Raw genomic sequence first — 288,358 nt, 5'->3', positions numbered from 1 at the left:
TGTCTTTCATTATTTGGTCCGATATGTTTGAATATGAAGGCTCAGCGTGTTGTTTGCATGTCATGCCTAAGTTTGCTAATCTTGTCAACAAAAAAGTTGTTAAAGTGGTTGGCAATATCAAAGTGTTTTGTTATGAACAAGCCATCTGCCTCAATGATTGATGGAGCTGAGTTTGCTTTTTTGCCTAGAATTTCATTTAAGGTACTCCAGAGCTTTTTACCAAGGGCGCAACTTTGGTTTGAGGAGTGGGGGGGCATAACTTATTTTGTAATTTAAAAAAAAAACACTCTTAACAGCCTATCCGACCACTCAGAGGAGTCCGCGTCGTCCTTAAGCACACCTTTGCCTCATTTTGTATCACATTCCAATGATAAAACTGGGGGTGACAAAAATGCAATTTCAGAATGTGGGGTCTCCCCCCCGTCACCAGTGAAAGTTGCGCCCCTGCTTTTTACTATAATTCATTATATAGTTTGTATTTGTTTCATTGTATAGTTTCTTCTTCTTTTTGTTCAGTTTTGTTACCTGATTTCTCAATTTACTGTATCTTTGCAAACTGATGTGATGTCAGACTTACTGTATTTGCTATTCCCTTTGCCATTTCCCTCTTAGCCATGTAGTTTTTCAAGTCATCATCTGTCCATGTGGATTTGACAGTTCTAACAGTCAGTTTCTTGATGGGCGCATCAGTAACCGGAAGAAGCAATTTCGTAAATGCTTCAAGCACGGCGCCAGGTTGTTCCTCATTACACATATCAGACAAAACCTCTTGCATGATCACTTATACACAATTTTAGGTGCGGTCTTGGGACTTAGATTTTTCTAGATATGGCTATTATATTATGTTCACTACATCCGATGAGTGTGGATACTGCTTTAAAACAGATTTCTGCAGCATTAGTAAAATGTGGTCAATACACATGGATGACTTAGTTCTGTGTAAATACCCTGGTTGTTTGACTGATAACCTGAACCAGATTGCAGGCATCGGTTACAACTTGAAGCTTCTTTTTGAGTGGACAGCTTGATGACAGACAACCAGTCAATATTTAAGTCACTGAGAAAATATACCTCTCCGTTGATATCACATACATTACTGAGCATTTCACAAATATACTCCAAATACTGACTTTTAGCATTCATTGGTCTATAGCAACTTCTTATGAGAATAGGCATTTGGTGAGGCAAATGAACCTGTAGCCATATTACTTACACATCATCTGATATGAGATCCTCTCTCAGCCTAACATGAATATGATTGGACATAGAGTATATAGCAACACCTCTTCCATTTGCATTCCTATCTTTCCTTTGTATGCTATAACCATGTATAGCTAATACTGCATCATCAAAGGAATTATCAAATTTTGTTTCAGAGATGGACAGAATATGAACGTTTTTTAGTAAGTTGTCAATTTCATGAACCTTGTTTCTCATTCTACATATGTTAATAGGGGCAATGTTTTGTCCTTTTCTGGGGAGCTTGTTTGTTTTTAGTGCTATTCTGAGAGGCTGATCCGAGGTACACTATTAGAAAAAAGGGTTCCAAAAGGGTTCTTCGGCTGTCCCCATAGGATAACTCTTTATGGTTCCATATAAAACCCTTTTTGGTTCCAGGTAGAACCATGTTGGGTTCCATGCAGAACCCTCTGTGAAAAGGGTTCTACATGGAACCCAAAACGGTTCTACTTTGAACCAAAAGTGTTCTCCCTGGAACCTAAAATAGTTCTTCAAAGGGTTCTCCTATGGGGACTGCCAAAAAACTTTTTTAGGTTTGAGATAGCAGCTTTTTTTCTAAGAGTGTAGACATGTCAGTGACATTTATATTTGGTACTGAGTGGGCAGCCCACAGTAGGCTTTTTTCTAAGGCAGACAGTTTTAGTGCAAACAGTGGAATTCAATTCTATGGGCATATGATTATTGCTGACAGTACCCTCAGAGATAGCAGTTAAAGGAACATAGATTAGGTTACTGTCAGAATTATAAACATTATATACATTCAGAGTCTGACACAGACTTTTTTAACCAAGTCTCAGGAATTATCAAAATCAAATCAAATCAACATTTATTTGTCATGTGTGCCGAATAAAATAGGCGTAGACCTGTCAGTGAAATGCAATATTTAAGAAAAAAATTGGTATTAGGTGAACAATAGATAAGTAAAGAAATAAAAACAACAGTAGTGAGGCTATAACAGTAGCGAGGCTATATACAGGCACTGGTTAGACTAACCGGTCAGGCTAATTGAGGTAGTATGTACATGTAGGTATGGTTAAAGTGACTATGCATATATGATAAACAGAGAGTAGCAGTAGGGTAAAAAAGAGGGGTCGGTGGGTGGTGGATGGCGGGACACAATGTAGATAGTCTGGGTAGCCAATGTGCGGGGGCACCGATTAGTCGGGCTAATTGAGGTAGTATGTACATGTAGGTATAGTTAAAGTGACTATGCATATCTGATAAAACAGAGAGTAGCAGCAACGTAAAAAAGTGGTTGAGGGGGGGGGGGTCCGGGACACAATGAAAATAGTCCGGGTAGCCATTTGATCACCTGTTCAGGAGTCTTATGTCTTGGGGGTAAAAGGTGTTGAGAAGCCTTTTGGTCCTTGATTTGGCGCTCCGGAAACGCTTGCCATGCGGTAGTAGAGAGAACAGTCTATGACTGGGGTGTCTGGGGTCTTTGATAGTTTTTAAGGCCTTCCTCTGACACTGCCTGGTGTAGAGGTCCTGGATGGCAGGCAGCTTAGCCCTAGTGATGTACTGGGCTGTACGCACTACCCTCTGTAGTGCCTTGCAGTCGGAGGCCAAGCAGTTGCCGTACCAGGCAGTGATGCAACCAGTCAAGATGCTCTTGATGTTGCAGCTGTAGAACCTTTTGAGGATCTGAGGACCCATGCCAAATATTTTTTGTTTCCTGAGGGGGAATAGGCTTTGTCGTGCCCTCTTCACGACTGTCTTGTAGTGTTTGGACCATTCTAGTTTGTTGGTGATGTGGACACCAACGAACTTGAAGCTCTCAACATGCTCCACTACAGCCCCGTCGATGAGAATGGGGGAGTGCTCGGTCCTCCTTTTCCTGTAGTCCACAATCATTTCCTTTGTCTTGATTACGATGAGGGATAGGTTCTTATTCTGGCACCAACCGGCCAGGTCTCTGACCTCCTCCCTTTAGGCTGTCTCATCTGTGATCAGTTCTACAACTGTTCTGTTGTCTGCAAACTTAATGATGGTTTTGGAGTTGTACCTGGCCAAGCAGTCATGGGTGAACAGGGAGTACCAGCCTTTCAAAGCACTTCATGGCTACGGGCGTGCTATGGGTCTGTAGTCATTTAGGCATGTTGCCTTTGTGTTCTTGGGCACAGGGAATATGGTGGTCTGCTTGAAACATGTTGGTATTACAGACTCAATCAGGGACATGTTGAAAATGTCAGTGAAGACACCTGCCAGTTGGTCAGCACATGCACGGAGCACACGTCCTGGTAATCCATCGGGCCCCGCGGCCATGTGAACGTTAACCTGATCACACAGTCGTCCCGAACAGCTGATGCTCTCATGCATGCCTCAGTGTTGCTTGCCTCGAAATGAGCATAGAAGTGATTTAGCTCATCTGGTAGGCTCGTGTCACTGGGAAGCTCGCGGCTGTGCTTCCCTTTGTAGTCTGTAATAGTTTGCAAGCCCTGCCACGTAAGACGAACGTCGGAGCCGGTGTATTGGTGCTTTGCCTGTTTGATGGTTCGTCGCAGGGTATAGAGGATTTCTTATAAGCTTCCGGGTTAGAGTCCCGCACCTTGAATGCGACAGCTCTAACCTTTAGCTTAGTGCATATTTTGCCTATAATCAATGGCTTCTGGTTGGGGTATGTACGTTCAGTCACTGTGGGGACGACGTCCTAGATGCACTAGGACGATTGTGGTTAGATTTACCAAATAGAGGGCGAGGGAGAGCTTTGTATGTGTCTCTGTGTGTGGAGTACAGGTGATCTTGAACTTCTTTCCCTCTGGTTGTGCATTTAACATGTTGATAGAAATTAGGCAAACTGATTTGAGTTTCCCTGCATTAAAGTCCCGGCCATTAGGAGCGCCACCTCTGGGTGAGCGGTTTCCTGTTTGCTTATTTCCTTATACAGCTGACTGAGTGCGGTCCTAGTGACAGCATCTGTCTGTGATGGTAAATTAACAGCCACGAAAAATATAGATGAGGGTAGGTAGCAACACATCTGCCACACTGATCCTCAACACTGGAGCTCCACAGGGGTGCCTGTACTCCCTGTTCACCCACGACTGCATGGCCAGGCACGACTCCAACACCATCATCAAGTTTGCAGACGACACAACAGTGGTAGGCCTGATCACCGACAACGACAAGACAGCCTATAGGGAGATGGTCAGAGACCTGGCCGGGTGGTAATCAAATGGCTACCCAGACTGTTTGCACTGTGTGCCCCCCACCCAACCCCTCTTTTTACGCTGCTGCTACGCTCTGTTTATCATATATACATAGTCACTTTAACTATATATTCATGTACATACTACCTCAATTGGGCCGACCAACCAGTGCTCCCCCACATTGGCTAACCGGGCAATCTGCATTGTGTCCCACCCACCACCCGCCAACCCCTATTTTACACTACTGCTACTCTCTGTTCATCATATATGCATAGTCACTTTAACCATATCTACATATACATACTACCAAAATCAGCCTGACTAACCAGTGTCTGTATGTAGCCTCGCTACTTTTATAGCCGCGCTACTGTATATAGCCTGTCTTTTTACTGTTGTTTTATTTCTTTACTTACCTATTGTTCACCTAATACCTTTTTTGCACTATTGGTTAGAGCCTGTAAGTAAGCATTTCACTGTAAGGTCTACCTACACCTGTTGTATTCAGCGCACGCGACAAATAAACTTTAATTTGATTTGATTCGATTTTTAATGTCCCGTTGGTAGGATATTCGTGATTGTGCCTCGTCTAATTTATTGTCAAATGATTGTACGTTGGCAAGTAATACTGACTGAAAAGGCAGCTTTCCCACTCGCCATCTGCTGATCCTTATGAGGCACCCTTCTCTTTGTCCTCTGTACCTGTGTCTCTTTCTCTTGCCAATGACGGGGATGTTGGCCTTGTCGGATGTCTGAAGTACATCCTGTGCGTCCTGCTTGTTGAAGAAAAAATCTTTGTCTAATCCGAGGTGAGTGATCGCTGTCCTGATATCCAGAAGCTCTTTTTTGTAATAAGATATGGTAGCAGAAACATTATGTACAAAATAAATTACAAATAACGTGCAAAAAACCCCACATAATAGCACAATTGGTTAGGCGCCCGTAAAACTGCTGCCATTTCTTCCGCCGCCTGTTTGAGAAGCCTTAATTACAATAAGATTAATTTTAAAAATCAAACTTCTGACATTTATATGAATCATTCCAAGGCCACAGATGCGGGATTTCAGATCAGACAGATTCTTTAACACAAACAAACAGGTAACCCTCTATATGAAATAGCCATGTGGTTGCATACACCGCTACCGATTGTACTGGAGTGTGAGGCCAGGCAAGGCCTACCTACATTAAATTCTCTTCATTAGTCCTATTCCTCTAAGGAAGTGAAATATAGCCCTAGACACCACCACCTACTCTCATTAAAAACCCACTACCCCATTCCACTACTTTAACCCTATCTGCTCCTGCACCATACCAATGGCCTGGGAGGACGGGACACCACCCCTCAACACACCCTGTAACTCTTCTAAAGTAAAATCTCGTATACACAAAAACATCTCTGCAGCTGCCACCACAACATCTATTATCTATGATTTATGTTCGATTTCTGCTGTACAATTGATACTCATTGCTATGCAAGCTAAGATGCCAACCTTACTTGTGAATCACTCGCTGGCACAAATCTACTGCTTACTGGAATCCTCTCAGGATCCCTCACCCTTCTCTACGTTCTTCACTGCCTCGGCATACGACACCTTTCGCACTACTCTGACTCTGGCCACTTCAACCTGCCTCTCTCGCACCGGACACATTTCCGCAACATGGGCACCCTTACAGTTAACACACACAACTTTATCCACCGAAACTACACAATCCTCTGTCCCATGTCCTCCTGCACACTTTCCACATCTTTGAATCTCCTTCCTACACACTCCTGCGACGTGAACATAAACATTGTACCTGAAACAATGCAGTGGATTCGGCACAAAAGCTCTAACAGGATAACTGATATATGCTGAAAGGACTTTGTCGGGTAGAGACTGACTCAAAACTCAAAAGGACTGACAGTGACTCCTCTGTTTCACCACGCTCCCTACCGGGTCTGCGACGCAAATACATTGTTGCTTAACTAAAACAGATTTTGTATAACCTTTGTTGTACTGTAGCAACCTGTATAGTCTGTTCACGTAATTGGCATATTCCAAAGACCTAGGGCGTGTTCCTCTGCCCAGGCATTGCCAAATGCCGACGCATGCCAGATCTTACAATGCCTGGATAGGTATTTTATGTATCAGCTAACCACATCATATGTTATAGCAATCTGGTGCCAGACTGCACAGTCGATGACATGGCACGCGACCATTGGATGATCCATGCAACATCTGAGAAGGGGAACGCGACCCTAAGGTTTCACTGAATGGTGTCAGCCATGTCATATGGGTCCGTAAACAACAATAACTTGGTAAAAGGTGTGTGTTTGTGTGAGTGTATGCACTATGCATCAAGCTTGTGGGTGTGAACAGGAATGCTCTCAGACTTTAATCTACTAATGTCTATGGGGGGGTCGGTGGGCTGGAGTAGGCCCACATCCCAGCATGCATTTCTCCCAACCACATACAGTACATGTTCTGCCACAGGGAGACATATCTGGGTCCATATGATCTAAAAAAATATATATAAATATTAATGGGTTGAGGTGGTAGAAGTCAAAGTCAAATAACCAACCAGTCTGTATGCATGAGTAACACTGGCGTCTGACAACAGCAGTGAAATAGACTTGGACGAGGAAAAGCTTCCCAACGTCTCCCCCAGTCAAGAGGGGAGGGTGACGCCTCAAGACAGAATCACATAAAATATGGAGAGAGATTCATTAGAAAGGAGGTGCGTCATTTCAGCCATACATCATAGCTCAGTCGCCAACACCAGCAGACACTCTGTCTGAGATGCTAGTGTGTGTGGGTTGTTCTATGTCTACTACAATTATGGTAACATATTTAGATGATTGCCTGTGTTTTGAGAGATGTATCACTACTACTTTTGTGTGTCATAGCCCACATATGTGTAATTGTCTTTCTCCCACTCCCTCGCTCTATTTCCCTTCTTCCCTGCTCTCTCTGTCCTTGGCTCCTAGAGTCCTTCACCTTGACTGCATATGCAATGTGGGAGTGTGGTTGTTAAAATGTATTTAGCCGAACACGGGGTACACAGCTGTTGATGAGGTGACTGGGCAGCACAGGTTCACCACCTCTCTCATTAGCTCAATAGAGACTTCACCATTAGTATCTGTGAGGCTGTATGATAGAGCGATGAACTGACAGTGCACATTCCACTACCCATTCCACCTTACTCAAGCTGTTGGCTCACTTCAACCCGTGCTTGCAACATTGCAGGTGTGCGCATTCAACTAGAAAACATTTAAATGTACAGTAGCTCACTGTACTGTACAGTATGTTTACATAAATCTTGTATGCCGGGTTGATATTAGTTAATAATTGCTCCAATATGGTATGTAGTTAATGTGACACTAGCACCTCCTCTCTCTCCAAGTCCTCCTAGAAAGTACTGACATAAGGCTTTTTTTGAAAAATAGTTGTTCTACAATGTTCTCTCCTGGGCTTCTATTTTTAATTATTCTCAACATATATTATTATTATGCATCAAAGGGTTTCGTCAGCAATTTTATTATTGTTATTTCATTATTTTATTTGGTATTGCATTACATTATTTCACATAGTGGAAGTGGAATGAGAAGACTCTCTTCTGCAACACAAAAGAAAATATATTCATAATTGTATAGCTATGGGTCACTTTGCACAACATTGTGTCACTCTCTATAAAGTCCCCCCGGATGTCCAATGCAGCCAAATGCAGTGGTAAGCAGAACAAACCACCATTCCCGAGATTTAATTGTATTACTCTTCCCCAGTGCTCGCTCTACCCAAGTAATGTGGATGACAATCATTTTACTTTAGTTTTCCTTTTCTGTGATTGATCGGACAGAATAAATTATGATTAATGGATAAAGTAAATTCAGACCATTCAATGTGTTGCTATGAATCCTCCCATCCATCTCCAGGCCTCTCTATTGTTTGTACTGTGGGCAGCAGGCATTAGGAACCTCAGCAAAGCAATCAACTTCTCGCTGCATATTAGCTTTATCCACGTCCTCCTCCATATCCCACAGCCATGAAGAGGAAATTGTCGGAATGACAATGGATTAGCCACAGGCACTTTGAATGACTCAGCTAAGGAGGAGACAAGAGTATCTTGGTACCTTAAGGGAACTTTAAAGGGTCCTGGACACAAATTCCACTGTCTTAAAACATTGAACTTAACCTACTTCTCTGTCTCTTGTCCCTTGTTGCAGGATATGCTCTAACTCTGGATCAAAAAGAATTGCAGCATAGGCTACTGTAATCATATTTTTGGCCATGAAAAATTGGTCAATAACCTAGTTCAATAACCTTAAGGTAGGGAAATTACCAGTGAACGAATAAGCCGGCTACCGTTGTAAGAGGACATTGATTAGGACTTCCAGTTAAGATTTATGTGAAATGACTCTAAAACTGAGCATTGCGGGCTTCCTGTATGTACTAGCCCATTCATGTAATTAACTCGGAGTGTTCCCCATTAGCTAGGTCAGTTAATAAGTTCCTACGGGTAACATGGGGAGGCAGGCGGACCTCTGGCCCTGGAGATGTTCAACACAGATGAGACAGAGAACGGAACTGGGCCAGAAGCTCAACACGGGCTAAGTGGAATTGTCTCTCATGGTCATTGGGAACTAGTAACCTCCACTGCTGTAGATAAGATAACCTTTGTAGTGGTGTGTATGAATCACACCACTACATCCCAAAGATCTGTGCTCTCTAACATGCAGTACAGCGCCAATCTGTCTTTCAAAGCTCTACTGAGGAAGGGTTAGGGGGAATGTACATGTAGGTTGCTGGTCAGGGAACACTGGACTAAAGCCTGGACTATACAGTAGCTCTGGGATCTAGCAGAGGTCTTCATTATTCATCATGTGAGCGTACAGTACCCTGTAAAACCATTATTTTATTTTATGAGGAAATTACTGTTTAATCAACAGCATCATACTGTATGAACTGAATACAGTAGAAGAACGTAAATTACATTGTATTGTGGGAAAATATTAAACGTCCAGAAAATGTTCAGGTATTTTGGACATTACTGTAATATTTGAAGTATTTTCTACATTACGTTAAATATGCTATGTAAAATACAGAAGCAGTTCACTTACTATATCTGTAAGTGTTCAATCAAATCACATCCTTTAAAACCTTTCTGGCACAGGCGTTCTGCTAGCAACCCACCTCGACAACATCCAGTGAAATTGTAGAGCGCGAAATTCAAATTACAGAAATAGAAATATTTAACATTCATGAAAATTCAAGTGTCATACATCAAAATAAAGGTTAACTTCTTGTTAATCCAGCCGCTGTGTCAGATTTAAAAAAAGCTGCCATATCAGTTCTGTTATACTCACAGACATTATTTTAACAGTTTTAGAAACTTTAGAGTGTTTTCTATCCAAATCTACCAATATGCATATCCTAGCTTCTGGGCCTGAGTAACAGGCAGTTTACTTTGGGAACACTTTTCATCCAGACGTCAAAATACTGCCCCCTAGCCCAAAGAGGTTAAAGCTGGGGTATTCAGCTCTTTCCCTTGAGGTCCCAAGCCTGCTGGTTTTATGTTCTACCTGATATTTAATTGCACCCACTAAATCAGTCCCTGATTTGAGGGGAACAATGCAAGTGGAACTAGCTTCGAGGTCCAGAGTTGAGTTTGAGTGCTCTAAAGAGAGAAATCATTTTTGCTGTATTGGAATGGCTTGTAATTCCACCCCACAGAATACAGCACCGTACCGTATTTTTGGAGCGCCAGAAACCCTTTGACCACTAGTGGGTTAATGGTATTGTTGTTTTGGCTCATTAACATATTTTGAGGCATACCTTGTAGGAGGCTACATTTGTTGCACCCGTTAGTGTGCAGTGCTGTACCAATTTAACTTCTATTTGGATATAGCGGCCCATCAATTGAAAATCTATAGGGGACAGATTGGAGTGACATTAAGTCTAGAAGGTCTGCATCCCGGGGTGTCACCTCTTTGCTGTTGACATTGAGACTGGTGTTTTGATGGGTACTATTTAATGAAGCTACCAGTTGAGGACTTGTGAGGCGTCTGTTTCTCAGATTGGTCACCCTAATGTACTTGTCCTCTTGCTCAGTTGTGCACCGGGGCCTCCCACTCCTTTTTCTATTCTGGTTAGAGCCAGTTTACTCTGTTCTGTGAAGGGAGTAGTCCACAGCATTGTACAAGATCTTCAGTTTCTATGCAATTTCTCGCATGGAATAGCCTTCATTTCTCAGAACAAGAATAGACTGACGAGTTTCAGAAGAAAGTCTTTGTTTCTAGCCATTTTGAGCCTGTAATCGAAGCCACAAATGCTGATGCTCCAGATACTCAACTAGTCTAAAGAAGGCCAGTTTTATTGCTACTTTAATCAGAACAACAGTTTTCAGCTGTGCTAACATAATTGCAAAAGGGTTTTCTAATGATCAATTAGCCTTTTAAAATGGAAAACTTGGATTAGCTAACCCAATGTGCCATTGGAACACAGGAGTGATGGTTGCTGATAATGGGCCTCTGTACGCCTATGTAGATATTCCATACAAAATCAGCCGTTTCCAGCTACAATAGTAATTTACAACATTAACAATGTCTACACTGTATTTCTGATCAAGTTGATGTTATTTTAATGGACAAAAAATGTGTTTTTCTTTCAAAAGCAAGAACATTTCTAAGTGACCCCAAACTTTTGAACGGTAGTGTATATATACTTTGTGTCATTACATAGTGATTGCTTTGATACTGTATTTAGATTACAGTATGTACAGTATACTGCACTATAAAATACATGAACTTACTTGCCAATTAGCTGCCTGTAAATTACTGTACAATTCCTGGCAACCCCTTTACAGTGTATTCACCAAACCACAACTGCTACACATGCAGAGACAGAAAGTATGTCAAAGTCATACAGTAGCTGGATATTTGGGCAGATCATACTGACCTGCTCCACATCTTCATGTGTTAGGTGAGAAATCGAGCATTCCAGACAGATATACTTTTTTTTGTATATTTCATGGGTTCTGGGGTCTTTTTGTACAATGACTCATTCATGCTTCTCTTCTTTGTCTTTTCTCTCTTTGATCTAAATAATGAAAATGTTACGTGTTGCCTTTTAGCAGTCCTCTTGTATGTCAAAGTTACAAGGCAGAAAGCCTGGGTCGCCGATGGCAGTAAAGATTGACATCAAGGTACAGGAGAGGGGTGGGGATGGAGCTGGGGTGGGGGGTGGGGGGTCAGTAATGGAAAAGCTGTAAGCCTTTTACTGATTCTCATGAATATGGTGTGTAATAGTGAAATACTGTAGATGCTACACAATGTGCTATTCTGTCTCAATCAGATTCTGTAGAATATTGAGAATATGATCATCTCTATTCCTGCAGACAGCCAAGTTAAATCTTTGAGTCAGTGATTGTATTTAATCTTGATATTTCCCAATCCAGCCTGAGTGAAAGAATGTGTAGTTATTGAAGAAGAAAAGTCTTATTTTATGGAGAAAACAAACAAACACAACAAACAAAAACATTCACCCACTTTCCTTTGAACCTTTACCAAGGTTTACCTTTGAGAGAATAAGAATAAGGCTGAACCCACCATACCAATATTTACACAATTCACAGTCTTTGTTTACAATATCCTCATATCCTCATATCATGAGAACTGGAAAGATCTACTGAAATCACTCTGTGGTGTTATTCATCCACGGGGAAAAGAGCTTCTGTCTAAATAAACAGTATTCAATCAATCAAAACAAGTTGGCCATAAGAGCCAATGAAAATGCTAGCAGCATTGTCAACGCATGGGTCTGTACGGAAGGGTTGGGCGGGTGGCCAGTTGTTTCTCTAGATCTCCTCCTCCTATAGTTCCCATCCCTCTGCCTCTCATCCCGTCCTTCAGACTTATCTTCTCCGAGCTCTGGCTGCGGCAGTAATTAAGCACCAGGCAGCGTTATATCTGGGGAGATACTGCAACGAGCTACCATGGAAAATTAGGCTGCATAATAATGAGGGGTAAGGGACACAGCACTGCTACTGGTCTACTGCCGTATTAAGATGAAAGGACTTTCACAGCTAATTGGAGATGTGTTAAACTGCTGGGCGGCCCCTCCCCCATCCCTAACCCCCCGTTTCTCTACTCACCCCCAGGAAATGTCTGTTTCATTTTTTTACTGTAATTCTGTGTGCCATTGCCATGCAATATCATAATTTTTTCCCATAGAAAAGGATCTGCGGTGAATAATTTAAACACAACTGAGTTAGAATTTAAACTGAACAAGTCATAGGTCCTACTAGCAATTACCTCTTGCAAAGCTGTTGCTCTGGGCCAAGGTGGGCAGATTTTTGGATTGGTCAGCAATTTACTTGTACCACCTTCTAATTGAGCATAACATGGTTATAATACTGATCAATGGTGCTTGATGATTGATCTTTGATTCCACCTAGCTGTCACCAAACATTAAGGATGTTGTCCTCCATAAGGAGGTCTTTATCTGGCTGTGCCGCAACAATGGCATCAGCAGCATGTCAGAGAATAATTTGAGTAGACCTGGTACTTTGCCCTGCAGCGTAAAGAGATACTATTGTAGTTGTGCTGGAGCTATGGCAAAATACCGCTATGTGTCGTCTATAGATACCTGTGTCCACTAAAGCTAATTACATAACAGCCGACTAATGTTCAGTAATACTACTTACTGTAAGACATAATGTAGAGATATTGTACATCAGAACCTGAAAATACCCTGCTGAGACTACAATTGTAAACTACTTTGTAATTAGATTTAACTTTGAACAAAAATCCTCATCATATCACTTTGCACATTGTCCCTCAGCACAAATTCCACAATTTTGAACTCAATTCTCGAATGTGAATTGAATAATTGGATATTGAAAAATGTTCATATCTTGGGCCTTCTTGTTGCTATTTATACTGAACAAAAATATAAAATGTGTCATGTGTGGATCTTCGAAGCAGGGCGCCTATCAAGGCTTTTATCTCAGGTGTGGCGCTAGAAGTAAAAGCAAAAGATATAGGTGAAGAATTGGATCAAGTGGTTGGTGCACACCAACTGACCCTCATGGTGGATGGAGTGAGGAAGCTCACTCCATTCATTCTATTGTTTTTTGATGAAGGGTCTTTCCCTTCTCACGTGTATTTGTGTTTTATGCAATACCCTGTGACAGCCTTCATGCCCAAACCCATGCAGTGTGATGAAAGCGTCAGGTGTATGTTGACGGGACGGAAATCGTATGCCAGCTGAGCCTAAATGCTGCAATTGTGATGGTGAACATGCACTCAAATTCTTGTCACCCTCCTTTCATTTTTGCCTTAAGGGTAAATATGTTTTTGTATTTGCTTCATTATTCTATTGTTGACATAGTCCAAACATGTTTTGCTTGTCAGCAATCAAGTTTTCAAGATATGTAACTTTCAAAATACAAAAGTCATCCCTGTATGATCCATTTTGCATAATTTTCAAAATACAGAAATCCTCCCCATATGATTGTCACGCTGGTATAAATCATTCGGGAGACAGGCGCAGGAATGCGTAATAGTTTTTTTTTATTAAACCCCAAATTATGGCGTGCCGGGTAAAGGCATGCGGACAAAGATGAAACAAACACGTAAGAAAAACACAGGGTAGAAACCCAAACAAAAGAGCGAGGAGTACATAGAATAAATACACACGCGCACAATGATTAACCCACGGAACGAGACCCGTAATCATCTGCGCAATCCACAAGGGCACGAAAGCCCAAAACACACAGCACAGGTACTCATACGCACCAACAGACATTGAAACAATAATCGAACAAGACCGTGGAAACCAAAGGGCACATATATACAAATACTAATCAGTGGGAATAGGGGACAGGTGTGCGTGATGAAAGTTCCAGAGGGATCTGTGACAATGATGCATCATACAGGGATGATTTCTGCATTTTGAATATTATGCAAAACGCATAAAGTTTTTAAGATACACTTGAAGTCGGAAGTTTACATACACCTTAGCCAAATACATTTAAACTCAGTTTTTCACAATTCCTGACATTTAATCCTAGTAAAAATTTCCTGGCTTAGGTCAGTTAGGATCACCACTTTACTTTAAGAATGTGAAATGTCAGAATAATAGTAGAGAAAATTTGATCAGCTTTGATTTCTTTCATCACATTCCCAGTGGGTCAGAGGTTTACATGCACTCAATTAGTATTTGGTAGCATTGCCTTAAAATTGTTTAACTTGGGTCAAACGTTTCAGGTAGCCTTCCACAAACTTCCCACGATAAGTTTGGTGAATTTTGGCCCATTCCTCCTGACAGAGCTAGTGTAACTGAGTCAGGTTTGTAGGCCTCCTTGCTCGCACACACTTTTTCAGTTCTGCCCACAAATGTTCTATAGGATTGAGGTCAGGGCTTTGTGATGGCCACTCCAATACCTTAACTTTGTTGTCCTTAAGCCATTTTGCCACAACTTTGGAAGTATGCTTGGGGTCATTGTCCATTTGGAAGACCCATTTGTGACCAAGCTTTAACTTCCTGACTGATGTCTTGAGATGTTGCTTCAATATATCCACATAATTTTCCTCCCTCATGATGCCATCTATTTTGTGAAGTGCACCAGTCTCTCCTGCAGCAAAGCACCGCAACAACATGATGCTGCCACCCCTGTGCTTCACTTTTGGGATGGTGTTCTTTGGCTTGCAAGCCTCTCCCTTTTTTCCTCCAAACATAACGATGGTCACTATGGCCAAACAGTTTTATTTTTGTTTCATCAGACCAGAGAACATTTCTCCAAAAAGCACAATCTTTGTCCCCATGTGCAGTTGCAAACCGTAGTCTGGCTTTTTTTTATGGTGGTTTTGGAGCAGTGGCTTCTTCCTTGCTGAGCGGCCTTTCAGGTTATGTCGATATAGGACTCGTTTCACTGTGGATATAGATACTTTTGTACCTGTTTCCTCCAGAATCTTCACAAGGTCCTTTGCTGTTGCTCTGGGATTGATTTGCACTTTTCGCAACAAAGTACATTCATCTCTAGGAGACAGAACACATCTCCTTCCTGAGTGGTATGATGGCTGCGTGGTCCCATGGTGTTTATGCTTGCGTACTATTGTTTGTACAGATGAACGTGGTACCTTCAGGCGTTTGGCACTGAGTTTGAAGGTAGGCCTTGAAATACATCCACAGGTACACCTCCTGTTGACTGAAATTATGTCAATTAGCCTATCAGAAGCTTCTAAAGCCATGACATAATTTTCTGGATATTCCAAGTTGTTTAAAGGCACAGTCAATTTAGTGTATGTAAACTTCTGACCCACTGGAATTGTGATACAATTAATTATAAGTGAAATAATCTGTCTCTAAACAATTGTTAGAAAAATGACTTGTGTCATGCAGAAAGTAGATGTCCTAACCTACTTGCCAAAACTATAGTTGTTAACAAGAAATGTGTAGAGTGGTAGAAAAACAAGATTTAATGACTCCAACATAAGTGTATGAAATCTTCCGACTTCAGCTGTATGTAACTTTGAAAATACAGAAATCATCCCTGTATGATGCATTTTGCATATTTTTCGAAATGCAGAAATCCTCATCATATGGAGGATTTCTGTATTTTGAAAGTTACGCATATTAAAAAGTTTATTGCTGACAAGCAAAACATTTTGTGACTATGTCAACAATGGAATAATGAAACAAATACTAAAAGATCGTTTTTGGGTGGAGTTTTCTTTTAAGGCAAAAATTAAAGCAGGATGGTTAGTTGGTTTGATGGGTGGATGTATAACGCAAACGCCTAGCAACCCAAAAGTTGTGAGTTCCGATCTCATCAAGGACTTTAGCATTTTAGCTAATTAGCAACTTTTCAACTACTTAGTACTTTTTAGCTACTTTGCAAATACTTAGCATGTTAAATAAACCTTTCCCTAACCCTAACCCTAACCTTAACCCTTTTAGCTAACCCTTGCACTAACCCTAACCTTAACCCTTTAATCTAACTCCTAAACTTAACCATAACACCTAATCCCTAGCCTCGCTGACATTAGCGAGCTAGCTAACATTAGCCACCTAGCTAGAACTCGTATCATACATTTGCAAATTCGTTACATATTGTACATTAAGCACATTTGTAACATATAATAAGAATTGTAAGTCATAACATATCAAACTAAATGGGAGTGTTTCTACAACAAGGACGACACACAAGACATTCTCCAAACACCCCACAGGGCCGACAACCCCGTTATTTGCAAGAGGATGCGACGCAGGTACAGAGGACAAAGAGCCGGATGCCTGGTCACGACCTTGAGAAGGCGACTGGAAAAGCTGCCGTTACCGTCAATACTACTCGCCAACGTGCAATCATTGGACAATAAATTAGAGGTACGATCACGAATATCCTACCAATGGGACATCAAAAACTGTAATATCCTATGTTTCATGGAATCGTGGCTGAATGACGACATGGATATTCAGCTAGCAGGATATACGCTGCACCGGCAAGATAGAACAGCGCACTCCGGTAAGACGAGGGGGGGCGGTCTGTGCATATTTGTTGACAACAGCTGGTGCATGAAATCTAAGGAAGTCTCTAGATTTTGCTCGCCTGAAGTAGAGTACATTGTGATAAATTGCAGGCCACACTACTTGCCTAGAGAGTTTTCAGCTATACTTTTCGTGGCTGTTTATTTACCACCACAGACAGATGCTGGCACTAAGACCGCACTCAGTCAGCTGTATAAGGAAATAAGCAAACAGGAAACCACTCACCCAGAGGCGGCGCTCCTAGTGGCCGGAGACTTTAATGCAGGGAAACTTAAATCAATTCTACCAAATTTCTATCAACATGTTAAATGTGCAACCAGAGGGAAGAAAATTCTAGATCACCTGTACTCCACACACAGAGACGCGTACAAAGCTCTCCCTCGCCCTCCATTTGGTAAATCCGACCACAACTCTATCCTCCTGATTCCTGATTACAAGCGAAAATTAAAGCAGGAAGCACCAGTGACTCGGTCTATAAAAAAGTGTTCACATGAAGCAGATGCTAAACTACAGGACTGTTTTGCTATCACAGACTGGAACATGTTCCGGGATTCTTCCAATGGCATTGAGGAGTACACCACATCAGTCACTGGCTTTATCAATAAGTGCATCGAGGACATAGTCCCCACAGTGACTGAACGTACATACCTCAACCAGAAGCCATGGATTACAGGCAACATTCACACTGAGCTAAAGGGTAGAGCTGCCGCTTTCAAGGTGCGGGACTCTAACCCGGAAGCTTACAAGAAATCCTGCTATGCCCTGCGACAAACCATCAAACAGGCAAAGCGTCAATACAGGTCTAAGACTGAATCATACTACGCTTCGACGTTCGTCTTATGTGGCAGGGCTTGCAAACTATTACAGACTACAAAGGGAAGCACAGCCGCAAGCTGCCCAGTGACACGAGCCTACCAGATGAGCTAAATCACTTCTATGCTCGCATCGAGGCAAGCAACACTGAGGCATGCATGAGAGCATCAGCTGTTCCGGATGACTGTGTGATCATGCTCTCCGTAGCCAACGTGAGTACGACCTTTAAACAGGTCAACATACACAAGGCTGTGGGGCCAGACGGATTACCAGGACGTGTGCTCCGGGCATGTGCTGACCAACTGGCAGGTGTCTTCACTGACATTTTCAATAGGTCCCTTATTGAGTCTGTAATACCAACATGTTTCAAGCAGACCACCATAGTCCCTGTGCCCAAGAACACAAAGGCAACCTGCCTAAATGACTACAGACCCGTAGTACTCACGTCCGTTGCCATGAAGTGCTTTGAAAGGTTGGTAACATAAACACCATTATCCCAGAAACACTAGACCCACTCCAATTTGCATAACGCCCAAACAGATCCACAGACGATGCAATCTCTATTGCACTCCACACTGCCCTTTCCCACCTGGTCAAAAAGGAACACTTATGTGAGAATGCTATTTATTGACTACAGCTCAGTGTTCAACACCATAGTACCCTCAAAGCTCATCACTAAGCTTAGGATCCTGGGACTAAACACCTCCCTCTGCAACTGGATCCTGGACTTCCTGATGGGCCGCCCCCAGGTGATGAGGGTAGCTAGCAACACATCTGCCACGCTGATCCTCAACACTGGAGCTCCATAGGGGTGCGTGCTCAGTCCCCTCCTGTACTCCCTGTTCACCCATGACTGCATGGCCAGGCACGACTCCAACACCATCATTAAGTTTGCAGACGACACAACATCTCCCTATAGGCGGTCTTGTTGCTGATCACCGACAGCAACGAGACCACCTATAGGGAGATGGTCAGAGACCTGGCCGGGTGGTGCCAGAATAACAACCTATCCCTCAACGTAACCAAGACTAAGGAGATGATTGTGGACTACAAGAAAAGGAGGACCGAGCATGCCCCCATTCTCTTCGACGGGGCTGTAGTGGAGCAGGTTGAGAGCTTCAAGTTCCTTGGTGCCCACATCAACAACAAACTAGAATGGTCCAAACACACCAAGACAGTCGTGAAGAAGGCATGACAAAGCCTATTCCCCCTCTGGAAACTAAAAAGATTTGGCATGGGTCATGATATCCTCAAAAGGTTCTACAGCTGCAACATCAAGAGCATCCTGACTGGTTGCATCACTGCCTGGTACGGCAATTGCTCTTCCTCTGACCGCAAGGCACTGCAAAGGGTAATGCGTACAGCCCAGTACATCACTGGGGCGAAGCTGCCTGCCATCCAGTGTCAAAGGAAGGCCCTAAAAATTGTCAAAGACCCGAGCCACCCCAGTCATAGAGTGTTCTCTCTACTACCGCATGGCAAGCGGTACCGGAGTGCCAAGTCTTGGACAGAAAGGCTTCTCAACAGTTTTTACCCCCAAGCCATAAGACTACTGAACAGGTAATCAAATGGCTACCCGGAGTATTTGCACTGTGTGCCCCCCAACCCCTCCAACCCCTCTTTTTACACTGCTTCTACTCTCTGTTTATCATAAATGCATAGTCACTTTAACTATACATTCATGTACATACTATCTCAATTGACCCGACCAACCAGTGCTCCCCCACATTGGCTAACCGGGCTATCTGCATTGTGTCCCGCCACCCGCCACCCACCACCCACCAACCCCTCTTTTATGCTACTGCTACTCTCTGTTCATCATATATGCATAGTCACTTTAACCATATCTACATGTACCTCAATCAGCCTGACTAACCAGTGTCTGTATGTAGCCTCGCTACTTTTATAGACTCGCTACTGTATATTGCCTGTCTTTTTACTGTTGTTTTATTTTTTTACTTACCTTTTGTTCACCTAACACCTTTTTTGCACTATTGGTTAGAGCCTGTAAGTAAGCATTTCACTGTAAGGTCTACACCTGTTGTATTCGGCGCACGTGACAAGTAAACTTTCATTTGATTCAATTAATACACACCATGCGAAACATAACATATCATACTAAATGGAGTGTCTCAGATTTACATGCAGAATAATACAAAATGCTCTGAGACCAGGTTGAGTGTGTCCATCATCCCACTTTTTTAGCATTGATTTAAAGCTGAAATTTGTAACTTTTGGGGTGATCATTCATCCTCATTGAAAGCAAGTCCAAGAAGCGGTAGATCTGTTCTATCTGCACTATTTCTATGCTTCCTGTTCTTCAGTAACATTTTTGTGTCTTTTACTTTTGGTTTTGTACACCAGCTTCAAACAGCTGAAAATACAATATTTTGCGTTATGGAAAGATATTTCACAGCGGTTCTGATGGTACAATGATTCTCTACACTATACTTGTTTTGTCACATGAACTGAAATTAGGCAAACTATTCGAATTTTTGCAACCAGGAAATGGCGGAGAAATTTCTGCGTAGTGCAGCTTTAACACTCTCAGAGCAGATCAAATGTAACACTAGTTCCAGTGTGTATATGGTCCCACTTATTCAGTGTTGAGTTACACTGGAGAATTTGCTGTGTGAAAAGGAAAATGCTTCTCCACTCTCTGTGATAACAAAGGTATGACCTCTCTCTCATGTCAGTGAACCCTTCTGCCTGAGACCTGAATATAATGAAGCAACAGGGTTGGGGGGGGGCTAAAGTTTTTGTTTGAAAAGGAAAAGGATAAATTAATGATAGCAGTTATTTTTTATCATTGTTACTGAGGAAATAGAATCTAATTGATTGATTAGTCACTTTAAAGCACATGCTCTTTTTGGTTATCTATTTTTATGGTCGCGGTTTTGTGTCATTGAAGCTAATTTAACACCATTTGTTGTTAAAGAAAATGCTCTACATGTGATGCTGGTTAGTGACTTGCACTGTTTTTTCATGATGTTATCCATCATGTCTGTATCCTGTCTAAAAGCATTAAGCAAAGTATTATATCTGTCAAAATATTTTTGCACCCTACAGAAGTCTGAATTACTGTGCAATTCTTACAAGAACTGAGAAATATCCCACAGTTCATTTTCCACAGCTTCATGAAAACCTTGATGTGTGAATAACTTTGAGGGAGGAAGGGAGCCTAAAAAAGAAATAAAGAAAGGTAGCCTAACTGTATTATTGGCATTGTTCATTTATTTAACTGTCTCAGATATGTTTGAGGCATTAGCCCGGTTTGCAGTGTAAGATGCTGATTCTGAAATACTGCTGGCCTCCTGATCAACTCGATTTTTTACGATTTAAATGTTATTCCTGCATTAGTTGGATCCTTTCATCTGTCAGGCCTCATTGTGGCATTTGGCTAATGACTGACAGCGATGGCAACTGTAGACGGAAGCTGAGGGCTGCACAGAATTCTGTCAGATGAAATCTCTTCAACAGCAGAAGATGGAAGAACTTTTATTAAGAAGAAATAAATTGAACAAAAATATAAAAACAATACGTAAATTGTTGATCCCATGTTTCATGAGCTGAAATAAAAGATCACAGAAATGTCCCATACGCACAAAAAGCTAATTTCCCTCACATTTTGTGCACAAATTTGTTCATCCCTGTTAGTGAGCAATTATCCTTTGCCAAGAGAATCCGTCCACCTGATAGGTGTGGCATATCAAGAAGCTGATTAAATGGCATAATCATCACACAGGTACACCTTGTGCTGGGGACAATAAAAGGCCACTCTAACATTTGACATTTTGTCACCTGTCACAACTTCTGCCGAAGTCGATGCCTCTCCTTGTTCGGGCGGTGCTCGGCGGTTAACGTCACTGGTCTTCTAGTCATCATTGATCCATTTTTCATTTTCCATTGGTTTTGTCTTGTCTTCCTACACACCTGGTTCCAATCCCATTCATTACATGTTGTGTATTTAACCCTCTGTTTCCCCTCATGTCCTTGTCAGAGATTGTTTGTTGTTATGCTCGTGATATTCGATTGGTGCGCGACCGGTTTTTGTACCCACCTTTATTTTATTATGTACTTTGGTTTTGGAGGTTTTGTTTTACGTTATTAAACTACTCCATTTATACCAAGTTTGATTCTCCTGCGCCTGACTTCCCTGCCACCTACACACACGGCATGACATCACCCAACAGAATTCTCTACCTTCTCCACTGCCTCTAACGTCGTTTTAGAGAATTTGGCAGTATGTCCTACCGGCCTCACAACTGCAGACCACATGTATGGCGTCGTGTGGGTGAGCGGTTTGCTGAAGTCAACGTTGTGAACAGAGTTTCCCATGGTGGGGGTGGGGTTATGGTATGGGCAGGCATAAGCTACAGACAACGAACAGAATTGCATTTTATCAATAGCAATTTGAATGCATAGAGATACCGTGACAAGATCCTGAGGCACATTGTCATGCCATTCATCTGCCGCCATCACCTCATGTTTCACAAGGATCTGTACACAATTCCTGGAAGCTGAAAATGTCCAAGTTCTTCCATACTCACCAGACATGTTGCATTTATATTAATATTGTTCAGTACAGATATCTTGATCAGTGTATACTACTTTATTACATTAATATATCCTTAATAGCCAAACACGCAATAATCTGAAAATCAATAGCATTCCTGCAACAAGAGACCGACTCAAAGAATACCTCTCCTAACAAACACAAATGATTAAACATGGTTTGTTTGCAATTTTAGTTTATAATACAGAACAATATGGGGTCAATGCAACCATGTATACATTATAATAGTGACCTGGTCATAGGAGCTCTCTGAGGCTTCTTCTCCATGCTAATGACTCATTTTGCATCATGCCCAGAGGAGAGCTAAACCAAAGCATCTCCTTTTGACCCAGAGCATAATGAAATGTCTCTTTGTCATGCTCTCTGACATAGCTGATGCTACTGTATATTGATGTTGGCTTCTTTGCATGCACTTCGGAGGGAATGAGAGATTAAATTATAGTTAAAAACTAGCAAGAAGAAAAAAAGGGCAGCAGTGCCTACCTCGTCCTCGACTCAACTCCCATCAGCTGCATTGTCTCAAGTAATTACATTTACGAGAGAGTCAGTAAGAGAAAGAGAAGCCTCGTGAAGACGAGGGATTCAACTCTGCCAACAGATGTTTGTGAAATTAAAAGACTAGCTACAAAGAGAAAGAGGCGATTGGGGAGAATGAGGGGTACGGCAACAGCAAATTGCAATCTTGAGACAGTGTGAGTGAAAGGGGTTTGAATGCATTCTCTATTTGCGCCCAGGGCTAGGGGGGCAATGGATAAGCCTGATTTGTACATTCTATAGAAGAATGCTGCCTCAGGATCAAGAGTGAAACATTTTTGCGATGCCTTTATCTCTGTGCCACACACTCCAAAAGGCCCTGGTGGAAATTACTTGGATCCCCAAAAGAGAAAATCACAAACGGCTCCCTTCATTGAAGTGCTAAAGTACACTGAAAAAAGGAAGGTTCTTAAATTGTTCTTCCCCAGCTCTTAAGGTTCCTTGGAGAACTCTTGTACGATGAAGAACCTTTGAGTTAAGTGTGGGGTTCTTGATGTGGCATCTACGGTTCTTCCGAATTCTAAAAAGTTATTGAAATGTATTGCTGCCTGCAGATGTGTCCCTTTCATAACAAACAGCAAATTGTCCAGTGTTAACTAGTATTGCTTTTACAGTGTGACATTTCTAGTGTTGATTCAGACGTCACATTTTCACTGTAATGAGTTAAATTAACACTCAGAGGTGTAAAAAACAAAACAGTGTTGGTGTTAATAACCAGTTGAACCAAAACTTCACCCATAATGATCATATGTCCCAGCATGCTCTATTGCAGGGTGATTTTTAGATTGGTGAAGAAAAAAAAATTAAATAAAACAATTATAATTCTTGATTAGATAAGTATTCAACCTCATGAGTCAGTACATGTTGGCAGCGATTACAGCTGTGAGTCTTTTGGAGTAAGTCTAAGAGCTTTGCACACCTGGATTGTAAAAATCTGTCGTTCTGGCAGTCATTGAAAATAAGAATTTGTTCTTAACTGACTTGCCTAGTTAAATAAATGTAAAATAAAAAATGACAAGCATATCATGAGGCAGCCACCATTATGCTTGAAAATATGAAGAATGATACTCAGTGATGTGTTGGATTTGTCCCAAACATAACACTTTGTATTCAGGATTTCTTTGCTGCATTGCCTTATTGGAAACAGGATACATCTTTTCCAATATTTTTTATTATGTACAACCTTCCTTCTTTTCACTCTGTCATTTAGGTTAGTATTGTGGAGTAACTTCAATGTTGTTGATCCATCCTCAGATTTCTCATATCACATCCATTAAACTCTGTAACTGTTTTAAAATCACCATTGGCCTCGTGGTGAGATCCCTGAGCAGTGTCCTTCCTCTCCAGCAACTTATTTTTATTTTTATTTAACTAGGCAAGTTAGTTAAGAACAAATTCTTATTTACAATGACAGCCTACCCCAGCCAAACCTGGACAATGCTGGGCCAATTGTGCACCGCCCTATGGGACTCCCAATCACAGCCAGATGTGATTCAGCCTGGATTTGAACCAGGGACTGTAGTGCCGAATCTTGTCCTGAGATGCAGTGCCTTAGACCGCTGTGCCACTTGGGAGTACCCAACAAGGAATCCTGTATTTTTGTAGTGATTGGGTGTATTGATACACCATCCGAAGCGTTATTAATAACTTCACCTCGCTGAAAGGGATATTCAGTGTCTGATTTTTGTGGTTGAATCTGTGCAAAGAACCATCTCATTTAAGGTTCTTCAGAGAACTATGGTGTCGCTCTGAATAACCTTATTTGGTTCCAAATGGAACCTTTATTTTTAAGAGTGTAGAGTGTAAGGCTTTTTCCTGGTCCAACTACAATTAAATTAAAGTGTACAGTGTGCTCCAGTGAGTGTAGTGATTGCTGGGGTGTGTCAAGACATTACTTTTGATCTAATACTCTATGGACATCCCCCACTCATCATCACCTATCCCTCCAAAAAGCAATGCTAAAATGCATTACCAGCAGTACTTACCCCTGATACTTTAGACACTACATTTAGTATCTTGTATTTTAAGGCCTGCCTAGAAGACAGCAATGCCTGTCCAGTCAGGTGTGATGATAAAACAGCAGCAGGCAAAGCACTATATGAAATAAATTGCCTCAGGATGGGGTGAAAGATCCATTCTTTGTATCTCCCCTCAGATTCCCTTAAATGACCTTGGTTAAAGACCATCACTTTGTTGGGCCAAACCTGTCACATTTCATCAATCTCACTGAAACTGAGCTGCTCCGCACATGGGATGGCAGTCAGGCAAACAGGACGATTGGCAATGCCACACCTGTGTGAAATGAACCTAGAGCACAAGCTATCATAGAGCATAACCAACAGTCGATTGGTGCAACTCAAATCACAAACGTTTGCATTGTTAGTTACAAAGTTTTGAAAGCAAACACAGGCAGCATACATTTTTTCCTACCGCTAATATGTGACTGCACTACTTGCTATTTGCCAGATTAATTGCCAATTGTTCATTCTATGAACTAACCTAGGGCACAGTCTACCATAAAACGTGGAACTCAGCAAGTCATGAAAGTTTGCTTTTGAAAGTAAATGCAAACACAAGCAGCATAACATGTTTTGTACTGCTAATATGTGGCTGTAGCCTACTACTTGTTAATTACCAGTTATGCCGACAGTTAGATTACACCGCAATCTGTAGGGAAAGCTGCTTGTAATTTTTGACATGTGCAAGATGGCTTTATGAAATGGGAAAGAACACATTGAAGTTGAATGACCGCTATGAAAGGCGGAAGAAAGCACAACAGTAAAGTTTCACGGTAGAATTTCGAACGAGCACATTAGTCCAGTCTGACAGATGAGTCTTAATTGTTACCTCTGGCAAAGGGACTTCACACAAGAGAACAAAAGCTGGCCTCTCGGCGCCCTGCTTGATGCAATGTGACGATGACCTTGCTGCACTGTCCCCTCTGCAGAAATCTTTACGAGTTTACGCTGACATACTCCCACATGGCTCTTTTTCAGGTATATCTTGCTGATTGACTGATTTAGTTAACTCTGTCTGGATTTCATGGTTTAGAGTACTGTAGTTCTGTCGCTTGCTTAAGATAAATTCCTCTTGTTCCTCTGTCCCTTTTGACTTTTCTTTCTCTGTACTGTATATGGTTTATCCTTGAATGCATTTGAACTAGGTCAGTTACCCTGTCCGTTACCCTCTCATCAAAGTTAGTTTGGTTTCTTTGAACGTTTCCTTTTGTTCCATGACTGCAGGACTAATATTACAAGTTTTGTATGCACTGCATTTGGATTGTCTGCATTGGTTTTGTCATATATTGATACTTGATTCATAGCATGTTAGTACATCAGGCAGTCATTCTTTGATGTTAGCATGATGCTAACACATTACAGCATGATAAAGCCATCAGCTGGCTGACAGGAACCTATAGTTTGTTTTCTCCAAATAGGGGTAACGTCACTTGAAACGCTTTCCCTATCTTGATCTACCACCCTCTCCACGGTTGCCTTGTCTATTCTCATGCTTTTGTGATTGATGTCTCAATCCATGTTTACCTGAATGGTGGAACCAACCAAACATGCTGAATCAAGGGAACAATCAGCATGCTTCCCTCTTCACTTGAAATGTTACTTAAGCTGCTATCTCTTTATTTCATTGGTCAACATATCGATGTTCTCTCCTCTGCTTTGAGGGATGTGTGAGAGAGGTTAGAGCATTATCTATGTTGTCAGGGGAGAGGAATAGAATCAGTGGGGAGTCTAAACATCATTCACTTGGTCAAGATTCCATACGGTGAGGGTCCCCCACATGATCGATAGTAAACAATAGAGTGCATCTCACAATGCAGGATGTACACTCCCCTACGTATTTATTTGGACAATGAAGTTAAAATATTTAATTAGTTGTCTCTGTACTCCAGCAAATGTTTTCTATGAGGCGAGAGTACAGAATGTCACCTTTTATTTGAGGGTGTTTTTATACATATCTCTTTTACTGTTTAGAAATGAAAGCACTTTATCTATCTAGTCCCGCCATTTGAAGGTGTCATAAGTATTTGGACAAATTCACTTATAGTGTATTACATTTTGTCAAAAGTTTAGTAATTGGTCCCATATTCCTAATTTGCAATGACTACATCAAGCTTGTGACTCTACAAACTTGTTGGATGAATTTCCAGTTTGTTTTGGTTGTGTTTCGTATTATGTTGTGCCCAATAGAAATGAATGGTAAATAATGTATTGTGACATTTTGGAGTCATTTGTATTGTAAATACGATTAGGATATGTTTCTGAAAACTTTTACATGAATGTGTGTGCTACCATGATTACGGATAATCATGAATGAAATTGTGAATAATGATTAGTGAGTAAGTTACAGATGAACAAAGATCATGCCCCCAAAACGTGCTAACCTCTCACTATTACCAATAACAGGGGACTATGATATTTGTAACTTTCTCACTAATCATTATTCACAATACACTCGTGGTTATCCGTAATCATGGTAGCATTTACATGAATGTAGAAGTGTTCAGAAATACTATTCTTATTTACAATAAAAGTGACCCCGAAATGACACAATACATTTTTGACCAATCATTTCTTTAGCGCACATCCAAAATGCTGGAGTATAGAGCCAAATTAAATCCAAACAAAATACGTAGGGGAATGTACATACTGGTCCATAAGGGCACTTGCTAGATTTTTGTGCATACCTTTATTGGGACTCTAAGTGTAAGATAGAATTTGCTCAATAATGCAGATACTGTCAATGCTTCTACTACTACTTCTAATAGTAATACATATTTAATTCAGAATTGAATAGGACAACAATTTATGTTTTTCTTGCACCTTGATCCTGATTCTATCCTGTAAACGTCCATGTCCAAATCACATGTGGAGGTCATCTATAGATGCACACAGATCAGCCAAGCAGCTGGATATCCTCCTTACAGAGAGGGAAGTGTGTGTGTGTGAGTGGTGGTGTGGTAGTGGTGTAAGTGGGTCTTGGCTGTGCGGTGCAGTGCAGTGGTGCAATGGTGGGCATCATGGGGGTGTTAGATGAGCCATTGATCCATCCCAGCGTGCCGTCCCAGCGGGCGTTGCCTTCTCTCACACCACTCTCCCCTCCTCCTCATCATTGACTTCCTGCCAGGACGCACGCTGTCACGGCAGGACCTGACATTTAATGATCCTCAGATGGAGTAATGTCACATTTATTACTCGCGGCCAAACGTGACGGAGCAGAATCTGAGGGGTGAACACAGGCAGAGAAATCAAACAATAAACCGGGGAAGAGAGAGGACCGGCCACTCATTGGGGTTCAGTAGAAAATAATACTACTGTAGTGACAGTACAACACGTTTGCCGTGTATAAGCTCTGAACATGACTCATTGAGTCAGAGGAGCGTTTTGCTGCGAAATAAAGCTAGCATAGCAACAAATTCGTAATAATCTTAAACCCTCGAGGCCAAGTGTCCTCCCATATTATACCACATTTAGAATACAGCACTCCATATTTGACCTGCATTAGTGGGACAAATATTTACGCCAGAGGAAGAACTAATAATGTCCTCATAATGTACATTGCTCACTTGACCCTGTCAATACAGTATTGTCACCTCTGGTTCTTACATATAGAGTACCGTATCCTTTATGGGTGGCTGGCAATTACAATGGACATAACATGATTGGCACAAAGGTCTTATTAGTTGATGTTAACCTGTTTTATGGGGATTTCACACCAATGATTAAGAAGAGTGGCTAAGTGAATACACTGAGGACAGGGGTAATGTCAGTATGCATGCCTTCACCGATCTTACCTCACCTGGGTGATGTCTTTGTAAATCTAAAGGGAAAGAGATTAATAATAGATGAATACTTTTTGTCAAAACCTAGTAGGGAAACCTGATAAAGGGTAGAGGATAGGGTGGGATTAGTTGGGATACAAGCCTAAATGGGTCTGACTAGTTTGTGACAGGCTTTTGAAAATGTCAACTTTCACCTTGATATCATTCAACATACAGCTCAGGCACCGGGCCCGTTTGCTGATCTCGATAGCTTGAGCATTAAGAGAGGGAGAACAGTTCATTACCAAGCTATAAGGCTGAAACCCGTAGCGCAAAATAGTACAAAGGAATCCCAAATACACTTCTTTTGCCCGGCGACTCAGAGGTCGGGTAATTATGCATCCCTCCCAGTGACATATCGCAGCATAGAGAAACTGCTTAACTAATTCTCAACCTCCCTCCACAGAAGAAACTGAACGTAAAGGGGACTTTGGAAGAGATGTGTTAATTTACAAATGGCTTCAGGAAGACTTCATTAAGACGGCTGCAGGAGTGGAGAAACTGCTGAGTCCTGGAGACACAAAATATTTATTCATCGGCACATTAATGTTTAATTCCTTTTTTCCTATTTTTAAATGGAGGGAATATGGAGATAGCTTTGAAATTTGACCCTATATGTAAAAGTATAGGGTGACTATAGAGTGCCTCAGGGAGTGTCATCATAGTCATAAAAAGTGCATTAAGATCTGGCAGAGAAGAGATGCACCTATGAATATTTAGAATTATTCTAACCATATTCTCCTCGCCTCCCTATGCACTACTCTGTCTGTTGGAGAAGGCTCAATCTGTTTGCTAATTCAGAAAAATACAAGAACTACCCAGGGATGATTGTGGGTATGCCTGTGTACTGTATTTGTGTGTGTGTGTTTGGGTGCGCGTGCATTGCACGTGTGGTATGTGTGTGTGCGTGCATGTGTGTCAATGTGTGTGGTGATGTAGCTTTGCCATATCACAGATTACAAATGAGCACCAATAAACCTGAGCACCTGACATTGGCCATGAATCAATTCCTTTAATTACTCTTTGACAGTATGAACAGGTAATCACTCTACAACCTGTAGATGACTATTGATACATGGCGGATACATGACGTTAATGTGGAACTTTTAATACGTAGCAACTCAAATGTATTGTCAGGTCACTATATCATCACTCTCATATGATCCTAGATATTCCTAGTATCTCAAAAAAAATCGAAAGAAAGCCTGCCTGCCTGCCTGATAAAAGACTTGGGTTCGTTGTTAGACAACATTGGTGTGTTTGGTAGAGCTCCAGTCTAATTACAGAGCAACAAATGAGTTGCCAATCATGAGAATGTATTGTCGGCTCTTATCTGAGGAACCCATCAAGTCCACCCAATTAAAAGCCGCGACAAGAGAGAGACAGCGGCAATGAACGGGCCTCTCATTCAGTTAATTCATGATTGCCAATTAAAACAGAATACAGCACAAAGTTGTAAAGCTGTCAGGAGGGGCGGGCTAAATTACCCTTTTCCACTTTGAATGATGGATGCTTTCATTTTTTCTCTCCCTTATCTTATTTATGCTCAAGGCAGAAGGGGGAGAACAAAAGTGGGAACAGTTTAAAGTGTGTGTCGCTAATGACGAAGGTGCCGTGTCTTCTTCAACAACACATGACAAAAAAGTGTGACTTGCGTCGCCATCGGTGAAGGTTTGTTTAGGTTGTTTTCCCTCTCAAAACAGTGTAGCTCGCTTAATTAATTCATAGATATCTGTGAGAGACTTAAACAGATAGAGGACAGGACGCCATAAATTACTTCACCATTACTTTCACTAACACCATGTAAAAGAGCTAGCTCTGAAAGCCAAATAACTCGTCATCGAGCTGTTGTTGCTATTCCAGACCAATGTATTACAATGTCCTAGAAGATGTGCTTATGACATAAACCATGATCGAATTGTCATATAACACTTTCCGTGTCAGTTTCCCAGACAGCGATTAAGCTTACTTCTGGACTAAAAAGCACTTTACATGGAGATTTTCCATTTAATTGAACATGCTTTTATGTCCAGAACTAGGATTAATCTGTGTCTGGGAAACCAGCCCTTTGTGTCTTTGTAAGAATCACAATATCAGAAGAATCAGCAAAAAATGTCAGGATAGGTCTAACAATAAATCACTAGTATATTGTAATTTCTCAAAAGCATTCATCCAACAGGTTAGATCACATCTCTGGTGTGTGATGTTAGGCCGTAAGTGCCAGCATTAAATGTAATCGTGTGCACAACAGTAGAATAGAAGATGAAAGGGTACCTTATCCTGGCTGGGAGAAACGCCTTGGCGGTGTCTGCTGCACCATTAGCCACTGTTGCCATACTATTGATGGTTTAATTAAAACATGTCAGCCTAAAATATGTCACATTTTTAAAAGGCTTAAATTGATAGCTAACATTAATTTCCACTTTCTCAAAATGACTTTTAATTTCACCGGCCAAATTTGAGCTTGTGTCTACACTGGCACGCCCTCCCTGTTCTTGCTCCTTAAACAATGTGTCAAACCTGGGTGACAGTGACACTGATGCTCTGCACGGCGCCGCCGACTACGCCAAGTACGAACGACAAGTGTGCCTAAGAATATCAGTAAACACAACACCAAATTGTGTTCATTACTGAATAATCATCACATTACCATTAATGTACAGAACAGAATAGAGAAGAGAAAAGTAACATGACATTTAATTACAACCTCCAAACAAAGTGGCTCTAATGCACATCATATCTATTGAAGTACTCAGACTGACCATTACCTGCTAAAGATAATGTTGAGAGCGCTGCTGATGTTCTCTATGAAGTCTGTCTGCCTAGGTATACTCCATTGGGACCCTTTTGTTTCGCCCACTCTTCACTAATCAATATTCTTACTCATGTGATGTCCTGCCTGACCTGGTCTTACAAGGTGTTACCGGCCCCTTGGAGCACTCATGTCACATGACACCAGTGGTGGAAAAAGTACCCAATTGTCATAAAGTAATGATACCTTAATAGAAAATGATTCAAGCAAAAGTAAAAGTCACCCAGTAAAATTCTACTTGAGCAAAAGTGTTGAAATATACTTAAGTATCAAAAGTAAATGTAATTGCTAAAATATACTCAGGTATCAAAAGAAAAAGTATAATTCATTTCAAATTCCTTATATTAAGCAAACCAGAGGCCACCATTCATGTTTTTTATTTATTTACGGATAGCCAGGGGCACACTCCAACACTACAAACAAAGCATTTGTGTTTAGTGAGTCCGCCAGGTCAGAGGCAGTAGGGATGACCAGGGATGTTCTCTTAATAAGTGCATGAATTGGACCATTATCCTGTCCTGCTAAGCATTCAAAATATAATGAGTACTTTGGGTGCCAGGGAAAATGTATGGAGTAAAAAGTACATTATTTTCTTTAGGAATGTAGAGAAGTAAAAGTAAAAGTTGTCAAAAAGAAAAATTGTGAATTAAAGTACAGATACCCCCAAAAAACTACTTAAGTAGTACTTTAAAGTATTTTTACTTAAGTACTTGACATCACTGCTCCTCCCTCCATCAGTGTTAAGACACAGCACTGATGTCTTTTCTCAAGCTATCAAAGATCTAGGGTGAAATACAATGATTCCCCCGTCACCCCAAATTTGTATAAGACTACAACATATCCAGAAGATGAGAATAAACTACTCTCATGCGTAGAAATTCATAGCCAAACATACAAATAACTGCCAAAATAAAGGAAACACTTTAGTGAATGAGGAATACAAAGTTTATTGAAAGAAGGTGCTTCCACACGTGTGGTTCCTGAGGTAATTAGGCAATCACATCATACTTACACGGAACCCAAATTGGCTGTGCGCGTGTACCATCATGCGCCAACGTGCGCCATTGTGCATACATTTATTTTGTCCCCCCACACCAAACGTGATCACGACACGCAGGTTAAAATATCAAAACAAACTCTGAACCAATTACAATAATTTGGGGACAGGTCGAAAAGCATTAAACATGTATGGCAATTTAGCTAGCTGGCTTGCACTTGCTAGCTAATTTGTCCTATTTAGCTAGCTTGCTGTTGCTAGCTAATTTGTCCTGGGATATAAACATTAAGTTGTTATTTTACCTGAAATGCACAAGGTCCTCCACTCTGACAATTAATCCACACATAAAACGGTCAACTGAATCGTTTCTAGTCATCTCTCCTTCTTCCAGCTTTTTCTTCTCTGGACTTTATATTGCGATTGGCAACTTTCATAAATTAGGTGCATTACCACCACCGACCTCGTTCGTATTTCAGTCACCCACGTGGGTATAACCAATGAGGAGATGGCACATGGGTACCTGCTTCTATAAACCATTGAGGAGATGGGAGAGGCAGGACTTGCAGCGCGATCTGTGTCAGAAATAGGAATGACTTCTATTTTAGCCCTTGGCAACGCACACGCTCGTTGGCGCGCATGAGCAGTGTGGTTGCAATAATTGAATAATATAGATTTCTACATTTATTTTGCAACACTCGCGCACGCGACGCGAGCTATGTCGTCAGGGTATTAGGGTCATGTATAAAAATGCCCAGTCGCCCATTATGGTTATCATGGCTAGAAGAGATCTTTGAAAGAAGGATCTCAAAGGAGCATACAGGTGTAGGATCTACATTTGGTAACTCTTTTGATGCTGAGAACCTGTAGTGTATTTACTGTTTAAAAAGTCTTATAACGTTTTTTATTTCCACTTTAAAATGTCAGACTTGATTTGCCCTGACAAAAAATGCATCAACCCCTACAAAAATGTCCATTCATTTCAATCCACATAATAATTCACATTTTCTGTTGCTGCAGGATTATGTTCCTGCTGTAGCAAACCGGCTCAAATTAAGATCCTACATCTGTAAAGTATTTAAAGTTTGTGTGTATGTGTGTGTGTGCGTGTGCATGTGTGTGTGTCAGTCACCAGTAGCGCAACTCCATATTAAGTTTTTGTATCCTTTATATACTTTATTCCAACTACTATGTTGGTGTTTCCTTTATTTTGTCTGTTACCTGTAACTTCCCAGGTAGCTTGTTCGAAGTCCTCTTATAGCTTCACCATTATTACCCACAGAAGAGATTCTCATGGTGCGAATGCAAGAGATAAAGCTATCTTACCAAGACCCCATTGGTGAGATAGTGATTATTCCCAAAATGTGAAAATCCTTAGACAACGGAGTGAGGATTACCGTAACTGTGTTCTAGTGAAACAGCCAGGAAGAAGAATGGAGAAAATTATATTTTCAATCTCGGCTCCAGTGGTCAGCTATGTATGGATCCACAGGGGAGGAGCTCGGCAGGTCAAGCTCTTTGTAACAGATTAAAAGGGAGTCTCACTAATGTCACCTACCCTGGGATTCAATGATGTGGCCCAGGAAACGAAAGCGGTGACGGACCGACACTAGACAGCCACATCACATCAGGCCCCTGTCACTGTGTCTCACTGTGTCCACCCTGGGCCCTTCGTTTGATCCTGGAGGCTCGGCCAGCCCCCAGGGGCCCCCTGTCAGCCTGAGTCAGCGTGGACCCCGTCTGCACACTCCAGAGGCATGGGAGCCCCAGCGGCACTCTCGGACAGGCTTAGGGCCATATAACACCCGGTCCCTAGCTCAATCAACTCCTTCCAATCTGGACTGTACACTGCTGCACCCCTGGACAAATAAACCTCTCTGCTGTGGATAGAAAAAGAGAGAGCGAGAAGAAAGTGTTGTAAATTGACTTCTTCTTGAATGTAATCACACCTGTGACCTCTTGAGAAATTTAAAGACTTGCGTTTGAAATAGGAGAGAATAAACTGGGATAAAAATAATGGATTAACACTGAGGGGTTACTTATAGTACTTTAAGTGGTTACTATGAAATATGAGACATGTTTGTCCTTGAGGGAGAATGCACTATTATTCACATTGACAAGCAGCAATGCTAATCTTTTCTGCAATCTTGTTTTTATGCTCTGATTGCCTCCATTCATCAAGGAATGTGCACTAATGATTTGTTGTCACGATCCTCCTTCAGAATACTCTTCAGAGTTGTAACTCTATGTAACTTTATGTAACTTTTTGGCACACACACACACACGCATGCACACATACATACATACAAACACACACACACACACACACGCTAACTAATGTGTGAATCTGATATCCAGTACATGAAGCACACATGTTGTGCTTTTTTACTTCCCTGCAATACCATCATTCCATTTAAACTAATTTGGTAGTGGAATGTATATATCAGTATTTTACCTCACCCATTCCATCATTGAACAAAAGTACATTTATTAAATGAATATGGCAAATGGTCCAAAGAGCAAAAGTAAATGAAAAGAATCATATTTTTTCAACAATCTTTTCCCATCAAGATGAATAAGTTTTTGAAATCCATTATATTACCTCTGAACAATCATGAAATGACCAACGAGGCAAAATTATAATATAAAAAAAAATCATCTAGATAATGAAAAATGTATCATATATAAACCTGGCCATTATTCCCATTTTGTCCATTTATCTAATCGCTTAGCTTTAATATCTAGGCAAATGATCAATCACTTTCAGGACATTCTCTGTTGTCTTGTTGTTTACTACTTTTGGAAATGGTGATCATATAACCCTTTTAGATGACTAGCTAACCTGGCTAAGTAAACAATAAAAAAAAATACTATATATTGGTAATAAGTCCTCTCTCTCTCTCTCTCTCTCTCTCTCTCTCTCTCTCTCTCTCTCTGATTGACTCAGCAAGCACATTCCCCATTCTAAGAAAAAAACATGTCGATGAAACCAGAAGACCTCGGAGTTAATCAGCAGCCATGCTTCATTTGGACGGGCAGAATGGGACCTAATCTAATGAGTGTGTGTATTTGTGTGTATGTGTGTGTCTTAATTCCTGGTAATTCCTGAAGACCCTATGTTCTCATCCCCCTTTGTTCAAGTTTTGGAATTGGTTAATTGAGCCTATCAGAGTGATATCCCAAACACCTATTCACTTCCTTTCTCCTCTTATGTCAGGGGGTGCTGATTATATTATGACACCCAGCCATGGTGCTGGAACCACGGGAACCACAGGAGGGCATGACTCCATTTTGACTGTGCCAAATCCCAATTCATACAGGGCTTTTGCGTGAACATCTCCAACTGTGTTGTTAGTAGATGTATTTGCTTTCCTCCTTGTCTCACAGGAAGAATGAGAGGCCTTGTTTCCCTGCTGCATGGTGGCCAAAAACACTCCAATTTGTTCAAGCAAACAGAGCACAGATGCTGGGGAAGCTTTGGGATGAGGAAGGAGGAGCGAGAGGAGAGAAGAGAGGGGGAGGTAAATGAGGGGATGGGGGGGGGTAACATGCTCTTTGCCAAGCAGGCAACCACGAGGACCATCCCATGTGAGAGTGAATGCAACAGGCCTCAGCAGTGTTTTCAGCCTGATCACTGGAGCATGTGAACACACACAACTCTTCCCCGTGGTAGAAAAGTCTTTAATTTCAAAGCCAATGCTTCTCTCGAACTGTCTCTCCTTCTCTCGCTCTTTTTCTCTCTCTCATGCACACACACACACACACACACACACACACACACACACACACACACACACACACACACACACACACACGCACATGCACACACGTACACATGCACAGCAATACACAAACATGGAGACACTCTTTCTGTCTGGTTGACAATGGGAGAAAAACTCCTGGAGATGACACACTGCCAAGAGGTGCTGTCACAATCTTTTGGAGCATCTGTTACCTTTCTAAGGAATACTGATTGAGAACCCAATCGCTACATTGACAATGAAAGTCAGACAAAACACAATGGAAGAGAGAATAACACATGACTGTATACTGTTACATGGAGTCCAACATGCTGATCCACACATTCATCCCAGGTTACACTTTTGTGCCTCAATGTGTACAATATCACAGATCACAGGGGCTACTAAGCGTGCAGGATTTTGCTCTAACACACCTTATTCTACAAATCAGCTGCTCACCATGCAGGACTTTGATTAGCTGAATCAATTGTGATAGACGATGGCTAGAGCAGAAGCCTGTACATCCAGTATCCCTCCGAGAGGAGGGTTGGCCATTCCCGTACTATACTGCATACTCTCTCTCTCTGCAAACTTAATTTCCTTTTTCAAGACAATCACTGTAATTGAGGCAGCTGTGGAACATAGGCTAATACAATATTTTCCCTGGCCCTTACTTTTCCCCCCACTGTACTGTAACCGACATATCAAGTTACACAAGCTGTCATGGCACTTTCTCTTCCTCTGTGTGACACACAGAACAAAGACACTGGTGATCTGGGCTGTCATTAGGATTCGGGTCTCCCCGACACAAACAGAGGTGAATGAACATGTCTGTCTTGTCTTTGTCTTTCTCTGGCCGGCAGCGCCACGTCTGGAAGAAGGCAATTGCCGAGAATGACTCATGCGCCTGTCCACTACTTCAACACACTTGAATCCGAAAATGCTGTTTATGAAGTATTACATTCTGTGTGTCTTGTTTTTTTTTTGTCATTTCCATATGGAGAGAGAGGTGGTTACCACCAGTCACATGAGGGACTGACTCATCCGTTTTTTCACAGTCATCTTCAAGTCATGTCATCTAGCTGTATGTCCAACATTGATGATGTCACAGAGTAGCAATTCAGGTTGCACATCCATGGTCTTTGGGTGCATCCAGTCTGATGCAGCTCATCTAAAAAGTGTGTTTAATTTTAAGTTGGGGGAAATCAAGTATTCACAGTCGTCTCTAGGACCAGCCAACCAGGGCTTACAAAAAATCTTAGCCCCCAGGGAACAGGAGAGAGGGAGGCTAAATTAATGTAATCTGAATGAGGATTGCCTGAATATGGTGGTTCAGGGAGTGAGTGATTGTATCCGCCTGTAGCTAATGTCCACAGGAGGTTGGTGGCACCTTAATTGGGGAGAACGGGTTCGTGGTAATGGCTGGAGCAGAATCAGGGAAACTGTATCAAATACATCAAACACATGGTTTGATGCCATTCCATACACTCCGTTCCTGCCATTATTATGAGTCGTCCTCCCCTCAGTAGCCTCCACTGCTATTGTCTGCTCCCATCGAAAATGAGTATATGACCACCCTAATCAATACCCTGAATCCACAGTGATTAGATTGTTTCTAAGTTTGGGATAATGTAACGCAATTTCATTTCAATCAGTTTGCTGTCTGTTTTTGTCACAGCGGCGCATATCTTCTAAAAGGGCGAAGAGTCGCTGGCCTCGTCTGTAGAACATCAAGGCCCCGGTTCATTTATGCCTATGAGCTCTGTGCAATTAGAGACGCTTGTGAGACGCTAGCACGCTCAGATAGAGTAACATGAAGTCACAGTGGGCAAGGCCCCTCTGCCGCCTTATTAGCCAGACACAAAGTCTCCTCTGATGTGGCTCTTTCTCAATAAGAAAACAATTAAGCTCATCTGTGCACTGGCCTCTGTGCAATTACAACAGAGAAGGAATTCTTAATGATAACCATGAGATGGCCTTGAGTTGGTGCAGTCAATCACTAGCATGGTGGATGAGAAATGTAATGTTCCCTTTCAGTCGGTAGTCTTGGTACAACACAACTATGGGGTGTCGCAGTCTCGCTACTTCGACTGAAGAACTAAAATCAGGTCTGACAATGACATCTGTGCCTCGCTGGAAGCCCCGCATCCCACAGGCGATAAGACAGAGGCTTGGATTAATTCCTTAAATTCTTTCGACAAAGGTTAAGATTAACAAGCCGGGTTCGAGGTCACGACCATACCTAAATTAATAAAAATGATCTAGCTGTCTGGCTCCTATCAGTATGTTTGCGGGACTGACACTGACACGGCTGACACTGTTCCCCTAGTCCGCGGCACAGGTTCTCTTGACTGTCGTGTAGCATTCTTGAGTGTGTTTTCGGAAGTGACTTCCTCTCCTCTCCCAGGTGCCCATACCTCGGCTGAGTCTGAGTTGCGGGACGTGGAGATGAATTGGGTCTTTGGTAAGAGCTAATGTCTTGTCTGCCAGGGCGTGTTGTATGCTCTAGCTGCCTGTTTTCAACCCGGCTCCTTTGCGCTCTGTTGCCGGTAATGGAAGGCTACTCAAAGAGAGAAGTCTGCCAGGTTCGGTGGGTAGCCCCCGCCACCTGTTTCTCCTCGGTCAAGCACCGCTTGCCTCTTGTTCCAGACTTGTCAGTGAAGGGTCTGGTCCCACCTCGGTGATCCAGTCCTACGTAGACTTTCAAGACCAGGTTAGCTAAACAAGCGCTGCATAGCGTGCTAGCCAGATTAGCTAACACACCGAGGCGAGCTAGCTACTACTAGCTATTCCTGCCTCCCCACAGGGGAGTTGCTTGGGTAGCTCTCTTGTTTAGTAAATGGAACATGTTGCGATCAAAGAGGCTAGCTAGCCTAGCTTAGACTAAAAATCCTCCTGCTAATGTCGTCTAGCATGCATAACTTCCGGCAAAGGAAACTTACTAGCTTCCTCTGCCGTTATGGCAACCCCATACCTATTTCCAATTACTGGAGTTGGAGGGAGTGGAGGAAGCGGGACTTGTGTGCACCTCTGATGAGGAAGCAACCCCGGAGTGTGGGGCCTTAACACAGGTCTGAGCGACGGACCAATGGCAAGTATCAATGGGGTTTTCAAGCTTATGAAACTGGCAGGTAAATGCTGCCAGGAGATGGCAATGTTTCGAATAGGCCTAGCTTGTGCATCAGTATCACTAAATATCTAGTATCTCTACCAGGGCTGTTCAATGTCAGACCAAGAGAGCCAAAATACTTTTTGTTTTTCACCCTCTCCTTCTAAATAAGGGACTAATTCAGACCTGGGACATCAGGTGAGTGCAATTAACTACCAGATAGAATAAAAAAACAGAAGTTGTTCTGCCCTCCAGGACAGAAATTGAACAGCACTGCTCTAGACAGATAGGCTGCCTCCAACAATATACCAATGTTCCAGCATACATGTCTGTACAAGTACCCGAGTCAGAACAAAACGTCACCGCCTTATACACTTGCTGCCATTGTGTCAACATCCAAGCCCGGACACAAAGTATTAGCTAGCCAGCGCGATTAAGAATGCGCAGATTATTTAACAGAGTGAACTGCTGTGCCAGATTTCTGCTCAGTAGTGTTGCGGTTTTACTCTTTTTACTGACTCAGATCTTTTCAACTCATTCAGTCAAAAGAACAAATCTTTCAACTAATTTTGTTCATTTGATTCAGTAATGCCAAGAGCACGCAAGACCCTCTACCGGCAAACAATAACAAAAAATCTAATGAATGATTATTCTACAAGCCTCTCATTCACCAAAGGGGGCTTATTGTAAATGTAATTTGTAGCCTGAGACTTATAAAAGTGTGCTTCAAACAATGTACATTTGTGATTACCAGGCATACAAATACAATTATTTATTGATAGGTTTGAAATAAGGTCTCGTTGCGGCCACAACTGGACTAGATTATGAACGACTCTTGGCGGAATGCCCTCGGCTTGACTGCCCCAAAGGAGATTAGCACAATATCGTTTGCGAACTGCAGCAGACACCCCCCCCCCAACTATTTCTTCTCGAGTTTGAGTGTTTGTGTTTGTTTTGGTTCTACAAAGCTGTGTCCCATCTATAACATTAATTGCATTAATTCTTGCACCATGCGATTAATTATGAGTTCTAAGCGTATATTTTTTGGGGTCGACGTGTTCAAACTATTGCATTCCATGCCTTAGAAAGCTATTAAGCATAAGTGCAATTTCATGTCCTTTTTTCAAAGAAGGGAGTTAGGCTACATGCGCCTATGTATATGTTGTACACAAAAAACATGATCGACATGTTCGTAAAAAATGTGTTGCCTGTTCTAACAGTATTGCAAACATAAGCACGACACAGACAGGCAGGGCAGTCTAGCGATGTCATGTTCATCATAGCTGATGAGTTACATGCAGCTATTTAGGCAGGGCAGATCAAGCACAAGCAAGACACAGACAAGCAGTCAAAATAGCGATTTAATGTTATTTTCTCATCATCGTTGCAAACATTGGCTAAGCAGGAGGCTTGGAGAAATAGGTTTCCGGATTATCGGGCCGGGGCGAAAACTCAAATTTTGTGAGTGCATTTCGCGTGGCTAGTTTGCATCATCTACCTTCAACATTTTGTTTAGAATCACTATGTTCGGTGATGTCTGCCTACAGGCTAGGGAAACAGTTACATTTTTCAAACTTGACCCTCTTGCCCAAACTCGTGATTTGTTGGGAGAGTTGCCATTTCGGAAGAGGACATTGACCGGAAAAAAATTGTTCCTCTGAAATTTCCAAGACAATCCGACATCCTCCCCAGACTGAGTGCTGTTGCTCAGTCTGGGATATCTGAGACTATGAGCTATCACTAGCCAACAGGGAAAAACTACAACCTACAACACACACATGGCTCCTAGCCTCCCATGCATAGGCTACTTTCTGTCTCTTATACTAAAACTAAATAATATTTTAAAAACTAAATTGCCTAAACTGAGTGAGGCTCGTTGTGACAACAATATCCCCAAATGGCACTGCTAATCGGGAACGTTACTGATCGCAGAGCCCTTGTACCCAAAGTGGGCCAGGCTTTAGGCAAACCTTGGCACATGAACACAGTTTTTCAACCAAAGTTATACAGTGTTCATGGGTGTCAAAAGTGTTGTGTTTCCTGCATGTGAGTTCAATGAAAAGTGTCCCTTCTCCACATTTAGACACACAGTTGTTAAGAGTAGTAGAAATGGAACCAGTCTCTCCCAGTCCACAAGGTGGCTTCTCGCCCCTTCAGATGGCACTTCACGGGAGGCTGGATTATGCGCACAGTGACATTAGGGTACAGGCTGCAATTTGTTGTGGGACCCACGCGCCTCTGTGGTGTCATCACCTCAACTGTTCCCAAGGCAGTTGTTATGTACACATTGTTGTTTTAACTGTAAGTGTGAGATGTAAATATTGTGTGTTTTATTGTTCCTGGAGGCTGTTTCCATAGTGATAACCAAAAGATACCCGTGTTGCCTCACTCCCTTCTCCAAAGGGAGGCAATCCGAGTGGTTCCTATGTCGGAGAACCAGGATGGCTGGTGCAGATGGCATTTCCTGGTTCCGAAAAGGGACGGGAATTTGAGTCCAATTCTAGACCTACAGTGCATGCCCTCAACAGTCACATCAGAGTCTAAACATTCAGAATACTCACGAGCCACCGCTATTACAGTGGATTGGCTGGTAGCAGCAGAGTCGAGGGAACAAGCAGTGTTATACAAATCTATGCTATTGACCCGTATTCAGTCTCTAGGCTTCATAAGAAAACAGAAAAAGAGCTGTCTGACACCATCTTAGTGCATTCCACTTCTCGGTCTCGAGCTAGACTCAATCCTGTATCACACTTTTCTTTCCCTATAGAGGGTGTCTGGGCTCTGCTCAGCCAAATTTTGTCTGGGTCTTACAGTGCGTTTTCGCCATTGTCTGTGCTTACTGGGGGTGATGGCTCCTGTGATAGAAGGCGTTCCCCTGGGGCTATTGTTGATGCAGCACTGAGGGCTAGCCACTCTGAATGTGTCTCGCCTTAACCGGTCGCATCGGGTGTCGCTCTGCTATTGTCAGGGGGCTCCCATGGGCTGATTTGTATCCCGCAAGATGATCAGGACAGACGTATCCCCCTAGGGTGGACAGTGGTGGGGAGCGAACAGCATGTTGATTACCTGGAGCTCCTAATGTTGTATCTGGCGCTGAGGCACTTCTTCCTTCTTTTGTCAGGGCGGCGTGTGCTGGTCAGAACCGACAGTGTGTCAGTGGTAGCGTACATAACCTTGGCTCGCTCCCTATTGCTGGGAAGCAGTGCACACATACTCTCGCTTCGGGCCATGCATGTCCCCGGTTGCCTCAAATGGGCCTGGCCCCTGAGAGGGCCAATCTGAGGTTTACCTCCGAATGTTATTGCTACTATTCAGTCCACAAGGGTGCCCTCCATAAGAGATCTGTATGCGTATAAGTGGCAAGTGTTTGAGCTTTTGTGCCAATATAAAGGACTTGTTCCTTTTCAGTGCTCTGTAAGGGACAACCTAATGTTCCTAATGGGGGTTTTCGAGCAGAGTCGGGCATTCACCACTATAAAAGTGTACATGGCCGCTATCTCAGCATCTCATGTGGGAATTGACGGAGCCACACCGGGGCCCGGGGCCCACCCCCAGGTTGTGCGGTTCCTGAAAGGTGTGCACTGTCTCAGACCAGTCTTTACATCTATTCCGCCCACGTGGGATTTGACTCTGGTTTTGGAGGTATTGTGTGCAGCTCCTTTTGAACCTCTGGAGACAAGAGATCTGAATATCTTCTCCTACTATTCATGGCTTTGGCCTCGGCTAAACGTGTTTGGGACCTCCACGTGTTATCCGTACCTTCAGGGCGAAGGCCACTGTCCTACAGGTTCATAGCTTTGGAGCTATTTCCCTTTGCCTCCTCCTTTTGCTGAAGAGAAACAGAGCTTACATGCCTTGTGTCCAGTATGAACTTCACGCATGTACATTGAGCGGACCCAAACTTATGTGACCAGATTTTTGTCTGTTTTGCAAATTCAGCTCGCAGCAGGGTGTCCTTTAAGCAGCGTCTCTCCCACTGGGTTGTGGCGTCTCTCCCTGGCATATGGCAGCAAGGTTCAAGGGTTACCTAGTGGTGTATGTGTCCACTCCACCAGGGTTCTGGCAGCATCTTGGGCAGAATTTAAAAGGTTGACTGTAGTGTATATTAGTGCTGCAGCAAGAAGGGCATCACACCACCACTTTTGTGAGGTTTTATCGCTTAGATGTCACTTCTCCCAGTGTAGCCCACAGTGTGCATACAACGGGACAGGAGAGGGTCATTAGGCACTCCGTGTGCGCAATACCCAGACTACCACATCTTGCCATGAGCCATTTGATTTGGTATCCATTGGGGCCGGCTTTGGGAGAGATATCAATTCCCCATATTTGTATTGTACAGAGAGTACCAAATGAAAGGGAACGTAACGTTAACGACTACAAATACTGTTTCCAGAAGGAGGAAAATTAGGTACAATACCTGGGCTACGTTCAGTAAGTTTTTACATTCTGGAACATTCAATTGACATCCAGGATTGTAACATACCCTGTTTCACGGGAACATGGCTCTCTGGGTACATGCTGTTGGAGTCGGTACAGCCACTGGGATTATTTGTGCGTCGCGCCGACAGGAATAAACATCTCTCAGGGAAGAAGAAGGATTAACGACTCATGGTGTAATTGTACAAGCATACAGGAACTCAAGTCCTTCTGTTCACTCAAGTCCTAGAATTCCTCACAATCAAATGCTGTCCGTATTATCTCCCAAGTTAATTCTTGTCGGTTCTTATCACTGCGGTGTATATCCCCCCCAAGCTGACACCACGACGGCCCTCAAGGAACTCCAATGGACCTTATGCAAACTGGAAACCATATACAGTATGCATATACAGGCTGCATTTATTGTAGCTGGGGATTTTAACAAAGCAAATTTGAGAACAAGGCTACCTAAATTCTATCAGCATATCGATTGTAGTACCCGGGGTCTTGCTTCCAAACAAACTAAAACATTCTTTGCCCGCTTTGAGGATAATACAGTGTTACCGACGTAACAGACTAGCTGGATGGTGTGTTTACGGACATATTCAATCTCTTCCTCTTCCAGTCTACTGTCCCTACATGCTTCAAGATGGCCACCATTGTTCCTGCACTCAAGAAGTGCTTTGAGAGACTAGTCAAGGATCATATCACCTCCACCTTACCTGTCACCCTAGACCCACTGTAATTTGCATACCGCCCCAATAGGTCCACAGACGATGCAATCGCCATCACACCGCACACTGCCCTATCCCATCTGGACAAGAGGAATACTGTAATAATGCTGTTCATTGACTACAGCTTAGCATTCAACACCATAGTACCCTCCAAGCTCATCATTAAGCTTGAGGCCCTGGGTCTCAACCACGCCCTGTGCGATTGTGTCCTGGACTTCCTGACGGGCTGCTCCCAGGTGGTGAAGGTAGGAAACAACATCTCCACTTCGCTGATTCTCAACACTGCAGGCACTGCAGGCAACAAGGCAGGAGAAGACATGGGCGGTTGGGGGCTGCAGGATCCAGGGGGAGACAATCTGGATGGGAGTGCCGCATCACCTCTGGTGCCTCCTGACCATTTGTAATTGATTAGGGAGAGCGGACTAGCACAGCTCCCAATGTCACTCTCCAATTAAATAACTCTCACCACTGAACTGCTGCCGCCCCCTTTCCTGATCAATCTCTCACGCTCTTCCTCTCTTTCCGACTTGGATTCTCTCTTACTATCAGTACATCCTCCCTCTCTTGCTCTATCTAACACCTTTGCATCTAATTTCACTTTTTAAACATCTGTCTATCCATAATATCTCCCTCAACTATTTCTCCCCATCCCTCACTTCCACTCAACCTTATTTTCCTGCCTTCCCCTCCCTAATTTCTCTTTTTCCACCACTCTGACCCATACATCCACCCATCCTCTCTCATTTAAAGGTCAAAATCATGTTTTCCATGAAATTGTATGATATTTGGATGAAACCAGATCAAAGTATGATGACTAAAGTATGAAAAATGACTGTTGCATCTACATTGATAAAGCTTGATCATAAAGTTACTGGTCCCCTCTCCCATGTCAAACACTTGGATTCAGGAGCAGGATTGTTAAGGGTAGTTAGCCATGTGAGAAAAATACATTTTTCTTTGATTTTCAGCATTTCTATCCCCCCAAAATATTATGAGTGATATTTTAATCACTCAAAAGGCTATTTTACATGGGAATCAGAATGACTGTTAGGGACATTTATGCTCTCTCACCTGCTTTTACAGATCTGGCAGAAAGAGGCTGCTCTTTCTATTGGTTTGGGTCACTTCTTCAGCTCTGTGCACTACGGTATATCATAGAGGAGACAAGGATTGTCACGTCCTGACCATAGTAAGATGTTATTTTCTATGGTAGAGTTGGTTAGGGCGTGACAGGGGGTGTTTTGTGTTTTTCTATGTTTTCTATATCTATGTTTAGTTCTAGTTTTCTATTTCTATGTTGTTGTTTTTTGGGATGATCTCCAATTAGAGGCAGCTGGTACTCGTTGTCTCTAATTGGAGATCATATTTAAGCAGGTTTTTTTTCCACCTGTGTTTGTGGGTAGTTATTTTCTGTTTAGTTAGTTTATGTTCCTGACAGAACTGTGAGCTGATTGTTTTCTCTTTGTTATTTTGTCTTTAGTGGTTTTGAGTTAAAATACATTTCATCATGAGCACTCAACACGCTGCGCTTTGGTCCCCTCTCTACGACAGGCGTTACAAGGATGGAGAGAATACCTAGATTCTAGCATGACAATTAAAAAAGCATGCTTGTCCAATAATGCAAGAGGTAAAGAACAATAAGCACAAAACAAAAGACACAATAATATAATTATCTAAAATGTCCTCTTTCTCAGGTTTCTCTTTCTTTATTCCTTATTAACTTCCTCTCAGTTACAGTGTTAGTCTCTAGTTCGAGTGGCACTACCAATTCCTAACATGAATATGCTCAGTCCTCCCCTCCCTTAATTGGACATGGCATGTGCGCATATATACAGTAGCTGCCCTCTCTGAGAAAGAACAATGTTCTGGTTTTACCCAGCTAATGACATTGTGATATGAAATAACCACCAACCCTGATACACAGACACCATCGTGTTGGACTATTAGTCTACATCTGTGGCTTTGATAAGGGTGGTCTCCTATTGTGTTATTAAACACAGCTTTAATTAGAGTCACTGAGCTACGTCCCAAATGGCACATTGTTCCCTATATAGCACATTGCTTTGACCAGAGCCCTATATAAGGAACAGGGTGCCATTTGGGATGCAGCCATAGTGTAGCTAAAAAGCTGTGTAACAAATGGGTAATAGCATATTGGTTTGCTCCAGAGGTCTGTCAACATAGCATAGACAAGCAGCATGACTGTATTGGGTCAGTCTTTTACTGCACTCTTTGTTGCCTAAGGAGCCAGTTAGTGGCTAATTGGATGAAAAACCTAACTTTCTCTAGATGGGAACCGAAATATGTATAGGTTGTCGCGAAAAACGTGGAGGAACGGTAAAACTATCAATTTAAAACATGTGGAACTTGCACTGCAGGCCAAATTGAAGCAGCAATTAAGGCAAATATTTAAATAATGTAAAAACATATTGCACTGTTATGATTTTTTGGGGCTTACACATTACTGACAGACAATTCAATATTTCAAGACCATAATTAAAATTCAGATTGAATGGACTATTCTAAATATGATTCCCTTTCCAGTCCAATTATTTATCTTCTGAAACAAACCAAATGCTCAATAGCGGGTTCAAAGTGAACCACAAGACGTCTAAAAGCTCATTTAAAAAAAGCATAGAAAGAAACATCTAAAAACATAGGCCTCAAATAAGTACTGACAGACAATGTGAATAGCTACTGTACTGAAGTTTATTAAAAGCTATTTGCAAGTTTAGGCCCCCTGGATGGCTTGAAATGACATAAATTCCATGAGTCATCATAGCCCTATCTCCCTGTATGTATTTATTTTAAGTTAGCTCAGAGTCCCATCAAAACCACAAACATTTAAAACACTTTAGATGGTGCCATCTGCCGCCACTATAAAACTGGTCAGTTAGCAGCACTGTAAGACTTTTCTGTAATTTCAACAGTAAAACACTGTAGAATGCACAGTACAATACTGTTTGTTTGTTTTACAGCACACTGTAAGACTTTTCTGTAAGTTCAACATAAACCACTGTAGAATGGACATTAAAGGTCATGAACAGTTCAATCAGGTTTTTCATTAAATTAGATGATATTTGGATGAAACCAAATCAAAGTATGATGACCAAAGTGTAACAAATGACTGTTGCATCTACATTGATCAAGTTTAAAGTTACTGGTATTTCCCCCATGTCAAACACTTAAATTAAGTATGCAGGATTATTAAGCGGATATGATAACATCCCCCTAACTCTCATTTTAATACACCAATGGTAACATGATATTCTCTTCCCTAATTTAAATAAGTACCGCCTTGTAACCAACAGTGATAGCCAACAAAGGCGTGTTTGCGGAGGGCCTACTCTACTAGTGCCACAGTTTGACAGTAGGGTGTCAGCAAATACAATTAAAAGTTTATACTATTCATCCAAGGCAAAGATACTCATATGTCTCCCCTTTCCTCTGTCTGGTGTTAGCAAGTTACTGGTTAGCTAGGTGTTCAGTCAGCATGAAAGAAAAGGGGGGCAAGGGTCATTCAAAACTCTGACGCAGTTGTCAAGTCAACACTTCTGTCAGTACTACTGTCAACTGCATCACAAGAGAAATGCCAAATGGGAGCTGTATTAAAAAAACGGACACCACTAGCTAAGTTTCAATCCAATTTGTGACAGATTTTAATGTGAATATTCTAAAATCTGCATAAAAAAACATGCACATTTTCCCACTGAAGATGTTTCCATCAGACAGATTTATTTTGGATAAAAGTCCAAAATACTGAATGAAAAATACTAATTAATGGGTTTCCATTGCATTTTCAATGATGCTGATGGTTTTGCCACAAAAACTGTTGCGTTATATAGCAAATGTACCCACTCTGGTCTTGGCAACATAGCCAGGGGGAAGTAGTTTGGGGGTGGGTTTGCATGTGCTCTAGCCAACAGCTTGCAGATACAGTGCAGGTAGGCTAACTACATGATGAGATTATTATGGATAAGAGCAAAAAATGTTTTTATTTGTCAAACGGCAGCCAAGCATTGATCATCATGTCATCAGAATAAGACCCTCAATATTTCAAGGAGCATCAAGCTCATCAAGTGCACTTTCACCACCCTGTGAAGTTCATCATAATCTATTTAATCTGTAGCCTAATAAACTGCATGGTTTCCCGAGTCTTAGTAGGAGGACCACACAACATATAGCTTTGCTCCAAGTTTACATCGATATGGTGGCTATTATATCAATATTTGCGCATAAAGGTGTTTCCCCTGCCATTTCTCGCATAAATCTCACCATGTCGAACGAACAAATAGTCTGTCGGAATTTATAAAATTGCAGAGTTTGATCAAATTACTACTCTTCTTGGTTGCACCTCATCTATCCATTGGAATCCAACAATTATCACAACCATTTCTGTTGAATATACAGATAAATAATTTATTAGTATCTTCCATAGATTAACATTGAACTCAGGAATAAATACAGCTGCTCCTGTCTTCCCATTCATTGGATCCTTTTAATAATCTGTATACACTGAAAGGCAAGAATAAAACTGATTACTAATACATTGATCCACTATTGTTCCTACATTATATTTATCACGCCACTGTCTTTTCATCAATCAGGCTAAGATTAAAATGTGGTCTTGTAGAAAACCATGGTGGCACATTTCCTATTGCCACAGATGGCCCTATAACAAGGTCCCTGAGTCCATATTCATCAACCCTTTTCCCAATCTCTGGACCAAAACCCCTCTTTTGATATAATTCATATTCCCAGCAGTCTTCCAATACTGTCAGTGTAGGATGATTTACCATACTACCCTACAGTCTTGCCCAGTATTCCAGGGCTAGTTTAACTTGTTTAAGGGATAGTGGCATTTTCCCAGTATCTACTTGTAAAGCCTCAACCGGTGTGGTTTTAAATGCACCATCGCATATCCTGAGTGCCCACGCTTGCATCCTATCAAGGCGCAACAGTGATGTAAAAGCCGCAGAACCATATACAAAGCACCCATAATCTATGGACAATCTCATCAAAGTACAATACATATTCAGTAAAGATTGACTATCTGCCCCCAATCATGCCCAAATATTGTCCTCATAAGATTAAATACTTTCTTACATTTAGTGTCAATGCATGTAATATTGCGTCTCCATATTTCATCAAACCATAGCCCAAAATACATAAATGTTGTTACCCTTTCCATTTGTTCTCCATATAATTGAACACTGACATCTTCCTTAATCTTTTTGTTCGTGAACAACATGTGGCAAGATTTAGATACAGATAACTTGAAACACCATGATAAGGACCATTCCTCTACTGCTACAACAGCACCTTTCATTTTCTCTATTACATAAGGAATATTCCTTCCCCTTTTCCAAATGGCACCTTCATCTGGATTTAAGGCTGCCTCTATACCCTTCTGATATCCCCAAAGATATCATCAACATGAATAAGATAGGACTAATAGTACTACCCTGTGGAGTTCCATTTTCCACCTCATTCGCTTGATAACTCCGATCCCATCCTGACCTGGAAGGTTTGGTCAAACAAGAAATCCACAATCAAGTTGTACATTCTCCCACTAATATCCATTCCATTCATATCAATTCAATTCAATTTAATCAGTAGACTTTTCCTCCCCATTCTACACTGCTCAAAAAAATAAAGGGAACACTTAAACAACACAATGTAACTCCAAGTCAATCACACTTCTGTGAAATCAAACTGTCCACTTAGGAAGCAACACTGATTGACAATACATTTCACATGCTGTTGTGCAAATGGAATAGACAACAGGTGGAAATTATAGGCAATTAGCAAGACACCCCCAATAAAGGAGTGGTTCTGCAGGTGGTGACCACAGACCACTTCTCAGTTCCTATGCTTCCTGGCTGATGTTTTGGTCACTTTTGAATGCTGGCGGTGCTTTCACTCTAGTGGTAGCATGAGACGGAGTCTACAACCCACACAAGTGGCTCAGGTAGTGCAGCTCATCCAGGATGGCACATCAATGCGAGCTGTGGCAAGAAGGTTTGCTGTGTCTGTCAGCGTAGTGTCCAGAACATGGAGGCGCTACCAGGAGACAGGCCAGTACATCAGGAGACGTAGAGGAGGCCGTAGGAGGGCAACAACCCAGCAGCAGGACCGCTACCTCCGTCTTTGTGCAAGGAGGAACAGGAGGAGCACTGCCAGAGCCCTGCAAAATGACCTCCAGCAGGCCACAAATGTGCATGTGTCTGCTCAAACGGTCAGAAACAGACTCCATGAGGGTGGTATGAGGGCCCGACGTCCACAGGTGGGGGTTGTGCTTACAGCCCAACACCGTGCAGGACGTTTGGCATTTGCCAGAGAACACCAAGATTGGCAAATTCGCCACTGGCGCCCTGTGCTCTTCACAGATGAAAGCAGGTTCACACTGAGCACGTGACAGACGTGACAGAGTCTGTGGAGAACGTTCTGCTGCCTGCAACATCCTCCAGCATGACCGGTTTGGCGGTGGGTCAGTCATGGTGTGGGGTGGCATTTCTTTGGGGTACCGCACAGCCCTCCATGTGCTCGCCAGAGGTAGCGTGACTGCCATTAGGTACCGAGATGAGATCCTCAGGGCCCTTGTGAGACCATATGCTGGTCCGGTTGGCCCTGGGTTCCTCCTAATGCAAGACAATGCTAGACCTCATGTGGCTGGAGTGTGTCAGCAGTTCCTGCAAGAGGAAGGCATTGATGCTATGGACTGGCCCGCCCGTTCCCCAGACCTGAATCCAATTGAGCACATCTGGGACATCATGTCTCACTCCATCCACCAACGCCACGTTGCACCACAGACTGTCCAGGAGTTGGCGGATGCTTTAGTCCAGGTCTGGGAGGAGATCCCTCAGGAGACCGTCCGCCACCTCATCAGGAGCATGCCCAGGCGTTGTAGGGAGGTCATACAGGCACGTGGAGGCCACACACACTACTGAGCCTCATTTTGACTTGTTTTAAGGACATTACATCAAAGTTGGATCAGCCTGTAGTGTGGTTTTCCACTTTCATTTTGAGTGTGACTCCAAATCCAGACCTCCATGGGTTGATAAATTGGATTTCCATCGATTATTTTTGTGTGATTTTGTTGTCAGCACATTCAACTATGTAAAGAAAAAAGTATTTAATAAGATTATTTCATTCATTCAGATCTAGGATGTGTTATTTTAGTGTTCCCTTTATTTTTTTGAGCAGTGTATTATATGTTTTTTTGGCTATGTCGCTTGGTTCACAGCAGCACTGACGGATGTGTTGTAATGACAACTTTGTCAGAGTTTTGAATGACCCTTCCCACCTTTTGGTTCCATGTTGGCTGAAGACCTAGCTAACCAGTAACTAGCTAACACCAGATAGAGATGAAAGGGGAGACATATAAGTATCTTTGCCATAGATGAATAGTGTAAACTTTTAATAATATTTGCTGACACCCTACAGTCAACTTTTGGCACCAGTAGAATAGCTATGTAATTATTCATGGGTTGCATGTTTCCTCACGATATTGTTTTGAACGTTTGCTTTGTACTGATGCCCAACTGAGCATTCTACTCAATGCATCGTCAATGAGTGCTGATGAAGATTTAATCAAAAGTGCAATACAGTGGCTTAGAAATACAATGACTTTCAAAGGGAGGCGGCCGGTAGTATAGTGGTTAGCGTTGGGCCAGTAACCAAAAGGTTGCTAGTTCGAATTCCCAAGCCAACTAGGTGAAAAATAGGTTGATGTGGTCGTCCTGAGCACACTGCACAAAGCGGCTGAGGTCAGTGATCGTGAGGAGAGGAACCCAGCCATCATCCTGGACTATAATCACAACAAAAGAGGCGTGGACAACCTGGACAAGGTGATTGGAACTTACAGCTGTAGGAGGATGACTGCCCGCTGGCCCCTGGTCATCTTCCATAACATCATTGATGTGTCCTCATTCAATGCCTTTGTGATATGGAACAAGATCAACCCTATCTGGCTGCCTGATAAGCAGAACAAGAGGAGGGTGTTCCTGGAGCAGCTGGGAAAGGCACTTGTAACCCCACACATTCAAAGAAGGAAGCGCCTCCCCCGCACAGCAGCCTCTGCAGCTCTTGTGAAAGCTGTTCAGGGGACAGAATCTTGTCCTGATCCACCTGAGCCTGCAGCTGGGGCAGGCAAAAGGAGGAGATGCCAATTCTGCCCCCCCCAAAAAGGACTGTAAAACCGATACTATGTGCTGCACATGTGAGAAATACATCTACAAAGTCCATGCACACACACTTGCATACTGTCCTACATGTGCTAATTAGAGTTGATTGATTTATGTTCTTCACATTTTTGTTTTGTATCTATTATCTTATTTTAATCATATTTATTGTTGTTGTTTAAACACCTTGTGGGTGGGGGCAATGGTTAAAGAAGACAAGTATTTTGTAGTTGAATTCCTCATTGTACAGTATATAAGAATATATCACTATGTTAACAAAAAAGACTGTTATTGTTTCCGTTCAATAAAATGCATTCAAAACTACTTTCTGCACATTTCTGCTACTTTCTTAGGTTATACAAGTGCTATCTCTTGCTAAAAAATTATGTTTACACCTATGCAGTAGCTTTAGCAATAATAATAATAATAATAAACCTCTACTTTAGTAAAGAAAATAATTATGACAGGTGTGTTGTAATAAAAACGAGTGGTGTCCACTGATTAAATGCAGTCTTTCTGCATTGTGAAGAGTGAAAACCCAGATATTCACAAAGTTCGTGATGAATGACAGGTTGTTTCTTCATGCAAAATAGATTGAGGGTTTAAAATTCAATTAAGCTTCTTTATTTTAGGTGGTTTAGTGAAGGCGGGTCATTTTTTACCCTTAGGACAAGGGGAGTATACAGAATGTTAAGACTACACAAGGGTTAATAATCCCACCTCCTGAATCCAAGTGTTTGACTTGGGAGAGGGGACCAGTAACTTTATGATCAAACTTTATCAATGTAGAAGCAATACTTTGTTCATCATAATTTGATCTGGTTTCATCCAAATATCATCAAATTGAATGAAAAAACTGATTTTGACTGTTCATGACCTTTAACTGATATGTGGTAGTGGTTCCCTAACAATTTAATTTATATAGAGTACAGCTCAGAGTGGCAGCAAGTCCCAAACCTCTATTGGTTGAGTGGCTAGACATGTCTTTTTTATCTGTTTTTCCTTGTAGTCACTGTCAGTTTAGAAGCCTTTGTTAAGGCCTAAAATGCAAGTGATATAAACGGCAAATATCAGTTAGTATACTGTAATGTATAATTACATATTCACTATTTGCAATTCCTGAATTGTATTTTTTTTCATTACAATTCAACAATGAAGTACTGTTTTGCTGTAAATTCACTGCAGCATACTGCAAATTGGAGAAATGAAAGATATTGTGGTATCACTGGCTCATAAATATTTACAAATTAAATGTATATAGGACACATCTTAGAGTGGTAGCAGGTCTTAAACCTTAAATTGTTGAATATTTAACCATGTCCATTTAATCTGATTTGTCCTGTTCTCACGGCCAGTTTGGAAGCCTTTGATTATGCCTCTAGAAGTACAAGTGATATAAAATACCTAGTATTCATTAATAATCTGTTATATACACATGCCTAGCAGCCAATCCCTTGTAAAAACAAAATCTTACTGCTTAATAGTCACTTTTGCAGTCTTGTACTGTGCTTCATTGCATTTAAATTATTGTAATTTATCGGAAACTGGCATCAAAATACTGGGGATATCTCAATAATGTACTGCCATTATCCAGAGATAGTCAGAGATACAGTATATCATAAGATATCTTGTTGTAATTAGATTTTTTTTGAAGACCAGTGTATGCTTAACTACAACAACATGTTCAGCAGGCTAATGGGTACAGAAACGTTTTACTTGCTATGACTGTCATGTGTTTTTTTTATCAACCTTGGTTGAATGCATCAACTAGTAAGTTGCACCCTTTAAATGACACAAATGTAGGCCTAAATGTAAATATAAAAATTAAAACTTGCAAAGAACACTGAGTAATATGTCACTGGGTAATTAAAGTAAAATGCTGTAATTGTAATTGGTACTGTAAATTAGGTTACACTAACTGACTTGGTACTGTATATAAGACTACAGTAACAGTTTTGGTACCATGGCATGATTACAGTCGCTGTACTGTAAATCATTTTGTTAGGTCTGGTAGTCTTGCCCCAGTTCACGCCTGGCATTGTACCTTGCGCCTGTTTGTGGGAGTACCCAAAACCCTTTGCAGCTGGCTGGGGAATCTCCAACAGAGCCAGCTCTGGTGCAGCCAGAGTGAAGGAGAGGACCATCTGAATAATTTTCAGTCAGCGAAGGCACATTCGTCTGTTTGTACGTGTGTGTGTGTGTGTGTGTGTGTGTGAGAGAGAGAGAGAGAGAGAGAGAGAGAGAGAGAGAGAGAGAGAGAGAGAGAGAGCGAGAGAGAGAGAGAGAGAGAGAGAGAGAGAGAGAGAGAGGGGATCGGAGTTCCTGCGCTGCATCTCTTCTACGGTTCACCAATGCGCGTTGTGGTAGAGTTATTCTATTCACCTGTGCACGATCAGGAATACGTTTGTATTACAAACTTTTCATATATATTTTTGTCATCATCACCTCTAGTGGTAGCCAACACGGAAAGAGCTCAACTTTTATAACTTACGACCTGCCAATACGAGGTAAGTTTTATCGAATCATTGAAGTTGTGAGTAAATTCAAACCTATGTTACGTGCATTTCCACCAGAGTTGTTGCTTGCAGCAGTTGAGAACGATTCCACTGGGACACGAAGTTGGCATATGGTTAATTCATGACATTACGTTATATTTCGCTAATTCTGTCATCAGTATGCAGTGGACACAGCTTTCCTGCAGCGGCTGTTCACTGATATGTTTGTTGACCAAGGGTTTTGTGGTGAATGGTGCGTCATGGACATTTTATTGCCAGACATTTTTAACATTCGATTGAGATATCTCGCTTCCCCCGTTCCTGTCTCATTTCTCTCAACACAGTTGGAGGTGAGCGCTATAAGTGGCAGACCTATTTATGATATGCTATTGGATGTTCTTAGTCTCTAGCCTTCAACAGTTCAATGTTGGCTAAATGTAGCTATGAATGAAGCGACGCTCCATTTTGGCACCGATTTTGGAACATGCATGCGCGGTGTTGTTTCAAAATAACTTTATTTGTGTAGACTATTGCATGTGCACATTTAGCAGATTCATGTTAGGATTTGTTTTGTGAACGTATGATCTTTGAATATGAATAGCACGCCACGAACTACGGTATGTATACCCTGGTCACTTATGGGGTATTTGACAGAATGTTCATTATAATAGAAAAGGTAATACAAAACTTATAACAATTAAGGCTATCAACCTGCTTCTCTTGGCAGTGTCTGGAATGAGAAATACACATGTCATGCATTAAAACTTATCAAGCATGAAATGCATCCTACTAATCGGTCCCGTGTGGCTCAGTTGGTAGCGCATGGTGTTTGCAACGCCAGGGTTGTGGGTTCGATTCCCATGGGGGACCAGTACCGAGAAAAAAATGTATGAAATGTATGCATTCACTACTGTAAGTCGCTCTGGATAAGAGCGTCTGCTAAATGACAGAAATGAAAAAATGAAATGATAAAATGAAAAGTTATGATTGGCATGCATACCATGATGACAACAACGTATTGGTCGTTTGTCACTACACAGTCGATACACCTACGTATGGTACTTTATCATATGGTAGATGGGATACGCAGAGCAAACTGCATAGCGTACGGACGATTCTGACAGACTTCTCCTAGACCTTGCTAAGGTGGGGACTGATCAGGGTTATTTTTTATGGTGGGTGTTCCACATGGAATTCATACTTTAGATGTCATATTCATCTATATTCTTTTCAGGTTCTCCACACTGTAATTTAGGAAATTCTCATTCAATACAGGAGCGAATTAATAAGCAATGCTTTCATCGTTTGAAAATGAATTTAAATTATTAATGTTGCTTGAGATTGGATTTGTTTTATTGCTATGAATCAGCCATTTTCTTGCACAACACAAATCAATCAGCTAATTTTAATTGGAGTGATGCAATTACTCAATTTGCTCTCTAATCAAATTGACTTTTGAAAAGTTTGTCTGCTGTTGCAGGTTGATACATTTTGCTATTCAGAAGACTGATTCTTTCATTCAGTCCTCTAATTAGGTCTGCCTGGATAGTTTTCACAAAACAAGCGTCTGCTTTCTTAGGTTTGTGGCCCCTCCCCATCTCAGACAGTAATACTAATTTGGACTCCTTACAGTGTGTCTACCCCATTATGGAGAAGTACACTTACACTCTCCCCCTGTGATAGTACATATTACAAACCTATAACCTACCCCATTAGATGGATTGCTTTGGCTATACTAAGGCTAAGAGGTGTGGAGCGAAGCAATTGGAGGCTGATGCTTCATAAAACCCATAGAGATTTGAAAGGCTATCTACTCTCAGCCACTGGCAGGCTTACATCAAAGAAAAGTCTTTACATTTCCTAGAAAAACACTTTTATGTGACCAAGTCACTGACTCACCTACATAAAGTATCACGATTGTCCCATATGAGACCTATATTATGGGTATCGTTTAGGTACAGCCTCCTTTACTAATAATGTTGACAACTGTGCTGTATAAAATTAAAGATAGTTGGGAACAGTTGTTCAATGTTTCAATAACATGGCATTGGGTTTATGAACTGATATACAAAACAACAATGGATGCATCAATTCATTCTTTACAATTTAAGCTATTATATGAAATTCTCGCTACAAAAATAGTGCTCAGTGTTTGGGGTATTGAACAGTCAGACCGGTGCAGACTCTGCCATGCGGAAACAGAATCAATAGAGGATCTCTTTTGGTACTGTCCATTGGTGGATTGTTTTTGGAGTCAAGTCCAGGAATGGTTGTTATGTTATAATATCAGGGTGTGGTTGGACCTGCAAACAGTATTGCTGAGGGATTTGAAGGACCACAGTCATTCAATAGTAAATATCATTGTGCTCTTGGGTAAACATTTTATTTTCCGGGCAATTTCGGGCAGAAATGTTGCAGATGGGGAGGTTCAAGTCCCTAGTGAGACACCATGGGAGAATGGAAGGATGTGTTGTGAGAGGAAATTGTAGAATGATTATTTACTGGGGAAGATGTAAGATCTGTGGCTGTCTGAAGTAAATATATACACAAACGTACAGTATAAATGTTTGAGGTCCTCCAATCAGAGGTGAGGGTGGGGATGGGATTATTGTATGTTTTGTGTTTCGCTATTTATACTGAACCAAAACATAAAAGCAACATGCAACCATTTTAAAGATTTTACTGAGTTACAGGTCTTATGAGGATATCAGTCAATTGAAAAAAAATAATTACGCCTTAATCTATGCATTTCACATGACTGGGAATACAGATATGCATATTTTTGTCACAGATACCTTAAATATAATTGACCTCACAATGGGCCTCAGGATCTTTTCACGGTACTTTTGTGCATTCAAATTGCTATCGATAAAATGCAATTGTGTTCGTTGTCCGTAGCTGATGCCTGCCCATACCATAATCCCACCGCCACCATGGGGTACTCTGTTTACAACGTTGACATCAGAAAACCACTCACCCACAAGACGCCATGCACATGGTCTGCGGTTGCGAGACCGGTTGGATGTTCTGTCAAATTCTCTAAAACCACGTTGGAGGCAGCTTATGGTAGAGAAATTAACATTTAATTGACTGGAAACTGTTCTGGTGGATATTCCTGCAGTCAATATGCCAATTGCACGCTCCCTCAAAACTTTGCACATCTGTGGCATTGTGTTATGTGACAAAACTGCACATGTCCCAAGCACAAGGTCTACCTGTGGAATGATCATGCTGTTGAATCAGCTTTTTGATATGCCACACCTGTTAGGTGGATGGATTATCTAGGCAAAGGACAAATGCTTACTAATAGGGATGTAAACAAATTTGTACACTAAATGTGAGAGAAATGAGCTTTTTGTACATATGGAACATTTCTGGGATAATGTTATTTAATCTCATGAAACATGAGACCCACACTTTACCTGTTGTGTTTATATTTGTGTTCAGTGTATGTTTTGGTTTCATGCTGTGAGCTGTTTGTGTGCTGGACCTGGTAGTTATGGGTTAGCTCGCTTCCATAGGGGCTTGGTTCTTCCCGCCCTTGGAAAATCCCTTTGGGCGCCCTCTGACCAGTGCACCCACGGTGGGAGTGGCCATTCGTATTGTCTTTGTATTGTGTTATTGTAATAAAAAAATTAAAAAAAGAATAATATATATATATATATATATATATATATATATATTTACACACTACACTACCGTTCAAAAATCTCAGGGTCACTTAGAAATGTCCTTGTTTTTGAAAGAAAAGCACATTTTTTGTCCATTTGAAATAACATCAAATTGATCAGAAATACAGTGTAGACATTGTTAATATTGTAAATGACTATTGTAGCTGGAAACGGCAGATTTGTTATGGAATATCTACATAGGCGTACAGAGGCCCATTATCAGCAACCATCACTCCTGTGTTCTAATGGCACGTTGTGTTAGCTAATCCAAGTTTATAATTTTATAAGGCTAATTGATCATTAGAAAACCCTTTTACAATTATGTTAGCACAGCTGAAAACTGTTGTTCTGATTAAAGAAGCAATAAAACTGCCCTTCTTTAGACTAGTATCTGGAGCATCAGCATTTGTGTCTTCGATTACAGGCTCAAAATGGCCAGAAACAAAGACTTTCTTCTGAAACTCATCAGTCTATTCTTGTTCTGAGAAATTAAGGCTATTCCATGCAAGAAATTGCCAAGAAATTGAAGATCTCGTACAACGCTGTGTATTACTCCCGTCACAGAACAGCGCAAACTGGCTCTAACCAGAAGAGAAAGAGGAATCGGAGGCCCCGGTGCACAACTGAGAAAAAGTACATTAGTGTCTAGTTTGAGAAACAGATGCCTCACAAATCCTCAACTGGCAGCTTCATTAAATAGTACCCGTAAAACACCAGTCTCAACGTCAACAGTGAAGAGACGACTCCGGGATGCTGGCCTTCTTGGCAGAGTTGCAAAGAAAAAGCCGTATTTCAGACTGGCCAATAAAAATAAAAGATTTCCCCTGAACTCTGCCGAGAAGGCCAGCAAACCGGAGTCGCCTCTTCACTGTCGATGTTGATACTGGTGTTCTTCAATTTCTTGGCAATTTCTTGGTATTTTTGATCAATTTGATGTAATTTTAATGGACAAAAAATGTGCTTTTCTTTCAAAAACAAGGACATTTCTAAGTGACCTCAAACTTTTGAATGGTAGTGTATATAGACGCTCCAAATGGTCCTCCACACTGAACCCTTTCTGTGGGTTGTCCCACTTGGTTACACTCTTAGAAAAAAATATTAATTGAGAAGGGGTAGGATTCTACCAAGAACCTATAGATGGGTCTGTTATGCAGTGTTTATCACCAGACCTTTACAGTCCATTCTATGGCAATACGTGATTGTGATTTGCCATTGTGTGATCGGAGTGCTGCAGTGCAACTTGTTCCCTCAAAATTCACAGTGACTTGGTTGAACATTTCTCCAAATCAGCTGTAGAAAAACAAGCATCTCTACTGTACTTCTTAGGGCTCTTGCGTTTTCAGTAAAACATCAGGATTATAAGATTCTGTTATTCCGTGAATAGGGAGTTGTCTCAGTGGTTGCTTTGAACCCCCTCTCTCTGTTTGCATATCAGAAAGCCAGTGCCCATACTAACCTTACTGAGCTTATACGAGGCCATAGCAATCAGACAAGGGGTCCAAGATGGAGTAGTGAAATGCAAGTGTTTACAGATTTTAACTAACACAGACAACTGGCCAGTATTGACTTTTCAGTGTTACATTTCTAGTGTTGATTCATGAGTTAATTTCACTCTGTAAGAGTGAAATTAACACTCAGTGGTATAAAAGAAGCCTCAGTGTTGGTGTTAATGAGCATAGTTATTGTTTTACACTGTGGTGAGTAAAACAGTCCCATCAAAACCACGGGCATCATTATCATGTTTCCCAGAATGCTCTACTGTGGGTAGGTTATTTTTCTAAACTAATCCAATCAGTTAGTTCGATTTATTGCACCTGTTACCGAAATGGTTGTTCCAGATTAAGTGGTTTAGGTAGTCTCCATTTTCAATTTCCATTGTCCTGACAGTCATTCTGAATGCGGATGAATAAAAATACAAACTGTTGGCAATCCTAAATCTGTCTGGATTCCAATTGGAATTATGCATTAATTTGCAAGTCAGCATAATGTGACATTCAGGCCTGATGTGGTCTATAAACCAGGAGATTCCTGACACCGCTGTGTTAGGGGACATCAAAATAAGACCTTGTAATATGTAACATATATTGTCATAGTTTTAAAAAAAGTATAACATTTGCCTAAGGACTAGCTTGGTGAAGTACAGTCATGGTTGGTAACTCTATTATGGTCAGTGCAATCCAGATCCTTGGGACGTCCCTACCCTTAACCCCAACCTTAACTCCTACCCTTACCCTTAAAGTTACCTTAACCATAACCCTAACCTTAACCATTTTACATTTTAACTTCAATGGGGTAGGGAAGTCCCAAGGATCCTGGATAGCACGGACCACTCTAAAATTCACAAACATTTTTAAGGGACCCTGGGAAATATGCAAATTAGGCTTTACACCTTACACCATTTCATTATATTTCACTTCACTGTAGATGGAAATTGTGTGATTTTTTTTATTTTTTTTAACCCCACAGTAGAGCAAATGCATTTTATATTTAATTCCAGATCAGAGTGAAATACTAATTAGTTCACTCCAGTGCATAGTGAAATGCCTATTGCTTTACTCCAGTGTATAGTGAAATCCTTAATATTTCACTCCAGTGTATTGTGAATTTCACACAGCCAGTGTACATGTTCTACTTAATATAGGGTTATAGAGACACTGTTTAAATGTTAACATTATAACACTTTTGAAAGTGTTAAATTCACTCTGTTAAGAGCAGATGCATACTGTATACACACAGCACAAGTGTTAGAATTAACACTACAGGGAGTAAGTTTAACACTTCCAATTTTGCTGTGTATTTGTTGTGCCCCGGTAGACACTGTGAAATCTACAAGCTATATGAAAGGGCGGAAATTAGTGATTGGTTACTAAGCACTCTTAATCCCATTGTGAGGCGGGCAAATGGGATTAGAGACCTCAGAGAGAGAGAGAGAAAGAGAGAGAGAGACCGAGACCCTTGGTACATGATGCAGATTAATATTTCCTTATCACTGTCTCTCCAACACTCTAATTTCTCCCTTTTACTACTGGTATTTTAAAGCAACTAAACACCTTCCAAGTCAGTGATGTGTAAGGTGATGCTTTTGTTATATCCTTTTGTTATATCCTCAAGTGCAAATGGTGGAAGGACAACTTCATTCTTCAAGCAAAACAAAACAGATATTTCTCCTGTACACTGAAGGTTGTAAACATCTGCTCTTCCTCTCTCCATCCCTCTCTCTTTTGCTCCTTCTGTTTCTTATTGATGCACATAGCATCAGCGAGCTCTTGACTCTCACCACAATTCATTCCCAGTTCCGTTCTGTGGGGCTCTGGGTTAAGCACAATAAGAAGCATTAATTTGTCTGCTCGCCTCAGCCTGACCCTGCACTGGGCAGATCCTCTCCAACACAATACCACAGTCTCAACCTGCCTGCCTCTGCCTCTACGGCTCTCTTGGTTTTCGCTGCCCTCCAGCCAGATCTGTTCCACTTTCTACCACTACCTGCCATTAAATCGGATGCAGGAACTTTGCATTTACTTTGTCCCGTGTGTGTGTGTGTGTGTGTGTGTGTGTGTGTGTGTGTGTGTGTGTTCCATTCTGTACATCATTAGGCTTTTCACATTCAGGACACAAACAGGTCACCTTGAGATATTTGTCTATTGGAGGGTCAAGTGGGACCCAGGGGATCCTGAGTAGCGCAGCAGTCTAAGGCACTGCATCGTAGTGCTAGAGGTGTCACAACAGACCTGGGTTCGATCCCGGGCTGTATCACGACCAGCTGTGATCAGGAGTCCCATAGGGCAGTGCACAATTGGCCCAGTGTTGTCCGGGGTAGGCCGTCATTGTAAATAAGAATTTGTTTTTAACTGACTTACCTAGTTACATTTTTAAAAAGCGCTCTGTGTACTTTATACTCTAAAAAAAAGGGTTCTTGGGAGTTTCTTAGAAGTAAGCAATGGTTCTATGGAGCACCATTTCTACTCAAAGATTCCTTTCTCTTGGAAAGGGTTCTTTGCGGTCTGAATGGTTGCAAAGAACCTTCTTGCTAGAGGATGTCTCCACTGAAACAACCATTGATGTTGCTAAATATGAGTTGGCAGCAATTTCATCTAATTAGTCTTCTCCTTCTCTTCTTTATCTCAGTTTATACCAGGTTTGAGCAGGACTAGCATAACCGTGTGAAGGTGGAAACAAGCTGATTTAAATTCTGTGAAGTGTTACTGCTCTTTTTGCCTCCCGAAATAAAGCCACAGCTATGTAATGAAAACACTTCTGAAGCAGTGCATGATACCATCATTTATCTCTGTGTGTTAATTACCAGCACTTGATAATGACTTCGTTAAGGCACGAGTGGAGCGGAGCAAATGACTTCCAACAGGATGTGGTGTTAGCTGTTTTTATTTAGCTCCCGGGGAGGAAGAGTAGAAAACACAATGAGTGCTAGAAGAGAGAGGAAGAGAGAGGACATTGCATGCCAAGGTAATTATCTCCATTGGCCAAGGCATCTGCCTATAGTCTATAAGAGGAGAGAAAAAGACAGGTCAGAGAGGAAACAGATGTATGCATGGTCAAGAGTCCCGGTTTCTGTTTCTTAAGAGCTCGCTTTCAGTTTCAGTAGTCCTCTTGGGATTTTTTGTGAGTTTTCTTCTGGCTGACTTGAATTGGTAAGTCAAGTGATATTTGGTCATGTACCCTAGTGAATGGATTGACTTCCGAGTGTTTACACACTCTCATTACAGTCTTTTATGGCTAAGCCTGCTCAGCTCTCAACTAGATAACAAGTCACAGTATACTGCTCAGGTAATTCTCCAATGGTGGTGTCGCTGGGATGTGGTGTGATATATGCTTAGACAACAATCGATCATAATAAGCCTATTTCACTACTTCCACTAGTTCCTAATGGCATGATTGGTCGTTGGTAGTCAATCCCATGCAGCAGCATGATGGTGGCTGAGTGACTGAGGCAGAGATCGCGTTGCATGCTCATATGGCGCTCCGTAGTCCTCACACACACAAACTGCTGGGAGTAGAGGTCAGAACACGAACCGGTCCGTCATGTTGCTGACAGCTCAGATTTATTTTTAATCTTGTGGATGAGGGCTTGCCAAACAGATCAGGTGCCTTGTTAGTGTTGTGTGGAGAGCCATAGCGGTATTACTTTGTGCCCTTCTACAAAGAAAATGTGACAAAATAACGACCTTGGAAAAGGTAAGTCTGCAGTAGTGTGAATTCAACACGAAAGAAGGCTGAACGACACTTAATTGTTATTCCTACCGCCGACTATTTTTTTCCCCTGTATGTGGAAATCACTTTGCTTGTGTACATAGATAAGCCAGGTCATTTTGCTCCAATATTCTTGTTAACATTTGACTTCACTCAATTTGGGTTTTGTTGGGTATGGGAATGTACAGTGTAGGTTAGTACGTAGAACATTATGGGCCCTTGAAGGATACTATGTTAATTGTATTTACCATATTTACTGTCTATTCATTTTTGTTAGATTTCTTTATCAGTGGTTGAAAAAGGTAATTATCATTGCATCAGCAAGCACATTACTTAGTGTCTAAAGTGACTGCGGTCACTGAGGCAATTTTGCTGATGGCAGTTTCTCCCTCTCTCTCTCTAACTCTCTCTCTCGCTCTCCTCATCCCTTTGTTCTGATAGGTGCCAATTACTCCACCCCTGTGGTGAAGAAGCAAGCTTCCCCGTCGCCATTGACCCTCAATCTACCCCCAATGTCAACCCTCTATCTCCAAAGTGAAGGGAATTACCACAGCTTTTGTCTACAATCAAGACCAATGAACAGCAGCACCACTCCAATACCCAGAGCTTGACTTTTTCCCTTTTCTCCAATCCATGTACTCTCTTCTTCAGGGTTGTATCCACGGTCTTCTTCTTTTTCTTTTTGGCAAAACATTGGGTCAGGAGGACAGTGGGGATCAGGCCCTGAGAGTTTTGACATTTCTCCGCTGTGTGATTTTTCTCTCTCCTGGGCTTGTTGCTTGTTGGAGGGGGCCTAAATGAGGTGGTGTGGCTCAGGAAGTGTGTGGAGAGCAGGTGCTCTCCTGGCTCTGCTGCTTCCCCTCTGGGAGCTGGGCTGCTGGGGGTTGATCTCCGCCTCTGGGGCCTCTGGGACACAGAACCAGAACCAGCACACTGCTGGAGGCCCAGGGGAGCTGCTTCGGAGGCACAAACGCAGCTGGGTATGGAACCAATTCTTTGTCCTGGAGGAGTACACAGGTGAAGAACCGCTGTATGTTGGCAAGGTAAGTGTTTGCACTTCATGTGTATTTATATAGCAGTTTGGATCAGAAACAAACAATAGATATTGTTTAACTGCACCATGTTTTTAGATAACAATTTACAAGATTTCATCACTCTGATCACTAGTATAACATGTAGAATACGTCAAAATAAGTCACTCTAATTGCTTATTTGTTTAGTTAAACACATCCATATCTATTTATAGAATTTGACATTTTAAGCTCATGTTTCAGATATGTGTTGCTTGTCTCTCAAGTTTATTGCATTCCAAACAGGTTGAAAAAAATAAACATAATTCTTTCAATAATTAGAGTAAGTGATCATTTGAACCATTTAATGACACAATGCTGTTTTTTAAACGTTTTTATTATATGTTGCAATCTCTCTTTTAAACTGTATTAGTGTATCAGCAACTCACAACAGGTGCCAGTAACCACAGCTCATTTCAGCACCACATTTAAGCGGACAGCTCCCTCTCAGTGAGGGCCTGAGCTCAAATTGGGCAGATGGGCCTCATTTGCATTTCCTGTATTTCTGTTTTCTTGTGGAATTTCGTGGTCTTATAATCAAATCAGGTTTCAGCTTTCCGCTCATCTGCAGGATAATTGCTCAGGTCTGCATTTGTTTGCAGGCTCTGCACTCACAAACACACTTCCTGACAGTCTCTGAACTAGATAAGTGGTTCCAGCAGCAGGAATTAGGATAGTTGTGACTCTCCCATTATCTCCCATTGAGTGCTGGAGTAATGTTATGGATAGGAAGCCAAATCACAATGTGTATCCTTAGTGTCAGTGAAATCTTTATGTAGTATACTGCATATACTGGCCTCAGTGATTATGTGTATTTACTATGGTTGTGGTATGCATTTTATTTTTCTTTATTTGTAGTCTTTGTTAGTCATTTTTATTGGTTTCTTTGTACAATGTTGACTTTTTAAAGTTGGAACGAGAGCGGTGCAGAAGGTCAATCTGGGCTACTGAGTTGAACCTGAGATTTGTGTACGTGAAGTCAAAGTTCCTTCTCGGACTCGTACAACTCCAGTACGATAAAGTTAAGTGGATAAAAGGACCTTTTTCATTCCCCTCCAAGCACTCGGTCAGGCTTGTACACTGTAGAAATAGTAGCATCAAACACAAACTGTCACTCATAGAATCAAGTGGTTAAGAAATACAAATGGTTTATAGCCTAAATATTGATTGAGGATAAGGGCCTATGGAGAATCTTTTTTTGTGGAATTACACTTTATGCTTTGTTTAGACAGATTAGAAACACGAGGAGACAGAGGAGTCAAAGTGGGACAGGCAGAAGCGGGAATTGAACCCCTGACTTCCGGGGCAGTAAAATGGTACATTTCATTGTAGTCTCATTGGAATATTACCCACTCAACCACACAGCCAAACTGTAAAAATAAATTCTGGGGTAAATTGAAATTGACAAAAACAAAAAACAACAACATATACTTAACACAAAAATGTAACCTTTAATTAACTAGGCAAGTCAGTTAAGGACAAATGATTATTTACAATGATGGCCTACACCGGCCAAACCTGAACGACGCTGGGCCAATTGTGTGCCCCCCTATGGGACCCCCAATTACGGTCAACTGTGATACAGCCTGGAATCGACCCAGGGTGTCTGGAGTGATGCCTCTAGCACTGAGATGCAGTGCCTTAGACCACTGCACCACCCGGGAGCCCAACAATCTGTTCATTTCATTCCTTTTCCGGTAGTGCTCCCAGTTCCTGGCAAGGTGTTACACACTTAAGTATTGTTACAACACACCATGTAATGTTTCAAAACATCTCAGAATTATGTGTTTCAATACTCCAGCAAGAAGGTTTTGTCTCCTTCGCAATGGTGGCAGTTCAGTTGCCGCTGGTTTTGGTTTTACAAAACACTTCATTTTAACACTCTACAGTGTCAACGGAAACAAGGTCCACAGCTTTTAATAGGAACCTTTTGTAGGTATTTAAGAAGCATGGGCAATTATTCATCCATTTGAATCATCTTTCAGGATACAAGAGGGTCTGAGATTTTTGCTTGCCTTATGCCTGGTAGCCTTCCAAACCTTAACCTCTCACCCCCTCGCATGGCTGACCAATCAGATCTGTTGATTCCTAGAGGTGATGCATGTTGCCCAGGAGCAAAAGGAACTGTCACGTTAGGTGTCATGACACTGTTTCTGACATGACAGGAAGTTCTGACCTCGTGGCTGAGGTCAGAACTTTGCCTTCATTCGTTTTTTTGTTTAATGGACTTCGAGTGAGAACCTAAGTGAATGTTATCATAAAACATGTATATATTTAATGCAATACCATAGGCATTTCATAAGGCCTTAGTTTGAGGGCCTAGTTTTCCCCTAATACAGGGGCCTGAAACTCATACGCGTCACTTTGAACCAAAACCAAGCCCATCATTATCATATTTCCAAGCATGATCTACTGCAGGTTGATTTCTATCTTTTTTTAATGTGTTTTTGCTTGTACATTGATTGGTAAATCTTATGCTAAACAAAGATAAATAACATACATTTTTCTAAACTAATCCAATCTGTTAGTTCAATTTTTTTTTAACCCGTTACTGAAATAGTTGTACAGTTTAAATGGTTTATGTAGTATCCTCACAATGTTCCTAACTCTGGCAGGCATTCTGAATTCAAGTTGTAGGTGAAGAAGAGCTTCAACTGTTTGAGAGCCAACTCTGGGTGGATTCCAATAGGATTTACACGTCACTTTGCAAGCCAGCAAAATATGGCTTGCAGGTAGGGTTGCAAAATTCTGTGAACTTTCCTGAAATTCCCAGGTTTCCCAGAACTCCCAGGTGGAAGATATTTCGAATCCAGAGTCCTTCAACTTGGATATCTGGGTATTTTAGATAAGTTACTGGAATTTTGCAAACTCTACTTGATGTGGCCTGTAAATAATCAGTGTGCGATATGTAATTTATTGTCATAAGTTTAATTTGAATGATAACATTCACATAGAAACTCACTTTTTGAAGGCCACAGGATTGGAAAGGAATGAATTCAACAACTATGTATGTGTCACAAAAAATTATAGTCATGGTTGGTAACTCTAGAATTCACTCAAAAGGCAAGGCACTCTGGGAAATATTTGAATAGGTTTTACACTAAGTAGTGTATTAATTTAACACTGGTTCCAGTGTGTATATGGCCCCACTCTTTCAGTATTGATTCAACACTCTCAGTGTTAATTTAATTTAAGACTGGTTCCAGTGTGTATATTGCCCACTCTTTCAGTGTTGATTTAACACTCTCAGTGTTAATTTAATACTGGATAATTTGCTGTGATAGTCCTCCTAGTTATGTAATGAAGAAGAACTTACTGTGTCTCCATATTGATATGTATACTTGCACTCAAAGAAACAGTGGCCACTACTAGATGCAACATATTTTGATTGATTGGTGGAATTGCATTTTATCAGTCTTTATGTGAATTTCCAAAATTAACAACAGTGATAATCCCAGAATAATGTAGTGGGATTTCTTGTACATAATCATCTTAATCATCATCATTTTGGACATTTCTGTACATGCAATACTTGAGTCAGAATATCTCAACACTGGTCGGCTGTTGGTTATTACACAGTAAGTCCCTCTTAATAATGATGTATACTGAGTCAATAGTGCCACTGTGCCAGCCATGGATAGCCATAATTTGGCATCTGTGTGCAAACAATCCGACAGACCCCCCTAGTTGGATCTGGTCATTTGTCTAAGCAGAAGAAGGGGGATATATGATATAATGTGGGGGAAATGGGAAGTCATCACTTTGGCCTGGCTGATCCCGCCGCTGCTGCATCTGCAGCCCTGCTTGGCTTTAATGGATTCTGTCAGATTGTGAAATTCAGAACCAAATGTCTCATTATGCCTTGGCACTGTGCCTGGGGTAAGTGCACTGGCCTAGAATCAGCTGCAGTCACAGCAAGCCTGCGAAAACATACATTAAAGACTCAAAACTACACAGTGTCGACTGAAAATTGGTGACGCATATTTAAGCAAGTGGGAATGGCGTTGTCGGAGTAGTGCTTACACTTAACAGATGCTCGGTGGTAAACATGACATAATTGCAGTGATTATGTGCGGTGATTATCGTTTTGTGCACAGGGTGTTCGAGTTACTAAATATTTGCAAGTACCAGTGTGGAGTCTGGGCTGAATTAGTGATCTAAGTAGGCATGCAATTCGGTATCACTTTTATTCCTAATTAGTTTAGTCAACTTTTATCTCTAAGCTTTCATTTTGTGTCTTGTCTATGTTTACCAGAACGTGTACAGAAATCACAGTTTCTGAGCAATTTTACAAACTTCCGAAAAACATTATACTGACTTTGTAGATGAGCTCCTACCACGGTAGTGTCCTCCTTTCCCATAGGTCTGTTCACGTTTCAGTGGCTACAGTGCTTTGCCCATCAACCCTCAGGGCAAGCAGAGCGCCCGTTCACGTCAAATGGACTATCGTAGGGCACAACAGACAGGACCCTTGTGCTGCGTCTAGCTTATTTTTAGAGCCTGTTTTCAGAAACTGAAAGCCTGAATAACCATCCCATTAATGGATGGACTTATTTCCCTTTTCTTCCTTTAATGCCTGCTTTCAGGGCAGTATTATGAAGCCTTTCCCCTGCCAAACACACAACTATGGGCCTTTGTCCATGTGAATAGAGAAACACAAGGAGAGGAAGGAGATCGGAAAACATCTGTGGATGAGCAGCTGGAAATTTGAGCTAAAGCAGACTTGTACTGAGTACACGAAGTACAAAGTACACATGCTCTATCAACATGTAGTCTGTAACTTGAAAACAAGTGGATCTGCAACTTGGGTTTTACTGATCACCACCAGTTACGATACGAGATGTTTTTTCCCCTTTAGTTCTTGGCTGAATCATTCCTACTCTGGTGGCAAATAAACTTCAATAACTAAGCCTATAGCGAAAGTCATTATATTTTTGAAGAAAACACGCACACACACACACACACACACACACACACACACACACACCACACACACACACACACACACACACACACACACACACAATGATACCCATGCTAGCTCCCTCATTAGCATTCTGTTAGAGGTTCCCTTTCAAATGGATTAGTGTCATAGAGCCCGGCCTGCTATGCCATGCCTCCACTGATGGGTCAGTCCCAATCTTATCTAATCACTATCTCCACTCATTTACCACAAACAGGGAGGCAAAGCTGGCTAGTGGAAGGGGCCGCATGCGCTAGCTAAAGAGGAGGGAAGATGAGAGAATTTGAGCTGACGGGGGTCATCATATCCTAGAAACTACCCCAGGGAGAGGGTATGGGAGTGGGGGAGCTCATCATGGAGCCTGGGGCCTCTGGGAATGTTGTGGTAGTGGGGGTTTGGAAGGCAACGCTATGCTATGATCCAGGGAATGAAAATAGTTGATGATAGTGGTGTACCTTCTAAAGGACTAGCTGTGGCAGAAAAATTATATTCTGTTAGGACTTTTTTTGATAGTCTTTTCTCCAAAATACAGTATAAAATGCAGACACTCTTTCACTTCACCCTTTATTTGTGTCTGATGTGTCAGTGTACGCACTATAAGAAACTATTTAACTTCTCTTTGTCTTGAGATATGGGGCAGAAGACATCTGGGCTTTAGGGGGCTGAGGCAGGTATGTCCCCTGGGGCCTGAGAGTGCAAGGTACAGAGCAGAGGATCACTGTTGACCTATCACCTTGCCATGAGAAGCATCCTTTGGGCTTGATTTTCCCACTTTATGGTACACAGCTGGTAGGGTTGCTAAGAAACAGAGGTAGAGAGAAGAGCTAAATCATTGCTGACTAGTTCCATTCTAGTTTGTTTGATGCCCCCTAGTAAAACTGTATCTTGCTCATATGAAGGGAGCACAAGAGGGATGGATGGTGTGTCTTGGGAATTGTTTGTTTATCATAGGTTATATTATGGTTTGAGGTATGGTTAGAGGTAGGGGATTGAGTTGTTGAAATTGTTGAAGTTCTATATTGACTTTTAGGGATCCGAACTAGTAAGACCTTGAATTTTTGATAAGGTGTCCTGAGCCTTTGGTTGAAAGTATTGTATGACAACAAAGACAAAGGGAATGTACATTATGCTTCAATTCAAGTTCACACACGCGCACACACACACGGTATTGCCTGTTATCTTCTGAAAAATTGACAATGTTGGCTCAGGGGAGACTTTGGATCAATCAACTTGAACAGTTATAATTTTTTCCATAGCTGTAGGGCCTCAAGAAAATAAGTTATTTGAATGATTAAAACACACAAAATTGTGACAGACAGGCTTGATTTGGTCTTATGTAGCAAAATGTTAAATCGTGTTTTTTACGTTGAATAAAAGTAGAGCTAGAAAATGGTATATCATACCCTATAGAACAATGACAAAGTAATTCTGATTTGAAAGTTGATAAACTTGTAACCCCATTTTGAGAAAATGGCCCTTAAATGTTTTAATACACCTACTGGAGAGCTCTTCTTTGTCTACACCCCACCAATCTCTGAAAGGATTCACATGAGGCCATGTGCTAAACAGAGTGAGAACGGTAGTGTACTAAACAACTAAAGATATCAAGACTAAAGGCTGGTTTAACCCACCGTTCCTAGGCCATCATTGAAAATAAGAATGTGTTCTTAACTGACTTGCCTAGTTAAATAAAGGTGTAAAAACAAAACAAACCAAAAAATTATATATATATAATTTTTTTTAATTTTTTTTTTTTTACCTTTATTTAACTAGGCAAGTCAGTTAAGAACACATTCTTATTTTCAATGACGGCCTAGGAACGGTGGGTTAACTGCCTTGTTCAGCGGCAGAACGACAGATTTTTAGCTTGTCAGCTCAGGGATTCAATCTTGCAACCTTACGGTTAACTAGTCCAACACTCTAACCACCTGCTTTACATTGCACTCCACGAGATTACGCGAATGCCGTAAGAAGCCAAGGTAAGTTGTTAGCTTGCATTAAACTTATCTTATAAAAAACAATCAATCAATCATAATCACTAGTTAACTACACATGGTTGATGATATTACTAGTTTATCTAGCCTGTCCTGCGTTGCATATAATCACTTAGGTACACGTTGCTCCAACCATAAACATCAATGCCTTTCTTAAAATCAATACACAAGTATATCTTTTTAAACCTGCATATTTAGTTAGCCTCTTACATCTAGACGTTCCGCTAGCGGAACACCTGCTCCAATATCCAATGATAGGCGTGGCGCGAATTACAAATTCCTCAAAAATACAAAAACTTCAATTTTTCAAACATATGACTATTTCACAGCATTTTAAAGACAAGACTCTCCTTTATCTAACCACACTGTCCGATTTCAAAAAGGCTTTACAGCGAAAGCAAAACATTAGATTATGTCAGCAGAGTACCAAGCCAGAAATAATCAGACACCCATTTTTCAAGCTAGCATATAATGTCACAAAAACCCAGAAGACAGCTAAATGCAGCACTAACCTTTGATGATCTTCATCAGATGACACACCTAGGACATTGTTATACAATACATGCATGTTTTGTTCAATCAAGTTCATATTTATATCAAAAAACAGCTTTTTACATTAGCATGTGACGTTCAGAACTAGCATACCCCCCGCAAACTTCCGGGGAATTTGCTAACAATTTACTAAATTACTCACGATAAACGTTCACAAAAAGTATAACAATTATTTTAAGAATTATAGATACAGAACTCCTCTATGCACTCGATATGTCCGATTTTAAAATAGCTTTTTGGTGAAAGCACATTTTGCAATATTCTAAGTACATAGCCCAGCCATCACGGGCTAGCTATTTAGACACCCGGCAAGTTTAGCACTCACCAATATCAGATTTACTATTATAAAAGTTTGATTACCTTTTGTTGTCTTCGTCAGAATGCACTCCCAGGACTGCTACTTCAATAACAAATGTTGGTTTGGTCCAAAATAATCCATCATTATATCCGAATAGCGGCGTTTTGTTCGTGCGTCCCAGACACTATCCGAAATGGTAAATCAGGGTCCCGCGCATGGCGCAATTCGTGACAAAAAAAATCTAAATATTCCATTACCGTACTTCGAAGCATGTCAACCGCTGTTTAAAATCCATTTTTATGCCATTTTTCTCGTAAAAAAGCGATAATATTCCGACCGGGAATGTCCATTTAGCTAAACAGAGGAAAGAAAACAAAGCTTTCGGTCGACGCGGGCACGAGCCTGAGTCTCACAGTACTGTAACCAGCCACTACCCAAACGCGCTACTTTTTTTCAGCCAGAGCCTGCAAAGCCACGATTCAGCGTTTTGCCGCCTTCTGAGAGCCTATGGCAGCCGTAGGAAGTGTCACGGGACGGCTAAGATCCTCACTCTTCAATAAACAGAGACAAGAAGAACGACACCTTGTCAGACAGGCCACTTCCTGCATGAAATCTTCTCCGGTTTTTGCCTGCCATATGAGTTCTGTTATACTCACAGACACCATTCAAACAGTTTTAGAAACTTTAGGGTGTTTTCTATCCAAAGCCAATAATTATATGCATATTCTAGTTACTGGGCAGGAGTAGTAACCAGATTAAATCGGGTACGTTTTTTATCCAGCCGTGAAAACAGGTTAATATTGCCTGCTAACATGAATATCTTTTAACTAGGGAAAATGTGTCACTTCTCTTGCAAACAGAGTCAGGGTATATGCAGCAGTTTGGGCCGCCTGGCTCGTTGTGAACTGTGAAGACTATTTCTTCCTAACAAAGACAGCCGACTTCGCCAAATGGGGATGATTTAACAAAAGCGCATTTGCGAAAAAAGCACAATCGTTGCACGACTGTACCTAACCATAAACATCAATGCCTTTCTTAAAATCAATACACAGAAGTATATATTTTTAAACCTGCATATTTAGCTAAATGAAATCCAGGTTAGCAGGCAATATTAACCAGGTGAAATTGTGTCATTTTGCGTTCATTGCATGCAGTCAGGGTATATGCAACACTTTGGGCAATTTGTCAGAATTTTACGTAATTATGACATAACACTGAAGGTTGTGCAATGTAACGTTTTGTTTTTGAGGTGATAGTTTACGGATTCGACCATATTAATGACCTAAGGCTCGTGTTTCTGTGTGTTATTATGTTATAATTAAGTCTATGATTTGATAGAGCAGTCTGACTGAGCGATGGTAGGCAGCAGCAGCAGGCTCGTAAGCATTCATTCAAAATAGCACTTTCGTGCGTTTTGCCAGCAGCCCTTCGCAATGCATTGCGCTGTTTATGATTTCAAGCCTATCTACTCCTGAGATTAGGCTGGTGTAACCGATATGAAATGGCTAGCTAGTTAGCCGGGTGCGCGCTAATAGCGTTTCAAACGTCACTCGCTCTGAGACTTGGAGTAGTTTTTCCCTTCTTCTACATGGGTAACGCTGCTTCGAGGGTGGCTGTTGTTGATGTGTTCCTGGTTCGAGCCCAGGTAGGAGTGAGGAGAGGGACGGAAGCTATACTGTTACACTGGCAATACTAAAGTGCCTATAAGAACATCCAATAGTCAAAGGTATATGAAATACAAATCGTATAGAGAGAAATAGTCCTATAATTCCTATAATACCTACAACCTAAAACTTCTTACCTGGGAATATTGAATATTGTTAAAAGGAACCACCAGCTTTCATATGTTCTCATGTTGTGAGCAAGGAACTTAAACGTTAGCTTTTTTACATGGCACATATTGCACTTTTACTTTCTTCTCCAACACTTTGTTTTTGCATTATTTAAACCAAATTGAACATGTTTCATTATTTATTTGAGGCTAAATTGATTTTATTGATGTATTATATTAAGTTAAAATAAGTGTTCATTCAGTATTGTTGTAATTGTCATTATTACAAATAAAAATTTTTTTTTAAATCGGCCGATTAATCGGCATCGGCTTTTTTGGGCCCCAATAATCGGCATCGGCTTAAAAAAAAAAAATCATAATCGGTCGACCTCTAGTCTGTATACAGTTATCACAGTGACATCATGAACATTCTATAGTCGTCCGACATCAAACTTGTCGTTGTCGTTTAAAAAAAGTATAAACATAAAAACAACAGGCTGCATGACATCAGCAGCCTGGTGGTCCAAAATAGCATAACTGGTGTATTTTAACACCAGTAAACCATCCGTTTAAAAATGTATGTAGTATATGTCAATCTAGCAAACCAGGCAACTAAAAGCAGCTTTCTAAACAATGTTTTGGTTAGTTTCTAGCTTATTAGGTAGCTAGCTAGCTAAAGTTATGTTAGCTGGCTAGCCAGTTCAAATAATGACCATATCATATAGCTGACAACGTCTTAACATGAGCTAATTTGTATTCATTATTACAGGAAACTCAAAACAAGATCATTATTTACAATTTAATGGCAAGCTAATTACAGAAATTAGCTTACGGTTGGGAGTGTGACGAAATAAAAGCAGGGTATTTTACCGAAGAATTTTAGAACTTGGACACTGTCTCGTTGGCCTAACGTTATATCCTTATTTGCCTTTGGTGCAGGCCATGTTGTTCTTCACATTAACATCTCTGGTGAACACACACTATATCAAATAAAATCTAAGTTTATTTGTCACATGCACAGGATACAGAAGGTGTAAACGGTACAGTGAAATGTTTACTTGCATAGTGGAATCTTTTGTTTAGACATTTAGCTAGCTAGCTAAACAATGAACCATAATCCTAACTCATAATGTTACTACCCTGCATGAATCTACAGGTAGCTAAAGCTAACCAACTAGGTTCAATGTTAGCTAGCCAGCTAACATTAGAATATTACTAGCAATGCAAATGGCTCTGAGATACGAATAATATTACTACACAAATCATACACGTAATGTTAGCTAGCGAACCAGCCCGCTAACATTAGCTAGCTAGCTAACAGTACGCTTTAACTTGCAATGAAAATTACTTTCTGACAAAATTAGAAAAGTATGATATTTGAAAATGTAGCTAGCTAGACTCTCTAGAACGATGAACTCTTCTCCCTCCTTGTCATGGATACCTTGGTTGCCCTTAGTTTGAAGATGTAATCTGGAGACAGGTGTTTTATACAACAGCCTTCTGTGTGTTCTCTTTTCGACTCTCTCCGCATATTTGCAATCAAACGCCTGAATTTTCTCTACCTCCTTAGCTATCATACTCTGCTTCCACTGGTCATTCCACTGATTTCAAACCTCGGTCCTCCAGAAAGTGGAGAGCATTAACAACACTTTTGCAGTTCTTCGTAGTATTGTTCAAAAAAGCTGCATTAGAAATGATTACCTACACATATTGAGCAGCTCATATTATAGACAGAAGCGCGCTACATGGCAGACCAATCCGAACTCATCTCTCGGGCATGCCCAGCCCATCCATTATCTCAGCCATAGCTAGCAGGAAGGTTCCTCTCTTTTTCCGTGGCTAAAACAACTACGCTCGTAATTTAACAATTGTATTTGTATTTACAAATGGCATACATTTATTATTAAAGCACATGAAAGTTCACATGTTCCAGAAGGCATTTCTTCCCCCCAAAAAACATTTTAATTTTAAAACAAAATGTTTACGTTCAAATGCCTCTCCTGTGAAGTAGTGACGCTCGACATAAGCCTCGTTTCCTGAAACGAGTCCCAATTACACTATAGCTTGAAATGAATAGGAGTCAATTTGCCCTGTCATTAGCTTTTTTCCCTCTAAATAGAATTAGACAATGAATGTGAGGCGTCATTTTTCATGGAATGACTAATCAGATTACGGTATGAACATTAATTTTCAGATAAGTGTCTGTTTGTAATTAAACAAGTTTGATCTGGGTGTATCAAATACCGGACCAGGAAGCCATGTTGTATAATGCACTATTAAATAGAAACCATTTTGGAAATTGATCCACATCGTCAGTGAGTCTTTCAGGTATATGCTGGCAGCCTGTTACATAATATATTATCTCTTTAAAATTCACAAGTTGTGAATACTTTGCTATGGTATCGACAGTTCAGTGTTGTCTTGCTTTGATATTGCGTTGATATAAGGTCAGACTATTTCTTTCATTTCACTGTCAATACTGTAGGTGTTATTCTTGCCTCTTCAGCCTGAATTAACTTGTGTCCTGAAGTGGTTTGTTGGAAAGAGTTTGTGTGAAGTCATCCTATTCTTGGAATGAGGCCCATTCATTTTCAGTGGGGGAGATGAGTCCATTGTCTGGCAGCGGTAAATTATGCCCTTGGCTGCAGCTAGCTATGCAAAGCAAAGACTATGGGATGATTCAGAAATGGATTGGGGTATGATCTAAGGTTCTTGTTGAGTTCTGTGTGACTGTTCCTGATATCCCACAGAAGGAATGTTTAAGTCGATAGAATGATTTACTGTGTTTCTTCGGCAGGGGATAAATGCATTCACTTCTGCAGGGAATGTGTGTACACATCAAACGTGTTCCCTCCCAAAGGCCAAGGATGTCTCATGTTGAGGTTTAAGGTATCTTATTGTTTGAAGTGGTACTGCTTGTTTGAGTTGGTTATTATCCCCTTGGATTGTAGTGGTATGGAAGACTATGTAAATGAGAATTTAATTATTATCCCCTATGTTCTCTTTCAGTCACAGGTATCAAGTTTCACTCACACATTTATTTTGTAACATTGAGAGTGAGTCACAGAAGTCATATTCACTTTAATGCCTGAGCTATCCACATCCACAGACAATATTACTCAGGTCTTTTGTGTTTGCTGAATGACTCCTTGAGCCCTATTCAATCGAAACAGGTAACTGAGATGAAAAATACCATTCTTCCAACAGCGAGAAGCAAGTTTGAATTTAAATGCGGTTGGCATTCTACTTGTTTCACACTGCCATTCCTCTGTTGAGGACATTATTCCAAACATGTACTCTTGAACCCCAAGAAATATAGTGTTTTTGACACATGCTTGTGTTCAGTATATGGGGATAGATTTCTGCCATGTGTACATTATGTTTAGGCAGGTATCTACCTCCATACAGCTTGATTAAATAAGGACCATTGTTTTCATTATTTCTTATCTTATTATTTTTTGAATGTATATTGTACATTGCTCACAGTTATTCACATAGTGTTTGCTCCCTGGAGCTAACCCTATGGGTAATGTATTGGCTCTCTGTGACACGTCAGTATATCCAGCCACAACGACAAATCAATAAGTTATTTAATTTTCTATTTCATCAATTAGCAGACAAATGAATCTAATCATATACTGAAGCTAAAATTAGAAGACACTTTACTCTGGGCAAGAGCATACAATCTAAGAAGGAACTTTTTAGTACCACAGGGAGATGCGGCGACTTCACAGCCTCATCACCAAAGTCATTCACGCCTAGGCTATGATTTTTACTAAAGGCCACATTCAACAATGTCAGCCACCAAACGTTGGTAAACGGAAATTTCAGAGTGGGTGATATACATATTAAAGGGAAATTTCACCCTGGCTCGGACACGGCATATAGTCAATTCTACATAAAAAAACATCGCTTTTTTTATCAAACAATTATCTAGAAGCTAGAAATAACACATTTTCATTTCACTGGTAGAATCAGGAAGTTTCGACTCCCTGTGTATTTTTGAACCACAAAGTGAACCACAAAGTCCCGTATTCATAGCGAATGCTGATACCGCCCGCTAGGTAGAGGGAGTGTGCCCACAAACTTACATAATGGCGTTGTTAACTTCGAACGACCAACACACAGTAATTTCAGGATTTCTCTCGGCAATATGTTTGTGTTTGTTTTTCACTGTTTATCATCATGGCTGTGTGATTCTGCCAGTGGTTTGCGACTATTAAGAATGATGCGGTGACCAAAGATTTTCGGAGGGATTTTCAGGCTGAACTGATGAGAAATACATTTCAACGACAGCTGAGAAGTGATGCGATACCATCGTTTTCGTCTTCCTTCACAACAAAATGGAAGATTCTCAATTAGAGGTAACCTAACATTAGCTAGCTTGATAGCCTAGCTGGGTAATTTATCTAGCTAGCGTTACAGTCCTGTACTGAACTTTAAAAGCCATCAGCTAAATCATATAGCTAGCTATCTTTTGGTATACACACAGTCAATCAATTTCGCCCATGCCATGGTAGTCACTGCTTGACTGGTAGCTGCCTTCAGCAGAGTTAACATGTTTGTTTGTTTGTTCATTCTATCTTTGACTGACGTTAGCTAATGTAAGCTAGCTGATGTTACCAAATAAGAGTATCTACATTTGGTAGCCATCTAGTCCACCCTTGTTTGGAAAACAATCTGTTAGTAAAAATAGAATTGTTGATATAGCAAACTCACTCTCTGTTTGTGTGTTGGTAGCAATGATGAATGTATATAAATCGTCTGGTTGGTTAGTTGGTTCTCAGCCAGTCTCAACTGGCTAGCAATCTTGCTTCCAATTTAGACACTAGTTAGCTGACAGCAAGCTGACAATATTGAAATGTCCATGTTAGGTATGCTTAACTAGCCCGTCTAATAGAGATCAATACAATTAATTGGGTGGTTAAATTGTGTATTGTTGTATATTTTGTTGTAGGTGATATAGAATCTGATTCCACCAACACGCACTCACAACACCTAGCTCTGCGGGGGCATTTTGGGTAAACAAACATAAGGGAGCGGACACACCTTGCGGTTATGGAACACACCAAGATTGTGAGACATAAACCAGCAATGGACACTGACAGTAATGATACAACCACCTCATTCTTCTCTGCAGATTTTTAAAACACAATGCAAAGACATGTCTACAAAATTCCCCTGTAAAGGGCTACTATTGACAAGAATGATCTGTCAAAGTCAATGGGCTGGAGGAGGTTTACAGATAGTACATTGAGATGAGGAAGGGGGGGGGTTTGGTTGTACAGGGTTGTGCTTAGACAGTAAATGTATTGTGTATGAGTGCGATTGAGGTCCCTTTTCTCCTCATGGCACCTCATGGTCCCTTCCACCAAAATAGTAAAATGCTAACACCACAACCATGCCTTTCCAGGAGACATGCAGTACCCGCAAATCTTCAGCAAGAGAACTGAACAGTTGGTGGTTAAGAAGCCCTACACCACTTTCAGCAGTCTTATCCAGTTGGCCATTTTCTGCAGACAGGACAAGCCCATCACCATAAGCACAAAGAATTTCAGCTTCCACAGCCCACCATTGCCAGTGTACCAAAGCCTGATAAAGGACTATGGCTGCGTTTACACAGGCAGCCTAATTCTGATATTTCTTTCACTAATCAGATCAGTTCTGAAAAGACCTGATGTGATTAAGACCAGTTAGTGGAAAAAAGATAAGAATTGGGGTGCCTGTGTAAACACAGCCAGTATGGCTCAGCATAAGACCATGTAGAACAGGGGCCTCTAACCCTGTTGCTGTGGAGCTACCCTTCTGTAGGTTTTCGCTCCAAACCCAATTGAAACTAACCTGGTTCAGCTTATCAACTAGCTGAAAATTAGAATCGGGTGTTCTAGATTAGGGTTGGAATGAAAACCTGCAGGATGGTAGCTCTCCAGAAACAGGGTTGGAGAGCCCTAAATAAATACCCTAAATAAATATGGATATTTTCTATCAATCTACAGAATTTGTCTGCCCTTATGTATTTACAGAAGATATTTATATAAGCTGTATAGGGATCTGTAGCATCAAACAGATGCTAGACATTCAGATATCCAAATAATGTTTGTTTATTTATAAAAAATCTAAAATACCAGAGAGTGTACACTATTTAATGCTAACTCAAGAGAACTGGGTATTCAACAACAATGTTATATGGTAAAAGTAACATACCCCAAAAATTGTATGAACAGTGTAGTACAGCTCAGTGTGTCCAAATGTGTCTCAGGTATAGAGACACACAAGTGCAGTTACACCAGATAATGTGATTTAAGCAAAGATTTTTGCCGAAATCTTGTCTATTTCAAGTCTTCTCTCATTGATCGAGACAGGTGGGTGTCCATCCCAAAGTGCTGCATACCATGATGACAGAGATCTGTCTCGATCAGACAGTGAGAAGACATGAAGTAGACAAGATGGCAGCGCACATATTGTTGGATTACTTTATGGAGCAAAAAAGTATAACGGATCATTTTCTAAATTCAAACTGACCCCCTGCAACTGGACACGGACATTTTATGAGACTCCTGTTTCCCATAATCAAGGACGAAGACGACATCGCTAAGGTTGGTCGAAAATTCTATGTGCTTCACCAAACAGTACCTATCCTGTAACTCCCAGTAATGGATACCAAAAATCTTTGGTTAAATCACATTATTTGGTGTAACAATCTGTAGCTAAGAGAACTATCAGCAGATGATGGGATAGGGGGTCATGATGAAATTGCCATTCCGAAGAAACATACAGTAAGTATGTGAGTGTTGTCATGATCAAACTGCCATCTGCTTGAAATCCAGCATAATGTCTAATCCCTCGAGAGGGATACAGTTCACAGGATACAGTTCTGCTACAATGACACACGGAGGCAAAGGAATTCTCTTTCTGTACCTAGAATCCACTCCAGGAAGAAGCCCAGGCACCACACGATATCGTCTGTAAGACGAAAACAAAAAGATTATACAGTTTGAACAACAGTTGAACCGAGACAGCATAACAGCAACATTAGGGTAGACTCGTTGAACATGCATACATATGCACAGGTACTGTAACGGCTGTCTGAAGAGAGAGTAGACCAAGGTGCAGCGGAGTTAGTGTTCATCAAAGACGTTTAATTGACGAAAGAACACTATACAAAAAAACAGGAAAACCGACAGCCAAACAGTACTGACAGCTAACACACTGAAAAGAAACAATTACCCACAAAATCCAAAGGAAAAACATGCTCCTTATGTGTGACTCCCAATCAGCAACAACGAACTTCAGCTGTGCCTGATTGGGAGCCACACACGGCCCAAAACAAAGAAATACAAAAAACCTAGAAAACGAACATAGAACGCCCACCCAATGTAACACCCTGGCCTAACCAAAATAAAGAACAAAAAAACCCTCTCTATGGCCACTGCGTTACAGGTACAGAGATCACATGTACAACAATATCTAGCTAAATAGAAAGAAATATGGCATAACCCTTGCACACTGACCAGACCGCACAAATCAGCCTAGGTAGGTAGACAGTATCTGCCTACAGTCTATCAGGCATGCTTAGGATTTTTTTTTATATAGTGAAACTAGCTTCCGTTTTAGAGATTTACAACAGTAAATTGTTTTATTATTGTTTCTCCTCACTGTTTGATTGTAGTCTAAAATTTAGTGGCCAAAATCTAAATTGCACCTGGGCTGGAATAATACATTATGGCCTTTCTCTTGCATTTCAAAGATGATGGTACAAAAAAATACAAAAGAACGGTTGTTTTTTCTTTGCATTATCTTTTACCAGATCTATTGTGTTATATTCTACTACATTCCTTTCACATGTCCATAAACTTCAAAGTGTTTCCTTTCAAATGGTACCAAGAATATGCATATCCTTGCTTCAGGGCCTGAGCTACAGGCAGTTAGACTTTGGTATGTCATTTTAGGTAAAAATTGAAAAAAAGGGGCTAATCCTTAAATGTTTTAACAAGAGTTCTGTCCGTGGTGCTGAATGAACAGTGTACTTTTCCCTCTGTTCTTCATTGCATGTTTAATAATGAAAATACCTACCAAAAGGAGAACATGGATATTGTTTATTTCTGTGCATGTTAACCTCTCTAGGGTGTGTGGGATGCTACCGTCCCACCTGGCCAACATCCAGTGAAATTGCAGAGCGCCAAATTCAAAACCAGAAATACTCATTATAAAAATTCATAAAACATACAAGTGTTATACATCGGTTTAAAGATTAACTTCTTGTTAATCTAAACACGGTGTCAGATTTCAAAAAGGCTTTACGGCGAAAGCATACCATGCGATTACCTGAGAACAGCGCCCAGCAGACAAATCATTACAAACAGTTACCAGCCAAGTAGAGGAGTTACAAAAGTCAGAAATAGTGATAAAATTAATCACTTACCTTTGATGATCTTTGTATGGTTGCACTCACAAGACTCCCATTTACTCAATAAATGTTTGTTTTGTTCGATAAAGTCCCTCTTTATATCGAAAAACCTCCGTTTTGTTTGTGCGTTTTGTTCAGTAATCCACAGGCTCAAAGGCAGTCACAACAGACAGACAAAGAATCCGAAAAGTATCAGTAAAGTTCGTAGAAACATGTCAAATTACGTTTATAATCAATCCTCAGGTTGTTTTTAGTCATAATAATCAATAACATTTCAACCGGACAAAAGCTTCGTCAATATAAAAGGAAAACAAGAAAGTCATGCTCTCGGTCGTGCGCATGAAAACTCTCGGGGACACTGAATGGTCCACTCATTCAAAGTGGTCTTACTTCTTCATTTTACAGAATACAAGCCTGAAACAATTTCTAAAGACTGTTGACATCTAGTGGAAGCCATAGGAAGTTTGAGACCTAAGTCAATGCATACTGTAATGGCATTCAATAGAAAACTATTCAATAGAAAACTTCAAAATTTAAAAAATCCACATTTCCTGGATGGATTTTTCTCAGGTTTTTGCCTGCTATATCAGTTCTGTTATACTCACAGACATTATTTTAACAGTTTTGGAAACTTTAGTGTTTTCTATCCAAATCTATGCATATCCTAGCTTCTGGGCCTGAGTAGCAGGCAGTTTACTTTGGGTACACTTTTCATCCGGAGGTGAAAATAGTGCCCACTACCCTAGTGAAGTAAAAAAAGTAAAATAAGTAGCATATCTGGACGTGATTTACAGTAGATATATCTGTCAACACAGTCATACACATGATGTATAATCATGTAATATGATTCTGGCAAATATATTCTAATGTGGCCCTCTATTGAAAATAATTACCCAGGCCTGCAATAGCCCATAATGACAAAGCAGAAACAGGTTTTTAGACATTTTTGCAAATTTATAAAAACATAAAAACTGAAATATTACTTTTACATATATGTATTCAGACCCTTTACTCAGTACTTTGTTGAAGCACCTTTGGCAGTGACTACAGCCTTGAGTCTTCTTGGGCTCCCTAGTGGCGCAGTGGTCTAAGGCACTGCATCTCAGTGCTAGAGACGTCACTACAGACCCTGGTTCGATTACAGGCTGTATCACAACCGGCCGTGATTGGGAGTCCCATAGGACAGTGCACAATTGGCCCAGTGTCGTCCGGGTTAGGGTTTGGCCGGCGTAGGCCGTCATTGTAAATAAGAATTTATTCTTAACTGACTTGCCTAGTTAAATAAAAAATAAACGCTACAAGCTCAGCACACCTTTATTTGGGGAGTTTCTCCCATTCTTCTCTGCAGATCCTCGCAAGCTCTGTCAGGTTGGATGGGTAGCATTGCTGCACAGCTAATTTCAGGTCTCTCCAAAGATGTTCGATCGGGTTCAAGTCCGGGCTCTGGCTGGGCCACTCAAGGACATTCAATGACTTGTCCCAAAGTCACTCCTGCGCTGTCTTGGCTGTGTGCTTAGGGTGGTTGTCCTGTTGGAAGGTGAACCTTGGCCACAGTATGAGGTCCTGAGCGCTCTGGAGCAGGTTGTCATCAAGGATCTCTCTGTACTATGCTCCTTTCATCTCCCAGTCCCTGCCGCTGAAAAACATCCCCAAAGCATGATGCTGCCACTCCCATGCTTCAACATAGGGATGGTGCCAGGTTTCCTCTTGCTGCTTGCATCAGCTGTACCTGAGGTTCTAACATTAGCGAAATCCAGCTCTTAGTTTCGAATCCTCTTCCCTTCATTGAAACATGTATGGTTGAATGTCACCATGTAGCTAATACAGTTGAAGTCAGAAGTTTACGTACACTTAGGTTGGAGTCATTAAAACTCATTTTTCAACCACTCAACCAGTGGGTCAGAAGTTTACATACACTAAGTTGTCTGTGCCTTTAACCTCTTGGGGCTAGGTGGGACGCTAGCGTGCCACCCGTGGTGCACTCCATCAACAGCAGGTGCATTTCAAGAGCGGCAAATTTGAATCCAAATAAATGTCAAAATTCAAATTTTTCAAAAATACAACTATGTTACACCATTTGAAAGATAAACATCTCCTTAATCTAACCACGTTTTACGATTTCAAAAAGGTTTTACGGCGAAAGCATAAATTTAGAGTATGTTAGGACAGTACATTTACAAGAGTTGTGTGTAATGTTTTGTCAAGTCAAAGACAGGGTCACCAAAACCATAAAACCAGCTAAAATGATACACTAACCTTTTACAATCTCCATCAGATGACACTCCTAGGACATTATGTTAGACAATGCATGCATTTTTAGTTCTATCAAGTTGATATTTATATCCAAAAACAGCGTTTTACTATGGCATTGATGTTGAGGAAATCGTTTCCCTCCAATAACCGGCAGTCAAGTCAGCGTCACAAATTAAATAATTAAAATTAGAAAACATTGGTAAAATATTATATTGTCATTTAAAGAATTATAGATTTACATCTTTTGAACGCAATCAACTTGCCAGATTTAAAAATAACCTTACTGGGAAATCACACTTTGCAATAATCTGAGCACTGTGCCCAGAAAAATACGCGTTGCGATACAGACTAGACGTCATGTTGGGGAGATCTAAAATCGAAAATACTATGTAAATAATCCATTACCTTTGATTCTCTTCATCAGATGTCACTTCCAGGTATCACAGGTCCATAACGAATGTAGTTTTGTTCAAAAAAGCTCATCATTTATGTCCAAAAATCTCCGTCTCGTTAGCACATGATGTAAGCCAGCCGGACTTCTCGTCATGAACGAGGGGAAAAAATATATTTCCGTTCGTTCAAACATGTCAAACGTTGTATAGCATAAATCATTAGGGCCTTTTTTAACCAGAACATGAATAATATTCAAGGTGGACGAATGCATAGTCTTTTATAACGTATTGGAACGAGGGTACCCAACATGAAGTAGCGCGCCAGGTGTCTAATGGGACATCACCGTTCCATGGCTCTTGTTCGGTCAGATCTCCCTCCAGAAGACTCAAAACACTTTGTAAAGGCTGGTGACATCTAGTGGAAGCAATAGGAAGTGCCAAAATATTCCTAAACCCCTGTGTTTTTCAATGGGATAGGTTTAAAGTCAATACAACACATCAGGTATCCACTTCCTGTCAGAAAATGTCTCAGGGTTTTGCCTGCCAAATGAGTTCTGTTATACTCACAGACACCATTCAAACAGTTTTGGAAACTTTAGAGTGTTTTCTATCCATATATAATAAGTATATGCATATTCTAGTTACTGGGTAGGATTAGTAACCAGATTAAATCGGGTACATTTTTTTTATCCAGACGTGCAAATGCTGCCCCCTAGACCCAACAGGTTAAACAGCTTGGAAAATTCCATATAATTATGTCACGGCTTTAGAAGCTTCTGATTGAAGATGTATCTGTGGATGGAGGTGTACCTGTGGATGTATTTCAAGGCCTACCTTCAAACTCAGTGCCTCTTTGCTTGATATCATGGGAAAATCAAAAGAAATCAGGCAAGACCTCAGAAAAAAATTGCAGACCCATTCCACTGTTGCCGACAATTTACAGTTGAAGTCGGAAGTTTACACACACCTTGTCCCTGTCTTAGGTCAGTTAGGATCACCACTTTATTTTAAGAATGTGAAATATCAGAATAGAGAGAATGATTTATTTCAGCTTTAATTTCTTTCATCACATTCCCAGTGGGTCAGAAGTTTACATACACTCAATTAGTATTTGGTAGCATTCCTCTAGAATTACCAAATGGGCTGATTTGGAAGGTGTATCCCCAATGACCCAATATGTTTATTCAGTCGGGCCTAGTTTTCTGTAGCTGAGATTTCTGTCTTGGGTTGTGTGCACATTTCTGCCCAGCAAGTGTGTGATAATGTGTGTACTGCGTAGATCTGACTTCATGATGAATTCCAGTATGATCAATCAATTATGATATATCTGTGTTGTAGTCTGAACTTTGAGACTCCATGTCAGTGACTGAATGGGTATGTTTTGTCACTACCTACCTCAACTCCTTGTGACTCTGAGGCTGTCTTAATATGGACACCGTACAGAGGGCCTGTTTACCTACCTTGTGATAAGTCACAATGCTTATTTTCCATCCTTTGACTGGAATGCATCAGGCTTTATGGCAGCTGCAGTCACATCACTGGGGATCCTCTAGTCATAGCCTTCTGAACTAAACAAATAGAGACACTTAGCTCCACACTCTTCTGCACTGTTAGCATAGTCTTATAGGTTTCCGTTGTGATGGGCTCTTGGCTGTGGTGGAGTGTGTGTGGATTTACATGTGGACAGTAGAAGTATATCGTAATTCAAGACTGTCTGTTGTAAGAGGTTATTTGTCTCTTTCAATCTCTGACTCAGGTTGTGTCCCAAATGGCACCCTATTCCAGGGCTGGCTCCAGGCTTTTGGGGGCCCTAAGCGATAGCTGAGTGAGCGTGATGAACAAAATCAATGGGGGCCCTATGGAGGTCAGGGCCCCTGGGCAAGTGCCTTGCGTGCCTGGTTCGGCCATGATTACAATGAGTTTAGATACCTTGCTAGACTAACTTACCAATCTAAAAATGTTTAGCTGGCATGGCTAATTGAGTGACTGACGTAACAAGAGAAAAACTGCTGATGCACAACCAAATTTCGAAGTTGCACCCTGTGTATTCTACTATTCTAACTCTCAACAGTAAGTTGAGACCCTGACTGAGTTCCAAAAATGAAAAAATGTAATGTTGCAGTTTTAACTTTGACACGTACCAACAAGTGGGTGTGATCATTCTACAGTGGTCCCTGGAGCATACGCTCAAACCAGTGTGAACCACTCTTATTTATAACGTCCGGTTTCGATTGATGCAACAGTCAGCGTTTGAGCTTGCAGTTTTTTTCACAGAAACATTTTGCACAATCAAAGTACTTACAAAGTTATGTCCTGAATGTGACTAGTTTATTTTTGGATGCAATGTTCAGACATTCACAGAAGTAGCGACAGTATAACACAATTATCCAACCCGGAAACTATATGCTACATTAGTCCTAGAGCTAACTGAGGAAAGATTGACATAACACAACCGGTAATATTTAGCTACCTCTGACAGAAAACCCAATATGAATTAGCTAATAGCAATTACTATTTACAATTCATCACATCACAGGTGAACTCACCATTGATCGAAATAATTGAGTAAAACACTTTCTAAAAATCAAAGTAATCTAACGATGGGTAGTTTGTGCGCGCCACAATGTTTGTCTTTTCGCGTCAACCAAAGATAAGAAGAGGAGACAAGATGAGATAGGTATGTTTGTACTGCAGCATGCATGTTGAAGGGGTGAGTTGTCTATGATCATTCACTTCCGGAAGTTTACTCGAAAGATGAGTGAACCATTCCTTCACCTCATTATAACCTATTTGGTCTGACAGATGTTTACATGACACCCAGAATGCATTGTATAATGTCAACAAACATGGTGCCACACATATCTGGCAAATAGCTTAGCATTAGCTCATCATAATCAGTACAACCTTCAAGAAATTATTTTATACACATCATAGGTGTCCATTACAATCTACGCAATAATCGGAATGCATTATTTGTCACTAGTACTTGAAAACATGTGAATAAAACTGTAAATACATTATGCTCCACACATACATACATACATACATACATACATACATACATACAGTTGAAGTCAGAAGTTCACATACACTTCGGTTGGAGTCATTAAAACTTGTTTTTCTACCACTCCACAAATTTCTTGTTAACAAACTATAGTTTTGGCAAATCGGTTAGGACATCTACTTTGTGCGTGACACAAGTCATTTTTTCCAACAATTTTTTACAGTCAGATTATTTCACTTAGAATTCACTGCATCACAATTCCAGTGGGTCAGAAGTTTACATACACTAAGATGACTATGCATTTAAACAGCTTGGAAAATTCCAGAAAATTATGTCATGGCTTTAGAAGTTTCTGTTAGGCCAATTGACATAATTTGAGTCAATTGGCGGTGTACCTGTGGATTAATTTCAAGGCCTACCTTCAAACTCAGTGCCTCTTTGCTTGACATCATGGGAAAATCAAAAGAAATCAGGCAAGGTCTCAGAAAAAACATTGTAGATCTCCACAAATCTGGTTCATCCTTGGGAGCAATTTCTAAATGCCTGAAGGTACCAGGTTCATCTGTACAAACAATAGTATGCAAGTATAAACACCATGGGACCACGCAGCCGTCATACCACTCAGGAAGGAGACACGTTCTGACCCACTGGAATTGTGATACAGTGAATTATAAGTGAAATAATCTGTCTGTAAATAATTGTTGGAAAAATTACTTGTGTCATGCACAAAGTAGATGTCCTAACCAACTTGCCAAAACTATAGTTTGTTAACAAGAAATTTGTGGAGTGGTTGAAAAACGAGTTTTAATGACTCCAACCTAAGTGAATGTAAACTTCCGACTTCAACTGTACGTTTTCTGCAGTTCTGCACATTTTTGCCATGGGGTGGAGAAAAAAAGTTATATTTGTATAACAAATTTCCTTCAATTCTACCCATTTTTGCCATTGGGTGATTAGGGCCCTCTGTAATTTGGAGGTCAGCGCCCTGCGTGACTAGTCGGTATTCGGCCATGATTACTACACATTTAGCTAGCGGGCTAGACTAATATACCACTTAAAAAAGTGTTAACTGACATGGGTAATTGAGTGATGTCAGTGACTGACATAACAAAAGAAAAATTGCTGATGCACAACCAAATTTCAAACTTGCACCTTGTGTATTCTACTATTCTAACTCTCACAACAGTAAGTCGAAACCCCAACTGAGTTCCTTTTGGGATGTGGGGCCCTAAGCGACAGCTTATGTCGCACATATCTGGAGCCGGCCCTGCCCTATTCCCGATGTATATGGTTCCTGGTCAAACATAATGCACTATATAGGGAATAGGGTGCCATTTAGGATGGTGACCCAGTTTTCTGCTGACCTCTCTCACCAGGACCTCTTTGACATTCTCCATCCAAGTATATTTAGTGAATACGGCCTAAGTAAGAACTATTGATATCATCTTTGTGGAGTGGCCACTTGAAAGTGCTTGAAGTGATAAGCACCCTTAAACCAACAGGTTTTTAATCAAAATAATGTGTGTCAAGCTCTACTATTTAAACACTTTAGTATTCGAGAGGGCTTGAGTGTGTTTGTGACAACAAGTGTAAACAAACTTGAGCAATAATATTTTTCCAGTTTAACCCCTAGTAGACCAGTGGGATGTATATTCATTTCACATTTATGACAATAAAATATTTATTAAAATCACAAATGCTTCAGATCAGATTCATCAACAATCAATAATGACAATCAATAATCAACAATCAATAATGTACACACAATATTTAGAGATCTTGGGACTATACGGTTCTATGTTCTCTATCTATATAGTACTCTAAGTACCCCAATTCATGTGGTTAAGTTCAAAAGAATACTAGTGTGTGATTGTGTGTGTGTGTTTGTGTGTGTGTACTTATGTACCTAGTACAGTCCCCTCTCTATTGGTCGTCCAACAACCTTCAAATACAGAAATTACATTTAATCAAATTGCTCATGTTATTCACTTTGGCATCATCAGGCTCTCTTTGGAGTCGCCCTTGACATGTGTTTGTTAATTAAAGACACGCAGGAGTACCTCCCAGGCCTTTTAATCTAGTGCTCCCCCCCCCCCTCCCGTTTTGTCAGTCTTGCCACCGTGGCAATTTGTCATCGACTCAGATGAAAGTCATCAAGCTGGTAATCAGGACAGCTTTTTCGCTTTTCTCTTTTATCCCCCCCACCCCACCCAACCCAGAGATGCATAGCACACAGAATGGTAGCATGAATAGGCATCCCCCTTTCAAAGAATTATGGGGGAGGGAATCAAAGCTCTTTTCCCCACTAACAGGCTCCTTAGATACAATCTCTGGGTGACCTTTTTTTCCTCTGGGAAGTAATACAGCCCACCACTGACAGCTCACAGCTCACTGACAGTCACTTTGTACTAAAAGAAACCCTCCAATGACACCGCAAGGGAGCGGACATGCATATTCCATGAGTCGGAAATACAATACAAGAAGATAGAATTTGCATTTATATAATTTCCTTACATTGACTAGCCTCCATGCTAGCCCCAACAGCAGCAGTGTGGTGTCATAGAGTTGAAGTGCATTAGGTAGAACTGAGTTGAGCCAAACAGTGAGCTTGACACACACATCACCAAAAATCCAACAAACCATTCATACTAATGAGATTAACAGCTAGACCTGGTGACATATAGCTAATTCAAAACCCTGGGCTTTGTTTTTATGCGGTAATTTCTGTCGCAAAATGTTTGGCTGATTCATATGGTGTTGTTGGCTAATCCTCTGGCCTTTGGGTAAGTGGGCAACTCGTCTCATATACTACCGACGCTTTTAATCATGCTAATGTTAATGGGTTGGTAGAGTAAGATGTAGGCGCTCTAATTAAGGTGGAGAATGTTCTAGTTGTTCCCATCCAATTTTCTTCCACTGTGGTAATTGGGATTGCTTTCTGAGGCATTAGGATGACTTGGCGGGCAGGTGCAGATATGAAGTCTCCCTGACGTTGAAGAAAGGCAGAATTCCGAAAATCATTTCTGACTTTGATGGAAAGATGATTCGCTCATGTGCGCAGCCAGAGAGCAGCGAGGCTTGCTTTATCCTCGCCGAGTCTGTCTCTGTGTAATTTTTAAATTGGGCTGAATCTAAAAAGGGAAACGTTATCTCCTATACACCCTTACAACCAAGCAAGAGACACTCTCCTAGATCCTCTATAAAGCTTTCAATATTTCTCTCCTCACACCAAGTAATTTGATTTGAGAGTCAAATCAGTATTTGCCACCATTCAGTCATGATAGGGGAAACAGACAGATTAGCTGTAAATTAGTTGGAAATAAAACCACCTGCTCATATCCTGTAGTGTTTTGGCAGCAGACAGGTTGTAATACTATTTTACATTTTTGGTTCAGTTGCGCCAGGCAAGCTCAATTACGCCCAGATACAGTATTTGAAATGGTTTCAAATATTATTTGAACCCCCTATTTAGTTAGTGACCGCCTCAAAGAGCTCAAGACAAACGACACGTCTCTGAAACAGCGACCTAATAGCACTTTCGTTCATTTGCTTTATATATCACAGGGCAATGTGTTCCCCATGATAACCTTGATGTTACCACAGTGATGGATATGGCCAGCACCTGGCCGCACCATTCTGGCACATTTTGACATCTCGTATAACCTTACCTGATTGTCTCCTATGACATGTCACTTTATTATGGTATTAAGCTAATTTACCATGAGATTCTATAGGATGATCAGTCAACATTAGAGAGAAAGCCCACATTGCTCCCTGTCACCCAGATATTGATGTGTAAATACCAGGGGGGAACGACTGCCCCCTCTCATCGAATACAGGATGATGGCGTGCAGTGGCTCTTGATGATTTCTGCTATTTTGTGTGGTTTTTTTACACAGATCTTAAAATGTTTTTTACATAATGTCTCCGCCATCATTTCCTATAACTAACTAACCTTGATTTGTACGAAAATGTCCTCTTCATCGAGTCGGCAGCTCTGGAAGTTCTGCTTACTCTGGACCAGGCCCTAATCCCCTAATTTCAAAAGAGGAAGCGGCGGCAAAATAGAGGCAGGTGAGGCGGCCTCCTGACGAGACTACGTCGATAAGCAAATAGACCGCCATTGCCTTCTGTTCTATTGGCGAACCTGCAATAGCTGGAGAAAAAACTGAATGAGCTATCCAATCAACGGGACCTGAAAAACTGTAATATCCTATGTTTCTCAGAGTTGTGGCTGAACGATGACATGGATATACTGTACATCTCGCTGATATTTATATGCATCGTCAAGACAAAGAGGAGGGTTGTGTCTCTTTGTTAACAACAGCTGGTGCGCGATCTCTAATGTTAAGGAAGTGTATCGAGTTTTTGCTTGCCTGAGTTAGAATAACTCATAATGAGCTGCAGACAATACTATTTACCAAGAGAGTTTTCATCTACATTTTTCATAGCTATCTATTTACCTCAGACAATCTGCACCTGCGGGATTGTCTGAGACCAACCACCCGGGCAGCTGATGAAACTGTGGGTTTGCACAACCGAAGAATTTCTGCACAAACTGTCAGAAACCATTTCAGGGAAGCTCATCTAGGTGCTCGCTGTCCTTACCAGGGTCTTGACCTGGCTGTAGTTTGGCATTGTAACTGACTTCAGTGGGGAAATGCTCACCTTCGATGGCCACTAGCATGCTGGAGAAGAGCGCTCTTCACAGATGAATCCTGGTTTCAACTATACAGGGTAGATGGCGCCGTGTGGGCTGGCGGTTTGCTGATGTCAAAGTTGAGAACAGAGTGCACCGTGGTTGCGGTGGGATTATGGTATGGGCAGGCATAAGCTACAGACAACGAATACAATTGCATTTCATCAATGGCAATTTGAATGCACAGAGATATGACGAGATCCACCGCCATCACCTCATGTTTCAGGATGATAATGCATAGCCCCATGTCGCCATGATCTGTACACAACTCCTAGAAGCTGAAAATGTCCTAATTTTTCCATGGCCTGCCTACTCACCAGACATGTCGCCCATTGAGCATGTTTGGGTTGCTCTGGATAGACGTGTAGGACAGCATGTTCCAGTTCCCGCCAATATCCAGTAACTTCACAAAGCCATTAAAGAGGAGTGGGACAACATTCCACAGGCCACAGTCAACAGCCTGATCAACTCTATGTGAAGGAGATGTGTCACGATACATGAGGAAATTGGTTCTCACACCAGATACTGACTGGTTTTCTGATCCCCGCCCCTACCTTTCTTTTAAGGTATTTGTGACCAACGGATGCATATCTGTATTTCCAGTCATGTGATATCCATAGATTAGTGTCTACTGAATGTATTTAGTCTGACTGATTCCCTTATCTGAACTATAACTCTGTAAAACTTTGAAATTGTTGCATTTTGCATTTATATTTTTGTTCAGTGTATTATGATCACTCTATGGTAAGGGGAGACTCTCTCGAACACAATGGTGTTCTCTGTTTTGCTCTACGACCTCCCCAAATGTGTCAGGAGACTCCTCTGAAGTCGGTACTGTCGATGCATGAACTTCTGTTTGGTAGCGTCTAAACCATTTGGGCTGCAAACTAATGGAAAGTATGAAGGTAGTTTTGTGCTTACCCCAAAAAAAGAGTTAAATATGTGAATAAACATGAATTTTATTTAAATCTCCTTGATTTAGGACAGACACTTCAAAACCTTGTTTCTTATGATATATTTTTTGACTGTCCTTTTTGCCGTTTATGAATGAGTTATAGAATGTGTTTCTATGGGCTTTAGTAGTAAAGGCCAAATATATATATAGAGATTTTTTTTTATACCTAAAGGTGTTATAAAAAATGTCTCAAATAGCTAAATGATCCATAGTATGACCATACAATGGATCATCAGTATGATCTAAAAACCTTCAACAGTATGCTCACTTCGAGCCAAGCAACACTGAACCATATATGAGAGCACCCGTTGTTCCAGACTACTGTGTAATCTAGCTCCCAGTAGCCAATGTGAGTAATATCTTTAAACAGGTTAACATTCGCAACAGATGGAATACCAGGATGCGTACTCAGAGCATGCGTTGACCAGTTGGCAAGTGTCTTCTTTGACATTTTCAACCTATCCCTGACCCGGTCTGTAATACAAACTTGTTTCAAGCAGACCACTATAGTCCCCGTGCCCAAGAACTCCAAGATAACCTGCCTAAATGACTATCGCCCTGTAACTGTCACATCTATAACCATGAAATGCTTTGAAAGGCTGGTCATGGATCACATCAACACAGACACCCTGGATCCACTTCAATTCGCAAACCGCCCCAACAGAATCACAGATGATGAAATCTCTATTGCACTCCACACTGCCCTCACCCACCTGGACAAAAGGAATACCTATGTAATAATGCTGTTCATTGACTACAGATCAGCATTCAACACCATAGTCCCATCCAAGCTCATCACCAAGCTCAGGACTGAACACCTCCCTCTGCAACTGTATCCTGGATTTCCTGGACTTCTTGATGAGACGTCCCCAAGCCATGAGGGTAGGCCAACAACGACTGACCATCAACACGGAGGCCTCTTAGGGGTGTGTGCTTAGTCCTCTACTCTACTCCTTGTTCATCCACGACTGCATGGCTGAGCATGACTCCAACACCATCATCAAATCTGTTGACGACACAATGATTGTAGGACAGATCACTGACAACAATGAGACAGCCTATAGGGAAGAGTTCAGAGACCTGGCAGTGTGGTGCCAGTACAACAACCTTAACATCAGCAAGACAAAGGAGCTGATCGTGGACTACAGGAGACAAAGGGGCGAGCACACCCCCATCCACATTGTTGGGGCCGTAGTGGAGTGCGTCGAGAGCTTTATGTTCCTCGGTGTCCACATCAATGAGGAATTAACATGATCCACACATGCCCACACAGTTGTGAAGAGGGCATGACAGCTCCTCTTCCCCCTAAGGAGGCTGAAAACATTTGGCATGGGCCCTCAGATCCTGAAAAGGTTCCACAGCTGCACAATTGTTGCAAGGCACCCGACCGCCATCAAGGACCTCTATACCAGGCGGTGTCAAAGGAAGGCAAAAGAAATAGTCAAAGATTCCAGTCACCCAAGCCATAGACTGTTCTCTCTGCTACCGCATGGCAAGCTGTACCACTGCACCAGGTCTGGAACCAACAGGACCCTGAACATCTTCTACCCCCAAGCCATAACACTGCTAAACAAGACTGCTAAATAGCTAATAAAATGTCTACCCAGACTACCTGCATTGACCTTATTTTTGCACTATCTTGCGCTTGCTCCATGCACACACACTGGACTCTACCCACACACTCACACATACTTACACTGACACCCAAACACGCACATACACACTCACACACACCACACGCTGCTGCTACTGTCTATTATCTATCCTGTTGCCTAGTCACCCCTATAGCTACAGTATATGTACACTACCGGTCAAAGTTTTAGAACACCTACACATTTTTTCTTGATTTTTACTATTTTCTAAATTGTAGAATAACAGTGAAAACGTCAAAACTATGAAATAACACATACTGTATGGAATCATGTAGTAACCAAAAAAGTGTTAAACAAATCAAAATGTATTTTATATTTGAGATTCTTCAGATAGCCACCCTTTGCCTTGATGACAGATTTACACAATCTTGGCATTCTCTCAACCAGCTTCATGAGGTAGTAACCTGTAATGCATTTCAATTAACAGGTGTGCCTTGTTAGAAGTTCATTTGCGGAATTTATTTCCTTCTTAATGCGTTTGAGCCAATCAGTTGTGTTGTGACAAGGTAGGGGGGTATACAGAAGATAGCCCTATTTGGTAAAAGACCAAGTCCATATTATGGCAAGAAGAGCTCAAATAAGCAAAGAGAAACAACAGTCCACCATTACTTTAAGACATGAAGGTCAGTAAATACGGAACATTTCACGAACTTTGAACATTTCTTCAAGTGCAGTCGCAAAAACCATCAAGCGCTATGATGAAACTGGCTCTCATGAGGACCGCCACAGGAATAGAAGACCCAGACTCTGCTGCAGAGGATAAGTTCATTGGAGTTACCAGCCTCAGAAATTGCAGCCCAAATAAATGCTTCACAGAGTTCAAGTAACAGAAACCTCAACATCAACTGTTCAGAGGAGACTGTGTGAATCAGGCCTTCATGGTCGAATTGCTGCAAAGAAACCACTACTAAATGACACCAATAAGAATAAGAGACTTGCTTGGGCCAAGAAACATGAGCAATGGACATTATACCGGTGGAAATTTGTCCTTCGGTCTGGAGTCCAAATTGGAGATTTTTGGTTCCAACCGCCGTGTCTTTGTGAGACGCGGTGTGGGTAAATGGATGATCTCTGCATGTGTGGTTCCCACCATAAAGCATGGAGGAGGAGGTGTTATGGTGTGGGGGTGCTTTGCTGGTGACACTGTATGTGATTTATTTAGAATTCAAGGCACACTTAATCAGCATGGCTACCACAGCATTCTGCAGCGATACACCATCCCATCTGGTTTGCGCTTAGTGGGACTATCATTTGTTTTTCAACAAGACAATAACCCAACACACCTGCAGGCTGTGTAAGGGCTATTTTACCAAGAAGGAGAGTGATGGAGTGCTGCATCAGATGACCCCGACCTCAACCAACCTGAGATGCTTTTTGATGAGTCGGACCACAGAGTGAAGGAAAAGCAGTCAACAAGTGCTCAGCATATGTGTGAACTCCTTCAAGACTGTTAGAAAAGCATTCCAGGTGAATCTGGTTGAGAGAATGCCAAGAGTGTGCAGAGCTGTCGTCGAGGCAAAGGGTGGCTATTTGAAGAATCTCATTATGTGTTATTTCATAGTTTTGATGTCTTTACTGTTATTTGCATTCTGGAATAATAGTGAAAATAAAGAAAAACCCTTGAGTGAGTAGGTGTTCTAAAACATTTGACCGGTAGTGTACATCTACCTCAATTACCTCTTACCCCTGCACAATGACTCAATACTGGTACTCCCTGTATATACAGTGCCTTCAGAAAGTATTCTTACCCATTGACTTATTTCACATTTTGTTTTGTTACAACCTGAATTCAAAATGGATCAAACTTTATTTTTATCACCCATCTACACACAATACCTCAAAATGACAAAGTAAAAACATGTTTTAAAAAATGTTAGCACATTTACAGAAATACACGATATATACAAAAGTATGTGGAAACCCCTTCTAATTAGTGGATTTCGCTATTTCAGCCACATCCGTTGCTGACAGGTGTATAAAATCGAGTACACAGCCCTGCAATCTCCATTGACAAACATTGGCAGTGTAATAGCTTTAAAGAAGAGCTCAGTGACTTTCAATGTGGCACCGTCATCGTCTGCTAAATTACGTAAATGTAAATGTCATAGAAGCCACCTTTTCAAGAAGTCAGTTCGTCAAATTTCTGCCCCGTAAGAGCTGTCCCGGTCAACTGCAAGTGCTGTCATTGTGAAGTTGAAATGTCTAGGAGCAACAATGGGTCAGCCGCGAAGTGGTAGGCCACACAAGCTCACAGAATGCAACATCCAAGTGCTGAAGCACGTTGCGAGTAAAAATTGCATTCTCTGGCGTGATGAATCACGCTTCACCATCTGGCAGTCCAAAGGACAAATCTTGGTTTGGAGGATGCCTGGAGAATGATACCATCCCCAATGCATAGTGCCAACTGTAAAGTTTGGTGGTGGAGGAATAATGGTCTGGGGCTGTTTTTCATGGTTCAGGCTCGGCCCCTTAGTTCCAGTGAAGGGAAAGCTTAATGCTACAGCATACAATGACATTCCAGATGATTCTGTGCTTCCAACTTTGTGGGAACAATTTTGGGAATGCCCTTTCCTGTTTCAGCATGACAATGCTCCTGTGCACAAAGCGAGGTCCATACAGAAATGGTTTGTTGAGATCGGTGTGGAAAAACTTGACTGGCCAGCACAGAGCCCTGACCTCAACCCCATCGAACACCTTTGGGAGGAATTGGAACGACGACTGCGAGCCAGGCCTAATCACCCAACATCAGTGCCTGACCTCACTAATGCACTTGTGGCTGCATAGAAGCAAGTCACCGCAGCAATGTTCCGACATCTAGTGCAAAGCCTTCCCAGAAGAGTGGAGACTGTTATAGCAGCAAAGGGGTGACCAACTCCATATTAATGCCTATGATTTTGGAATGAATGTTCGACGAGCAGGTGTCCATATACTTTTGGTCATGTAGTGTATCTTATTTACAGTTGAAGTTGGAAGTTTACATACACTTAGGTTGGAGTTATTAAAACTCATTTTCAACCTCTCCACAAATGTACAAACAATAGTACACAAGTATAAACACCATGGGACAGCGCAGCCGTCATTCCGCTCAGGAATGAGACGCGTTCTGTCTCCTATAGATGAACGTGCTTTGGTGCGAAAAGTGCAAATCAATCCCAGAACAACAGCAAAGGACCTTGTGAAGATGCTGGAGGAAACAGGTACAAAAGTATCTGTATCCACAGTAAAACAAGTCCTATATTGACATAACCTGAAAGGCCGCTCAGCAAGGAAGAAGCCACTGCTCCAAAACCGCCATAAAAAAGCCAGACTACGGTTTGCAACTGCACGTGGGGACAAAGATCGTACTTTCTGGAGAAATTGTCTCTGGTCTGATGAAACAAAGATAGAACTGTTTGGCCATAATGACCATTGTTATGTTTGGAGGAAAAAGGGGGAGGCTTGCAAACCGAAGAAAACCATCCCAACCGTGAAGCACGGGGGTGGCAGCATCATGTTGTGGGGGTGCTTTGCTGCAGGAGGGACTGGTGCACTTCACAAAATAGATGGCATCATGAGGAAGCAAAATTATGTGGCTATATTGAAGCAGCATCTCAAGACGTCCGTCAGGAAGTTAAAAATGGACAATGACCCCAAGCATACTTCCAAAGTTGTGGCAAAATGGCTTAAGGACAACAAAGTCAAGGTATTGGAGTGGCCATCAGAAAGCCCTGACCTCAATCCTATAGAACATTTGTGGGCAGAACTGAAAAAGCGTGTGCGAGCAAGGAGCCCTGCAAACCTGACTCAGTTACACCAGCTCTGTCAGGAGGAATGGGCCAAAATTCACCCAACTTATTGTGGGAAGCTTGTGGAAGGCTACCCGAAACGTTTGACCCAAGTTAAACAATTTAAAGGCAATGCTACAAATACTAATTGAGTGTATATAATCTTCTGACCCACTAGGAATGTGATGAAATAAATAAAAGCTGAAATAAATCATTCTCTCCACTTTTATTCAGACATTTCACATTCTTAAAATTAAGTGGTGATCTTAACTGACCTAAGACAGGGAATCTTTACTTGGATTAAATGTCAGGAATTGTGAAAACCTGAGTTTAAATGTATTTGGCTAAGGTTTATGTAAACTTCCGGCTTCAACTGTACCTAATTATTCACACCCCTGAGTCAATAGTTTCTAGATGTACCTTTGGCAGCGACTTCATCTGTCAGTCTTTCTGGGTAATTCTCTAAGAGCTTTCCACACCTGGATTGTGCACATTTGCCCGTTATTCTTTTCAAAATTCTTCAAGCTCTATCAAATTGATTGTTGATTATTACTAGACAAACATTTTCAGGTCTTGCCATAGATTTTCAAATAGATTTAAGTCAAAACTGTAACCAACCACTCAGGAACATTCACTATCTTCTTGGTAAACAACTCCAGTGTAGATTTGGCCTTGTGTTTTATGTTATTGTCTTGCTGAAAGGTAAATTCATCTCCCATTTTCTGGTGGAAAGCAGACTGTACCAGGTTTTCCTATGGGCTTTGCCTGTGCTTAGCTTCAGTCCTTAAAGATTACAAGCATGCCACCGCTATGCTTGATAATATTGAGAGTGGTACAAAATAATGTGTTCTTTTGTATTTGCCCCAAGCATAACACTTTCCACTTTTTTTTTTTTTTGTATTTGCCCCAAGCAATTCACTTTTTGTCCATTCAGGACAAAAAGTGAATTGCTTTCCACATTTTTGGAATATTTTTATTCTGTACAGGCTTCCTTCTTTTTAATCTTTCAATTAGGTTAGTATTGTGAAGTACCTACAATGTGGTTGATCCATCTTCAGTTTTCTCCTATCACAGCCATTAAACTCTGTAACTGTTTTAATTTCACCGTTGGCCTCATGGTGAATTCCCTGACTGGTTTCCTTCCTCTCCGGCAACTGAGTTAGGAAGGACCCCTGTCACTTTATTGTGACTGGGTGTATTGATACACCATCCAAAGTGTAATTAGTAACTTCACCATGCTTGAAGGGATATTCAATGTCTGCTTTTAACATTTTTACCCATCTACCAATAGGTGCCCTTCTTTGCGAGGCATTGGAAAACCTCCCTGGTCTTCGATGTTGAATCTGTGTCTGAAATTCACTTCCTCGACTGAGGGACTTTACAGATAATTGTACGTCTGGGGTACAGAGATGAGGTAGTCATTCACAAATCAATCATGTTAACCATTATTATTGCACACATAGTGAGTCCACTAATTATGTGAGTTGTTATGAAAATGTTTACTCCTGAACTTATTTAGGCTTGACATAACGAAGGGGTTGAATACTTATTGGCTCAAGACATTTCAGCATATCATTTAAAAAAACAGAATTTCATTTTGGCATTATGGGGTATTGTATGTAGCCCAGTGACAAAAACCTCTCAATTTAATTGATTTTAAATTCAGGCTGTAACACAACAACATGTGGAAAAAGTCAAGGATTGTGAATACTTTCTGAAGGCACTGTAGCCATGGTATTTTTACTTGTTATTGTAATTCGTTACTGTATATTTATTCCTCTTGTCACTTTTGAAATGTTTTGTTACATTTTTTTTCTTTAACTCTGCATTGTTGGAAAAAGACCTATAAGTAGGCATTTCACTGTTAGTCTACACCTGATGTTTACGAAGGATGTGACAGATACAATTTGATTTGATTGATGCCACGGAAGTTCAAGGCCGACCGTCGTACTGCAGGCATTGTTAGCAGAAAACAGGATCCCCATTATAGTGAATGGAAAAATGGCAATCTTCATGGTCAATCTTCGTGTAAAGAAAACATTTTTGAAGACAATCATGGTACCAATTATTGCTTCTAATACACCAGATATATGCCCTTGAACCAATTATTTTAAAATCGCACACAGAACAAGTTCTAAGATTAATTGAGTTGCCAACTACTCATGTTATGTCTCCATGAGACGCCAACTTACCCGACTTCATTTGGCTTCAATGTACTGTTGAGTCTTCACATAGGAATGAATGGTGTCACATGATAGATGGTTTGATCGAAGGCTTTGTCCATTCATGCAGTATATACAGTCATTGGTAAATACAGTCGCACCAACACCGTGGTATGCTCCATGCTGTTTAGTTACAATTTACACGAGCTTGCTGTTGTTCAAAGATGCTATAGCAACCTGTTACCCCTGGTAGATTGCTTTCTTTTTCTAGGGTTTTTGGGTGGTTGATAGTTGCTTTTCAGATTGTTTTTTTTTTAAACATGGTTAAACCTAATTGGAGACACATCCAATGAACAAACAATGCAATGAGTACCTATAAATGAATTCCAATTACATCTAAGGATTTGGCACTTACAGAGTAAATAAGAAATTATAATGAAACACTAATTCCAGTATCGGCTCCCCTTTTCCCAGAGCTTATTGGTGCTCCCAGTGCTCCTTCATTACACATACAAGTCTAAGGACCCAGAATGGTACCTAAATGAATGCATAGTCTAGCTTTTACATGACATGTTTTTGTTAATTACCGTCCTATACCAGTTCTTCACTGGCTGATATAAATGTTTCCTTTAGGTGTATATATTTACTGTATATACAGGTACACTGCTAATGAAGCAGATGTTAGCTGCGAAATGATTGTAATGAGATTGTTCATGCAGTAATTATGTGTTTTTCAACATGTATGTGTTTTGTTTACAGGTGTACGTGTGGTGTGAGTGCGTGCGCTTCTAAGCAGAGGCATAGTAACTACATAGCTACTCCCGAACAAAGGCAAAGGGAACTAGAGAGGATCATGGTCTCTCTCCACCCCCCCCCCCCCCCGCCCGATTTGAGGGGGGGGGGGGGTGGTAGGGTGGTGGGTGAACACACTGAGGCCTTCTCAGAGCAGAGGCAGGGATCACCATGGCTACTCACCAGAACCAGGGGTGAAGTGAATAAATGAAAAGCTCAGCACAGCAAGAGCTGGAGTGTGCATTGATGCTCTCTCGCCTGCGTTTTTAGCTCCTTTTGTGGTGCAAAAGGACCTCTCTCCCTTTCCTTTACACTTCACAGTTTTTCTTCACCCTGAGTATTATGTTTGGTAGTATAACATGTTGTACTTCACAATCAAACCCCCGTTGGGCTTCATATATTGTTTTAGGCATTGCACCGGCAGAAGCAGTTGCATTATTGTTGCAATAATGTATTGACAAAATAAGCTAGAGCATAATACTGCACTTAATAACATCTTCCTTATACTGTACAGTCCTACTAATGTAAGAAAACAATGTTGTAAGGACTGTCCCCTGATAATTATACACTTTTGATACATTTCAGCACCTAGTTTGATTTGGTAGCCTACAACTAAGGCAGCATTTTTTTTACAGCATATACTTCCTTCTTTACTTCCTCACAACATAAATAAGTGTATTACAGTAGCCCATAAGCATAAAACACAGCCAGATCAACCAATGGTGTTTCTTTACAGGTTTTATTTTGGCCTATTTGTGAACCATGTTACTGCCCTCGTGGAAACCCCATTAAACTCAACTGTTCAAACCGCGGCGCTCCTTAGCAGCAGCAGTAGCCAATAGGCTGTTTCGGTGTACCAGAGCCAGTGTTGCTCACAGGGTGCTTCTGGGTATGTAATTTGTATTTGCGCCTGACTCAAAACTGTGTGTACACAGTCCGTTAAATAGAATAAAACTCTCTCTCTCTCCTCCTGAGAGAGAGGGGGAAATACAAAGCTTGAAACATGTATCTGGGATTTCATTTATTTCTTTATAAAAAAATATATCTTATTTTCTTCTTCTAAGGCTTCCAGTCGTCTTTGTCGTTTTCTACAAAGTACGTCAGTCAAACAGGGAGGAAGAAAAGAGACATGGCCAGCGTAATAATAACAGTGCTAACACACTGTGACTGAACAATACAGCAAAGATTAAAACTCCATTAAGCAGCACCAGAACCATTCAAAACCAAACAGCCTCTTAGCGATTGTGATGGAAATGTGCCATACATCGTAATGTGTATAATAACAGGTGAGATATGGCCATGGTGACGCTGTTTTTTCTTAAAGTTTGGCCAATTGCAGTCTTTTTAACGCTCCGAGGTAAACAAGTAAACACAAAGCAAATGTGATTGCCCCAGGAGGACTGTCTGCATACAAAGTGGCGATAAGTGTCAGCATTGATTTCACTGGAGTTTTTCTGCTCTGTTCCGCTCACCCTATCGTACTCTCGCTGTGGCGCTGCCAGCAGTGTGTTTTTAAGTTACACTGCTGTACTGGGCTGTGGAGCATACTGGGTTCTGTTCATCTCAAAGGAGGCAAAGATAGGAGGATATTTACATTTTTGCAAGAGAAGCAACTATGGTGCTCAATTAAAGTTCTACATAATAACAGTAGAAGTTTGAAATAACACCTGAAAATGAGCAATGACGGTTAAAAAACAGGTTCGATTAAAGGAAGGAAGTGGTATTCTACAGGGATACACTTTTTAATAGGACCTACTGTGGCACACATATTTTATGTAATATACTCACTTCTGAATAGATTCAAAGTGAAACACTTGAAGCCCATTGGGCAAAAAAAGCCAAGCGTAAAGCTAACAACCCAGTTTTGAGAGCGACTACATACTGCAGTCAGTTGACCCCTGACCTTCAGTTACATGCTTTGTGGGCTGTCAGCTTTGTCCTTCCTGTCTGTGGTATTTACCAGAACACACCGCCGTCGATGGCTTGCTCAAGATTAAATGTTGACTCGCCACTGCAGTTGACAATTTACCTCAAGTTTGCCCCTGACAGCAGGGGATGGTGAATAAACAAACGGCTTCCCTATTGGAGTGTCAAGAGGCGCATGCTGAGGCATGCCCATGCAACCAATACCATCATTATGCCCCAGACATGCCATTCATCAACAGCCTGATGGAATCCATTAATAAAATACATTTGGTGTCCGTCTGAGGCTCTATTGGATATATAAAACATACATTAAGCCCGCGGCGATATTCAGGCAATCATTTGATACACCTATTGACTTTGAAACAAAAATGATACTGCCAGACGCCCGCTGGGATACAACATGGATCTGTAAAACCTTTGTTGCATCCTAAATGACACCCTATTCCCTACATTGTCCACTACTTTTGACCAGAGCCCTATGGGTCCAAATGAAGTTGTTGTTGTTTTCTTGAAGTGAAGTGCTTGGGAAATAACCCTGCTTCAAATGTAACTACACTGTAATCCCTGGGCAGGTCTGGGCTTCATATCCTACAGAATTGTGCTAACACTATGCAACACTCTCCATATTCCCACCAGACTGCTTGTTAGAAAGCATTTATATTGCATACAGCCATGCTCACAGAGCTTTGAGACTTCTGGTATCCTGTTTTACAAACAATGTGCACGTTGTTCACTTATTATTTGTTTTGGTGTGTGTTTATTCAGCACAATGTTTCTGCCCAGGAAAAACGTTGAACCTATTTGAAATTTAACAGAGGTACATAATGGATCGATCATAATGGTATATCATTGGATTTGTTTTTATAAGTCACCAATCCTTTTGAACATCTCATTTCTACTGACTGACATTATCTCTGGTCTCCAATTACAGCTCCACTCGGACGTAGACAAAGGGGACGGCAAAGTGAAGTACGTGCTCTCCGGGGAGGGCTCCACCTCCATCTTCACCATCGACGAGAACACGGGGGACATCCACGCCACTAAGCGTCTGGACCGGGAGGAGCAGGCCTATTACACCCTGCAGGCCCAGGCCGTGGACCGGCTCACTAACATCCCTGTTGAGCCCAGGTCAGAGTTTGTTGTCAAGGTCCAGGACATCAATGACAACGAGCCGAAGTTTCTGGATGGACCCTACATGGCCGGGGTACCAGAGATGTCAGCACTGGGTAAGCCTCTTTCTCAGCCTCTCTCTCTCTCTGTTTGTTTGTCCCCAGTCCTCTGTCCTCGTCTCTGTCTGTCTATCTGTCAGCCTGTATGTGATTTTGATTTTGATGTCTGTATGTCTGCCTGTAATCTGCCTCTGATTCTCTCTCTCTCTCCCTCTTTCTCGCCCTCTCTCTCTCGCTCTCTCTCTATTTCTATCTGTCTCTGTCTCTCTCTCTATCGCATTTACCCACCACAATCTGCAATATCCTACATTTATCTCTCTCTGTCTCTCATCTCTGTCACTTCATCTATATTAATGAACACAGTCTACGCTTTATTATAAACATGGAACTGAATCTGTTGCATTCATTTGTCTGTCAAACTGTGCATGATTGTCATAGCCACAACTGAAGAGGGTCCTTTTCCACACACAGAGGTTTTCTTTGTAGTGTTTTCATTAACTGTTGCATTTTCAAAACACTGTGGTTTTAAAAGCTCCAAAATCTAATCTGACCTTTTACAAAGTAATTACTACAACTGGTTAGTTCCTTTAAGTGGTTCCCATTGTTCCAAATTGTACATTGTTTAGATGCGGTTTTATACCTAAAATAGGGAAGAACCTCATGAGCCCCCCCCCAAAAAAGATCATTGCTTAGTTTGAACGATGAAAGCAGTGAAATATCTGCTTATACAAACAGACCCGAAACCCCAATGTTGAGCAATGAATCTAGCGAGTTCAGAGATGGCAGATTATTCAAATCCAACAGGACATGTAACGGAGCACCTCGCGAGGTGCTTCGCCACGGAAACAAAAGCTTACCGCACAGTGCCTGGGGACACCGTGAGCCAATCCTGTCGGAATGGGAAATGTGGATTAAGCCTCCATTTAAAATTCATGTGACAATCTGCCAGGGAGAGGAATAAGAGGCTCCACACGCCAAGTGGCAGACAATGTCTCCCAATCTTCAGGGTTAAGTGATATGACAGGCACAAACACACCAACCTCAATATTCTTATCATGTAGACCCAGAGACAGCAGAACATTGCATCTACGTGTTGTATCTTCCTCAGGCTGATAGGCAGAGATGCAAACAAGTGGATACATGGAGAGACTGTTTGGTGTAAAGTCAAAATGGAGCCTATGCTAGGCGTTTACTGGCAGTGATAGGAGTATTTTCCAGGCCAATGCAGTGCTTTGCTCATGTCCAACGGGAGATAAGAGAGGTAGAGCAACTGAGCACTACATCTGCAGTAAAAGAAGCGCTCCGAACACCAATAGGCCGGGCCACACTCTCTGGCTTATTTACATCACCATGGTCTTCATCTGAAGTTGTTAGAACAGCGTGTGAATTATACATCCCGCTCTTTGTAAATATCTGCTCAGGGCTATTTATAGATTTATAGTACAGGAGTGGGCCAGGCACCTATTGTCCTCCATAACTCCTTCATAGATGTGTTTAAATCATTAAGGGGCGTAGACCGGCTACCTGTAATGAATTGGTTCAATTTAGAGGAAATCATGAATTTAATTAATTAAAGCAATTAGATGGTAGTTGGTACACATGGTAGCCCTTATGGCCCGGGGATCTAGGAATACTTTGTCTTAATCACGCCTCGGGATGTCAAATGATAGGGGCTTGAAGACATTTGGCTGTGTGACAACCTCTGAGCAGCCAAGGCACAGGTCTCAGGTCTACACGTCAGAGAGACATTTTACATTTTTTACATTTTAGTCATTTAACAGACGCTCTTATCCAGAGCGACTTACAGTAGTGAATGCATACATTTCATACATTTTTTTTCTTCATTTTTTTTTCTTTTTTTCTCCGTACTGGCCCCCCGTGGGAACAGACGTTCCCCGGGAGCTGATGGAGGGCTTAGGGAATGTAATGTCAGGCCAAGGCCACCGCCTCGTAGAAATGTACCACCCCCCACTCCTTTATCCACCTGTCATTGTTCTTGTCTAATTCATGAGCTTCCAAGATCAAGGATGGAATAGTCAGTTAATTCCGGAAGAGGAAACGAAAGGGGTGCTTTGGTTTCAGGTGACATGGATAAAAACTAGGAAGACAGTTCATTTCAAATGATTATTTCCCTGTGATTTGAGATTTGGGGAAAGCCAAAGGAAATGTAAGATGGAATTATGGAGCCCATTGATTACAGTACCAGTGTGGCTCAGTGAGATTGTATGGATCAGAGCATTGGCACCTACCGGTACCTATAGGCATATCCTGGGCACAGCAGGGCCATTACGGATTTGTCTTTCTTCGGATTTTGTCATTCATTTTCACACGCCAATTACAAATAAAGTTGAACTAGTCTCCGTGCAACAATCCCTGCTTATCTCAAGCGGACGGGAGCAGGTGTGAACATGCAGGAATATAATCAACTTAATCATGGGCACCAATGTTGAATACTCATCAAGGAGTTGCAAAGTTGGTGAGCTTAAACTGCAGGTTTTGAATATTGCTTTTGTAATATCTAATCATCAGTCATACCCACACACAAATCTGTTTTGTATTAGAGAGGAACAGAGTTGCTACAAACATTTCTTACCACTCTCATACTTTGCCGATTATGTTACCTTTGTCAGCATGTTGCACTAACGTACAGTACGCTTACCTTTTGGACTTTTTACGCTTGGCTGTTGAAAGTTTACTCTAATGGTAATTCTTTAGCATATGTTAAGTAGAAGAGAAGTCAATACTTATCTTCTGTCTCATACACATTTTGTTCAACGAAGTATAAAAAGGTACAAGCCATAACAGTGTAAAACATATAGCTTACAGTTTGGATATTTGGATACTTGGATCATGTTTACTTGGAGATGAGTATTCATGGTGGCAGTTGGATCCAGTCTTGTGTCTGTAAAGCTTTGATGAATACCTGTCGGCCATTCAAATTAGACATGCTGCTACATTTATTTTCATTACTGTCAGATGACAATCGCTCACCCTGAGATGCAGACTTGATTAGGAACCCCTGTTTTGTCCCGATTCACTGAAAATAAATGAAAATATGAGAAATTGATCAATCACACAAATGAAGACAGACAAAAAGTGAAGTGACACAGACAGGCACATGACAGCTGCATCGAGAGGAACCGTGTAATATATTCTGATGTGAGGATGTTTATCCGTTTTGGACAACCACTCTTGAAGGCTGGCTATTCTTATTTGTGACCTTGACTGCTATAAATATTACAGTGTTTCGCAACCAATTTCCTCTAGCCTGGGTATCAGTACAGTTACACCACAGAAAACACAAAATAGACATCTGAAAGAACCACATCAGAACCATTATTGAGGGATAACCTAAATTAGTTTTAGCTTACTGCAACTGTGTAGTGATAAGAATTGTGAATACCATAGCACAGCATTCTAACATAGTGGCATTGATTGACCTTGTTTTTTTTTATGTTGTAATATAACCTGCCACGACTAAGACGTGATGATATAATCTTGGGGGTCCACATAGAACTAGCTTGATGATAACTTCTCGATGTCCACCGAGCCATTTTTTATTATATTGCTTAAATTCAGGACCATCGCCTGTTAATTCTGGTTTATGACTGGAAATACGCCGACCTAATCTTCCATTTCCATAATCACGTCATTCTGTAAGAGTACGTAAAATATGGCTCATGCAAGAAAGTGTTTTTTTTATAAGGGTGTTTGATGCAAAATAAAATATAACCTACTTTGTAAGACAGGCCCATACTGTAATACATAAAGGAAAGTGCCTTAGACACCGGCAGAGATGCATGGCTATTAAAGTGAAATATACAAACATAAAGTAGCCTATTCATCTGACCATGCTCAACAGAAAAGGGCACACTTGTGAGAAACATTGTTTTTATTCCAAGGTTACGTCTCCTGTGTCAACGGTTGATAATTGCATCTTTGTCAAATCAGAAGTGGGCCTCAGCTTCAAGATCACCAATAACGCAAATTCTGAGACTTACTTTCCTTGATGGACTTGTACACCCTCACACAAAAAATTCAATGTAACATCCCAGCAAATATAACATTAATTTCAGTGTGTATTAGTCTTTGTGATAAATTCACCCTAGAATGGCAGTGGCTCTCCTAGTAGCTCTCTATTGAGGTCCAGTTGTTTTGCCTGGCAGATTACTGGCTCAGTACACTTGGTTCTGTATGTTACAGATAAAATGCTGGTCTCCGTCAGGGGCCAGACCGTAGTTCACAACAGTACAATAGAGGTAAATTGTCTGATTAGCGGTGATTACTGGACCTTTGTGCTTTTGGTCCCTTGACCAAAGCACTCCTTCCAACAAGCTTGTTAATCCATGTTTCTCAAACGTCAAATTTCAAAGTTATTCCAAACGTCAGATTTCAAAATGCTTAAGATTAAGCATCCCCCCATCCCCAATCCCCCATCCCCATCCACCATCCCCCACACCCTAGCTAAACCGAAACCTACTTGAAGTTAACAACGCTCACCATTGGCCCTAGTGGCCTGTTTCCACGTCATCTCCCGACGTGCTCAGAGATGGCTAAGGTCCAGCTGTGTAGAGGCAAACTGCTTTAGGAAATATGGAATATCAACATGCTAAAAGTGTCATTAACAATCACTTTAAAATCAAATTAATTGTGTTAGTTCTAAGAACGGCTATACACTTTTCAACCTCTATTGCAAGTTTCCAAACTACTGGGGGAAATCACAGTACCTAGCATTGTTCATAGTCACCACAGTACATTTTCAGTAATAGCCATGGGTGTTTAATTCACGATAACAGCTATGCCGTTTCTAACCAATACCTTACACAGGTTTCTACAGACCAAAGTTGCACCTTAATTATAATAAACTAAACTGATAACAATGATGTAGCAATGTTTGTCAGCTTAAACTGACAGATTTTGATGGGAATTTTTTTCAATGTTACTTAGACTGATGCACCAGTGATTAAAATGTTATTGTACCCCAGGGAAGTAGAAGTAAGTAGTATGTTTACCCTGCACTACAGTACATTCCTGATTGTAGCCTATAAAGAATAAGGTGTGATTTATACTGAATATATAACATTGTCATTTGTAAGCTTGTAGAAATGCTGTCACACATGCTGTTGATGTGAGAGCTGTGTCTCTACAGATGGCTGATGTTGTCTTAATACCTAATTGGATGCTGTCTGTGCAGGAACAACGGTGGTCCAAGTGGCGGCCACAGATGCAGATGACCCCACATATGGGAACAGTGCCAGGGTGGTCTACAGTATCATCAGCGGACAGCCTTACTTCTCAGTCGACCCAAAAACAGGTAGGCTGCTGACTGTTGGGAATAAGAATTGGCCATGCATTCTGGACCCTAGACATACTGTATCACTAAATGTTATTAATTGAATTGTTGAAGATATTTGTTCAAGAAAGCATCAAACTGTAGCGGTTTCCATACTTTGCCAAAGTCAGTTCACATTGTAGCAGATACAGCATGACCTAAGCTAGCCACCCAACTCTTCATATTTTGGTGCAATTGTAGACAAAGGAAACAGTATGCTATCATACATTTTCTCTAAACACAATAATAGTTTTTTGAGCATTCAACAAATATAAAGCAAAGGATCTGCACAACAATGTTGGGATGTGAGGTGGTTGTTCTTGCTCATTAGCCACTGCCCCGCTGTGGGGAACGCTGGCCTCATGCAAAGCACTGGGAAGAAAACAGACAATTGTGGGTAGTTCCATCATGTTTGGCTTATCACCATCTTTTTCTCCCAGTAACACATCCAGGGGATATCTGCTTACATGCTGAGGTTTTATAAGTCTGTCTATGAGTAAACTCACTGACTTCTTAAAATCAATGGAAACTTTTTCCTATACACTCTTAGACGTAAAGGTGCCTGGAATAAACTTTTGGTTTGCCACAACGGTGGAACCTTTCCAGTTAAAAGAAGTTCCTTGAGGAACCCCTATGTAAAGGTTCAAGCCGGAACCTTTTTAATAACATATTGTAGAGGTATCAGCTTGTCAGATTGGAGGCATGGCTTTCAGATACTTCTTTTTGGCCACCCATTAGTGTAAATATTTATGCATATTCTTATATAATATCAATACTATTAACATTGCTGTCTACATATTGTAATAAAGTGGTAACTTTTCCCACTTTGGGCTTCCTCCAGGAACCTGTTAATACATTGAACCATTAAAGGTTCATCCAAGAACTCCTCAACTAAGTGAAGGTGCAAATATGAACCCTTGATTAGCAATGGTTCCTTGAGGAACTCCAGGGGTTCCTTGAGTCACAACTAATTTGAAGTGTGCACTTTGGATAAAATGAACTTATATGTCTTGAATAACAGAGTCCATGACACTGGGTGGGCAAGTAGCAACCAGCCAGTCCCCTGATTCAAAACGATACGTGTTTCAGGAAGTGCTTTCAAACTAGTAGACATTTGCAGCATTGTCAAGTCAAGCCATGCTGTGAAGCCTGGCACATTAGCCTGTGTGGGGAACAAGATTGATAGAGATTTGATTACTTGAATGTGTCCTCACAATGATCTTTAACAAAGTTAACGAAACCACTTCAACTCAGCATTAAGTCTCAAGTCGGAATTCGTGACATCAATACCAATCAGAGCGAGAGCCGACATTTGCTTAAGTAATGTTTAAGCAGCATGTCTGCCCATTACTCCGTCTGCATAGTTATTTCATAAAGACTCCTCCAGTTCAAAGAATGGAGCCCACATGCTAATAGCAGCAAACTATAATGCATGTTTCATTAGCTAAGTAGGCTCTTTAAATCTTCAAATGTGATCTTTCATATTGTTTTAAAGAGGTTGTGATTACTGAAGAGGCTACATAGTGTACAGTCATTGAAGAAAAAGTACTATTCAGGAGGTCCAATGGTGCTCTTTAACTTCCTGGAAAGCCAGATGCACTATGTGAAGGTCTTATGAAGAAAAACTTCCAAAAGGACTATTTCGAAGCAGAAAGGAGTTGGAGCGTTCAACAAAAAAGGCAGAGAATTATTTATGTTAGCATAAATACATTGTTAATCCATTTCGACGTCAAGCTGACGTTTTCCTCAGAGTTGATTTTTGTTGTTGTTGAGCACTCCTCCTTTCCTTTCTTTGCTGAAGCGCGAAGGCCCACCTTAACGTCAGACAAATCAAATCAAACGGTATTTGCCACATGCGCCGAATACAACAAGTGTAGACTTTACCGTGAAATGTTTACTTACAAGCCCTTAACCAACAGTGCAGTTCAAGAATAAATAAATATTTACCAAGTAGGCTCAAATAAAAAGTAATAATAAAAAGTAACACAATAAGAATTACAATAACGAGCCTATACAGTGGGGGAAAAAAGTATTTGATCCCCTGCTGATTTTGTACGTTTGCCCACTTACAAAGAAATGATCAGTCTATAATTTTAATGGTAGGTTTATTTGAACAGTGAGAGACAGAATAACAAAAAAAAAAATCAGAAAAACGCATGTCAAAAATGTTACAAAATGATTTGCATTTTAATGAGGGAAATAAGTATTTGACCCCTCTGCAAAACATGACTTAGTACTTGGTGGCAAAACCCTTGTTGGAAATCACAGAGGTCAGACGTTTCTTGTAGTGGGCCACCAGGTTTGCACACATCTCAGGAGGGATTTTGTCCCACTCCTCTTTGCAGATCTTCTCAAAGTCATTAAGGTTTCAAGGCTGACGTTTGGCAACTCGAAGCTTCTGCTCCCTCCACAGATTTTCTATGGGATTAAGGTCTGGAGACTGGCTAGGCCACTCCAGGACCTTAATGTGCTTCTTCTTGAGCCACTCCTTTGTTGCCTTGGCCATGTGTTTTGGGTCATTGTCATGCTGGAATACCCATCCACGATCCATTTTCAATGCCCTGGCTGAGGGAAGGAGGTTCTCACCCAAAATTTGACAGTACATGGCCCCGTCAAATGATGCGGTGAAGTTGCCCTGTCCCCTTAGCAGAAAAACACCGCCTTAGCATAATGTTTCCACCTCCATGTTTGACGGTGGAGATGGTGTTCTTGGGGTCATAGGCAACATTCCTCCTCCTCCAAACACGGCGAGTTGAGTTGATGCCAAAGAGCTCCATTTTGGTCTCATCTGACCACAACATTTTCACCAGTTGTCCTCTGAATCATTCAGATGTTCATTGGCAAACTTTAGACGGGCATGTATATGTATTCTTGAGCAGGGGGACCTTGCGGGCGCTGCAGGATTTCAGTCCTTCACGGCGTAGTGTTACCAATTGTTTTCTTGGTGACTATGGTCCCAGCTGCCTTAATTAAGATCATTGACAAGATCCTCCCGTGTAGTTCTGGGCTGATTCCTCACCATTCTCATGATCATTGCAACCCCACGAGGTGAGATCTTGCATGGAGCCCCAGGCCGAGGGATATTGACAGTTCTTTTGTGTTTTTTCCATTTGCGAATAATCGCACCAAATGTTGTCACCTTCTCACCAAGCTGCTTGGCGATGGTCTTGTAGCCCATTCCAGCCTTGTGTAGGTCTACAATCTTGTCCCTGACATCCTTGGAGAGCTCTTTGGTCTTGGCCATGGTGGAGAGTTTGGAATCTGATTGATTGATTGCTTCTGTGGAAAGGTGTCTTTTTTACAGGTAACAAGCTGCGGTTAGGAGCACTCCCTTTAAGAGTGTGCTCCTAATCTCAGCTCGTTACCTGTATAAAAGACACCTGGGAGCCAGAAATCTTTCTGATTGAGAGGGGGTCAAATACTTATTTCCCTCATTAAAATGCAAATCATTTTATAACATTTTTGATGTGTTGTTCTAGATTTTTTTGTTGTTATTCTGTCTCTCACTGTTCAAATAAACCTACCATTAAAATTATAGACTGATCATTTCTTTGTCAGTGAGCAAACGTACAAAATCAGCAGGGGATCAAATATTTTTTTCCCCCACTGTATACAGGGGTCTCCGGTACCAAGTCAGTGTACAGGGGTACAGCTAATTGAGGTGATCTGTACATGTAGGTGGGAGCGAAGCGACTATGCATAGGTAACAAACAAACAGCGAGTAGCAGCAGTGTACAAGAGGGGGGGTCAATGTGAATTGTCCAGTGGCAATTTTTATGAATTGTTCAGCTGTCTAATGGCTTGGGAGGTAGAAGCTGTTGAGGATCCTTTTTGGTCCTAGATTTGGCGCTCCGGTACCACTTGCCGTGTGGTAGCAGAGAAAACAGTCTATAACTTGGGTGACTGGAGTCTCTGACAATTTTATGGGCTTTCCTCTGACACCACCTATTGTATAGGTCCTGGATGGCAGGAAGCTTGGCCCCAGTGATGTACTGGGCCGTTTGCACTACCCTCGTAGCACCTTACGGTCAGATGCCGAGCAGATGCGGTCAGGATGCTCTCGATGGTGCAGCTGTGGAACCTTTTGAGGATTTGTGGACCCATGCCAAATCTTTTCAGTCTCCTGAGGGGAAAAAGTTTTGAGAAGGACTATGTTTCATGTTTTTGCATGATTTTGCGGTGAAGTTTTCTGTGAGAGAACTCCACAGGAGCCTTCTCTTTCTTAGAAATATTCATAAACCAAGTTGTTTACCAGGCTGGTCAATACTGTTATCAGTAATTGTAAGAAGTTTTGAAATGGTACATTCTGTATTGCTTGGTGGTGCAGTCTCTTGCAATCAGTGTAGTGATATCACAAATGTCTTTTGAGGGACACCTTAACTTTTGCATATTTTAACCGAATTTGTATGCACTTTACATTTGCAGACACAACATGGAGGAATACATACGGCAAAGCTGAATCATACATATTGTGTCTGGCGCAGGGGAAAATAAAATGGGCTTACATGCTAGGTTAAGAAAGAACATATGGAATAACTGGACATGTTCTTAGTTTGACAATAATATGAATCCATTTAAATGCAGCTACCTGTGACAAAAAGGCCAAAGGTGAATACTGTTTCTATGTCTCTGTAAACTACTAATCACACTCATTTGTTGAAAAAGTCTGTGCCTTAGTGAAAGGGTGACTTTGACTAAGTGCTTGAGCTGAAAGGCACTCATTAAACTCTAGCTACACAAGGGGTTGAGGGGTAGTGGGCAGGGAGGTACACAACGTCACATGTGACCTGGACTTGGAGGGTTTGCATTATGGCTCACTTTTGTCCAGCAAGTCCTTTTACTTGGCATCTTAATCCCAAATTGAATCCTCAAGGTGCCCTTGGGAAAAAAAGTGGTTAACCCTGAATAGCTCCAATAACTTCCAAGCTGTAAATGTAATGTATAATGTGGGCAAAATACATATGTTGCTGTGGGTGAGGGTGGCTTATTAAACATCCATTTTGTAATGTAGCTCAGGAAATAGCACACTTGAGTTTGAAGGTGAAAATCGAAATGTGGTGCACTGCAATGCGCTAAGGGTGTGTGTTAATTGATGAAAGACTCAATGAATAAATGTAGCTATGAATGAGTGTCTGGTCTGTCTACTGTTTGTTATGATACTCATTATGCATTTTTGAATGGCATTAGTAGAAATGGACCATGACTAACAGGGATTAATAATGCACTCCTCCCTGCACAACACACACACGCAAGTACACACACACACACACACACACACACACACACACACACACACACACACACACACACACACACACACACACACACACACATAGTTTCATACACCTTAGAGGCAGAGATGGGCACTCGAGCACATCAGCGATGCCAGCCATGTCTGCTTGCCTCAGACCTCCGTGTCCTCACTACGGGAGAGAGCGGAAAGGCCAGGCGTCTACGCGAGGATTAATTATGTTTAAAGGGGATATTTAAGACGGGCCTGCGTGCATTTCAATTTGACGTAGGCGCTACTTCTGCGATGACAGCGTTTAGAGCTTCACCGTCATCTCTTTCAGCTCCTCCGGTCATGAGGAAGGAGATAATTTCATTAAATGTAAAATGCTCAAATAAAGAAAAAGGCCAAGGCCAGTCTAGCTGCTCTCCACCTATTCTTTCATCTCATTGTATGTCATGGCTAAGATACCAGATACCGAGCCTGGGAGATGGTTCCGAAACCCGGTAATCCTGTTCTGATTAAGATATTGGCATGGCCTTTTGGGAGCTTTCTACTGTGGGTGTTCTCTAATCTGTTCGAATCATGACACCCACACACGCACACGCACACACACACACATACAGAATTGTGCATCACCTCAGGGAGATTGTTGTACTATCCACTCCAGTGACTGGAGGACATTACAGCTCAGCGTAGATATAAATCTGGCCTCCCACCATTCTGCCAGGTAATGTGCAATACAACCTGGCTCTATCTTTGGTATAATACTCAGAAAGAGATACCATTGGCAAAAATCCTTTATCTCACCCCTGCACAGCAAAATTTGATTGGTAAATTGAACACTGTGGGTTTTCAATTTAACACTTTTGAAGTGTGTATATGAGAACCAGCAAAAAGTGTTGCCCTTTTAACACAGCTACTTTCCAACACCAGTGGCATTAAAATGTTACACAAACTCTGTGTTAAAGGTAATGGTGTTCACTGATACCTTGTATTTAACACTTGTCTTACATTTTTACACTAGGTCAGTGTTAAAGGTGCGCTGGTATGGTGTTCACTGATACCTTCACCGCAAATTCTCCAGTGTTAAAGCAACACTGAGATTGTTCAATTTAACACTGGTCAAATGTCTATATGGATCCACACTTTCAGTGTTAAATGAACACATTGCTTAGTGTAAAGCCTTATTTGCATATTTCAAATCAAAATCAAATCAAGCTTTATTTTTACAGCACATTTCAGACATGGAATGCAACACAATGTGCTTCACAGGAAAAACTAATAAAATTAAGAAAATAAAAACGTAAATATTTACTACACAACAAACATGAGCATAAAATACAAAAGAATAACAATAAAACTGAACGACTAAAAAAGGAGTCTCTTATAAATATGTCCACAGTTTCGGCCCCCTTCAGGTTCAGTGGCAGGCTATTCCAGAGGCATAGTAACAATGGCTGCCTCTCCATGCCTCTTGGTTCTAGTCTTTGGGATACTTAAAAGGCCAGTGCCAGAGGACCTGAGGGACTTACTGGGTACATAACTTAAAAGCATGTCTGACATGTATTGGGGTGCACAATCGTGGATTTATTTAAAAACCAATAGAAGAATCTTAAAATGTATTCTAAAACTCACAGGCAGCCAGTGCAGAGACCTTAAAACTGGTGTAATGTGTGCTCTCCGTCTGGTCTTGGTCAGTACCCGTGCAGCAGCATTCTGTATGTTTTGTAGTTGACCAATGGCTTTCTTGGGTAGACGAGACAGGAGAGCATTACAGTAGTCAAGCCTACTTATAATAAAAGCATGGATGAGTCTCTCTGTATCAGCTTGAGAGAGAAATGGCCACACCTTGGTAATGTTCCTCAGCTGGTAAAAAGATATATTGGTCACATTCCTAATGTGTGATTCGAAATGGAGTTCAGAATATAAAATAACACCTAGGTTTTTTACCTGGTGTTTTATCTTTATTGCTGTGAATTAAAATGTGAGGCCAGATTCTCTTTCTGTGTTTTGGCTCCAACAATAAATACCTCGGTCTTGCCTTGATTTAGCTGGAAGAAGTTGTGAGCCATCCAAGTATTTAAATCAATAATACAATAATACAGTAAACTAATAATTTATCCATGGAGCCTAAATCCTCTGGTGACACAGAGACGTAAAGATGTGTATTGGCTGCGTAGCAGTGAAAATCATTGCTGTGCTTTCCCATAATGCCTTTCGAGTGAATTGTAGAGTCACCACCCATTACTTTATTTGTTAGTGACAGAGACATGGTTGTTGCATTCATAAATGTTCAGTCCTGTGGCCTTAATAAAGTCAGCTCCTAAGCAAATATGTTATAAAAAAGTATAATATAACACAATACATAAAGCCTTATTATGAGAGCCTAGTTTTAACATAATTCAGTGGACTGAAGCATGTAGTTTACAAGCAAAATCAGGCTTTCAAATTTTTTACATTTAACTAGGCAAGTCAGTTAAGAACAAATTCTTATTTACAATAACAACCCGGATGACGCTGGGCCCTTCGGGACTCCCAAATCCAGGCGGGATACAGCCTGGATTTGAACCAGGGACTGTAGTGACACCTCTTGCACTGAGATGCAGTGCCTTAGACCACTGCACCACTCGAAGGTCCAAAGTCACATTATTTCAAGTCACATTATGCTGGCTTGCAAAGTGATGTGAAAATATGCTGGGAAATATGATATTGAGGGGCTTGGTTTTGGTATAACACTGGTTATTAACGCCAACAATGGGGTTAATTTAACACTTACAGGGTTAGTTTAGCACCTGAATCAACACTAGAAATGTTGCACTGAAACACTAGGTAAAACTGGCAACACCAGCTGCCATTCACTCCATTCATAAAGTAACACCACATCAAAACAGCTTACACCAGGATATGAACACTGGCGATTTTTTTAAATTTAAAAAAAAAATGTATTTCACCTTTATTTTACCAGGTAGGCAAGTTGACAAAAAGTTCTCATTTACAATTGCGACCTGGCAATGTAACAGTAATATTATTGAAGATGAGTCACAGTTATCTACATCTCGTAATGTTACATAATTGTTGAATGTTATACCACACCCAGACCACCAAGATATGGGAATTTTGCAGTATCACATATAGTCAAGGTGGAGAATGATGCCCAGGAGACCTCAGCAATTCAATCTATGTACCTTTCACAGTTTGAGTGAGAAAAATTGTTATTCAAATACGTATCTGTACTCTGGATTGGAATCTTTCAAAAGATAAGTTACATGTAGAGAATGTTTGTAAGGTGGCTTTTCATGAACAAACTAAAAGGCAACAACCTGGCTTGGAGGTTGTACTATTCCCAGTGTATATGGTCTTTTTCCATCTTACATCTTACATGGATCAATTGGGTGTAGGTGGACCCCCGGAGGTTGAGGAAATCACACCACTCTTATTTAAGTTTCCATCGCCTTCATCATTACCTTTCATAGCCACACGGATGGTAGGCCAGAGGGTTTCCTATCCTAGCAAAGTGCTCCAGTCCCCACACTTTTATTTCCTCCTCCCAAGACGAATGTCAAGGATCCCTGTCTTTTTGCAGGGAGAGTGGCCTACCCCTCTGCCTCCAGCACTGGGGAGAGGGAGACAGCTAGATAAATGTGCGGCGGCTACAATGCGTCTGCTACGGCAGCACCGGAGGCTGAGGGAGTCACGGTGCGATGCCGATGTGGGGCCATGCCGCGATAGCGACAGAAGGATTTTAATCATCGCCTCTCCCCAGGAATGACACGGGTGCAGCACAACAGAGATATAGAGCGAGGGGGGCTGGCACCCAGCAGACAAACAACAGCCTGGCGACATAGCCGTGCGGATTAGCACTGTCGCTCTGTGAGAAATATGTGTGCTGCTGGCCAGGCGGGCGTCAGGCGTCGGGAGGAGAAAACACATTGCATTTTTTCTTTTTACCCCCACATGCTGGAATAAGGATTCATGGCATCATTAACCACAGCCTATATCTCTTGGGCACCAATGCACAGAGCTGATATTAAATAAGTATATCAATTGTATGTGAAGCCTATCTTTGTTTAGTGAGATTATTCATTTGGTTTACTGCTGGGTGCACACACTTAACATATTTTCTTACGGGCTTCATTTCAAGTTTTTTGGGGGAAGCCATTGTTGTTGTTGTAGTTGTTGTTGTTTGAATGTAGCCATTAGCCAACTTTTTCTAACAGACAACTTCTTCTTCTCCAGAATTCTTTAAGACTGTTTTGTTCTTTCAAGTTAGAACTTTATTGTTTTCTGTCTCTGTGGTGGTAGTGCTAGATAGAGTTGAGAGAACAGGGAAAGTTTTGTTTGTTTTGTACCTAGCCTGGTTTGAGGGACCTCTGTTGGATTGAAGGCTTGAAGCAAGCTCTCTGATGCATGTCAGCAAACAGGGTTCACAGGTGTCACAACAGCTGACACTGGGGCACTGTTGATGCTCTTTAATTGGCTACAAGGTTACACAGTGGGAGAAACTAGCAGCAAACCTGATGAATCTATGAATAGATGGATGTATGGATGGATGGATGGATGGATGGATGGATGGATGGATGGATGGATGGATGGATGGAGGAAAGGGGATACAGCTAGGAACAGGAGAAGATGGATGTATCCAATCCACACATCCACACATACAGTAGCTCCATAGACAGATGCTTTGACAAACATGAAGGCATCAGGCGTTAAAAATAAACCAGCTTCTCGGCTGACATGTTCTGACTCCTCATCTTAAACTGAGAACCAAAGCATTGTAAAAGAGGCAGCTGTGGTTTTCTCCCAGTAGGACAACTTCACCCACTATTCATTAGTTTGTGCTGAATGGAAAGTGACATGTTGTAACTACTTGACTTTATTGACCATCATTATGTTGTGGCGAGAGCATGGCAGAGGCCTCAGATAAAGAGGTGGACAGCGTCGTAAAATGTTGCTAATTGAGTCATTTACTTCGACTGGGCCAATAACAGACTATCTGATTTGTTAGTATAACAAATGTTCAGGCAGTTGGTCTAAATACCTCGAAACACTGTTTTTCCTCAGCGAACCCAGGCTTCATTTGTGAGATGTATGCATCTTTTTGTCAAGTCTTCCGGCTGCGTTCACTATGTTGCTATGAGAGTGTATATGATTGTGGGTGGTCATCAGGTGTAGGGGTGCATACACAGGTAAATAAGCATTTTCCAAAGACAATAGCAGTAATGTCCTATTCTTTACATTAGAGTCCAGTGGACCTATCTATGCAATCTCTGGATTTTTAGGAAAACATGTCTTCAAACCAATACATACGTACTTAATCTACTTAACCTGAATTTGGGAGGGAAAGAGAGAGAAAGTTTCGTTTCCCATTAAGTCAAATACAAATTTATTTGCAAGATTTAACCAAATCAATGTTTGGATCATACATGGCAAGTATCTGTGCCCTCTAATAGCCTGCCTAGTTCTCGAGTAGTTATGATAAAATTTTGTCCAGAACACACAGATACCGTTTTTTCGACATTGTCATCCTCTGGTCTTCTATTTTATTAAGGTCTCTTAAGGTCAAGTCCCCTGAGATGTGCTTGTGTTAATTAGAAATGTCTCGCTTATGCCATTGATATCAATGTTTGATTAAGTGGGAGTTTGATTCAGCCCATAACCTCTCAGTTTGATTATTTAATATTCACCAAAGTCTAATTAAAAACTCATATTTCGGGAATGAAAACTGAAGAGGGGTTGAAAAGGCTACCCAGTTTTTCTTATTTTTTGTAAGAGTCACAGTGTATCACACCTACATGACAAATGTAATTTATCTTGACTTTATTTAACAGATCGCAATAAACCAAACTTAACTCAGGCTGACTTCATCCCCAAGATGATTTGATTAGTTCATTTTGTATCAAGCTCAAAGAGAGAGACTTAGGGGCTATTCTCAATCACAAACATTTAAGGAGAGGCAGCGCGACGAGATTTCAATTGACATATGTACATACACTTTCAATTTACATTACATACTTGGCTTACTGTACCTTTCGTTGTAAAGGAAATGTGACATTCTTGCTCTGCAGCTCCAAATTTACTGTAAATATCAGTATCACAGTAGCCAGTAGCCAATGACTAGTCAGTAAGCTTGAAAAATTCGAATTAAACCTTTCCACTAAAACATATTAGCTAGATGTTAGGTTTATTTTCTTGACCATACACGCATTAAATGTAGCTTGCATGACAAAAACACAGCTAGCTAGCTATGCCAGCTAGTTTACCCCTCTCATCGAAAGTTTACCCCTCTCAAGATGTGAGAAATACGTAAGTTTACAATACAGTAATGTCTCTCGAGAATCTCTCAAAATTCTCCTTAATTGTCATCACTGAAAAAAAACTGAGAGAGCAAGCAAACCTACGTGTTCCAAACTGTGTTTCTCGGCTTCCTGAGCTAGCTACTTAATGAGTAATCTTTCATGTTCCGTAGGAATCCCCAATACGTGCCTTTTAATTTTTTATTCCGAGCTGTAAGTCATTAACCATGAATGCAACAGTAATTGCCTTATAATGATTAGGACTTTTTGCCATTAAAGATTTGTTGTAATTTTGTGGGATTATTACGATTCTCATCTTTAGAGTCAGGAGATAAAATGCTGATTTCAATTTCATAAGTTGGTGTATTCTTTCAAAAGCAATTACCATTAAGCAACTGCATAGGGCCACAGGCCTTTGCTATAGATAACATTTTTCTCAGCACCTACAGAGATATAGTGTATAAAGTTGACCATAGAAGTGTTTTCACTTTAGTGTTAGGATTGGACACAAAAAGTAAAGATTGTTTGACACTTTAAGTCCATGTTTCTTCTCACAAAAGGGAACCATCAAAAGGTGCAGCAGTGCCAATAACCCAGATAATAAAGTGCATAACAACTTATTTTCAAGCAAGAGTTAGGCATCTTTCGAGGCATTTGCTTTTTTCTCTGCTCCTGTCATCCCTCTCTCCCTCTCCTCACCTATCACCCCCCCCCCCCTCTCTATCTCTCTCTCTCTCTCTCTCTCTCTCTCCTATCAAGCTTTCTTTCTCTCTTTCTCTCTACTTCTGTCATCCCTCTATGTCCTCTCATGTCCCCCCTCTCTATCCACTCGTGTCATCCCTTGCAATCTATCTCTCTCTCCTCTCCCATCATCCCCTCTCCCTTTTCACTCTTATCTTCCACTCTTATCATCCCTTTCTCTTCTTTCCTGTCATCCCTTTCTCTCTCCCTCTCTCTCCTCTCCAGGCGTCGTCCGGACGGCACTGCCCAACATGGACCGAGAGGTGAAGGACCAGTACGTGTTGGTCATCCAGGCTAAAGACATGGTGGGCCAGATGGGCGGCCTCTCCGGCACCACCTCTGTCACGGTCACCCTCACTGACGTCAATGACAACCCGCCACGCTTCTCTCGTAGTAAGAGTCCTATATACTTTGTACGTCACTAAATCTGACGACATGCCCTCTATCTGTTTCCCTCAGACAAAGCCCTAAACCCATCCATTCACTGTCATTGCAGTCTCACTATAGTGGAGGTTGGACATAAATCTCTACAATCACTCTCGTTCACAATGGCAGTAGGGGAGAAAGCTTTGAGTGAAAATGTAGTCTATGCTTGATATTGCAGATTCATTCAACTACAGTACCCCTTTCAAGCGTATGCGTAATTTTGCTGTTCGTCGTGGGTTCACTGCCCCTTTCTGACTAATGGTCAAAGGCTTCAAATGCAGTTTGCCCTAGAAGGTATAAACCTTTCTCCCGCTCCCCTCACTCCACATCAGAGCGGAGGGATTTCTGCAAACATGGATACCAGGATCAATCAGGCTCCATTTTTTTTGTCATCAGCCTATTTCACGGCCCGCTAATGGGTTCCTGGCCAGGCGTTGGGATTCAAAGGCATGAGGTGCTTCTCATGATAATCTGTGGCCCCGGCAATTGCTTTACCGCTGATAGTCCCACCGACCGCCGCTGCCTAGGCTGTTACACTCACTGCTGGACTGCCATGAAGTGAAGTCAATTTGCTGGAACCCGGAGGGAGGGGGGAGCGGGGACAGGTTCAAGTTTGCACAACAAATCGTCAATGCCGCTTTAACCCAGCGCTGTTTTGCTGGGTGTGCTGGGAAGAAAGATGCTTTGGGACCAGGTTGGGTGTGAAGTCACCCCCCCCCCACCCCATCTGTATCCCCCCCCCACCCCCCACCCAAGGTCATGGGTCAGAATCAATAGAGTATTACAGCGCACCACAGCTGATAGTCTAGAAGCACTAGCCCTTGGAGGAGAGAAGAGGAGGGAAGTGAAGGCTGGAGGCACAAGGACAGAGAGGAGGGGCGGTTACCAGGGGGCAAAGAGGGGCATACACAGTACGAAGGGAGGGGAAGAAAGGCATTTTTGGGGGTCTTCCACAGCGAATTAAAAAGCCATTACAAAGATTACACAGCGGCAAACAATGTCAAGCAGATTAGCATTTGGAGCGTGATGTCGGGAGCCACTGGGGTGAGAAACACGGAAAGATCTGGTAATGAGCTCCGTCATGGTGATTGGGGAGATTATGATTATTTATATGATTCCCTCCTTTTTTTCTTATGAGAGTGCTTTATGTCAGGGAGGTGCAGACAAAGACACCGGGAGCACAATGGAAGAGTTTGCTTGTAATAGAATTTTCCAGTGAACATTTCATCCCACCAAAGCATAGTCCTCAGACTCTCCCATTCACTTTGGTCAAGAGATATTCTGTTTCATGTAGAGTGGAGCGGTCAGAATATGTAATACATTTTCATATGAATACAAACAACTCCATTGTTATAAAAATGTTAAGGTTCAATAAAAAATATATTTGCCCTCTTCACCATAAATGTCTTGAATGTAAAACGAGTCATTTAATATTATTGTCACTATTTCCTCATATATTTGGATAAAACTCATCCTGGACCATTACTTTGTAGTGTGACCACTCATTGTGAGAGAGGGAACTCAAAGGCAGCTGTAGTGCACTATGAATCTGAGCGGCTAAGGAGTAAGGAAACCACCTCATCTCTAACTACTACTTCTCTTTCCTCCAGAGAACTATCAGCACATGGTGCCGGAGTCCTTGCCCGTGGCGTCCGTGGTGGCCAGGGTCAAGGCTCTGGATAATGACATAGGCCCCAATGCAGAGATGGAGTATAGGATCATGGAGGACGGACCTGGGGTGTTCAACATCACTACAGACGAGGACACGCAAGAGGGCATCATCATCCTTCAAAAGGTACACATGCTGTATCCTTATAGGCTGTGTTCCCAAGCCAGCTTTGTCACAGGGTCCAATCTGATCTTTTGTTTGTTTTCGCCGTCACCGATCATAGACGAGTGCCACAGAGTGGAAAGTCACGCAGACAATAAACACAGACAATAAATGTGTCACATCAATGGCCCTCCTATATTATAGGGCTACAACTGTGCGCCCAATAAGCCAAACAGATGACAACATATCTTCTAAACACTATTATTTAGAAATGCCTTTTACTGTGATGTGTTGTGTGCCTTTTCTCACAATCAATAGTTTGCTTTCACACTACACAGTAAGTCAATATAAAACGTTTGGATGAAAAATATATTTGTGATAGAGAGTTTGATTATGTGCAAGATTGCATAGGGTCGTTGGACTCTAGCGCCAGCATTTCTTCAATCTACTGGTGTAGCGCAAGGCCATGTTGCCATGAGCGATGCACATACAAATATCTTTATGGCTTTGCCCTCACCATTTACAGAAAATGTGGCCAGTGCAGTGTGCTTAGAATCCAGCCAATTAGGATGGGCTCCACCTTGACTGGAAGGTTACTGTCAATTTCTTTTTTAAAGAAATGTGAAATAGCTTTTAATATTTTTTTTTGTCTCTTTACTTTATGTTTGTCTCAGCCTTTAGACTTTGAGTCCAAGAACAGCTTTAACCTGCGAATCGAAGCCACCAATCGGAATATCGACCCTGCGTTTGTGCACCTGGGTTCGTTCAGCGACACCACGTCGGTCAAGGTGACGGTGGAGGACGTGAACGAGCCGCCCGTGTTCTCCACACAGCTTAGCAAGATGGTGGTCTCCGAGGACGCCAGAGTGGGCATCTCCATTGGGAGGGTCTCCGCTCACGACCCTGACTCCTCCAACAGTGCCATCAGGTAGAACCCAGCTCTCCAGTTATTATATGCCATTACAGGCAATTCCTCTGTTGTCCCAGCCATTTTCTCAAGTGGCCCCTGTTTCTTAAAATAACTTTGCCCCATTCAACAGAGTGGCGAATTCAAGCCATATAACCCATTTCTTTCAACATGTTGCCACACCGCAAGGTTGACAGGAGGTCCAAACACCTTTAGAGCAGTACTGTAAATAAACGTTCACATTCTAATGCCTCAATAGCACCTCACTGACAGAGTTCTAAACTCCCTCTGTGACTGTGTGACATGCACTAAAGCCAGATGGCGTGCGTTCGAGGGACTGCAACATTTGTAAAAGTGAAATGCCATCTAAAATGAGCGAAGGGCATTCCCCCAGGAGGGTCAACAGTTTGTACCAGCTCCATTGCATTTATAACACAACACAACCACTCAGAAAGGCAATCTGCCCCATGTCACTCATGAGACTCCCTCTCATTACGCATTAATTGAAAATAAAAGTGTTGTGTGGTAGTATTCATGCTCGGGGCGTTAGGATTGTTAGTAATCTTAATCAGAAAATCTAATTACACCGCCATTGTGGGTGTAAATTGCCTCTTTTTGCTGCTGTGGAGGCTTTCAGCGTCTGCAATAATATGGCCCTACCTCTGTTGAAATTAGAATTATTGTGGAACTAATGCAGCCACAAGAGTCAAATTACATTGAATAATACCCTTTGGATACCAGCTAATTGAAGTTGTCATTTTTTCCAGAAATATAAGCTGCTGTATAGAAATTGATAGTGTTTGTTCTGTGTTCAGCATTAATGTATTGCTGTCCAATTTCACATTTCTATCTTAAAAACTTTGATTGAGAGCAGTTCTCGTCAAAATCTAAAAGTTGTAGAAACCTCTCATTCATAGTTCAACATCATGATCGTTTTCAGCGTCAAAAATGAATATGAAAATGACATAATTGCCCTTGTTGATACAGCTCAGTAATATTCTATACCAATGGACTGAAACCAGAAGCACTTTTAAATAGTTAATTTGACACGTTTGGAAGGTAGAAAGTTCTTATTCCTTCAGAAATGTTTAAGAGTGAAATTATTACATGTAATATCCTTAGAACTTTCTTCAAAAGGAAAATACCTCATCATAGCTACGTGTGTGTTTGTCATTCTGCCTGTCTGCCTGCCTGCCTCTGTCTGTCTGTCTCCAGGTACTCCATAGACAGAAACACAGACCTGGAGCGTTTCTTCAACGTGGATGCTCTGAGTGGGGTCATAAGCACAGCCAAACCCCTGGATCGAGAGGTCAACTCTGTCCACAACCTCACTATCCTTGCTATGGAAAGCCGTAAGTACATGTGCACACACACACACACACACACACACACACACACACACACACACACACCCTCTGCCACATCAAGCCTCAAAGTCTGACTAGTTAGTTTTATGAAGGCCCTGCATAAAGTATTGTTGTCCTTTCTATCTTGTCATGTAGCCAACCCTACCCCATATTCAACACCCCACAATGCCACTGCTTCGTCATGACTGCATTAACGTGACGAAGCGTGTGGGTCGCGGCGGGGCTGTCAGGGGAATCTTAATTCTGACGTAAGGCGGATGCTTTCGACCTCCGGGTCTCCGTGAGTCGCAGAGTGTGTGAGGGGCAAGCTGCTAACTAAGGGCAGGCGCAGGTGAATTATGCTCATGTGATGTGGGGGGAGAAGAGGAGAGAAAAGAGAGGTGCCGGAGTGCCTTTGAGTCGTCCTTCCATGGCTTTAAGGACAAAGAGGCCCTCGCATTCCCCCCCTTACGTGTCTTTTTGTTGAGCAAGACTTTTTGTGGAAGGTACTACGCAGCGCACAGACTCCATCGTGCGCTCAATGTCGTCGAGATACGTCGAGTTCCTTGTAGGCCTATTTGGCAGGGAAACTGTGAAGCAAGCTCTTAAGCCTATTGCCTGTTTCTGTTTATGAGTCTTTTATTAAAGAATGTGAAACAATGTTGTTTCTGTTTGCTGCTTTTCATTAATTTATGCATAGTTGTTCTTTGTATGGCCTTAAAAAACAGTTTTCCTATGGCCAGAATATTATCTATAGGCTATTGCATATTGAATTTTTATCAATTATAAAAATAGAACAAAATATGGATCTGGTAAAAGGCAGACATTTGGACGTTTCAATTAAAAAATACTTTTTCACATGATTATAGAAACTGAAACGTGATTTTAGAGACACAAAGTAACAGCCTATGGTTAAAGGGTTAGTTTATAGTGGGCTCTCACCATCATCATCATTATTCACATCATTACAGTTCAATCAAGTCACAATTATCAGATTTGGTATTGACATGAGTGAGCAGGCTTTCCGAGTGAGTAGACACATGGGTAGGCCTACCAACGAAAAACGTCTGAAAACAGAAATGATTATGATATTGGGACCACAGAAATCCCATATTGAAATAAAATGTCTGCCTTTTTTTGCCTACATTTACATAGAACAACATCACAAAATCGATTTGACCTACGTCTTTTTATTTTGTCTCAATTTGATGCAGAAAATGTTGGTTATTTCAAAAGAACAGAATACAATATTTTGAATTGACTGTTTAGGCTATTATACTAAAGATCTATCCAAGGTTCAACTTTAAGACAAGGGCATCTTAAAAACAATCAATTATATACAGTATATGCATGACAGATTCACAAGACTATAATATTTAAATCATGCATAGCTGTTCTTTATATGGCCTTAAATACATTTAAATCATTTTCACCTCCCATTGCTCCCGTTGTTCCCATTTTCAACATTGGAATGTAATAACATTGGAATGTGGTAAAGTGCTGGCGAGGACACTCAGGTGAAGCCATTGAATAAAATAAATTACAATGAAATAAAGCTTTTTAGCTTTTGAACCTGATTTAAAAATAAAAATGTATAGTTTGGACTATCCTTTTTGTAATGTATGAGACATCAAAACATTCTAGATAAACCTCTCCTGCTATCACAACAGCTGTTCACTTTACTGTCATTTGGAAAATCATTTGAAAAATCAGCTGATGATTGTTGAAACAGGGTTCAAGTTCAATGTCTGCTTTCACAAATAAGTGCTTATTATATTGATAGGCAAACACTGCCATTAATACAAGGAACGGAATGTGTTTTTATGTCACACGATTTTGGACAAGTAAAATGTTCTTAGAATGTATAAAAATAAACTAGAGTCGATGTCCGCACACCCGCGGAAATCTAATTAGCATAATAAAAACGTCCCCATCAAAAATATGTCCGTTTAAGCTAGAGATCGTCCGCATCCACCGATGTCGCACTTTCGCATCTGCGGTGAAAAGTGACGGAGCTAGAGCGGTGTTTGTCAGACCATGAGACATCCCAAAAATCTGTCTTCTCACAAAATAACTTGGCAAAGCAATTGTCTTTTTGTCCTAAATACAAAGTGTTATGTTCGGGGGCAAATCCAATACAACACATTGCGAAGTACCACTCAAACATAGGGGTGGTTGCATCATGTTACGGGTATGCTTGTAATCGTTAAGGACTGGGGAATTTACGGAATGAAGTTAAGCACAGCCAAAATCCTAGAGGATAACCTGGTTCAGTCTGCTTTCCACCAGACAGTTCACCTTTCAGCAAGTAAATAGCCTAAAACACAAGGCCAAATCTACATTGGAGTTGCATACAAAGAAGGTGGGAAAGACAAGGTAAACACCTTCTCTGCCCCCTTCGAGGAAAAAACAGTGCCGCCTCTCATGAGGACTGTGAGCTCTCGTTCTCCGTGGCCGAGGTGAGTAAGACATTTAAGCATGTTAACCCTCGCAAGGCTGCCGGCCAAGACGTCATCCTTAGCCGTGTCCTCAGAGCATGTGCAGACCAGCTGCCTGGAGTGTTTATCGACATATCAATTTCTTCTTATCCCAGTCTGTTGTCCCCACTTGCTTCAAGATGTTAACAATTGTTCCTGTACCCAAGAAAGCGTAGGTAACTGAACTAAACTAAACTATCGCACCTTATCCCTCACTTCTGTCATCAGGATGTAGTTTGAGAGGCTAGTAAAGGATCATATCACCTCCATCTTACCTGACACCCTAGATCCACTACAATTGGAATACTGCCCCATCAGATCCACGGATGACACAATCGCCATCGCACCGCACACTGCCCTATCCCATCTGGACAAGAAGAATACCTATGTAAGAATGCTGTTCATCGACTATAGCTCAGCCTTCAACACCATACTGCCCTCCAAGCTCATTACTAAGCTCGGGGCCCTGGGTCTGAAGCCCGTCCTGTGCAACTGGGTCCTGGACTTCCTGACAGGCTGATCCCAGGTGGTGAAGCCCCCTCCTGTACTCCCTGATCACAGATGACTGCGTGGCCGCGCACGTTTCCAACTCAATATTCAAGTTTACAAACAACACAACATTACCATCAGCAATGAGACAGCCTACATGGAGGAGGTGAGGGCCCTGGCAGTGTGGTGCCAGGAAAATAACCTCTCCCTCAAAGTTCACAAAAGAAGGTGCTGATCGTGGACTTCAGGAGACAGCAGGAGGAAGTATGCACCCATGCACATCGACGGGACCGCAGTGGAGAAGGTGAAAAGCTTCAAGTTCCTCGGTGTGCACATCACTGACAACCTGAAATGATCCACACAGACTATTCAACCTCAGAAGGCTGAAGAAATTCAGCTTGATCCCTAAGACCTCTAAGACCTCCCAAGTGGCGCAGCGGTCTAAGGCACTGCATCTCCATGCTAGAGACGTCACAACAGACCCTGGTGAGATTCCAGGCTGTATCACAACTGGCCATGATTGGGAGCCCCATAGGACGACCCAGTGTCATCCAAGTTAGTGTTTTCCCGGGGTAGGCCATCATTGTAAATAAGAATGTGTTCTTAACTGGCTTGCCTAGTTAAATAAAGGTAAAATAAATAAAAATAAAAGACCCTCACAAACTTCTACCATTGCACCATTGAGAGCATCCTACCGGGCTGAATAATAGTACAGAGAATAATTTATTTCAGCTTTTATTTCTTTCATCACATTCCCAGCGGGTCAGAAATTTACATACACTCAAATAATATTTGGTAGCATTGCCAAAAAAATTGCTTAACTTGGGTCAAATGTTTCCTTCCACAAGCTTCCCACAATAAGTTGGGTGAATTTTGGCCCATTCCTCCAGACAGAGCTGGTGTAACTGAGTCAGGTTTGTAGGTCTCATTGCACGCACACGCTTTTTCAGTTCTGCCCACAAATGTTCTATAGGGTTGAGGTCAGGGCTTTGTGATGGCCACTCCAATACCTTGACTTTGTTGTCCTTAAGCCATTTTGCCACAACTTTGGAAGTATGCTTGGGGTCATTGTCCATTTGAAAGACCTATTTGCGACCAAGCTTTAACTTCCTTGCTGATGTCTTGAGATGTTGCATCAATATATCCACATACAAGTTCCTCCCTCATGATGCATTCTATTTTGTAAAGTGCACCAGTCCCTCCTGCAGCAAAGCACCCCCACAACCTGATGCTGCCACCCCGTGCTTTACGGTCGGGATGGTGTTCTTCGGCTTGCAATCCTCCCCCTTTTTCTTCCAAACATAACAATAGTCATTATGGCCAAACAGTTCTATTTTTGTTTCATCAGACCAGAGGACATTTCTCCAAAAAGTACGATTTTGTCCCGATGTGCAGTTGCAAACCGTAGTCTGGCTTTTTTTATGCCGGTTTTGGAGCAGTGACTTCTTCCTTGCTGAGCGGCCTTTCAGGTTATGTCGATATAGGACTCGTTTTACTGTGGATATAGATACGTTTGTACCTGTTTCCTCCAGCATCTTCACAAGGACCTTTCCTGTTGTTCTGGAATTGATTTGCACTTTTCAAACCAAAATACGTTCATCTCTAGGAGACAGAAGGCGTCTCCTTCCTGAGCGGTATGACAGCTGCGTGGTCCCATGGTTTTTATACTTGTGTACTATTGTTTGTACAGATGAACGTGGTATCTTCAGGCGTTTGGAAATTGTTCCCAAGGATGAACCAGACTTGTGGAGGTCTACAATTTTTTTTCTGAGGTCTTGACTGATTTCTTTAGATTTTCCCATGATGTCAAGCAAAGAGGCACTGAGTTTTAAGGTAGGCTTTGAAATATATCCACAGGTACTCCTCCAATTTACTAAAATAATGTCAATTAGCCCATCAGAAGCTTCTAAAGGCATGACATCATTTTCTGGAATTTTCCAAGCTGTATAAAGGCACAGTCAACTTAGTGTATGTAAACTTCTGACCCACTGGAATTGTGATACAGTGAAATAATCTGTTTCTAAACAATTGTTGGAAAAAGGACTTTTGTCATGCACGAAGTAGATGTCCTAACCGACATGCCAAAACTATGGTTTGTTAACAAGAAATGTGTGGAGTAGTTGAAAAATGGGTTTTAATGACTCCAACCTAAGTGTATGTAAACTTCTGACTTCAACTGTACATACACTGCTCAAATAAATAAAGGGAACACTTAAACAACACATCCTAGATCTGAATGAAAGAAATAATCTTATTAAATATTTTTTTCTATACATAGTTGAATGTGCTGACAACAAAATCACACAAAAATAATCAATGGAAATCCAATTTATCAACCCATGGAGGTCTGGATTTGGAGTCGCACTCAAAAGTAAAGTGGAAAACCACACTAGAGTCTGATCCAACTTTGATGTAATGTCCTTAAAACAAGTCAAAATGAGGCTCAGTAGTGTGTGTGGCCTCCACGTGCCTGTATGACCTCCCTACAACACCTGGGCATGCTCCTGATGAGGTGGCGGATGGTCTCCTGGGGGATCTCCTTCCAGACCTGGACTAAAGCATCCGCCAACTCCTGGACAGTCTGTGGTGCAACGTGGCGTTGGTGGATGGAGCGAGACAGGATGTCCCAGATGTGCTCAATTGGATTCAGGTCTGGGGAACGGGCGGGCCAGTCCATAGCATCAATGCCTTCCTCTTGCAGGAACTGCTGACACACTCCAGCCACATGAGGTCAGCCACATGGGCCTTCCCTGTGGCTCAGTTGGTAGAGCATGGTGTTTGCAACGCCAGGGTTGTGGGTTCGATTCCCACGGGGGGCCAGTACCAAAAAAAAAAATGCATGAAAGGAAATGTATGCATTCACTACTGTAAGTCGCTCTGGATAAGAGCGTCTGCTAAATGACTAAAATGTAAAATGTAAATGTAAAATGTAGGTCTAGCATTGTCTTGCATTAGGAGGAACCCAGGGCCAACCGCACCAGCATATGGTCTCACAAGGGGTCTGAGGATCTCATCTCGGTACCTAATGGCAGTCAGGTTACCTCTGGCGAGCACATGGAGGGCTGTGCGGTACCCCAAAGAAATGCCACCCCACACCATGACTGACCCACCGCCAAACCGGTCATGCTGGAGGATGTTGCAGGCAGCAGAACGTTCTCCACGGCGTCTCCAGACTCTGTCAGTGCGCCAGTGGCGAATTTGCCAATCTTGGTGTTCTCTGGCAAATGCAAAACGTCCTGCACGGTGTTGGGCTGTAAGCACAACCCCCACCTGTGGACAACGGGCCCTCATACCACCCTCATGGAGTCTGTTTCTGACCGTTTGAGCAGACACATGCAAATTTGTGGCCTGCTGGAGGTCATTTTGCAGTGCTCCTCCTGCTCCTCCTTGCACAAAGGCGGAGGTAGCGGTCCTGCTGCTGGGTTGTTGCCCTCCTACGGCCTCCTCCACGTCTCCGTGACTGGCCTGTCTTCTGGTAGCGCCTCCGTGCTCTGGACACTACGCTGACAGACACAGCAAACCTTCTTGCCACAGCTCGCATTGATGTGCCATCCTGGATGAGCTGCACTACCTGAGCCACTTGTGTGGGTTGTAGACTCCGTCTCATGCTACCACTTGAGTGAAAGCACCGCCAGCATTCAAAAGTGACCAAAACATCAGCCAGGAAGCATAGGAACTGAGAAGTGGTCTGTGGTCACCACCTGCAGAACCACTCCTTTATTGGGAGTGTCTTGCTTATTGCCTGTAATTTCCACCTGTTGTCTATTCCATTTGCACAACAGCATGTGAAATTTATTGTCAATCAGTGTTGCTTCCTAAGTGGACAGTTTGATTTCACAGAAGTGTGATTGACTTGGAGTTACATTGTGTTGTTTATGTGTTCCATTTATTTTTTTGAGCAGCACATGTCAAATGTTTGGACACACATACTCATTCAAGGTTCTTCCTTTATTTTTACTATTTTCTACATTGTACATAAATACTGAAGACATCACAACTATTGAATAACACATATGGAATCATGTAGTAACGGGGTCCGGGGCCCATGCCAAATCTTTTCAGCCTCTTAAGGGGGAAGAGGCATTGTCTTGCCCTCTTCAAAACTGTGTTGGTGTGTGTGGACCATGATAGATCCTTAGTGATGTGGACACAGAAGAACTTGAAGCTCTCGACCCGCTCAACTACAGCTCTGTCGATGTGAATTGGGTTGTACCCTCCGTTTCCTGTAGTCCACGATTTGCTCCTTTGTCTTGCTGACATTGAGAGGTTGTTCTTGCATCACACTGACAGGTCTCTGACCTCCTCGCTATAGGCTGTCTCATCGTCGTCGGTGATCAGGCCTACTACCGTCATGTCGTTGGCAAGCACCAATGATGGTGTTGAAGTCGCTCGCGACCATGCAGTGGTGGGTGAACAGAGAGTACAGGAGCGGAGTAAGCACGCACCCCTGAGGGGCTTTCGTGTTGATGGTCAATTTGGCAGATGTGTTGTTACTTACCCTCACCACATGTGTTGAACGCTGAGCTGTAGTCTTGAACAGCAATCTCACATAGGTGATCCTTTTTTCCAGGGGGGAAAGGGCAGTATGGAGTGCAATAGAGATTGTGCCATCAGTGGGTCTGCTGGGGCGATATGCAAACCAGTCTTCTCCTCGGTGCACAAATAGTCACGAAACCAAAATGGTAATCACCATCCCTCAAGTAAATGCCTTGTCATTCAACCATTATTATAGGCCTAAGATGAATGCTCAAATAATACTTCTTCCTCTTGTCTCGATATAGTAACACATAGGGAGTAAACATCTTTAATAATAACTGTACTAAATGTCATAACAGGCCTTCACTGAGGAGTCATTGGCCTCTGACACAGTCAGACTTCTATTCTCTTCACAGCAGAAAGTGGCAGCTGTAGAATCAGGCATCCAAACAGTCTCTCTCAGAGCCCAGGACGCCTTTTTACACTATTTATAGTAAATGGGCTTTTTGTGACAAAAGTTGGCAGAGGAGCACTTCTTCTAGCTAAGGGTTCTTGTTCATTTGAGACGTGGTCGGTCAGCGCTCACATTTCATCCGCACTCTGACTCTGCTCCAAACATGCCAATGACAACAAATCTGTGCCCCGGGGTACCACACGTCCTTTTTACTACTGTCAAATCAGCCGCTCCCGAATGTCAGCCAGCGCGCCATCTCTCCTGTCAGCGTGGCTGCCGACGCCAGGCTAAATCATCGTCCATCCAGGCTCTCAGGAGCCAGCCGTTTATATTCAGTGCCACATTGGTGTCAGAGAAGGGAGCCAGTGGTGGAGCCTGTGGTGCCGGATGCTCTGTACTACAACTACGCAGTCACCTGCATCTGAAATGGCATCCTATTCGCTATATACTGCAGTGCTTTCAGCAGAGCTGGGTTCTATATAGTGCACTATATAGGGTATAGGATGCCATTTATTTTGCATCCCTAGCCTTTACCACCACAGCTTTAGCTCCACTCCAATCATAATCAGCTGCTTGATCATGTTGGCTGATCCCTATCAGAGCAACTAAGGATGCCAGTTCATAGAGAAAGCCTTGTATATTTTATTAGAACGGGCACTTTTGGCCACAATTTGTTCATTTTGCTTGACCTTTGTGATTCATTAAAAAGACATGCGAAAGCTCGATAGTAGGGAAAGTGGAGGAGGGTGACAAAGTTAAGACAGGGTAAAGTTTTGAAAGTTAGCTGGAATCAGCTATGATATGAACTATTTTTCTCTCTGTCTTTCAGATGATCCAACCCAGGTTGGAAAAGGTTTTGCTGTCATTACAGTGCTGGACATCAATGACAACCCTCCGGTATTTGCCATCGAGTATGAGACCCTCTTGTGTGAGAATGCCTCTCCTGGACAGGTGAGAAACTGAAGATACTGTACATTTTCTGATGGGGAAGGAAATTATTGGTACAGTACTACATCCCCCAACCTTTTTGATTCAGTTCATATTTACTATACATTGCTTATATACCTTTAAAATGTCAGATATTTAATAATTTAGTGTGTTCCTCACACACTGTTTGATTCCCATTGGTTGGCAACCTGCGGCCTTTGGAAACCAATGTTCCCAATAAAACTTGAATCGGCCCCAGACTGTATGGATCATCCCCTTTCAAAGCTTGAGGTAATTTCAGGGAGACACTTTTAGATCAAACTGCAGGTATTGTTGGTGTTTGTATCCTTAATTAGCAATCTTACAGTCATTTCTGCTGCTGCTGCCAGCTGAATTAATGACAGTGTTTGAATTTCCCGTGGCTCTACAATGATATCATACAGTAACATGATATTTCATGCTGGGGTGGAGTGGGTGTCTGCCCGGGTCTGATTCCTCATTCGGAGTGTGTGTGTGTGTGTGTGTGCGTGCGTGTGCGTGTGTGTGTGTATAATTAGAGGATCAGTGTGGCGGGCACTGGAGCGGAAAATGCATCACAACATTATGCAAATGAAACAGGGGAAGGCTGGAATTTAGTTTCAGAAAGGCGTGTCAGACGCTTTAGCCGTGCAATACATTCTCTCTGTGTTTAGCATTTGGCCTCATTGTCGCCAAATGACTGCTGCGATGGCAATTCGTCTACTCCTGGCATTTGGAAAATACAATCAGAGGGGGGAAAAGGCAAGCATGTAGAACTGAATAAGTACGATTGATCAAAATGATGCATTGATTTGGGAATGGCTATTAGGCCTGTTTAAATATGTTATTTACATTCCCCTTGATCACAGTGGGGTGTACAAGAATAACAAAATGATTTGATTTGGAAAATGAAAGCAGTTTTATGTAGCCTACACATTCGTCTTGTAACCACAGTATGATATAAATCTCTTCTGCCATGGGAGCCAGTTAAACTCTTTGGTTTGGGGAAAATTTGCCTTCAAGTCTGTAGGATCGTTAAAGGCTATTGGTAGTTTGGTAGTCCCGTTGACGCAGAACTGAATGAATAACTTAACCAGATCTACAGACTTCTGTTGCCCGTCTCCCCCATCCCTGTTCAAGTAGATTGTTTGTCGATTAAGAGTTTCAATGTGTTGGCATTTCTTGTTCGCACATATTTAATGGTCTCACTCCACAAATGAGTCATTACCTTGGAGTGAAATTCTAATTTTCTTGATTGAGGTGTTTGAAAATAGTACATTATTGTGTTGAGATGTTGGACTATATTGTAGAGCATTCCATCTCCTGTCCATGCCTTTTGAAAAGCATTATTTTTAGGACACTTTGCTTTTTCTATTTCAATAAAAAGCTCTCTGCTGTACTTTAAGCTAGCCTATACATCACATGCATTTGTCCTTGTCACACCATGATACATGAGGAAATTGCTTTGCTTTTACGTGCCATCACCTTCCTTACCTTGTTCTCATACACTGCAGTTGTGTGTCAGAAGCAGCCCAGGGTCTGACTCAGAGTAGGAGTGCTGATCTAGGATCATGTCTCCCCTGTCTGTGTAATCTTATTCATAACGATCTAAAAGGCTAAACTGATCCTACAGGAGCAGTGCTTGAATCGTTTTCTTTCAAATCCTTGATTGAGCTTGCCTGGCAAAATTGGACTAATGGAATACTCCCAAATCTTCAAACCACTAGTCTCTCTGGCTCTCCAGGCAGGATCAATCAAACACTTAAAATATTTAAAAGTAAACACAAGTCTGGTCAACGCAATGGTCTAATTATTATGTCTTCCCTCATACCTGTAAAAGTGCCAGGCCAATGTGTCATGGTTGACCTGTTAAACCATATGTACCACACATGTTTTTTTCAGACAGAACTCGTTCAAAAGCACCACTTTTTTTTCTTTTTTTTAAAGAGAATGGTGCCGGAGGGGATGGCTGCCGTTTTACGTGCTCCTAACCAACTGTGCTATTTTGTAAATTTTTTCACGTTGTTTATAACTTGTTTTTTACTTATTTTGTACGTAATGTTGCTGCTACCATCACTTATGACTGAAAGTAACTTCTGGACATCAGAACAGCGATAATTCACCTCGAACTGGACAAAGATTTTTTCTTTAATGAGTCCGACGCGAAGGATATACTGCTTTCTTGGAAACGGGCCCAAATCCCCGTGATATGCATGAAGAGAGAAGGTCGGGCTGCCTTCTGAGAATTCATAGGCGAGTGAGTAAACCCCCTCTACCATCAGTCCTATTAGCCAACGTGCAATCATTGGATAACAAAATGGATGAGCTCCAATCAAGGATATCCTACCAACGGGACATTAAAAACTATAATATCTTATGTTTCACTGAGTTGTGGCTAAACAACGACATGGATAACATACAGCAGGCGGGGTTTTCGGCCCATCTTCAAGATAGAACAGCAGCCTCCGGTCATACAAGGGGTGGCGGACTGAGTCTATTTATAAATAACAGCTGGTGCACAAAATCTAATATTAAGGAAGTCTCTATATTTTGCTCGCCTGAGGTAGAGTATCTCATAAGCTGTAGACTATACTATTTACCAATAAAGTTTTCATCTATAATTTTTGTAGCTGTCTATTTACCACCACAAACCGATGCTGGCACTTAGACGGCACTCAACGAGCTGTATCGGGTCATAAGCAAACAGGAAAATGCTCATCCAGAGGCGGTGCTGCTAGTGGCCGGGGACTTTAATGCAGGGAAACTTAAATCCGTTTACCTAATTTCTACCAGCATGTTATATGTGCAACCAGAGGAAAAGGAAACACTAGACCACTTTTACTCCACACACAGAGACATGTACAAAGCTCTCCCTCGCCCTCCATTTGGCAAATCTGACCATAACTCTATCCTCCTGATTCCTGCTTACAAGCAAAAACTAAAGCCGGAAGTACCAGTGACTCAAAGGAGGATGCCGATGCTAAGCTACAGGACTGTTTTGCTAGCACAGACTGGAATATGTTCCAGGATTCTTCCGATGGTATTTGGGGGGACACCACATCAGTCACTGGTTTCATCAATAAGTGCACCGATGGCGTTGCCCCACAGTGACCATACGTACAAACCCCAACCAGAAGCCATGGATTACAGGCAACATCCGCACTGAGCTAAAGAGTAGAGCTTTCAAGGAGCAGGACACTAACCCGGACGCTTATAAGAAATCCCGCTATGCCCTCTGACAAAGCATCAAACAGGCAAAGCGTCAATACAGGACTAAGATTGAATTGTACTACACCGGCTCCGACACTCGTCGGATTTGGCAGGGCTTGCAAACTATTACGGACTACAACGGGAAGCACAGCCGCGAGCTGCCCAGTGACATGAGTCTACCAGACGAGCTAAATAACTTCTATGCTCGCTTTGAAGCAAGAAACACTGAAGCAGGCATGAGAGCATCAGCGGTTCCAGATAACTGTGTGATCATGCTCTCCGTAACCGATGTGAGTAAGCCCTTTAAACAGGTCAACATTCGCAAGGCCCCAGGGCCAGACAGATTACCAGGATATGTACTCTGAGCATGCGCTGACCAACTGACAAGTGTCTTCACTGACATTTTCAACCTCTCCCTGACCAAGTTTGTAATATCAACATGTTTCAAACAGACCACCATAGTTCCTGTCCCCAAGAACACCAAGGAAACCTGCCTAAATGATTACTGACCCTTCTGTAGCCATGAAGTGCTTTGAAAGGCTGGTCATGGCTCACATCAACACCATTACTCCATAAACCCTAGACCCACTCCAATTTGCATACCGCCCCAACAGATCCACAGATGATGCAATCTCTATTGCCTTCCACACTATCCTTTCCCACCTGGACAAAAGCAACACCTATTTGAGAATGCTATTAATTGACTACAGCTTGGCATTCAACACCATAGTGCCCTCATAGCTCATCAATAAGGGAAGGATCCTGGGACTAAACACCTCCGACTGCAACTGGATCCTGGACTTCCTGACTGGCTGCCCCCAGGAGGTAAGGGTAGGTAACAACACATCTGCCACGCTGATCCTCAGCACAGGGGCCCCTCAGGGGTGTATGCTCAGTGCCCTCCTGTACTGTGTGGCTCAGTTGGTAGAGCATGGTGTTTGCAACGCCAGGGTTGTGGGTTCGATTCCCACGGGGGACCAGTACGGGGGGAAAAAATGTATGAAATGTATGCATTCACTACTGTAAGTTGCTCTGGATAAGAGCGTCTGCTAAATTAATAAAATATAAATGTACTCTGCATGGCCAAGCCCGACTCCAACACCATCGCTAAATTTGCTGATGACACAACAGTGGTAGGCCTGATCACTGACAACAATGAGACAGCCTATAGGGAGGAGGTCAGAGACGTGGCAGGATAACAATCTCTCCCTCAATGTGATCAAGACAAAAGAGATGATTGTGGACTACAGAATATGATTGTGGACTGAGCACATGCCCATTCTCATCGATTGGGATGTAGTAGAGCAGGTTGAGTGTACACATTACCAACAAACTATCATGGTCCAAACAAACCAAGACAGTTGTGAAGAGGGCATGACAATGACTATTCCCCCTCAGGAGACTGAAAAGATTTGACATGGATCCTCAGATCCTCAAAAAGTTATACAGCTGGATCATCGAGAGCATCCTGACTGGTTGCATCACTGCCTGGTATGGCAACTGCTCAGCCTACGACCACAAGGCACTACAGAGGGTAGTGCATACAGCCCAGTACATCATTGGGGCCAATCCAGGACCTCTATACCAGTCGGTGTCAGAGGAAGGCACTAAAGATTGCCAAGGACTGCAGCCACCCTAGTCATAGACTGTTCATTCTAAGGTCTACACCTGTTGTATTCGGTGCATGTGACAAATCAAATTTGATTTGATTTTTGAGTTTCTACACTGAAATATTATGAGGTTAAAAAGAACCCAGCGCTGGTTAAAAAAACACACATTGGGTTTCACCTGGCCTCGTCACAAACCAGGCTTCTCTAAAACGGGAAACCTGGGGAAGTTCCATAGCAGAAATTAGCTAAAGAGGGGTCGGAAACCTGGTGTAAATCAGTGACGCCTAGCAACACGACAAATATTGCTTGGGGGGAGCTCCAAAGGTGCTCACCAGATTAGTGCCGTAGGAGCATCTGTCAACAAAACAAGCATAGGTGACAAAACATTTTAGAATGTTTGCAGCATGCTGGTTTTCCCAGCATTTCTCTGTTATTTCGAGGTGAGCTAAAGTTCCAGCAAGAGGGTAGAAATGGTCTACAATGCTGGCCAAATCAATATTTTTAATTCTGATGTTTCTAATGTGATATTTGGCTGTAAAGGCTAGCATGAGGAAAAAGAAGTAGCTAGACACAATGAGGTTTGTTTTTAGAAAAGTCAGCTAACCTTGTCAGCTACCTACTCTAGGTATAACTAACTAGCTAGCTACTCGCTAGTAAAATTTTTCTCAAGATTATAAAGCCAACAAAATGTTAAGAAAAACTGCATATTAGTGACCTAAAAGGTTAGCTCTGTTAACTTATCCAAGGTCAGTGATACATACAGCAACCATGCACTGTCTATGGGAACAACTGCAATCATGTTGCAAGCAACATTGCTAAAATGAACCTCAAAATAAAATGAACCTCATAAAATGTCACCTGTAATGCTCATCTTCTGTAACCTAATAGTCATCTCCTTATTGTCATACTGTACTGAAATTACAAGGGTTGGATTTACACTAAACAAATTTATGTCAGCACTTAAAAGGTGTACAAAATCTTGCATATGGTTTCCCTCAAACATTGTCTACTGGTATCATTTTAAATTGAGAACGTATAGCTCAACATGTAAACAATGTGTGTGTTTAGCTATTCCGGCTTCAGATGACAGATGCCCATAAGGCCAGTAATACCATCGTACTGTAGGCCTATGGCTGCATTTGTGTTGCATGTCATATGATATGCTGCAAAATGGATACACATACTGTAGCTGATATCCTGAGAGAGAGTGACAATCAAATAAAACAGAATGAAGATCTTACAACTAGACAAAAACGAAATGTTTATTTGAGAATACAACACGGAAACGCAGACACATTACAGACAGAACCCCCTCCCCTCTTTATTGCAGGATTGTGATGTATGATTAATCTACATTGACACTAGTTCATTTTAAATAATAATTTAACAATTAAAACAAGTTTAAAAACTTCACTTCAAAGAATCAACACTTCACTTCAAAATGTACAAATAACTAATATGGAAAGATTAGACATCTTAGTCTAAACAACAGTAGATAATTGAGTAGTAACAAGTAGGCTAATATTACTGAAGCATGATTTCAGGTGAGAAGAAAAAAACGGCATTCCAGCGGTGGCGAACATTGCTCCACTGATCCCTGATCTACTGGGTGAGCAGACCTATTTTATTCCAGCTCAGCAATAGCACACTTGATTATCAACTCATTACATTTGCTAAGTTGAATCAGGAGTGTTATTTCTGGGCTGAAACTGAACCCTGCACACCCAGCAAACCTCCAGTAGGGTTGGCCTGCTCCAAATGTAATAGGTTTATACATTGTGTGTGATCTTTAACTGTATTTTTGTATACTTTTGATAACATAGGTAGGTCATAACATACTGTATGGCATGGCATATAGGATATACCCTTAGTCTCTTGGGACATGCAAACAGGCTTTCACAGCTTAACATATCTGAGGACAGAAAACATCACAAAGAAACAGGCTTCATTATACTCAAATTTGACAGCACTGAAAAATATGTTGCCATTATCTCTCTGTCCTCAAACTCCTCCCCTCTAGGGACTTGAACTGGATAATCTTTTCATAATATCCTCCCACGAAATTACCTGCCCTATCCAGTATCCAGTAGCCTACACTGTCCCTTTACTGACAGCTGGAACTGAAATTTCAACCTCTTCAATGGCTGTTATCTACAAATGTATTTGGAGACTGAGTTTTAATTTACAATGATTAGATTAAGATAGCTGGTTAATAGAAAGTTAGCTAGCTGATGACATTTAATTCACTTTGCTAAACAGTATGTAAAGTTAGCTAGCTAGCAGCTCAGCCAACAAAGTGGCCTACTGTAGCCAGCTACCTAACTAGCTAATAATACATCGTTTTTTTACCATAAAAAAGTATTTACTTAAATGAATAAGTTCTCCCACTACCTGTTTTTTGGGTCCTTACAGAAACAAAATAATGGGAATCTTTCATGATATTTTAGATGGTAGCAAAGCGCAGCCAGCAGCCATGTGGACGAATAGAGACACGGAATAAAGTCTGTCAACAGAGCTGTTTAGAACATGTTGACTTTACCAGCGTAATCCACTTCCAATTTCAATAAATATAAATTGCAGACTGACGGCTACACTTGATTACTTGAAAACTAGCACTTGAAACTAGCATAGGCAACAAATACCCAGATTGACAATTGTGACGCACATAACACACAGCACCCCTTCTACGGCTGTGTTGGGGGATTGTTCTTGAAATGTAAAGTACTGTAGTATAGTATTCTACAATATAGTAAAACATTTTATAGTACGCACAACAGGATCGAGGGATACTAGTGTGTAGTATAATATTCTATGGTAAAAGTTTACTACATAATTCTATTGTAAGTACTGTAGTATTCTGTAGTAAACTGTAGTATTTTTTCATATGGGTATGCCCCTACTAAGCCACGCCTCCAGTCTTACCATCTGACCCGGTGGACCCTAGCTCAATAACTCAGCATCAACAACCCAACTTAAAGAAAAAAATGGGTTGTTTGTGACCCAACTGGCTAGGTCAAAATAACCCAATGTGTGTTCTGTCCAATATTTACCAAAATTGGGTTGTTTTTAACCCATAATTGTATATAATGCACTGCCTGTGGCATTATGCAAATGTGAAAATATAGATATAATAAAAAAATTATAAAAAGAAGCGGGAAAAGTTGACATTTGAGCAGGATAAAAACCCAATTTGAATAACAAGGAGCCCTCAAACTGTTTGTTCCATATCAGGATGGGTGGACATGTTAGCCTTGCAGCTGTACAACGCAAAGCAGAGCCTCCCTATCTTTTTAATTAACATGTATCTCTCTATACATCCACCCTCGAGAATGGAACAGCAGAGAGCACACAAACAAACTCCTATAGACTCTATCTGCACATGGGCAGCCGCCTTCCCACTTCCCAACAAGCTTAGTTAAAACCTACAGCCGCCCACTGGAGAACTTCTCCCCCATTGGCCAGTAAGATTAAAACATAATGTTTGCCGTTCGGCTTAGACACTGTGGCTCTGTGTGGCTCTGTAGCACAGATTAGCCGGGAGCGTGATGGTTGGAATAACCTGCCATCATTCAGGCCTAATTAGGGGCCGTCTCGTGGCACTGGCTCTCTCCAGAGACGCTACTTGTTACGGATCATCGGTGCGTCTGTCTTCTGCCATAATATTAATTTATATTACAACGGAGAGGAGGGGGGAAGAGGGAGAGAGCAGAGGTCACACGCTTACAATCATTTCCATCATTGTAGCTATTACGTAAATGAGTGGACTTTCTTGGCATTCTGCTGCCCCAATCTGCCACCCTGCGCCCCACCCCACCCCACTCCTCCCCTCTCACCCAACACACAGCCCCAATAGACCTTGTCCCACCAAGTGTCCCCTTACTTTGTTTTGTTTGTTTTAGTTTTCCATTGGGTTCCTCTATTGATTGAAGAAGGAAAACTAACAGAAGTTAATCATAGCTACCAAAGTGAGGTTGATATATTTTCTTCATTATTTAAATCTGTTGTAAATATTTGTCATAATTTTCTGAGAATTTGTTCTATTAAAATAATAAGTGTGTTTTCATGTATTGTACTTCTTCTTCCTGTTGCAATTTAGATTCATTATAGGTGTTTTTTGAAGATGATAGTCAGAAACAAAACATTTAATTGAAGGGGGGAGTCGGAAAAACAATAATGTCATGGCACATGTGTCAGGAGAGAGAAAAAGAGGGACAGTTCAGTTGAATCTGTAAAAAGGGTGTACCACGATTCAAAATAGTGTATATGGTGACCCTCAACAGCATCTTAGCTCAGGTATTCAGTGTTCTCAGACAGACAGGTAGCTTCAGGTACACAGTCTCTCTCTTTTTTTTAAACACTTTCATATAACCTCTCACTGAGACCCTGGTCTCTTTTTCAAATGATCCCCGCAATATACAGTACCAGTGAACAGCTTGGACATACCTACTCATTCAAGGGTTTTTCTTTATTTTTACTATTTTCTACATTGTAGAATAATAGTGAAGATATCAAAACTATGAAAAAACAGTAACCAAAAAAGTGTTAAAAAATTTAAATACATTTTATATTTTATATTCTTCAAAGTAACCACCCTTTGCCCTGATGACAGCTTTGCACACTCTTGGCTTTCTCTCAACCAGCTTCACCTGGAATGCTTTTCCAACAGTCTTGAAGGAGTTCCCACATATGCTGAACAGCTGCTTTTCCTTCACTCTGTGGTCCAACTCATCCCAAACCATCTCAATTGGATTAAGGTTGGGTGATTGTGGAGGCCAGGTCATCTGATGCAGCACTCCATCACTTTCCTTCTTGGTCAAATGGCCCTTACACAACCTGGAGGTGTAGTCCCACTAAATTATAGTCCCACTAAGCGCAAACCAGATGGGATGGTGTATCGCTGCAGAATGCTGTGGTAGCCATGCTGGTTAAGTGTGCCTTGAATTCTAAATAAATCAAAGACATTGTCACCAGCAAGCACCCCCACACCATCACACCTCCTCCTCCATGTTTCACGGTGGGAACTACACATGCCGAGATCATCCATTCACCTACTCTGCATCTCACAAAGACACGGCGGATGGAACCAAAAATCTCACATTTGGACTCATCTGACTAAAAGACAGATTTCCACCGGTCTAATGTCCATTGCTCGTGTTTCTTGGCCCAAGCAAGTCTCTTCTTCATATTGGTGTCCTTTAGTAGTGGTTTCTTTGCAGCAATTTGACCATGAAGGCCTGATTCACGCAGTCTCCTCTGTGGAAGAGAGAACTCTAGGTCTTCCTTTCCTGTGCCAGTCCTCATGAGAGCCAGTTTCATCATAGCGCTTGATGGTTTTTGCGACTGCACTTGAAGAAATTTCAAAGTTCTTGAAATGTTTCTGATTGACTCACCTTCATGTCTTAAAGTAATGAAGGACTGTCATTTCTCTTTGCTTATTTGAGCTGTTCTTGCCATAATATGGACTTAGTATTTTACCAAAAATGTCTATCTTCTCTATACCACCCCTACCCTGTCACAACACAACTGATTGGCTCAAACGCATTAAGAAGGAACTCAATTCCACAAATGAACTTTTAACAAGACACACCTGTTAATTGAAATGCATTCCAGGTGACTACCTCATGAAGCTGGTTGAGAGAATGCCAAGTGTGTGCAAAGCTGTCATCAAGGCAAAGGGTAGCTACTTTGTTTCAATTAATTTGTTTAACACTTTTTTGGTTACTACATGATTCCATAGGTATTTTTTCATAGTTTTGATGTCTTCACTATTATTCTACAATGTAGAAAATAGTAAAAATAAAGAAAAAGCCTTGAATGAGTAGGTGCATCCAAACTTTTTACTGGTTCTGTACAAAAATACAAATTTTTAGCAGATTACAAATTAAGATCTTATAAAGACCATCGTGGACTAAATGTTCAAACTTCAGCCTGTGGACAGAACACACGTTGGGTTATTTGTTGCCCACCAGTTGGGTCACTTAAAGGCTCTGCATGGTCAATCTGTAGTTAGCAGCGTCATTAAAGCATTTACTGCGATACGGTCTCCGTAGAAGTCAGAGCATTTATACTTCTAGCGCTTTGCGGAGCAGAGCTTTTGTGAAGGAAGTTGTCAAGGAAGTGATTTTGTGTTTATACAGGACCTCCTGACCCACCTACCGTCAACTAATCATATCAATGCGGAGCTATACGGAGCTATACGGATCCCTCCGGCTTTGTAAAAAAAATTGGGAGGTGCACGGTGATGCGGTAGAGTGCTCAATTTCCCCGCTGCATGCCTCTGGAGGCTCTGCAATTGCGTCACATCCTCCATACGGAGCCTCCAACCAAATGTACGGCTCAAGCATAAATTGGCTTTTAGTTGGGTCATTGAGCTATGATCCACCGGGTCAGATCAGAAGACTGTAGGACATGGCTTAGTAGGGGTGTGGCTTTTTGATTGTTCTTTTTGGCCACCCATGAGAGTAAATGTCATTCCGGTTCATCTGTTCTGTTGTATTGTCAACACGTGTTAAGGTTGAGCACCGAGACTTCGTTAGCTTATTGAGGTTTACACAAGTGATAACTATCCCAAAATTGAGAGATGCATATGCACTTAAGGAACTGATACTCTTGTGTTAACCTCACTAAAACTACAAAAGTTTCAGCGCTCAAATTTAACATGTGGAAATTTAACAACTGGAAATACATGTACTCTCATGGGTTGCCAAAAATGACTATCTAAAAGCCACGCCCCTACTAACCCACGCCTCCAGTCTTCTCATCTGACCTGGTGGATCATAGCTCAATAACCCAGCATCAATAACCCAATTTAAAGAAACAATGGGTTGTTTGTGACCCAACTGGCTGGGTCCAAATAATGTGTGTTCTGTCCAATATTTACACAAATTTGGTTGTTTTTAACCCAGCATTTTTTTGTGTACCCACATAAAAAAAATACCATAGTATACTGTGGTATAAATACTATAGTATTCACCGTAGTGTTTTTCCAGACTAAAATCCGCAAAAACATTATGGTGAATACTGCAGTATTTACTGTAATATACTGTAGTATTTACTATAGTGTTCTACAGTATATTACAACATGTTATTGTAAGCACTACACGATTGAGGGATACTACAGTGTGTAGTATAATATTCTATGGTATACTAAAGTTTACTACATAATTCAATAGTAAGTACTGTGGGTACACTGGAGTTCAATCCATATCTGCTTAGTCTATGTCTCTTGGCTGGATGAGACTATTTTGATACACAACATTCCAGAGTTGAGCTGGCTGACTTATATAAATGAACGGAGATTGAAACAATGGTATTTGTTGACCATTGTGAGTATTGATTACAATCAAACTCCAGAGTATGTCTGAATTAGGGCCTCAGTGGGGGTATTAGTGGTGGGTGGATGGTTAGGAAGCGTGGGGGGCGTGAGGTCTTGTCGATTTGGGGAAATTATGTTACGTTTGATGCTGGCGCTCCGATGCATTTGTCGAAATCGCTAAGCAGTTTACTTTGAAGCAGTGTGCCGATGCTTGTATCACTTTATCAGAAGAACATGATCAATGACGTCCGAAGAGTTGTTTCATCGAACAACCACCTGATTGGTTTGACAGAAGACAAAAAAGGCTACGCTTTTCAACACAATTGGCAAAAAAATAACAACTCAATGCTACAGGAAGCTTCAATCCCCATCACTAATTCGGGGCAAACTGTATGTGCCTTGTGTCACTGATGTGGGTGTTGTTTTCGGTGTTGATGCCGCGGTGGGGGCAGGAGTGAAACTGCGAGAAGCAAGGGGTGTGAAAACCATGGGCCCTGCCCCCTCCCAGTGTCAACATCACCCCATGGTGACATCCAGCCATCTACCCCCCCATCTCCCGTAGCCATGGTAACAGTCCGTGTATATTTGAACTCTGGATTCAACTTTCAATACCACCCGTTATCTTGTTGTGGAAAAAGATCCTCATCATCTGTACATGGACAGCCTGACTGATGTAAATGATAAACGTGGGCCAATCAAATTAATGCGCCGGATTGTCTGTCCATGCTGACGTGTTGAGTGCTGCAAACGTGTAATTTCACCTACGTATGATGAAACTTTTGACAGTGTTCTTTATGCCCGCTCTAGAGACAAGTGATGATAATTAAATCACGACTAGAGTTAGGTGTCAAGTTGCTGTACGGCCGTTATAAAGAGAGGCAGCAATCACGGTTGTTGTCGCAGTCAAAAAACAAATGGTAAGATATAAAATCGAGATCTCGTTCTACAGCCCTGTCTAAACCCAGACACTTTGAAAGTGATCATTTGTAAGGTTTTCTTTTGCCTTATCTTGTTTTAGCTCAGACAAGTTAGGAGGCCATCTAACTTTATAGAGGGGCAATTTATCTGTAATTTATCTCTAATCAGGTTGTGGAGCAGTAGGACCGGCAAGGACGGAGGTGTGTGTGTGTGCACGTTACTCTGAATGAGCAAACATTCCCTGCCTTCCTCTGTGTTTATCCAGTGCCGACGTAAAGGCACAAATGAAGACATGGTTGCCCTTTTATATCTATTTGATCTGAGACCCAGCCGTATGTAAACTCAAAATCCCTCTATTTCTGTGATTTATTTGCCTCCTCAGTCTTGCCTCTGACAGGCACCGTTCAACTGTTAATGTCTCTCTGTGTGAATTTATGTCTACATCCGTGTCTTTTCCCTTCCGTCTCCTACTCGAACCATTAGAGGATTCACTGCCGAAGAGCTTACGAAAAGGTTTGCATCACCGCCTTGCTAATGAAAGGCATTATACATATACCTTCCCTCTCACTGCAAGTCATGAATTAAATTGATACCTTCCTCAAGATGAGTTTATTGTGATATTCAAAGAACATCAAAGAAGTCCCATATCCTTCATTATTAGGGGATAAGGCAATCCACATACTGTATGTAGAGGGATGTCTGTATTTGTATTGAAATGTGTATTTCACTGCACATGCAGTGAAATAATAAATATATATTGCACCATGTGAAGAAAATGTATTTCATGTTGTGCAGATGTGCATACAGTGCTTCCATGTTCAGGCTATAATGTGATGTATTGTAGCTGTAGCTCACTGTATCTACCATGATACACACATCTAAACCAATGAGTGAATTTCTGATTTCTGCCAATAGATCACTTTTTTTGTCTAATTTTAATCTCAGCACCAGGGAGTAGTGCACATGCAATATTCATGAAATCACATATGATGATAAAATCTCCCTGGGTCTGTCAGTCCTAATTGGCAGGGTGTCTTTCTCCACCTCCTCTAGTTTCTAATAACTGACAGCTTGTAACTACAAGCATTTAATCAAAGATGACAACTGATAATCCATGTCTCAGCCATGATGGATCGTTGGCTGCCTTTGTGTTACTTTGTGTTTTTGTCTGAGGTTACTTTACATGTATTCCTCAATATGGTGGATAGTAGGTGATAATTTAGCATGAAGTGTTTTTAAGCTTTGTCTGCAGTGGGCTAAATCAGGGTCACACAGAGTGTTTTTTGGTAGTCTTAAACAAATCTACCATGTCAAATATAGAGTTTAAATGTGAACCATTTTTAGTTTGCATCCCAATATTACACTTTATATACATCACAGAAGACTGAAATATAACAAAACTGTTTGACATAGAAACACCGGATTTCTGCATTTAAAAAATAAAGTATGTTTATTAATTACACAATTCTGAATAATATGAATAACATTTCACCCATGAGGCCAGTTGAGGGTGATTTGGTCATTTGACTGCAGGAAAGGGGTATATACTATGAACTTCTTTGCTTGGATGCAATCCATGGTTTTTGGGGATGTTGTTAGGTTGAGGTTCTTATTGTGGATGACTTCATTGGAAGCAGTGGAGACAAAATACTATGCTGGACTGTAGACGTAGGAATGGCAGTGTACTATATATCACTCACTATGATGGCCCTTGTATTTGTATTAATTATGGATCCCCACTCTTCCTGGGGTCCAGCAAAATTAAGGCAGTTTATACAATTTTAAAACATTACAATACATTCACAGATTTCACAATACACTGTGTGCCCTCAGGCCCCTACTCCACCACTACCACATACTGTATCTACAGTACTAAATCCATGTGTATGTATGTTATTGTGTGTGTGTGTGTGTGTGTGTGTGTGTGTGTGTGTGTGTGCCAATGTTTGTGTTGCTTCACAATCCCCGCTGTTCCATAAGGTGTTTATTTATGTTTTTTTTAATCAAATTTTACTGCTTGCGTCAGTTACTTGATGTGGAATAGAGTATCATGTAGTCATGGCTCTATGTAGTACTGTGTGCCTCGCATAGTCTGTTCTGGACATGGGGACTATGAAGAGACCTCTTGTGGGGTATACATGGGTGTCCGAGCTGTGTGCCAGTAGCTTAGAGAGACAGTTTGGTGCATTCAACATGTCAATACCTCTCATAAATAAAAGTAGTGAGGAAGTCAATCTCTCCTCCACTTTCAGCCAGGAGAGATTGACTTCCATATTAATAAAATCATCTCTCTGTATACATCAAAGGGCCAGCCATGCTGCCCTGTTCTGAGCCAATTGCAATTTTCCTAAGTCCTTTTTTGTGGTACCTGACCACACGACTGAACAGTAGTCAAGATGCGACAAAACTAGGGCCTGTAGGACCTGCCTTGTTGATAGTGTTGTTAAGGAGGCAGAGCATCGCTTTATTATAGACAGACTTCTCCCCATCTTAGCTACTACTGCATCAATATGTTTTGACCATGACAGTTTACAATCTAGTGTTGCTCCAAGCAGTTTAGTCATCTCAACTTTTTCAATTTCCACATTATTTATTACAATATTTAGTTGAGGTTTAGGGTTTAGTGAGTGTTTTGTTCAAAATACAATGCTTTTAGTTTTAGAAATATTTAGGGCTAACTTATTCCTTGCCACCCACTCTGAAACTAACTGCAGCTCTTTGTTGAGTGTTGCAGTCATTTCAGTCGCTGTAGTAACAGACATGTATAGCGTTGAGTCATCCACATACATAGAAACTCTGGCTTTACTCAAAGTCAGTGGCATGTCGTTAGTAAAAATTGAAAAAAGCAAGGGGCCTAAACAGCTACCCTGGGGAATTCCTGATTCTACCTGGATTATATTTGATAGGCTTCCGTTAAAGAACACCCTCTGTGTTCTGTTAGACAAGTAACTCTTTATCCACAATATAGCAGGGGGTGTAAAGCCATAACACATACGTTTTTCCAGCAGCAGACTATGATCAATAATGTCAAAAGCGGCACTGAAGTCTAACGACAGCCCCCACAATCATTTTATCATCAATTTCTCTCAGCCAATCATCAGTCATTTGTGTAAATGCTGTGCTTGTTGAGTGTCCTTCCCTATAAGCATGCTGAAATTCTGTTGTCAATTTGTTTACGCTAAAATATCATTGTATCTGGTCAAACACCATTTTTTCCAGAAGTTTACTAAGGGTTGGTAAAAGGCTGATTGGTTGGCTATTTGAGCCAGGAAAGAGGGCTTTACTCTTCTTAGGCAGCGGAATGACTTTAGCTTCCATCCAGGCCCGAGGGCACACGCTCTCTAGTAGGTTTAAATTGAAGATGTGGCAATATCGTCTGCTATTATCCTCAGAAATGTTCCATCTAGATTGTCAGACCCTGGTGGTTTGTCATTGTTGATAGACAACAATAATTTTTTTCACCTCTTCCACACTGACTTTACGGAATACAAAAGTACAATTCTTGTCTTTCATAATTTGGTCCGATATACTTGGAATTGTAGTGTCAGCGTTTGTTGCTGGCATGTCATCCCTAAGTTTGCTTATCTTGCCAATTAAAAAGTCATTAAAGTAGTTTGCAATATCAGTGGGCTTTGTGATGAATGAGCCATCTGATTCAATAAATGAAGGAGCCGAGTTGGCTTTTTTCCCAAAATTTCATTTAAGGTTTCCCAAAGCTTTTTACTAACATTCTTTATATAATTTCTCTTTGTTTCATAGTCTAGTTTCTTTTTCTTTTTATTTAGTTTAGTCAAATGATTTCTTAATTTGCAGTACGTTTGCCAATCAGTTGGGCTGCCAGACTTAATTGCCATACCTTTTGCCTCATCCCTCTCAACCATACAATTTTTCAATTCCTTATCAATCCAAGGGGATTTAACAGTTTTTACAGTCATTTTCTTAATGGGTGTGTGCTTATTAGTAACTGGAATAAGTAGTTTCATAAATGCATCAAGTGCAGCTGTCACGGTTATCGTCGGTAAAGGAGGACCAAAATGCAGCAGGTATGTGTATGCTCATCTTGACGTTTTAATAAATTCAAAATGAACACCAAAATAACAAAAAGAACGAACGATCAACAAACAGTCTGCAAGGCACAAGGCTAAACACAGAACAATCTCCCACAAATGACAAAGACAAACACACCCTAATATATGGGACTCTCAATCAAAGGCAAATAGACAACACCTGCCTTCAACTGAGAGTCCCAACCCCAATTAACCAAACATAGAAACAGACACACTAGACTAAACATAGAATACATGAAAATCAAACAGTGCCCAAAAACCCCGGAATACTTAAATCAAATGCCCCTTCAACAAACACACCACCCCGAACCACATAAAACGAATACCCTCTGCCACGTCCTGACCAAACTACAATGACAATTAACCCTTATACTGGCCAGGACGTGACAGCAGCGTCTGGTTGCTCCTCATTACACACCACAGACCAGCAAATATTCTTTACATCATCAACATATGAATCACTACAAAGCTTCTTGTATGACCACGTATACACTATATTAGCCCCAGTCTTTGGAACTTTGGTTTTCCTAGATATGGCTAATATATTGTGATCACTACATCCTATGGATTTGGATACTGCTTTAAAGTAAATATCTGCAGCGTTAGTAAAAATGTGATCAATACATGTTGATTATTTAATTCCTGTGCTGTTTGTAACTACCCTGGTAGGTTGACAGACAACCTGATCCAGGATGCAGGCACTGGTTACAGTTTGAAGTTTTTTCCTGAGTGGGCCGCTTGATGATAGCCAGTCAATATTTAAATCACCCAGAAAATATACTTCTCTGTTGATATCACATACATTATCAAGCATTTCCCACATATTATCCAGATACTGACTGTTAGCACTTGGTGGCCTATAATAGCTTCCCACAAGAATGGGCTTATGGTGAGGCAGATTAACCTGTAGCCATATTACTTCAACAGTATTTAACATTAGATCGTCTCTAAGCTTTACAGGAATGTGGTTCTGAATATAGACCACAACACCGCTTCCGTTGGCATTTCTGTCTTTTCGGTAGATGTTATAACCATGTATTGCTACCACTGTACCCTTGGATTGCGTTCCAAATGGTACCCTATTGGAGCCCCATAGGGCTCTGGTCAGAAGTAGTGCACTATATTCAGGGACGTCATACACCCATTATTTTGAAGTGAATGGAAGGGGTGGTGGTCCAGCACAGCCCCCGAATTTTGCTGTTTTTAAACACCGGAAACATCTTTTTCCTGCAATCTAGAGCCATAATCAATATATATTATATTTGTCTGCATCGGTTCTAAGCATACCTGTTCAAATGTAATTTTAATGAGGGTGTCATTCTGTTGTAAATCACACATCTCAATATACTGCACTACATTCAAATTACAACACAGTCAGGGTCATAGCTACATATGAGGGCACAGAGGTCCGGACCTCGGTAATTGTTTTGCATAAAAAAAATCTATTAAAAACTCAGGAACTCAGTCAGGAACTCAACTTATTGTTGAGAGTTAGAATAGTAGAATACATAAGGTGCAATTTCAAAACTTGGTTGTGCATCAGCACTTTTCCTCTTGATATGTGTCTCACTGACAGTCACTCAATTAGCAGTCAATTAACATTTTAGATTGGTAAATGAATCTACTTAGTCTAGCCAGCTATCTAAACTTTTAGTAATCATGGCTGAATTACCGACCAGACACGCAGGGCAAGTGCTCAGGGGCCCTGTCCTCCAGAGGGGGGCCCATTGATTTAGTTAATCACTATCTTTTTTCAAATAAAGTATTTTTTATTATTTTTGAAAATACAATTACACATACAAAACATTTTTAAAAAGGGAATGGGTATCAGTGTTATGTGTAAACAAGTAAGCGTTTGTGTATTCACAAAAATAACAAATAAATTAAAAGCGACCAACTGTACAAAAACGAATAGAAAATGAACAAAAGAGAGAGACCGTTTCAGTCATGTTAATAAAATCCCCCCCCCCCAAAATGTTTTATATAAAGATTTTTTTTAAAGATAATTGCTTAGCTCTTAATGCCATGACCCCTATATGAGCTTGCCAGCGTCTGTTAAATTCCTCAAGTTTACCTTTGATGTAGTAGTTGATCTTGTCCAATAGACATGTAACTTGCAAATTCATTGAACCAAAAAGTTAGAGTTGATTTCAGGTTAATTGCTATACATTTTCTTGTTAGTCACTCTCACTCAGATATCATATTAACATGGCATAAGTCATGGCAAATTGTGTAGAATTGCAGAACATTTGCTTTTAAAACTGCAAAAAATCTCTCCCCATCCCATGGCATAATGTGTTGAATTTCAGGAAAGTAGCTATAAAACACAGTACATGGGATTCGAACACATATCATAAATACAGGCACATTTCATGGGATCATAATTAATAAAAACAACATGATATTATCCTAAGGTGCCAGATTACATTTAAACTAGTGATGCACCGATATGACATTTTTGGCCGATACCGATATCTGATATTTTCCTTGCCAAAAAAAACAATACCGATATTCAATATTTAAAATTTTAGCGGCCTTTTAAGCATTCTAGTACAGTTAGATAGTTAACACACACACATGGATGCAGCGGTCTAAGGCACGGCATCTCAGTGCAAGAGGCGTCACTACAGTCCCTGGTTCGAATCCAGGCTGTATCACATCCGGCCGTGATTGGGACCTCCATAGGGTGGTGCAGAATTGGCCCAGCGTCATCCAGGTTTGGCCGGGGTAGGCCGTCATTGTAAATAAGAATTTGTTCTTAACTGGCTTGCCTAGTTAACTAAAGGTTACACACATACACACACCACACTGACCAAAAAGTTATTTTGTTGGCATTTACGTATGTCCCCATTACCAGTAAAACCTAATCAAAACATATTTCTTTCACTTACTTGCTGTGCTGTTTCGTTGTTTATTTGTTCAGTCGTTTCATTCTCAACCAGGATTTCTATGGAACGCCGTTTGAGTCTTTGCGTGTCAAAAAAGAAAACAAGGACCAGTAGATGTATGACTGCTCGTCACATAATAATTTAACACTTTCATACATTTTTTATGTAGTTATTACACATTGATTACACTATCACTTGTATTACATGTCACAACGATTCATCAATACGTATGCTATGATGCTGGTAAAGTTGTCTCACGCACCTACAGTGCTGGTCATAAAAAAAAGCTAGCTAGCTCATGGATGCAAACAATGTTCTTCCCCAAAAACATAGCAAAACAACATATTCTGTTTCAGTAGCTATAGTTAGCTAGCTAACTATATAGCTAGGTGTCATCATCTAAAATAACCCTCCGTTTTTATTTGATTAATGGTGGTCGGACCCATCTATGTGAAGCTAGCCACAATAAGGATTAGCCACAATAGTGGATTTTGCGGTTAGCCTTCAAAGTAAAAGTCCCGCATAATTATACAATTTGTATTCATTTGCATCAATGTCAATTATATACTTTTATTTTGAAGACAAACCGAAAATTCCACTATTGTGCCTAATCCTTATTGTGGCTGGCTTCACAACACATAACTATGCTTCTACACCTGCATTGCTTGCTGTTTGGGGTTTTAGGCTGGGTTTCTGTACAGCACTTTGTGACATCAGCTGATGTAAGAAGGGCTTTATAAATACATTTGATTGATTTGATTGATAACCAAGCCCGGTCGAGCCTCACTAGCCAGATGAAGCTAGTTGGCTGCTCATAACATTAGCTTTGGGCAACAGGGTTAAGTAGCTAGCTAGCTATTTATTTTCATGAACTGAAGTTCAATTTCAATAGGCGAACAACAAGTGGCAACCTAGCTAATACTTACTCACAAGGATTACTAAGAATAAAGAAAATGACTGCAGTTTCCACTGGTCATTGTTTTCAGGCTGGTTGTATTGGTGCTATCTAGGGAGCAAGCTAAAGCGAGCTACCCCAGAAGTTGCAGTTGAACAAATTATGCTTTATTATCAATGTGGTATTGTAAACACATCGTTCGTGGCCGGTGTTTGTTTGTTTGCAGACTTTTGTGTACAGCTTTGACAGTGCTACTGTATCTTTTTTGGCACACAAAGACCCAAACGGTGTTCCATAGTATGTATGTCTTGAAGCTAATAGCAGTGACGATATTACTGTGGAACTCCGTAGGAAAACATCTGAAAAATAGAGCACTTGGTAGTGTATACCGGTGCTCGACCTGTCGGCGAAAGCCAACATCACCCACGACAGAAAACTGTTGATTGTCAAGGGCAATGAATGCCATTATCTTGGCTTTAATGGATTTCACCTTTTGAGTTGTCTCGCTGAAATGTTCTTACTCTTTCAAATGACTGCTCGACTTGCTGACTGCTCGATCCACACAGCAGACATTGTGGGCTAGGTTATGAATGCTTTGTTGCACGTGTAGTGGAACATTTTACATGGCGTCATTACGGCATGTACCTAGGTTATATAGGTATGCATGTCAGCTTTGACATTGGTTTTGCACATCGGCGTTAAACTAGACATCGGTCGATACCAATGTTAGCATTTTTAGCTAATATCGACCGATTCCGATATGTTCACTGATATATCGTGCATCCCTAATTTAAACCAAGTATTGTTCTGCATATCTAAGCATAACTCTTGAGTTGTCTGTATCCTCCTGATGGGTGATTCTCTTTTTAAAAGAAACAAAATATGCTTCTCTGCATCTCTGCTAAAATCTGGGTAAAAGACTGAAAGGAATGTGTCTTATTCAGTACATTTAGTAATTGCTTGCAGTAATTCATTGCAGGCATGCCAGCTAAGATAGTTAGACAAGCTACTCTAACTTGATTGATAGACTGAAATGGCTTGGTAAACTCTTAGAAAAAAGGACTCCAAAAGGGTTCTTTGCGGAGAGATAGGATTCTACCAAGAACTGTTTTGATCAGAAGAACCCTTTTCGGAAAACAAGGGTTCTTTGTAAGGTGAGGGGTTCTACCTAGAACCTATAATATCCTAAGAACCATTTTTGGAAGAAATTTGGAAGAAATTTCATTTTGGAAGAAATGTATTTGATGATTCTTTTGAAGGCAAAGGATTATTTGGAATGCAAGAAGGGTTATACATAGAACCATATATAACATTTCCCAGCGTGCTCTATTTTAGGGAGATTTTCAAAATTGTTTGTTTTACTGTAATAATGAAAACTATGTTTTTGCATGTACATTGCTTAGTTGATTAATTTTATGCTACACAAAGATAAATAACATACCGTTTTCTAAACAAATTATATCTGTTAGTAATTGGATTTACTGTACCCATTACTAAGATGTTTTTTCCTGTTTAGATGATTGAGGTAGTCTCTGTATTCAGTCTTCCTTACCATGGCAGTCATTCTGAATGCAGGTTGTAGGTGATAAAAAATATCGTAACTCTGGCTGGATTCTAATAGGAATTACACATCACTTTGCAAGCAAGCATAATTTGACTTGCAGGCCTGATGTAGCCTGTAAACCAGGTGATTTCTAACACCACTGTGTTAGGGCATAATTAAGCTCTCAAATAAAGGCCTTATGGTATACGTAATGCATTGTCATTTAATTTTAAAGGCTGATAAGGCTGATTGAGCTGTTCATAGAGGGTTCTAGGAAGAACCCTCCAAAGATAAAAGGGCTCTTGGTAGAACCCTTCACAGATCGTTCTAGGAAGAACATTTATATAGAGGGTTCTAGGTAGTACCATATACAGGGGGTTCTTTGAAGAACCCCACATAAAGGGTTCTAGATGGAACCCTTTGCAAAGGTTTCTAGCCAGCACCAAAAGGGTCCCCTATGGGGAAAAACCAAAGAACCCTGTATGGTTCTACTTAGCACCTTTTTTTCTAAGAGTTTTAGCTAGTTATGAGGTTGGTGTTGGAAAATTGCTGCGGGGGCCTTGCTTCCATGTAGGCCAGTCAAGTTGTTCCACACTGATCTCGACAAACAATTTCTGAACTAACTTGTTGGAAAGGTGGCATCCTCTGACAGTGCCACGTTGAAAGTCACTGAGCTCTTCAGTAAGGCCATTCTACTGCCAATGTTTGTCAATGGAGATTGCATGGCTATGTGCTCAATTTTATACAACGGGTGTGGCTGAAATAGCCGAATCCACTAATTAGAAAGTAGTGTAGCATAATAAAATTAATTTACAAAACATACTTCCTGCCATTCCTGCTCATTACCAGCAGCTAAAATCAAATCAAATGCTGTATGTCACTACACTCTCTCTCCTCCTCCACGGATGATACTTTCTGCATGCACTAGACTAGAGCATCTAGCGTCTTGCCTAGTATTCCTTTGCTCTGTGGTGCACCTTTGAAGGAACCACTTACTAGGGAGAATAAGGGGGGGTACTCCTTGCCTGGTCCAGTTAGTGTGCCCTCTCCGCAAAATAGCGCTGACAGATCTTTTTATATATAATGAGCAAATACATTTTTATTTGTCACATGCTTTGTAAACAATAGGTGTAGAATAACGGTGAAATGCTTTGATTCTTCTCAGCAATGCAGAGAGAAAGATAATAGAGAAATAATAGAAACGTAAAACACGTAATAATAAAAGTAATAATAGATACACAATGAGTAACTATAACAGTAGCAGCAGCATGTGTGATGGGTCAAAAAAACAGTTTGTGGAAAAAGGGTCTATGCAGATAGTCCGAGTAGCTATTTGATTAACTATTTACCTAACTACTGTATTTAGCAGACTTAAGGCTTGGGGATAGAAACTGTTCAGGGTCCTGTTGGTTCCAGACTTGGTGTATAGGTACCGCTTGCCGTGTGGTAGCAGAGACTTGGGTGGCTGGAGTCTTTGGCAATTTTTAGGGCCTTCCTCTGACACTGCCTGCTATAGATGGCAGGGACCTCGGTCCCAGTGATGTACTGGGCCATCCTCACTACCCTCTGTAGCGCCTTGCAGTCGGATGCCAAGCAGTTGACATAACAAGCGGTGATGCAGCCAGTCAAGATGCTCTCAGTGGTGCAGCTGTAGAACCTTTTGAAGATCTGAGGACCCATGCCAAATCTTTTCAGTTTCCATTTTCATGGCCTCTTTACAACTGTGTTGGTGTGTTTGAACCTTGACAGATCCTTAGTGCTGTGGATACCCAGGAACTTGAAGCTCTCGACCCGCTTCACTACAGCCCCGTCGATGTGAATAGGGGCATGCTTGGCCCTCCGTTTCTTGTAGTCCACGATCAGCTCCTTTGTCTTGCTGACGTTGAGGTTGTTGTCCTGGCAACACACTGCCAGGTCTCGGACCTCCTCCCTACAGGCTGCCTCATCATTGTTGTGTCGTCAGCAAACTTAATGATAGTGTTGGAGTTGTGCATGGCCAGGCAGTTGTGGGTGAACAGGGAGTACAGGAGGGGACTAAGCACGCACCTCTGAGGGGCTCCCATGTTGAGGATCAGCGTGGCAGATGTGTTGCTGCCTAACCTCACCACCCGGGGTGGCCAGTCAGGAAATCTAGGATAAAGTTGCAGAGGGAGGTGTTCATTCCCAGGGTCCTTAGCTTAGTGATAAGCTTGTTGAACTCTAAGCTTTAGTGAATGAACAGCATTCTCATGTAGGTATTCCTTTTGTCCCGGTGAGAAAGGGTAGCGTGAAGTGCAATAGTGGCTCTTTTGGGGCGGTATGTGAATTGGAGTGGGTCCAGGGTGTCTGGGATGATGGTGTTAATGAGAGCCATGACCAGCCTTTCAAAGCATTTCATGGCTACAGATGTGATAGTCGTTCAGACAGGTTACAATTGCATTCTTGGGCACAGGGACTTTGGTGGTCTGCTTGAAACATGTAGGTATTACAGACTGGGTCAGGGATAGGCTGAAAATGTCAGTGAAGACAAGATGATAAACATTGGCTTAAAAATTAAGTTTAACAAATTAATGTAACGTGTGAAAAATTAAAAAACAGTACAAATCTGTGGGGGCATGAAGCCTCTGACTATATTGGGAATAGGGTGCCATTTGGGATGTATCCTAGCTCTCACAGAGCAGTTGGATCTCCTACTGCAACTGGACATGGGGATATGCCCACTTAGAGAAGCACCACACATAGACTGCTACATAATGCTGGTGTTGACACAAGTCTGTGTCAAGTTTGTTAAGCTAAATGTTAGTTAATTGTACTTAGATATAAGCACAGCCATGGGAAGCAGGAAAAATCAAAATAACAAATAAAAAAAACATTTATTTAAAAATAATAATTAATCACAAAAGTAGTGCACTGGGCCTTTACCAGTCCTGTATTAGTGGACCGATATAGCCGTCTGCACCCCCACCTCCAATCTTTGCACAGCTATGGATATAAGCAGACATTTTACATGTTAAATGTTGGTTTATGAGGAGTTGTGCTAGTGGATATAGGTTTATGTGGCAATGTGTTTTTCTTTATTGACATAATTCAATATCTGGTACAACACATAACACATTTTTCCTCCATCCTCTTTAGCTAAAGCTGTTTTTATTCACAATGAAAAAGAGGAGGGTAAAACCAACAAAAATGTTCCTTCAAAAGATCCGTTCGGAGGGTCACACTGAAAATGTGTTCTATTTCCTCGGCGTCAACATCAAAAAATAAAAAAAGTCCTCTAATTTTTGGTGCTCCCTGACTGTCTAAATTTAATTTCTGTGATTATTAGTGAGCAGCATTCTCACATAGGTATTCATTTTGTCCAGGTGGGAAAGGGCAATGTTGACTGCAATAGAGATTTCGTCATCTGTGGATCTGTTGGGGCGGTATGCGAATTGGAGTGGGCCCAAGGTGTCCGGGATGATGGTGTTGATGTGATCCATGACCAGCCTTTCAAAGCATTTCATGGCTACAGATGTGATAGTCGTTCAGACAGATTACCCTGGCATTCTTGGGTACAGGGACTATGGTGGTCTGCTTGAAACATGTATGTATTACAGACAGTAAGGGATAGGCTGAAAATGTCAGTGAAGAGAAGATGATCAACATTGGTATAAAAAGAGACAGTCAATAAATTGTATTAATGTAGGTCTATTATAATTTATACACCAGTTTAAATTTGGTTTTAGTCATTTTTGTGTAATGAGTTTGTTTTCCGCCAAAATGTATTTTCTTCCAAAAATGTAACATATATATCAAACATCCAAGCCCGTAAGGAGGTCCAATCTGGCATGCAAGTGTTTTGAGTAAAACAGTTGAATAATATAATAATAATATATATATTATATTATTCAGCTGTTTTACTAAAAATACCTGCGTACCAGAATGGTCCTCCTCACGGGCTGGATGATTGATACGCCTGGCATTGGCATTGCTAAGTTGTCCCTACATTGTAACCTGAGAAGAAAACAGACTATGTTTTGCTGAGAAAATCGATTCCGGAGCTTTTTTCTCATCCCTAAAAAGCTGCATTAGGCTCCTCTTGCCAAATAAGCACTTACTGCAAGTGATAAGTGATGTAAAACCATAGCCAACATGATAAAATAAACATTTCATAAATCAAAATCAAGTTTATTTGTACCAATTTACTCACTCTATTGCCTTGGCCTTGTGTTAAAAGAAATGTATGCTAGTTTGTAAATTAATCAAAACATGTGAAGGCATAGCAATTCACCATGTTCAACCAGCACTGTTAATTGTTATGGATATTCCTGAATAAAACAAAGAAACTGCGGCTATGGACTAATGACCCATTAGCCCCGACCAATTAATACTTTTCATTAATCAATCAATCAATCAACCAATCAGCTTCACAATTTGGGGTTGTCAGTAGGGGTCCAAGCAGTCAGAGTGGTTGTGTGTTCCATGTGTTCCGAGTACCATACAATCAGAGTGGTTATGTGTGGTCATGTGTTGCACAGGTCATCCAGACTATCAGTGCAGTGGACAAGGATGAGCCTCCCAGTGGTCATCGCTTTTACTTTGCCCTGCCTCCATCTGTGGCCGGCAACTCCAACTTCACTCTCCGAGACAACAAAGGTAGGTGTTTTCTCCTCGTCAAAGTACAACAATTAACAGTCGATTACTGACAACAGAGAAGAATGTGAGGAAAACGTTAAATCAAAAGGGATTAGAGTTTGTAAGGACTATAAATCCAGGGTCAACTATGGCCATAACTGTACTGCAAGTATGGATTGAGAAGTCTTTCTTGTCCATGTTTGATTTTTCAAACATGAGATATTTCAAGACCTTTTTGATTGATAGTAGTTGCTGAAACAAACTTTCTGAGAATGATTCTGATGGCTTATTCATGTTTGTTTCACCTTTAAATCAATTTTATGGATAGGAAGATCCATGAATGTTAATTGCAGGTTTAGATGTGTGGAGGCAGAAACAGGTTTTGAAATGTAATGACTAAATTTGAAAGTATAATTTAATCTCTAATGGTATCATGCCCATTTGCACAAAATATTTTCCTCCTCTGTAAATATTGTCTGGTCTTCTATTCCTCACTTGTTATGATTCATATGTCACTGCTGGTCAAGTAAAATTGGAAATCAAACCAACAATGTAATTCCTCAACAGGTGGCATACAAGAGAATGGAATATCTTTGATATCTTACATTATATGAATTATTGGCTCCATTTGTTGATTTTCTTTATTCTCTTTGTTAATGAAAAGAGAACATAATGGCACATACAACAAACTCCAAAGCTAGTCGCTGGTGCTGTAGCATATGTATTCATGCAAATGACCAATAGACTATGTGATCTGTGAGATACAGCATTTCATATATGCTGAACAAAAATATAAACGCAACATGCAACAATTTCAAAGATTTTACTGAGTTACCGTTCACAGAAGGAAATCAGTGTATTGAAATAAATAAGATAGGCCCTAGTCTATGGATGTCATATGACTGGGCAGGGGCGCAGCCATGGGTGGATCTGGGAGGGCATAGGCCCACCCACTCTGTAGCCAGGTCCCACAATCCCGCAGGTTAAGAAGCTGGATGTGGTGGTTCTGGGCTGGCATGGTTACACGTGGTCTGCGGTTGTGAGGCCGGCTGGACATAGGGCTGTTACGGTGACCGTATTACTGCCACACTGGTTGTCATGGGTCATGACAGCAGTCAAATTCCACGTGAGTGTTTAGTCAAGGTAGTTGATGCTGCTGATGGTCATAGCCTACCAAACTTGCTAACTGCCTGGTACTCAGAACTCTATTGTCTATCTAATCTCTCTGACATCAATGCAAATGTATTTGAACATCTAATCAAACACTTCATAAGAGTCCATGAGCTCATGTTGTGCAACATTTCTATAGGCTATGCAATTGCATGAGAAAACAGAGTGATGGCCTCTATTTAAAAGAGGAGGATCCCATCAGCTTTCTATAGGCTAGGCCTATTATATTTATTTTTCAACTTTCCTAATATTAAGCACATTGCTTCTCTTTACAACAGGAATATAGCCTACCTGTCTGGCATGAACATGAATCACGGGGAAAAGCATCCTCCATTCGCTATTTAGGTGCATAGATAACCTGTTTTTGTACAATGCCCCTGTTGCATAATAATAATAATGGTCCATTCTAAATCAAAACAAATTTCACACATATATTATTTAGTATATGTAAAGACAAGATTAAATCAAGAATCGTGTGATGGGTGACAATATTAGCCTATCACTTGTGAATTATATATTATCACTGGTGAATGTATATATTATCACTTGTGAATGATATATTATCACTTGTGAATGATATATTATCACTTGTGAATGATATATTATCACTTGTGTATGATGCCCAGCTGTTACGCATGCTTTTTTTTGTGGCTTTTTCAAATCATAGTCGCACACCTCATATAGCCTAGCCCATAGGCCTATATGTTTTGATAAGGTTTGATAAGGTACTAAAGTAGCCAAAAAACTTCTTAAAATGAAGCACATTAATCCACTTTACAACTGGTGTAGAGCCTAACTGGCATACAGTGAGGGAAAAAAGTATTTGATCCCCTGCTGATTTTGTACGTTTGCCCACTGACAAAGAAATGATCAGTCTATAATTTTTAATGGTAGGTTTATTTGAACAGTGAGAGACAGAATAACAACAACAAAAAATCCAGAAAAAGGCATGTCAAAAATGTTATAAATTGATTTGCATTTTAATGAGGGAAATAAGTATTTGACCCCCTCTCAATCAGAAAGATTTCTTGCTCTCAGGTGTCTTTTATACAGGTAACGAGCTGAGATTAGGAGCACACTCTTAAAGGGAGTGCTCCTAATCTCAGTTTGTTACCTGTATAAAAGACACCTGTCCACAGAAGCAATCAATCAATCAGATTCCAAACTCTCCACCATGGCCAAGACCAAAGAGCTCTCCAAGGATGTCAGGGACAAGATTGTAGACCTACACAAGGCTGGAATGGGCTACAAGACCATCGCCAAGCAGCTTTGTGAGAAGGTGACAACAGTTAGTGCGATTATTCGAAAATGGAAGAAACACAAAAGAACTGTCAATCTCCCTCGGCCTGGGGCTCCATGCAAGATCTCACCTCGTGGAGTTGCAATGCTCATGAAAACGGTGAGGAATCAGTCCAGAACTACACGGGAAGATCTTGTCAATGATCTCAAGGCAGCTGGGACCATAGTCACCAAGAAAACAATTGGTAACACACTACGCCGTGAAGGACTGAAATCCTGCAGCGCCCGCAAGGTCCCCCTGCTCAAGAAAGCACATATACATGCCCGTCTGAAGTTTGCCAATGAACATCTGAATGATTCAGAGGACAACTGGGTGAAAGTGTTGTGGTCAGATGAGACCAAAACGGAGCTCTTTTGCATCAACGCAACTTGCCATGTTTGGAGGAGGAGGAATGCTGCCTATGACCCCAAGAACACCATTCCTACCGTCAAAGATGGAGGTGGAAACATTATGCTTTGGGGGTGTTTTTCTGCTAAGGGGACAGGACAACTTCACCGCATCAAAGGGACGATGGACGGGGCCATGTACCGTAAAATCTTGGGTGAGAACCTCCTTCCCTCAGCCAGGGCATTGAAAATGGGTCGTGGATGGGTATTCCAGCATGACAATGACCCAAAACACATGGCCAAGGCAACAAAGGAGTGGCTCAAGAAGAAGCACATTAAGGTACTGGAGTGGCCTAGCCAGTCTCCAGACCTTAATCCCATAGAAAATCTGTGGAGGGAGCTGAAGGTTCGAGTTGCCAAACGTCAGCCTCGAAACCTTAATGACTTGGAGAAGATCTGCAAAGAGCAGTGGAACAAAATCCCTCCTGAGATGTGTACAAACCTGGTGGCCAACTACAAGAAACGTCTGACCTCTGATTGCCAACAAGGGTTTTGCCACCAAGTACTAAGTCATGTTTTGCAGAGGGGTCAAATACTTATTTCCCTCATTAAAATGCAAATCATTTTGTAACATTTTTAAGATGAATTTTTCTGGATTTTTTTGTTGTTATTCTGTCTCTCACTGTTCAAATAAACCTACTATTAAAATTATAGACTGATCATTTCTTTGTCAGTGGGCAAACGTACAAAATCAGCAGGGGATCAAATACTTTTTTCCCTCACTGTACATACACAGTGAATGAGTTTCAAGTTTGGGGAAGATAATTTTCACCATAAAAATACACCTTTGTAATAAAACCATTACATGCATAATCGCATTTGTTGTCACTTTTGAGAATGGTGTTTTCCTGCTAATCAAACATTTGTGCGTATAGCCTACTGTCGTGTGTGCATTGCTGCTTTTATAATGTGAAGAAATAGGGTAATAGTTTATCAACATTTTAGGCGAAACATTCTCATCTGTAGCGTCAGGCTCATTGCTTAAAACAGCTTTTTTGATGCAAGTGGTTGTATTAATTTAGGATCTATAGTATCCCACAACTGTCCCAGACTATGTTTATAATATTTATGTCTCGCACAGAATAGAATAGGTCAACTTTTGTGCTATGGGGGATAGTAGATTGACATAGGCTAGTGTTTTTGCTGTTCGTTAGGCCTAATCATCTTGTTGGCTGACGAAAAGTAAATATGGACAGTTTTTCCAATATCTTCAGTATGTGCAGTTGCGAGGAGTGCAGTTGCGTCCCCGATGTGTCTGTCTTCAGTTGTAGCCGGTGCGAAAGACCGATCACATGACAGAGAGCCATGTTAGTGAGAGGTGCTTCAGCAGGCAGCTGGGAGAAGGGAATAATTATTATTATATTCAGCCAAAGGGCACAACGAACACTGGCCACAAAAGGCATGGATTCTTTTAGGGGGCATTACGGTCACACAAAGGGGATGCATTCGGGAAATTCGAGGCATTATCAAGTGCTTATCAAATTGTAAATGAGAGCGAGACTGACGAGGTGTCTACAGCCTGTGCAAAAAACTAAGCAGAGCTCATGCCTTTCATGTAACTTTTTTCAAATCCTAATTCTAGTCGCATCATGCAGCCTTAGAATGTATTAAAAATCTAAACATATAGCCCAATATTTGTATCACAACTATGTTGCCAGCTATGTTCAATTGTATTCTTCAAACTATAAAATAATGCCACGGAATTCTAAGCAAATCTTGTCTGCTAAATCAACTAGTGTAGCCCACAGCAACATGGCATAGTCAGATCAGGAACTAACATAAGGACAACTCAGAGTATGCTATCCTGTTCTTCTGAAAAAGACTACGTTTTCTTCATGTCATGTTTCTTCAGACCAGTCTAAAATAAATAATGGATTTATTGTGAAGGTGTAGGCTATATTACATGGATTTATTAGACTTTTTCAAATATAGATGTTCCAAAGGACTTCATTAGTTGCTTGTAGGCTATGCGTGGAAGCCAGGAGACGCTAAATGTGTTTATCTTAATTAATGGTTAATTACCGTGAGACCGGCAGTTATTTGCTTGACAATCACCTGCTGACAAAATGTTATGACTGCCAAATTCTCTAAAACGACATTGGAGGTGGCTTATGGTAGTGAAATGTACATTCAATTCTCTGGAAACAGCTCTGTTGGACATTTCTGCAGTCAGCATGCCAGTTGCTCACTCCCTCAACTTGAAACATCTGTGGCATTGTGTTGTGTGACAAAACTGCACATTTTAGTGGACTTTTATTGTCCCCAGCACACGGTGCACCTGTGTAATGATCATGCTGTTTAATAAGCTTCTTGATATGCCACACCTGTCAGGTGGATGGATTATCTTGGCAAAGGAGAAATGCTCCCTAACAGGGATGTAAACAAATTTGGCCACAAAATTTGAGAGAAATACGCTTTTTGTGCGTATGGAACTTTCTGATATATTTTATTTCACCTCATGAAACATGGGACCAACACTTTACATGTTGGTTCATATTTTTGTTCAGTATATGCTAACAGTATATACTGATTGTTATAAACTATGTGATTCGATCCCTGAATGCTGAATGGCTCACAGCCGTGGTATATCAGAACGTATACCAGGGGTATGACAAAACATTTATTTTTACTGCTCTAATTACGTTGGTAACCAGTTTATAATAGCAATAAGGCACCTCGGGGGTTTGTGGTATATGGCCAATACACCATGACTAAGGGCTGTATCCAGGCACTCCGCTTTGCGTCGTGAATAAGAACAGCTCTTAGCCATGGTATATTGACCATATACCACCCCCCGTGCCTTATTGCTTAATTATACCACAGTTAAATAAATACTGTATGTAGATTATATCAATCATTCAGTCTGTATGCTGTCCTAATATAGGCAATGTACTGTTTCAGCTTGTATCAGGACTGTGCAGGGTTTCTCTAAATACTCTCCCCCTTCTTCCTGACTGATCTGGTTCATCATTTTCCTCCCTTCCAGACAACACAGCATCCATCGTAACGAAACGTGGAGGATTCCGGAGACGGGAGCAGGTGCTGTACCGACTGCCCGTGTTGATCGTAGACAGTGGAAGCCCCGCGCTCAGTAGCACCAACACCCTATCAGTGAGCGTATGTGACTGTGACTCGGACGGCGTAGCCCAATCATGTGGGGCGGTGGCGTACACACTTCCTGCTGGCCTCAGTACAGGAGCCCTTGTCGCCATTCTGGGCTGCATCATTACACTCCTGGGTAAGAACAACCGTGATGTCAACTACTGTAGACAGTGTGCACGTTTGAGATACACAGATTCTTCACAGGTCTACATAGGTCAACAGATCTTCATCATGCTTGGAACAATGTTTAACCTATCAATTTGCTATGCAAACCTGCACATATTCACATTCTTATGTTGTCTTCAGTTCTTGAATAATCTTTATTTTTAATTTTTATGTAAGAGCTTACTAATGTGATGTGTGTGTAGGTATGGTAATGTCTTTGTGGGTATAGGGGCAGAGTATGGGTATAGGATTCTACATTTTGGGCTGGTTTTGACTGTACCTGGGTTTATGACGCGTGTCTCTCATGATGACAACACTAGTCACATTTGCTATGAGCTTTTGTTATTAATGCTTCCACTTAGATTGAATCAACTAAGCAGCAAATGATTGCCCATGAAATCCAGAGACAAGGTTTTTGTACCACAGCACAGTCAGAAGAATAGTTTAATGCACTGGTGAACTTTATCGAACACTGAGATGGAGTCTAAATAGGATATACAATAACAAACCTTTTGGTTTTTTGATAGGGCCAGCCAAAACTCACTTTCATTTAAATTCGCAAAAATGTGCTTAATTTTTATTGCTAAGGAGAATACTTTTTGTAATAAATGAGATATTGAAAGAGGAACACGGTAAAGACGTAGTTGTGGGGCTCTGGACTCAGCATTGCTAATGTGTGCATGTTTGTCTGTTTCTGTCTGTTTCTGTGTCTGCGTGCGTACGCTGTCCGTGGGCGCACGTGTCCTTGTCTGCCTCCATCGGTCTGTGCTGCTTAACTTTGTCTCCTTTTCCCCATTCTCTCTATCATCCCATTCCCCTTCTCCCTGTTTGACCCTCCCTGCCACCCCCCTCTTGCATTAACACCCTGTGCACAACCCTTCCAAATCTTGCGTGCCTCCATCAAGGCCTATTTCAATCTGCGCTCCTGTAATTGGGGATGTGATTGCGTGTGATTGCATTGTTTTGGTTGAGAGGAGAGCTCAGAAAAAGACCAGAGGTGCTGCTGCTGTCGTCCTCAGGTGCTGTCAGTCCAGGTGTCCTCCAGCCGTAGTAGAGTAGAACAGACCTCACAATCTCTCGCTCTCTCGCTCTTCTCTCTCTCATCAAAGAAAAACAGGGCCTCCATCCCCATCCCCACACCAACAACTTCTATTCATCTTTCATCACTGAGTAGAGTAGCTATAATGACGGGTGGCTAAGATGGCAGGTGAAAATTGAACAGCAACTCCTTGAGATGTACCAACCTGTTTTCTTTGTTGATTGATAAGAGCCCACTTCACAATGTCCATGAGTTTCAACCACTCACCAGCTCACTTACCTATCATATAGTTGTGTGACTAGTGGTGTGTGTGTGTGTGTGTGTGTGTGTGTGTGTGTGTGTGTGTGTGTGTGTGTGTGTGTGTGTGTGTGTGTGTGTGTGTGTGTGCATGGTTGGCTATGTAGTTTTTCTATCAAACTGGACGGTCATTAGTTTTAGGTCCACATGACATTAAATAACACATCTACTATTATCATTTAGAAGACATGTCCTCTGTCTTCCACTAAATTGTACACCCTCAAAATATTATATTTTTTCCTAGATTTTTAGCTGTCATCTAAATCATTTTTGGAGATGAATGTCCCCATGGTCATAGTGACATTGAAACTGCAAAAGAAAGTTGGCAAGTCATTATTTGAAACGATTTAGCACCTTTTTATTTTTTGAGGTCCGGTCAGGTGACGCGTCAGACACGACCAATTAGGGCTTTTAAGTAGCACCCCCTCAGCGCCAGACTTCTGTTGCCATGACTATTGTCACTCAAACCAAATAATTTTCTCACTACCCTGGCCATTCTAATTCTGAATTTGCCTGACTATGAAAAAGTGGAGGACCACAGTCCCAACTACTTATATATGACTTATTGAGTGATTAGTGATGCTTAACACAACTACTGGGAAAGCAAGAGATAATTATGCTTATGTAATAGTACATAGCAGTAGACCGTAGTGTATTCTCCCCCTACACAAGTAGTTTGTTTATCTGTGATCTAAATTAGTTGAGTATAGGCAATACACCAAATGTATCATTATTGACAAACATTATTGTCTCCATAAGACATATTGTCCTCATATTGATGTGTCCATTAGTCCTTTTGTCATCAGAATGTAGTTGTCTTTACAATTATGCAGCAATATGGGAGGTTTGTGGTTTGTGAGTGACACAGCCAGTGAATAATCAGCCTGAGGTTGAGACAGAGCTAAGCAAGCAGAGTGGTGATGATGAGGAGGGGTCTTTTTGCTTCAGTTCATTATAATGATGTACACTAGCAAGGAGAGCCATGGCAGCACAGAAAACTCTGCTTGCACAGTATTGATTGTGCTTGATGGATCTTTTAAACAATTCAATTACAGCAAATCCAGGATAACATCAAATAGATTTTTTTGTTTTTTTTTTGTTTACCATCTGCATCTATACAGTGTTGATCCACTCCAAAGAGGGTATTTATTTATATGAAGGCTGGCTGAATAATGTCTAGTGTGGTGGTCATTGTATTGAAGCCGCTTGATGACTGTCACAGTGGGTTCTTTGTATGCTTGGGCATCTTCCTGCAGCCACTCGTAAGGCATGATTGGCTCCTGGCCAACACCCAGTATGTGATGATGAGACACAGCATAGCGCCTTCTAGGTATTCAACCCTAAAAATGAAGATATTCTCTTTCATTGTGCCACCATATCATGATTCATCTGGAAAAGCATTACCGAACTGAATGGAATCTGGACAGCTCTTAAGCTCCAATACAATCAGAGGTGAACCAATGTACTATTCTCCTCATTGATTCCAAGGGATGTGTCATCTTTCAACATAGCATTTCACTATAGCTATACAATTACACACATAGAAAATTATATCAACATTCCAAATAATGGCCAGAAGTAGTGGTAGTAACAGTAGTGAGGGAAACAGACCAGTGGTATTGACAGATTAAACCATGGTTGAGTAGTACCACAGGTGGAGTAGTAACACACTGTAGCTATTAGAGCCATGCATTCAGAAGCCAGTCACCAAACAGCAGTCAAAAGGCTCTCCATTCATCAGCGTCTCCCCAAGCCTTTAATGTAACACCCCCACCCCTTCCAGCTTCTCCATTTGCTCTCTTATTACGAGGTGTGAAGCGGTGTTTGCCTTCGCTTTCCCAGGCCCTTCTCTCTAGCCCGCGGAAGCCAGACGCAGCAAAGGGAAGAAATATGGTCCCACAATGCGATATTTCACTGGCACCAGTGCGACGTTGATGGATGAAGGATCATTAGACATTTGCCAGTTTGCTTCGGTGTGGAGAGTTATTTTCAGCAATAATATATGGGACCAGGGATTGGAGAGGGGTGCCTAGAAGTTCAGAAATTCTGGTTTCAGGAAGTTTTCTGTCCGTTTGGAAGTGGTGCGCAAAATGGAGGATGGAGGAGAGAAATGTATTGATGCAAAGACACTGTTTCAATGTTTTATTTTCACATTCATCAGATCAGGGCTATTATTTTCCGTAGATTTATAATCCAAATGTACTGTGCCTTTATATTGAATAAGTATCCTAATGCTGATGATGAATAAACATTGACTCAGACTCTTCTCTTTCCTTGTTCAGTGATGGTGCTGCTGATTGTGTCGATGCGTCGGAGGAAGAAGGAGCCCTTGATCCTGGAGGAGGAGAGGGACGTGAGGGAGAACATCGTCCGCTACGACGATGAAGGTGGAGGAGAGGAGGACACTGAGGCCTTCGACATGGTGGCCCTCCGCAACCTCAACGTCATCAGAGACCCCAAGGTCCGGCGAGACGTCACCCCTGACACCCCCACCTTCTTCCCCTACCCGAGATCCTCCTCCACGCTTCCCGTCTACAAGACCCTGCCGGACAACGTGGTGTTCCGAGAGTTCATTTGGGACCGGCTGAAGGACGCAGATGTTGATCCATCAGCTCCGCCGTATGACTCTTTGCAGACGTACGCCTTTGAGGGGAATGGTTCGGTAGCTGAGTCGTTAAGCTCCCTGGAGTCACTAAGTACAGACTCAGAGCAGAACTACGACTATCTCAGCAACTGGGGGCCGCGCTTCAAAAAGCTAGCCGACCTGTACGGCGACGGCAAAAGCGTGTTCTCATAGCCAACATTTTCCCGAACTTATACAAAAATCAACAATAGTATGTGTTGTAATAAAAAAATATAATTAACAACTAGTCTGCCAAAGTGCAGGGTGCGAGAGTCTGAGAACAAAAGTAAGAAACGAAAAAAATCTTGACTTAAAAGGTTTGGTTTGTTTACTTGCCTTGGATTTTGGATTTTCAAAAAGGGTGACTTGGCAAGTTTTGACATGTAACTTCAAAAGTGACTAGACTGAAAAGGAAACCTTGTGAGCAAAGACATTAAAAGGTTTCAAAGTTGGGCTGGGGTCCAGCAATCGACTGTGTACGTGGTAGGCTACAGTATATTTATGTGGAGGCACCTGTTCTCTCATTCCTGTGATGGGCACAGACCCAGCAGTCTTGTTTTGATGCATTCCCTTGCTCTTTTTGTTAAAAAAAAACACTTTCTCCTAAAGTGCTCGGTCCCTGGCGGCTAATCAGTAGAGTAGTCACTCAACTATTCATTTGAAAGTCGTCAAGAGTGTCAATGTTTTGTTTTTGTTTGGTGTTTTTCAGATTACGAAGGAAAAACTCTTATTAAGTCACAGACTCGCGGAGAAAAAACGAACCAAGAGAAATGTCAGTCAGTCATATCTTTCAGTGCTATTTGTGACAAGTAGTGAAGTGTACAGATCGGTTGAAGAGGAACCACTACTGTTAAATTCTTGAGAGTTTTGAAATCTGACCTCGTGTCTACAAGAAATTGTGTGTACTGTGGTCTGAGAAAAATAATGCAACTGATCTGTGTGTATCCTTCGATAGGTGCAGGAAAGTGTTTACTTTCTCCTCTTAACATAGCATTTTACAGATGTTACTATGTGGTGTTTGCCTTTGAGTCTATTTTCCTTAGGCCTGACTCTTTCTATTTGCCAAGTCCAATTTTATGTAATACTGATGTAATAACAATGATGTAACATTATGGTTGAGATGGAAAATCCATATCCGGATTGAACCTTCAAGTAAAGTATTTTCCATTATTTGCAAAGGAATTTGGAATTCACGGTCCAAAATGTACTCTTGCCCAAGGAATTCAGTTGACATTGTGTTGGACCGTGGAAGATACTTTCAACTTAGACTTGAATAAAGTGAAGGCTTGTTTGAATGGATTTTTGTGCTGGGCTGAGATGGGTCACATACATAGCTGCAGGAAGATGTTTAGGGGTGCTGCGATTTATTTATTTTTTGCCGGGGGGGGGTAATATAATTTTTTTGTGAACGCTATAGATGGCTATATCAGTCCACTAATACAGGACTAGTAAAGACCCAGTGCATTCATTACTTTTGTGAGAGACTTAAAAAAAAAAAAATTGTATTAATATATTATTTTTAGTCCAAAATTTAAAAAAAAATGTTGTTCTTTTTTTGCTGCAGCACCCTCAGCATCCTACTTCCAGCGGCTATGGTTACATAACAACAACAACAAGTATTTCCTGTTGCTCACAGTAACTGCAGTAAATCAGCTTGTCCCAAAATTATTCTGCAGAATGAAATCATGTCCGCCCATGGTGCACATTTTGTTAATTGATTATAAAGGACACACTGTATGGCGAGAATACGGGAGGCAAAGGGAGCATTTTCTTTCAAACAAAATGCCTTTTGAACTGTTCCCACTGGAAGTCAACATGTTAATCAAAAAGTATTCTTATTTATTTTGAAGAAGCAGAATTATATGATGTTGGCAGATGTTTTTATCCTTTTTGCTGACAATAAAAAGGACATTCAGTTCCTCAAAAGACTGAGGGGACTTCTTTCAGTTCTTTTGAGCATTAAAACATCTAGGATATGTCAGTGTTTAATTACATTATCAAGGTGAACCACATGCTTTGAGAGAAATAAATGATGGGTTGTTTGAGGAGATGGAGATGCAGAGCTGCCTTTTTGCCTGGCATGAATATCAGCAGGCATAACACACACACACATTTTCTTTGCCTTTGCACAACTCTGGGATCCAGATGGGAGAGGGCGGGGGGGGGGGGGGGGGGGGTGTACAGAGAGAGGAGGAGAGAGAGTTTTCTATTTGTTTCACGTCTCCTCTCGATGAGTCTTTGTACTTGAAAGGCCCGTTGGAGACAAAGCGGCAGACTTGACGCTCTGTAGAGCCATGTGTGATGAATGGCTTGCACACTGTCGACCCTCTTAAAGAGCCTTTTGCAAATTAGCCAGGCGCTCCTCCTGTGGTGGGATCAGCCTCTTATCTGTGTGTGCAAATAGTTCTGGTCAGATCATGTGAACAGTCGCATTCACACACATTTTTGCACTCCCTATGGTGTGTGCGTGTGTACTCTGTGTGTGTTTGTGTCTGTGTGTTGAGCGAGAAAGAGAGAGAGAGACACCAGGGGGTTGTATATTGCTCAGTCATTAGTTATGAAGGCATTACCTATAGTGCTTACCACGATTTCCCTTTTAAAGTAATTATTATTTATCAAACCATAAAGATATAGATTTGGCCTAATCAGCAATGCAAATTCTTTATTACCTTATAAGGAGGAATTCATCCAATTTACTTGCAGTAAAGATAATAGAGATTTTACGGGATTTTCTGATCATAAACTACTGAATATGAGATGTCATATCTGGTTGATTGATTGGTTGAATGTTATCTTCAACTCCAGTGTCAACCTTACCTTGGCCTCTGGAACCTTCACTTTAATCAACTAAATATGGAACAGAGAGCTTTATAAAAACCAGCTCTACAGTGAGAAATAGCTGCACTCAATTGCCCAGTGCCCCAAACCCATCTATTTACAATGAATAGTTAATCAGACCAGAACCCTAATATAAAGTCTTAGGGCTCTATTCAATGCTTATTGCAGAAGTTCAGCTTTATAGCGCGACTGACAATTAAAGGCAATGTCCCTGTGGTCGCGGAGACTGCATTCACGGAAAACTCTGTATGTGTAGGCTCAATCTGACATGTCCTTTATATTTCTAGCACACAATCTATAATGCTTCAGCCCTTAATAAGATGTTGTTGTTGTTTTTAATCATTGTCATTACCGAATTTCAGTAATTGAAGATGATTTGACACAGGAAGAAATTTGCGTATGAATAGCTCACTGCATGGTTTCCTCTGTATTGATAAAGTTTTGTGATGCAATATGGAGAAGAGGTAGCTTCTCGGGCTCTTTCTCGACAGTTCGCCGAGGTGCATGAATACAATTGACAGTACCGTAATTCACTGTGATGCAACAGAATGCAATGAGGTTGTTATGCATCTTCACTTGGGCCGGTAAATATGCTCCCTCTCCTTACAGGTATTGACATAGTTTCTGAAGCTTTGAAGAAAAGCAAAGGGAGAACATCTGACGAATATGAACCATGGGCCATGAAAAGCAAAGATAAGCATGTTCATTTTGGTCCTGCTACTTACAGCACTTTGTCGTATTGGCCACTCAAGAGTTGTAATGCGACGAGCCAATGATTGCTTAACTTTTTTCACAATCTAATGAACTAATTTAGAAAGATTTGTCAAAGACTGTTTGAGTTATAAGCAGTCAAATCTGCCCTTGAATCCCAGTTAAATTAGTTAAATAAAGGTTAAATAGAAAATATTAATAAATTATCTGTTGTACGGTACCCATACCAATTGACAGACAACAAATCCTTTCAGAAATGTCTTATTCACATCAAAGTGCTACTCCATTATATTATTGTTGACCTAAACATTATATTTGGATTTGTATTACTAGATGCTTGAACTCATTGACTGAGGCAGACTCGTAGTCTATTCCAAACACTCACCACATACCACACACCACAGACACACAGTACCATCCTGACACCTAGGCCGTTTGCATGTGGAAACAGGGATGATTAATTGTCATGTCACATACATTCATAATCAGGCTGAGTGTCTTTCGTCTTCCTCAAACCCCCCTCTCATAGTCTCAGAATGAAAAATGAATTCTATTTGAGTGTCATACTGTACTGTAGATCAGTCACTTGGTGATCCATCCGCAGCCAGTACATTTCTCATAACCCTGCCATTGTAATAAAACCTTACTCTTGGACATACATACTTACTAATGACACTAGTATTCTTATGTTTTTTGACAGAGATGGTATTGACTTTCTACGGTAGTTTCAAATAGCAGCCTTTAATATGATGTTGATGGTTGATAATGACCAGACTGCACCTGTCAATCAAAATCAGGAAAGAGTGTCTCCAGAGACCAGAGCCTGGGGGCACTGAAGAGCATTCAGGAACATGATGTTATCAGGGGCTCAATCTGTACCGCGGCAGATTACACCCTGCTGGCCCCTGAGGCTTGGTAGTTTGGGGGGGTATTTTCAGGCCCTTGACGTTCCACGTTATCATAACCCTTTATCACCAACAAATTGCTCTGATGAGGAGTGGGCAATATTTAGAGACAAGGGAGGGTAGAGGGACATCTTCTTCCTTAGAAGATTTCCATTGGAACACTGCTATTGGCTGCCTGCAGTTACAATCATTTTCTTTACATTTACATTTAAGTCATTTAGCAGACGCTCTTATCCAGAGCGACTTACAAAATGGTGCATTCACCTTATGATATCCAGTGGAACAACCACTTTACAATAGTGCATCTAAATCTTTTAAGGGGGGGGGTTAGAAGGATTACTTTATCCTATCCTAGGTATTCCTTAAAGAGGTGGGGTTTCAGGTGTCTCCGGAAGGTGGTGATTGACTCCGCTGTCCTGGCATCGTGAGGGAGCTTGTTCCACCATTGGGGTGCCAGAGCAGCGAACAGTTTTGACTGGGCTGAGCGGGAACTGTGCTTCCTCAGAGGTAGGGGCGCCAGCAGGCCAGAGGTGGATGAACGCAGTGCCCTTGTTTGGGTGTAGGGCCTGATCAGAGCCTGAAGGTATGGAGGTGCCGTTCCCTTCACAGCTCCGTAGGCAAGCACCATGGTCTTGTAGCGGATGCGAGCTTCAACTGGAAGCCAGTGGAGAGAGCGGAGGAGCGGGGTGACGTGAGAGAACTTGGGAAGGTTGAACACCAGACGGGCTGCGGCGTTCTGGATGAGTTGTAGGGGTTTAATGGCACAGGCAGGGAGCCCAGCCAACAGCGAGTTGCAGTAATCCAGACGGGAGATGACAAGTGCCTGGATTAGGACCTGCGCCGCTTCCTGTGTGAGGCAGGGTCGTACTCTGCGAATGTTGTAGAGCATGAACCTACAGGATCGGGTCACCGCCTTGATGTTAGTGGAGAACGACAGGGTGTTGTCCAGGATCACGCCATGGTTCTTAGCACTCTGGGAGGAGGACACAAGGGAGTTGTCAACCGTGATGGCGAGATCATGGAACGGGCAGTCCTTCCCCGGGAGGAAGAGCAGCTCCGTCTTGCCGAGGTTCAGCTTGAGCTGGTGATCCGTCATCCACACTGATATGTCTGACAGACATGCAGAGATGCGATTCGCCGCCTGGTTATCAGAGGGGGGAAAGGAGAAGATTAATTGTGTGTCGTCTGCATAGCAATGATAGGAGAGACCATGTGAGGATATGACAGAGCCAAGTGACTTGGTGTATAGCGAGAATAGGAGAGGGCCTAGAACAGAGCCCTGGGGGACACCAGTGGTGAGAGCGCATGGTGCGGAGACAGATTCTCGCCACGCCACCTGGTAGGAGCGACCTGTCAGGTAGGACGCAATCCAAGCGTGGGCCGCGCCGGAGATGCCCAACTCGGAGAGGGTGGAGAGGAGGATCTGATGGTTCACAGTATCAAAGGCAGCAGATAGGTCTAGAAGGATGAGAGCAGAGGAGAGAGAGTTAGCTTTAGCAGTGCGGAGAGCCTCCGTGACACAGAGAAGAGCAGTCTCAGTTGAATGCCCAGTCTTGAAACCTGACTGATTAGGATCAAGAAGGTCATTCTGAGAGAGATAGCAGGAGAGCTGGCCAAGGACGGCACGTTCAAGAGTTTTGGAGAGAAAAGAAAGAAGGGATACTGGTCTGTAGTTGTTGACATCGGAGGGATCGAGTGTAGGTTTTTTCAGAAGGGGTGCAACTCTCGCTCTCTTGAAGACGGAAGGGACGTAGCCAGCAGTCAAGGATGAGTTGATGAGCGAGGTGAGGAAGGGGAGAAGGTCTCCGGAAATGGTCTGGAGAAGAGAGGAGGGGATAGGGTCAAGTGGGCAGGTTGTTGGGCGGCCGGCCGTCACAAGACGCGAGATTTCATCTGGAGAGAGAGGGGAGAAAGAGGTCAAAGCACAGGGTAGGGCAGTGTGAGCAGGACCAGCGGTGTCGTTTGACTTAGCAAACGAGGATCGGATATCGTCAACCTTCTTTTCAAAAAGGTTGACGAAGTCATCCGCAGAGAGGGAGGAGGGGGGGGGGGAGGGGGAGGAGGATTCAGGAGGGAGGAGAAGGTAGCAAAGAGCTTCCTAGGGTTAGAGGCAGATGCTTGGAATTTAGAGTGGTAGAAAGTGGCTTTAGCAGCAGAGACAGAAGAGGAGAATGTAGAGAGGAGTGAGTGAAAGGATGCCAGGTCCGCAGGGAGGCGAGTTTTCCTCCATTTCCGCTCGGCTGCCCGGAGCCTTTTTCTGTGAGCTCGTAGTGAGTCGTCGAGCCACGGAGCAGGAGGGGAGGAACGAGCCGGCCTGGAGGATAGGGGACAGAGAAAATCAAAGGATGCAGAAAGGGAGGAGAGGAGGGTTGAGGAGGCAGAATCAGGAGATAGGTTGGAGAAGGTTTGAGCAGAGGGAAGAGATGATAGGATGGAAGAGGAGAGAGTAGCGGGAGAGAGAGAGCGAAGGTTGGGACGGCGCAATACCATCCGAGTAGGGGCAGAGTGAGAAGTGTTGGATGAGAGCAAGAGGGAAAAGGATACAAGGTAGTGGTCGGAGATTTGGAGGGGAGTTGCAATGAGATTAGTGGAAGAACAGCATCTAGTAAAGATGAGGTCAAGCGTATTGCCTGCCTTGTGAGTAGGGGGGGAAGGTGAGAGGGTGAGGTCAAAAGAGGAGAGGAGTGGAAAGAAGGAGGCAGAGAGGAATGAGTCAAAGGTAGACGTGGGGAGGTTAACCTCTTGGGGCTAGGTGGGACGCTAGCGTGCCACCCGTGGTGCACTCCATCAACAGCAGGTGCATTTCAAGAGCGGCAAATTTGAATCCAAATAAATGTCAAAATTCAAATTTTTCAAAAATACAACTATGTTACACCATTTGAAAGATAAACATCTCCTTAATCTAACCACGTTTTACGATTTCAAAAAGGTTTTACGGCGAAAGCATAAATTTAGAGTATGTTAGGACAGTACATTTACAAGAGTTGTGTGTAATGTTTTGTCAAGTCAAAGACAGGGTCACCAAAACCATAAAACCAGCTAAAATGATGCACTAACCTTTTACAATCTCCATCAGATGACACTCCTAGGACATTATGTTAGACAATGCATGCATTTTTAGTTCTATCAAGTTCATATTTATATCCAAAAACAGCGTTTTACTATGGCATTGATGTTGAGGAAATCGTTTCCCTCCAATAACCGGCAGTCAAGTCAGCGTAACAAATTAAATAATTAAAATTAGAAAACATTGGTAAAATATTATATTGTCATTTAAAGAATTATAGATTTACATCTCTTGAACGCAATCAACTTGCCAGATTTAAAAATAACCTTACTGGGAAATCACACTTTGCAATAATCTGAGCACTGCGCCCAGAAAAATACGCGTTGCGATACAGACTAGACGTCATGTTGGGGAGATCTAAAATCGAAAATACTATGTAAATAATCCATTACCTTTGATTATCTTCATCAGATGTCACTTCCAGGTATCACAGGTCCATAACGAATGTAGTTTTGTTCAAAAAAGCTCATCATTTATGTCCAAAAATCTCCGTCTCGTTAGCACATGATGTAAGCCAGCCGGACTTCTCGTCATGAACGAGGGGAAAAAATATATTTCCGTTCGTTCAAACATGTCAAACGTTGTATAGCATAAATCATTAGGGCCTTTTTTAACCAGAACATGAATAATATTCAAGGTGGACGAATGCATACTCTTTTATAACGTATTGGAACGAGGGTACCCAACATGAACTCGCGCGCAAGGTGTCTAATGGGCCATCATCGTTGCATGGCTCTTGTTCGGTCAGATCTCCCTCCAGAAGACTCAAAACACTTTGTAAAGGCTGGTGACATCTAGTGGAAGCAATAGGTAGTGCCAAAATATTCCTAAACCCCTGTGTTTTTCAATGGGATAGGTTTAAAGTCAATACAACACATCAGGTATCCACTTCCTGTCAGAAAATTCTCAGGGTTTTGCCTGCCAAATGAGTTCTGTTATACTCACAGACACCATTCAAACAGTTTTGGAAACTTTAGAGTGTTTTCTATCCATATATAATAAGTATATGCATATTCTAGTTACTGGGTAGGATTAGTAACCAGATTAAATCGGGTACATTTTTTTTATCCAGACTTGCAAATGCTGCCCCCTAGACCCAACAGGTTAAAGTCACCCAGAACTGTGAGAGGTGAGCCATCCTCAGGAAAGGAACTTATCAAGGCGTCAAGCTCATTGATGAACTCTCCAAGGGAACCTGGAGGGCGATAAATGATAAGGATGTTAAGCTTGAAAGGGCTGGTAACTGTGACAGCATGGAATTCAAATGAGGAGATAGACAGATGGGTCAGGGGAGAAAGAGAGAATGTCCACTTGGGAGAGATGAGGATTCCAGTGCCACCACCCCGCTGGCTCGATGCTCTAGGGGTATGCGAGAACACGTGGGCAGACGAAGAGAGAGCAGTAGGAGTAGCAGTGTTATCTGTGGTAATCCATGTTTCCGTCAGCGCCAGGAAGTCTAGGGACTGGAGGGTAGCATAGGCTGAGATGAACTCAGCCTTGTTGGCTGCAGACCGGCAGTTCCAGAGGCTGCCGGAGACCTGGAACTCCACGTGGGTCGTGCGCGCTGGGACCACCAGGTTAGAGTGGCAGCGGCCACGCGGTGTGAAGCGTTTGTATGGCCTGTGCAGAGAGGAGAGAACAGGGATAGACAGACACATAGTTGACAAGCTACAGAACTGTTGTTTCTTGTATTATTGTCTCCTGTGTCTTTAGAGAACTGTTTCACTTTGATATCCTTTTTCTTCTGTCCTGATTTTCTCTTTCTTTTCTTCTGTTAACTAGATATTCTTTGTTGTTCTTCGTTAGCTAGCTAGCTTCTATTTTCTGTAATGGTAAACAGGTTTTTCAATATAACATTCACTGTCAAATTTTTTTGCTGTTTCTGGCTGTTTCTGGCTGACTCTAGAACTACGGTAAGATGGTTTGGCAGAAGGAAGGACATTCCTTGGTTTCACTTTTGGTATGTTTTAATTTATTCATGTGCTGGAATGAAAATCAGAGAACAAACATATAATCAACAAAATGACATAATGCATAAATTAAATTATCATAAAGATATTTTCACATGATTCAATAATGGCAAATACAACAATCAGAATTCATCTACGGAATTTCAACATGACTAAATTTATCTTAAAGGGGCAGTGCAGTTAACGTCAATTTCCTGCTTGTTTTATGAAATGTCCACACCATGAGGTCGAAAATTATGATAATGCCATTTTTGTGTAAGAGCTCTTTGAAAAAAATGCCTGGGATTTCATTCTATTCAAGTGGGATGGAACTTTTGGCCCACATCATGACATCACAATGTGATCTGATTATATACTAGACCAATGACTGTTCATCTGGGAAAGGGGGTGGGCTATAGACCATCCTATCAGCCAATCAGGGCTGTGCATGTAAATATATTCAAATTTGTTTCCTACTGCCCACACGATCAGACTGAGCATTTCAAAGGCCAAAGGAGGCTCAGGGAAATAAATAATAAAAAATATATTTTGGGGAGTTAGAAGTAATTTCATAACTCAGACCAGCAATATCTAGCACTAATTAACATCATTCGTCATATATTATTACAACCAAATTTACCGCCAAAAGAATAAAGGGAATTGCACTCCGGGAGCCACATATAAGTTTACAAACAATCGTGAGATAACTCAAAACAATCGCCTGCATTAGGGAAAACAGTTAAACAAAAATAAATGTCTATTTACTAATGTTTGCTTCTTTGACACACACAAATCAAAGAAAAGCATGAACTGTTGTGGAAAAGTTGACATGTGAGAAGTTGAAGCGTTTTTAGGGTCATGTCTAGAAGGGATAGAGCTCTGTTTTGCATTTTAGCTAACCCTCACCCCTTTCCTAACCTTAACCTAATTATCCTAACCTGTTACGTTAATTCCCGATACCTGCTGCGAAAGTTCTCCTAACCTGCTATGAAAGGTCAAATCTGACAAAAGCTGTATACCATCTAGTCAAACCCAGTTTTTAATGTCAACAAAGATTGTCTATTATATTGACAAGAAATTTGAGAGACTGTTCTATCAATGGAAATACATGTCCTTAAAGATGGAAGGTAGGCAGGAGGATGTGAGACCAAGTGGGACCATTATAGCCAATGAAGGGCATATAAACGTGTGAACAACATGCCATAAAGATAGATCGAGGACTCATCTGTGCCCTTATCAAGTCCGAGAAAGTATAGGCAGTACCATTGAGTCTATCTCCATTTTAAAGTAATCCATTTTCTTCTACTTCTTTGGCTGATTGATCCCAACTCATAGGAAGAAGGAATATGCCCGGGATAGCATATGGACTGCCTTTTGCTGCCTGTTGTTTATCATATTGTGATTGTCTAGTATATATTAGGGATTGTTTTATATATTAAGAGTATGTGAGACAAGGGAGATGTACCTGTCCATAGTTGTTTATTAGGAAAGGAAATTGTACTAATTATCTCATGTTTTGAATAAAACAACAATTTTGTCTGTCATTGTCTGTTGCCACTGCTATTGCTGCCTAATTTTGCTGCATTCCCCCTTCCCCCTTCCGTATTCAAAAGGACCACAATGGAAATAGGTTTTTATGCTTTATTGTGTTATCCTTGATGGCTTTCTTAAGTTGTATGTGGAGGCGTTACTGGCTGGAGCGCCCTTATGGTTTATATATTCTTTTAATTGTCTAATAAATTAAATCAATCAATCAATGTAAACCAGTGAATATTGATTTCCAAGTTTACCCAGCGTGAAACAAAACTTCATAGCTGAAGTCTTCTATTTTTCCCCCTTTTTCACAGACAAAACTTCCCACCTAGACCTCTGGCCGTCCATCCCAGGGTGCTCTGTGTTAGCAGGGAGACGGCCTCCGCCTCGACTGTGACTTTTCTCCCCTCGCTGCTGGTCCTTTGAACAAGAGAAAATGGGGGAAAGTAGGATCAAAGGGCCTTGCAGCACTATGTTTTATTCTCTGTTTCTCTCAATGCCTCTCACAGTGCCCGGGCCTTCAGCGAGAATAATGTCAAGCCTGGGGGCTGTGTACGGTTCCACCCAAATTAGACTGATCCCAGACCTGCACAATATAAATAATTATCTTGTGAGGCGTGAGTGCAACAGCTTACTCCTTGGGCGCCCCGGGTATTAGTGAGGATTCCAAAAGTAGACCAAAGATGTAGAACATTTGAAATGATTCTACAAGAATTTAAATAGAATAAGAAACTTCAAAATAATTCAATTTTGACCCATTATCGAAACATGAATTTCCATGTAACATGAGGCCTTGTAGCACGTAAGGATATAATGACTTATCACAGAGTTGTGTTGAGAGGGTACTAAAGACGGGAGCGGGCCAGCAGGAGAAATTAGAAGCCTTTTATTAGTTAAAGGGTAATTCCACCACTTTTCAACCTCAAATTCACTATCTCCAGCACCATCCCTGTGTGTATATATGTGAAAACGGCGCATTTCGATGATCTGTGGTTGAAAAGATGAGAACAAAGTTTTTTTTAAAGAAGTAAAAGTAAAAAACAGGGATTTTGATCCAGCCTTAATGGCCATGTACCCTTATAATCTCTACCCGGCACAGCCAGAAGAAGACGGCACCTCTCAGAGCCAGGTTTCTCTCTAGGTTTCTTCCTAGGTCCCTGCCTTTCGAGAGACCTTTTCCTAGCCACCATACTTCTACATCTGTATTGCCAGGTCTTTGGGGTCTTTGGGGTTTTCGGCTGGGTTTCCGTATAAGCACTTTGTGACAACTGCTGATGTAAAAAGAGCTTTATAAATACGTTTGATTGATGGATTTTCAAAACCTGCAACAAGTTTTTAGCCAGAGGGAGGGTATTTTCTTGCTCCCCATGTCACCATGAATCTCAAAGTTCTTGAAAATCATTGTTTTTAAAATTGTTTTAACTTTTGATGATGTCATCATTGACGATGTCATTCTGCGACAGAAAGGTAAACATAATTTCCAAATGAGCCAACGTATGCAGCTTTTCCTGTGAATGCAGTCTCCGCTAAAGCGGGGACATTGCCTTTCATTTTCAATCACACTGTAAAGCTGAACTTCCGCGATGCATATTGAATAGAGTCTTTTATATTTTTTACTACAAAACATAGAAACATGCAGTTTTCACATATGTGACCGACCGCCTCGATTCGGTCTTATGTAGCAAAATTTGAAATTGTATTTATTACATTGGATAAAAGTAGAGATCGACAGCTAGAAAATGGTTTAACATACCCTGCAGTTGGGGAACAATGGCAAAGTAATTGTGCTTGGAAAGATGGTAAACTTGTAACCCCACTTTTGAGAAAATGGCCTTGAATATTCTGGTACACCTACTGGAGAGCTCTTCTTTGTCTACAGCCAGTCAGCATCGTTCACACCCTCTTAAGCCTTATCCCCACCCATCTCTTTAAGGATTCACATGTGAGGCCATGTGGTAAAAACACACTATATTAAATTAAATCTACATTTATTTGTCAAATGCACAGGATACAGAAGGTATTAACGGTACTTGTACAGTGAAATGGTTACTTGCATAGTAGCAATATCAAAAACAGAGTGTCCAGATAAAAATATTGTATAAATATTTTATCACTATTAGATGACGCTTACCCGACACACTCATCTAAATTGATGGGTCATGTGAAGGAAATGCTATAACCACCCCCAAGCTACATCTAGCTAAGTGGATGGGTCACTATTGTCTAGACATGTTCATGAAACACAATAGATGGCCGTAATCACCCCCAGACACACCTGTTTAATTTGATGGGTCATGTAATTATCTGTCAGAAGTGGAGGATTTTTTTTTTTTTACATGTAGCTAGATAGCTAAACAATGAACTGGCATAATCCCAAATCAGACTACTACCAATACAAACATTGTCATAGCTGTAGTAAGAATCTGCAGGTAGCTAAAGCTAACAAACAAGGTTCAATGTTAGCTAACTAACATTAGGCTATAACTAGCAATGCAAATGCGTACTGAATCGAATAAAATTACTATACAGAACATACACGTAACATTAGCTATTGAGCGAGCAATCTAACGTTTGCTAGCTAACTAACAATACCCTTTAACTTGCAATAAAAACAACTTTCTGACTAAATTAGAAACGTATATCTGAAAATGTAGCTAGACTCTTGCTAGTATACATGGATGAACGCTTCACGGCAGATTGGAACCATTTAACTCCGTTTTGTTTGTAGCTACATCTTGTTTGGCCAGCGTTGTGTCAAGTCACTCCGGTTCACACTGACCGTGGCATGTGCAGAAAGTAGCCCATCACTTTTTCCAACTGATCTGTTGATAGCGCCTGCTAAATTCAGGGCATCAATGTTGTTGAGAAAAGTAGCAAAACTTTTGTAGTTCTCGATGGCTCATGTAATATCTTTCAAAAACGGTGTGGTAGAAAGGACAGTCAACACATACTGAACAGCTCACGTTATAGACAGAAGCATGCTACATGGCAGAACAATCCAAACTCATCTTCCGGCATGTCCAGCCCATTCATTATCTCAGCCAATCATGGCTCGCGGGAAGGTTCCTGCCTTTTTCCGTGGCAAAAATAACTAGGCTTGTAATTTAACAATGTTATTAATATTTACAGATGGTATACAAGCTTGTTATTAAGGCACATGAAAGTTCACATGTTCCAGAAGGCATTCCTGACATAAAAAAATGCATTTTGATAAATAAATAAATTATCCCGCCTCCTGAATCCAAGTGTTTGACATGGAGGAGGGAACCCGTAACTTTAGCCTTGTTCACATTGGCAGTGTAACGGCCGTCGTTAGAGAAAGACCAAGGTGCAGCGGAGGATGTGTTCATCTTGAAGGAATTTTAATACAAAAAGAGAACACTTGACAAAATAAACAAAATGACACCCGACAGTTCTGTCAGGTACTAACAATGAAACGGAAGCACTAAACAGAAACAATCACCCACAAAAACCCAAAGAAAAACAGGCTACTTATGTGTGACTCCCAATAAGCAACAACAAACTACAGCTGTGCCTGATTGGAAGCCACACGGCCAAAATCAACGAAACAAACCAACCTAGAAAAAAGAACATAGAACGCCCACCCAATGTAACACCCTGGCCTAACCAAAATAAAGAACAAAAACCCCTCTCTATGGCCAGGGCGTTACAGGCAGTTTGAAGTGACTCAAATCCTATTTATTTGCATATCTGATTTGAATCGTTTCTTTTTCCTGCAGTCTGAACAGCCAAAAAGCGCATAGAATTAGCTTGGTATGTGGTTTGAAGTCAAATACAAATCTGATTCCTGGCCATGTGACTTGTGTCTGAACGTTCAAATCTGATTTATTTTCCCTCGAGGGGTTTTTGACTGTTATTCAGCATATCTTGTTGCTTGCTAGCTACTCTGTTGACAGGACTCGTTTTGAAAATTGGATAATGTTATCCTTTGAGGCTTTACCCTATGATTTTGAACATTCAAAGCAACGGGAATCGTCCACGGCAGGCATTGTGGTCTCCTTAGCTTGCTACATAACTTCTGAGTGATAGGAAGCGCAAGCACCACCACCAATCAGCCTGGACTCTAGAGCAGCGGAAACGCGTTCTCTGGAGTAATGAATCACGCTTCACCATCTCAAATCAAATCAAATTGTATTTGTCACATGTGCCTAATACAACAGGTGTAGACCATATAGTGAAATGCTTACTTACAAGCGCTTAACCAACAATGCTTTAAGAAGTTTTAAGAGAAAAAATAAAAATAAGTGTTAACTAAAAAATAGATAAGTAAAAAAAATAGAAAAAATAAATAAAAGGAACAAATAATTAAACAGCAGCAGTAAAATAACAAGCGAGACTATATACAGGAGTCAATGTCAGGGGGCAACAGTTAGTCAAGATAATGGCGGTAATATGTACATGTAGGTAGAGTGAAAGTGACTAGGCATAGATTATAAATAGAGAGTAGCAGCAGCAAAAAAGAGGGGTCTGGGTAGCCCTTTGATTAGCTGTTCAGGAGTCTTATGGCTTCGGGGTAGAAGCTCTTAAGAAGCCTTTTTGAACTAGACTTGGTGCTCCGGTACCGCTTGACGTGCGGTAGCAGAGAGAACAGTCTATGACTAGGGTGGCTGGAGTCTTTGACAATGTTTAGGGCCTTCCTCTGACACCCCCTGGTATAGAGAGAGGTCCTGGATGGAAGGAAGCTTGGCCCCAGTGATGTACTGGGCCGTACACACTACCCTTTGTAGTGCCTTGCGGTTGGAGGCCGAGCAGTTGCCATACCAGGCATTGATGCAACCAGTCAGGATGCTCTCGATGGTGCAGCTGTAGAACCTTTTGAGGATCTGAGGACCCATGCCAAATCTTTTCATTCTCCTGAGGGAGAGTAGGCTTTGTCGTGCCCTCTTCACGACTGTCTTAGTGTGTTTGAACCATGATAGTTTGTTGGTGATTTGGACACCAGGAACTTGAAGCTCTCAACCTGCTCCACTGCAGCCCCGTTGATGAGAATGGGGGCGTGCTCGGTCCTCCTATTCTTGTAGTCCACAATCATCTCCTTTGTCTTGATCATGTTGAGGGAGAGATTGTTGTCCTGGCACCACACGGCCAGGTCTCTGACCTCCTCCCTATAGGCTGTCTCATCGTTGTCGGTGATCAGGTCTACCACTGTTGTGTCATCGGCAAACTTGATGATGGTGTTGGAGTCATGCCTGGCTATGCAGTTGTAACAGTATGGCTTCCGTCCCTCTCCTCACCCCTACCTGGGCTCGAACCAGGGACCCTCTGCACACATCGACAACAGCCACCCTCTAAGCATCGTTACCCATCGCTCCACAAAAGCCACGGCCCTTGCAGAGCAAGGGGAACAACTACTTCAGGTCTCAGAGCGAGTGACGTCACCCGATGGAAACGCTATTAGAGCGCACCACCGCTAACTAACTAGCCATTTCACATCGGTTACACAGTCCTGAGTGAACAGGGAGTAAAAGAGGGGACTGGGCACGCACCCTTGAGGGGCCCCCGTGCTGAGGATCAACGTGGCGGATGTGTTGTTCCCTACCCTTACCACCTGGGGGCGGCCCGTCAGGAAGTCCAGGATCCAGTTGCAGAGGGAGGTGTTTAGTCCCAGGATCCTTAGCTTAGTGATGAGCTTTGAGGGCACTATGGTGTTTAACGCTGAGCTGTATTCAATGAATAGTAATCTCACATAGGTGTTCCTTTTGTCCAGGTGGGAAAGGTCAATGTTGAGTGTAATAGAGATTGCATCATCTGTGGATCTGTTGGGGCAGGATGCAAATTAGAGTGGGTCTAGGTTACAAATAAGTTACAAATAACGCAAAAAAACACACATTCGCACAATTGGTTATGGGATCGTAAAACGGCAGCCATCTCCTTTGGCGCAATTATCATGCCATCTGGCAGTCCGACGGAAGAATCTGGGTTTGGCGGACGGCAGGAGAATGCTACCTGCCCCAATACCGTTTGGTGGAGGAGGTATAATGGTTTTTGTCTGTTTTTCATGGTTTGGGCTAGGCTCCTTAGTTACAGTGAAGGGAAATCTTAACTCTACAGCATGCAATGACATTCTAGATGATTCCATACTTCCAACTTCGTGGCAATAGTTTGGGGTAGGCCCTTTCCTGTTTAAGCATTACAATGCCACTCGTGCCCAATGCGAGGTCCATGCAGAAATGGTTTGTCGAGATTGGTGTGGAAGAACTTGACTGGCCTGCACAAAGCCCTGACCTCAACCCCATTGAACACCTTTGGGATGAATTGGAACGCCAACTGAGAGTCAGGCCTAATCGCCCAACAGCAGTGTCCAACCTCACTAATGCTCTTGTGGCTGAGTGGAAGTCCCCACAGCAATGTTCCAACATCTAGTGGAAAGCCTTCCCAGAAGAGTGGAGTCTGTTACAGCAGCAAAGAAGGGACCAACTCCATATTAATGCCCATGATTTTTGAATGAGATGTTCGACGAGCAGGTGTCCACATACTTTTGGTCATGTAGTGTATTTTGATACTCTTGTGGAGTGGTGGAATAAGTACTCAAATGTCATACTTGAGTAAAAGTAAAGATGCCTTAATAGAAAATGACTCAAGTAAAAGTGAAAGTCACACAGTAAAATACTACTTGTGTAAAAGTCTAAAAGTACTTGGTTTGAAATACACTTAAGTATGAAAAGTACATGTAATTGCTAAAAAGTAAAAGTATTTAACATTTCAATTCCTTATTTTAAGCAAATCAGGCGGCACAATTTAAAAAATATATTTTATTGACGGATCGCCAGGGCCAGACTAACACTTAGACATAATTTACAAACAAAGCATTTGTGTTTAGTGAGTCCACCAGAGTGGAGGCAGTTGGGATGACCAGGGATGTTCTCTTGATAAGTGTGTAAATCGGACCATTTTTCTCTGAAAATGTAATGATCACTTTTGGGTGTCAGGGAAAATGTATGGAATAAAAATTACATGATTTTCTTTAGGAATGTAGTGAGGTAAAAGTAAAAGTTGTCAAAAATATAAATAGTAAAGTAAAGTACAGATACCCCAAAAAACTGTACTTTTTACTTATGTACTTCACACTACTGCTCTTGTGTAAGCCTTAGTAAAGCTACAAAAGTGTCAGTGCTTAACCCAAACATACATGCATGTTCTTCTTCTTTGGTATTATGGTGGTCAGAAAACAAATGTTATAGGTGCTTGTTGCCACCTACTATATGGACTGTGTATCAGCCTACTATTCTGTAATATGAATTCGTTACACTTTGTGAAAAAATTGCTCTATTAACTTAACCTGCAGCCATTAAAACCTCACCACTATTCCACTACTCTGGCCCTTTCTGATCCTACTTCATGCCTCCAGCCTGGGAGGACGGGACACTATCGTTCAAACATCTTGTAACTCTTCTGCAGTAAAATCTCGTACACCCAAGTACTTCTCTGCAGCTGCCACCACAACATCTATCCTCTATGATTTACGTTCCATTCCTGTGGTACAACCATGACCATGAATGCCCCTCCCCAAAAAATGGACTGAAGCACGTTATTCCTATCACTCTCTATTAGCCTTGGCCTGCTCACAGGGATCCTCTTTGGATCCCTCACCCCTGACCCACATTCTTCATCTACCTTCTTCACTGCCTCAGCATATGAGACCTTGTGCATTAATCTGATCCTAGCAGCAACCTCAACCTGCCTTTCTCTCACTGGACACCTCTGATCTCCAGTACCCCTACAGTTTACACACAACTTTTTCCACTGATACTACACATTCCTTTGTCATGTCCTCCTGCACACTTCTCACATGTAGGAATCTACCTCCTACACACTTCTGCCACATGACCATAAACTTGACACCTAAAATGCCATAATGGTTTAGGGACAAAAGCTCTCACGAGATAACTGACACATCTTAACTTGACTTTATCGGGTAACTCAGTAGTACAGACAGTGTCTTCTCTGTTTCATCACGCTCTCCACCGGGTCTGTGTCTCACCAAACGACAGGCGTCAAAGACACTGGGAATCTTCAACTTGAGTTGAACCTCCTCAACACTTAACACCACTCCAGTTATCCCTGCTTTCAACTACACCCTGCTCTGGAGAGAAAAGCAAGTCACAGTTCTTGTCCCCAATCACGTGGTGTGGTGCGCACGCTCCCTCTGGATGTCAGAAATAGCAAAAATCAACACGATTCCACTTCGAGTCACTTTTACCTACCCAACATTCCCCAACCTCTTCTCCACCCAACCTGACACCACATATGGATCTGCCAGGAGGCAAGGATCCATTCTCTCCAAAACTCTCACTCCCACCGGGCCAAAATCATCTTTGTCATCATCAGGATGAGGCTCAAACGTGGCGGTCGTCACAACACCTGCCACCTCAGCTAATTCATCCTCACTCTCATCATGTTAAATTTCCTTCTGTAGCTCTTCCAAAAGTTCTGTATGATCCACCACTCCATATTCACTCAAAACATGTTCCACGTTTCTCCTTTTTTCCTGTCCACCTTCTCCTTCATCAGCTCTTCCCTCATTCCGTATTTACTTATAATACATTTCACGTCAGTAAATGTTTTCCTGTCCACTATCTTGCCCCACACCAGCAGCCTTGCCAGTAGGCTGACCAAAACCTTAAATGTCCCTGAACGAATACAAACTCCACTCGCCCGTAGTTGGTTCCAGAATGGCCCTTTAACATGCCTCAACACTGGCACTAACCGGAATTACATTTACTATCATGGGTGGCCAAAAATAACTATCTGAAAGCTATAGATCTACTAAGCCATGCCTCCAGTCTTCTGATCTGACCTGGTGGATCATAGCTCAATAACCCAGCGTCAACAACCCAACCTAAAGGTCATGAACAGTCAAATGTGATGACCAAAGTTTGAAAAATGACTGTTCCTTCTACGTTGATAAAGTTTGATCATAAATTTACTGGTCCCCCTCCCCCATGTCAAACACTTGGATTCAGGAGGCGGGAATATTAAGGGGAAAGGGTGACATCACCCTAACTCTCATTTTAATGCACCAATGGTAACATGATATTGTCTTACCTAATTTAAATAATTACCACTTATTATTAACCAACATCGGACAAGGCGTGTTTGCGGAGGGGCATGGTTTATATAGATAGATAGCATCTCTACTGGTGCCAAAATATGACTTATTAATATTAATATAATTAAACGTTTACACTATTCATCTATGGCAAAGATATGTATATGTCTCCCCTTTCATCTGTGTTTGGTGTTAGCTAGTTACTGGCTAGCTACAGTAGGTTTTCAGCCACCATGGAACAAAAGGTGTGGATGGGTCGCTCAAAACTCTGATGCAGTTGTCATATCAACACATCCGTCAGTGCTGCTGTGAAACGTATCACAACAGACATGCTGAAAGGTAGATGTATTAAAAAAGTGAATTGTTTTGTGTATCACCGACTTTGTATGAGTTGATTTAACTCCAACACTGCTCACTGCATCCAAGTTTTCTTGACATAGGTGTTTCAAAGAGCTGTCAGTCAAGGCGAGCAAATTAACATAAGCTCTCCGCCAACTCAGCCTGTCTTTTCAAACTTCTTGGTAGTTAGCCATAGAGAAAAAGTAATTTTCTAACATTTTGAGCATTTCTATCGCCGAAAAATATTTCTGGTGATATTTCAGTCATTCAAAAGGCTGTTTTACATTGTAATCAGAATGACGGTTCGGGAACTTTAAAGAAAACTGTGGGCTGTTTGTGACCCAACTGCCTGGGTCAAAATAATCCAACTTGTGTTCTGTCCAATATTTACCTACGTTTGATTATGTTGTGTGCGGGTAACAAACATTCTTGTAATAATTAATGTTGACTCCAAAATTACCACCCTTAGGGCAGGAATATCAAATGAAGCATAAACTCCAACTGTTTCATTGTCATAATTTAGATATTAATGGAAAGCAAAATACCAGATGTTTTCAGGAATATTGATCGGAATTTCGCTATTTATCTGATTCTACACCATTCACATACAAAGTAGTTTTCCACAGAGAGTAGATAAATTTATTTTTACTTCATGATACTTAGTAGAAATGCAGGGATAATAGCTAGTAGGAGAATAAACTAGTACACTATACAAGCACCACGTCTTGAGAAGATGAGCTTGTCCTTGTTTTTTGCATTCGCATGGCAACTACACCAGTGAGGAATAGGAGTAATGAGAAGACGATGAGTGGGAACACTTCTAGATGGGCAAAAACATGTCAAAGCAACATCAGTATTAATGAGCCATAATCATATGTTTATCATCATTAGCCAAGCTTGGGATGGGATGTGTGGGTGACATGTTTGCTTATCATGTTGACATGGAAAACAGTTACACGCAACATGGAACCTCCATTCAATCAATGTGATCTATTTTAGAATGCTGCCTGCCATGGAGAGGGACTGTAGGACTCATTGTTCCACCAAAGACTTGGAGAACCGATTTGGTGAACCAAGGCTAATGAAGCACACATCCAAGGTGGGAGATTCAAGTTTAAATATCTAGTCTATTTGCGCTGTCTGTTAGTACACAAAAATGGCACAATGATAACAATGGCTAGCTATCATAAGCAGGCCAGACTTCTCCAGCTAGCTTATGGGAGACCTTTCCACCATTCTATTACACACAGCATTTCTGTTTTGAACTAAAAGTTTCTCATCTATGTATGTTTTATGTCATTTACAAAGCAGGGACTTAACGCGTGATTTTTTCTATGATACAGTACAGTAGTTGTAGAGACCATTTTATGCTGCGATATGAGCCACACGGAGTGTCAGAATGAATGAGTGTGTAACAGTACTTTCCCAGCACTTATCAATTAACACTTTCTGTACTTTTGGACCTGATTTTAGAGACTGATCCTTCTAATGTTTCATAATCTATTTAGTTATTTATTAAATGCATTTCTGCATTAAATGCTTCTCATTCCTCTGTAAAAACAGCCCAGTCTCGCCACCATTTGTTGGTTAACCAGTGGCTTCATTTAGTTATTTCAAAGTGGTGCCACATCAAGGGTGTACTGTATTTCTATAATAAAACTGTTGGGAACAATGAAAAGGAGGAATTATCCTGGTACTATTTAATTGAGTTTGACCAGGTGCCCAGCTCTATGTCAGCCTAATCTCCCTGCAGTGGTGCTGTCTCGCTCTCTCCCTGGGAGACAGCGGAGGCCGATAAACTTTGCAGCTCCCTCGTACCTGCACAATGCACCCTCTGCATTATTCATGGGTAGGAGCTAGAGCATCTTCAAATGGCCTGTCATTTCCTTTTACCTTCCATCACAATGGCCATATGCCACAGACACTAGACAGGACTGGGGGTAGGCATTCTGAGGGTGAGCCTGAATTTCCTTTACAGACACTAACATGGAAACATATACATGTTTTAGCATGTAGGACGCTTGGGAACTCAAAATCTGCCATGGCAGATTTCAATCTTTTGCTGTTTCGCTATCTCCTCCCACGGTTGACACCTCCACACAGCAAAATCAATGGTGTACATTTAGATCTGAAAGCGTAAAATGAACACTATTTTCAGTAAACATATGAGTCCCACTGTACTGGTGTTAAAATAACACTTTTGAAAGTGTTAAATATTTAACTCTGTTACAGTGTTCTAAATTTCACTCAAAGTGTTTAAAGGAACAAAAGTGTGGTGTTTGCGTAGCTCTACTGTAGAGTAATACGCAACAACTACAGCATAAAACATAATACTTGGTTTAAAGTAAACTTGGATCACTTTTCTAAGTGCTGAGACTGTTTCTCAGTGTAAGAGGTTTTTTGAGTGTTTTAACACTGCTTAGTTTGAAGCCATATTCAAATATTTCCCAGAGTGCCTTTTGAGAAAAATTGTGGAGTTACCACCCATGATGGCATTTTTTTGTGATAGAGACATGGTTGTTGCATTCATCTATTTTTGGTCCTATTGACATCGCCAAGTGAGATCCTAAGCAAATATATAATCATACACATCGCTTTGAACCAAAACCAAAACCATTCCTATCATTATCATATTTCCCAGCATGCTCGTTTCAATATCTGTGTTTGTGTATGAGATTGATACATTTCATGCCACGATGGTGACAGGTGTGTGCCATAACGAGCAGCCTGGTGACCTAGAGGCCGGAGAGGGAGGACACTTGACATTAGGATGGTGTTGGCGTATTGCAATCCATCTTTTAGGTGCCTACACCGCATCCTACTGTACTGGCCTGTGAGGCCAGTCACGGCCTACCTACATAAAATTCTGGTAATAAAAAATTGGGAAAAAGGGAAATTACCCTGTCAACTATTAACCATCACTAAAAAACACCACCCCATTTCACTATTTAACCCTATCTGATCATACTCCAGTCCAACGTTCTGGGAGGACGGAACACTACCACTCAACACACCCTGCAACTCTTCAGTAAAATCTCGCACTCCCAAGTACTTACCTGCAGCTGCCACCACAACCTATATTTTCTGCAGTACAGTTGACAACCATGGCTATGAATGCTAAGAAACCCACCTTAGAGGAAAAATAAAAATAAATGGAGGAACTTATTCAAGAAAGATCCATTGTAATATATTATAAAAAATAAAGTGAACTGGATGGAATATGGGGAAAAATGCACAACATAATTTTTCAATCTTCAGCATAGAAATGTTACCAACATGTTTTTACTGAAACTTGTTACAAATGATGGAGTCAGTCATTATTCACCAAATGACATTTTGAAAGAGGAAGTAAAGTACTTTAAGAATATGTTTTTGTTTCAGTCTCCTCCATCTCCACTAACCAAAGCTAAGTGTATAGATTGTTTTCCTATTACTAATGTAAAAATAACTGCTGTACAGAAAGACTCATGTGAAGGCCAAGTTACACAGGAGGAACTTCTTAATGCAATAAAGCCTTTAAGTCCGGGAAAACACCTGGGCTGGATGGCATACCAGTGGAAGTATACCAAACTTTTTTTGATATACTCAGAGGACCATTATTAGCATGTTTTAACCACTCCTATATAAATGGTAGATTATCGGACACTCAACAAGGTCTGAATTAATTATTACAGAAACAGAATCCAAGTGGTATACGGACATAGATCCAGTCTATAAAAAAATGGACGCCTCTTACACTTCAGTGTTGTGATGCAAAAAAGTGCTTAGCGCATAGAATTAAAAAGGTTTTGTCAGATATTATTCATCCTAATAAAACATGTTTTTTACATGGAGATAATATAAGACACGTACTGGAAACAATAAAACACTATGACATATCGGGGAAACAAGGCCTGGTTTTCATAGCTGACTTTGAAAAGGCTTTTGATAAAGTATGACTGGAGTTTATATATAAATTCTGGAGAATCTCTTATAAAATTGTTTAAAGTTATGTATAGTAACCCTACTGTAGGTGTAAAATAGTGAATAATGGCTACATCTCAGAAAGTTTTCAACTGTCAAGAGGAGTAAAACAAGGTTGTCCACTATCGGCATATCTATTTATTATTGCCATCGGCATGTTAACTGTTAAAACGAGATCCAACAGTAATATTAAGGGATTAGAAATCCATGGCTTAAAAACAAAGGTGTCATTGTACGTTTATGATTCATGTTTCTTCTAAATCCACAATTAGAATCCCCCCATAGCCTCATAGAGGATCTAGATAGTTTATAACCTCTCTGGATTAAAACCAAATTATGATAAGTGTACTATATTACTTATCAGATAACAAAAAAATTATACTTTTACATTACCGTGTAGTTTATCAATAAAATGGTTTGACGGGATGAGGACATACTCAGTATACATATGCTGAAAGAAAGACATTTTAATAGAAATTTAGCAAAAATAGATAAGATCTTGCGACCATGGAAAGGAAAATACTTGTCTATTTGTGGAAAAATCACCATGATTAACTCTTTAGTCATATCACAGTTTACCTATTTGCTTATGGTTTTGCCTACACCTAGCGACCTGCTGTATAAATTAAATGCGCAAAAAATATTACATTTTATTTGGAATGGCAAGCCAGACAAAATATAAAGGGCCTATTTATATAATGAATATGAATTCGGAAGGAAGAAATGATTAAATATTAAAGCATCAGTCATACAAAAGTTATACTTAAATCCGGTTCTCTAGTAAATTAGTAAGAATGTCTCACCCCATGGTCAAGAACGGCCTTTTTCCTTAATTCAGATTACACCCGCTCATTTTCGGATATTTATAAACGAATCATCTCCAAAAAAATCATAGTTTTTTTAAACAATCCTTAGAAAGTTGGTTGCAATTTAATTGTAATCCACCTGAAAAGACAGAACAAATAATACAACAAATATTGTGGTTAAACTGAAATATACAAATTGATAAAAAAATAATATATTTTTCTATAAAATTGAAAAAAAAATCTTTGTAAATTATCATAAATAGAACTGTTGTAGTTATGTCACACATGCAGCTAACACAGACATATGGAAATGTCTGCTCTACCCAAAATTATAAAAAACGAATTGCAGCATTACCACAAAAATGGAATAGGCAAGTGGAAGGGGGAAAAAGTAAGGAACTTGTCTGTCGGCCCTGCATTAAAGACCAAAATTGGATAAAGAAATTTGTGATGAAGAAAAATATATACCAGTTTTGTTTAAGGACCAACAAATTGACAGCTGTGCCATATACATTGCAAAATAGTTGGGAAGAGATTTTCCATGGCACATGGTTTATGAATTGACACGCAAAACGACGCCAGATTCAAAACGTAGAATTTTTCTATTTAAATTATTCTACGAAATTATAGATGTGTGGGATACAATCTTCCAAGCTCTGCAGATTTTGCTGCGAGGAGGCAGAGTCATTATATCATTTATTTAGTCTATATGTAGCTTGTTTTTGGTCACAGGTCCAGGAATGACTGAAGAATTGCAACATTTACCTAGAGCTAACACTGCAGATAGCAATACTGGGTGATTTGAAAAGTCATAGTCAATCGATCAATAATATTATCATTATTTTAGCAAAAATGTTTATCTTAATTTACAATCTGTAGAAACTATGAGAATAGAAAGGTTCAGTACTTTTGTGAAGCATCACAGCACAGTTGAAAAATATATGGCAAATAGAAATCAAAAATGGATGGTGTTAAAAGATAGATGGGAGGGATTGAATGGAGCTGAAGGGTGGAACTAATAACAACAAGGTAACAAATGTAAATCATACGTGGTCTGTAAAATGTATAAAGGTTCAGAACTTTTGTGAAATAACACAGTTACAAATATATGACAAACAGAAATCAAACTGGATGGACATCAGAAATAGAGGAAGGCCAGGACAAAAAACAAACAAAATATAACTATTGTAAAATAGATTGTGTCTGTAAATGTGTATAGAATGAATAAGCTGGAAGTAGAAGCCAAAGTGTTATTGTTAATTTGTTTACTCCAATTGGGGGATGGGTGATAGGGTTTGCAGGGACTAATAAAGGAAGATATATTTTTAAAAAGTGAGTATGTGTATATATGTATGTGTATGAATGCTATATATGTGTATATATATGAATGCTATATATGTACAGTTGAAGTCGAAAGTTTACATACACAAAAAAAAAACGTGTTTTTCGACCACTCCACAAATTTCTTGTTAACAAACTATAGTTTTGGCAAATCGGTTAGGACATCTACTTTGTGCATTACACAAGTAATTTTTCCAAGAATGATTTACAGACAGATTATTTCACTTATAATTCAATGTATCACAATTCCAGTGGGTCAGAAGTTTACATAAACTAAGTTGACTGTGCCTTTAAACAGCTTGGAAAATTCCAGAGAATGATGTCATGGCTTTAGAAGCTTCCGGTAGGCTAACTGACATCATTTGAGTTAATTGGAGGTGTACCTGTGGATGTATTTCAAGGCCTACCGTCAAACTCAGTGCCTCTGCTTGACATCATGGGAAAATCTAAAGAAATCAGCCAAGATCTCAGAAAAAAATTGTAGACCTCCACAAGTCTGGTTCATCCTTGGGAGCAATTTCCAAATGCCTAAAGGTACCACGTTCATCTGTATAAACAATAGTACGCAAGCATAAACACCATGGGACCACACAGCCGTCATACCGCTCAGGAAGGAGACGCGTTCTGTCTCCTAAAGATGAACGTACTTTGGTGCGAGAAGTGCAAATCAATGCCAGAACAACAGCAAAGGACCTTGTGAAGATGCTGGAGGAAACAGGTACAAAAATATCTATATCCACAGTAAAACAAGTCCTAAATTGACATAACCTGAAAGGCCACTCAGCAAGGAAGAAGCCCCTGCTCCAAAACCTCCATAAAAAAGCCAGACTACGGTTTGCAACTGCACATGGGGACAAAGATCGTACTTTTTGGAGAAATGTCCTCCGGTCTGATGAAACAAAAATAGAACTGTTTGGCCATAATGACATCATTATGTTTGGAGGAAAAAGGGGGAGGATTGCAAGCCAACGAACACCATCCCAACGGTGAAGCACAGGGGTGGCAGCATCATGTTGTGGGGGTGCTTTTCTGCAGGAGGGACTGGTGCACTTCAAAAATAGATGGCCTCATGAGGAAGCAAAATTATGTGGAAATATTGAAGCAACATCTCAAGACATCAGTCGGGAAGTTAAAGCTTGGTCGCAAATGGGTCTTTCAAATGGACAATGACCCCAAGCATACTTCCAAAGTTGTGGCAAAATGGCTTAAGGACAACAAAGTCAAGGTATTGGAGTGGCCATCACAAAGCCCTGACCTCAATCCTATAGAACATTTGTGGACAGAATTGAAAAAGTGTGGGCGAGCAAGGAGGCATACAAACCTGACTCGGTTACACCAGCTCTGTCAGGAGGAATGGGCCCAAATTCACCCAACTTATTGTGGGAAGCTTGTGGAAGGCTACCCGAAACGTTTGACCCAAGTTAAACAATTTGAAGGCAATGCTACCAAATACTATTGAGTGTATGTAAACTTCTGACCCACTGGGAATGTGATGAAAGAAATAACATCTGAAATAAATCAATTCTCTCTACTATTATTCTGACATTTCACATTCTTAAAATAAAGTGGTGATCCTAACTGACCTAAGACAGGGAATTTTTACTAGGATTAAATGTCAGGAATTGTGAAAAACTGAGTTTAAATGTATTTGGCTGAGGTGTATGTAAACTGTGTGTGTGTGTGTGTGTGTGTGTGTGTGTGTGTGTGTGTGTGTGTGTGTGTGTGTGTGTGTGTGTGTGTGTGTGGTGTGTGTGTGTGTGTGTGTGTGTGTTGGTGTGTTGGTGTGTGTGTGTGTGTGTGTGTGTGTGTGTGTGTGTGTATATAGATATATTTACCCCAAAAATACATGGGGGATTGGAGAAATGATGCAGACAATTACATTGATGGATGCAACAATCTATCCTCAATATTAAAGCTGATTCCCTCCCCCCCAAACTATAAATTAACAAATAAACAAAATAAACCCACCTTACTGAAGCACATATTTTCCCCATCCCTCTCCATTGGTCCCTACTCACAGATTCCCTCACCCTGTACCCATCTACCACTTCCACTCGCTACACTGCTTCAACATACAACGCTTTCTTTACTACTCTGACCCTGGTAACCTCAACCTGCATTTCTCTCACTGGACACCTCCAATCTCCAGCCCAATGGGCACCCCCACACAAAACATTCTCCATTGGTACTAAACATTCCTTGATCTCATGCCATCCTGTACCACTTCTAGCAATCTCCCTCCTACTGCAATATGACCATAAGCTTGGCACCTTACACACCATAGTATTTTTACCTAAAGCATCTAATCTGGACCAATCATTTCAGTAATGTGTGCAAGTCCAAGTAACATATTGGATTAGTTTAGAAAATGTTTGAAATGTATATTTTAGTTCCATAAACTCAATCAATTAATGCACATGCACAAACATAGATATTAAAACAAACAATTTAAAAAATTTACCTGCAATAGTGCATGCTGGGAAATATGATAATGATGGGTGTGGTTTTGGTTCAAAGTGTACTGGGGTAAAACTAGGCCCTCAAAATAAGGCCTTATGAAATACGGATATTATTATGTTAAACCTCTCAGTGATAATTTGTTGTTTTTTAAAGTGGAGAATTTGCTGTGTACATCTTAATTTATAGCAATTAATCGAAGGACAGGGGCTGAATACGGTGTGTTAAAAAATCAATGTCGTGTTAATTTTCTTTACATTTTTTTATTTCACCTTTATTTAACCAGGTAGGCTAGTTGAGAACAAGTTCTCATTTGCAACTGCGACCTGGCCAAGATAAAGCATAGCAGTTAGACTCATACAACACAGAGTTACACATGGAATGAACAAAACATACAGTCAATAATACAGAAGAAAAAAAAAGAAAACAAGACCATTAGAGCATGAAAACATAAAGATTTCAATGTAGAATAGGTCTTAAATGTAGAACATCAGCTGTTATATAAAAGGAAAATACAGTGCAGTGAATGAGAAGTTTCATTAGTTAACCCTTGAGGTAAAGTACACTCATATGATGTTTTGTGCTGCTTCCCCCTGGGCACACACTGGTTGAATCAACATTGTTTCCACTTCATTTCAATGAAATTACATTGAACCAACGTGGAATAGACATTGAATTATCTGTGCCCATTGGGTATTTTCATTTGCAGCTCCTTGACATCTTGTCAGCTACCTTTGAGACTTACCTTCCAGGATGGCGTCCCTCGCGTTATTTTTATTTACTAAGTTTATTTGCATGACGAACCCCCAAAAGGTATTTCCCTTAGAGGTAATTGGGATTGCTGTCATTGTGCCTCCCTAATGTCTCAAAGTCGACATTAACATATCATTAGCTCTTTCTGGGACCGTTCACTCAGAAAATTACTGGCCTCCAAAGACCTTCAGCTGCATCAACATGAACATAATGTTGAAATGATGACGTCAGCTTCTTGTATAGTAGCCTAACTCTTTGAGCTTATTTAGAATCCCACCTAACTAAAATGGGTAGATTCACTTTTAAATGCACTGTAACAAGGAATTTTCACAAAATATTATTTTATATTATATTATTAATAGGACACCTATTAATAAGGGTTCCTCAAGGGTTCTTTGGGAAGGGTGATGGTTCTACATGGAATTAAACTGACCCAAATAACCTTTTGAGACTTTCAATGGTTCTTTGCAGTTTAAAAAAGGGTTCTTTCCTCTTTTAGTGATAATTAAAATGTAGGAGATGTGGCTCATTGGAATATTTTAGGGCATGGTTTGTTCACAGCAATTTTTGTTCAGTGTGAGAGTATCATTCCAGTTTATCTAATCTGTTGTGTTATGTTTAACATGTTATACAGTGCATCTGGAAAGTATTCAGACACCTTCATTTTTTCCACATTTTGTTATGTTACAGCATTATTTTTAAATGGATACAATTACTTTTTCCCCCTCATCAATCTACACACAATACCCCATAATGACAAAGCAGAAACAGGGTTTTAGAAATTTTGCAAATCTATAAAAAAAACAAAAAAAAACAGAAACACCTTATTTACAGTATATGAGTATTCAGACCCTTTGCTATGAGACTTGAAATTGAGCTCAAGTGCATCCTGTTTCCATCGATCATCCTTGAGATGTTTCTACAACTTGATTTTGAGTCCACCTGTGGTAAATTCAATTGATTGGGCATTATTTGGAAAGGCACACACCTGTCCATATAAGGTCCCACAGTTGACAGTGCATATCAGAGCAAAAACCAAGCCATGAGGTCGAAGGAACTGTCCGTGAGCGCTGAGACAGGACTGTGTCGAGGCACAGATCTGGGGAAGGGTACCAAAACATTTCTGCAGCATTGAAGGTCCCCAAGAACACAGTGGCCTCCATCACTCTTAAATGGAAGAAGATTGGAAGCACCAAGACTCCTCCTAGAGCTGGCCGCCCGGCCAAACTGAGCAAAATTGGGGAGAAGGCCCTGGGTCAGGGAGGCGACCAAGAACGTGATGGTCACACTGACAGAGCTCCAGAATTCCTCTGTGGAGATGGGAGAACTTTCCAGAAGGACAACCATCTTTGCAGCACTCCACCAATCATGCCTTTATGGTAGAGTGGCCAGATGGGAGCCACTCCTCAGGAAAATGCACATGACAGCCCCCTTTGAGTTTGCCAAAAGGCACCTAAAGGACTCTCAGACCTTGAGAAACAAGATTCTCTGGTCTGATGAAACCAAGATTGAACTCTTTGGCCTGAATGCCAAGCGTCACGTCTGAAACATGGTGGTGGCAGCCGCCGTGGGGATTTTCTTCAGTGGCAGGGACTGGGAGACTAGCCAAGATTGAGGGAAAGATGAACGGAGCAAAGTACAGAGAGATCCTTAATGAAAATCTGCTCCAGAGCATCTTCCAACAGGACAACAACCATAAGCACACAGCCAAGACAATGCAGGAGTGGCTTCGGGACAAGTCTGTGAATGGAAAGGCTGGAGCAACGAACCGCCCTTGCTGTCTCTGCCTGGCCGGTTCCCCTCTCTCCACTGGGATTCTCTGCCTCTACCCCTATTACAGGGGCTGAGTCACTGGCTTACTGGTTTTCTTCCATGCCGTCCCTGGGAGGGGTGCGTCACTTGAGTGGGTTGAGTCACTGACGTGGTCTTCCTGTCTGGGTTGGCGCCCCCCCTTGGGTTGTGCCGTGGCGGAGATCTTTGTGGGCTATATTCGGCCTTGTCTCGGGATGGTAAGTTGGTGGTTGGAGATATCCCTCCAGTGGTGTGGGGGCTGTGCTTTGGCAAAGTGGGTGGGGTTATATCCTACCTGTTTGGGTCTCCCGGTTGCGACCGACTGCGGCAGAGCCTGGACTCGAACCCAGAATCTCTAGTGGCACAGCTACCACTGCGATGCAGCGCCTTAGACCACCACGCCACACAAGAGGCCATTATGGGGTATTGTATGTAGATTGATAAGGGGCCTGGAACTTAATAAGGGGCCTGTAATTTAATAAAATGTGGAGAAAAAATTTGAAAATTTTTGAAAAATGTGGAATAGGTGAAGGGGCCTGAATACTTTCCGAATGCAGTGAATATGACTACGGCCAGTGACGGTGTCTAGCGAAAGACTAATGTATATCCTTGTGTCTCTTGAGAATGTTGACTAAGTCAGTAGTTCTCAATTCTCTCTTAAGGGACCCACAGCCGTTCCAGAACTAGCACACCTGATTCAACTTGTTAGTTAACACCATAATAAAACCTATGGATTTTTTACAATATAATTTGGCTATAAACCAGAACAAAAAACCTCTGGTTCTACAAAGAACCTTTGAGATTGAGAAATGTTCTTCATAGAACCGTTCTCCATAAAGGTGATATAAATAACCATAAAAAAAGGGTTCTATACTGTATATAGCCCCAAAAAGGGTTGTAACCACAGCAGAACCCTTTTTTGGTGCAGTATAGAACTGGTTTTAATGGTTCTATACAGAACCTTGGAAAAGGGTTCCTTATAGCACCATACAGGTCCCATTTAGAACCTGATGAGCATGGTTCTTTATAGAATCTTCAAGAAAGGTTTGATATAGCACCAAAAACAGTTCTGCTATTGTTACAAGCCAAATAACCCTTATTTGGCACTATATGGAAGCATTTGTTTTTAGTGTGTATACGTTATTGTTTACTTACATAGATCAAAATAAATTGTCTTATCTGCTTTATGTAAACATCTTCCAACAAAATGAAATAAAAACAACTCCACTCGCTGTGTATGTGCATAAAGTGGTAATAACATGGTAATAGTATGTTTTAACTAAGATAGGATGCAGGGATTGCACTGTTGAATTGTTGTTGTTGTTGTTTCCTGTCATTCCCTGAATACAGCTCATAATAAGACAGTGTGACTCTTGTTTAAAGGCCACTGTATGCCTGCCAGATGGAGGAATACAAGACACTTTCAAATAACATTCTTGACCATATAAAAGAAAAACATGATGTACAAGTAAACGCATTTTGTGCTTTGTTCAAGCAATGGATTGATCAATTTTGTCTGAATATGCTGTGCAGATGAGAGACAAAACGTAATACTTAGAACTTTTCAATCATTTAAAGGGTTTAATAAATGTTGATTCATGCCCCATGCTTCGGTGACATTGCTTGCCTACTTACACAGTACATGTTAACTCGCCATTGAAAAAACGTTGACATAACTATACTTTTAATAAAACGATGAAAAGCAAAGGTACTATGCTTTATTCAGGAGTAAAAAAGGTCCCCTTAGATATATATCCCTTTGAGAGATACAGTTTGGAAAGTATGCCTGATCTCTCTGCAGCTGCGTTTGAACGTCGACGGACTAGGAAACGTATCTATTTCTCCACATCCTGCAGGACATGGATCTGCATTTCCTCTGCACTTTGATAAAGCAACAGCCAGCCAAGCTGTCAGCCTCCATTAGCAGCCTCTCCACCCTGCACTGACAGCTGCTGTGTGTATGCGTGCGTGTGCGTGTGCGTGTGTGTGTATGTGTGCGCGTGTGCATCTGTGTGTGTGTGTGCATGCATGTGTGCGTACGAGAGCAGCTTGATTTTGGATACTTTTTGGACAGTCTGAAGTATTTGAAAAGAAAAAATATCTGGGTAGAGGACCACATTTTGATAACCTCACCTTCTTTAAAAGCAGACATTCTTCAAATACCCATCACATTTTCACTCACTTCAATCTAAACTCAAACTGAACTTACCATTTAATTTACATTAGAGTGGTAATTGGTGTTGTCAATGTCACAGCTTCAACGTAGCTAATGTAGCCACTTAAAAACATCTATCTTCCTCTCTGCATGGCCAGAACACACTCACATACGTGACAATAAATCAATTTGACCAAAATAAATCATTGCCACAAGAATCTAGACAACAGCATGCGGTATATTTAGACTATGTGAGATACAGCTGCTGCAGAAAATGTTTACCTTTTTGGCTGCAGGGTTCCAGTGCAAACACAGCCCAGCCTTGGTGTGTGAAGAATGCATAATGACACCCGAGTCCTGTCACACTTTGTACAGGATAATGATTCAAACGTCTTGAAGGGCAGGACAAGAAATCCTCAAAGTTTATTTTCACATTTTCAGTCCCTGTCAAAGTGTATACAGAGGATGGTTAAACCGCGATAAATTGGGCAGAAATTTGGCAATGGGTTTCGACACGCTTGTAATGTGGCTTAAATTGTATGCCCTTTAAGGCAAGGGGGACGAACCTCCTCAATGTCAGTGCGCTCCCCCACATGTTGAGTGCTTAGTTTGCAATGCAGTACAAGATCCCCCGATCTGCTTAGTATGCATCCACTTGAGTTTCCTAAAGGTTACCAAACCTAATTAGACATTTATGCAGGATCTTCAAAGGTCCCTCCGTTAATAATGATGTGCTAATTCTGAGGACTGCATCGACGGCTTGTTTCTGCTTGCAAGAGTAATCCCCCTCACAATATGTGCATACACAAAGGGGATCGAGATGGCAGCGGAAATATTAGGCACAGGGATTAGATCAGATTGGTCGTCGGGTCTAAAAAACGGATTTTATGTACTCTTTTGTATATGACCCATAAATGCTACACAGGTCCATGGGTCCTGTTGTTGTGAATGGAGAATTAGATCATGATAACCCTTCATAATCACTTCATCTTGCTTGCTTTAAAAGTAAACTAATGGAGACTGAAAAAAGCGGAAAACACACTCACATCTCAAACACACTCACACCTCGGAGGCTGATGTCAGGATGCTGCCTTGTTGGTTATTGCATATGTAAAACTCCTTGCAGACAGCCTATAAGGCAGCGTCATGACTTATAAGCATCTGAGGCTGCTATTGAATCTGATCAGCCTGCCAGGAATAGAGCACACTCAGTCTTGATCATATACATAATGCACTGACTGCTAATATGCCTGCAATGAGCTTTACCTATGAAACAGCATACATGGCAGAATCCTGACTTATCAGTCTCTGAGGCTGCTATTGAATCTGATCAAACTCTCAGGCTGAAATTGAATCTGATCAGCCTGTCAGGAATGGAGCTCACCCACTATGTAAATGTAAATATTATCCATAAAACATGAAGTGTCCCTTACAATTATACACATATTAGTTACGCAAGCTAACAACCAGCATAGATAACAAGATAACTAGCTAGCTAACAAGACTACTTAGCTAACTAGCTAGCTAGCTAGCTTGTGCCCTCACAAGACTAGCCAGGTTAGCTGCGTTGTTGCTTGCATGTGATTGGCTGTGGTCTTGGGGGTGACACACAGGCTTCCTATCAGGCATTGTTCATGCCTTAAATGCCCCATGAGGGCTTAGATGTCCAAAGAGCTCTTAGCTCACAGTAAAGGACATTTACCTTGCTAACATTCAAATTTATAAACTGATAATGAGCTCCAAACACAAACAAAAGCATGATATCAACAAGAAACGTACCATCCCTTATTTGTCCACTCCTATTTATAGAGTTTATCTTGTGATCTTGACAAAACAACTTTCGTTATGTCGTGACCATAAGATGTGATCTCAACATAATGAGGGAATATTTTTTTTATTCATAATGTCCTCACTGGAATTCCGTACTCATGCCCTTTTCCCGTGATTAACTAAATGGGATTGGCAAATTAATCTGCAAGTACAGAGGCATCTTTGCATCAAGCCTGAACAGTGCCTCAGGTAACTGTAAATGACAAAACATCCTAAATAAAATTCCATTACCATTTATTAATCAATTATGAATGGCAGCTAATTAGTGTTATGCTAGAATAAATTTCTCCCTCAATGTCAAAGCTAGAATTGTAGCAGTTTATAATTTATAACACATTATGACAAAATCCCTTAACCCACTTTATAAAGATTTTGGTGTATTTTAGTACTGGGTGTGTGACGCAACTGATCGAATGTGATCTAGTTTGTAAATAAAGACACTGCATAAACATTGCAATTTCAGGTTTGATCGAATTCCAGTGCGTAATGTGTCACCTGCGTGCGTGCGTGTGTGTGTGTGTGTGTGTGTGTGTGCGTGTGTGTGCGTGCGTGCGTGCGTGTGTGCGTGATAATAATAAGGCAAATTATAAGTGGAAATTAAGAGGGGGTCAAATTTGTGAGAGTAATTTCTCATTTCTCTGCTTCACTGCACGTCAGTGGAAAGCTCTGCATTTTGAGTGATGGCCCAAACAAGAAAAAGTGAACAGCAAACCCTGTGGTGAGGAAGAGTGAGAGAGGGAGAGACAGAAGGAGGCAGAGAGAGAGAGAGAGAAAGTGTGAAAGATAGAGATGGAGAAAATGGGAAAGAGATGAGAAAGAGAGAGAGAGACAGAGAGAGAATATCCAACATCAACACCTTTTTATGGGCATGGCATAGACCCCTCAAATTCAAATCTGGACCTTTAAACCAGTTCCACTGCTTTTCTTAAAATTATTCAATTTAATAAGGGACTGATTTAGACCTGGGAAACCAGGTGGGTGTGGAAACCAGGTGGGTGCATTAAAGTATGTTGAGATCACGACTTATTTATCTCATTATCACTACATAACAATAGTTGTTTTGTTGAGATCACGAGATAATCAAAGTACCATGCATCATCCATTAATTTGTTCAGATGCACGATAACCACTTCCTCCAGGAGCCTTGCGGCTGCGTTGATCGCAATGCGGGGCATTAAAGCCATCAACGATGCCTGACAGGCAGTTCTGTCTCCCAGGCTGCGTGTCGCTCCCAAGACTACAGCCAATCACACGCAAGGAACAACACAGCTAATTTGGCTAGTCTTGTGCGCTAGCTAGCTAGTTAGCTAGCTAGCTTGACACCATGTTTTGTGGATACTATTTATATTCACAGTGAGTGAGCTCCGTTCCTGACAGGCTGATCAGATTACATTTGAGCCTCTGAAGCTGATAAATCAGGATTCTGCCTTGTATGTCATGCCTGCTCCCACTCCTCCTCGAGCGCCAGGCTGCCCATCATTATGCACACTTGTCACCATCGTTACGCACACCTGCGCTTCTTTGGACTCACCTGGACTCCCGTGTCAGCATTATTGTTGTTATGTTTCCCCTGTTCAGACGCTGTCCTTGTTTGTTTCATGTCAGTTATTTATTAAATGTTCACTCCCTGAACTTGCTTCTCGTCTCCCAGCGTCTTTCCTTATATTGTAGGCTACTTCATAGGTAAGGATCCTTGCAGGCAGATTATCTGTAAAAGTGCTTTATAGGCATATGCATATCTAATCCAGGGGGTGAGCGCTATTCCTGGCAGGCTGATCAGATTCCATTGCAGTCTCAGAGGCTGATGTCAGGATGCTGCCTTGTAGGCTATTTCATATGCGAGGCTCCTTGCAGACAGCCTATAAGGCAGCATCATTACTTTTGAATATGATCAGCCTGCCAGGAATAGAGCACACCCAGTCTTGATCACATACATAATGCACTGACTGCTAATCTGCCTTCAATTAGCTTTACACATGAAACAGCCTACATAGCAAAATCCTGATTTATCCGCCTCTGAGGCTGCTATTGAATCTGATCAAGCTCTGAGGCTGAAATTGAATCTGATCAGCCTGTCAGGAATGGAGCTCACCCACTCTGTACATTTAAATAATATCCATAAAACATGAAGTGTCCCTTACAATTACACACATATTAGTTATGTGTATAATTGTAAGAGACACTTCATGTTTTATCAGGTAGAACAGAAATCCAGTGGTAGTTCGTACCTCGTAGGGTAAGATTTGAATACCCCAGGCAGAGACCATGCCCAGAAAGTGGGAAAAAATACCAAGGAAAGTAACAGTTTTGTAAGGACCTTTCAGGGGTGAATTTAATGAGAAAGTATCAATCCTTTAGCTGAGAAAGAAGGCACTGACAGCAACACAAAGTAATCTCTTCTTTATTAAAAAGACTATTCACATTTGACTCTGTAGAGCCTATAGTTTTCCATAATAGTATTCTCATAAGAACCAAAGGTAAGAACAATATTAAATTAGAACAAGGAGCTGTGGTATGAATGATGATTGGACCACATGAAATTCCCATCTCAAGGGCTACTCTCAAGAGGAAATTATATTTCAATGACTTCATCTCTGATCATGGTTGAGAAAAGCTTGTGTGGACAACTTTCGCTGCTTCAAATGCAGCTCGAAGGACCATGACAAATAGAGGGCAAGCCAAGAGAAGTAGGTGCCTTTGGCAATTCAACTATTCACCAACACCAATAGCTATCGGCTAGTACATGCATCATGTTTTAGTAATCTCTGCAAAGCCAATGTTCTCTTGCAAGACATTTCTAAATGGTCAAATATTGCACTCAGAGACCTACAGTACCAGTCAAAAGTTCTGACACACCTACTCATTCAAGGGATTTTCTATATTTTTACTATGTTCTACATTGTAGAATTATAGTGAAGACATCAAAACTATGAAATAACACAAATAGAATTATGTAGTAACCAAAATACGTATTAGTAAAATCAAAACATATTTTATATTTGAGATTCTTCATAGCCACCCTTTGCCTTGATGACAGCTTTGTACACTCTTGGCATTCTCTCAACCAGCTCATGAGGTAGTCACCTGGAATGCATTTCAATTAACAGGTGTACCTTGTTAAAAGTTCATTGGTGTAATTTCTTTCCTTCTTAATGCATTTGAGCCAATCAGTTGTGTTGTGACAAGGTAGTGGTATACAGAAGATAGCCCTATTTGGTCAAACAAGTCCATATTATGGCAAGAACTGCTCAAATAAGCAAAGAGAAATGACAGTCCATCATTACTTTAAGACATGAAGGTCAGTCAATCCGGAACATTTCAAGAACTTTGAAAGTTTCTTCAAGTGCACTCTCAAAACCCATCAAGCGCTATGATGAAACTGGCTCTCATGAGGACCGCCACAGGAGAGAAAGACCCAGAGTTGCCCCTGCTGCAGAGGATAAGTTTGTTAGAGTTACCAGCCTCAGAAATCGGTAGTTAACTGCACCTCAGATTGCAGCCCAAATAAATGCTTCACAGAGTTCAAGTAATAGACACGTCTCAACATCAACTGTTCAGAGAAGACTGTGTGAATTTTTATTTATTTTTTATTTCACCTTTATTTAACCAGGTAGGCAAGTTGAGAACAAGTTCTCATTTACAATTGCGACCTGGCCAAGATAAAGCAAAGCAGTTCGACAACATACAAAAACACAGAGTTACACATGGAGTAAAACAACATACAATCAATGATGCAGTAGAAGAAAAAAAAATAAAAATAAAATAAAAAGCAGTGATCTGTGAGCTGCTCTGACAGCTGGTGCTTAAAGCTAGTGAGGGAGATAAGTGTTTCCAGTTTCAGAGATTTTTGTAGTTCGTTCCAGTCATTGGCAGCAGAGAACTGGAAGGAGAGACGACCAAAGGAGGAGTTGGCTTTAGGGGTGACCAGAGAGATATACCTGCTGGAGCGCGTGCTACAGGTGGGTGCTGCTATGGTGACCAGTGAGCAGAGATAAGGGGGGACTTTACCTAGCAGAGTCTTGTAGATGACCTGGAGCCAATGTGTTTGGCGACGATTATGAAGCGAAGGCCAGCCAACGAGAGCGTACAGGTCGCAGTGGTGGGTAGTATATGGGGCTTTGGTGACAAAACGGATGGCACTGTGATAGACTGCATCCAGCTTGTTGAGTAGGGTATTGGAAGCTATTTTGTAAATGACATCGCCGAAGTCGAGGATTGGTAGGATGGTCAGTTTTACGAGGGTATGTTTGGCAGCATGAGTGAAGGATGCTTGGAATAGAAATAGGAAGCCAATTCGAGATTTCACTTTGGATTGGAGATGATTGATGTGAGTCTGGAAGGAGAGTTTACAGTCTAACCAGACACCTAGGTATTTGTAGTTGTCCACAAATTCTAAGTTAGAACCGTCCAGAGAAGTGATGCTGGACAGGCGGGCAGGTGCAGGCAGCGATCGGTTGAAGAGCATGCATTTAGTTTTACTTGTGTTTAGGAGCAGTTGGAGACCACGGAAGGAGAGTTGAATGGCATTGAAGCTCGTCTGGAGGGTTGTTATCACAGTGTCCAAAGAAGGGCCAGAAGTGTACAGAATGGTGTCGTCTGCGTAGAGGTGGATCAGAGATTCACCAGCAGCAAGAGCGACATCATTTATGTATACAGAGAAAAGAGTTGGCCCAAGAATTGAACCCTGTGGTACCCCCATAGAGACTGCCAGAGGTCCAGACAGTAGGCCCTCCGATTTGACACACTGAACTCTGTCAGAGAAGTAGTTGGTGAACCAGGCGACGCAATCGTTTGAGAAACCAAGGCTACTGAGTCTGCCGATGAGGATGTGGTGATTAACAGAGTCAAAAGCTTTGGCCAGGTCAATGAATACGGCAGCACAGTATTGTTTCTTATCGATGGCGGTTACGATGTCGTTTAGGACCTTGAGCGTGGCTGAGGTGCACCCATGACCAGCTCTGAAACCAGATTGCATAGCGGAGAGGGTGCGGTGGGATTCGAAATGGTCGGTAATCTGTTTGTTGACTTGGCTTTCGAAGACCTTAGAAAGGCAGGGTAGGATGGATATAGGTCTGTAGCAATTTGGGTCAAGAGTGTCACCTCCTTTGAAGAGGGGGATGACAGCAGCTGCTTTCCAATCTATGGGAATCTCAGACGACACGAAAGAGAGGTTGAACAGGCTAGTAATAGGGGTTGCAATAATTTCGGCAGATAATTTTAGAAAGAAAGGGTCCAGATTGTCAAGCCCAGCTGATTTGTAGGGGTCCAGATTTTGCAGCTCTTTCAGAACATCAGCTGAATGGATTTGGGAGAAGGAGAAATGGGGGAGGCTTGGGCGAGTAGCTGTGGGGGGTGCAGTGCTGTTGAATGCAGTAGGGGTAGTTAGGTGGAAAGCATGGCCAGCCGTAGAAAAATGCTTATTGAAATTCTCAATTATAGTGGGCTTATCGGTGGTGACAGAGTTTCCTATCCTCAGTGCAGTGGGCAGTTGGGAGGAGGTGTTCTTATTCTCCATGGACTTTACAATGTCCCAGAACTTTTTAGAGTTGGAGTTGCACGAAGCGAATTTCTGTTTGAAAAAGCTAGCCTTGGCGTTTCTAACTGCCTGTGTGTATTGGTTTCTAACTTCCCTAAAAAGTTGCATATCGCGGGGGCAGTTCGATGCTAATGCAGAACGCCACAGGATATTTTTGTGTTGGTTAAGGGCAGTCAGGTCTGGGGAGAACCAAGGGCTATATCTGTTCCTGGTTCTAAATTTCTTGAAAGGGGCATGCTTATTTAAGATGGAGAGGAAGGCATTTTAAAAAAAATAACCAGGCATCCTCTACTGACGGGATGAGGTCAATATCCTTCCAGGATACCAGGGCCAGGTCGATTAGAAAGGCTTGCTCGTTGAAACGTTTCAGGGAGCGTTTGACAGTGATGAGTGGAGGTCGTTTGACCGCTGACCCATTACGGATGCAGGCAATGAGGCAGTGATCGCTGAGATCTTGGTTGAAAACAGCAGAGGTGTATTTAGAGGGCACGTTGGTTAGGATGATATCTATGAGGGTGCCAGTGTTTGAGGCTTTGGGGTTGTACCTGGTGGGTTCATTAATAATTTGTGTGAGATTGAGGGCATCAAGCTTGGATTGTAGGATGGCTGGGGTGTTAAGCATGTCCCAGTTTAGGTCACCTAGTAGCACGAGCTCTGAAGATAGATGGGGGGCAATCAGTTCACATATGGTGTCCAGAGCACAACTAGGGGCCGAGGGGGGTCTATAGCAGGCGGCAACGGTGAGAGACTTGTTTTTGGAGAGGTGGATTTTTAAAAGTAGAAGTTCAAATTGTTTGGGTACAGACCTGGATAGCAGGACAGAACTCTGCAGGCTATCTCTGCAGTAGATTGCAACACCGCCCCCTTTGGTCGTTCTATCTTGTCTGAAAACGTTGTAGTTAGGGATGAAGATTTCAGAGTTTTTGGTGGACTTCCTAAGCCAAGATTCAGACACAGCTAGGACATCCGGGTTGGCGGAGTGTGCTAAAGCAGTGAATAAAACAAACTTAGGGAGGAGGCTTCTAATGTTAACATGCATGAAACCAAGGTTATTACGGTTACAGAAGTCATCAAAAGAGAGCGCCTGGGGAGTAGGAGTGGAGCCAGGCACTGCAGGGCCTGGATTCACCTCTACATCCCCAGAGGAGCAGAGAAGAATAAGTATGAGGGTACGGCTAAAAGCTATAAGAATTGGTCGTCTGTGACGTCCAGAATAGAGAGAAAAAGGAGCAGGTTTCTGGGGGCGATAAAATAGCTTCAAGGTATAATGTACAGACAAAGGTATGGTGGGATGTGAGTACAGAGGAGGTAAACCTAGGCATTTAGTGATAGTGAGAGAGATATTGTCTCTAGAAACATCATTGAAACCAGAAGATGTCATAGCATGTGTGGGTGGAGGAACTGAGAGGTTGGATAAGGTATAATGAGCAGGGCTAGAGGCTCTACAGTGAAATAAGCCAATAAACACTAACCAGAACAGCAATGGAGAAGGCATATTGACATTAAGGAGAGGCAAGCTTAGCCGAGTGATCAAAGGGTCCAGTGAGATTCAGACAGCTAGCCGGGCCATAGGTAGCAAGCTGGTGGAAGATGGGAGGGAGGTCTGTTTTTAGCCAGCTCGTGCGTTTCCGTCTGTGGGTTAGTGGGGTTCCGTGTGGAAGGGGGGGACCTGTCCAAGTTGGCAAAATAGTTAGTTATAGTGGCCCAAGAAAAGTGTCCGATAGACCTATTCAGATCGCAGCCGAAAAGACAGCTAACGATTAGCGGGCCGCAGATGGGCGATCAGGTTACGTCGCGACGGAGGGGCCAGTTGGATAACTCCCTCGGGCAGATAACGTCGGTGGTCCAGTCGTGAAGACCCGATGGGGCTCCGGATCGGCAGTAAAACGGGTCAGGATAGGTGAGTTGTAGCCCAGGAGACACTTCAGCTGGCTAGCTCAGGAATAGCCCAGGAGTGGCTGACGGAACTCTTCAGCTGGCTAGCTGGCTAGCTCCGTAATAATGTGTGTTAATTCCGTGACCGACGTTGCCAATAGTCACTCAGGTAGCAGCTAGTTAGCTGCAAGATCCAGGTGTAAATGTCCAGAGCCTGCGGTAGAAATCGGGGAAAGGAGAGAGAATAGGTCCGGTATGCTCTGGTCTGAGTCGCGCTGTACAAAAACTGGCGATAGCTTTTCGAGCTAATGGATAGCTGAGGACAGCTAACCGTGGCTAGCTGAACTTCAACGTTAGCCAGTGAAAATGGCTAACCTCTTGCTAGCTTCTGTTGTGGAATTCAGATGAGGTAAATAATACTTTCTTTTTTTAAATTGGTGAGTGCTTTGAGGTTGAGTTTTTAGAATTAAAAAATTATATATATATATAAAAAGATAAGTGAAGAAAAAAAATATGTAAATATATATATACACGGGACACGACAAGAGGAGGGTAGAGGACGTCTGAACTGCTACGCCATCTTGGAAAAAATCAGGCCTTCATGGTCGAATTGCTGCAAAAACAACACTACTAAAGGACACAAATAATAAGGAGATACTTGCTTTGGCCAAGAAACACGAGCAATGGACATTAGACCAGTGGAAATCCAGTGGAGTCCAAATTTTTGCTTCCAACCCCTGTGTCTTTGTGAGAAGCAGAGTAAGTGAACAGATTATCTCAGAATGTGTGGTTCCCACCGTAAAGCATGGAGGAGGTTTGATGGTTTGGGGATGCTTTGGTGGTGACACTGACCGTGATATATTTAGAATTCAAAGCACACTTAACCAGCATAGCTACCACAACATTCTGAAACGATACACCATCCCATCTGGTTTGCGCTTAGTGGGACTATCATTTGTTTTTCAACAGGACAATGATCCAACACACCTTCAGGCTGTGTAAGGGTTATTTGACCAAGGAGAGTGATGGAGTGCTGCATCAGATGACCTGGCCTCCACAATCACCTGACCTCAACCCAACTGAGATGGTTTGGGATGAGTTGGACTGCAGAGTGAAGGAAAAGAAGCCAACAAGTGTTGAGTGTTTGTGGGAAGTCCTTCAAGACTGTTGAAAATGCATTCCTCATGAAGCTGGTTGTGAGAATGCGAAGAGTGTGCAAATCTGTCATAAAGGCAATGGGTGGCTACTTTAACACTTTTTTGGTTACTACATGATTCCATATGTGTTATTTCAAAGTTTTGATGTCTTCACTTTTATTCTACAATGTAGAGAATAGTACAAATAAAGAAAAACCCTTGAATGAGTAGGTGTGTCCAAACTTTTGACTGGTACTGTAAGTCAGTGGTAACTCTCTACCAAATGTGTTACAGAATGCAGTTATGAGCCTAAAAAGGGAAACAGACATCTGCCTTTCAATTATGGATTATTCAGCCAATTTTATGGAAAGTGACGATTACAAACAAACCAGTTTTTAAACAATAAACAGATAATAATTCCACGTTATGTTTTATGGACAGTAAAAAATTTTTTTTCAAAATCAAGGGAGAAAACCATTGCGGACGTTGTGAATGCTTTCACCATTAAGAACCCCCTCCAAGGTATTGGATCCTGATAAGCCTAAAATTGTAACATTTGCATGATGTTGTACTACTGCATTTTCTGTCAGATATTACACTCACATAGTGCTGGGATCAAAGTAGTGGTACCGTACAATATTTTCTGAGGAACACATAGGAACACATTGCTCTGGGTGTCAGTTTAACAAAGTGTATGCCAAGTCTAGCTAAATTTTGATTTAGGGGATAAATATTTTAATGCTTCATGCGATTGACATTTAGCTTCAGACCTTTTTAAGTCTCTGATCAGCCTTATTCAATTTAACGGTCAACTGGTACCTTCTGATATCACAAGCAGAAGTCACATTTTTCTTACACTTATGTATCATTATTCAATGCAGACATTCTTATATTCAATTAACATGGCAGACACTGCATTGTGTCAAACGTTCATTAGAATCAATCAAATCCAAAAGCATTCCCCATTCAGATACATTCCTTCTCACCCTGGTTCCTTTTATAAGAGGAATTCCAACCCCAAACACTGTGCTTCATGCTCTTGCATTGTTCACATTTAATTTCTAATAGATAAAGTTCCAATTTTTCATTAAGCTAAGAGCTTTTTCTATCCATCCACAATCTCATCCATATGCAGATGTCATCTCTGGTCATTACCATTCATTTCGAGCTACATTTCTGAGACCTGGGTGTCACCTTTATGGCTCGGAGTGAAATTTGAGTAATGACGCTAATACGTTAACATCAGCTCTTCATCCAGATCTCATTAGACATATGAACATACAGAAGTGGATATACCACGTTATTATGAGAAGGTGATGATGAATGTAAATATCTCCCTGCTCAATCCCAAACCATGATTGAGACAATCCTAGCTGAAAGTATTCCCATTTGAAGACCTTTAATAGTTTTTCTTTAAAGAGGACTGGACTGGCACCGCATTTTCTCAGTCAAACAGCTGTCTCTGGTCTCTCCAATGAAAGCCATAATAATAAAACACCTTTCAACTTTGACACAGTGCTACTATGATGAGATTGGCACTTCCTTTTGAAAGAAGAGCTGAATTGATAACCTGGCTGCAGCAATGGCAGCAACAGACAGATACCTTTGACATTGTGAAACCGTTCACGTGTTCATTAAAAGGACATCATTACATAAATAAAGGGAGCACTGGGTTAAATTAGCCAGGATATGCAGCATAGGCAATGACAAAAAAAACTGGAAGGTTAAATGGCCACATGAGCTGAAAGGCATTAGAGGCTAAGGCACTTTAGAAAAATTGCCAAATATTGAATGGTAATGAGGTGTTTGACTTGAAAAGACTTGTAACACGTTGTGTCACCTGCACAGTCTGCTGAATAACATTGTGAGACTCGACTTTAATTACAATTTTCTGAGACATTCTGAGGCTCCGTCAAAAGGTGTATTTCCAGGTTACGTATGACAGTAAAAACAGTTAATAATCCGTTTGAGGCCCTCTTTTGTCCCACAACTGTTCTGAGATGACAAGATGGCACCGACTGTCACGTCCTGACCAGTAAGGGGTCATTTTGTTATTGTAGTTGGTCAGGACGTAGCAGGGGTGTGTTTGTTTTGTGTGTTTCGGGGTTTTTGGTTTATGTTCTATGTTTTCTATTTCTATGTGGGTTTTTCTAGTTTGTCTATTTCTATGTTAGTTTTGGGAACGACCTCCAATTAGAAGCAGCTAGTTGTCATTGCTTCTAATTGGAGGCCATATTTAAGTGGGTTTATTTTCTCTTGTGTTTGTGGGTGGTTGTTTCTTTGTATAGCTTTGTAGCCTTACAGGACTGTCGTTCGTTTTCTTGTTTTGTTTACTGTTCACGTTTAAAAATAAAAGTATAAGTATGGACACTTACCACGCTGCGAAATTGATCCGACAATTTCTCCTCATCAGAAGACGAAGCTTATGACAGAACCACCCATCAAACCAGAACCAAGCAGCGGAGGAAGGAGCAGCAGAGGAGCTATAAAGAGTCATGGACTTGGGAGGAGATCCTGGATGGGCAGGACCATGGCACCAGGCGGGGAAGTACCGCCGCCCTAAGGAGGAGCTGGAGGCAGCTAAGGCGGAGCGGTGCCATTACGAGGCGTTATACGCAAGGATGGGCAAATACGAGAGGCAGCCCCCAAAAAAATTGTTGGGGGGGTACACGGGTAGTATGGCTAAGTCAGGTCGTAGACCTGAGCCAACTCCCCGTGCTTAGTATGGGGAGCAACGGATCATGAAGGCACCGAGCTATGCGGAAATACACACGGCAGCCATCATACCTCAGCACAGCCCAGTTCGCCCTGTGCCAGCACTCCGCCCGTGCCGGGCTACGGTAACAATCCAGCCAGAATGGGTTGTGCAGGTTGTGCGCTCAAGACCTCCAGTGTGTAGTCAAGGCCCCGTGTATCCAGTTCCTGTTCCTCGCACTAGCCTTGAGGTGCGTGTCACCAGTCTGGCACCTCCAAAGCCAGCCCCACGCACCAGGCCTCTAGTGCGCCTGCCCAGTCCAGTACGTCCTGTTCCTGCTCCTCGCACTAGCCTTGAGGTGCGTGTCCCTAGGCTGGCGCCTCCAAAGCCAGCCCCACGCATCAGGCCTCTGGTGCGCCTGCCCAGTCCAGTACGTCCTGTTCCTGCTCCTCGCACTAGCCTTGAGGTGCGTGTCACTAGTCTGGCGCCTCCAAAGCCAGCCCCACGCACCAGGCCTTTAGTGCGCCTGCCCAGTCCAGTACGCCCTGTTCCTGCTCCTTGCACTAGCCCTGTTGTGCGCATCCCTAGTCTGGCACCTCCAAAGCCAGCACCACGCACCAGGCCTTTAGTGCACTTGCCCAGTCCAGTATGTCCTGTTCCTGCTCCTCGCACTAGCCCTGTGGTGCGCGTCCCTAGTCTTGCGCCTCCAAAGCCAGCCCCACGCACCAGGCCTTTAGTGCGCAGTCCCTGTCTAGAGCTTCCGGCAACAGTGCCCCGTCTAGAGCTTCCGGCGACAGTGCCCCGTCTAGAGCTTCCGGCGACAGTGCCCAGTCTAGAGCTTCCGGCGATAGTGCCCCGTCCAGTGCTTCCAGTGACGTCCCACAGTCCGGAACCGACAGAGGCGGCCCACAATCCAGAACTGCCAGAGTCGCCCGCCAGTCCGGCGAAGCCAGAGTCGCCCGCCAGTCCGGCGTAGCCAGAGTCGCCCACCAGTCCGGCGCAGCCAGAGTCGCACCTCAGCCCGAGGTCTCCAGCGACGCCCTACAGCCCTAAACCTTCAGCGGGGGTGGACAGGTTAGAGTGGGGATTAAGCCCAGAGCCAGAGCCACCTCCGTGGGGGGAGGTTTGGGAAGGGGGGATGTAGCACAGGAACCGTCGGAGACGGTGGCCACCCTCCCTTCCCTCCCTTTAGTTTGGGTTTATTGTTTAGGTAATTTTTAGTTTCAGGTGCTTTCGGGGTCTGCACCTTTGGGGGGGGGGGGGGGGGGGGGTACTGTCACGTCCTGACCAGTAAGGGGTCATTTTGTTATTGTAGTTGGTCAGGACGTGGCAGGGGTGTGTTTGTTTTGTGTGTTTCGGGGTTTTTGGTTTATGGTCTATGTTTTCTATTTCTATGTGGGTTTTCTAGTTTGGACACTTACCACGCTGCGTATTGGTCAGATGATTTTTCCTCATCAGAAGATGAAGCTTATGACACCGACAGAGAAGGTTTCCTTGCTTCTAGTCCTATGTATTATTGCTTACATTGATAGCCCAGAAAATCTTAAGTGTAATTACATACAGCCGGGAAGAACTATTGGATATCAGAGCAACGTCAACTTACCAGCACTACGACCAGGAATAAGACTTTCCCGAAATGGATCCTTTGTCTGAACCACCCAGGGCATTTGAACTGATTCCAGAGCCTGACCCAAAACAACGCCACCAGAGAAGAAGTTGACGGACCGGTCTTCTGGTCAGACTTTGGAGGCGCGCGCACCACCCACCGCTTCCAAGTATATTACTTTCTAATGTCCAGTCTCTAGATAACAGGGTAGATGAAATTAGGGCATGGGTTGCTTTCCAGAGAGACATCAGGGATTGTAACATACTCTGTTTCACGGAACCATGGCTCTCTCGGGATATGCTGTCAGAGTCAGTACAGCCACCTGGATTCTTTGTGGGTCGCTCCGACAGGAATAAACATCTCTCCGGGAAGAAGAAGGGTGGGGGTGTATGTTTCATGATTAACGACTCATGGTGTAATTATAACCACATACAGTAAATCAAGTCCTTTGTTAACCTGACTTACAATTCCTCCCAATCAAATGCTTACCATATTATCTCGCAAGGGAATTCTCCTCGGTTATTGTCACATCAGTGTAAATCCCACCTCAAGCCGATACCACGACGGCCCTAAAGGAACTTCACTGGACTTTACGCAAACTGGAAACCATATATCCTGAGGCTGCATTTATTGTAGCTGGGGATTTAAAAAAGGAAATTTGAGAACAAGGCTACCTAAATTCTATCAGCATATCGACTGTAGCACTCGCGCTGGTAAAACACTGAATCCCTGCTACTCTAACTTCTGTGATGCATACAAGGCCCTCCCACGCCCTCCTTTTGGCAAATCTAAGTGCTAAGGACTATTCAATGCTGGTCTGACCAATCGGAATACAAGCTTCACGATTGTTTTGATCACGTGGACTGGGAAATGTTCCTCGGTAGCCTCAGATAATAATATTGACGTATACGCTGATTCAGTAAGTGAGTTTATAAGGAAGTGCATAGGAGATGTCCCCACATGCTTCAAGATGGCCACCATTGTTCCTGTATCCAAGAAGGCAAAGGTAACTGAACTAATTTTCTATCGCCCCGTAGCACTCACTTCTGTCATTATGAAGTGCTTTGAGAGGCTAGCCAAGGATCATACCACCTCCACCTTACCTGTCACCCTAGACCCAAATCAATTTGCTTATCGCCCCAATAGGTCCACAGACAATGCAATCGCCATCACACTGCACACTGCCCTATCCCAACCCGGACAGGAGGAATACCTATGTAAGAATGCTGTTCATTGACTTTAGCTCAGCATTCAACATCATAGTACCCTCCAAGCTCATCATTAAGCTTGAGGCCCTGGGTCTCAACCCTGCCCTGTGCAATTGGGTCCTGGACTTCCTGACGGGCTGCCCCCGGGTGCTGAAGGTAGGAAACAACATCTCCACTTCGCTGATCCTCAACACTGGGGCCACACAAGGGTGTGTGCTCAGCCCCCTCTTGCACTCCCTGTTCACCCATGATGGTGTGGCAAAGCACACCTCCAACTCAATCATCAAGTTTGCAGATGACACAACAGTAGTGGGCTTGATTACCAACAATGACGAGACAGCCTACAGGGAGGAGGTGAGGGCACTTGGAGTGTGGTGTCAGGAAAACAACCTCTCATTCAACATCAACAAAACAAAGGAGATGATCGTGGAATTCAGGAAACAGCAGATGGAGCACCCCCCTATCCACATCAACGGGACAGCAGTGGATAGGTTGGAAAGTTCCTTGGTGTACACATCACAGACAAACTGAAATGGTCCACCCACACAGACCGTGTGGTGAAGAAGGCGCAGCAGCGTCTCTACAACTTCAAGAGGCTGAAGAAATGTGGCTTGTCACCTAGAACCCTCACAAACCTTTACAGATGCACTATTAAGCACATCCTGTTTGGCTGCATTAACGCCTGGTACGGCAGCTGCATTGCCCACAACCGCAAGGCTCTCCAGAGGGTGGGGCGGTCTGCACAATGCATCATCGGGGGCAACTACCTGCCCTCCAGGGCACCTACAGAAGGCGAGGTCAGTACAAGTGCATCAAAGCTGGGACCGAAAGACTGAAAAACAGCTTCTCAAGGCCATCAGACTGTTAAACAGCCATCACTAACACAGAGAGGCTGCTGCCTACATACAGACTTGAAATCATTGGCCACTAATAAATGGATCACTAGTCACTTTAATAATGCCACTTTAATAATGTTGACATATTTTGCATTACTCATCTCATATGTATATACTGTATTTTATACCGTATATTGCATCTTGCCTATGCCGCTCTGTCATTGCTCATCCATATATGTATATGTATATATTCTTATTCCATTCCTTTACTTAGATTTGTGTGTATTAGGTAGTTGTTGTGGAAATGTTAGATTACATTTTAGATATTGCTGCACTATCGGAACTACTGTAGAAGCACAGGCATTTCGCTACACTCGCAATAACATCTGCTAACCATGTGTATGTGACCAATAAAATTTGATTTGATTTGATTTTTTGAGATGAATATAAACAATCACAACTTTTAAGAGGGCCTACTCTATCCCGCCCTCTTGACACAACAAAGGTTTGACTTCAAAATTCCATTACATCATCTGGAGCGAAACAGCTCCTGTGAGTTCCACATTGACCTTCTTAGACAGAAAACCGTCCAATTAGTTGATGAGGAGGTGGTGGTAGAGAGAGACCTTATCACCTGGATATTGCCTTGAACTAACCGTTACTGCAGCATTCACCCACACAACAGCTCCTAGCAGCAATGTTTTACGTCGAACTAAAGAAAGTGACTGTTTCCGTATTTCACATGAATTTGAAGTGAATCCCTCAAGCAGATATCAGAACCTCATGCTTCGATAGGGCACTCGCAGATGTTTTACTTTCTCCTTGAGACATTGCGTCCATCTTTTCATTGCTTTTTTCCCCTTTTACTTTACCACATACGGTGTATACATGTTGTCTAAAGGGTGTAGTGAAGAGTGCTGTCTGTCTGTCCTCTGAGTTGATGACAGGGCAGTGATGAGGCTGCTGGATGACTCACCAAAAAGCACAGAGAACTATTACACACACCATATGTGCATGTCTCACATTTCTGATGGGACTAGCTTGATCTCACTCTTCTCAAGGGAGGAATTTAGGGGTGAGGCCTCTGAATAGAAGGGAATACTCATATTTCTGAATAGATATTTCAGAAAGATAAACAAACGTTTAAAGACTGTATTGAAGTTTGCAAAGTAAAACTACCACATTTGTTTAAGGCTGTTTTATAGTTATAAATTCATAATACAGAACACAAATGCACAGCTTGTATTTCGTAGAACAATATAAAGGTAATGAAAGATAGTGTTTACCTGTATATTATAACATACACAGAAAATTCTCAAGCATTAACAAAAAACAAAATGAACATTGAGCGTGTTGAGTCTGTGGATCCATAGGGACACCACAACAGTGTTAAATTAACACACTGCTTAGTATAAAGCCTTATTCAAATATTTCCTAGAGTACCTTTCAAGTAAATCGTAGAGTTACCACCCATGACTGTATTTGTTACCGACATAGACATGGTTATTGCATTCATCCATCTGCACACCTATCGACATCACCAAGTGAGATCCTACGTGAATATGTCATCATGAAAAAAAATATGTTCTTTAACACAATACCATAAGTATTTAATAAGGTCTTATTTTGAGGGTGTATTTTTACCCTACTACAGTGGCCGGAAACTCATACACGTCACTTTGATCCAAAACCACTCCCATAATTATCATATTTCCCAGCAATTGTTTATTTTACATTGATTTATCAATCGTATGCTACACAAAATAAATAACCTACATTTTTCTAAACTAATCCAATCAGTCAGATTTTTTGCACCCGTTACTGAAATGTTTGTTCCAGTTTAAAAGCGTTAGATAGTCTCCTCAAAACATTTGTAACACTGTTAGTCATTTTGAATGCAGGTTGCAAATGGCTAAAAAGTCCAACTGTTGGATCGCTTAACTCTGGCTGGATTTCAATAGGACTTACACATCACTTTGCAAGCCAGCATAATGTGACTTGCAGGTAGGGTTGGAAAATTCTAGCAACTTTCCAGAAATTCCCATTTTTTCCAGAAGTATTTTCCTGAAAACGGAAGCTGGAAATTTGAAGTCCTTCGACCAGTTTTTAGGTCCTTGGAATTTTGCAACCCTGCTTCAAGGCCTGATGTTGCCTGAGGTATGAACTGTGCAGTGGAGGCTCCTCAGAGGAGGAAGAACCATCCTCCTCAGTGAATTTCATAAAATGTAAATAGTGAAACATTAAAAAAGTGATCCTTTTTAGATAAAACTATACTAAATATATTCACGTCACCAAATAATAGATTAAAACACACTGCTTTGCAATGAAGGTCTACAGTAGCCTCAACAGCACTCTGTAGGGTAGCACCATGGTGTAGCCGGAGGACAGCTAGTTTCCATCCTCCTCTGGGTAAATTGACTTCAATACAAAACCTAGGAGGCTCGTAGTTCTCAACCCGTTCAATAGACTTATTGACAACTTCCAGAGGATGTCCTCCAACCTATCATAGCTCTTTCAGCATGAACTGACGTGTTGTCCACCAAATCAAAGGATCAAATAATTAATCTAGTACTGAAAGCATAAGCTACATCTAGCTAGCTCTGCAGTGAATAATATGGTGAGTAGTTGACTTCAAGAGAAAGACAATAGTTGAACAGTTTTGACAAATATTTTTTTAATGAAGGAAAATAGAGTGAAAGAGAGAGCTAGCTATACTTTTTTGATATTTTTTCACTTTCACTTACTTAGCGAATGCAGCTAGCTAGTTTAGACTACTCAAATACCCGGTTCAAACAGAGAGGAGTTCTATGTTAGCTAGCTGGCTATCCAACACTGGAACTTTTCCAAGTCAAGGTAAGCTTTTGGTTTTATTTATTTACTGCCACAGGGGCCTACCGGTGTTACTGTGAAGCTGTTTGCTGCTGACTGTACACTGTACTGCATGATTGTAGCGGGTTTGCTAACACGTTAGTTCTAGTTGCTACAGTATGTTGATGTTAATATTGTGACAACGATGTAGGCTGTGTATAGAGGTTAGCATTTATGATATGAAGGTTTGGCTAGGAGAGGTTTTTTCGCCTGGTCACAGACTGCTGATATGTTGTGCACTGAAGTCCACAAGCTAAGGGAAAAGGTGAGAATAGGAGAGCACGTAGATACGACGTGGAATTATACAACGATCAAAGGGATCGTGCTGTTTGTATGTGGCTGCTATGAAAGGGAACTACGCTCGAGTGTGTTCAGGTGTGTATTCATTCCGCCGATTCTGTTGAAAAAAATGTCTTAAAGGGAAGCAAACAGAAAGAAACAGGGATAAACATACCAGAATTTGTCCAATAGACACTCTTGTTTGCAACTGATGACTAACGATTACACCCTAGATCAGCTAGATGCGGGCAAGAGTGTGCAACGCTGTATTGAACGCGTCAATGTCTGTCACCTTTATTACTCAAATATCTCTCGACCTGTGCATCTACCTTGTACACTTTAATTCATAGGCTAGGTTGTAGCAACCTCATGGGTATAAGGAAATGTCAAGTATCATGTAGTGGCCTAAACCAGGGTTTCCCAAACTCAGTCCTGGTGCCTCCCCTGGGTGCATATTTTGGTTGATGCCCTAGCACTACACAGATGATTCAAATAATCAAAGCTTGATGATGAGTTGGTTATTTTAATCAGCTGTGTAGTGCTAGGGCCGGGGGCCTCAGGACCGAGTTTGGGAAACCCTTGCCAAAAACTATCAACGTTACATTGAGCTGGGTGAAAGGAATATGAATGACAGTCATCCAATATGCTGTAATAGAAATAAGGCCATGATCATGAAAAATATAATGGTCCTCATCTTAAACTGCACCGACTGCCACTGGAACTGGGGTACAATTATACACTTATAACTTAAGGTACAAAGGACGACCTTACAGCAGCGTTTCCCAAACTCTGTCCTCGGGACCTACACAGCTGATTCAAATGATCACTTGATGGTTAGTTGATTATTTGAATCAGCTGTGTAGTGCTAAGGCAAAAACAAAAACAAGCACCCCTTGGGGTCCCAAGGACTGAGTTTGGGAAAATCAAATCAAATGTTATTTGTCACATGCGCCGAATACAACAGGTGTAGACCTAACCGTGAAATGCTTACAAGCCCCTTAACTTACAAGCCCCTTAACCAACAATGCGGCCTCCCGAGTGGTGCAGTGGTCTAAGGCACTGCATCGCTGGGCTGCAACCGGAAGACACAACCGGGCACACAATTGGCCCAGCGTCGTCCGGGTTAGGGGAGGGTTTGGCCGGCAAGGATGTCCTTGTCCTATCGCGCTCTAGCGACTACTGTGGCGGGCCGGGCGCATGCACGCTGACGCAGTCCCCAGGTGTACAGTGTTTCCTCCGACACATTGGTGTGGCTGGCTTCCAGGTTAAGTGGGCATTATGTCAAGAAGCAGTGCGGCTTGGTTGGGTCGTGTTTTGGAGGACGCACAGCCCTTGACCTTTGCCTCTCCTGTGTCCGTATGGGACTTGGAGTGATGAGACAAGACTGTAACTACCAATTGGATACCACGAAATAGGAAGAAAAAGGGGTAAAAAAAAGATTTATAATAAATTAAAAAAAAACAGTTCAAGAAATAGAGTTGATAAAATATTTACTAAATAAACTAAAGTAAAAAAAAAGTTTAAAAAAAAGTGAACACAATAAACTAACAATAACGAGGCTATATACAGGGGCTACCGATGCCGAATCCTGCCTTACAGGGTACAAGTATAGCACATGTCAAACTCGTTGTCTGTGGGTTTTCGCTCCTCCCTTGTACTTGATGAATTAAGGTCACTAATTAGTAAGGAACTCCCCACACTTGGTTGTGTAAGGCTTTATTGAGAGGAAAAATGAAAAACCTGCAGACACTTGGCCCTCCATGGAATGAGTTTGACACTCTTGAACTACAGTGACAACCTTTTATGAGTGTGTAATGCAATGGCCTGGAACTCATGGTTTACAGGCCACATTAGGCATGCAAGTCACATTCTGTTGACTTGCAAAGTGCGTTTAATTCCTATTGGAATCCAGCCAGTGTGGGGATATCCAACTATTGCATTTTCTTGTCACCCTCAACATGTATTAAGAATGACTGGTTGGGAAAAACTAAGCCATGAGACTCCCTAAGGGTGCAATAAGTCCAAGAAACATATTGGATTAGTTTAGAAAATGTTTGTGGTTTTCTATTTGAGTAGCATAACATTAATTAATTAATCAATCAATCAATGTACATCCACAAACAGATATTGAAACAAACAATATGATAATGATGGGCGTGGTTTTGGTTTAAAGCGATGTGTAGGAATTTCAGGCACTTGTATTAGGGTGAAACTTTCAAAATAAGGCCTTATGATGTATGTATGCTATTGTGTTAAAGATAATTTTTTATAATAACATATTTGCATAGGATGTCACTTGGTGATGCCCATAGGACCAAAAATGGATGAATACAACAACCATGTCTCTGTCACTAACAAATACAGTCATGGGTGGTAACTATACAATTTACTCGAAAGACATATTGGAATAAGGATTTACACTAAGCAGTGCGATATTTTAACACTGTTCCACAGACTGAACACTTTCAGTGTTGATGTAACACTCTCAGTGTTCATTTGATTTTTCTCACACTGGAGAATTTACAGTGTAGCTTCAGGTCCTATCTAATTCATCTGCCAAGAATGCAAAGTTCTGGCATGTGTCAAGAAACGTATGATGCGCTTATAATACTGTCATGAAGGTTCAAATACTAGAATGTGTTACCCATCTTTAGAACTAATGCAGAATGAGGTCACGTATAGAAAGTTATGTTGCTTTAAATACTGTTAAAAAAATATCAAGAAACTGCCTGTTCAACAAAAAAGTATAACTGTCATAACACTGATAATAATTATTACAGCAAGCTCCACTGTTTTCAACCATGCAGGGGAAGAAAACATGAACTTATTTGTCTCTTCCATCAGGATGTCAAAATTGAGTTCAGGGATGTGCTGTACTATTATGTATGTTATTACGTTAAATTAATTAAATAACTTTTTTTTTTTTTTTTAAATGTTAGCCGTTCAGAAGGTTGTCTCCTCCTCCGCTCCCCCATGCCAGAGAGTCAGTCTGACAAGGCGTGATCCTGGGTCCCGGGGACATTGGTCAGCATCCACAAAGTCCCAGGACTCTAGGGAGCTAATGGACCCCGTGGGCGACCCTGTGCCCTCGAAGGCGTAGGTCTTCAGGCAGTCAAATGGCGGCACGTAGGGGTCCTGATCTGCTTCATCCAGCCTGTCCATGATGAACTGTTTAAAGACATCGTCCTCGGGGCCGATGAGGAGGGAGTGGCGGAGAGACATCGACATTCTGATACTGGCTGCCACCTCCTCTCTGCGGAGCCTCCTGTCCCTCCTGCGGGGGTGGGGACGGAGGGGGACAGCAGGCTGACAGAATCCCCCCAGGTCACCCCCTCCTCCGCCTCCTATTTCTCCATAGTGCAGCACCTTCTCTGAGACCCCCTTAGGCAGCTCCAGCTCCTTCTCCGCTCTCCCCAGCCCCTCCAGCTGTTTCCTCCTGTGTCTCCTCAGCATCAGCATTACAATGAGCAGCACTGGAGACACAAACCAACAGGAGATGATTGTGTGTTTAAAACACACATGCTGGCAAACTGAGAGAAGAGCATTTCAGGTCTGGATTAAGTATGTACACTCTTTAATGACAAATAATAGGGCAGGCTTTGATTTTTTCTATTATAAGGGGAAACATTGAGAGGAAACAATTGGGAAAATTAGATACAGATGTAGGATCTTAATTATTTTGTTGCTGAGATTTTCCAGGAAATGCAAAGTTGTAGTGTATTTTAGTTTTAAAAAGGCTTCTAAAGGTTGCAGTTTACACTTGAAAATGTCAGACTTGATTTCCCTAATGAAAAATGTATCAACCCCTACAAAAATGTTCATTAAAGGTAGTAATATGACGTAGAAGCAGAAAGTTAACAGCATAGTGGGTCAATTTCCGCAACAACTATGAGCATTGAAATGCGAGGCTCAACTTCTCCGCTGTTTCAGTGGCCTGGCTACCATGCTTTAAACAGCATAAAGCGAACCCGTGCACAGGCACAGATACTGTGAGTGACTGTGTGAGAGCAAAGTATTGCATCTCGCTCATCTCAATAACTGTGGTGCTGCTCGTGGCAACTTCATTTCGCTGAGTCTACCTTTTATTATAATCCACATAATAATTCACATTTCCTGTTGCTGCAGGATTATTTTCCTGCTGTAGCAAACTGGTTCATATTAAGATCCTACATCTGTACCATCATTTCTGCTAATACTGTAAAATAATATTTGATCTGAAGTCATCATTCATATTTCGCCTCATACAGTATCCAAATGAATAAATTCTTTAGTGTGATTTTAAGCCTAAGGGTACTAGCGATGGCAGTAGTGGAGTAACCTCGTGTCTCGCAAGCAATTCCTAGTGCGCTAGTATCGGAGTGCTTTTGTATTGTTTTCATGGGGTATTGCACTCATGTGAGGGGATGTTAGCCCAGTAAGCATAGCTATTAATATTTAATGTGATGGGCAAAAGGATTACCCAAAGCAACAGAGGTCATTATAAAGCTCTACACTATTGCAAACCCATCAATGTCCCATGAAGCATTGGTATTGATGCATTGCCACAAATAAGCACATTACTAGCTGAAAAGGGACCATTATTTTTGCTTTGCTAAGCATTTAGAAGTTTTACATTTGTGTTAAGGGCACACTAGTGAGTTTGAGTAAATTATGACTGTTATTAATGAGAGTGGGATAAGTTTCAGAGATATCCAACTACATAGCCACACACTACATACTTGCCCAGTTGATTTGAAGTGGAACTGCACTAGCTCACACTAACACAACCGGTCTGTTGAAAAAGAGTCACTTGTAACTTGTAGATCTGAAACAGTTTATTTGAATCAGGATATGTTTCCATGTAAACACATTCAAAAAGAACCCATCATATCGGATCCAAAGCATTTTAATGCAATAACGCATAAAAGAGAAAATACCAGATATGCCCATTCCAAGAGTACAGTGTCACTGACCTGTGAGTGTTGCCAGGCAGACCAGGAAGCCAAGCAGGGTCTGTAGGCTGACCCCAATAGAGATGGCCAGGGCCTCCACCCCGCCTGTGGGGCAGTGTCCGGCGGGCTGACAGCTGCACACGCTGATGGTCAGGGTACTGGTACTGGAGAGGGCTGGGGAGCCACTGTCCGCCACCACCATGGGCAGCAGGTACTGGGTACGGTCCCTACGGGTGAACGAGCTCCGCCGTGCCAGGATGCTAGCACTGTTGTCTGTGATGGATGGGAAGGTTTTATTTGAGGAGCGAATCTGATTTGAAAGCTTAAAACCTCTACAGGATCAGTGGGTCCCCCACGGGACTGTTGAGCTGACGTAGGCTAATGTGATTAGCATGAGGTTGTAAGTAACAAGATCATTTCCCAGGACATAGACATATCTGATATTGGCAGAAAGCTTAAATTCTTATTAATCTAACTGCACTGTCCAATTTACAGTAGCTATTACAGTGGAATAATGCCATGCTATTGTTTGAGGAGAGTGCACAGTTATGAACTTGAAAATGTGTTAATAAACCAATTAGGCACATTTGGGCAGTCTTGATACAACATTTTGAACAGAACTGCAATGATTCATTGGATCAGTCTAAAACTTTGCACATACACTGCTGCCACCTATTGGCCAAAATCTAAATTACGCCTGGGCTGGAATAATACATTATGTCCTTTCTCTTGCATTTCAAAGATAATGGTACCAAAAACGCATGCTTTTTTCTTTGTATTATCTTTTACCAGATCTAATGTGTTATATTCTCCTACATTAATTTAACATTTACACAAACTTCAAAGTGTTTCATTTCAAATGGTACCAAGAATATGCATATCCTTGCTCCTGACGCTGAGCTACAGGCAGTTAGATTTGGGTATGTCATTTTAGGTTAAAATTGAAAAAAAGGGTCCGATAGATATGTATGGTGTCCATTTTAGGACAGCTTCACAGGTCTATGAAAGTTGCTTTAGACATGTGATGATGTCCTAATATGGACACCGTAAATATATAAGCTTGTCTATCTTTTCTTTCAGTGCATAGCTACACAGATGCTTAAGTGATGTCAGATGGTGTTCATAAATAGTTTGAATAACAGTTAGAGGATCTATCTGTACTTGACCTTGGTTGTCCCTGATTGTGAAATTAGGGTTGATGTGCTTCTCAGGGACCATGGAGAAGTAGAAGTGGTGTCCCTCCACAGGGTCGTCCAGATCCACAGCGTTGATCAGCTGGATGAGCTTACAAGACACACAGACATAACTGTCAGACCATGGTTCTGACTGACAGTGATTCTCAAAGAGCATCGGAAAATACAAAATAGCATTGATAGTCCTACCTAGGGAATATCTCAACATTTATCTAAGACAGTCAACACAAGGTAACTGACGAACTAACTGAGATAGCTTGTGATTGTGATTCAGCATTGTCCTCTCCGGGATACAGCCTATAGCCCATATACCTGTACAGAAGGCAAATGTTGCATTATTCTCAGTGAAAATAGTGAGGGGTCCATCCTACCTCTCCTGACTGTGTGCCCTCACAGATATATGGCTGGTACTCTCTGGCAAGCATTGGTGCATTGTCGTTTATGTCCAGCACTTTGATGAACACCACCACAGATGAGGATAGATGGTTCTGCTCTGCAGTTGTCAAGATAGACATTTGTTGGAGTCCGTTGGACACATGTATCATAAATGCTTTGGAAAAGCTCTGTCACAAAGGCAGTTTAACATGATAAATGTTACTGTAATAGTCACATCTTCTTGAATTACAACGGTGGCTCAAATCATCACTCAATACCAAAGCAGACGGGATATTGGACAAAATGAAAGCTATAAAAACAGTTTAGAGCTTTTCAGGAGAGTTGAATATTGTACTTCCTTTGAGGCTAGTTGAAGATGGTTCAGTATGCCAGTAAACTATTGCCAGTCATAGTGCATGTTTGCCATCATAGTGGATTGATGTGCTTTTCTCTGTATTATCAATACCTTATTGTATTTTGTATGAACAAGAGAAATTCTCCTTACTTGTTTCCTTGGCATTTATGGTTAGATTGTGCCAGGCTGCTTCCTCACGGTCCAAAGGTTTCCCAACAGTTACAGTCCCATTGTTTGGGTCTATTTTGAAAGCTTTTGTGATATCGCTGCTTTTGTCAATGGAATATCTGGAAGAGAAATCACCAGGACACGCAGTTAGTGAGCAATGCAAAGCGCTGGTTTCTCATAGCTGAGCAGACAAAGCACAGTGATTCCACCGAGAGATCCTTTGAGGAAACTGTTCATTTTTCTGTTTCCACAGACACATATTCAACGGGCTTGAACAAAGCCCAGTATGACAGAACAGCAATACAACAAAACAGTATGAAGAATTGTCGAGAATGATATTGTCAGGTGAATGTTTCTCAGAATGCTGTGTATCTGAATAAAATACCATTCCAAAACATCTGAGTAAAATCAGATAGATAGTGTTTTTTTCTCCAACTTGCCTTCCTGTGAAGGCCTCCAATACAAGCTACAGCATACTGTGAGTGATATGCAGCACCTGCCACTCTTTAACACTGCTGGGCTACATGCAACAACACTGTCTCCGCAGCAACGTGCCCCACTTGCAAATGACTCTAAATCTGAATTCCATATGCCACCTCATACGGAGCTTTATTACATTTCTAGCGTCCTCTGCGAGTCACTTTGTGATAATACCACAGCAATAGATAGAAAAGCCTCTGAGGTATGAAGAATAGCCATGATTTATTCAACAGGCCTCATTTCCTGCTAAAGTAATATGAGGTAAATATGACCATGTACGGGCTACCCACTGAAATCAAGGGTAAAAACAAATAAAATGCAGTCAGTAAGTACATTTCCATCCACAGTCATACCGTATAACATTTTTTTATCACGGTTGTAATGGAGTCAGGAAGTGTCGGTATAATTTCAGAAATGTCGACAATTTGTTAGTTTGTCATGGTGTGATCTTTTGATGTCGGTAAAGTGAATTATGTGACACATTGCGGAGGAAACGATTTCTTGCGCAATTGTTGATATAATAACCATCATGTCAAGGTTACTTTGCAGTCATGTGTTGTGTGGTCCTCAGACTACGACTTAAAAAAGCATGTACTGTTTATTAGGCTACAGATTAAATACGTTATAATGAACTTCACAGGGTGGAGATGTTTCTTTGCTATAAATATTGAGGGTCTTAATTTGTATGATGATCAGTGCTTAGCTACCAATTAACAAATAAGAATGATCTTGCTCTTATCCATCTCATCCAGTGGATTCTGCTGAGAGGAGGATGGCTCATAATAATGGCTGGAATGGAGAAAATGGAATGGCATCAAACACATGGAAACCATGTATTTGATACCATTCCACTAATTCTGCTCCAGCCATTACCACGACCCTGTCCTCCCCAATTAAGGTGCCACCAACCTCCTGTGATCAAATCATATAACCTAAACTGTCAAGTTTATCAGTCAACAGTTGTCTGCCATTAATTGCAATAGTTTGTCTGACACAGCCATTGATAGAGTGGAAAATGCAAATGTGCTTCTTTTTTATGCTGATTTTATTATATTTGCATAAAAATCTGTCGCAAATTGGATTGAAACCTAGCTAGTGACACTACTAGAAATATAATAATTGTTTTACTCCAAGGAGGCATCCGTCTACATGTGAACAGCTTAGACTGCTAACTTAGCAGTGCTAAGTGCAACCTATGGCTGGGTTTAGGAGGCGGGACATCTGTCCAGGTTATCTCCTATTTGACAGTCATGGAGGGTCACTTTACCTGATTGGGTTGTTGATTGCATCAGTGTCTCTGGCGCTAACAGTACCAACCACGGTCCCCGCCACCATATTTTCCGGAACCTTCCACTCATAATTGGGCGCCATGAAGATAGGGGGCTCATCCACGTCCTCGACGACGATCTTTAGGGTCGTCCTGTCCCGAAACTCATTGTAGCTCAGAAAGCGGGTGTCTATGTGATCGTTGACAGCCTCCGCAGCCATTACGAACCGTCGCTTGCTCTCATAGTCCAGAGGCTAAAAAAGTAAAAAAAATCAATAACAGCTCTTTGTAGCTAAGCTCTTACTGGAAGGCACTTTTTGGTATGGAACAACTAAAAATACCTCTTTTGTTGATTGATTTTCTAGCAGTGTGATACAGTATGCCACTTTAGATTAACTGGCCAAAATATTATGAAGACATAACCATTTCAGAAACCCTGAAAACCAGCACCCTGCTCTCTTCTTTCAAGTCCCCTTTCCCCCAATTCTGACAGATTGGACGAGGAAAATGCTTCATTCAAAGTCATTGAGCCACCAGCTGTGGTCTTACACTTAACTGATGCAGTATTTAGATTGACAGTCAATGATGAGCCAATGATTTTAATAACAAGCCGATTTCAACCCTGTGTCTTGAATGGAATAAACAGCATATCGAGAACAACACAAAGTCTACTGTAAATGAATTACACAATAGATGAAAAGGCCATTCAAAGACACAACTAACCTAAAAATAAGTTTCTATAACCATAGACAATATGAAAAACAAATAGCAAAAAGAAGTCAAAAGATGTAAGTACGGTGTCCATATTAGGCCAGCATCACAAGGATGTAACACTTTGCATTGGTGGCTAAAGTACAGTAAAGTACAGTGTTTTAACTATCTTCACCTTGGCCAGGAGGACCACTCCTTCCTGTGTGACTGGATCTGTTTGGATCTTGAAGGTGGCGCTCTCCTCCAGGTCCTCTAGACTGTAGTTCATCCTGGCGTTGATGCCCACGTCACCATCGTCTGCCATGATCCTGCCCACCGTTGTGCCCACCGCAGCAGACTCCAGAACAGCAAAGGTGTACAGGTCTGGGGAAACAAGAGCCCAAGGAGAGTCCAAGGAAATAGATGAATGGATACATCTGTTCAATTGATTCTGCTGCTAAAGACAGATACAGTGTGTTGGATAAGGAACATTTGTGAAAACATGTAACTTTTCACATGTTCACATGCCTGCAAGAAACTAATAAGGACTGTCCTTTTACTTATTGTATACAACGTTTCTGGGAGTTTCCTGTGCGGCTGAAGAAGTGTGGCGATTAAGTTGTGAATAGCCAGTGACGGGTGTCTGCAGTAGTGTGGAAAATTATAAACAGAAATCGTTAGAGGTTCGTAGGAAACGATTGTGGTGAGGCACAGATAAGTCATAACAGGTGATGGGTCTATATAATCCTGGCCCAACTCTAATAAGATGATGAGAAAATGTGATTGTGTCTTTAAGTGAGTCTATTTGGATGACTGTCACAAGTTGTGGACGCTCAACACACTACCCAAAACAAAAACAACAAACGACTACTCTCTGATAATAACTTTCAAAGGTTCCAAACCACCTTACACATAACATTGTATTGGTCAGTATGTGAGATATAAACTCAGCAAAAAAAGAAACGTCCCTTTTCAGGACCCTGGCTTTCAAAGATAATGCGTAAAAATCCAAATAACTTCCCAGATCTCCATTGTAAAGGGTTTAAACACTGTTTCCCATGCTTGTTCAATGAACCATAAACAATTAATGAACATGCACCTGTGGAACGGTCGTTAAGACACTAACAGCTTACAGACGGTAGGCAATTAAGGTCACAGTTATGAAAACTTAGGACACTAAAGAGGTCTTTCTACTGACTCTGAAAAACACCAACACCAGGATGGCAACAACAACTGCCCGAGTTACACCAGGAACGCACATTCCCTTCATTAGTGCTCAGGCTGTCCACAATAGGCTGAGAGAGTCTGGACTGAAGGATTGTAGGCCTGTTGTAAGGCAGGTCCTCACCAGACATCACCGGCACCAACGTCGCCTATGGGCACAAACCCACCGTCGCTGGACCAGACAGGACTGGCAAAAAGTGCTCTTCACTGACGAGTCGCGGTTTTGTCTCACCAGGGGTGATGGTCGGATTCGCGTTTATCGTCGAAGGAATGAGCGTTACAGCGAGGCCTGTACTCTGAAGTGGGATCGATTTGGAGGTGGAGGGTCCGTCATGGTCTGGGGCGGTATGTCACAGCATCATCGGACTGAACTTGTCATCATTGCAGGCAATCTCAATGCTGTGCGTTACAGGGAAGACATCCTCCTCCCTCATGTGGGACCATTTCTACAGGCTCATCCTGACATGACCCTCCAGCTTGACAATGCCACCAGACATACTGCTCGTTCTGTGCGGGATTTCCTGCAAGACAGGAATGTCAGTGTTCTGCCATGGCCAGCGAAGAGCCCGGATCTCAATCCAATTGAGCACGTCTGGGACCTGTTGGATCAGAGGGTGAGTGCTAGGGCCATTCCCCCCAGAAATGTCTGGGAACTTGCAGGTGCCTTGGTGGAAGAGTGGGGTAACATCTGACAGCAAGAACTGGCAAATCTGGTGCAGTCCACGAGGAGGAGATGCACCGCAGTACTTAATGCAGCTGGTGGCCACACCAGACACTGACTGTTACTTTTGATTTTGACCCCCCCTTTGTTCAGGGACACATTATTCCATTTCTGTTAGTCACATGTCTGTGGAACTTGTTCAGTTTATGTCTCTGTTGTTGAGTCTTGTTATGTTCATACAAATATTTACACATGTTAAGTTTGCTGAAAATAAACACAGTTGACAGTGAGAGGACGTTTCTGTTTTTGCTGAGTTTATAAGTCATAAACTTGTAAGTAACTATTTGAAGCATACTGCATCTCAAATAGCATAAGAAGATTTAGAAAAAAAAGAACGTTGTACTTTGTTAAAAGTGCTGTCCCTGTTTTCCCATTTGAGAGAAATTGATTTCTTCCCTTGGCATTCATTTAGAGAGGTTTATCTCAGAGGAAGCCAGGTTTGTTTCCAAAGGTCATGACAAATGTCCTTTCATGTGTGAATGATTAAATTCATCCAGCGGGCTCACAAACAGACACACAGACACGCAGTCGTGCCACACACACACACACACACACACACACACACACACACACACACACACACACACACACAAGCACTCGCGGGCACACACACGTTCTCTCAGAATATACATCTGCTTGTGTGTTTAAACTGCAGTCAACAACAAGGAGTAAGAGCAGAATACAACTGTGTCATGCAAACTAAAGAGGCTGAAAATATTCATACTCCTTTCCTCTTTTGTGATGTGAATCAGCATGTGCGAGAGGATTGGAAGTGGCACACTGACTCTGTGGAAGTGACTGATGTGACTCACTGTGCTGGAAGGTGGGTCCGTTGTCATTGACGTCCGTCAGGCTGATGGTGACAGTGGTGGAGGCAGAGTAACCACCGCTCAGTCCCAACATATCCTTCACCTGCACCACCACCAGATACTGGTCCCTAGCCTCCCTGTCCATGTTGGCCATCGAGGTCATGATGATGCCTGAGGGTGGGGGAGGGAGAGGAGAGAGAGAGAGAGGTAGGAAGGTGGAGACAGAGAGAGGGGGGTGGGGGGTGAAGAGAGAGATACCACCCAGAGAGAGAGGGGTGAATTCACACAAATCTTTCTTATGTTCAATAGTTTGATAATCAATTAAATCAAGTACTTGCTTTTTAAAGATCTTGAACACTGAACATGACATATTTTGAATTCATGGACCCATGTGAATGTCTCTACAGTATACACTACATTAGTAGTCTAGCTAAACAAAGGTTAAATAAAAAATATTTAAAAAAAATACATGGCCAAATGTATGTGGACACATGCAACATCTCATTCTAAAATCATGGGCATTAATATGGAGTTCCCTCCCCCCCTTTGCTGCTATCACAGCCTCCAGTCTTCTGGGAAGGCTTTCCACTAGATGTTGGAAAATTGCTGCGGGGACTTGCTTCCATTCAGCCAAAAGAGCATTAAAGAGGTCAGGCACTGATTAGGCCTGGCTCGCAGTCGGCGATCCAATTCATCCCAAAGGTGTTCGATGGGGTTGAGGTCCGGGCTCTGTGCAGACCAGTCAAGTTCTTCCACACCAATCTCGACAAACATTTCTGTATGGACCTCGCTTTGTGCACGGGGGCATTGTCATGCTTAAACGGTAAAGGGCCTACCCTAAACTGTTGCCACAAAGTTGGAAGCACAGAATCATCTAGAATGTCATTGTATGCTGTAGCATTAAGATTTCCCTTCACTGTAACTAAGGGGCCTAGCCCGAACCATGAGAAACAGCCCCAGACCATTATTCCTCCTCCACTAAACTTTACAGTTGGTACTCTGCATTCGGGCAGGTAGCATTCTCCTGGCATCTGTCAAACCCAGATTCGTCATCGGACTGCCCGATAGTGAAGCGTGATTCATCACTCCAGAGAACGCATTTCCACTACTCCAGAGTCCAATGGCGGCAAGCTTTACACCCCTCCAGCCGACGCTTAGCATTGCGCATGGTGATTAAAGGCTTGTGTGCGACTGATCGGCCATGGAAACCCATTTTTTTTAAGCTCCCGACAAACAGATCTTGTGCTGACATTGCTTCCAGAGGGAGTTCAGAACTCAGTAATGAGTGTTGCAACCGAGGACAGACTTTAGCACAAGGTTGGTCATGTTCTGTGAGCTTGTGTGGCCTACCACTTTGCGGCTGAGCTGTTGTTGCTCCTAGACGTTTCCACTTCACAATAACAGCACTTACATTTGACCAGGGAATCTCTAGCAGGGCATTCATTTGACGAACTGACTTGTTGGTAAGGTGGCATCCTATGAATGTGCCACGTTGAAAGTCACTGAGCTCTTCAGTACAGGCCATTCTACTGCCAATGTTTGTCTATGGAGATTGCATGGCTGTGTGCTCAATATTATACACCTGTCAACAATGGATGTGGCTTAAATAGCCCAATCCACTAATTTGAAGGGGTGTCCATATACTTTTTGCCTTGTAGTGTATCTATCTCTCAACTATACCTGTCTTGGGCTCCACAGAGAAGTAGGGCTCCCCCTGTAGGATGGAGTAGATGAGCTTGGCATTGTTTCCGAACAGGGGATCGTCAGCATCTGTAGCTGTCACCTGGGCCACGATAGTCCCTGTGGAGGGGGAGAGGATCACACAGGCATGCTTGGCTCAGGTTACAGCCTCCCAGCCACCCTCCAGCAGCCAACGGGGAAATAAAGTGATTATGCCACGTTCCCACAGGGTCTGTCTGGCTCAGGGGTGCAGAGGGAGGCGGTGGGCAGAGGAGGGATGGGATAAGGCTGGGTGCCCAACGCTCACTGTGGCCTTTCACTAGGCACTGAGGCTGGGCAGGTGTGCGTGACAACCTCTCCACCCTCCACCGTGACATCTCTCTTTCTCTTTGTCTCTCGCTCCCCATCGTTCTCTCGCCTCGTTTTTCTCCATCCACCACTCTGTCACTATCTTTCTCTGTCCCTCTCTTTCAGTCTGCATGTCTATTTCTGTTTCTTCTAGCGACCACTCTCTCTTTCTCTCTCGCTCTCTCTCTGTTAGCCGGGGTATTACTTTCTGTATCTCTCATTCTCTATGACCACCTCTGTTTGTGTCTCCACCTTTTCTCTTTTCCTCTCATTCTCTCTCTCTTCTTCTCTTTCTCTCTCTCTCTCTATCCAAGTCCAATGCATTATGATTTATTACAAGAAAGATATTATTCTGAAAAGGCAGATTACATATAAATTGAAATGGTTATGCTTGCGCTATGAAATGGCACTAGTAATGATAACATTATTTACATAAAAATAAATCATATGAGGGATTCAGAGGTATGATACACAAACCAATACTTTCAACTTCCTGAAAGGGCGTCTGAGGACAGACATATAGCCTTTATATTATTCTATCATTTCAAATGAGATGAAACAATTAATTTATTTCAAATGCTCTTCAAGGTACATTTCAAACCTGTATGAAATCCCCTGTACCATGTGAGGGACTCACAAATCACAACTCCAGGTGCTAAGCAAATACATCCATACGGGAAATGTACATGTTTTCATTTCAAATGCTCTTCAAGGTACAGGTGCAGGTAACATTTCAAACCTGCATAAAATCACCTCTACCATGTGACTTGAGGGACTTAATCGTAACTTCATGTGCTCAGTAAAATTCACAAGATCCCTCAACTAAGATTTTTCATCAACCATATGCGTAATTTAAATGTAATTTGACTGTGTCACTGTCCATACTAGGACAGTCTCAGCAGGAGTTATTTCAAACGTCTGCTGGGACTGAGGCTGTCCTAATATGGACCCATAGTTTCCGCATATTGATGTATCAAACATACCCATGGGACACATCTCAGGGATGCTGGAGACATAGGGCTCGTTCTGGAACTGGGGGATGTTGTCGTTGATGTCTTGGACCTTGATGATGAACTCTGACTGGGGCTCCACGGGTTCGTTGGACTTCCGAGCAAGGGCATGAGCCTGCAGGAGGTAGAAGGCCTTCTCTTCGCGGTCCAGCTTCTGCAATGTACGGATCTCTCCTGAATATTCATTGATCTCAAACATCTCCCCTGCACCTTCCCCCGACAGTATATACTTGATAGAGAAATCCCCTTTGTCGTAGTCTGATTTTAGCTGAGGGAAAGGAGAAAAGAAAACAAATCTACTGAGAATTTAGTCAAAAAGCCATTGACTGCTATAATGTAGGACATTTTCATTCAGGGGAGAACTGGTACCTGGCCAATCACGCTTGGATTGGGGTCCTCCTCTGGGACAAAAAGCTGTTTCCAGATCCAGCCACGTCTGAGTCTCTGGTGTAGAGCTGTGGTGGGAGACCCCTGGCCAAGCTGGTGGTTGGGCTCCAGACTGTGTGGAGCTCTTGCCTCACTCAACATGCAGCATGATGTCAAGGACAGGATAATAACTAAGTCCAGCAGACAAGGACACCGCATTGTGTTAGTCCGCTGATCCATTTTCTGAGCCTCTCCCCGTGGTTAGCGCACAGAGGTACAGATGTCACTGGTTCATTAAAAAGGTTCCTCTGAGCGTCAGAGAGACACAGTGATATGGCAAGGACCTTAGAGAGGTGGCTGGCCACCCTGCTGTTGGCCTGTTGCTGTAGACAGTCATTCTGTTGTGGAAGGGACAAGGGTGGTTGGAATGGATGACTTGTTGAACTTGTTTCATAAGATGAATATTCCAACATATTCATAAGATTTTGTAACGATTTATCAAAATGGAGATGATGGGTGAATTAATTCTGGTCAAAGCAATTTGACCACATTGAGAGATGGAATCCTCATCTGAACAATACAAAACTGAGATCAATTTTTAATAAGAAGAGAAGCAAGTCATCTTTCATATTTGATTGTTGTTTATCTAGCTGACAAGATGAAAGAGTATTTTTTACCAGGCTTTGACACAAATCTAAATACCAGCCGTGGCCTCTATCAACCCCTTGTCAAACACTGTATTTAGAGGCATGAAAAATACATTTTAAACAGCTATTACTGACACGTGCAGCTTCAACAGAGATATCCAAGAAACGTTTTTGTGTTTCTGCTTCTTGGAAGGATGGTCTAATGCTGGGATTTTGACTTGAACTCTTGTGAGGATAAAAAGCCTCCTCTGTTTTATGAGGAAACAAGGCCATGTATTGTATTCCATGGGCAAGCAGTAGGACCCAAACATCATTCCTTCAGCATGATACAGCTCTATGCAGCTGACTAATCAATAATTGGTCAGACATGGACAATAGAGACACGTGCCTGGAAAGAGCATAAAATGTCCTGTGAAATGTGGAGCTTCGGTCAAGTCTAGGACATTGCGGGATGACTACATGTCTAATAGTAGTTCCGGAAAGGGGAGTTTGGGGAATGTGGAAACCCAGCTACAGACCTGGTCAATATTAACAATGGAAACAAAGAGATATGAACTGTAGAACATATTTTACTTATCTTATATTAATAAAATGTAAAACGTTTTGTACACAAAAACTGAACTGACAATTCTAGAGCATTTTAGTGGTTTTCTGTTTGAGCTGATAAATCAAGCGTTTTTTTTAATAAACTTTTTGACAGTGCCATCATGACAACCATGCAATATATCTGCTGGTCGCTTCTGCCATTGACAGAGAAACCAATATGAAACCCTTTGCATTGGTATGGTAACCAATAGTGATACTCCACCAACAGCTGGTGTCTCTGTCATTATAATGGCTTGTTTCTATTTTAGTGTCTTGCTAATCTACCGTTTCCTTCAGATTGTCTTCATGCTATTCCCAATATAAATCTTGTCTCATAGAGATCAGGTGTGTAACTGAGTCAAATAGTTGCTGTCTGACTGTTCTCTCTTGATGCAAACATTGCCCCACGATTCCTTTTGTGTCTCCTGTTCAGAGAAACTCTCCAAATTATTTTGTGGTGAGAATGGCTTAAAGGCTCAGTGCAGTCAAACATGTGATTTTCATGTGTTATTTATATATATCCGCACTGTGCGGGTTGGAATAATACTGTGAAAGTGTGAAAATTATGATAATGCCCTTTTAGTGTAAGAGCTGTTTGAAAATCCTGCATGACATTTCAGCCTGTTTTGTGGGTTGGAGTTTTGGCCTGCCTGGAGAAATTAACAGGCAGTAATTTCATTACAAAAAACTCTCATAAACGTCTCAGAATTAGACGTTCATCCATTTTTCTCAAACGTCAAATTTCGAAGTTGTTCCAAATGTCCGAAGTGTTTGGTTACTCTGTATCGTTCCAAGGTTAAGTTTAGGCATTAACTCAAAATTCTTAAGGTTAGGTATTAACTCCAAATGGTTAAGGTAAGGGTTAAGGTTTGGTATAGGCTTAAAACTAAAATATCTAAAACAACTTTTTATCATTGGATTCAAACATGCAACCTTTGGAACCAGATGAGTACAAGCATCTGCCATCCCCATCCACAACACAATAGCAAAACCAAAGCCTATTGGTAAAAGAGCTCACGGTTGCCCCTGGTGGCTGGTTTTCGCGTTTCCATGTCCTTAGACATGGATAGACGTCGAATACTGACTTTTATGACGGGTGACCTGCCTGATTAATTAATAGACCAATAAAGAAGAAGAAAAAATGTGTTCCACACCTCTGCCAATAAGTTTTCTAGTTTTCTAGTTTTCTAGTTTTCTGTTTTCCCCTGTCCACTCAGACCACTCCCAAACAGTCCTAGCAAAATTCTAGCTTGAGAAATTGCTCTGTGCTAAGAAGCTATTTTTGTTTATTTTTAACCATTTTAAGAATCACAGTAAGACACTTAATTGTTACCCAGAAATGATTTGATATTGAGATTTAAAAAAAGGCCTGGACCTTGGATTCAAGATATGAAATAGTAGTTTCATCAAAATACCATCACCATCAGTGAAATGCTTCGAGTAGTTTAGCATTTTGTATGTTTCTGTACATTCAGAAATATAGACCTTCAACGTCACCAGAGATAATGCTGTGTGCAATAATATTAAATAATACAATCATTCTGTCTGCATTTTGAAATAAGTAGTGGTCGCTGTAGTAGCCATGGAAGTAGTCTGACTGCCTAATGGTCATATTTAATCTTGTGAAAGTATTTACTGTCAAGCTCCATACATTACAATGTGATGGTAAAAATCTATTACCAATGCCCAATTTCTTTTTGAAATTCAATTTGGTCGCACAATGTGAGTGAAAGTGTATATGTTTGTGTGTAAGTGCGTCTTAACTGGGCATATTCATATCAGCATGAGCGTCGTGGATGGAAATTCCAATTAGTGTCCAGTGAATCGTAAAGTAATGATGGGCCTTCATAGGGCTGCCAAGCAGGCTAACTGAACGCTGATGGCCAAAACTAGAAAACAGCCTCCGATGCTACTGAGGCAACTCCCAGTGTTTAACATCTCCCAACTAGGTACGCCAATAAATATCAGTGCCAGATAAGTCACACACCACCGTGACTGGCTGACACACGGCCCAACAGATCTAGAGATAGTTGGCTAACAAGATGCAATAGAAGATGGTGCATAGACTAGGCAGAAAAACAGAACCCATGCTTTTATACAAAGGCTCGTAAAAATATGGTGCTATAGGCAGGTCTTTCACTGAAGTCTGTCCTAACTCATAAGTGCTGTGTCGTTTGTTTAGAAATACCTAATGCCATGACAACAGACTAATATGAATACGCCAGGTTTCCTACCAATCCATATTGTATGCTAATATTTCTATGCATGTCCATTAGCAATTCTTTTTTGCAATAGCTTTTTTCCATGGTAATTAAACTGAAATGGCATCTGGCTTAATGGCATCAAGTAGCACAATGAAACATAGCGTGGATGGCACAATGAAACATGGCGTGGGTGGCACAATGAAACATGGCGTGGATGGCACAATGAAACATGGCGTGGATGGCACAATGAAACATGGCGTGGGTGGTACAATGAAACATGGCGTGGATGGCACAATGAAACATGGCGTGGATGGCACAATGAAACATGGCGTGGATGGCACAATGAAACATGGCGTGGGTGGCACAATGAAACATGGCGTGGATGGTGGTGGATTACTTATTCTAGAATCTGTCAAAAATGCAATAAATGCAAATTACGCTGGGGTGTTGATCTGAGCAACCCCAGAAAGTGGTCTATTTTCCATTCGATGCACCATTTGAATTTATTTTTGATGTATAGGATCACTGCGTGTAGAACCTTGTGGCTGGCAGACCTTTTTTTCTGTAGTAAGCAGGAACATGTACATATCTCCACTACTCCATGACATGACAGGGTGAGAATGAGCTGGGGTCTCGCAATGTTAAACACTAGATGCAGTGAGACAGTGACATTATTCTCCTATATGTGATCTCATTGAGATATTTACATTCTCCACCTCACACTTCACATACTGTTAAACTACCTACCTGCCACATCTCAGAACTGGCTGCATTAAGCATGTGTGCAATGTGCCATAAGGCCCGTAAGTGTAACACAAGGTAGTCTATGTAGACAAAGACGTTATAACAGAGTAACTTCAGTGTAATAAGACATGGAATAACAATATAAGACTCCAGTAAGGGTATGTCCATCACAGAGTAAATGTTTTGTCTGTGTGCAGAGCATGCTGTACTTTCATCCCTGGCATGCAATCAGTGGAACAAAGCAACAGTACAGCAATTGTGTAACTAGTCAATTTCAAAAAAAGTTGTATGCCTATAGATAGCCAGCCTGAAATGTCACTTTAGTACAAAACACTGCTGAATGATCCCCCTTTCATTTCCAGAAGACAGATAGAATGGTTGATCTCCCTGTGAAGAACCAAACCATCGTTGGATCACTTCACCAAAACTAAAATGCATTTTAATTGGTCATTGGGGAGCCCATGTTGGGACATGTTGTTTACTGTTCGGCTTCAGAAAGCAATGTCATCTACCTCTCCTAAATCAGGAACATGAATACCCCAAGCTGAACAAAAACAATGGCAGAATGTCACGCTACCATGTACTACTTAGTAGAAGTCTTACTGTATTTGCGTGTTGTTATGTTAGTCATTAGTGTCTACAATGTATCACTAACGTGGTAATTTTAGAGTGAAAAAAATGTTAATTGTTATCCTTTTTAAGACATCGTTTGTACATTCACACTTTGATATTTCTATGAATAAATTGTTTTGACTTGTTAGTTTCATAAGCAATTAGAATAACGCATCTGGGAAGAATGACAATGTACACTATAGAATTCAACATGTTCAGAGGAGTTCTTAATAAGACCACAATATCACCAGAGTTTACATTGCAATTCTTCATTAACATACATTATACTAATTGATCATCTGTCTTATACAGGCAACTGTAATGATATATGTTAACTAGTAGTGACAAAAGGGACTAACATTTTTTAGATGCATTGAGCAACAGTGAGGTACTTCTATGGATATGACATCTGGGTGTTTAACTCTTGGTCTTCAATGATCATTCCCCCATTGAAATCTAATTAACATAATATAAAAATCCCTATGAAACTTTGTCTGTTTAAACTAGAGATATTTTTTTGCATGGGCTGCGTCTCAATCCACAGCATCTGCCAATATCGCACTTCCGCATCTGTGGTGAAAGGTGGCAGAGCTAGAGTGGTGTTTGTCAGACTATGAGACCAAAATGTGGTCTTCTCACGAAAACGCCTGCAGCGTCCGAATGGTTTGGTCTACAAACTATTATGACCACTCTATTATGACCACTCGAGTGAACGCTGAGACTCTCACAAACACGATGGTGTTCTCCGTTTTGCCCTAGGACGCCCACAAACCTCACAAGACTCATCTGAAGGTCCCCGGTACTAGTTAAAATAATATATTGAAGTATATATGGAGATAGTTTAGCGCCTAAAATAAGGGAATAAATACATGTAAAAACATGAATAATAATAGTTATCTGATCTTTCTTATTTCTCTCAGATATAGGACAGACACTTCAGAACAAACTTGCTTTAGATTTTTTGGGGGGGACTATCTGTTGTAGTGAATATCTTATTCAATGTGTTTCTATTGGCTAATAGCATTGATTCCAAATTCAATGTTTCATCCAATATTTTTTTGTAAAATGTTTTGATACCTTACCACAATACAAAATGAAATAGTTAAATGATCCTTTGAATGACCATCCCATTACAGAAAGCCCATTCAATTGATTAATTTTGATAAAAATGTATTCATCCTTCTATTTCAAGATTTATAATGTTTAAGGCTTTATAGAGCATATGATATACTCTGTGATTTTTTAAAATAACGGTACATGAACAATGATGAAAGCATTTCTTCAAAAAAAAGTTGGTCTGGTCCCAGTTTCACATAATCCAGCATCAATAATCAGTTACATGTAATACCTACATGTTAAATTAAGTAAACCATACCAACTTAGAATTGAATCATCTCTAGTAGATCTATGTCTATACTCTTTATTCATTTCACATTCTGAAAGAAACATTAGCTACACCCACCTTCATGCGTGATTGTTCTCTCTTTAAGCCACTCTTCAACAGCTGCTACCAACAGAGATCATCATGGTGTGGAAGAAAACACACAGTCTGGTTAACTAAGGGCCCTGGTACTGCAGATACTGCTTTTCAGACCCAATAACAGTAGCAGCAAATGGACATGGTTCTCACAATGCGTAATCCCTTCCACTGACGACCTCCCCCTTTCTTCTTCTTCTTTCCTTTTTCCCTCTTTCTCAAACTTCCCTTGAAAGAACAAACACTGGCACTATTGTCTGGGTGCACATCTGAACAGTGCTGAACACTCACGGCCTTCATTGCCATGCAAATAGCCCCAGCCTGGAGATACAACAGGATTTCTATCTTTCTACCCGGCTCTCGCTTGCTCTCCCTCTCTCTCTCTCCCTCTCTGTTTGCGAACAATCCAGCACTTATTAGAATTTTGCTTGTGCGGCAGGATGGCAATGAATCCAAGGAGACTATTTCTGCGAGTGATATGAGGGTTCAGTCTGTTTTTGACATTTAAGCCCGGGGAGAAAGACGGAGAAAGCCCTCGACGTAGGCCTTGTCTTGATATTGACACGAGTTTTGAATTCATGTGTGTTTGGACGTGAATCGTCTGTGGACACTGTGGGACCACTGTGGAGAGTTCACACTACTCTAACTGTTGTAGAGGAATGATTATCCCTAATGATAATGGTGCTCACTCCAATAACTGAAAGCTACTTTGCCCCTTAGGGCAAACGTAAATAACACTATGATAAAATATGTTTTACACAATACATTTTTTGCTCCCTGACCAATAAATTAGCACTGGCACTGAGGAGCAGGTTGGAAATCATCTTGATGGAAACTATGCAAGCAAAAGATATCTGTAGATTTGCTCTGAGGCAGAACTTTCTTTCTTGGCATGTACACTCATTTGACATGCTAACTAACCTTAAAGGTAAAAAAAAATACAAGAGTTGATACATCATGCGGTGACATCATTTTGAATATTAAATAGCTCCCCATGTTATTTACCATTTATTGCAGTGGCTGTAGCTCAATCCCCTCTTTCCACAGATACAAAGTTTGTGCCTATTCCATAACATGGGGCTCTTGAAAGTGGCCTTTTTCTACATGAGAGGATCTGGAGAAGAAAATCATTACAAAATATTTTGTAGAACTCTAACCATGTGAGCTACAAACTCATACGTTTACCACTAGGGCTGTGGCGGTCACAAAATTACATCAGCTGGTGATTATCAAGCAAATAACTGTCGGTCTCAAGGTAATCGACCGTTAATTAACATAAACACATTTAGCATCTCCTGGCTTACATACATAGCCTACAAGCCACAGTTATTTTATAGTATGAAGAATACAATTGAACAAAGCTGAATAAAATAGAAAGAATATTTTCTTCAAACGATTTGAGGGAGTGCGCACACGCGGCTGTTCTGTGTTGAGCGGTTAACAAAGAAATACAGTTCTGGAAAAAACTGCAAAATTATCTGTTTCTCTGGTTTTACTATTTATATGTATGTGTTTGGGTAAAATGAACATTTTTGTTTTATTCTATAAACTACTGACAACATTTCTCCCAAATTCCAAATAAAAATATTGTCAGTTAGAGCATTTATTTGCAGAAAATGAACACTGGTCAAAATAACAAAAAGATGCAGTGGTGTCTGACCTCGAATAATGCAAAGAAAATAAATTCATATTCATTTTAAAACAAAACAATACTAATGTTTTAACTTAGGAAGAGTTCAGAAATCAATATTTGGTGGAATAACCCTAATTTTCAATCACAGCTTTCATGCGTCTTGGCATGCTCTCCACCAGTCTTTCACATAGATGTTGGGTGACTTTATGCCACTCTTGGCGCAAAAATTCAAGCAGCTCGGCTTTGTTTGATGGCTTGTGACCATCCATCTTCCTCTTGATCACATTCCAGAGGTTTTCAATGGGGTTCAGGTCTGGAGATTGGGCTGGCCATGGCAGGGTCTTGATCCGGTGGTCCTCCATCCACACCTTGATTGACCTGGCTGTGTGGCATGGAGCTTTGTCCTGCTGGAAAAACCAATCCTCAGAGATGGGGAACATTCTCAGAGCAGAAGGAAGCAATTTTTCTTCCAGGACAACCTTGTACGTGGCTTGATTCATGCGTCCTTCACAAAGACAAATCTGCCCAATTCCAGCTTTGCTGAAGCACCCCCAGATCACCACCGATCCTCCACCAAATTTCACAGTGGGTGCAAGACACTGTGGCTTGTAGACCTCTCCAGGTCTCGCACCCAGTGTGAAATAGATATTCCAAACATAGTCTGGTAGAATTGTGGGATGGGATAGATCGCAAATTAATACAACCGCTAGCATAAAAAAAACATGTATTACGCAATCATTCACAAGTGATAATGTATAATTCACAAGTGATAGGCTAATATTGTCACCCATCAGACTATGCTTGATTTAATCTTGTCTTTAAAAAAAAATGTAATCTATGGACTTAACTAGTAAATTTCACGTGATTCATTTTCATGCCAGCCAGGTAGGCTATACTCCTGTTGTAAATATAAGCAATGGGCTTATTAGGAAAGTTGAGAAATAAATACAGTACACCTAGTCCATAGAAAGCCAATGGGATCCTCCTCTTTTTAGTAGAGGCCATCACTCTGTCATCTCCGCAATTGCATAGCCTATAGAAATGTTGCGCAACATGAGCCCATGGGCTCATGAAGTCTTTGATTAGATTTTCGATTACATTTGCATTGATGTCAGAGTGATTAGAGGGACAATAGAATGCTGAGTACCAGGTAGTTAGCAAGTTTGGTAGGCTCCTAATGACCAGCAGCAGCAACAGAGTTTGGAGAAGCCTAATTACCGTGACTAAACAGTCATAAGGAAAATGACTGCCTTCATGACTCATGACCGCCAGTGTGGCGACAATACGGTCACCGCAACAGCCCTAGTCATCACCATCGAAAGTTGAGACTCACGAACATTGACTGGCTCTACAACAGCCACAAGAGACTGAACTCATTTCGAAGAGATCTTCTTACAAAATCGACTGTCCAGATCGAACCGTTGGAGCTACAAACTCATACCAATATTGAAAGGGGAAACTCTCATAAACATGAACGTGTCGGTTGTTCTACTCTACAAAGCACACAAGCTTCAGCAGAGTCTCTGAAGGTAACCCATTACTGGATGTAAAAAATATATACAGTACCAGTCAAAAGTTTGGATAAACCTACTCATTCCAGGGTTTTTCATTATTTTTACTATTTTTCTACATTGTAGAATAATAGTGAAGACATCAAAACTTTGAAATAACACATATGGAATCATGTAGTAACCAAAAAAAGTATATTTTAGATTTTAGATTCTTCAAAGTAGCGACCCTTTGCCTTGATGACAGCTTTGCACACTCTTGGCATTACCTCAACCAGCTTCACCTGGAATGTTTTCCAACAGTCTTGAAGGAATTCCCACATATGCTGAGCACTTGTTGGCTGCTTTTCCTTCACTCTGTGGTCCAACTCATCCCCAAAAAATCTCAATTGGGTTGAGGTCGGCTGATTGTGGAGACCAGGCAATCTGATGCAGCATTCCATCCCTCTCCTTCTTGGTAAAATAGCCTTTACACAGACTGGAGGTGTGTTGGGTCATTGTCCTCTTGAAAAACAGACAGTGTCACCACCAAAGCACCTCTACACCATCACACCTCCTCCTCCATGCTTCACAGTGGGAACCACACATGCGGAGATCATCCGTTCACCTACTCTGAAAGACACACATTTGGACTCGTCAGACCAAAGGACAGATTTTCACTGGTCTAATGTCCATTTCTGGTGTTTAATGGCCAAAGCAAGTGTCTTTTTTATTATTGGTGTCCTTTAGTAGTGGTTTCTTTGCACAAAGTCGACCATGAAGGCCTGATTAACACAGTCTCCTCTGAACAGTTGATGTTGAGATGTGTCTGTTACTTGAACTCTGTGAAGCATTTATTTGGGCTGCAATCTGAGGTGCAGTTAACAGTAATGAACTTATCCTCTTCAGCAGAGGTAACACTGGGTCTTCCTTTCTTGTGGCGGTCCTCATGAGAGTTTCAGTTTCATCTTAGCGCTTGATGGTCTGGGCGACTGCACTTGAATAAACTTTCAAAGTTCTTAACATTTTCCGAATTGACTGACATTCATGTCTTAAAGTGATGATGCACTGTCCTTTCTGTTTGCTTATTTGAGCTGTTCTTGCCATTATATGGACTTGATCTTTTACCAAATAGGGCTATCTTCTGTTCAGTGGGGGAAAAAGTATTTGAACCCCTGCTGATTTTGTACGTTTGCCCACTTACAAAGAAATGATCAGTCTATAATTTTAATGGTAGGTTTATTTGAACAGTGAGAGACAGAATAACAACAACAAAAATCCAGAAAAACGCATGTCAGAAATGTTATAAATTGATTAGCATTTTAATGAGGGAAATAAGTATTTGACCCCCTCTCAATCAGAAAGATTTCTGGCTCCCAAGTGTCTTTTATACAGGTAACGAGCTGAGATTAGGAGCACACTCTTAAAGGGAGTGCTCCTAACCTCAGCTTGTTACCTGTAAAAAAGACACCTGTCCACAGAAGCAATCAATCAATCAGATTCCAAACTCTCCACCATGGCCAAGACCAAAGAGCTCTCCAAGGATGTCAGGGACAAGATTGTAGACCTACACAGGGCTGGAATGGGCTACAAGACCATCGCCAAGCAGCTTGGTGAGAAGGTGACAACATTTGGGGCGATTATTCGCAAATGGGAGAAACACAAAAGAACTGTCAATATCCCTCGGCCTGGGGCTCCATGCAAGATCTCACCTCATGGAGTTGCAATGATCATGAGAACGGTGAGGAATCAGCCCAGAACTACACGGGAGGATCTTGTCAATGATCTCAAGGCAGCTGGGACCACAGTCACCAAGAAAACAATTGGTAACACACTACGCCGTGAAGGACTGAAATCCTGCAGCGCCCGCAAGGTCCCCCTGCTCAAGAATACATATACATGCCCATCTGAAGTTTGCCAATGAACATCTGAATGACTCAGAGGACAACTGGTGAAAGTGTTGTGGTCAGATGAGACCACAATGGAGCTCTTTGACATCAACTCAACTCGCCGTGTTTGGAGGAGGAGGAGGAATGCTTCCTATGACCCCAAGAGCACCATCTCCACCGTCAAACATGGAGGTGGAAACATTATGCTTTGGGAGTATTTTTCTGCTAAGGGGACAGGACAACTTCACCGCATCAAAGGGACGATGGACGGGGCCATGTACTGTCAAATCTTGGGTGAGAACCTCCTTCCCTCAGCCAGGGCATTGAAAATGGGTCGTGGATGGGTATTCCAGCATGACAATGACCCAAAACACATGGTCAAGGCAACAAAGGAGTGGCTCAAGAAGAAGCACATTAATGTCCTGGAGTGGCCTAGCCAGTCTCCAGACCTTAATCCCATAGAAAATCTGTGGAGGGAACTGAAGGTTTGAGTTGCCAAACGTCAGCCTCGAAACCTTAATGACTTGGAGAAGATCTGCAAAGAGGAGTGGGACAAAATCCCTCCTGAGATGTGTGCAAACCTGGTGGCCAACTACAACAAACGTCTGACCTTTGTGATTGCCAACAAGGGTTTTGCCACCAAGTACTATTATTATTTCCCTCATTAAATTATTATTTCCCTCATTAAAATGAAAATCATTTTATAACATTTTTGACATGTGTTTTTCTGGATTTTTTTGTTGTTATTCTGTCTCTCACTGTTCAAATAAACCTACCATTAAAATTATAGACTGATCATTTCTTTGTCAGTGGGCAAATGTACAAAATCAGCAGGGGATCAAATACTTTTTCCCCCCACTGTATACCACCCCTAACTTGTCACAACACAACTGATTGGCTCAAACACATTAAGAACAAATTAACTTTTAAGATGGCACACCTGTTAATTGAAATGCTTTCCAGTTGACTACCTCGTGAAGCTGGTTGAGAGAATGCCAAGAGTGTGCAAAGCTGTCATCAAGGCAAAGGGTGGCTAGTTTGAAGAATCTCAAATATAAAATATATTTTGATTTGTTTAACACTTTTTTGGTTACTACTTGATTCCATAAGTGGTATTTCATAGTTTTTATGTCTTCACTATTATTCTACAATGTAGAAAATAGAAGAAACAAAATGTAAAACCATTGAATGAGTAGATGTGTCCAAACTTTTGACTGGTACTGTATATATTATATCTCTCAGATATAGGACAGACACTTCAAAACCTTGTTCCTTATGATTTATTTTTGGACTGTCTGTTTTGCCATGTACACATGTGTTTTTATGGGCTATAGCAGTAAAGGCCAAATTCAATGTTTTATCAAATCCTTTTTTATACCTACAGGGGTCCTAAAATTCCAAATCAAATGGCTAAATGATACATTTTATGACCATCTTAAAACAATTCCATATGTTAGCTTAGCAGATATTGCGATCTAAGGGCTTAGACCTACAGGGAAGCATTCCAAAATGTTAATGGATGCATCATTAAAAAAGTAGAAAAGCCAGCATCATTAACAGCATTCTTCCCTCTGAGGCCGGAACACAATGATTTTGTTATTTTGTAACTGCAGATATGTTCAGTCGCTGTGAACTCCACGACTCCCATTTTGATTCCATATCAAACACAGAAATGTCAGGACCTGTTCTGTGACATTTCCAACCTCCATTGTAGACTGGGTCTAATAAAGCCTCCCTCATTAGAATGACAGAGAGTGGGCCAACAACAACACCATTTAATGCTAGCCCAACACTTTTGTTTTTACTCTTGTTCTTTCACAAGATTATAATTAATACATCAATATAGAAATATGACTGCGTTGTCAGAATGGAGTTTTATTCTATCTTTAGCTATCCTTTGCTAGAAACTAGAATCATAAGGTTTGATATTGGTATTATATTGTGTAATATTAACAAAAAACATGATATGATGCTGTATTGAGAGTAGCAACAGGGTTGAATTTGAACAAGCTTTTTTTCTTCTTGTAGGAAGAAATCACCTTGCCCAAGGCTGGGTCCTGGACAAACATTGTTATAAGACAAATTATTATGATTGAAGAAAAACAGTGTTATTTTGCGATGACTGACTTCTGCTTTGGGCTCACACAATGAATGCTGTAAATAACTGTTTTAACACAGATAATCTGTTCACATTCTTTTCACAAGTCTGCTCTAACTCCGAAACACAGAGGTCGAAGGGATTCATTTATATTGTTAATGAGCAACTGAGTGCACAAGTTCCGCATGTCCGGGTCAGTGGAAAAAGGTCCTTTCCCCATTGCTGGAGGGAGAGGAGCTGTCCTTTATGATTTCCATTCATATTGTCCCGCTGTTTCTGAGGAATTTTGAAAAAGTCATTGAGATTCCATTCATTCCACTGCACTGAATTTGATGAGGACGTCACATAAAGAATGCATGTTCCTTGTGTATTTCTTGGCCTTTGTATCCAGCCCTGGGAAACAGCAGACACACGTATGACAAATCAGGACAGAGTGCTGAAGCAGCCTAGGGTTCGTTCTCTTCGTCGTGTTAGATGTAACATTTACAGTGATACAACATTAACAGCAATGCCTGTTCTAGATTTTCTCATAATGGCTATAGGCATTTCTTAAATTATTCACCTGACCTTGTTAATGGTTAAATGGGATTATTAAAGGTCACCAGAGTAAGAAGCATACAGTAAAACAAGAGTATAACAACATTTATGAAAAAGGCCCTATACCAATTCAAGTGTATATCTACCTCTGAACAAGAAGGCCTCCCATCATACATGGTATAAAGCATTTGCAGTTCAAGGTTAAATCAATTTCACAAGGAGAATAATTTACTTCTTCCCATGTTCAATGTCGGTGTCATTGCATTGAAAAAGGACCATGGACAATAGCTCTCAAAAGTAGATACAAGGAAAAAGCTATAGCCTCTCCACGATCTCAGGGGAAATATTGTACAGAGGAGGATGTGGTAGTATCCATCATTGTGATGAAATGCATAATTATTCCTCATCGTTTCCGTAATCCCTTCTCCAGATTTGACCACCTAGATTACTTTGAGGCTCTGTCACTCCTCCAGTTTATATGTATTGTAGCTGTGTTGTCACCTACTCTGTGGCACGGGGCGACTGTAGATGATTCACGGATAAGGTTACAAAGTATTTACAACAAATAAGTTGAAAACAATCGATCCAGCGCGGAGCACTGTCATAGCCCAAAGGGATGTGCTTCCCCTGAAAGAATGCACAATCCCCCTGGCCAGGTTTCAATTGAGACGCAGATTGTGTCTGATTGATCAATGAGAAGCACTGCTGAGCCATCAATCTAACAGGACTGGAATAGGGAAAAGGGGACATTAACATGTATAAGCCAGCGTGTCCCGCCAATGCCCTCTACCCAATGTCTGAGAAGCAGCTATACCACAGGGACATGGCAGCTACAAAATAGCAGCTCTTCTGTAAGTGTGAGACCCCTGGACAAGTGTTATGTGGTAGGTGTAATGTGAGAACAACATGGGGCTGTCAACATCTTGGCTACAATTTTGATCTTGCCTGACAATACAGTGTCACATTCAGTGTGAGGCTCTGCTTGTGATATTGAAACTCAGGTTATGCAGGACTCCTATCATTCTTGCAGGTGCCACTTCAGTGTGATTTGTGCAGTAGTGGATTTAGGTATGGGCTACATGGGCAGGCACCAAAAAAATCGGAATGGTGACATTTGCACAATCTGTTTTCTGTCTATTATTTGCACGTCACGTCAATGATATCATGTCACCGTGTGGGACTGTGGGTCAATTAACCTTGTCGGAGTGGGCGCCCTGATTCTAGTTTGTGAGCTAGGCAGACTACTGCCTGGGAAGGTCTCCCACTCAGAAGTACGAGATGGGGAGGGGGCCGGGGTAGGTTGACCTCAGGTCTCCCCACTGGAAGCCCGAGGTAGGGGCGGCGGGGGATTCTATCACATAGCGCAGCTCTAACTTTGTACAGAGCTAATGCAATTAGTAAAATCAGTCACACTACGAAATGCTACTAAATAAACCACAATTCATTCATAATACTGTGAATATATAGTTTCAAAGAATAATCTAAAACCAGTCTGCACACCACCAAGGTGAATTGGTTTAGTCTTGACTCTTGGTTGACAGAGTTGGGGGATGGGTAATGTATTGATGCTCAAGTGCCAAATCGACACAAACAGATAAGAAAAGGTCTAAGCCATCAGGTTTGGAAAAAGAGGAAAAGAGAAACGCGCAAAAGATAAAGGTATGCAGCTACTTAAAGACGTCTATATTATGCTGATATTTTGTATCTTTTGTGATATATTGAGTCTTTTGTGGTGTCTCATGCTTAGGGCAGCATGTAGCCTAGTGGTTATAACATTGGGCCAGTAACTGAAAAGTTGCTGGCTCGAATCCCAGAGCTGACAAGGTAATAAATGAATAGTGTAATCATTTGATTCTCTTCGTATTTATATACTACCATTTTTTTCTATTTGTCTTTCTTACTTCTTTTTGATATTTATGAGTCTTATTTTTGTATATATATATATAGTTTTAAATGTTATGATTATTTATTTGTGTTGTTCCAAATGTCTGGGAGTAGGGGAGCCATACAAGCAAGAACTGCCACTGGATTTGTGTATGCATGGAAACAAGAGGTGAATAATGCAAACACTTCCCATTTATTCTCGAATGGATATTCAATCATCCCAATGAATTATATACATTCTATTTTGATAGAGTAGAATGTCTTAAGACTAAGTAGTTGATAAAAACTCTTTCAGTTGTCTCACTAATGTATGCACTTTCATGCTCTTGGCTATGGCCAGATATAGTCCTCATTTGTATAAATTATACAAAGAATGGTTATAGATCAAATTGATATAAGAAAACTTCTGGTGTGTTTGAAACTGAGGAGCATTTCATGCTAGATCAGCTTTAAAATAGTTTGTTGAAATATACTATACCTGATTCAGCAATTTACACATTGAAATGATTTGGTTCCAGATTTTATGCTGTAACAGAATATTTATCCAACCGCTGGGTTTAAGAGACTTCGACAAAATGAAAACAGGAAAGGGATAGCATGGATGTCCCTGTTTTTTCCCTTTGGCAGTGACTGTAGCACCAGGCCCGAAACTTAGTGTCAGTCTGGACAATTGATATGTTAGACCCAATTGGAGCTTTCAGTCATCCTCATAAGGCCAGACAGAGGGAGGTTGAGAGGAACTTTCTTAGCTTCCATTTTAGTAATTTAGCAGATGCTCTTATCAAGAGCGACTTACAGTAGTGAGTGCATACACTTTCATACTGGTCCCCGTGGGAGTCAAACCCACAACCTGGCATTGCAAGCACCATGCTCTACCAACTGAGCTACACGGGACAACAGTCTGGTGTCAGTAACTGAAGAATCTCCAATATGTTGAGAAAGAAAACAACTTTTTCTGTGCAGTGCATTAGCAGTTCAAGTAATCCTTGCCTTACCGGCACCAGAGTTCTATTATTGTGATAAATACATCTAGATTATTCGCTGTATTGTCTATTCACAAAAGATGAGGCAAGGTTATGTTAGGTTTCTTGAAGCCTTGCAGAGCAATTTTGTCATCTAAGTAAACAAACTCCTCAACAGCTCTCAATCGGTGTTTATGATAAGTGGATAGATCTATATTCACACTTGGCTTAACAAGATCAGGGAATGAGTTTAGTGGATGCTCAGTTGGCTGTGAAGAAATCTTTGATATCCACACTTTGATTTTAACAACATGCGGAAACAACAGCATAATGTATTTGATTGGCCGCTTTAGGAATTTCCAGATAAGAAAATACTACTTTGCTACAGTATGGTGAGTTGTTTGGGTGATCGATAGTGTGCACCAAATTAATTCAAATAAATCTAGGAGGCGTGGGAGGTGGTGTGTGTGTGTGTGGGGGGGGGGTAATCCTAAAAACAGTTAGGTGGCCACCCTGTCGAGTTCCTCCCCCATAGCTCTCAAAGGAGCCTGGGTCCATAAAAGCACTGGGCCTGCCCCTCATCTCAGTGTCCATCAACTTATTGATCCAGAGACCTCATCAAGCAGTGTATCTGAATCCAACAGGGTGGCAAGGCTTGACTTTGCAAATCCCTACCCCATTCTAACTTTCCTTTTGATCTGAGCCCAGGCCTCCTCTATTCTCTGTTCTACATCTTGTTCACTCTCTTCGGGGGAGCAGCTCTTGGCTTGGGGTGTTGTTTTCTATGTAGGTAAAGACAGGTGGAAATGTTCAACCGTACCATCAAGTATATTCCTTACATCATCGCTTAGGCTAGCTACATCACTTCAGTGGGACAAATTGTGTGATTTCAGTGGTAGGGGATATATGGCTGTGATACTGCATAAAATATTCCATGTGAATTGAAAGACTGATTGATCACATCATATGTATATTGCACATGGCCTGACAACACTAGCTAGAATTTAGCAATATCCTAGTCAAATGGACAAGCACAGTTAATCACTGTGATATTTTATCCATGCACTTTTGCACTGTTGCATCATAGATGCCAAAGAACAAAAGGAACAAATAATAAAACATCACAATCATCAGAATAATTGTAGTAATTGCAATAGTTGTGTTGTCGGCATGGATTTTGGTGTTACCGAAAGTAACATAATGCCATTTAGAACACTCTGATACCAACCCCATGATGACAAGGACAGATAACGAAGACAGCCAGGGCCTGTCTGCTACAAGCAGAGCACAAACCCAAATGAAAGGGAAACTGCTCTGTGAAGATGATTTAAAAGATGATCTCTGTTCTCTTTCCTCTCCCACAGGAGAAAAATCAAAGTCAATAAGGCGGCACAGTATCAGGATGCACATCGGAACGGGAGCCCATTGGGGTGCAATCAAAGAGTGGTAGCACATGGGAACTGTTTATCTGCATGCAAAGACTGGTACTGTAGCACACATGAAACTGTTTATCCGCATCAATATCATTTTGTGTCAAATAAAGTGTAGAGAATGCCTGGAATAGGTTCCTTCATGAACCTTTAACCTTAATCTGTACATTCCACTGTTTACAGGCTAGACACATTACATGCCATCTCCTCTAAGACATCATGTCTCAGATTCCAGGCTTATTTTTCTTTATTTCTGAAGTTTTTACCCATGAAGTATTTGTATTACAATTGATATGTATGTTGACAAAATGTTTTTAATTAAAGCAATTTCCTATCAAAGTCCTCCAACATAAAGAAAGCTTTGAAAAGAAAGGATGTTTAAAAAGCTTGCCAAGCCTTGATATAACTATTTGAACTGAGGATAGAAAATAAAACAGCAAACATTGTGACATTCTAGGACCCAGCGTGTGAGGGGGTGCTAGTAAAAAGCCAAAGCTTTTCTCAAGGTCAGCGGTCTTAAAAGGAGAGAACTGGGCTGTTCAAAGGGCAGTTTAGCCCATGGCTGGACACACTCGCTAAAGTGTGTCGTCAACTTCTGCAGCATCGAAGTCAGCAAAGAGGAATTGAGCGTCATTCTACAGTTAATATCCGACGGCTAGCTGTGAGATTTAACCTAAACTGGGGGATAATCTCAGACTTCAGTTAGACCTAGATTCAATCCGGATCGCGGAAGATCCGTACTATAGCGCAATAAAAAAAAACGTAAAGGCAATGTTCCCGCGTTCGCGGAGACTGCAATTACATTGACGGTAAACGCTGCATATGTCAGCTCAATCGGAAATGACCTCAACATTTCAGTCGCACTATAACATGGATCATTCGTGGTTCGGATTTAATCTAGCCCTTTAGTCTTTGAGAATAAATGAGTCTTGCAGAGAATCTAGAATCGAAGCAATGTTTTTCCTCGTGCGTCATGCGGGCATTCAACATAACTGTTCAAAATGGTGGCCATCACCATGCTCATAACTCTCCCCTTGTAAACGATTCATCCTGAGTTGAAGCGCTTCTTAAGTAAGACTGCTAGCACGACAAAGGAAAGGTAGTGCTACACTGGTACTGCTATATGCTTCTCCAGGATGGAGCACTGCACCGCCATGACGGCTCATGAGCTTGGTTCATTGACCTCATGGGGTCAATTAGGTTTGCCGCGAGGAGACTGCCTCGGGTCTGCAAGAGCGCAAGTCGGCATGGTGATCGATAGCATGGATGCTTATCAGCCGCAGAGTGTGTTTCAGACACTTAATTGCAATTGATCTCCTTTGCTGTACCATTAATTGTAAATCCTCTCCCAATCACCGCGTCCGCACTGCACAGATTGTACTCTAAAACTAAAACTTAATTCATCAGTGAGTTCCGCATTGGTTTCCGATAAGATGGCGGTAGACAGTGCTGGACACCACAAGACCTTAATGATAGAGTTTTAGCCAGAGGTGTTTAGATACTTTCTGCTGGTTGAAAGAACAGTTGAAAGGTCAAGGTTGCAAGCCAAAGTGGAGCTCCTTAGTCATAGTGGTCAATAGGCTTATGGCTGTCAAGATCTGCACGCTAAACAGAGGAGTACACATTTGAACATTGATTTAATATGAAAATTAAGAATCAATGATTTGATTCCACTGTTGCATTATCATTTAGAGTGCAAAATGGGTCTAGGCATATTACATATATATAATAATGATAAAGACAACGAGAAAAAGTATATGCATATACAGTACACACATACACAAAACACGCATTAACAAAAGTAAATTGCAGCAGATACAATCTGAACAAAGCAGCTTGAACAGCAAAGTGGTGGGCATATAATTATACACATCTTCATATATACAACATGTGTGCATGAATCCTACACATATAATGGAAGACATGTATGACCCTGTATTTATTTTCAAGAGGACAAGGTTTCTATTGAGGCACAGTGTTCACAGTATAAAGGTGAATGGTGCATAATGTTGATAAAGAGACAGGGCACTTCATTTTCGATTAGCCACCCCTGCCCTTGCTCTCTCGCTCTAATATATTTAATGCAATGTCAATTTAACTACGCACCGAGCAACCTCCTTTGAAAAAAACTCTGCTTTCCTAAGCATTTTTTCTTCCTCTGTTGCGTGTGTGTGCTTTTCCCTGGGAAATAGAAAAACCTGCCCTGAGTTATACAAGCATATACCTAATCACATTACAGTGGCAGTGGAATGTGCAACAATAAGGCTCTGAGCCATAAAGTAGTTCCCTTCCTTTAGAAACAGAGCATACATATCTAAACAGAGATTTAGCAGCCCAGTGAGGCTCACCCAAAGGATCAACTCCACTAGGAATCCCTTGAAACAAATTGGATATTAAATAAGCTAGGCAGGGGATAAAGATGTCAGCGGTAATAATGCTCTTCATTTTGACCGTGATCTTATTTATTAGGAGAGGAGGTTGATGGAGCCAGAGCAGTCCCACCGAGTTGACAGAAGGGTTTCTCCCAGGAAGAAGGAGAGCGGGAGAGAGACTGGAGCTGTGAGATTGATCTGTCAGCAGATCCATGGGAATGCCGACTTTGTCACCCTGCCCTGTTGAGGACAAACTCTAGTGTAATATAGTGTAACTGCAACACAGGAACTTTCCATAGGATGGGCACACTCACACACTCCTACAGTACACTTACACATGGCTGAGGACTTGAGGAGAGAGGTTAGTCTGTACACAGGCCAGAAGGCAAGTAACGTAGCTAGCTAACTATTTTCTTGCTTATTGTGCAGTGGAAGATAAAAAACCTGTATGCCTATGGATGTGTAGCTAGCTATGTAGCCGATCTGTGTATGGCCCCTGAAATGTTTGGTATATATATTAGTTCAGAACCTAGCTACGATCCTCCGCTATCATAGCTGGTTGTATCAACTTCAAAACAGTCTGAATGACATCAATGAAGCCTGTGGATTGAGTAGAATATAATATCACTTTATGCCAAGGATGCAAGTCGTGTATACATGTAGTTATTACCAAGCTTGAGATCCCCACATTGTAGCCTGTACATTGAATATATTCACTGATCATGTACTTTACCTTGGCAAATAAAGGTGCAGTTCAGGTATGAATGTCTGTGAGACACTCTTTTCAGTCATATCCAATACCAGGAGTGTCAAACTCCAGTCTTTGAATGATGCTGTGTCTGCATGTATGTATTATAATTATACACTTCAACAGTGTTTACCAATCCTGATACTGGGACATCAATGGTTACACATTGTAACTATGCAATACACTAGAAACATGATTTAACTAGTAAAACGCTGATTTGTAATTCATATACAGAAACAGTATTTAAAAAACTGTACACTACACTTCCTATGCATCATGAAAAAACTTTACAACCGTTTCTTCTCAATATCTAATTTATTTTATCTGCACTGATCTGAGGACACAGGATAGGTTTAGTATTTCATGAAATGAGAGACTTAAATTCAACCAGTAGAGAATGTGAACAGCTTTATTGAAAGTTCATTATCCAAGTGCTATAGATACATAATACATGCATTATAATATTGTAATTTTATATTATAAATACAAGTTCAATCTATACTTCAATGCACATCTGGTGTCCATTAGAAAAACAGAGGAAGAAAGAGAAGGTGGAAAGAGAGGTGTGAGAGAGTGTAAAAGACAGAATGGGAAAGAGGTAAGAACAGAGGAGCAGGGAAGACAGCATATGTGACCAACCGCCTCGATTCGGTCTTAACCTGTTTGGGATAGGGGGCAGTATTTTCACGGCCGGATAAAGAACGTACCCGATTTAATCTGGTTACTACTCCTGCCCAGTAACTAGAATATGCATATAATTAGTAGATTTGGATAGAAAACACTCTAAAGTTTCCAAAACTGTTTGAATGGTGTCTGTGAGTATAACAGAACACATATGGCAGGCCAAAACCAGAGAAGATTCTATACGGGAAGTGCCCTGTCTGACCATTTGTTGTCCTTCTATAGCCTCTCTATCAAAAATACACCCTCTGTGCTGTAACGTGACATTTTCTAAGGCTTTCATTGGCTCTAGAAAGGCGCCAGAATGTGGAATGATAGCTCTGCAGTCTCTGGGCGAAAAACAGCAAGGGTTTTGGAGAGTGGTCCTTCTGAGGACAATGACACTGGAGCGCTCGTGCACGAGACGACTCCATTTTTTTCTTTCTCTCTTTGAACGAATACGTCGTCGCCCGGTTGGAATATTATCGCTATTTTATGAGAAAAATCGCATAAAAATTGATTTTAAATAGCGTTTGACATGCTTCGAAGTACGGTAATGGAATATTTTCCATTTTTTTGTCACGAAACGCGCCGGCGCGTCACCCTTCGGATAGTGACTTGAACGCACGAACAAAACGGAGCTATTTGGATATAACTATGGATTATTTCGAACCAAAACATCATTTGTTGTTGAAGTAGAAGTCCTGGGAGTGCATTCTGATGAAGGACAGCAAAGGTAATCCAATTTTTCTTATAGTAATTCTGAGTTTGGTGAGTGCCAAACTTGGTGGGTGTCAAAATAGCTAGCCGTGATGGCCGGGCTATCTACTCAGAATATTGCAAAATGTGCTTTCACCGAAAAGCTATTTGAAAATCAGACACAGCGATTGCATAAAGGAGTTCTGTATCTATAATTCTTTTTTAAAACGTTTTTTGTCAACGTTTATCGTGAGTAATTTTGTAAATTCACCGGAAGTTTTTGGTGGGTATGCTAGTTCTGAACAAAACATGCTAATGTAAAAAGCTGGTTTTTGATATAAATATGAACTTGATTGAACAAAACATGCATGTATTGTATAACATAATGTCCTAGGAGTGTCATCTGATGAAGATCATCAAAGGTTAGTGCTGCATTTAGCTGTGGTTTTGGTTTTTGTGACATATATGCTAGCTTGAAAAATGGGTGTGTGATTATTTCTGGCTGGGTACTCTCCTGACATAATCTAATGTTTTGCTTTCGCTGTAAAGCCTTTTTGAAATCAGACAATGTGGTTAGATAAAGGAGAGTCTTATCTTTCAAATGGTGTAAAATAGCGGAACACCTGTCCATAATTAAGTAGCAAAATTTGATATTGTGTTTTTTACATTGGATAAAAGTAGAGATTCCGAGCTAGAAAATGGTATATCATACACTACAGTTGAGGAACAATGGGAAAGTAATTCCACCTTGAAAGTTGATAAACTTCTAACCTCACTTTTGAGAAAATGGCCTTTCAATGTTTTGTTACCTACTGTAGAGCTTCTTTGTCTACACCCATTCAGCATCGTTCACACCCTCTTAAGCTTTAGCCCCATCCATCTATTTAAGGGTTGATCCGAGCGTTCTGTCTTAACAACAGCAGTCAAGCACCCAAGCTTCCAGACACAAATGAGAGAACAGCTCACTCTGACCATTTTACTCGCACTAGCAGAACTGGTTAGGCTGTTTTTCTGTTATCCAGAGCGTTGGTGACTTCAACTGTGCTGCTGGCAACAATTGATGCTTTTTTGCTAACGTTTACTGACACCAGCCATATTCAACGGGTGTTGAGCGTTCGTAAATTCATAAATTATTCTGCGGTCTGGCACACTCAGATGAGATTGTTCTGAAATCAGAGTAGATAGCCAGAGCGAATTTACCAGCTACATCTATTAAAAGTTGTCGCAGTGAAATCATTAATATTCTATTGAAATGGTTACTTGCATTGTGGAGTCTTTTGTTAAGACATGTAGCTAGCTAGCTATACAATGAACTATAATCCCAACTCGTTACTACCCTGCATGAGTCTGCAGGTAACTAACCAACCAGGATCAATGTTAGCAAGCTAACATTAGGCTATAAATAGCAAAGCAAATGGCTCTGAGATATGAATAATATTACTACACAGATCATACACGTAAGGTTAGCTAGCTGATATAACAACAGCAGTCAAGGACCCAAACTAACTGGTTAACGTTGGCTAGCTTGCTAGCTACTTCCAGACACAAATGAGAGAACAGCTCACTCTGACCATTTAACACGACCTATTGAAATGGATACTTGCATAGTGGAGTCTTTTGTTAAAACATGAAACTAGCTAGCTAAACAATGAACCATAATCCCAACTCTTGACGTTACTACCCTTCATGAATCTGCAGGTAGCTAACACACCAGCTAGCGAACATTAGGCTATTTGACCAAGAAGGTGAGTGATGAAGTGCTGCATCAGATGACCTGTCCTCCACAATCACCCATTTGAGATGGTTTGGAATGAGTTGGACCGCTGAGTGAAGGAAAAGCAGCCAACAAGTGCTAAGCATATTTAGGAACTCCTTTAAAACTGTTGGAAAAGCATTCCAGGTGAAGCTTGTTGAGAGAATGCCAAGAGTGTGCAAAGCTGTCATCAAGGCAAAGGGTGGCTACTTTGAAGAATCTCAAATATAAAATATTTTACATCACCAGGTCATTGTGGATTACTGAAGCATAATACGTCTTATAACAAATCATGATAACATTGAATAGATATATGCATGTGCACCCAGATGTGCGTGTGTAGCATGTGACAACAGCAGGATCATATCAAGGATAGCATCACAAATAAATACAAAAATACCACTTGAAGCTTGATGATGAGTTGATCATTTGAATCAGCTGTGCAGTGCTAAGGCAAAAACAGAAATGAGTCCCCAGGACCAGGATTGAGAACCACTGCTCATCATTGGTATCTCTTCATCTGTAGACAGGCTTTCACAGCTCTCTGTATCTTAGGACATCACAAGAAACAGACTTCATGACACTCAAATTAGACAGCACTGAATATTATATTACTATTATCTCTGTCCTCACTTTGATTCCAACCTCTCTTTTTAAAAAACGGTGAAAAAGGTAACTCAAATAACCAAATTCAACCTAGCTAAATTCCAATTTATACAAAATTGTTTGACTACAGAGGTAGCAAAACTGTACTTCAATGCTATGATACTCCGCCACTTAAAATACTGCTTGACTAGTTGGGCCCAAGCTTGCTGTACAACATTAAAACCCATTCAACATGTCTACAAATAAGCTCTCAAATTGATTGATTGAAAGCCCAATGGCCACCATCATTGTTACATCCTCAGCAAGTATGGGAAAATCTTGTGCACTACACAAGTCTTGAATTCAAGATCCTAAATGGCCTGGCTCCCCATCCACTTAGTACTTTTGTCAAACAGAAAACCAAAACCCATGGCAGTAGATCTACAAGGTCTGCCATGAGAGGTGACTGTATTAAGGAGAAGCACCTTTAGTCAATCTGCTTTCTCTGTGAGAGCTTCCCATGTCTGGAACACATGGCCATCAGACACACAACGGCACCACCTATCACTACTTCACAAAAAACATGGCTAAACGACAATCAGACTTGTGAGCATAATTCCTAACTGTGTATTGCCGCTTTCCATGTTATCTGTTTTCTGTAGCTTGTGAGGTGTGCAAACACTTTGTTGCTTTAATGTATTTTGTTTGGTTGCTTTTTGTGCTATTGCTCTGTCTGCATGCTATGTGTTGCTTGTCCTATGTTGCTCTGCATGTGCTCATTGCTCATTGTTTGTGTGTATTGTTATTGTAATTGTTTTTAATAACCTGCCCTGGGACTGTGTGTCACACCCTGATCTGTTTCACCTGTCTTGTGATTGTCTCCACCCCCTCCAGGTGTCGCTTATTATCCCTGGTGTATATATCCCTGTGTTTCCTGTCTCTCTCTGCCAGTTTGTCTTGTATGTTTTTCAAGTCATCCAGCAGTTTTCCTGTACTCCTGCTTCTATTCCCTTTTGCTAGTCCTCCCAGTTGTTGACCCTTGCCTGTTTTCTGGACTCCGTACCCGCCTGCCTTACCATTCAGCCTGCCCTGACCTCGAGCCTGCCTGCCACTCTGTACCACCTGGACTCTGAACTGGTTTTGACCTTTTGCCTGTCCACAACCATTCTCTTGCCTACCCCTTTGGATTGTTTAATAAGTATCAAGACTCAAACCATCTGCCTCCCGTGTCCGCATCTGGGTCTCACCTTGTGCCCTTATACTGCGGGTGAAAATTAGCAGGCTGGCTAAAACAGGCACCTGTAAAACAAAATTAGATAAACTCAAACTCTAAATAATACCATTTTAAAGTCCCAACTGAGAGGAAAGGAGAGAGTAGTAGGAGGCTGGAAGATCAGGTCAAGTCAAAGGTGATTAAAACTGACCAAACACACCATGACAGTCGTGAAGAGAGCATGACAAAGCCTATTCCCCCTCAGGAGACTGAAAAGATTTGGCATGGGTCCTCAGATCCTCAAAAAGTCCTACAGCTGCACCATCGAGAGCATCCTGACTGGTTACATCACCGCCTGGTATGGCAACTGCTTGGCCTTCGATCGCAAGCCGATACAGAGGGTAGTGCATACGGCCCAGTACATCACTGGGACCAAGCTTCCTGCCTCTATACCAGGCGGTATAAGTAGGGGAGTATCATAGCATTAAAGTACAGTTTTGCTAACTCTGTAGTCAAACAATTTTGTATGAATAGGAAATTAGGTAGGCTGAATTTGGTTATTTGAGTTACCTTTTTTCACCTGCTTTTTAGAGAGGTTCAAATCATGTATGGTACTTAAAATGAGATACCACCTGGAGCATCTCCCCTGACACATAGACGTCTGGCTCAGTAGCATTAGTTGCCCTCTTTGCGAAGAACATGCAGACAGTTTTTTTTCACATTGAGATTCAAACATGATTCACTGAGCCACGTTGTAATAGTAGTGAGTTACTGTAGTGAGTTCTTGTGCAGCTTGTTTGCTCTTTGCATGCACATATACTGTATCACTATCATCTGTATACATTTGAACTTCAGACCAAGTACAGACAGAAGGCATGTCATTAATGTACAAGCTGAACAAGAGGGGTCCCAGTATTGACCCTTGGGGCACGCCCACATCATAACTGAGAGTGGACGACCCTTCATTGCTCACTCTGACACACTGGGTTCTGCCTTCAAGGTATGATTTAATCCGTCTCAAGCCATCGGGGCACAAAGTTGAACTTGGACAGTTTTGTGATGAGAACCTCAGGGTTAACAGTATCAAAAGCTTTCCTTAGGTATGGAAATACAGCCCCAACAACGCCCCCTTCGTCCATCTTGGACTTCACATTTTTCCAGAAGAAAGCAGTTGGCCTTTTCGGTAGAGTGTTTTGCTCTGAAGTCAAATTACATGGAATGTAATGTGAAGGGGCTGTTGTTGAGGTGGGCAATCAGTTGCTCTGCTACACACTTTTCAGCAACCTTCAACACCACAGGTAGTATATTAATTGACCCGTAGTTACTCATGTCAGCAGAGTCACCTGATTTAAAGATGGCCGTTATTATGGCCGACTTCCAGACCCTTGGAAACACACCCTGACCAATAGATTTGTTGGTGACCTTAGTAATAGGGCCAATGACTCTTTGTCGTTTTGAAGAAAGGTAGAGTCCTGCCCAAACATATCTTTGGCTTTAGACTTCTTAATGAGCTAATCACCTTGTTCACCTCTGACTTAGAAACCTCCCTTATGATGAAGACAGGTTGAGTGTGTCATGACTCGACTTCATCAATCTGAAGACTGTTATTTATCTATTTAACTATGTTTAATTGTTACCCGATTAACTTAATCATGTAACAATTAACTCATTTGGATCTGGGGCACCACGAGAGCGGTTATTTAAAGAGTTACTTTCTCAGAATGAAAAGCTAAAAGGTCTTTACCTATCACATCAATGAACAGTCAACTTAACCTCATATTATCATTCTGAACAGTCGTAACCTCCTTGCATCTGCAAAAACCCGAGCCTTACTTATTGTTCAGTACTACACAAATTGGTTTAATTATTTACTAGCTAATTAAATGGGACCACAGGATAAACATTGTTACCGTTACTACCACCACCACCACCACCACCAAATGGGGGCTCGTCCGGGATCTTGCCTTGGCTATTTTGACGTTATCCCTAGTATATATGGTAATTGGTTAGTGCCAATTGGTGACTCTTTGGTGGGTCTTGTGGTTTGCTTAGTTTGGGTATTGTCCCAGAAGCCTGTATGGCTATCTGCCCATTTGCATGCACTATTGTATATTGGGAGTTACATGTTGACATTCTGTAGTTGTGTGGTTGAGAGAAGACCTCGAAGTCTCTTTTCCTGTACTGTCTAGAAAGCCTTTGTTCTGTTCCCTGTTGGGTCATTGGATTATGGAGGTGAGTTGAGTTAACGTCTTAATGGTCTTTCCCCCTGTTAGTTATAGCAGTTGTCTCGGGAGCAAGTTCGGGGTCGGTTACCTCCGTGCTAGTGGGCTCTAGTGCACAAATACCCGCTGCAAAGCCACCGAAGACTAGGGCTAAGTTTAATAGGATTTGGGGGAAACTCAAGTAATACTCATCTGTTTTTGCACTGTTAAGTCAGCTATGTACTTCTGTAGTCGATGTGCTCATTAGGGCTGTTCATAGTTTGGGCTACTAATCTGTTCATTTGGTAGTAGCATTATGGTGTCTACTGAGGCTTTTGTCTGTGCTCCTGAAGAGTTGCTTATGCCGTTTATGAAGGAACAGCTTCTGAAGTTGCGTGAATATAATCATGTTGAGATTAGTAACAAATGTCTCAAGAATAGTGAGGTCAATTCTGTCAGTTAATTTGCTTTCAGCTGGTATTTTGAAGTCAGAATTTAGTGAACCTAGTCCAGCTGTATTGGCAGTACCAATTGTCTAGTGCTGGTTTGACATTTGGGCAGAAAAGGAGTTACTTTTATTGCAGCTAAATCATGACTAAGATCTGGAAAGGTTGAAACAGCAAAAATAACTTGATTTGGAAAGGTTGAAGCAGGATACGGAAGAAGTTAAAGTGCGGGTGCAACATGAGCAGTTAGAACTTGTCAGAGAAGGCAAGCCTTCAGGTGAATTTTCTTTTGAGAATGACTACTCAAGCTCCCTAATGAGACGCTCTTCCCTTGGTCGTTCTCTGCCTTTTGATGTTGCTGGTAATCTCTGGTTGTTGCCTAAATTTACTGATAAGGATCCTGATCTATTTACGTTATTTGAACGTGTAGCAGACTCCCGGGCTTGGCCTGATGCAGACCGTACTTTGATGCTACAGTGTTTTGACCGGTAAAGCTCAGGAGGCTTACTCATCTCTTAGCTCTACATATAGTGATGATTATGTAAAGGTTAAAACTGCTGTCCTGCATGTTTACGAGTTGGTCCCTGAAGCGTATTGACAGTGTTTCAGAACGTTGAAGAAAGGTGAAAAACAGTCCCATGTTGCGTTCACGGGATTTGTTAACTCAATTACTACTGCGTCATTTGCTAGTTTTGAAGATTTGTGCAACCTGGTTGTCCTCGAACAATTTTAAAGAATCTGACCCTGATCGTCTTGCTATCTATATAAATGAACAAAGTACAGATTGCCTCTGAAGCTGCTGTTTTGGCAGATGAGTATGTACTGACCCACAACGGTTGTTTTGGAGGGTCCCGTAAGCAAGATTGGGGCAGAGGATCAGTTCAAGTGGATTTTGTTCAGCATATTCCTTTGGTTCTGGTAATGACACATTTCCATCTAGATCCGAACCTTGTTCATGAATGATGTAAGTAAAATCTGTAATTATTGGATTAAGGGAAAGGCCACTGGAAGAATGTCTTGTCCTTGGTAAAAAGCAGATTGGCCAGCACAAATGTAAAACCTGTTGCGTTAGCTGGGCCTGTTCCTCATGTAATCCTGTTGCGCAAGCTCAAGACTTGTCCAAAACCTTTAGTACTGATTATTTGCCTTTTGTCAGAGGGTTATGTTTCACTATTGGGAAGTGATGTGCAAGTGCCAATAAAGATTGTGAGACACTGGTGCCTCTGAACTGTTTGTTCTGGAGACAGATAAAGAAACCAGTGTCCTGACTCTTGGGAAAGGTTTGAATACATTGTCTGTACCCTTGCACAAAGTCAAACTTATATCTGACCTAGTGCAAGGTGAGGTTTCCCTTGCGGGGTGTCCCTTTCTGCCCGTTGACGGTGTCAATGTGATTTTGGGTGACTACTTAGCCGGTAGTTGTGTCTGGCATGATGCATCTCCTCTGGTGGTTTCTCATACCCCATCCCATGTAGGGATCATCGATGAAAACGTACAGAGATTCTCTGACATATTCTCTGCATGCAATGTGACTCGTGCTATGAGCCGTGCTGACACTAAGGTCATAACGGAACTTACACAACACATAGCCGAACATTTTGATAAGCCATTCAATTATTTGTTTGCTTATGTCCTGTAGTGATCTTGTGATGGATGACTTTTTATTTGTATTTTTTTTGTTGCTCTTTTGCACCCCAGTATGTCTACTTGCACATCTATCACGCCAGTGTTAATGCTAAATTGAAATTATTTTGCCACTGCGGCCTATTTATTGCCTTACCTCCCTAATCTTACTACATTTGCACATACTTTACATAGATTTTTCTATTGTGTTACTGAAGCCTATCCACTTTCGCAACATTACCACAGTCTGTGAAGGCTTTGTCACAGTTCATCTCAAATTTTGGAATACCTAAGGTGATTCAGAGCGATCAGAGTTCCAACTTCGCACAAGTCTTGCGACAATTGCGTATAAAACATAATCAGGCCAGTGCTTATCATGCGCAGAGTCAAGGGGCCCTTGAGCGTTCATCAGACTTTGAAGTCACTGTTACGTGCGTACTGCGCTGAATTAGAATGTAACTGGAAGGAAAAAAGGAAAGGGAAAAACTAGTGCATCTCAGGTGAGGATGAAAAGGTTATTTGACAATTTAGTCCAGGGGACCAGGTTCTGGCCCTGCTGCCCATTGTCGGTTCTCCTTTTCAGGCCAAATTCAGTGGCCCATACATGGTTTCGCCAATTGTCCAATCTGAACTCTGAATGCTACCCCTGAGCGCAGAAAGGCGAATCAGCTATGCCATGTCAATTTGTTAAAGCCTTAGTATGCTCGTTTGTCTTCTGAATTGGCTAAATCAGGACTGTGCTAAAACTGACTCGGTTAGTCCTGTTCTTTTGGTGGAATCAGTTGATCTGAGGTCAGCCACCACCTTCACATACAGTGGCAGAGTGTGATGAAGAGGGGGGGGGGGGGCACTGATGGTATTTTGCAGGGTATGTTGATGCATTGAGTCCCTTTTTGGGTCACCTGTCTGATTGTCAAGCAGAGTTAACTGATTTGGTCACTGATTTTCAGTCTTTGTTTGACACCTTCTTGTAGGCGCTTTGTTGCTTCAAGCAGATGTAGGTGTTGAACATCCATTTCTCCCGAAATCAACAGCTATCAGTTGAATTATTCAGTGGGGGAGAAGGAGGCCCTTGCCTTAACCTTACTTTCCTGCACACCATGCTTTGCCCAAATCGCAGGATTAGACGCTGGTGTTTGTTCCTGCAGGCGTTCCATTTGGATGTATGACATGTAAAATGTGTGGATAATGTGGTGGCTGATATGCTTTCCCGTGCACCGATTTAGTTGATCTTCAGACACCTTTGTTGCATTTGTTTTTCTTCTCCGTTGGTGGTCTGTACAGGGTTTATTTTGTCCTTCCTGTTGCTCTGGCTTCTGCTTTCCTGTCGCTTGGTCTCAATTTCTCTTAGCGGCACGCTTGTAAGGTTCTGATTGTCTAAAATGTTTCCAACAAGTCTTCTATTGTTGTCCGGTGACTTGTGTAGTCCTGAACAGAACTACAGATTTAACTTTCCTTCCATTCACTCTTGAAGAGGCTTCTTTGAAGATAGGCTAGCCAGCCTTATCGATGGTTTGAGCAGAGTAACAGGATGGTCCTATTTAAATTCGCTTTTGAAGATGCTTTACTTAGGACAGCTAATCAGCCATACCAGTGATTGTCCGGGAGGTGAGTTTATCGTCTCAACCTCGTGATGAGATTCAAAGATCGAACCACTTTAAATGTGCAGCTTCATGTTTTCTGGTCTGTTTTTTTAACCCATTACTTATACAGATTGCTTGAAAGGGGCGGTTCTGGCCGGTTCACACTCTCACCTCACTTTGGAGCGGGGACTACTCACTGTGCAAAGTTTATGGAAAACAATTCTCTTATCTTTTCACATCCCTCTTTTAACAAAAACACATATTTTTCATATTACATGCACAGTGCATAGTATTGAATCTTTGTATATGTAGTAGGTATACTTTCCAAGTTACAGTATTTCCTTTAACATTTTAAATGACATCACAAAATAACAATAGTGTTCTATAGAGCCCCTCTGACCATTCCCCACATTCTATGTTAGAAATATTGTTCCAGGATTTGCTTTCGAACGTGTCAGTTTCAGCTGGGAAAGTATTTTTTTTTAATTGTTTATTTAACCTTTAACTTGGCAAGTCAGTTAAGAACAAATTCTTATTTACAATGACGGCCTACCAGGGCACAGTGGGTTAACTGTGTTCAGGGGCAGAATGACAGATTTACCTTGTCAGATCTGGGATTCAATCCAGCAACCTTAGTTAATGGCCCAACGCTCTAACCACTAGGCTACCTGCCGCCCCACTAGGCTACTTGTTGAAACAAAGAACTTTCATTTGAATCTTGATAGCACAGACCTGAAACGTCTCCCTTGATTTACAACAGGGTGTGAGTTAACCCCCACTGGTTCTTCCTTCCCCCTCTATGGTGAGAGGGGGTCTGAATGAAGTTATTCATTGCAAACCTGATCTGACCAATTTCTATTCTCGTGGACAGTCATGACAAGTGTCATTCACTGGCGCTGAGCCAAAGAAACCAGTGGAGGTGTTCTGTCAGTACCATGAGTCAACAAAGTAAGAATTGAAGGCTGTTGCTATTTCGACTGCATTCTGTTACACTGTCATTCTTCACATTGATTTCTAGTCTTTTTGCAGTGGTACTATGGTCTTAACCTGTAACTTTTTCAGATTCTCCCAGATCAATTTAGAATTTCCCTTCACCAATTGTTGATAAATAAGTATGCCTTGGCCTGTGATTTCTTTCATCACCTTATTTCTCAACATGGTAAACCTACATCTGTCATGCTCTAATTTGAACTTTAGGGCAGTATTTAGAGCATGATCTCTCATCCGTTTCCAGAATTCTCCATTTAGCCAAGGAAAAGTGCTTTTTGGCCAGGTTTTGATTTTCGTTAGGTTCTAAATATCAGATGAAAACACTGAAATCTCCGACCAAGTTTATTCACCCATTGGGTTGATACAGCTGCATAAGACACATGGTTCCACCAGTGGTAGGATACATACCCCAATTTGGGGTGGAATCTCCTCCTTAAACATATCTTTGTTGCTAGGCAGGAAATTGACATGGGCAATAAACTGTTCCTTCTCCCTTAACTTGACCTGGCCTAACCTCAATCCCCTTCCTCACTAATCCACAGCTCTCCACCCTTATCAGTGCCTGCCAACATGTGACCGTCCTCCCTTTACTCAGTACATTCCAAGCTTAACTGCATCCACCATATACACTCCTCCTACTTCTAACCATTAACTTCTGGTGTAGACCCTAGACTATGGCACCCTCATGTCTCTAGAATGACTAATATTCAAAGTTTAGAAATCAGAAGCAATTTTTTTGTAGTCTGTATTGGGGATTAAAAAAAACCTGACTATCAACTTTGACATTTTGTATAGGACAAGAGAACATTCTAGTTAATTCCCTTAATTGTGTTTTCAAAATCATTTAATTCACTCTTAGGTATCCTGAGCTGATCAGGCTTTCTAACAGTAGAGGTTAAACCTGTTCTTGGAAAGCTATCTGACTAGATTATGATCAGACAGCCCAGTAACCACATTGAAGGATTTAGTCACTCTGGTTTATTACTGAACACAAGATCAATCTGTGTTTTAGAACAAGTCACCCTGGTTGGCCCTTTAACTAGCTGTGTAAGGTCAAAGGTATTAGTGATCTGTTTGAGGGTTTTACTACAATACTTGTCTTCAACATTTGTTAATATCTCCCATTAAGATGAGCTCTTTCCCGAAATCACATTCCCTAAGCATGTTACAAAACTGATCAAAAATGACTTTGGTGGAAGATGGTCTATACATTCCAATAAGGGTAAAATACATTTGGGGAGACAGTGTAATGTTTAGGCCAAAACATTCTAGTTCATTATCACATGACCACTGAATTAGTTTACATCATGTTCTTTAATGTAAATCATTAGACCCCCTCCTTCTATCCTGAAAACATTGCAGCCAGGCACAAACGATCAAAGCAGCAGATGGAGAGTTTATATGACGCCATATCTCTAAAAGGCAGAGGAAGTCAAGGTTGGAGTCTGTGAGAAGATGTTGAATTTGATCACTTTTTGGAATGACACTGAGAATGTTCAAGTGCCCCCTAGTAGTCCCTTGGATTTAGCTGGTGGGACCCAGATGATCCGAGAATGATTGACACATTGAAAAAAAGTTAACATTTTGGTGTTTTCTGATGGCTGGGTTTAGGCCGTTTTTGTTTCATTTTGCTTAGGAGCAGTTCGCTAGTACAGCTTAGATGTATCCAGTGTCCTCCACCTCGTGTGTGTACGTGTTAGAGTTGGGGTCAATTTGAATTTAACTCAAATCAGAAAGTGATTAGAATAAAAAGTGGTAAATAGAAAAAAGATCTGTATTTGACTGATTTCAACTCAAATTGACCGAGTGAGATTAAGAGGGAGGTAAAAATATAAAACCTTAACATCATTGAGTGTAGTGAATGAGAGAGAAGGGAGCACGATACTGAGAAAGAATGAGCTAGAGGGCTACATCTCAAGTGTAGACTCAACCGTTTGTCCATACCAACTATGCTATGCACTGGCATGGAGGCTGAGATTGCAATTCTACTCTTCCTTCCTATTGCTGTCCTAAAGCACATACAATAGATCACATTTGTGTTCCTCTTGTCCAAGGACATACTCTTCATACCCCAGGCAGGCTTGTGAAGGACTCTCAACTGTGGACCTTTCCATGTCATTCAAGCTCACCAGAGTTCACTGCTGTACTGGATTGTTTATCTGTATTGGATCGTCATCTCAATACAGTGCCATGCTATATCATTGTCCATGTGGAACATCTACTGAAAGCAGTTATTTTCTTAAGGCCAATGCAAGCAGTCATATGTGTAGCTATTTGAGATGAACAGCGAGAATACAATACTGTTTTGGTGGGCAGGGTTGTGGGAGTCTACATGCAATGTAGTACATAATCACAACACTATCTTGAAATGTTACGTTGAGTTTTTTTTTCCCCCCCGTTTTTGCACACAGATAAACTACGCAGTAGATACAGTTTGCATCCTCTTAAATGTAGTGAAATAAATATAGTTAGACACTGGGAGTCAGTCCCATTTTATCTGCCTTTTTGAACATACTAAGGGGTGATGCGTTTGGGCAAAGGGCCTAGACCATCACAGTCAATTTGTAATCCTTTCCCTTTCCATTGGCAAGAAATCTATTTCCAGGTTGTCAGAGAAAATGGAGCTTAATTAAAAAGAACACAGTTATCCACCTCATTAAAGCTGGGAACTCAGGCAAGTCAACCGAGGCATTTCATTATTTAACTAGCTTTTAAAAGCAACGAAGCACTGACAAAGTGAGTCTCCTCTTCTTGCTCTCCTATCACAAGGACACAACACTTTTCAAATGTATTATTGCACAAAACATTCCTTGTGTGATTTTTCCAAATGTATCGCCATAAAGTAAATACACGAAGAACATATGGCATGAGTAGGATAGTATTGTAAAGATGTCGGAAATAGTAATCCCTGGTCAAAATAACTGTCTCCGGGAAATCCATTGAGGTTGGAAATCAAGTTAATCTTGACCTTTAATTACCTCTAAAAGTCTAAGCCACTGGGGGGGATTAACTCTTTAGTCATATTCCGGTTTACCTATTTGTTTATAGCCTTGCCTGCACCTAACGACTTGTTTTTTAAATGATATTGTTTTTAAACTATATGAGCAAAAAATATTACATTTTACTTAACTTGGTATGGGGGGGTGGGGGGGTTCATCATACATATGGAATTGTTTTAAGAAGGATCCTTTAGCTATATGATTTAGAATTGTATGACCCCTGTAAGTACAGTATCAGTCAAAAGTTTGGACACATCTACTCATTCAAGGGTTTTTCTTCTTTTTTACAATTTTCTACATTGTAGAATAATAGTGAAGATATCAAAACTATGAAATAACACATTTGGAATCATGTAGATAGCCAAGAAAGTGTTAAACAAATCAAAATATATTTGATATTCTTCAAAGTAGCCACCCTTTGCCTTTGACAGCTTTTCACACTCTTGACATTACCTCAACCAACTTCATGAGGAATGCTTTTCCAACAGTCTTGAAGGAGTTCCCACATATGATGAGCACTTGTTGGCTGCTTTTCCTTCACTCTGCTGTCCAACTCATGCCAAACCATCTCAATTGGGTTGAGGTCTGGTGATTGGTGAGGCCAGGTCATCTGATGCAGCACTCAATCACTCTCCTTCTTGGTCAAATAGCCCTTACACAGCCTGGAGGTGTGTTGGGTCATTGTCCTGTTGAAAAACAAATCATAGTCCCACTAAGAGTTGTATATCATTGTATATAGTCTTATTTTTTTTTCTTCTACTGCATCATTGATTGTATGTTGTTTTACTCCATGTGTAACTCTGTGTTTTTGTATGTTGTCGAACTGCTTTGCTTTATCTTGGCAAGGTCGCAATTGTAAATGAGAACTTGTTCTCAACTTGCCTACCTGGTTAAATAAAGGTGAAATAAATAAAATAAATAAAAAAGAGCAAACCAGATGGGATGGCATGTCGCTGCAGAATGCTGTGGTAGCCATGCTGGTTAAGTGTGCCTTGAATTCTAAATAAATCACTGACAGTGTCACCAGCAAAGCACCAACACACCATCACACCACCTCCTCCATGCTTCATGGTGGGAACCACACATGCAGAGATCATCCGTTCACTTACTCTGCATCTCACAAAGACACGGCGGTTGGAACCATAAATCTCAAATTTGGACTCATCAGACCAAAGGACAGATTTTCACCGGTCTGATGTCCATTGCTCATGTTTCTTGGCCCAAGCAATTCTCTTCTTATTATTGGTGCTCTTTAGTAGTGGTTTCTTTGCAAAAAATCAACCATGAAAGCCTGATTCACACAGTCTATTCTGAGCAGTTGATGTTGAGATGTGTCTGTTACTTGAACTCTGTGAAGCATGTATTTGGGCTGCAATTACTGAGGCTGGTAACTCCAATGAACTTATCCTCTGCAGCAGAGGTAACTCTGGGTCTTCCTTTCTTGTGGCGGTCCTCATGAGAGCCAGTTTCATCATAGCACTTGATGGTTTTTGTGACTGCACTTGAAGAAACGAATTGACTGACCTTCATGTCTTAAAGTAACGATAGACTATCATTTTTCTTTGCTTATTTGAGCTGTTTTAGTCATAATATGGACTTGGTCTTTTACTAAATCGGGCTGTCTTCTGTATACCACCCCTACCTTGTCACAACACAACTGATTGGCTTGAAATGCAATTGAAATGCATTCCAGGTGACTTCCTCATGAAGCTGGTTGAGAGAATGAGAAGAGTGTGCAAAGGGTGGCTACTTTGAAGAATCTCAAATATTACATATATTTTGATTTGTTTAACGCTTTTTTGGTTATTACATGATTCCGTATGTGTTATTTCATTGTTTTGAGGTCTTCCCTATTAATCTGCAATGTAGAAAATAGTAAAAAATAAAGAAAAACCCTTGAATGAGTAGGTGATTCCAAACTTTTGACTGGTACTGTATGTATGTACTCCAAAAATATATGGGGGATTGTAAATTATTAAAGCATCATCATCTTCTTTCATACTGGACACAGAGACATACGAATGGTATCCACTAGTTCATCTAACTCTGGGAAAGTAGATAAAGGGCATCATTGCCAAAATCCTGAAGTATCCCTTTAACCCATTTTTTGGGAGGCACAAAACTACCTTCATGCTACCATAAACTTTTCAAACCAGTAACAGATTTCCTTCAGATGAGTCCCGTGACACTTGTGGAGTTGACCATCGTGTTCGTGAGTCTCATCTTTCCACAGATTAGTCATATTAGTTTATTTATTATTATTATTTGTTTGGACACTACAGACGTTTCCTTGCGAAGACCAATTTTTCGGGATGTCTGATGGTCTGACAAACACCGCTTTAGTTCGGCCACCGGCATGTGGTGCATTGAGACACAGCTCATGCAACAACAAAAAAAGATATGTGAATAGACTCTTTAAGGATTGCAAATTCAACCTGGACCACGGAGGATCTGCATTATAGCACGATTGACATTTAAAGGTAATTTCCGATTGAACCGACATGCAGCGTTTACCATGAAGGCGATCTCCGCGAATGGAACATTTCCTTTAAAAATGCTGCATAGCTGAAAAGGGGTGATCAGATTGAATCTAGCTCTTTTCCTCCATTTGAACTTCCTGTTACAACGCCAACGCCTGTACACAACATACAATAACGTGTTTGTTAACATAATACTTCCGAGTGATCCGAGGCCTTGCTTGTTAACAATTACGTCAGTGGTGCGCTCTGCCCCTAACGTGTCATATTCACGATGCATAATTGCGCTCACACAATGAGCACACACCAGATAGAGGCTCCTTATTGATTAAAGGGTGTTTTCACACCTGGCCTTTTCAGCCTGTGACTCTCCCTGCCAGGGTTCTAAGGGTTGGCAATCCATTCTTGGGGGAAGATTAATCTTCACACCTCAGTGAGAGGTTAAAGCGGCACGGTCTCCTCAGCCCTGTCAATGACCTCCCACTGCTTGACGGAAACTCAGCTCACGGCATCTGACAGAAGCTTTCAAGTCAGGAAATCGTTTCCTCCTTCCATCTTATAAGAACTTATATGAGCTGAAATGAGTGTGGTGATCTAGTGTGTGGAGGCTTTTTTTCCTAATTCCGAGAATTAGGATCTGGTAAAAGAGCAGCCTTGATTGTCCAGCATTCATTAAGCTCCGTATTTAAGATGTTCCCTCTCTGAACCCGACCTTGTGTCGCTGTAAGTATACAGTCGGTCTGTGTAAGTGGCAAGTGGCACAGCAGCTGTGCACAGCCTCGTTGTCGTCCAAATGTGGGTCATCAGTGCTTGGTGTTATTTTCTTAATCTCAACTCTATTAAAGAGAGACAGGCTCCAGACAAGACAGAGCTCTACATTACCCAGTGGGGTGCCTGCCTGTCTGCAATAGCCACAGGGTTCAGTCCCTGTGATTTATACCACAATACCAATGGCTGTGATGGTAATATACCACAGGTAATTGAAAAAGAAAATTGAACTAGGTCAACAGAAACAGAGACAGAGTCATTCGGTGTTACACGGAGGCTCTTAAACCTACTGTATAACATCATCCACAACAGCCGCCCATTCTTTGCAACATCTCACAGACTTCTAATATCTGGCACTGAATAATTGTCCCCATATTTCATTTAGACTTAATACGCCCTGGAATGGATGTGCGAGGTACTGTGATACAAACAGGACTGATAAGATGTAGTATAAAGATAGGCAGCTAGCTTATCTATTGAGTGCTTCTCAGTAGCTGCTTAAATGGGTCTTTAGGTGAACTGACATGAGGGTGACATGAGGATCCCAATACACAGGACTATATTGTCATTGACATGATTCATCCGAACGATAACAGGGATGATTTCTGTCATCATCGGCGTCATAAAGAGAGAGTATGTTGACCAATGATCGTTGGCACATCCACGTTTTAATGATTGAGTCTGTGTCTTCCTTGTCAATGACCTTTGAGGCTCAATCCAATATTAGGCATGGTTTAAAATGCCATCCAAAATGTTATTTGGCAAACTGGGGGACTAAGCCATTATTAATCTGAACTGTTTCTAATGACACACAATGCAATTAACAGATAACAAAATGTATTAATTGAAATTTACTGCGACACCTTTTCAACTTTCAACTTGTTTACAAGAAGAAAATACAAATTGAACAAATACAAATAAGACCTGATAAACTGTATCAGACCATAAACAGAGTATAAAAGAACATACAAAAAGATTTAACCCTAAAAGCGCAACATCCCCCCCAAATTCATAATGATTGACACTGTCTGTCAAGCAATAACCTTTTTATTAATCTTTTGTAACACAAGTAAATGTTTTTAATTCCCCAAAATAATAATATATTTAAAAATGTATAGTCAAATTGATGTTTAAAAACATATGTTTTTGTTTGTATTTTTTTTTCATGTTTTTTTACAGTTATTTGGTCAATTTCATCCATAGCAACTTGTCAGGATCATATTTCTGTTATTCATTCAAAGTGTTGTGTTTCTATGAAACTCAGGGTGAGAAATTGTCCAATGAACTAACTCTGGAACATTATGGGCTATCAACAGTTCCCATTGCATCTGAAAGATGACTCTCAACTTGGTATAGAGACATTGACAGGAAGCTAAATATGTATTTACAATGTTTTGTTATTTTTTTGTTGTTATTGTGGCTGGTGCCAAATCTGGATTGGCTGCATATTTATATATTTTCAGTGTACATACATCTACCTCTGTGGCAAATGTGGGTCTTTTATCAGCTTAGCCTCACACGAATAGTATACAAAATATATATTATTCTTAATTACTCCATATTACCACAGACGTTATCATTTTTTGTCGGTAACTAGCAGCTTGACAAAGTCCTACAATTTCGGAAGGATCCCCTGTTGGAGCTTTTAGGGTTAAAAATCTGCTGTTTATGGGAAGGACCCATATTCTACTTATGCTATTTATTCATCGTTTATGAGTCAATTTACATTTGATTTCATTGTAAGTCCCTCTATAATGACAGGCTATCAAATCTAAGAACTGCTCCTTTTGAAAGCTGTCCTGTTATGTACAGTCTCTGTGTATGGATTGCGTAATCTAGATTCAGCCCACTTGAAGTACAGTACAGTAGGTACAGCGTGTAGCTCTTTGATAGAATTCAGCTGATGTTCATGTATAACCAGGAACTGAAATACACAATCTACCAAAAAGCCCTCCAACTCAGGAGGAAATTGGTTCTTCAGAAATGGGTTCTTGACATGGTTTGATGCTCTGTTAGACGTATCAGGGTATTACATGTGGAGTATGGAAGTTGTCTATAGCGAGAACATCTTAATGATGAAGCATTTCTCTGTAAATAGTACTATGCTAATTATTGTTATGGTACATAAGACTCATGCTCAGCTAGAAATAATGAAATAAATGGAATTGTACTTCGGGAGCACGTCTGCTCTTCATCACTCTATTCTCTTTGCCAATTTGAGAGAGAAAAGTTGTGTTTGACAGAACTGAGCCAAAATAAGAACATTATTTCCTTCATGCAGGAGGACACAGGCTTATTAGTGAGTTTAGCTCAGTCAAATAAAAGTGCTCAAGTGCACAGCTGCCATGACGGAAAATATAATATGCACTGCTTTCATTCACACAATTATTACTTCTCATGCGGATGATGGAAATGGGAAATGTTCTTATAACAGCTGAGTCGCCAGCCTTATTCAGAAGCGTGTTGCATATATTCATGATCTGGCCCACAAGATGGAAATGTCTCCCCCTGATTCCTTGGATCCACTGTGTTTAGTATTGAGCTGCATTAAGGGTGATTGACAAAGACAGTTTTGTCTGAGGGGGGAATAGAGTGGAGACCAAAGTGACACACATGACAGAGAGAGAGAGAGAGAGAGAGAGAGGGCCATCCAGGTAAATAGCCTAATTCAGATTTGTTCCCCCAAATCTCTCGCCCCCTTACTTTGTCCTGCTTCATGCTGGATGATGCTAAAATGTTTGGGCAGGAGGAGATGCATGTGGGAGCAGGATAGCCCAAAGGATGTTAGGCACTGTCCCACAGTCCTGACTCCTGGCTGACATGTTGCATAATGTCTGTCTCCTTTCTGCATGGCAGGGAAATAAAGCAGCAGCATTCATCCACAGCATTCTGTGTCTATCTGAGATTTCGTACCACATCCTCAAATGACAACAGTCACATGAATTGTCATGGAATGTACCTGGATTGAAGGGTACAGTACGGTGGGTAAACAATATTTAAACTACCAGCATGGTAAGTTTATTCAACAAGGCTAACTAATGTATGTAATGTATTGTGTATTTGAGTTTACATTTACGTACAGTTTTGAGTAGGGCTCTCGAACCCTGTTCCTGGAGAGCTACCGTCCTATAGGTTTTCACCCCTACCCTAATCTAGCGCATCTGATTATATTAATTAGCTAGTTCATAAGCTGAATCAGGGGGATGGACCGAAAACCTACAGGAGGGTAGCTCTCCAAGAACAGAGTTGGAGAGCTCTGGTATAGAGGAACTGAAAAAGGGCAAACGAGGGCTCATTCTATTCCATTCTGAAGTAGTGAAAACCCAAACTCAGATCAGAAAGCATCACACCCTGGCCGACTGCTACCCCCTATGGAATACAGTCCAATAAAGCCAGTCCTCGACTTCAGAGAAAAGTTGCCTCAGAGAAACTCACTCCAGGGCGTGCAGCCCTGGGCATCCAGATCTCTGGGGCCTACCACATGAGGATTACAATGGGGAGCGGTTTCGGTTTCATCTCTCTCTCTGCTATTTATTAATGACAGCAGCATGTTAATTCACAATCATCTGTACAGACCAGTGAAGATAATCTGATATGAACACATTAATCTGATATGAACACATAGTATTATTGTATGCCGTATTATGCCTGTTTAGGATAGGCAGAGGAGGGGGTAAATTGAAAGAAGGGCCAGAAAATGGTTGTGACACAAAGATAACAGTAGCGTAATATGAGAAACTAATCTTCAGCTGGTGTTAAATCTCAAATTCACAATCTCAACAGAGAGAATTATTGATAGTATGAGCATATGAGCATCGCAAAGAAGCCAAGGCATTTTTGGATCAGCATGAGGGGGATCTTTAAATTCACAGCATGGGTATTTCAAGGGGGAACTAGCGTCTTTGATCAGGGTTGACACAGCGTTTTGTGTGTGGGTTTTTCATCCCTCTCCAGGATTCTACTGTGTCTGGATAAACAAATGTCAGTTTGTATCAAAATTTCCCCTACCTTTACTTCTGATGTGCACTCCTCTGCTGCTATCCATGGAGAATGTCTCCATCAGGTGACAAAAAGGTTAACATTTGTCAGGTTCGAGTTTTAGGATTTTCCCTTGTGCTGTGTGGTGGACAGCAACAATGTTTCAGAAAAACTGACTGAAAGAAAAGCAGTCTTTTGTTTGTATTTCAATCATTCCAGCACTCTCAGATATTTCAACTGTGTTTGATTGAGATTGAATGGCACAATGGAACAAATGGAATAGTCCCAAAAGTGCAACCCCCTCCAACAGATCTGCTCTCTTAATATGACCAGTTTTTTTTGTTGTCAGAGCAGGAAAATAATCCTGCAGCAACAGGAAATGTCAATTATTTTGTGGATTATAATTCATGGCAATTTTTGTAGGGGTTGATACATTTTTCGATAAGGCAAATCAAGTCTGACATTTTTAAGTGTAAATTCCAAACTTTAGATTACTTTTTAAAACTCAAATACACTACAATTTTGGATATCCTGCTGCGCAGGAAAATTCTCTGTGGCAACAGAGTGATCATTAAGATCCTACATCTGTTGTGAAAAACAAGACCTCAGATTAGAAAGCATCACACCCTTGCCGACTGCTACTGACTGCGGAATAGAGAGTCCAACAGAGCCCGTCCTCAACTTCACATCAAAAAGGCGCCTCAGAGAAACTCACTACAAGGCGCGCAGCCCTGGGCACCCAGATCTCTGGGGCCTACCACATGAGGAGTACAGTGGGGAGCGGTTTTTGTTTAATCTCTCTCTCTCTCTCTCTCTCTCTCTCTCTCTCTCTCTCTCTCTCTCTCTCTGCTATTTTTTAATGACAGCAGCATTTTAATTCACAATCTTCTGTGCATACCAGTGAAGATAATCTGATATGACCACATTAATCTGATATGAACACATAGTATTATAGTATGCCACATTATTCCTGTTTCAGATAGGCAGAGGAGGGGGTACATTGAAAGAAGTGCCAGGAACAAAATGGTTGCGATACAAAGGTAACATCAGCGTAATATGAGAAACTAATCTTCAACTGGTGTTAGGTCTCAAATTCACAATCTCAACAGAGAGAATTATTGATAGTATGAGCATATGAGCATCGCAAAGAAGCCAAGGCATTTTTGGATCAGCATGAGGGGGATCTTTAAATTCACAGCATGGGTATTTCAAGGGGGAACTAGCGTCTTTGATCAGCGTTGACACAGCGTTTTGTGTGTGGGTTTTTGCTCCCCCTCCAGGATTCTGCTGTGTCTGGATAAACAAATGTCAGTTTGTATCAACATGTTCCCTTACCTTTACTTCTAATATGCAATCCTCTGCTGCTATCCATGGAGAATGTCTCCATCAGGTGACAAAAAGGTTAACATTTGTCAGGTGGAGTTTTAGGATTTTTACTTGTGTTGTGTGCAACTTGCGGTGGATGGGAACAATGTTTCAGGGAAGCTGACAGAAAGAAAAGTACTCTTCTCTTTGTATTTCAATCATTCCAATGCTTTCAAATATTTCAACTGTGTTTGATTGAGCTTGAATCGCACAATGGAACAAATGGTCACAAATTGTTAGAATAGTCCCAAAAGTGCAAACCCCTCCTACAGATCTGCTTTCTTAAAATAATCGGTTTTGTCAATTTAGGAAAATAATCCTGCAGCAACAGGAAATGTGAATTATTATATGGATTACACTGTAATTAAGGGACATATTTTGTATAACTTGATACATTTTTCATTAGAGAAAATCAAGTCTGAAATTTTAAAGTGGAAATTCCAAACTTTAGATATCTTTCTAAATCTTGAATACACTACAATGTTGTATTTCCTGCAACAACAAAATTATCAAATTACGATAGCAGATCTGTGTCTGGCATTCCTGGCTCCAATGTAAAGAAGCCAACTTAACCAATGGCTTAATCAGCATTATTATGTGAGTTGAGTGGATTTCAAAAGTCGCAAGAATTTGAGCTATTTGAACCCAGGTCTAACAGCAATCCTAAATATTTTGTATTAG

The 288,358-nt window shown here is 41.4% G+C and overlaps 2 protein-coding genes across 3 annotated transcripts; one reads left to right on the top strand and one right to left on the bottom strand.

The window, feature by feature from the left end:
* The first annotated feature begins 54,877 nt into the window (after positions 1 to 54,877).
* LOC106590196 (cadherin-7) lies at positions 54,878 to 175,793 on the top strand. Its single transcript, XM_014180938.3, has 12 exons — positions 54,878 to 55,163; positions 64,469 to 65,070; positions 105,613 to 105,907; positions 111,045 to 111,164; positions 123,678 to 123,845; positions 125,489 to 125,673; positions 126,324 to 126,577; positions 127,772 to 127,908; positions 136,628 to 136,749; positions 163,686 to 163,803; positions 169,625 to 169,876; positions 173,524 to 175,793. Exons 2-12 carry the CDS (start codon positions 64,825 to 64,827, stop codon positions 174,036 to 174,038), a joined length of 2,412 nt encoding a protein of 803 aa, XP_014036413.1. The 5' UTR covers positions 54,878 to 55,163; positions 64,469 to 64,824; the 3' UTR covers positions 174,039 to 175,793.
* Positions 175,794 to 225,447: 49,654 nt separating this feature from the next.
* cdh19 (cadherin 19, type 2) lies at positions 225,448 to 249,498 on the bottom strand. 2 transcript variants are annotated; one of them, XM_082970704.1, is made up of 13 exons: positions 249,283 to 249,498; positions 243,032 to 243,426; positions 242,636 to 242,930; positions 241,305 to 241,424; positions 239,628 to 239,795; positions 237,067 to 237,254; positions 236,181 to 236,434; positions 234,416 to 234,552; positions 233,907 to 234,028; positions 233,509 to 233,626; positions 232,364 to 232,615; positions 232,130 to 232,182; positions 230,796 to 230,884 (listed from the first exon to the last, which is right to left on the bottom strand). In XM_082970704.1, the coding sequence occupies exons 2-12, from the start codon at positions 243,266 to 243,268 to the stop codon at positions 232,169 to 232,171; spliced, it is 1,905 nt and encodes a 634-aa protein (XP_082826830.1). In that variant the 5' UTR covers positions 243,269 to 243,426; positions 249,283 to 249,498; the 3' UTR covers positions 230,796 to 230,884; positions 232,130 to 232,168. The 2 variants fall into 2 exon arrangements, with proteins under 2 accessions (XP_014036409.1, XP_082826830.1); XM_014180934.3 differs by lacking the exon at positions 232,130 to 232,182 and having other exon boundaries at positions 225,448 to 230,884; positions 249,283 to 249,496.
* Positions 249,499 to 288,358: the final 38,860 nt, after the last annotated feature.

The sequence above is a fragment of the Salmo salar genome, chromosome 29, assembly GCF_965601325.2.
Source record: "Salmo salar chromosome 29, fSalSal1, whole genome shotgun sequence".
Lineage (NCBI taxonomy): Eukaryota > Metazoa > Chordata > Actinopteri > Salmoniformes > Salmonidae > Salmo > Salmo salar.
Note: the sequence above shows the minus strand (reverse complement) of the source record. Positions and strands in the feature narration are given on the sequence as shown.

Coding starts and splice junctions, on each gene's coding strand:
- LOC106590196 (XM_014180938.3), top strand. CDS start 64,825: ATGAGGTGGTGTGGCTCAGGAAGTGTGTGGAGAGCAGGTGCTCTCCTG. Junction 127,909..136,627: donor TATCCTTGCTATGGAAAGCC/GTAAGTACATGT, acceptor TCTGTCTTTCAG/ATGATCCAACCCAGGTTGGA. Junction 169,877..173,523: donor CTGCATCATTACACTCCTGG/GTAAGAACAACC, acceptor TTCCTTGTTCAG/TGATGGTGCTGCTGATTGTG.
- cdh19 (XM_014180934.3), bottom strand. CDS start 243,268: ATGGATCAGCGGACTAACACAATGCGGTGTCCTTGTCTGCTGGACTTA. Junction 239,796..241,304: donor CTCTGTGGAGCCCAAGACAG/GTATAGTTGAGA, acceptor CCCCACCCTCAG/GCATCATCATGACCTCGATG. Junction 233,627..233,906: donor AGGGCACACAGTCAGGAGAG/GTAGGATGGACC, acceptor GTGTCTTGTAAG/CTCATCCAGCTGATCAACGC.